General features: G+C 46.9%; 2 protein-coding genes and 2 long non-coding RNA genes across 4 annotated transcripts; all 4 read left to right on the forward strand.

Moving 5' to 3' along the window:
- Positions 1–2,797: 2,797 nt before the first annotated feature.
- GPC3 (glypican 3) lies at positions 2,798–156,328 on the forward strand. Its single transcript, XM_074882898.1, has 8 exons — positions 2,798–3,066; positions 12,039–12,200; positions 72,832–73,526; positions 94,114–94,247; positions 97,076–97,201; positions 109,286–109,406; positions 127,889–128,042; positions 155,174–156,328. Exons 1-8 carry the CDS (start codon positions 2,901–2,903, stop codon positions 155,344–155,346), a joined length of 1,731 nt encoding a protein of 576 aa, XP_074738999.1. The 5' UTR covers positions 2,798–2,900; the 3' UTR covers positions 155,347–156,328.
- Positions 111,109–119,071, forward strand: LOC141949383 (uncharacterized). Its single transcript, XR_012630746.1, has 3 exons — positions 111,109–111,213; positions 112,026–112,121; positions 118,970–119,071. It is a non-coding gene; the product is annotated as an uncharacterized LOC141949383 (long non-coding RNA).
- Positions 156,329–159,196: 2,868 nt separating the features above from the next.
- LOC141949498 (uncharacterized) lies at positions 159,197–161,460 on the forward strand. Its single transcript, XR_012630788.1, has 2 exons — positions 159,197–159,382; positions 161,173–161,460. It is a non-coding gene; the product is annotated as an uncharacterized LOC141949498 (long non-coding RNA).
- A 13,803-nt stretch (positions 161,461–175,263) lies between these two features.
- GPC4 (glypican 4) lies at positions 175,264–243,542 on the forward strand. Its single transcript, XM_074882667.1, has 9 exons — positions 175,264–175,621; positions 205,920–206,078; positions 220,317–220,708; positions 230,484–230,649; positions 236,381–236,511; positions 236,719–236,865; positions 237,260–237,396; positions 239,638–239,813; positions 240,759–243,542. The coding sequence occupies exons 1-9, from the start codon at positions 175,264–175,266 to the stop codon at positions 240,965–240,967; spliced, it is 1,875 nt and encodes a 624-aa protein (XP_074738768.1). The 3' UTR covers positions 240,968–243,542.
- Positions 243,543–245,879: the final 2,337 nt, after the last annotated feature.

Here is a 245,879-nt window from a genome sequence, read left to right on the forward strand (position 1 = left end):
CATGTAGGCTGCCAGGTATGTGCTGAAAACATGCAGATGTGTCAACAGATGCTGCAGGTTTTTTTCTTTTCTCCCTGCCCCACAGTGATTTCCTCCACTACAGGCATGGCTCAGCTGACCTTGTCCCCGTGGAGCTCATCCATCCCTTCAATAGTGGAAGAGTAAGGGAAATGTGTTGATAACCTGGTGAGTGTCTACTGGGGAGTATGAATCCCTCTCTTACATCTCTCCTTGGCGTTTTAATTGATTCAGGGTTTTCCCAGTGGAGAACTTCATAAGAGCATTTGATAAAATCAGCTACACATGATCCTGTCTCTCATTACTTACAGGCTTGAGGCAGGTAGATGATTAAGTGAAATTTTTACGGTGTGAGCAGTTGTAACAAGGGAAATTATCATCCTGGATGTGAGACAACGACTTGGCTCTTACTACATCTGCTGGCAGACAACTAACCCAGTGACTTTGCCTCTGATCTTGGAACAAGTCGTTTGCTTTCTCCTCCAGGACAAACCTGAGCTTGCTCCCCTCATACATTAAAAGGACAAGTCATGTGGATGTGCAGCGCTCAGGAAAACTGCTTCAGACTTTCTTTGGGCTGTTGCAGTTCTGATGGAGGTGAGAGCGTCTGCAGTTGTCACCCAGGGAATGCCTCTGCAGGCACGGGGTGGAGAGTGTCCTTGGGGCTCAGAGACTCGCTTCTGACATAACTCCTTGTTGATAAATAAACTTTTAATTTTGCAGGGAGTCATTGTCAAGATCATTGACAGATCCCACTGTGAAGCTAGATCCAGTAAAGACCAGTAACGCTGTTTCCTAATTTGGTTTGAAATCTTAAAGCACTCCCTCATCTTAGCAGAAATACCTAAATGCCACCAATTTGGTGCTGTATGTAATTCTTTGTTATAATGGCATACTTGACAGTATCTGTGTACTTACCTGGAACAGTAAAAGCCTCCTGTATTTAAATGAAATACACACAGCAGGTTTGAAGATGAACACAGGAGATGCTTGAATGCCTTTTAGACAACAGTAATTCAGACCATAAACATAATATAGATTGCAATAGTGTATATAAAGGAGTGCTTCAAATACCAACCTTTGTATTCTGCAATTGAGTACAATTGATTCCTAACCTAAAGCAATACTGTACCCAAAACCCAAACTGTTGCATAAACATAACAAATCCATCACTGAATCAATAAAGGCGATGCAGAAAAGATACATTAACTATCCAGCACGACACGGCTCATGTGAGCTGAACCACGTGTGATGGTATTTCATGCAAGGAACTGGGAGAAATGAAAACATGTAAAGGATGAATCCTCATCTGTGTCACTGAGTGCATGCCCGCTCTTCGCTCTGCTGAAATCAGGTGCAATTTGCACCGTGGAGCACCTGCTCCTCTGAGCAAAATGAAATTTCTGGATTCCTCCAAATTCCTGCAAAGCGGGACTTTTTGCTGCCCGGTTAATGGGAGTTTTGTCAGCTGTGCTTAGTAGACACGATAAATGGATAATAAATAGTGCAGTCTGTGGACAGCAAACGGCTCCGACAATCCATTAACCAACGAGACATATTGCACATTCCAGCTTATTAGTCTCATATCCATAATATATTTTAACAATCTCTCCCTGGCAGGCATTTTCTTAGAACAAACACACAGGTTGGACTTTAATTTTTCATCCCTCTTCAAAAATTCAGAGTGAAAAAGAGCTGGTAGTGAGCCATTAGTGGTAATTTGATCCTGTATTTGCTCTGGAAATTTTAGATTTTTTTTTTTTTTTTTCCTGTTCTTCTGCTTCTGCTTGCTCCCTCATTGTTTTTCTCCGCAGAAGCAGCATTGTGAAGGCTGGGGGCAAGCAGCGAGGAGACAGCCTGGGCAAACAGAGTTTTGGCAGTTTTTCATAGGTGGCCCTTGATTTTTTAAATAAAGCCTTTTCTGCTTTTAAATAAAGCCCACACAGGTGCTGGCTGAGCAATGAGCAGCACAGGCCCCTTCCAGCTGAGTGCTCATTGCTGGTATTTAGGGGTTTTTTGCTGTCAGGACAGCACTGCAGGGGGGGGGGGTCCCCAAGTCTCCGTGTCTGGGAGACGCAGAGTCCCACAAGTCTGGTGGGACCCTGTGGGGGCTTCAGCTCCGTGAGAGAGGGGTTCGCAGCAGGTCTGGCTGGAAGCTGGTGAGCAAGCAGCCTCTGCAGAGCCACTCAGCGCAGCTCCCCCCGCCCGGTGATCCGACTAGTGCTCCCTCCGCGGCCCCGGTCTCTGACGGGTTATCCAGGGGGTCAGCCCCGCGCTGCTCTCCCTGCAGACCCCCGAGGGGCGGGGAGGTGCCGCTCTGACCCTCAGCCCGAAGGGGAAGGGGCTGGCTGCGGGGTGCGTGGCCGCTCTCCCTTGCGGCAAAAGCCGGGGGGGTGCGGGGCGCGTGTTTGAGAGACTGTTTATTCCCGGTGCGATACAGAGAACTCGCGGTACGCGCCGTCGAGAGGCCGCGCACCCCTCACGTCCCCCGCTGGGACGGGTTACACGGGTGCCTCGCTGCACGGACAGCAAACGCGGGAGGGCCGGAGCAACGCCCGCCCTGGCGGAAACCCCCGCACGGAGCCCGCCCGCGCGGCAGGTGAGGGGACGGGGCGGGGCCGCGGGGCCAATGAGCGGCGGGGCGGCGCCGCGTGCGGGGCGAGTTTGCCGGTAGCGGGGCGGGCACCAATCAGCTTGCGGGGCCGGCCGGGCGCGGGCCAATGGGCGCGCGCAGGGGCGGGGCGGGGCGCGCGGAGCCGGTCCCGGCGCTCCGGGAGCGGGGCTGAGCTCCGCTCCGCTCCTCAGCAGCCCGGTCGCGGCTCCGGTCCCGGCGGGGATGTCAGCCGGTGGGGTGTAGAGGAGCGCTCCGGTGCCCCGAGAGGATGTCGGGGAGCAGCGGAGCGCTACTGCTGGCGCTGCTGGCGGCCGTGCTGCTCGGTGCCCCGGGGGTCGCGCAGCCAGTGGGGGAAGCCGCCTGCCGCCCGGTCCGCGCCGCCTTCCAAGCGCTGCAGCCCGGAGCTAAGTGGGTGCCCGAGAGCCCCGTGCCAGGTGAGACCGTCCGGCCTCGGGACTCGCGGGTGCTCTGGGGGCGGGGGTGCGCCGGCACCGGGGGCCGCTCAGGTGTGGGGCGAAGCGGCTTGCGGAGCCGGGTGCGGGCTGCCCGCCCTCCCGCCGCCTGCGGGCAGCGGCTCTTCCCCGGCAGCGCGGTGGCGGCGACCGCCGGGCTCCGCGCCTCGGGGGCGGCGGGTGCTCCCGGTTGCATCCTGCTGGGCTAAAACGGAGCTTGCGGTGACGTCTGTGGCGTGGAACTCCCCTGGGTGAGCGGGCCTTCCGCTGCTCTCGTTTGGTTTGGGGGGGTCTTTTACCTCGAGGTGACTCGTATGCGAACTTCTGCTGTCGGGCAGAGACGGGGTGCTGCCTGCAGAACCAGCCGCCCTCGCTTGCCGCTGTCGGGGGGTCCTGTCCGGTGCCAGGGGCCCGGGAGGGTGCGGGGTCCCTGCCAGCGACGGGCTCTGCTGGCCCTGGGTCTGCCCCGGCTGCTCTCCCAAACTGCGCCAGGCAGCGAGGGGGGAGGGAGGGAGGGAAATCCCGCTCTGCAAAGCCGCTCTGAGAGCACCCAGACCCTCCTCATCCCCCAGCTGGAGCTCCAGGGCTGCCCCAGAAAATGGGGCTGGAAGGAGGCGGCAGAAGCGTTCTCCGAGCTGTGTCTGTACCGGGCGGGAGGCTGGCAGGGATCTGGGCGAGGTGTTGCTCTGCTGTGCAATTAATTAACATTACAGGTGGCTGCCTGGGAGGTACCAAACCTCACCGCCTACATCCTACAAGGCTGCTTTCGGTGTGTATGCTTCGGTCCTATTTTAAGATGTAAGCGAAATAACCGAATTCCATGTCTTTTAAAGGTCTTTTTTCAGCTTTTTTGGTAACTAGGGAGTGTGAGCCCCTCGAGGTGGGTGGCTGTGCACTCCCGAGTGTGTGTACACAAACAGATAGGTTTTGATAGCTGCGTTGGAGCTGCCTGGAGAACTCGGGAGCTGTTGTGTTAGGTTAAATACGCAGCAGTGAACGCCTGCCCTGAAAAGCTTATGATCAAAGTATGAAAAGGAAGAGATAACAGGCAAACGTGACAGGCAGGGGAGGTGCAATGAGATCATCGCCAGCAGTAGCTGCTTTTAATAATGATGTGTTGAGTTACGTTTCTCGCGTGTCGCACGATCCAGAAATACAAGAGTTGCTTCAACAACAATCTGCTGCAGTGCAGGAAAGGAGGGGGACAAGTGGGGTGCCAAGGGCTGGGACTGCAAGGTGTTGTGTCTGCTGGTGCAAATCCCAAATCCTTTGGTCTGTAAGACTGTAGCAGTGCCTCAGCTTACCAACAGCTGTGAAATCTAGAGGGAGCATTTAGATGCAAGTCCTGGTGAGAGAGTACCTGCCCGATCCCTTCCTAATTTTACACCCCTTTCCCATATAATTTTTGACTCTTAATGCTTCCTTCAAACTAGCTGCAGGAGCAGCATCTCCTCTCTCTCCATGCTGCGAGGCCTTGGTCTCCTGGTCAGTATGGAGGTAGTGCTGGAAATACTTTGCGATGAAATGCTTGCATTGAGAGTTGCAGGGAGGGGAAAGAGCTGGTCTTCTCGCCACTAAAATGACAAATTCTATTGTTTGTTTGTAATCAAAGAAATGTCTTCCCTCATTTCTGTGAAAGTCGGTTAAATGTTTTGATCCCTAGGTAACTTTGTTGGAGCGTATTTTTACAGGGAGAGGTGACGGAGGGGCAGGCAGCTGGGGTGCTCCTGACAGCTCCCTGCAGGCTGTGCTGTGAGTGGTGAGGGGCTGCTGGGGCATCCATGCTGTGATGTGGTCAGTCCTTCCCCAGAAACTGGTGGCTGTTCTGGACTGGGCTGTGATTGCAGCAGGTGCCTTTGCCCAGGCATCTTCCTCTCCCAGTAGGGTTCAGGTTGCTGGAGTTGCTCAGCTGAGTTTTTGCTCCCCTGGGAGCCCCAGCTGCACCCCTGATATTCAGGAGGAGTAAGGAGCCCTTTGCCTCTCTGCAGAGCCTGTGGGTAGCTGGATCAATATCTTGTAACAGGACTGGTGTTTCAAGTGAATGCTTCCAGCTTGTTATGATGATAAAGTTCCCACATATCAAATCGAAAGTGGATTTTACATTTGCCTAAGTACATAAACTTGATCATAATTAAAGCAATGACTGCTTGCTTATACCTTGGATCTGGCCCATCTTGCATGACTCTGTGTAGTAATTACACTTCAGAGCACTCGCTTCTCCTAGTAGCAGCTGCATAAATCTCTGTAATAGAGGAACATCACTCAAGGACTATTTTCCAGGCTTCTGTTTATTGCTTTTCTTCCTTTCATACATCTGTCAATTAAAAAAAGTTTTGGATTTCCCAGCCGCAAATCACCATGGAATCGATTCTGAGAACCTTTGCCTATAGATCATATCACCCTGCAGAAACAGAGGGTTTAAACAGCTTATTTAAAACATGGGGGTTTTTTGACACAAACAGAAAATGAAGACTTCCAAAAGCCACAATTTGCATTATGAGCAGTTGTGGCTCAGGGTGTAAGTAGAGGAAATGCTGCTGAGTTGCAACAGATGCAGGAGAGATGTCCCATGGCTCTGTTTCGCTGGATCGGGGTGCATGGGCTGAGGGGACATCAGCACAGTGCTCCCCACACCAGGCTGATACTTCTAATTAAAAAAAAAAAAAGGCAATTCTGATAAATGTGAGGGAAGTGTCGTGCTGTTTCGTGAGCAGAATTAATGTTCTGGGAGTACTGCTAGCTGAAGGCGTGCATCAGGCAGCGAGCAGAAATTTGGTCTCCTCTTGTCCTGCAACCCAGGGACCAGGTTTTTGTAGCTCTGGAGCATGTTTTGGCACGCTTGGAGGTGGGGAGCAGCGTGACCTAACTACTGTCAGCTGCAGCTGACTGTTTGGAGTGGTGGGAGGACGTAGTTCACGGCAACAGCTTGACTCGAGCTAGATTAGAGGCCTTGTGCTGGAGAGGAGCGAAGGCAGGGTGATGGGAGAGTGCTTTTCGTAGGGTTTTCAGAAGTTGAGACTTATGCCAGCTCATGAGCCAGCCTGCCATTCTGTGCTGGGGTAACTTCCTCAGCCGTTCACATTCACTAATAACTATCTTTTTGTTACACTGCCTGTCTTGGTTTTCTTCTTCCTTTTGTCTTTTCCCTGCATAATTTCTCATGTATAAACAGTAACTTGAATTTCCATTTTTTTCCTGGTCTGTCTTTCTCTCCTCTTTGCCATTTGAATTTCTTTGTGTTCATGGTGAGGCTCTGGTTAATTGGGCTGATGAGTGTGGGTAGAGGGGAAGGGACGAGTTGTTGCGAGTTGCCAAGACAGGGAGAGGGGATGGCTGTGTCTGCCCTTGATCGTGTGGAAGCTGAGGAATACTTTTCTCTGTAGAAATACCTGCCAGCGGGTCTGTTTCCTCCTCCCACAGCAGAGTGCAGTTTCCAGCGTTTTGTTCATTCTCTTTGACAGAAGCAAATATGGATTCCCTCTAAGAAAATAGAGCATATTAACCTTTTGCTTTTGGAGTTGAGGTCTAAAGCTTTATAATTGGCTGGCAGACTGTGTCAAGCTTTCTTCTCTCTTCTTTTTGGCAACTGGTGTGTGCCAACGTACAATTTAGAAACTGAAAATCCCAACTCTTCCCACTGGACTCGATGTACCTTTGTTCATGAGCTGGTTCCCTTTGTACTCCTGCTCTTTTATTCTGTTTTTCCTGAGTGGGGCTAATGATACTTCTCCCTGTGCAGCCTTTCCGTTTAGCTTAGCATGGTGGTTTAAGATCTTAGTTTACTAGATAATTGAGTTTTCTGTTCTTAATTATTTCAGGCCTGCAAGTTGCTCTCTTGATACTTAAGAGAGCAGGAGCAGAACCCTAAAATTTAGTAACCTCCCCAGGCAGTGGTTTTATAGTGAGATCATTAATTTTATTTTTTTTTTCCCAGGGGTTAATTTTAACAACATCCTGAAGAGTGTTCTTCCCAGTCTTTCGAATGGCTGTAGGGTGTGTGAGACTGTAACAATCGTGTATGGTGAGTGGGTGCCCACAAATTAGCTCCATATTTTTGATGACAGTATTGTTGATACATTTGTACATTTGTTAGGAGGAAACTCTTACTCTGTAAAAACTCTCTATTCTCTCCATAACTACGTCTTTTAAAAGATGCGGTGTTATAGAGCGTTATATTTGTGTGGCAATCATCTGGCCAACATTGCAAGACCTGGGGAGGAATCCAGAGTCAGATGGCCTTGTGAAACACAAGATGGAATAGAAAATAAAGGATAAAGTAATAAATATCCCATGTAGTACCCATACTGTTCCAACTTTAATCACCCATTGAATGATGTTGGTTTATAATTTATATCTCTTTAATTAGGTTTTAAAAAGATCAGCACTTAACCTGGGTTCTGAACAGTTGCATTTCCTTTTCCCCCCCCAAATGCTGAGCATTAAAAGCCAGTGACAGATGCATGACTCCCAGTCACGTAATTTAAAAGAAGGTTTTTAATGAAAAAAAAGTATTGAAATAGCTGGGGGAAAATCCACTATATTTAAAGGTTGAATCACTGCTTTTATCTGTTTAAAGCATGATGCTGACTGCAAAACAATTAGAGAAGGAAAATTAACCCAAAGCAGCAGCTTTCTTATGGGTAATATTAACAAACTGGTGAGCTAAGAGAGTGGGGCGAAGCCGTCTGACATTTCCAGACAGCAGAAAGCAAAGGGTGCTGCTGTACGGGGTAGCAGAGCCCCCCTGTCGCATGGGCAGGAGGCTGCAGTAATGTAACATTAAGCAGGGACAGGTTCTTATTTTGGCAATGCCTGGAGTAAATTTTGAGGGAATGTTAATCTGATTTAAGGTGCTGCTGGATCTGGGTGGGCAGGCTTGTGTGCCCCAGTGGAAGGCACGGCTTGTCTGCCTGTATCTGATGACAGGGTTGGAGCTATCCTGGGATGCTTAAAATCAAAGTACAATCCTTCAGCCTCATGAAGGAGTTTGCAGCTGCCTGCAGATGTTCTCAAGGGGGCTTTTTTTGACATTTAATCCACTGAAATTATTTTCACTTCTGCTGTACTACCACCTATCTGTGGGAATAATTGTACATCAAAGTCAAATTTAGTGCTTTAAATTCACCGCTACCAGGTCTTCAGTAAAATTTCCCTGTGTCAGAAGAAGAAAGAAGAGGCAGGGTGCTGCTGAAATCACTGCAGCTGTAGAGATTAGTTCTGTCAGCTAGGAGCGTATGCAAAATTACTGGAGCATTTACACTGCTGTTCCCCAAGATGGCATAAATGGCACAGTGCTCTGACAGTGCCCGGCGTCCGCGTGCCTGTGGAAGGGGCCACATCCAGCTCCTCACCCATGGGAGTTGGGTGTCGGAGGGTCAGGCTCCTGTCCTTAGCATTGCATCAGTATCACTAGTCTTGCAAGGCTTGGTATGTGAGCATCCAAATGCAGTTTATTAAAACCGTTGGAGTAATTCGTGGGACACTTTCTTTCCAAAAATGAATTTGTAATGATTTATAGCAGAAGGAGGAGGTTGTTTGCAAGGGCCAAGGCTGGCATTACGAGGTGTAATGGCTTGAAACTTTAAGAAAAAGGGTGGTGGTGTAGGTTGGGAGATAAAAACAGTCTTAACAGTAAGGGCCGTTAGGCAGTGGAATGGGCTTTGCTATCTAGTCCGAGCTATCACTGGAGGTGTTTGTGTGAAATAAAATGCTTAGAGGGGGTGGATTGGGGGGCGGGGGGGTAGGATTTGATGACTCACAGGACCTTTTCCATTGCATTTTTGGAGCCAGAAATGTGTGGCAGTTTAATTCATGCTAGTGTCTGGTCTGTAGGCTCGTGGCGCGTTTCCAGGCATTTGTGTCTCAGCATCCACCGTGCTTCTGGAGAACGCGCGGTTTACACGGCTCCTAGCACTTGGGGTGCAGGATTTGGGTCTCTTGGGTGGTGGTGCAGCATGAGTGCAGAAGAGGGTCCTCCAAGCAACAGCATGAGTAAACCCCAGACATATTCTCAGGTCAAAAAGTGCCATCCCAGTTTCATTGGTGTCTGCTGGGGCTGGGGTCAGTGGGGTGGGTTAGTGGCTCCTGGGGGACTGGGGTCCTGGGCATCAAAACCTCTTTTCCTTACTGTGGGGACTTACAGATGGGACTGTTTGGGTCTGCTCACCATCTGAGAAAGCCATTTACAGAAAATAGCTGGCAGATGGGAGTCAGACCCCCATTCCCTGGCCCTCTGGAGCAACGCTCTGTGCCACGAAGGACCTTGTCCCTGGGAGCTGATAAGAGCCTGTCCTGCCTGTATTGACCTGTTGCGTTTACCGTGACATTTCTGGTCACCGGTGTTAGTTGGCTATCTCTGTAAAATGTTTTAAGCTGTCAGAGTTAATTCCCCGGCTTTTTCCTCCTCCTCCGTGATTGCTCTGCTACAGCATGTATCTTTTTACTTCACAAAAATAACAATCCATTTAAGGGGACAAATTGACTTAATTGCTAAAAAGAAGGATGGGATGTGAGTAGATGACCTTGCTGCTTCCTATCCCTGGCTTTAACTTGCACAGATCTCTTAATTGCCAACTCTCAGATTTTCTATATTGGTATTTCCATTAATCATGGAAGTTTTTTTTTAATAATTTGAAATGTGTCCTAATATAATAAATGTAGGAGGAAATAAGCTTTGTATTAACAAGAAATTTATGTCTGTATTATAGTGTTAAAGGGACCATGCTAAGCCTTTTTGTGGTGTAAATTGACTTGGATTTGACTTTAAAAAACCTCTTTAACTTGCTGTTATATAACCACTTCTCATTAATGCAGTGTCTTGCTGTTATGTGGTTTTATGGTCCCTGTTATTTTTTTGATGCATGAAATACCTGTCGCTGTGCTCCTCTGGAGTGGGTTAGTTCATGAACCATTGAGCCTCAATCTTTAGATGTCAGTGGTGCTGGCTCTTTGTTGGAGGGCTTGATGAAGGAATTAGTGTTGCACATTCTGCTTTGCAGAAGGGGAAACTGAGGCAGCAGATAGAGGTGGAGCTGGGATAGTGTTGTGGGTCCAGCCTTGGGCTGGGCCTCTTTCTCCCCCTTTGCCATGCGTTGTTTTGCAGTGACGGCAGAACTTGAAGTACTTAAACTCCTTTCTCCACGTGAAATGCACTTTGAAGTGTTTCATGGTGTTTTTCCCAGGCTGTGCCAGGGGAAGGGATGGGGCTGGAGGGAGGAGGGTTTCTGCTGTCGCTGCTCCCGAGCCCTGACAGGTGGTTTTCCCTCGGTGGTGTGCATGACTCTTCTTCAGGAGGTGCACGATTGAACTGACATTAATATTAATCCTGTTCTTCTAGAGTACACTTACAAGAGTGACTTTTGACACTTTCTAGTAATTAGTGAGAGAGTGGATGTGGTAAAAGACTCTTAAGGAGAGGAGAGGGGAACCTGGAAGGATGTGTAATCCTTCCAGAGCAAAGGTGACCAGACTTGCTTTTATTGAGGAAAAAAACCTCTACAGCAAACAGTAAGGCAGAGCGAGGGCTGAACGGTTTGTGGAGCCTTCACCCTGTCTGGGCTATCAGTCACTGGCTTGGGGACTGCTTCCTAATCCTGGCTCTGGGCAGTGCTGAGCCTAACAGGGAGGTGCTCCTGCTCTGGGCACAATGCAGTTTGGGTGGCAGACACTGAAATGGGAGGTTCTTGCTGCTGTCTGGCCCTGGATAGCTGTTTTTAATGGAGTTGCTGCTTACTGTTTGAGTTTCTAGCAGCATCATCTGATCAGATGTGTTTTGCATGATGAGGACTGTTTGCTTTGATATGAGCTTATTGTTCTGCTTGTGTTTGTGGGGCCACAGTTTGCTACTGGAAGTTGATCGAGAATGAGACTCTTTGTTGCTTCTACTTCCAGCTCTTCTGTTCGATCTTCTCCTGTTGTCTGAACCCAAAAGATGAATATTTTTTTTCTAGATTTTTATTTATCACTTTTAGCTAACAGCACTTCCTAAAGTTGTCTGCTACCTTCAGGAGTAAGAGCTTTGAGAATGCTTTGGGAATGAAAAAACTAAAAGTTTAGCATCGCTGACCTGTGCTTTGAGTTACAGCTTGATGCCAGAGCAAGTAATGTTCCTCTTGCCTTTGTCCCCTGTCTTTCATACCGTTCTGGTGAATGGGTGGAGGTGCTGCCCATGCAGTGGCACCTCTGCTGCTGAAAAGGCACTTGCCTTTGGCTGTGCTCAGTGCATGCCTCGGGACCCGTCCCTCTGTATCTCTTCACATGTGAAGGGATGGACCTTGGGCTTCGCCTGTTGCAATGGAGTAAGGATGGGATGGTGAAATTGGTGGGAGGACTCAGGAGATAGGTACAGTTAGAAGTCTGCACTAAAAAAAAAAATGTCATTGTTGTGCTCTCCTGTTACCATTATTTCTGTGGATGCAAAAAGATGGAGATCACAGGCAAATAACACAGCTGTTACTTGTTTTAAGCTAGTTTTAAGTCTTTATGCAAATTACAAGCATATCCTGCGTGCTGAGCTACGTGCATTACTCTGTTCATTGTAAATCCACAGCTTCAAATCCTGGCTCCTTTTTCCATCTCCCACTCCATCTCTTCTGGCTGCCTGCAGCTCGTCACCGACGTGCTGGTAGGCATGCAGGAGATAGCAGGGCAGTGCTCTGTATCGCTCTGCTCGGCACCAGCGCATCAGTGGATGGAGTGTGTGGGAGCTTAAGCAAGCAGCGTGCTGGCAGGCATACACAGCAAGCTCTCGGGGGCTATTGCTCAGCAATCCTGGCTCTGCCTTATCAGTCTTCTCCTTCGGCCAAGCTGCTTGCTCAGGACAAATTCCAGAAATGTCATCAATTTGCCCGAACAGTAATTGTGGCAATATCAGTGTATGGAGTTGGTTTCCTCTCCGCTTCCAGCAATTCCACCTCCTAATGCAAATTTTCTGCCCTTCTTGTGTCTCTCTCCAGGGTCGGATCTGCAAGTATGTATCCCGAAGGGCTCCACGTGCTGTTCGAGGAAGATGGAGGAGAAGTACCAGGCAACAGCTCGCCTGAACATGGAGCAGCTTCTGCAGTCAGCCAGCATGGAGCTGAAGTTCCTCGTCATCCAGAATGCTGCAGTCTTCCAAGGTGAGCGCTGGGGTGCTCTAGGCATGTGGCAGGAGGAGAAGGTGCTTCTGCTCCTCTTCCTCAGCACCTGGCAATCAAAAGTGCAGGTGGCTGGAAGCTTTCTGTTCACTCGTTTTCATAGGTTTGTATATATTATATATGCTTATTTATGATAAATAATACACCTGGTTTGGTATATGGCTGCTCTGCAGGGCTTGTCCTAAATATTCCTGTAGCTGAAACAGCAAGTGTGAATTTAAGGACTAAACCTCTTCAAGTGCAAATCTAAAACTAAATGAAAAACCCACTTCTCCAGGAATTAAAATATCTGTGCAAGTACCATCTTGTCTGATTCTGCCAGTCCTGAAAACCAGGCTGCAGTAATATGATCTGGTTGTCACCCCAGTGTAATGCTTGGTAAGCGTCTGACTAAAATGTGTATATTGATTATTGTTATCCACTGGAAAACAAGGCTGGTTATTCCATGTGAAGGTGGGTAGAGGCTGCCTTGTTCAAGAGTGCAGTTGCTGGTGCTTGTTGCTGTGGGGTATTTGAGTGCTTGGTAACCTGATGCCACGCTATATGGTGGCAGCCTCTCTTCGTTTTCTAAAGATAATGTGATGTATTGTCTTTTTAGCAAAACTGATCTTTGACAAATATTTTCTACTGTGGATACACACTAGTTTGTGTCACTTAAATATGTGATTATTTTTTTTAGGGCTTTTACACAAGCAGAACTTATTCCATCCATGGTTAATGTGTGGTGAAATGATTGCTTGTTTGAGTGCTCTCTTATCGAGGTTCCATCATTCTATATTAATGGCATTTTTGCCTATATTTAAAAAAGAAGGCATGAGCAGTCAAGCGTTTTTTCCTTCGTGCTGATATTTTTGCAGAATAATTGATTTATTTTTGTTCATGCCTCACTAACAGCAAGACCCAAAGCCTGCTGAAGCCTGTGGCAAAGCTCTGTTCTGGTCTACAACTGACTGATGAAGTCTAATGTATTGTTTTTCTCAGTGTAAGATCAAATAAATTGCTGAGGAGGCAACAGTGTATTTTTTTTCACAATACTACTTAATTCAGTGACCATTAAGCTCCAATTCAGCTAAACAGAATGGAGTAAAACTAAGAAGAGATTGGTTTCCTAGGCATTGGAAATGTGGACTAGCTTCAGAAATGGTGAATAACCTAACTGGAATACGAAGCGTCTGCCTCCTCCCCTATCATTTGACAAAAACAGCGCAACATTAGAGTTTTTATTGTGTGTGGGAACGATGCCCTGTGTTACTATAGGTTTTGCATAGCAGAGTTGGGTGCTCTAGCTGTGAATTTTCTCCTCTTCTGGAGAGAGTTGAATCACTTGCTCTGATTTTTGTCTTTCCTCTCTTTCTTAAAATTGTGATTTCCATCCTGGCCATGAGAGCCCTTTCCCCGTGCAGGGTTTTTGGAGCTGATACTACTCTGAAAAGCCTTGGTATGCAGAATTGCTGTTCTTGGTGGTGGGGAAGAAAAGCATTTAATTGAAGAATTCCTGACCACTTTTGCTTATAAAAAAGCTCATGACTAATTTTAAAGATCTTTTGCTCTCCCATTGTAGAAGAGGAATTTGTAGCTGGAACCACTGAGGAGCTCACTTTAATTACCTCGTATAAAGTGTTTTGAACTTAGAAGGGTAATTCATTAGTCTTTGAAAATCGTGTAGTTTTATTATCTTTACATTTAGTCTCAAAGTCTGTAGAAGAACACTTTTAATAGGTGGATCTTTTGATTGCTGCTTGTTTAAGAGTATTTTGATGGCTGCAGTGCCAGAGGCTGTTCCAGCTATAGAAATTGTGCTTGGACCCAACATACGACAGTCTGATTTCTTGCTTCTTGGCACTGCTCATGGTAGGGGACAGGCTTCTATCTCAAGACATCACTAAGGGAGCTGGTGCTGGGGGGTAGTGTCTTGAATCAAGCCCCACCAGTGTGCTGTTTGCTTCCTCCCACATTGCCAAGGTATGTGCTGCAACAGCTGTCTGCAGGTCAGAAAACTTGCTGCTGCCCTGGCACAGCTGGGGAGCGTAGGATGCCCGTCTCAGGGGTGTGCCTGGGACTGTGCAGGCTGCATTCAGCTATAGGGGTAATGCTGAAGCTGTCAGGGAAGAGCCACCCGTGACTGCTGTTGGAGCCCCTGGGTTCCCGAGCATCTCCTGCAGGTCCTGCTCCCACATGGTGTCTCCTACTCGAAGCTGGGGACAGATGCCCTGTGGCTTCAGTTGGGACTGCAGGAGTGGGCTAGCTCAGCAGTGCCAGCTCTCGCAGGCATGCTCTGGCAGGGGAGAAGGCTCTCCGTGTGTGTCTTGCGTTGTGTTGGACCCCATCCTGCACAGAGGATGGGTAATTGTACCGCTCTCTAGAGCGGGGTAATATGTTGGTATGGAAACATGTCCTAACCACTCATGTTAAAAACACAAACGTGAAATCCTTCAGAGTTAATTTCAATATCTTTAGCCTGGGATCTAAAGGGACTGCTAGTCTGACAAACAAAATCTCACCCAGATGTTATTATTTTGCACCAAATTTAATTTCTTCCTGCCGAAGCTGGAGTGGCGTCTCTGCTGATAAAGATCAAGGGAAATTGTCTGGCATTTACAGAAAATCTCATCCAGGCCTATCTGTTACAATGTTCACTTAGCAAAGTTTATTAGATTATTAGTTTTAGACCCTTGGGCTTTTTCTTTATTGCAGTTAAGAAGGAAAAATCCCAACCAAAAAAATCCTCTCTTCACTAAATTTAAATGGTACAATTAGCTCCTGGTCTTATCTTACAGGCATTTCTTTAAATTATGAAGATGATTTAAGTAGTGATTTAATTCTTTGGAAACTTGCTGCGTTTGACAATGTTAAAATGGATTGTAGCTGCCTTGACTGCAGTTAAATCTTACTCTAGGATTTTGAGGGCAGGTTTTTTCACTTTCACGCGGTGTATCTCTGCTGGTATCTGCCCGTGTGTGCACCTTCCGGCTCAGGTTCTCCGCTGACAGCAGCTCTGTTGTGTACCATGAAGCTAGGCTGAACCACATCACTTCAAAACTTGCTTATGTGTCTTTTTGACAAGTGGCATTTAGTGTTGCTCTGGGGTTCTCATCCAAACTAAATGGTGAGTTAGTGCGACTAACCTGCTGTGGCAAACGGCGAGAGCCCTGCCTACAGTTTGCTTTCTCTCCTCTCTTTCTCCTACCATAGATCTTGGCTTTTTTGTGGGGAGTTTCTGGCCCTGCCACTACCTAAGCTTTTTGTATTAAAAAAAATAAAAAAAACAAAACAAAAAAAACCAAAAAAGCCCTCAACAAATCCTACTGATTTCCTAAATATTAAATCTGAACCTGAATAGCTCAGTTTTGTGGAAGGTAAACTTGAACAGGAAAATACCATGGGGGGTTCTTGTTTTTTCCTCCTTCCCTCACTAAAGAGCTCTGTTCCCTGGGGTTGGGTTGTGTGCATGTTCATCAGTCTGATGCCTCCTGCTTCCTAGGTTTGGGAATTTGGTTTGATCACTTAATTTCTTGTCCTGCACATTGTCTGTGTTGCACTGTGGATAACAGAAAATTAAAGCTTTAGCAGCTGCTCAGATGCAGCTTTCATGGTATACTCCTCCTAGTTCTTTGTCCAAGGGAAAAGGTACTTTTTTTTAAAAAGTGGAAAGACTGCAACACAATTAAGCACAGAAGGACCCTCCAAGGGAAGAGGAACATCTGCACCCACTGCTTTGTGTAGGACTTGCTGGTAATCTTCCCCCTCCAGCAAATGTGAAGCACAGGAATAGGAGAGCTGACTACTTGGGGCTGCTTCTCCAGGAGTAATGCAGTGTGCTCCTAGAGAAAGTTGTTTTCATTATTCTAAGTGATTGCTCAAATAAGCTATCAGCTGGATCTCACGTTACCCTTCTCCAGCCTCTTCTGTGGACGCTAGTCAAATCCTGAAGCGGCCTCTTTGCATGGTGCAAGCGCCAGGCTGTCGGGGCATGTTGGTGGCTGCTCTGCGATCTCCTGGCAGTGATGGTGAGGTCGTTGGAGCCAGCCCGGTAGCAGTGGTGTAAATCCTGAGATGCACCATATGCCTATTTCTGACCCTGAATCTAGCCACCCTGCTGCTTGTGTGGGCGCAGGGCTTGCCCACATATTGGGGAGTTATTCCCAAATAACTCCTGTGGGGCTGCAGAGCTTCTGGGACTTTGGGAATGCAGCGGACAGTGGGAAGGCAGGAGTGCAATTACCTGAACTGGAAAATTGGCTGGGGTGCCGCAGTTGAATCCCCCTTTGTGAAAGCCAGTAGGCCTAAAGTAAGACCTCATCTGTTCCTTCTCAAAGGCAACGGCATTTCATCTTCTGCAAATGGCAGCAGGAAGACAAAAGGAGCTTTGCTGGGTACCTAAGGGGAGCTTGCAGGGGCTACAGAGATTTGAGGGGCTTTTGGGATGTGTGTTTCAGAGTAGTTTCTAGGAAGACAGTGATAAATCAATATGGTTAAACCTGCCTGTACGTGTATGGTATTCTCTTATTCACGGGAGAATCCTCTTTCCTCTCCCCTCTGGAGCGGAGCCCTCTGTGGTTCTGGCAGAGCAGGTGGCGTGGGGAGGATGTCTATTCATCTCCCCTTGTGTGCTGCGGTAGGATAAAGGCAGAGCTGTAACTCTTAGTCCTACCAGGCAGCTCTGAAGGCTGTAAATCCTCCATTAGGCATAAATGCAGCCACTTTGGTTATTTACACTATCCATTCATATCTGTCAGGAGTGAAGGCGGTTTTGACATTGCAAGCTTCTATCAGGTTATCTTTAATCAGTTTAGAGGCACCTAAGCCACAAATATATCAAATAGCCAATCCTAATGTTGGAGTCCTCTAAAGTATGACTGAATTATTTATTTTGTTATGATGAAAATGTCTGGGCTTTATTGGGTTTTCTTTGAAGAACTTGATTCTGCTTGAAGTCTGAAAGATAAAAGATCAGTGATTGTCTCTCCAAGTTTTTTATTCTGAATCCTTCAAGGCTTTTCATTTTTCACGAGCTGCTGTTACTACTTTAGAGTCAAGGTGAGGGAGTTGAGATTTCTTTTATTCTATTAAAGAGGTTTAAGTATATAAAAACTTACCTTTGTTAATTATGCCTTGCATGGGTAAATCCAAGATGCACGTGACATCCATTAAGTGAGAAGAGATAGGCTGTGTGGTGGGAGCTGTTGGACGTTAATCACCAAGATGGGTCCACTGATACCAGTGCTGCCCAGCAGAACTTGTGTCTTATCGTTTGGAATAGTTTAATGCTCCAGCATCTTTAAGCCAATTAAGTCTGACAACACAGGAGGATCTTTCAGGTGTTGGCATGGGAAGAGCCTTGGATGGGCTTTAGCACCATGCCGTTCTGCAGACCACTGTCACTGACAGTGTGGGGAGGGAGGGAGGCAGCGATACGGGGCAAGTGGAAGAAGTTTCTAGCTGGAAAAGTTAATAACTATTTCTGAATGTGTAAAGCAGTGGAGGTGAGAGGTGCTGAGAGTCGGGAGGTCTTGGAGTTGTACAAGCCCTGCGGAGGGGAGATGTGCCCTGGGGACCAGTGGGCCACAGTTGTGGTGTGTGCGTGGGTTCAGATATCGAACCAGAGTGCAGGTTTGGATCATTGGCCAGGATTGCACAGCTTTTCTATGCTGGAGAGAAGTGATTATGGTTACCTGAGTAAATGTAAAAAAAAAAAAAAAAAAATTCTTAGTAGTAGTCAAATGTGATGAGTGAGGTGGTCAGCTTAATAGCTGCAGATGTGTTGTAAAAAGTGCATGTGAAAATGTGAGCTCTTGCTTGTGGGCTTGTAAAATATTAAGCTGACATTTTAGAGTGGACACAAAGAATGAATTAACTTTTGAAAGAGAATATTAAAACTCTAATTAGACTTTACAAGTAAATAAGCACCACAAATAGTATCATTCCTGTTCCTAATGAGTCCTCTGTTAACTAAAGGCTTGCTGCATCCTTCTCCGATGCACCTATCTCCACAGCGGCAGTTCTTCTCTCTGAAAGCTGCTCGTTTTGTTGTTGTTGTTTTAATTTTTTACATTAACGTGTATTATTTAAAATAGGAATTGTCTCTCTGGGTCAGTTCAGGCCAGTATTCTGCCTTTGGCAGTGGTTCCTGCCAGATGCTTTGGATGCACAAAGTTTGTACTGGAAAACTATGGTGATACATTTCCCAGGTTGATAAAGATGTTCTAAACTGATGATTACAGGTAGGTGGAAAGAGCTGTCTGCATAATGAGAGATCTCCAGTTGTCAGAATTGGTCTAGGGAGGTAATGTTTCCTTTCAAATAACCAGAACTTATTGTTCATAAATCACAGTTAATCTGTTTATTACACTAGCATATGAAGCTGGAAGTCTGAAGTGTGCTATAATGCTTAGCTTTAGGAGCAGAGCTGTAATAGTAGCAGCAGTTTCAAATGATTTGAAATGGGGGATCAGCAAAATGCAGGAGTTTGTGGAGGCTCTGGGCATTAAAAATGACTGCTGAGGATTGATGAGTTTCTTTAACAAATTGTAAAATCCATCATGCAAGAGTTAGGGCATGAAACTGCCCTCCTGAGCCACATAAACCATGGGTTTGGAAGTGTTGCATGACAGTGCACACTACTGGGAAGGGAGATTTTGAAAGATGTTTGGTTTTGCTTTTGTTTCTTCCTTTTGCTGCCTGGAGTTTCCATGCCAGCACAGTGTTGGCATGCAGCTCGCTAGGCTCTGGGTGTGCTGGATGGGGCTGCTTCCCCGGAGGAGCCCCTCGGTTGCTCCTCGCGATGCTGAGCCTGAGATATGGGGCTTCCCTCTTGCATGAGCTCCCTCTCCCCTGCTTCAGTCACTACCATAGTGGTCACATTTCCCTTGATCTTCCAAACTCCCGGTGCATCTTGGACAGCTTTGCACAGCCCTTGCTCACAGCTGATGGAGAGCTGGACGTGCATCTCTGGGGCACTTCCTTACAGAAGGGAGCTTGTTGGCTCTTGCTGCTGTTTGCCTGCATCCCCGTTAGAGCTCTGCAATGCACACCCACACCGACAGCCTCTCGTGCTTCCATCTGCATTTCCATGCAGCGAGGGCCCCTGTGGGGTCCCCGTGTTGGGTATTATCCATAGGTTGGCTGCTGTAGGAAGAAGCTGAATTGTGCCTTTGTAGAGGGCAAGCAGCGACTCCCTGGCATGTCCATGGAAGAGTGAAGTGTGTGGTCGGAGGTAGCCCCAGCCCCTGCTTTTGGGATCTCTGTGGCTTGAGGGGTGCAGCCGTGGGGAATTGCATGTGTTTGAGATCCCTTCCCTGTGTCCTGCCTCTCTTTATTTTTCCCCTGCAATTAAATACTGCTGATGCTCTTCCCCTCACCAGTGAAATGAGGCTTGGAGGTTAATAGGGGTCTTTTTGCAACTGCCTACATGCTGCTTCAGCAGTTTTTAAACACTGTGCTTGGTGTCTGGGCTATAGGGGTCCCCAGTTCAAAGTGTGCAGAGGAATTCCTGGATAGTTGTGGACCTGCATTCTGTCCCGTGCCAGCTCTGTTGCTGGTCTTCTGCTGTGAAAGGGGATGGTCCTCCCCTGCTTACGAGGGACATAGGGAGGCATTGGCCATGGGCACCCTGGGGCTGCTCCCTAGGCAGGGCCATGGCTGATGCTGCACCCACATCCTCTTGTGTCCATGGTGCTCTGCCTCCATGGGAGATGTGGACCTCTTGGATGGGGAGGTGTCTGGGCTGGGTCTCTGCAGGAGCATCATGGCCTTGCCAAGAAGCCTGCAGTGTCTCCTGCAAGTCCTCCACATCCATGTCCCTGTACTGTGCAGTGTGGTGGTGCTGCCTCCGTCCCATCTGCTCTGAACCCGTGCTGGCAAAGCACGATCCTGCGTTCCCTGTCGGAGTGTGAATTGTGAGATAACCAGGGAGTGAGGGCTTCTGTGTTCCTTCGAGTCTTCCGCTTCTACAAGTGGGCTGTTTTCTGTAATTACCTTTTGAGCTGCAAGTTATCATCTTTTGATAGTTCAAGTACTAACATTCTTAAAATGCCTCCTAATGCTATAAAGCAGTCAAATGACATCTTTCTAGCTTGCAGTAGGATGATATAAATGTTGTGATACCCTTGAATGTGGTATTTATAGAACTGCTTGGTGTCGTTGAATTTTTTGTTTTATTTTTTCCTTTGTAATTCCAGTACAGAAATGGGCATGGTGGCATCTTCCATCTTTTGGCCTGAAAGACTGAATAGAGGTGTTCTCATTGTGCAAAGTGTTTAAAAAGCAAACAAGAGCTGGTTTGCATTTCCTCAAGAGGAAACAGGGGAAGAAGCCAGCACCCAGCAATAAAGGCAGACACTGTCTCTGTAAAGAAAACATTTGCTAGATTGTCATCTACTTTACTTTTAAAGCAGCAATAAGATATAGCGATAAAATGGCCAATGGCGCCTTTCATCTGAAGAAAATGAACTCTTGCTGAGCCAATTAAACTGTCAATACGCTAAGGTTTCACGTTCCCTTGAGCAGACTGGATCACCTCAGGTGTGTTACTCACTCTGACTTCACCACTGATGTGAAATCAATTTTAGCAATTTATAATCTTTCATTTTACTGTGAAAGTATATTAATCTGTGAAAAACACCACTCAAATACTGAGGACAGATGAGAGCTTTCTACGTGAGTGTGTATAGCTGGCAGTGCCTCTTGGATTGTCTGGTATGTAGAAGCCTGTGTAACTTTTGGACACACTAGAGGCATCTACAATCCAGTTCTCAAGCTTTGGGCCTTATCCTTAAAATATCCAGTTCTCAAATCATGGGAGTATTTTGGTCTAATTTTTCACTACTCAACTGCAGTAGTTTGAAATAAACTTTATTCCTTCAGTCCAGATGAGGCATGCCTTTCCACATTCTTTCTGATATCACGAGCAGCAGAGAAGCGAGCATGGCAGACTCATAGTATGCGCACTGCTTGTTGGAAAATAAAGCAGATGCGTCTAGCATGGATGGTGGAGAGATGCTGAGGGATGTGGGATCTTCCTTGTATTTTGTTTCTGTGGCAACAGTATCTAAATGGGTTTAGGTTTTCCTCCTTCTGCTGTGAAGAGGATGCAGGCTGGACTGTGTCCAGTTCAGACCGATGTGCCCAAGGGAGATGTTACCTGGAAAGCCCCTTTCACCCAGTTACACTGGGATTGCTGTACCTGGTGCTGTGTCTACTTGCAGCCCTCAGAGTGGAGGTGTCTGTACTGTGAGACACAGCACCATTGCTCTGGGGTGACCTCATTGCTTGCTGTGTTGGACATTGCTTCAAGGTGACCTCATTGCTTGCTGCGTGGACAGTGTTCCTCTGAAGTAGGCTTTGTTTTGGCATCATCTTGGGTTGTGTGGGTGTATGAGAAGCTTTGCTTTTGAAATTAAAGCTCTTGCACGTTGGCTGCAGAGAAATGTGATTGAAGTGCATCTCGGAGACAGATCCCATCAGGCGGTTGGAAAGAGCCCCAACTCTTATTAAGCTTTGGGAAGGGATGGCATTTGTCTCAATAGTGCCCAGTGATTTGTCTTGCTAGTGTCACTAGCAGTGCTCTCCCCAGCTGAAAACAGCAATGCAATAGTTACTGACTAGTTCTGTTGCTGCCTTTGGGCTTCTTTTTAAAGCCAATAAGAACATTAAACCCTTCTGCCTTTCTGATGGGCCGAACAGGTTTTTTTTCTCACAAAGGGAAAATATTTTTGATCTTAATTCTCATCCAAAAGGCTTAATGATGCTGCAGTTGATTTGCTGGTCCTATGCAACCTGAGTGCTGCTGCTGGTGGTGTGTGGGTGGAGGGCTGGAGTCAAAGTCAATTCCTGTTGGCCCATGATGACTTAAGGAGTTGGTTGCAGCATGCCTGAGAATGTTTTCAGCTCTGCTTTGTATTGTAGATTAGTTAAAAACTGCTACAAAATAGAAATTGGTGACCAGTGTGATGAAATGACTTATTTTTTCCACCCTTCCCTCTGCGGTAGTGCCTGGAAGTGACACTGGTGGGATGGTGATACCTTGGCATACTCGGATCTTATGCTAAAAAGACACAGGAAAATACTTCAGGATGTATTTATGCAATGAGCTACGTAACTTTTGATACTGGATTTAGCAGTGGTTAGATTGAAACTGTAGCTGCTGCAGTGTGCACAACGGCTGGCTTTCTTTTCATGGTTTTGATGTGATGCTGGATTGGGTCTGTTTGTCCCATGTGACACTGGTGGGTCAGAGTCGGACAATTGGGTTTGCATGTGGCATTTGGTGCTGCACCGGAGAAGAGTGAAAACTCTCATGGGTGAAGGAAAATGCACTTCAATGAAGTAATGCATCTAGGAATCAATGCATCTTCTATGGCAGATGAAATGCAGGAAGCACTGCGTATTTAATCAGATAATATTTAAAAATAATTTTAATTGAAAAAAAAATCATCTGAATGTGTGCTTGGGGGGAAAAAAAATCACATAACCCTGTTAGTTAGAAAGTGAAGATTAAAAACACCAACCCTCTGAGACAAGGCAAAACAAAGTGTAGATCAATTGTAAACAAATTCTATTGCTGATTAGCTCTTCCCAAATTTGTCATCTTCAAGTCAGAAAATCTATGATTGAGTGTCATAAAGAAGTAATTTTAAAAGCAGTAGAGAACAGTAAGGCTGCCTCTAGGATTACAGCTCACAGCTTTGGAATTCACTCTTTTTGAAGGAAATTGAGTAACAGATTGCAGTAATACAGCATATTTGTATTGGTCAAATTCCTATTGTGACAGCAGTGAAAAATGATGTTCCTTTTTTTAGGGAAAGGAAATTAAATAGGCCTAGTAATCCATGTAAGGAGATTGGCTTACACTAAAAGGGGAGGAAAGAATGTGAAGGCTAATCAGATCAATGCATTCGCTTGAATCTATCTCATTAAAAAAATAAAATCAAATTGCTACTGAATTTCCATGGAATTATATTGAGATGACACAGATGCTTTTACTGCCTTTTTAATTACAAAATTATTTCAATCTGCTTGAGTCTCCCATGTAAGTGGTCTATCAACTGTTCTTAAATATTGGCTCATAAATTCCAAATAGTTCCTCAAATGGAAGAAATAGTATTCCTGGTCCTTCAGCTGAGTATGCCAGCCCAGATCATGGCAGGATGAGACTTACCATTTGTATTGGCAAAATCTTCACTGGCTAATTTAGGTGCACAGCTTCCCTTTGGAAGAGGCTTTTAAGATTGTTATTTATGCTGTCATTTGTCAGGGGAGCACTCAGTCTCTGATGTCCGGCTGCACAGCTGTGATTGTCCTTCTTATGAAACCTTTGGGAATTATTGTGTACTTAGAGGTTTTTGAGATGGCCTGAGAGGGATTTTCACATGTGGTGTAATGCATTGTCCCCTTGGCTGGGTAGAAGTGGGGCTAGGATGCACAGCTGGTGAATGGTTCTGCAGCTAAGCCTCCTCTTGTGTAGAAAAGAGATTTAAAAAGTTAAATATAAAGTCTTGTCTAAAGAAAAAAATGACCAGCAGAATGCTGAATCTCTTGCGCAGCATTTCTTATGACTGAAATGTTTGCTGTAAGGAGGAGTTGGCTCCTGCTGTTAGTGCATCAGTAAGAAATATTGAAAACACGTACTATCTTTTTTTATGGCTGAGGGAATAGCAAGGGCCCAGCACTGAGTGGTGGTCCTCTGCTCAGCCTCTTGTGGAGGACAGGGTGATAAATGGTGGTTCTCCCTCTCTTTGCAGAAGAGCTGTATATGCTGGTTGGAGGAGGGTAGTGTTGGACTGTCAGGCTGCGTGTGGCGCAGTTCTGGTGAGCAGGGCGCTGCAGCCAGCTCTGCACAAGCACTGCTGTGGACACACGCGAGCAGTATGTGTGAGACTGACCTGTGGCTGTCCCAGGATTAGGCAGTGAGCTGGTTTTGGGTGAGATTAGGGGAAGGGATGGTTACTCTTGTCTGTGGTTCTGCAGGAGGATGACGTGGGTGCTTGGTGAGCTGTGTGCGGGGCTTTACCCTCTGTAGAAACCAGGGGGACAACAGGAGGAGGATGACTGGCCTCTGGACTGGTAGGGTGTTGCTGTGGGATGTGCTGGGGGCTGAACACTGGGAGGCTTTTCAGGTGTTTGGTGCATATATGAACCGCCCAGCACCACTCCTGGTTTGCTGTAGGTTCACACCTGCCCAGCTGTGCTGGGTTCCTTTGGCAGCTCCCTGCTGAGGGTGGGCCCTAAGATGGGGCTGAGATGCATCCATCGTCTGTTGGCTGGCACGGAGGGGAAAGCATGTGTTGCAGTGACCAGGAGGGCACATGCTTACTGCAAGTCGTGTGATGCAGCGTTGTAATAAATGAAGAAAGTGCCTGCATTGAAATGGGTAGTCTTGAAAAGGGGAGAAATGTCTGCTTTGAAGAGCACTTGCGCTGATGTAGCCTTCGTTGTCCTTGAGAATGTGCTTTGTGATTTCTGAAGAATAAAGGTATGTTTCCATACAGAGTAGCTCTTCTCATCTGTGTTTGCTGGGAGATGGCACTCGCGTGGTGGAATTTGCAGCAGCTTTAAAGCTGGAGGTGATAAGCTGCTTTTTCCCATCTCTTACTTTGTTCATAGGCTGTTTGTTTAGATAACGGCCTGGAAATGATATTAGTAACCCTGTACATCACATTTTGCCACCAGTGAAGAATAAGCAGTGCATTTGACATTTGGGGAAATGGTTCATTTTCTAAGGGATGTGGTTCAGAATCTACTTCTTGAACTAATGGACAGTATAATGCTATTTTTTGTACTAGGTTGCACAGATTTTTACCTTGAAGATGCTCTGTAAAGTGCACTGCATTGCTAGTATTAAATAAAAGCAAATGCTTCACATCAAATGAGAAGGCAGTCTTTGAACTGGTGAAAGGTTGAAAACCATTTATCTAGCTAGCTTGTGATGCTTCACTGTGACATAAGCATGAAAAATAATTAGGTTCACTGGTAAGTAAATATTTGATCCTGAAATGTATCTTGAAGATAGAGCTGGGAGAAAGTAACCTCCTCAGATGCACATTGATTCTTCTGGATTTGTCTCACACCAACAGCTAGCTCATAAAAATGCATTCAGAAAGCTATATCACAAGAACATTATTGAGGGTGAAATGTTTATGAAGGTTATGAACCAACCAGGCAGTCTCTGCAACCTCAGTTTGGTTTCTTGTGTCCTGTGCATTATAATATAGCCTTTAATTATAACATCATGTGTATTTTTCCACAAGCTTCTTCCCGTGCGGAAGGGCACTGAATGAATGTCCCTTAATAAGTCACTTTCTTTCTCCTTGTTGTTTGATGCCTGATTTTTAATACTTTCAAATGACACTTAAGGACAGAATTCTTCAAAACTTTCAATTGCGTGTGAATATTTTCATGCTGTTTCATGATGATCAGCGCTGAGTAGTGGCATGTTTCTTCCACAGACAGAAAGACTGAAATTCAGAAGGAGCCTAATTGCAGCGTAGCAATATATGTTCAAGATACAGGTTTTGGGTTTGGGTACAGCCTCTTTAGTTGACCCTGGCTTTGTACACTCCATACCTTTTGACTTCTGGAGCTGGCAAGCCAAGTTGCTGGAGGAGCAGTGTTCACCTTCCAAGTCCTTCAACTTTGCCTTTAAGTTAATAAAAAAGAGCAATAATTCACCAAAACCTGGTCTCTCTTTTAAAGAAGGTGGTTTCAAGGTTGACAACAAAAAAAAATTTCAACTCTTACTCTCTCCCCCTCCCCTCAAAGCATGAGTGAGTGGGATCTGGGTATGTTCTTGCAGATACAGCAAAAAACCCTCAACTGCACCCCCAAACTGTGACAAAAAAGTTCATGTTTACACAGACTTTCACAAAATCCTGTCAAAAGTTGAGGTCTGTTTGAAAGCCTGGGAAATTCTTTGGCTAATTAAAGAAAAGGTCAGCAGGATTTTTACTGTAGGCAAAAAAAAAAGATAAATCTTTCTCCTCTGCCTTGTTCTCAGAAGCAGTCAAACCATTTTGGCTGAAATCAAAATTTGCCTGAGGCAGAAAAAAGGCATGCAAAGTTGCAGTCCAGATGGTTAGAGCTTGGCAAAATTATAGGTAAATAGGAATAGGGTCTAAAGATCAGAAGCATTAGACAACCGTAATATGCAGGGCTACCAGCTCTGCCTATAATCAGTTATAATATTTAATCCCAATGTCTGTTGCAGAAAGCTACTCTGCTGTTCTGAAGTGTGATCATTGATTCAGAGACTTGGAAGGGATTCAAAAGCTGTTGTTAAAGTGAGTTTGCTTGCAGTATGTGAGAGAGCTTTTGATCCTCTGTATATGTTAAGAATGTGTCACCTCCTAACAGCTAAATCTGTGTAATACCTGCTGTGGTCATGCAAACCTTCTCAGGTGTCCATGTTGCTGTTTTACTCTTCCTGTAATCAGTGTGAGTAATAAATGAACATAACAAACTTTGTTAATAAATAAATCTCTCACAAGTTTCAATTTATTACTGATTTGCTGATGTGTTCATAATAAAAAATTTTTGTTCTGACCCTGTAAAGGGATATGCTTTTTTATTTGTGTTTGCGATGCTGCAGGAGTCAGTGTGAGCAAATTGAAGTGTGTGGATATTCTTACATGGAAAGCATTTCAATATGATTTATTTTAATCTCTTTGGAGACTAATCTAGCAAGAGAACTTAGTTTATGGGCTGAGAAATGATCACCTGTACAAGAACTTGACTCTAAACGCTATGAATATGCCAGAAAATGTTCAGAGTTCTTTAATGTGCTCAGAGGAGAAATGGAACAAGAGAAGAAAAAAAGATGCAGTTTCATCTGTAGCAAGAGTTGAGCCTGTTTTAGGTGGCAGGAGCTGCATAGAAGATGCTGCAGTAGCCCAAGTCGAGCCTGATGTCACCCTTTTGTGGACGAAGTGCTGTTTAATTCTGTGAGTAACACTGATCATGGTTCATGGGGCGATAAAAAGTGGAAAGGCCACCATCAGGCTGGAGCAAAGCTTCATTTTTAAACTGTATCAAAAACATGCTTTTGCGTTACTTTGGGTTGGAGCTAATCTGCCCTGGTAATACCAGGTTTTGGTACTAAAAGCAGCTGTTAGCTACACAAAATGATGAAGTCAGGTGGTGACCTGAGCCCTTAGATCTTTAGGGCTGTAAAACTCTTGTGGAAGGGGGACTGGTGTCTTCCAATGCTGATGTCCTATGTGTCCGAGCTCTTCTGCCAAGGCTCTCCTGGGGAAGCAGCAATATATCTCCTCTTGTGTTTTTCTAGAGGTCTGAAAGTGCACATAACTCACTGTGATATATTTGAAGGCTCCAGGAGGAGTGTTTTTGTAAGTATTGAAGCTAAGGTCGCAGTAAAACAGCAGCAGCTAAGCTCAAGGGTGAAAGAGGACAGAAAACAGGACCCCTGCGTGTTATTTCTGAAGATGACGTCCTGCCCTGTCTTGGGTGGTGCACTGAAGGGAGGCTTCAGGGGTCCCTCTGAGAGACAAACAGAGTCAACGTAGCACTTTTCTTTCATCCTCTTTATAGAAAATTATCATTTTGGGTTGCTACTTATGCATGCAGAGATGTTGGAGAAGGAATTTAAGGCTGATTGGAGATTGAGAATCAAGTCTTGCCTCCCTGCTCTCCTCCAGGCTTTGTATGCCCCCTCTCCAGATGAACATCCAGCTTTTCAGCCCACTCCCAAGGCAGAGGCACTTGGTTCCATGCTCTCTATATTTTAAATTTGTTTGCTTTCTAACCTGCCAGTGGCTAATACTTTGTTTAGCTCCCTGGCCCCCCTCCCCTCCTCGGCTGTGGTTGCTGGCTCCTCTGCTCCCCGTAGAGTGGCCTGTCTCCTTCTCCCAGAGTGAGATGGCTGAGGAGGTCATGCACTATTAATGGGAAAGCAGATCTCTGATTTTTGTTTCTGCTTATGGACTCTGACATTTCTGATGTTTTCTGAAGTGTAAAATGTTTCAGAGAAAACAACAACTTGGCTTTTACTGAAAAATTAATTATGTTGGCACTTTCCCCTTTGTGGTGGGATTTTGTCAGAGGACAAAGCCACTAATGTTAGGGGGAAAGGGTGAGATGGTGAAAGGAGAGCAGTAATGTTAAAGAGAGAAAACCTGCATTAGGGTAAAAAGATCTCATTAAGTGTTTACATCGTTTCCTGATCATCAACTCTTAAGAAGGCATTACCTTCTGTGCACTTACTGTATAGAGCTAATGTATACATCCAAGTTTATCTGCTTCATAAATTAGTCTTTCCTCTAATTACAGTTAAGGGGCTATGACTTTCTCTGCTCTTCAGTGGTGTTCTCTGTTCCTCCACTCCTCTCAATGCAGAGATACACCTTGTACAGCAAAGCACGTACTGCTCCTTGCGTGCTGCTCTGGGGAGCTTGTGGAGGTACAGGTGGGGAAAAACAGTCAGTATGCGCTTCTGAAGAGTTAGAGATCTAGGAAAAAGTACAAGGGGAGGCAAAATACCAAAAGGCTGTCCTGTTGATCCTTTCTGACCTTTTCAATGTTGGTTTTCTTCTTGTCCTTTGAAAGGAAGGAATCATCAGGGAACCTCAGTTTAGGAATAAAAAAATGATGATGTGGGTCCTTGCTGAAATCTAGGATTAAGGGCAACTTGTCCACCTGAATGAGTGACATAGCATTGACTTATAAATACACAACTAGTTCTTTGTACCTAGCCCCTGTAAGGGACAGTGGTGCTGCTGCGTCTGATCTTGCTTCTCTCTGGGGTTTGCAATCCAAGTGTAAAACAGGTGACAACAGTTGAGTAGAGACAAAAAGGGAAAAGAAACAGATGTAATGATGAGCATGTGAAGAGCTGTGGTCTCAGCAAAAAAAGGTGGGAAGGAATAACCTGAAGGCATAGAAATAAGTAGCTTTGCCCATGTTTATGGTAGCCCTTCAGGTGTAGTGAAACATGGGAGAAAATTAAGTAGTCAGCCAGTATATTCAAATTTCTGTTTTATTTCTTCAAATGGTCTTCAAGAAGAAATGGAGTTAGAATATGGGCTGATAATATGAACGGAAAAAAGGAATAGTTATTGTACTCAGTTTGCTTGGCCATTAGTATTCTATTAATTTTTCCCCAGCTTCTAATGATATGAAGAACACTGGATACACTTAAGAGGATGCATGTCATTAAAATGATATCTGACAACAGTTCCTTCACTGCTTATGATGCTTTTGATTGTTAATATAGATAAGATGTAAATGATCAGAATATAAAAACTCCCTTTTGTCTTTCTAATGTTTTCAGCTGCCTATTAAACAAATTATATGGGAAAGCAAGTAGTCTGTTACTTAGTACAGTGGTGTCACCCAGATACTTTGAAATGCTTAATGACATAAAATGAAGTGTCCTTTGTTTATTTTCCTACTAGTAATGACATTTTTAGGCTAAGTCATAGTTGCTCCTTCAAAATGCAGTTGCCTTGTCCTTACTACATAATTATATTTTTTTTATTACTGTCTTGCGGAGAATTATGTCAGGTTTTAAATACATTTTTAAACCCCTGTAGCATAGGGGCAGCTGTCCTATTGGGCTGTATTCTCCTTTACTGTAATGCAACGTGGCATAGAAATGTCCATCTCATTTATTTTGTGTTGTGTGGTGTTCTATAGTCTAAAAGTATGCAGAGGATGCCATGCAGGAATGGTTTCCTGCCCAGGACCTTACAGCACATGCATTTGTCCAGTCTCTGTTGCCTGGCTTTAAGAGGTGCAGGGGAATAGTTGGGGACTGCATCTGTTTTCAGCCATCTGACTTTATTTTTTTCAGTGCTTGCTGCTGCATGGGGTCAGTCTGTAGGTTTTGCTTTCTCTGCCTCCTGTAATATTATCACGGTCTCTCTCAACTTGCTTAGGGGAGGAGATGACAGCTGTTCATTGACTATAGTAATGGGGACTGTAATAGTTGCTGGCCACCACCATGCATATTAATAGCACATATAGGTGCAGCTGAACACTTTTAGCAGCTTTGCTGATGACAATGGTTCTGCTGAAAGGTCCTCTGCATGAAGGAGGTTTGGACTAGCTTGACTGAGATGTCGTTAGTCACTACAGCTGCAAAAAATGGAAGTGTATGTTTATTTGTGCACCACTGGTCTTGCTCCTAACTGGGTTGCTTTTGTAGGCAGCTTGCATCCTGTTACAGGGAACGTGCTTTGTTCCTGCTTGAGTGTTTTCATAGCAAAAGGTCTGTTCCTTCAGCCACAGAGCTGAAGTGTTTGCTTCAGCTGAAGCGTCTGGCAGATGCAGGTGTACAGTGCTGTCACGTCACTGGTTTTGTAGGATGTGCCTTGACTTCTCCAGCTAAGGATGTGGTCCACAGCCTTTATGCAGCACACAGCTGGTGCCTCGCACAGCCCTGCGAGCAGTGAGGATACACGTTCTGGCTTCTGACCTCTCTTAGAGGTGCCGCCTGCTCTGCCCTTTGGCAGTGGGCTGGAAGTGTCTTTCTGCAGTGGCACTGGCTGCTCTTCTGCCAGCTGTGTTGTACTTCTGCACAACTTCAGTCATGAGGCATCTTGTACCAACCTGTCCTCCTTCATGCTATTTAAAAAATTTCACAAACTCGAATACATTATTATTGTTGCAGAGGCCTGCTAATTATTTAAAACCAAAGGTTAATGAACAATTATGATAAGGGTTGCATAATATGATTGCAATAGCTAAATAATTAAAATCTAAAAAGCTGTTTAGCGCGTCTGTGATGTGGTGCCTGGGGAGCAGGCAAGAGTCTTGTTTTAATCACTTAGTAGCAATTTTAACAAGCGAGGTGGTGTAGCAGATTGAGGGTTGTTAGGGAGTGCAGTGTCGATGGAGAATTCAATCGGATTAAGGGACCAGCTCAGTAGACAGGAGCTGGTTAGCACTAGCTGGGGGCTGGAAACCCAGGGAGGTCAGTGCACCTGGGCTGCCCAGTGTTGCTTGTACGTGGGGCTGCAAAACTGGCTGTGTGTAATGGAGAGGGGCTGGCCCAAGATGTGAAAATCATGGATTTTTCTAGCTACCTTGTGCAGCCCAGTAATAGAGAGCATCCAGCTGCATGAGGGGCTGGCTTAAGTCTCATGAAAGAGGGTTTTGCTTGAGAGCACCACATGGCCAACTGCATTTTTGGGGAGAGAAGAACAAGCAGCAGAGGTGTAGGGCTGAGCAGGGGGTTTGCCAAAAACTTCTGCCTGGCAGCAGTTGAGAAAGAAAGCATAAAATGCTGCAGCAGAGTCTGGGGTCTCCAAAATGGGCTGCTGGGGAGCCTCAGCACTGGGTGAGAGCAGCTGTGGGGCTGGTGCTTGGTCAGGGACAAGGACAGGGTTGGTGTGATGTGTCCCCTTGGGCCAGCTGGAGGGGAAGACCCCGTGCAGGTACCACCAGTGGATGTGGTAGGGGAATGAGCTGTAGCTGTAACTGGGAGCTGTTTGTTTTCCAGAGCATGTGGCAGACCTCGGTCATCCATCTGCTGCTGCTGGTGTTTCACCACATCAGGACATTCTCCGTGTTATTTGTGGCTGCCCTGGGACACCACCCAGACTTGCACCGAGATGGTTGTGTTGCAGGCTCTGGGGACAAATGCTGAATAGCATGGTACAGTGAATAGTAGGGAGGCAGATTTGCGGTTTCCTTGTACAGAAAAGTGCCAGATTCTTCAAACTTGAAAATGCTGACTTGAAAGGCAATTCCCTGTCTCTCACAAGGCTAGATTTGCCCTTCTTGATGCAGTATTTTTGCATGCAGTTCCCAGAAGCATGGATGTTTTCTTTAAGGAAAGAGAAATACCATCTGCTGTTGGGCAGATATAATTGGTAGCTGTAAGGTCAGATGCTGATGTTTTCTTTTGCTTTCATTTTGGTTTCTTCTTTCAGGAAAACTGCAGAGATGTCCTTGGGTGCACAGGACAGCTTTTTTGGTATTCTCTTTCCATTTTTGTAAGGTTTACATCCAAATGGAGTGACGCATTTGCCATCCACCCTCCACAGGCATGAACATTTCACATTTTCAAGCCAGAGTCTTCCTTTGAGAGCTGCGACTGTGTGCTGGCCTAGATAAACATTAACTGCAAGGATTATCTTTCCTTTGACGTTTAGGGTACATGGAGCCTGTGGGATCCTGCTTTGTGTTGACACAAGTAAGTGCACAGTTACAGATGCTTAGAGGAAGGGCTGGTTGTCAGCTATAGGGACATGCTGGTCGCTGCTTTGCAGTGGTGGAAGCTTTGGGGTGGTCTTTGGCTACTTGCTTAGCAGCTCCCAGCTCTTGGGTGCTCATCTGAAAGCTAAACAGGCATCTTTCCTTGACAGGTCAGTGATGAACACGCGCTTCTGATTGCCATGTTGAAAAAAGCAATTTTGCGTAGTATTCTGCACTGTAAGTCTTTTTTTTTGTATACTTCTTTGCTTTCCTGTAAAATGAGGTAAGCAATTGTTCTGTATTGACAGCTGGCTTGTAAATCAGCTACTCACTTGCCAGACAAGGAGAATGTGGAAATGCCTTATAAGCACTTTCATGTTTTGTGATCATTTTAATTCCAGAATATTTAGAACCTCTTTGCATTGGTGCAAAGTAAAATAAAACATGATTTCTGACAGGTGCCAAGACAGGTGCAGGAGGAATCACTTCTCTGAGGGTCTGAGAAAGGGATTTGTAGAGAAACTGCTGCAGCCCCCTGGGAAGGGGGAGCACTGGCTTTTGGCTGTTAATTTTATTCTTTAAGGTCAGATTATGTTGATCTAAATTGTGCAACTAATTCCATCAACAAGCAAGATTATTTACGTAGCAGATGGAATTTAATTTGGGTGCTGCTTCTCCTGCATCTCTCCCTGGTTTTGTATTTAGGTTGCACCTGAAAAAATAAACTGATGTCCATGTTAGGAGTGAGTTTATTATGCTTACCTTGGTGGAGAGGTGTTGAGCTGGGTATTTCCCTTATGGCAACTTACTTTTTATTGGTGTTTTTATGGCCCTTGCTGTAGTTGCCATTCATCTTATTTGACTTCAGAGCTGGTCCTCCAGTTGCTGTTTCTTTGCTTGCAGTGAGAGGAGGCAGCTTCTTTTCCACATGTAGAATTACTTTCTTTGTCTCCCTCCCCCGCTTACCAGAGTTCTACCCAGAGTTGATTTTGATGCTTTTATAAATATTTTCAGTGTATGACACAGCAACAGTATCACTGTGTAGAGAATCCAGGAAAAAATCAATTTGAGAGCTGGTCAGAAAAAAATCCTGTTAGCTAAAAACATCTGTTTCAGCAAAAACCCAAATGTCACAGTCTCCATTTTTCATAAACCCAAGCTGTTGTCTTCCAACTAACTTGACTCGAGGAGGTCTGCAGAGCTGCCCTTGCCTGGGTACCTGATTCATGAACAGAGCTGGGGTTTTTCACAGGTCATCTGACGGAGGGTTTCCATGGGAAGGGCTGAGCTTTGTACACACTTCTCACTTTCCCTTCTTCATGCTTTATTGCATGATACCCTCTGGAAGCAGGTGTGAATGACGGGATACCTCTGCAGTTCGAGGGCTGCACAGAAATGTCATCCCTCTGACTGATGTTTCCTTTGAGAGCCAAAGCAGGTGCCAGGACATTGGTGTGAGTTTTAAGGCAAGCACGTGGCTTTGTACAAGAACAGCAGCGTGCTGGAGGTCTGCACGTGGCCGAAATCTGGCTGTCAAGGAGGGGACCTGAGAGGCACAGCACAGGACTGTAGTTGGTGGGGGGGTGCTGCAGCAGGGGGCCTGCTGGCTCTCACAGGGGTTAGCAAAACTGCTGCTTCCCTGGTGAGAGAAAACTGATAGGTTCACTCTAAAGTCTTAAGCAGAATGAGCAATTGTGTTTTGAGATTATTTTTTTTTCCTCCCCTCTGTGAATATCTCCATCCAGAGCTCCGCACTGATCCTGAAAGGGAGTCACTTTTCCCTTCTCTTTTACGTTGCTCTGAAATTCAGACTTAGTGTGGCTTGCACCCTTGCACTATTGTTCTACCCGTGCACAGCACAGGCATCCCTCTCTACTGCAACTAGTGTCTGTCTGTCTGTTCCTGACAAGACTGTGTCCCTTCTACAACTCTGTGAAGTATTAAGTGAAGAATCCTCTAAGTTTTAAAGTTTGTCAAAAACTCTGCTGTGGTAGGACTAGTGTGTGACCAGTTCTTCCATAGTCCTCAGATAAGCTTTCATTAGGAGATGGAGATAACCAGTGTGCTGACAGGATCTGATCTTTCAGAAAAGTAATGATTACTGTGCAGTAGACTTTTTTCCATCAATAGAAATCTCCTGAATCTTTAGAACAGTTTGTTTTCTTGGTGCCTGCTCTCCTCTTCCGTCTCCTTCCCCCACATAGGAGAAGCTAAAAAAAAAAAATCCACGCACAAAATTTTGAAGTAGTTCAGACTGGTTTCTTGGATCAAAGCATGGCCATCCCTTTGGGTCTGCATTTCAAGACGGCCAAAGGAAAACGTCACCCTTGGTTCAGAGACATGTGGCAGGAGAACTGGCTCCAGGGAATCGGTTCCCCCATGACAGACTTGTCACCTCCCCAAGATTGCATTGCCTGAGCCCTGTGGGATTGGAGAATCGCTGCTCTGTTCCTCCACGGGGGATGACATTTTCTTGCCTGTTTGGATTTCCAGGTAGATAAGATGTTAAATGGAACTAAACCAGCATTCTGCTCCTGAGAGCAGCACTGAGATTTTTATCTCGCTTGAGACTGTTGTCTCTGGTATTGTCTTTCTGCTGGAGCCCTATTAAGTGTTTAATAGGTGCACTGGCTTCTGAGATTACAAGCACTTTGCCGGAAACCCCATTTTGTATACTGATATCCCCTGAGGGAAAGCAATGCTCAAGTGTTAAGAGACTGGATTCTGTTTCACCCACCTCGTATTATTATTACAAATCATATTATCTTAATGAAACAGGGATCCATGTATTAGAGAATCTGTTGTGTTGGCAAAAATTAAAGATGCATAGGAATTGTGATCATGTTACAATAATTGCCTCAGTGGTAACATTAATGCTTTTTCACTTCAGTTGCTCCTTGTTGATTGAACAACCCTTTTCTGTAGGCTATAAATCTCGATGGCTCTACTAATAAAGAACTAAATAGTCTAATAAAGTTTCCAAACGTAGCATTCCTTCACGGTTTTAGGAGACGGCAATCTTTCGTCCAATCCCCAGTCCAATCTAGGAAGTGTGGCTGTATTGTAGCTATACAGTGACTTACAGCAGTGTCTTTGTTACTTAACTACTGCTATGGGAGACAGGTTCAGAATTTTAAAAATGGTGTAGTTCAGTTCTCAGTAATAGAGAACTTTTAGTCATTTACAGTGGGAGATCAAGAACCCCAGTGAAATGTATGTGGCAATGGTGCCCTTTTTGCCATGCCTCCAGTGCAAATAAAGAGATGCAATATATACAGGGCAGGTGTTTGAAACCTGCATTTTACATTATGACTGAAGTACTGTTTTGTGTCCCCACCAGATCAGGGTTCATTGCTGTTTGCACGGATGATGCTACAGGCAGAGTTGCCTGGTTTGGACTCTGGAAAACCAGCCAGTGTGGGTTTGGGGCAGGAGAGCTCTGGTCAAGCAGAGAACAGCTTTTCTCAGTCCTGTGCCTTTCTTTAAGGTACAGAAAATAAAAGCTATCTCCTGAGCAGGCATGCCATCTGCCTGAGCACTTGTTGGACAGGCTGTAGAGATGGTTTTCTCCTAGAAATGTTGGTTACTCAAATTGGTGAGAAGAAATATTTAAAAAGTTCTTTGCTTCTTAGCTGCAGTTAAAGATCTTATGAACGGTTTCTCTTGCAGCTATATCCAAAGTAAAGCCCTGAAGTGATAGGTGCTGCTTTTTAGCTGTCTCTTGAAGGGATCAAAAAGTGTTTGGTCATTTGGAATTGCTGGGTTTGTCAGATTGCTAAAGGACAGCTTCTTGGGGAACTGGAGAAATAAGACACTCACACACATAGCTGCTAGTACCATTTATTTTCAAATCCAATTGACATCATAGCCTAGCAGCACTAAATGTAGCAATATCTGTGTTGGTTTTTTTTTTAGGTGGTGGTGTTTAAGTCTTGAGCTTAAATGTTTACCAATCCAGCCACTTACTAGAAATGCAACAGGAGTTCAATCTTTCAGGAAATCAGCAGCAACTTGCCGTGCTGCTGTTAGAGCTTGGCATTTGTATGGTGACGGGCACGCTGATCCTGCAGCACGAGCTTTTGCAGATTCAGCAAGACATTTCTGGTGATGAAGTCACTTTGCTGTCTGTGAGTTTAGACTACCATAAATTATTGTTGCTGAATTGAGAATGCAGTGACCCTAAAGCACAAGCTTCTCATAGAAAACACCCTGATCTCTTAGCCTGACAAAAAATGTAGGCAGTTGCTGTCTCTTCTGAAGCTTCATTCCACAGCTTTTCTTGCACATCCACTGGTCCCTGGGTTGGGGGCTGCAGTCTGCACAAATCCCCTCCTACCGGAGTTGGTGCTACACCTTCTGCAGAGCAGAAATCCTGGATGGGTATGCAAAAACCTGTCTTATGCAGAGACTTTGGTAAACTGAATTATTTTCATGTTTCTTCATGTGAAATAGTCAGTCAGGAGCCTGGTAGGAGGACGATTTTGGGACCTGCTGAAAGATGGGCTAAAAGTGGCTGATGCAGAAGAACACTGTGATAATCATAATATCTGATGACATGATATGCTTTCCTTATGGCAAACAATACTGCAGCTACTTACTGCTGCTCCCTTCTCTGTGGAGATGGGCCCCAGCTGCGCTTTCTTGAACTCTGGTTAATCTGTGAGGTTCCCAGCTCCTTAATGGACTGTGAAGCCCAGCTCTTCAAATTCTTCAAAAGTCTGGGTATGACCTTTTGTGGCTTTTTCTTTGTGCTTCTGGGATGTAGCAGCTTTCCATGCTGTGGCAGACTAGAGGAGAGCCGATGTTTTTCCAGGAAGCTTATCTGCAGGTTTGGAGGCTGCAGAACATAGGCAGTGGTGAGATTCACAACTGGACCGACATCTTTGGTGGGCTTAGTGGGATTTTACACGCTCTGAAACATGTTTGTATTGCAAAGACAAAACTCTGGCAATGGGCTTAACCCCCCAAGCACTGAGAAGCAGGAGATGGACCTACTGCTATAAAAGCCTCCCTTTGGAGTGTTTTCTTTGCAACCTAGTAACTATTCTGGCAATAGATGATAAACTAAGGGGGCTTAACTTTTATGAGATAATGTTAAGCTTCCACAACTGGGCATTGTGTTGTGAGCAGCTAAGCACAGTGAGCTGTCGTGCCTGCATAATAAGGTTTTCGCTCTGACAAGTTTTACTGTTAACTTCAGTGCAGGCTGGCAGGAGCAGAGAGGTCCGGGGGATGCAGGGCTTGATGAAATCTGTCCTAAGGGGTGCGAGGAGGCTGGCTGCAAGTGGCAAAGTCCTGCAGCGGACTCATAAAATGAGCATTCTGTGTCTGATGCCTTTATTTTTTTTCATAGCTAAGTAAGCTTATGCTGTAGTATCCTTGAAGGTATCTATATGCCTTTATGTGCTTACAGGTGAAGAGTGCATATATATGTTAGAGACATCAAATGCATCCCCTCGCACTCCTCCTCCCCAGACTGCCTGCAGAGAGTAAGTTAAAGCTTTGCAGGTGTACCCAACATTTTCACTCCATATCAGCAATACCCCCCTGAGCTCTGGAAGCTGAAAACCAGTACCTGGATAAAATTTAATGGAGAGACTGGGAAGAAGTTTGACTGGTCTAGCAAGGGCTGTTTACAAAGTGTTGTGACCAACTCTGTCATTCTGAGCAATGCAAAACTGAGCCAGCTTTGTTAGCTAAAATGCTTTAGGTGGCTTTAATGTTTTCACTGCTTAAAAGAGGCAGAGGATATGTGTTTTGATGTGTTAGTTTGGGGGTGGGGGAGGAGAGGTGGTAGTGGTTGATAAAGTGCATAGGGAAATAAATTTCTTGTATGTACATGAAAATCCTTATTTTGTCTGCATTCCACTTACAGCTTAGATTTCCTGTCAATTTATATGCTTTCTGATAAATGCCTTCTTTTGGTGTAAAACAACCTGAATATTTAAAACATGGCATTTTGATTAGCTAAACTATAGATTTGCTTTGACGTGTCATTTCTTTTTGTTCTAAAATGCCCTGACAATTCATATCTGTGGCAGCCAAACAAGCAAATTTATGTATGAAGCTATTGTTCATTCCAAAACTGTCACTGCTAAATGAGGCAGAGTTTAAGCATTTGATTCCCCCCCCCCCTTTGCATGATGGGAGGTCCATTTCTCAATAATGAAAACAGTTTTCTTGCAAAATTCAATTAAATGAAATATCAAACATAAATCAGAACTGAGCTCTCATTGAGTTCCCATATGTGCCTATTGCTCCAGTGATAACACTGGAAAAAGCATTCATTCTTCAAACTGTTCTTTTTGTCTCAATATCTTTTTTTCTGGAAGAAAAAAACTCCACATAAAACAACAGTGAAAAACAGTTAGAGAAGTTTAGTGGTCTGCAGAGCCGGTTGTGATGCTATGTTTCCCTGGCTAACAGATGCAGTGTAGTAGGATGGAGGGATCTGGAGGGGCTTTCTGATCCCCTTCCTACCTGACAGCAAGTTTAAATTTGCCTCTGTTGTTTCTGCTGGGCACTTGTCCACTTTGGCTCTCAAACTTGGAGGTGTGGCAGTCTCTCCGAGAGCACAATGGCGCTCCTATAAGCAGGAAAGATTTTTTGGAAAACGCTGTTTTCCTATCCTCAGGGCTGACTTGGACCACAGTTGTTCTCCATATGCTGGAGACTCTCATTACAATGTCACGTTCATACCTTTCTAGAATCTCTAAAACTGCACATTTTTTTTTGGACATAATTTCAAGGAAGTGTTAATGCCTTTGAGAGACTGATGCACTTGGCTGAAATGGGAAAATGTTGGGGCTGTAAAGCCCTGCCTCAGGTCCTGATTTCTGAAAAATCTTTGCTGCCAGAACCAATGTTTTTTTTAAAAAGCCATTAATTTTTAAGTTTAAAAAGCTGCTGGTGAAGCTCTTAGTGTGAAAATACTTTTCTCCTGTGTTAGAATAAGATAATATAAATGTCTAACAAGGAGAGGTAGATTAAAATAATCCAGATATATCTTGGAAAATCTATTTCAATTATGTTCTGTGTGCTTTTAGTGGAGACTATAAATTCTAAAGAATTAAGAGAGCCATAAAGATAAGTGTTATAGGAGAGTACGTCTCACATTTCACCTTCAGAAATTAAAAGATTTGCTGTGAAATCAGATGTTATAAGGGTCACTGCATTGCTTGTGGTCATTAATAGCAGGAGGTGACTGTTGAAAGAACTAAGGGAAACCACTTCCCATAACATGGAAATTAAATGTGCAATTTACTGAAAATTCCCTTCCTGTGAAACGGCTTGCTAATGCCAGACCGTGTGCTAAAGGGAACTTTGCTTTATATTTCAAATTTGCATAGGGGCAGGCCATCTAAACTTGTATCTGCCTTCCATGAAATATTGATTACATTAGCATAACATGAGGTCATTTTTTTTGTTTGTCCAGTGTAGCTGGGCAGTAAGGAAGACAAATGAGTTGTAACTAAGATGTTAATGTTTGTAAGTGAGAGTACATGGTAGCTCAGATAGCAGGTACCACTTTACCATACCGTGTACTTGTGCGTTTGTGTATCTCCAGGGGTGTATGTCTCTGGTAAATGCTAGTCTGCTGCTGTTTAGATAAAATTTTTATGACAAGTAACAATTACTTTAGACAACTGCTGGCATTGCACTCAAAACCACCCCCAGACTTTCGTGTAACATTTTCCACCAGAAAGACAGTAAAACCAATGAGGCAGAGCATGCCTGGCCTCCTCCTTGTGGCCATGGGGGGGGATTGTTGCAATGTAATAAATTGCATAATATTTCTAAATGTGAGAGTTAACACTGTAGCTGACTTTGGGCTTTTGGATGCTCCCTTTGGTGTTCATCCTGCTTGCTAATGGGTTTCTCTGGGTGTCCAGTCTGTGAAACACAGCTGTGGGTGCTCCTATACTGTTGGTTTGATACTTTTTTTTAACTCCTCCCTGTATTGCTTTTGCATAAGGCTGGTGGTACCCCAATTCACACCCCGTATCTTCATTTGTTCCCAGTCCCTGGACTGATGTGGATCAGAGTTCCTGGAGGCAGGGAGCAGCAGGGGCACTTGGTCTGGGGTCTGTGCAAGCCAGCCTGCACCATTTAGCATAAGGATCAGGACTGGTTCAGATCACCCAACAGTGTGGATGAGCCATTTGTGTTTGGAGAAGCTATATAGAATTTAACACCAAAACAATTTGTTTCTTTTTTTTCCTGTCCTATGAGGAAAAAAGAATCCTGGAAAGCAACCTTCAGTGTATAAAGACACTGCAAACATTGCGTTGTCATGGCTCAAATGACAGCTTTCTAATAACAGGCTTTTATTTCTAAGACCCCAAGGTGTCGGCTGTATTGAGGTGGATTTTTACATCTTGACATTTCTGCCTTATTTTGCAAGAGGAGCGCTATCCAGGAACACAGCCAAGGTGCTCCAGTGACTTCCTTGCACTGAATGATGTGGTCCCGGGAGGCTGCCTGGCAACAGTTGGGCTGATAGATGAGTGTCTTAGTCCCGGGAGTCACATGCTACCGCAGACCGGTCAGCAAATACAACTGTTAAGCATTGTGCTAGCACGTTCCAGGAGGTGGAAGTGCGCATGCTCCAGTGTACTTCTTGCTGTGCTTTGCCAGGGAGGGGAGGAAGGAAGAGATGCAGCAGGAATCAACTTTTTCACGTAAACTGTCTTTTGCATCACGTGTCTTGTGTTAATTTAAATACCAGAATTATTTCCTGTAGGTCTCTACTCGTGGATGACTCGCTCACAGGCTGGCCTGTGAATAGATACTGAACTTTTTTTTTGGCTGGTGGGGTAGTCTGGTCTCAGAAGTGATACTTTGGAGTTGTTAGTGTCTGGACTCCTCATCCCTTACATCATGAGACCCATCATGTAGCTTTTGGTTCAAGGACTGAGGCTTGAAGTGTTAATTTCTCTTTTCTGCCCCCCTGCTGCCCCCCCAATGGCTATTAAAAACAAAGTTGCTAGAGGTGAGTTGTTTAGAGACAGAAAAAGTATGTTTGCTGATCAGGGGCAGAGGCATCTGTTTAACCTTGTTTAAAACTGCATCTTGATGGAAATGTGTACAAAGGATGGGGTGGACACTATCAGCAGACTTTAGACCAGCTTTGCTTCAGCCAAATTAGAGTCTAGTATGAACCCTACAGTTTGTTTCCTAAACCAGCCTCTATTCTTGTAGCTTTCTTCTGGATTTCTTGTAGTTCTCTTGCATCTTCCTTAACATCTGCACAACAGAGTGGACTCGGTATTCAGTTAATATTTTGCCCTTTGATGATGCAAAGCAGAACAGTTTTCTCCTGTCTTATATGGCACTTGGCATCACCACTTGTGCCTGCATGTTCTTGACCCATGAGCAGCCTCGGGTGCTTCTTCTGCTGTGCTCCTGCCCATCCTGGTGTTTGCTGGACCATGTGGCGCCTGCTGTCCTGGTGGAAGACATACCCGGGCTCTTGGCTGAGCTAATTGAATCATCCCTCCAATTTGTCAAGATGATCTTGAATTCTAGTCTTGTCTTCCAGAAATTTGAGAGGTTTTTTAACCTTCCCCCTCCCCAGCAAGGCAGTATTCTGACCTAGGAGAATTCCCTCTTCCAGCAGAGAAGGGAATGTTAAGTAGAACTGCCCCAGGACAGCCTGGGGTGCTGGGCTGCACCCCAGCTCCTCGGTGCGGGTGGTGGAGTGATGCCTGCTGTAAGTAGCAGTGTCTTAAAACCACCCTCTCTGGGAGTTTTGGCGTCTGCTATTCATTAAGCAGTAAGACCAGGGAGAAGATGATTTGCAGAAATCAGCTAATCCTGTTTTATGCCAAGGCTGCTTTCTTTCCTTCTTTAAATGCTGTTAACCAAGGATGGCAGTTTTATTGTAATGGCCTGCAGGTTTTGTGCTTCCTTGGACCCAGCCCTGTTTTCCTGCTGGGACTCTGGGATGCTGTGTGCACTGTGCTGCCTGTGAGCTGCATGCCCTTTGCCAGCAGCATCCCCAGCATTGCTCGCACCCTGCTTTGGGGTCCCTTCCCATGGGAACGTGTGAACCTTGCTACCTTTTCTTGAGGCTTCCTGTGTCCCTCAATTCATGTGGAAATAGTGGTCAGTCTGCAGAAATGTCCCTGGGTTTGTTCTGTCTAGAGCTGTGGGCTTTCATCTATGGACCCTTCACTGGGTCTTGGGTCTGCTTCTGAAGGAGCTGTGACACGAAGACCACCTGATTGTCATTTGGCATAAATTTGCTATCCAGGCACCTGTGTGTGTCATCTTTTGGGGATTTTTAAAGTGCAGAAAACTGAACAATGTGAGAAAACAGTGGGATGCTGAGAAGAGTCGTGCCTGGTGCTGTGCTTGGTCTTGAGAGTGGCTGTGCCTCGGCAGACCCCTCTGCCATATTGTGCATACAAATAAAAACTGTGATTCAAACTGGGCTTTGATTCAGTGGTGGGAGAGACTGTAAAATATTCATAGGATGAATATACAATGTGAAATGTGGGAGACAGTGCAAGAAAGTCAGTGTGCTGAATTGCTGGAGGAGTATGGACTTACAGTCCTCTGATCCTCACTGGGCATTAAACAGAGGCATAAGAGGAAAAAAGAATCTGCCCCTTAGAAGCCTCCTGTCTGGTATGACCTCCCCAGTCTGTTCATTGAATAATCTAAGCTGAAAAGGATGTCTGGAGCTCATCTGGTCCAGCTGCCTTCTCGGGGCAGGGGTTGCAGCTTCCAAGTTACCTGTGCTGCTCAGTGTACTGCCCCAGCACACCTCTGTAAACCCTGGGTCTGGCTTCTCTAGTTTTACTGAGTTCTTCTGTGTGCCTCCTGCATTCCTCTCCCTCTCCCCTATCATGGTCTCTCTCTTTACTGTTGTTGCTGTTTTTCTGCCTTGGTGTGTTGCTGTCTTCTCCCTAAATTCTGATCCATGCACAGAGTTGCAGGGTTTATATGAAGAGGTGTTTTGCTGTTGATTTAACTGGTGCTGTTCATGTGCATGAATTTTTCTATTCAAGTTACTGAATTACCTTGGGTCAGTAAGTTTACAGGGGGCACTAGTTAAACCAATAGAACCAGCTTGAAATGATTACCAGATGCTATGTGCAAAATACATGAGTTAACAAAAATGATTTAGGGCATATAGGGCTCACGGGGTATAGTAATGTCCAACTGCACATAACTGTGAAATACTAAGCTTCATGCTGACATCATTAAATGTGATGAATCTCTGCCTCTGACACCATCCTCCAGTGAGCAATGCCTTGAACATGCTTGACTCTAATGCAAAAGTCTTTGATATTTAGGGTGACGTATGAACATTTCAAATGTTGTCTGCTTTGTGGAGTGCATTTCCTACCTTGAGACTGCCCAGAGTTTCCTCAAATGCAGCCTCCAGGTGCTTGTTCTCACTATTGGGATGTTTGTGTTTTCAATTTCTCATTCTTCATTAATGATGTACACAAGTGCCAGTGGAGCCTTCCTCTTGTGTGTGTTATTTCTTGCAGTCATTGACACAGAGGCAGGTGTGATAAAGATTCATCAAAGTCGTCATTACTCTACACTTACCTGCACTGAATTGTCTAGTTTGTCTGTAAACCTCTTTTTGATCTAAGCCTGTTTCTGGCTACGTGACTCATTATTTACTTTCCTGTAGCACTCCCTTCTGAAGAGCACACTTCTCTTCTGTTTAATTCATGATCAAAATATATTAGTGTTCATATTTGTCTCACTTCTTAGCACAGTATGCATAACAGTAACTTAAAAACCATGCGACTTCCCAGTGCTGCTACTTGTCTTGATCTCAGACTCAAATGCCTCTCAGCTCATTTCTGCTTGCAGCCCCGGGTTGGTTGTTGTGGAATGACTATGGGTCTGTCTTGGCTTTTCACTGGAGAGGGTTTGATTGCAGCCAGGAGAGAAACCTGGATTTGTGGTTGCCTCCTGGCACAGCACAGAATCCATGCAATGAATTTTACTTCATGTGTAGTTGTGTCTTGCTGGGGAAAATTGACAAAGCAGCCAAAAGCAACGTGATTTGTCTCATTTGGTTGTATTGTGAGGAATATGTTAGAAATAGGTATGTATCTTGTGGGGGAAAGAAGTGATAGGGTGCAAGTAAAGCATGTCCAATCCATCTCCTTGTTCAGGCAGATGTCCCGTGTCTGTCCTTGGGTGAGACCCTGAGTGGCCCATAGGAAGGGCCAGCAAGCTGGCAGCAGCCCTGTGCACGATCCTAGAGCATCGTGCCCAAGCAGCTCTCCCACTAGCCTCCAGTGGGCTTGAGGAGGTGACTCCCAAAATGTCTGCCCATAAAGATCACTTAAATATAATTATGTGAAACAATTGCTTGGTGCTGGATGGAGGGAGTGGTGGCCACCCAAAGGCGTGGCTCCGAGCTCCCAAAAATCTGTTGTGCTTGCTGTTGTTCAGTGCGTCTCCTCGCCCTGCTATTGTGGCTGCAATCAGCACTTCAGGGTTTCCGTGTATTTTTGTACGGAGGAAGGAGACAGCCGCAGAGAATTGCAGGGAGTCACAAGAAGATAACGTTGATTTTCATCGCGTAGAGACCTGGGCGCTATGTTTTCAGTGGCAATTTGGCACACCAGTGAGTTGGCTACACAAGATTGTGAGTTTTCATTATAATTTTCTGCAGTGAAAATAAAGGCTTTTAAGGGAGGTAGATGAGTGTATGAGAGAAATTCTACTAGTGATGTAACACCTCTTTTTGGTGGTCTGAGGCTTTGGTTGCTGGTGTTCCCATCCCCTTCTCTTTTATCCTGGTTTGCAGGTAGGTGGAGGTGTGGTTGTTCTTTACCCATTTTGAAGGATTAAAAAAATTTTATGTTCCCTAACTACTGTAGGCTGCAAATAAACATGGCAACTAGTTGGGTGCTGTTGAATCCTGTGATAATTACAGAGTATTAAATTAAATGACATTGAGATAAAATCCCTTGTGAATGCACAACGGCTGTGAAGGTCAGTGTTTAGCAAAGCTTGGCGTTCCCATGGCTTAAAATGCAGATTGCATACCAAGTCCCAACCGGCCTCCTAACAGCGCTGAAGCTTTTTCCAGCGTGCAGTGGCACAGAAGTTTGAGCATTCCTCCTGAAATTAGTGAACTGTTCATGAAGTCAGGTTCTGTTGCAAACTTAGCTGTTAAAAAGATCATTTAATTCCATTTGAACACTTGAGAGCTTATTGGTTAACAGCAGTGGTAGTTTTCTTACAGCACTTGGCATGCTGTTAAAAGAAAGTCCTTGCTCCCAGTTTTATACAATTAATGAAGGAAGAGGGTGGGTTTTTTCCAAACAAAAGCTTAGCCTGGGTAACTGCAAGGGAGAGTCTTGAAAACCCAACCCAGTCTTGCCTTAGTCTAAGATGTCAGGAGGCAAATAAAATGAGTCTACCTTGTTTTTATTAAATAGTCTTGATTTTTAGCCTAATGACTCTTTTTTTTTTTTTTTTTTTTACTGCTTTGCATGGGCATGCCATGAGCACAGGCTTCAGTGATCATAAACCCTCCGCTGCAGAACAATATGCCTGTTTGTCCCAAACCCAGCTCTCTTCTGAGCTGCTTTTCCCCCCTCTCCATTTGCATTGATCTTGTTACTGCTAAGCGAGGTTTCGACCTGCCTTGCTTATACCTTTGCTGCCATGGGGAGCATCCGCTGTGCGTGCTGCCAGCGAGGGGACTCGGGGCACGCTGGTGGGGGGCTCTGCTCTGAGGAGGATCCCAGGGTCTCCCCTGCCTCTCCATCACAGCTTGCTGAGCCCATTGCCAAATTCCCTTGTGTGTGGGATGTGATGGCACCTGGAGAATGGAGGGATGGCCAGATGTGTACCACCATGTGCCCCTTCAAGTGCTCTCATCATCTTCTAGGAGCATCGCACCCCCTCCCACCCCCTGGCTCCAGCCTCCCTGTGCTGGGAGCTCTGGCTCAGCGCTTGGCCCTCGGAGCTGGCAGTGGCAGCGAGGCACATGCTTTATAACTTGGTTTATCCAGACTGAAGGGGATTATGCTGCTTTCGCTGTCACTTTGACAGATGCTTGCACTTCACATGCTGAAGGGACTCGCCATGATTACATTTTAACTGAGGTATCACATAAAAAGAATTAAAACAATAAGAAAATCCCAACAACACAGCCTGCCAGGGACCATGGGGCTTGTGGAGGTGGGGGAAGAAATCGGCAGTCCTAGGCAGCATTTTCTCTTCGGATAACCATTACTAATTTTAACAGGGACTGCAGGCACTAGCTTTGCTGTTTCTGCTAGCAAAGTCATGCTTCCTGAGAAGGCGGCTTAATTACAGCAGTTTTGCTCAAGTCTGTTTGAAATTTTTTTGTCTAGCGGGTATGAAATGGAATTGGATCTCTCTGGAGCATTGAGATTGGTCAGGGTAGAAAGAGTAAGAGGGGAAAGTTACTTTAAAGTGGAATAGTTCTTGGGAAACTTACATCAATCTTTGCCTGGGTTTATACCCAAAATACCACTTACACTGGCTTTCATGTGTCTGGTGTAGAGAGAGCAGAATATAGGCTGTAATTTGGACTGCAGCTATTCACAGAACGAGGCAGCTGTTGCACACTGGACTGTTAGCCAGATGTCAGTTAAATCAGAGAGCATCCTCTTCTTCCTCCCCTTATTTTTTAGATCACAGAATTGTCTGTATTGGGCTTGCTTAAATAATAACTATTGAGAAGAGAGAACCTGCCCCACTAATCATGAGCTTAAACCAGAATATTTGTCTAAATGTTGTTGCTTATTCTTTGTTTCACTGCTTCTGTCCTGTGCCCTGTGCTGCTTGGTGGTTATGGGGCTGTGCTGGTCCAAAATCACAGCTCCCCTTTTAAAAAAGCTTAATTTCAGTAATAAGAGGAAGATAGCTTTTAAAACCACAGCACGTGTTGTCTGTCTTGGAATTGTTAGTAAAAATTGATGCAAGAGACCAAAATTAGAGAGGGGAAACGATAAAATATCTTTTTTTTTTACTCCTTTTCAGAGTGAAATTAAAATATTCAGATGGCTGGCTGTGCTGGAATGCCCCATATGTGGCATCGTGTGTGTGCAATTACACATTTCATCTTGATAAGTTCGACGCATTTATGTAGCCGGCTGTTTGTCAGTCATCATCTTCAGCCCCCCTCCAAAGCACCGGGGTTGTTCATCCTTAATAACATTTTAGATCCACTTTCTTCTCGGATGAATGACAGATATTAGCATATTCCTCTGGAGGGTGGCTTTGGGTGTTTGTACACGGTGAAGAGCAGTTGATGGGGTATCGGCAAGCACAGCTAGTCTGTTCGTCATTAAGCTCAGTAAGAAAAAATGTGTCTGAATCTGATAATGGAGAACACAGAGGCAACACTGGCAGCCAAACTTCTGCTTTAGCCCTAAATCCTTTGTTTCCTAATAGGAAAACAAATCCGAAGTGTGGAAATACCTTGGGGAGGATCCATCAGTGGGAACTTGCAGGTACTGATGTAACTCGGTACATGAGGTTTATTGGACTGAATGAGCTATACTCCTGTTTTGTGCATTTTTAAGTGATGAAAACATATGTTTTCCTTCTGAATAACTCTTCCCTGTGGATGTCTGGGACAGCTATTCTGTCTTGCATTGCTCACCTGTCCAGTATCAGAGGTGGATCCTGGGGGTCTGTTGGAAGAAGTCTTATACAGGAAAAGGTGGATTTTGGGGCTGGATTACAGTTCCTGTTGCTTCTAATGTGGCAGATTCGGGTGACTAACCATCCAGCAAACCCATCTGTTTGGGATTTAGAGGAAATACAGGAAAAGCAGGAAAATGCCTGCTCTGTCAGTAATAGAGCATTAGAGCACACAGTGGGAACAGTTCTAGTCCATCAGCTGCAAAAATGGTCTCCATAAGTAAATACTGCTTTTCTGCACGCAGTATCTGTTTCGCTCTTCATGCATGTGCCTGAATTAAGAATTATGCTATTAAGCAAACTGTGAGCAGAGTGGTGTGTGCAGGCAGGAGTAAAGGATGGTTATGCCTTACTCTGCAAAGAATGCAAAGGGAGGCAAGTCGCCTCTCCCCAGGTGCAGCCAGGTAGACTCAGCAGAGTGTGTGCTCGTTGCTCTGCTAGGCTTTTTGGGTTCAGTTGACAGTTGGGAATACAAGCCAGGAATTAATAACCCCTGTATAAAAGTTCCTGGAACACTTCGTGGTCAAAGCGGAGGAAACAGTTATCAGTTGCGATTACTGGTCAGTTACCAGCGCTGTAAGTAGCACAGTGCAGCAGCATGGATGAAGGTGGATGTGGGATTATGTCTTTTCCTTGAAGAGGCAGAGGATGAGCAAGAAGCACAGAGTTCCTGCTGCTGGTCTTTCCCCTTTCTCTCCTCTGCCCTGTACCCAGCCATATGCATTGCTCTCTTCCTCTCCTTTGGTCCTCCCCTCTTTGTTGAAGGCATCTTGGCCCACCTTGGTTGCTCTTGTCCCTGGTCCTTTGCTAACCTGAAGGTGTCCCAGGGCTGGGGGCAGAGTGTGGGTACTGCAGGGGGACAGATCTACTCCAGAGCACACATCTTTTCATGACCTCTGGGCATGAAGAACTACAGGAGCCTTAATTCAGGACTGTTAATTCAGTTTGTTCAGTATCTCCTTGGGTGTCTTCCAAGCAGTAGAGTTCAGAAATTGTTTTTAAAAAAAATAATAAAATTGCCCCAGTGAGAACAATAACTGGCTAACAATGGCTGGCTTGCTGCTCTTACTGCACTCTGCTCAGCCCCTTGTGTGCTCTTGAGCAGCCTGGGGGCTGCTCTGGTGGTGTGCCCTGTTTCTGTTGTCCTCCTCCCAGCTGCAGGATGGAGGGCTTCGGGGATAGCCCCTGCCCCTTGAGCTGGGATGGCTGCCACATCCCTATGGCAGTTCTGTGCTGCATAGGGAGGTATTACCTTATCTGCTTGGAGGTCCCTTTTGCAGCCAGAAGGGTATTAAAGACCTCTTTGTATGATGCTGCTGGGGCTGCCATTTGATCCATGAGCTCTTTGTGGAGAGATGAGGAAGAGATTCCTGCTGAGGCAAGTTTCCAGCATTTCCCTTAGCAGCTTATTAACCCTGGGTTTTCTTCAGTGTGTAGGTGATAAAATAACCCTAGCATCCCTCCTGCAAGACTGCAAACTTTTATTTTTAAATGCAATAGATCTGCAGTTGCCATTGCAGTGTTCATTTCACCATCCTGTTCAGAAAGTCCTGACAATGATGCCGTTGAAGCAAACTGGGTGAATGATGCCTCAGACCTGTGGCAACACAGGAGCCAGACTTTTCTTCCTCCTTTTTTTGCCAGAGCATAAAAGACATGCTGCCTTTTTATTCCCCATGGCAGAGTCTCCTGTGTTGCTTCTGAATTGAGCCCTGGGGAGAAGTGCAGAAACAGCAAGGGACAGGGAAGGGCTTAAAGGTGGGGTGGTCTTGGGCATGGGTCAAGTGGACATTTCCCCTACCAGTGAGGGAGAGGAAGGGTGTGGAGGGGAGAAAGATGCAACTGGGAAGCCTCAAGCAGATCTTCCTGTGTGAGGCAGGAGGGATGATTTCTGCCCTTTCCTGCGCTGAAGTTGGCAGCTGCAGATGCCCTGCGATCGATGTGGTGGCTCCCTGGGTTAGGAATTGGGCTTTGAGTTTAACGGGCTGATGTCCCTCTGGAGAAGAGATCAAGGATATATCTGAGACCTGGCTTTGCCCCAGGCGACTGTCCCGACTTGCACTTTGTGGTGGTGTTTTGCAACCTTTCACACTAGGGGATTTTTATTATTATCAGGCAGCCAGGATTCTTGCAAAATGCTATTAGTTGTTTTAATGCTGTTTTATTAGTTAATAAATCGGTTTAGCTGTAATTTTTATCTGTAATACTTTGGCATGGGGATGCCTGGGGAGGAAAAGGAAGAATCCAGAAATCACGTGAAAGCTTTTAATAAACCATCAGCCCTTCCTGCAGTGCAGCCCTGTGGGAATTAACTGCTCTGTACAGCAGTGCGTGCTCCCTCAGCCTTTCGGGGGTGGCATTGCTTTGCCCTCAGTTCCAGAAGCTGGACAAATCCTTTAAAAATAATGGGCTCTAGCATGTCACTAAACCCTTGTATGCCCCTGGGCTGGGGTAAGCTCCTTCCTTGTCCAGGCAGATGGTGGCTGGAGCTCCTGAGCATGCTGGGCTGAGATGCCTCGTGTCGCTGTGGTGCACGCTGGTGCGCGCGTGCTTAGTTCCTGTGCCTCTCGGCAGAGCTTTAACAACCAGCTGCAGCAAGTTTGCAAGCAGGGGAGCCTAAGCCAGCATGCTCTGCATGCAGGGTGCACCCCAAAACCTGAGAAAGAGCTGTCTTCCCCAGCACACGCTTTGCACCGCGCCGTTTGATGAATGGGGAGTTGGCACGGCTGCGGCACTTGCCGTATATCTCTGCTGCGTTCACGGGATACGTTTTGCCATTTTCCAGGGAAAGCTTTTATTCGAGGCTGACTTTTTTTTTTTCTGAAGGGGGAGAAATTAATTACCACCCTTGTTTCCGTTGCTGCCCTGCAGATCAGAAATAACCAGGAACTTCTAAATGTTCAAATGGCTTTCAAAAACAATATTTCTAAATGTCAAGTTAATGTGCTCTGGGAACAATGCGATTCAAGGACCTGGTATGAACATCAAATTGCATCTGCTGCCACAAGGCCTTGTGGGATTCTCTGAGGCAAACACAGTGGGGAGACTTAGAGTTTATTTCAATTTTTTTCAATCTTTCTTCTAAAAGCAAAGTTTTATTTTTCTCATGCTTGTCCTCGACACAAATGCAGACCAAACCTGTCTGAGATGGCAGATTAAAAATAAAACCCTCATGAATGAGAAATGTAGCTTGCATTTTTTATGATGGAGGAAAAAGTAAACCTGTTTTAAAATGTGCATATTTTTAAAATAGTAAATGACGAAGTAGGTGGGATGTAGGTATCAATAAATATTTATTCCAAAGAAGTAATCGCTCAACAGAATTGGAAATTGTCTCATCCTTTTAGGCAATTAAAAATAGGTGTTTGTTTTTCAGAGTGGAAGTAACATTTTCCAGTTGCTTTTGGAACGTGGCCACTGTCAAATGAAAAGTTTCGCTGCTGCATGGTATTTTTTTCAGAGTAATTGCACTAAAAGGACACGCTGATTTATAGGATGGATTGTAATGATCTTGAAATGAAGGGGAGGAAAAAACCCCTCACATTAGCCCAAATGCTATGTATGTTATAGTGAAATTGTTCTCTGAAAAAGAAGTTGGAAATGGGGTCTCTAATCTCTAGGTGGGCTGATGGTGAGCACCAAGGCTGGGTCACAGCTGCCCAAGGTAGAGAATTCAGGAACTTGGCTGATCCCTGTGTTTCTGGGCTGTCAGTGCACTGAGTGGTCCCCCATCCCTCTCTGGGGATCCTGTCCAAGTCCCCCAGATGCCCCAGGGCTGGTCACCTCAGGGCTCCGTGGCCAGAAGTTGGTCCTGTCTTCCTGCAGTGGTCAGCGCTGTGTGCAAGCTCACAGTGCCCAAAAGACTGCACCAGTTAGAGAGGGGCAGTTAATTTTATGTGAAAAATCAGCAGGAGTCATTTGATTTCCTTCCCACTTACCTCTTTAAAAATGTGTCTTCTTGTTAACTGTGTGCATGTGCACACACCTTGGTTAAATGGTGCTTTTACAGCAGCTGCTCTAAATGCATTTTAAAGAGATCAGGAATGCATACACATCAAGGTCATATAAATTAATAATTATCTAAGTGCTTTTGCCCTTCTCCGCCTCCAGAAAAGAAGTGAGGAGGGAGAAAACTTTAAACTGTGTTTTTTTTGTTTTTAATCTCCCAAACTAGATTTCAGGGATGATCTCAGGCACTGTCGTTTCAACTTCATCCTTGGGCCAATTTGTACTTTGTCACCCGTTTCACTGTCACGTTGCCTGTACTTGAGCTAGCGCGTGAATTTTCATTTCCAGATGTGTTTGGGTTTGTAATTCATACGGTGCAGACAGATTAATCATGACCCATGCAGAACTTGTAATTATCAAAACTTGGAGTACAGAAGAGGTATAAATCATGACAGCCCTGGTTTCCAGCTGCCAATTAAGAACAGGAATTTAAGCTGCCTAAGCGTGGAGGGTTTAGGCTGGGAAGTTTCTGTTCCTGTGTCTCACAGAAGAGTTAATGAAGAAAGGGCTTGCTCATAACTTCTCGTTAAGCAATGACTGGATTTATGAAACGTTGGCACTACTGGAGTAATTAGGAGTTTTCTATTATTGATGGGTTGGACCTTCAAAGAAAGAGGCAGTATCTCAAAGAGCCCAAATCCTGAAGCCCATCCCGGCGCTTCATGCAGTGGCTGGGAGCATGCCTGAGCCGCATGGTGCCCGTCCAGGCACCGCAGTGTGCTGGGAAGAGGAGCACGTCATCGGATGGGCTTCTCTTGCTGCCAGGCTAAACACAGGGTCCCGTAGGTGACGTGGGGTCAGGCTGGTTGGCGCAGAGTGGGGAGCAGGATCTAACCAAGTGCATACCTGTGCTCCCTCCTCCTGGGTCACCTCTGATGATGATGCCTGGGGGTAGGTCTGTTGTTTGCGGAGGGGTGAGGAGGTGGCACCACACACCGTCATCTCTGCCCCCCGGGCCATCGGAGAAGAAACATTAAACCTGAAGAGAAGAGCTAGGAGAAGTACTAAAATGCTATTTGCTGCTTTTTTTGCCCCATCCTTTTATTTGCATCAGTGATGTTTTGGTGGTACCCAGCACACCAGGGACCCTGTGCCAGCACTGGGCACCGCTGAAGCTGTGGCCACGGAGAAAATATCAGTAACCACGACTGTTGCTGACTTTGTTAGTGCGAAACCAGAGTCCCTCACCTCGTAGCAGTGGAGTTGGTCTTGCATGCTCTCTGGGGAGCCTCAGCTTGCAGGCATCAAGAGCTGGCAAGGCAGCATGGTGGTGGACGGAGCTGGGCAGCCCTGGGTTCTCCATCATGATTCCCAGGGACGGTGGGGATGTTAGGCAACCTTGTAAGCCTGTTGTAATTTTAAAGCGTTTTGATAATGTTCCCCTCAGCTTTAATGTTACATATCCCTGCGTATGTACCTCAGTAATTGAAAGGGATATCGGACAAATTTGATCTGTCTGGCTTTGACTTATGCTGTCCTTATCTTGGCCTTCGTGTCATTAAGAAAAAAATTGGTATTGATCTGAGACTATGCCACTACATTGTGCTGCAATTTTTCTTCCTTGCTAGTAGAATATAAATCGATAAAAGGCAGCTGCTTGCGACGCGGGCCAGATACGGTGCTGTCATTTATATATTGTAAATCCAATGATAGCTGATCAAATCAGTGCGTCTACTGTTCCAAACCTGACATGATTGAATTGTCAATAAAAAAGATTTTACAGTAAGGAAAGGACTGCTGGCAGTGTAAATGCCTGGAAGCCTCACTAAGTTTGATACAAAATAAAGCAATAAGCTAGGCTGTTATTATGTAATTCCAACAACCAAAATATTTGGATAGTTGTGTTCTCACATGGAACTGTATGGGGGGAAACCTTTCATTGAAACTTGTTTGAAAAAATAATTATTCTGAGACTAAGGAATATGGATGGCTTCTGAAATGAAGATAGCTTATATATTGGTAAGAACTAATAGAAATAGTGTAGGACTTGTCTGAACTAAAGATGTGCAGTTTCATGTGTTAGGAGGAAGGTTATTAGTGTTTCTGTTTTCTCGGAAACAAATGGTGCAGGAAGGAGTGTGATTGATAGGTTGCTAAGAAGAGGCTGGCTCTGCTCTTGTGTAGAGTCTCTATGAACATGAAACCAAAATATGGTGCACGTTTTTTCCTGGACTGCAAAGAAGGCTGTTTTATGACAAACCTGTTTGTGAGCCTTTTCTTGGAAATTAGGCTGGGAGGTGCTGCAGCTGGCACAAGGTGGTGCCGAGCTGTGTAAGTGCTGGTGGAGTTTGCTGCCATAACTTCCCAGAGTTGAATCACTTTCTATTACCCAAAGACCTCACTGGACCATGTCTCTGCCCGGCTGGAGGAGAAGTGCCAGCAGGCAGAGAGGCTGGTGTGTCATCTGCTGCCCTGCATCCCCTGGCAAAGCATGCTGAAGCGGAGCTGGAGGGCAAGAGGACTCTGGCAAGCATGTGGAAATACACAGTGAAAGCCAGAAAAAATGTACCTTGCCAAGCTCCAGAAAGACCCTGCACATTCAGAGCATATGAAACTCTTGGACTCAGCCTGATGTAGCGTTTTGTTATGATGCATTTGGTGAAACGTAGTGAGGTCAGGTGAGGCTTTGAGATGATCCTACAAGGTCTTGACTGGATCCTGAATGTATCTGTATGATGGTCACCTATGGGAATGGGTCTGCATCCAGCAATGTACTATTTTAAATTTGTTTATTCTCTTTGAATACATTTTCTAAAACTAAATTACCAGTAATAGGAGAATGTAGTGAGTTTTCTTTCCCATACAGATGAGCTTAGACCAAATGCTTCATGGTGCCAAAGGTTTCCTATGTTAACAATGGAGACACTACTCCTTAGCTGTTCCAGAGAGATGCTGCTGGTGGTGGTGGTACGTGCGTGGGAAACATGGTCTCTCTGCAGCTTTCACAAGGGATGCATTGGGTGGGCAGGGGCGTCAGGGGAGAGAGGGTGGGTGCCGGCTAGCCAGAGAGCGAGGGCAGCTCTGCATCCTGTGGAGCTCCTTAGAGACTTTCCCCAGATTCGGCTGAAGGAAACCGCAACCTCTGTCCTGCATTTCTGCTCCTCTTTTTCCCTGCTCAGTTGTTACTCTTGGACCTTGCTGATAGCTGGTAGCTTTTTAAGGGTGCGCTAACTCAATCACTTGTGATTGACCATGCTCTTAATCTCTTTATTGTGTTGCACCAATTTAGCTAAATCCTAAATCCATTAGGTGCTCTCAGATTGCTTTACAAGTGTCCAGAGGAGGTGTTAGCAATAAATCCAGCCTAATTCTCTCTGCAGACAGGGTTTTAAAATTTCAGGCCTGGGCTGGAAGAAGAGTGGAGTGTTGCAGGAGTGGGTTGAGAAGCAGTTTAGCATATGCTTGTTTGCTTTTTTCCTACCGTCTAGTTGCTGTTACTGTTTAGTCCACTTTCTCCATGGAGAGAAAACCTTTGAGAGCAGATGCATGTGCTAAGAAACCAACTGTGGGGACTCCCAGCACCCTTTCACGAAAAAACGTTGAGGAATGGAAGTGATGCTCTGTTTGTTTACATGGTTTAAAAAAAGCACCAGAAATTAAATAAACTTGTAAATACTTTCAGTCTTTGCCATCCACCCTCTTTTATCCAGCATAAGCACAAAGAAAAGCCTCAGATTAAGTTCTTTGGTGAAACAAGTCTTTCCCTGGCTGGTGGTGGCAATCAGAGGTGTCTGGCAGAGGACGGTGCTGTAGGAGCCACCACGGCAGGGCTTGTTCCACCGGGCTGTGAGGGGGACACCGGTGCCGGTGGGGATGTGCTCCCCATCCAGGCTGAGACTGCTTTGTGGGTGGCTTGGGGTGGCTGCTGTAGATCACCTCCACATGCAGCTGGGGCATTGTGTGGCTGATCATTTAAGCCAAACCCTTTTTGCTTTGTGTTGGCATTGAAGGAGGAGTGGGTGCAGTCAAATCCAAGCCTAAGTACCTTTAGAAATTACAGCCTTCTATGGTGAATGTCACTGACCCCTCTCTTCATGAGATCAATTATTTTGATTTTTGATATATGAAAGTTAATTGCGATGATATATATTCCGTGTGAGGCCTTGGTGCACTCTGCTTACGGCTGCAGCTACGCCTCCCTGCTCAGGGTGTTTGCACAGGAATGACAAAGTAGCGTAACAGCTTGGTGGTGTTGGAATAACTGCACGCACACATGAGGGATTTTCAGCTTTAACTTCAGATTTGACAGCAGAAAATGTGAAGTAGCAGAGCTCAGAGAGGAGCCCTTAATGTTTCCTGTAATTCCTTTTTTTTTCCCCCTCTTTTTTTTTTCTGCTGTGTGCAGGCTAGTGTACTGGCATTGCTAAATGCAAACCTGCCACTTGCTAACTCTCCTTTTTTCCCTGACTGGTTTGCATCACTTCCATGCTGCTTAGGCCAGCAGAAACACTTTGTTTAGGACAGGAATTGTAGGTAATAATTCATTCAGGAGCAAAGGAAATTAGCTTTTTCTCCTTAATTTTCCTTTCCTAGCTCTGGAGGCAAACACTGAAATTTAGCTGTTTTGGGGAATGCCATCCACATCCCAGATTCGGGGAGGGTGGGCAGCTCCAGCCCTCATGGGGGGTGTCGGGGCTGCGCCCTCCTGTCTCCGGTGCTGCTCAGCCTGCGGGGAAAACGCTTCTGAATTTCCAGTGCTGCATCTGGGAGGAATCATTTGTGGTTTGGGGCAGTTTGACATCACATCTTGTGCTTACACGCTGCTTGTTAGATCCAGGGGATAAATTGCATGTCAGCTTGGGTAATGGGGAAGAGTAAGACCCCCACGTTTTAAAACGTTTTGTTAATTTGTAAAGGTAAAGGCTGGGACTTCCCCTTATCAGGGTACAATTACCCTGATATTCTGGAAAAAAAAAGAAAAAAAAATGCTGAGGTTTTTGTGGCACTTCTCCATATCTTAAGCTAGTAAGTCTTTGGGAGACTTTGGTAAATTTTTGTTTTAGTGGGAAGGTAAAGATTAGGATGAAACATGAGTGTCTTCATAGGAAAGATGAATTTGCAAAATGTTTTGCTGTCTCATTTGAGTGGAAGCGTGTGGTTTTCAGTTCCCATAACCTTGGAGAGCATTATGAAATCATGATTAAAGCCCTAAGAACAATGTGATCGGCATTAAAATTGGTAAGTGTTTGAAAAATGATACATTGTGAGGTTTTCTTTAATTTGCTTTTCTTGTCTTCCAGCACTACAGGTCACATTTTCAAGCTTTTTCCCACAGCAGCGAGGGCTGGTTTGTTTTGGTTTCTAACTGTAAACTGAGGTCTTTATGTAATCTGCTCTGTCCAAAGCTGGGGCTTCGGGAAAACAACAGATTGTGCAAGACGTGAGAGCAATTCCAGTGGTTGGGAATACTCTAATTTGAATCCTGACTGTATTTATGTACCTGAGATGACATGGTATAAAAACATTCACTGTGCAAAGAGCAAGCTTTCTCATTAAAGAGCTGTTTAATAGGTATCTCTAGTTGAGCTTTCGGGGGAGAAAAATAGTCTATCTGCTGTATATACAAATTGGGCAGTCATTTAGACAGTACTTGACGAAATCAGAACACAGCAGTTGCTCTGGGCAGTGGAGTTGTAGATGACACTTCTTGCTTTCTGTATTGTTACCCATTTGTTTTCAGTTGCAGTCTATTTACCTGGATGGTTAATTCATTCATGTGCAATTAAAAAAAACTAATGCAGACTTCATGGAGACGGCACATAAAACACAGAGGCTTAGTAGGGTATTAGAGATTCATCTGGGTGCCTGAAATACAGAGGATCTTTGATTTGGCTTGTGTCTAAGTGGTCTTTGTTTAACTGATAGCTGCTAACTTTGTTTAACCGATAACACATGTTGTGCTGTTACTGGTCTTGACCTTTTTCCAGTTAAACTGGCTTAAAATGAAAGTGTTTATGGGGAGATTCTGCAGCCCTGGCGTCCATGGGCCCTTTGTCTGGGCTAAGGGGAGGTTTGCTGTCTGGGGGGAGCCAGCAGAGCGCTGCATGTTTGCAAATTTTAATGGCTCTTGCTCCAGACGGCTTTTAACATACTCCCTGCACAGCCACCCTGGGCAGGAAGTGCTTTTTCCATCGCCAGTTTTGGTTTTGTCATTGTGGTTTTATTGCACTTTAGATTTCTTGGGCATATAAAATGCCATCAAATTGGTAACAGAAAGAGGAGGGAGGTTTGCAGCGCAACCTCGGGCTTAGCAATAGCAGAGCAGGCTGCTGCGTGCAAGGGAAAAATGAAAGGAGTGCTTTGTGCTCGACTTTGTATGCTTTAGAGAAAGGCTGGGTCCGTGTCTGTGTGGAGCCGCTTTGAGCTGCTGCTTGTGGAAGTCAGGAGGAGCTTTTCCAGAGTTTGTCACAGTGAATGGACTGCATCTGAGGAGAAGTGTCAGCAACAGAGCGCGTCTGTCCCGTCTGCTCATTGGCATCATTTTCACTCTGCCTTCGACTCAACCTCCGTAAGCCTGCTGCAACTGCCATGCTGAACAGCCCCTCTCTGTGCTGGTGATGCTGTTGGGTTTGCTCACTTGCTTTCCCTGTGTGCCCTGAAGATTAAGAGAGTCCAGTGAAGTGTTTTTTAATGGAACAGCACATGGGGAGGGTGGCCACGGGGCTTCAATGTGGCTGTGGTTGAGTGTATTTTCCAGGAAGGCTCTTGTGGGTGCAGGGATGTCATAGAGCATCTTTGCTCTTCTGCTGGCCCCAGCTCTTCCCGGGCCTACAAAGGTGTCTCTGTTAGCCCATGGACAGAGCATGCGGGTTTCACTAGAGAGGGCTCAGGGCATCTGTAGATGAAGGGGCACAGACTGCCCATCAGCTGGAGCAAAACTGCCCTGGTGCTTTGCCCTTTATGTCCTGGCTCAGCGGGAGGCTGTTCTGGGACACCTTCGGGAAGGCACCTTCCAAGGTCCTTGGGTCTTGTATGAAAAGCTGAAAACTTTAAGAAGAGTGAGGATGTGTAGAAGAATGCTATTTACCTCAAACAGGAAAATGTACTTTGGTATAAAAATGGGATACTGCCTGCAAAGAGGATGCTTGCCCCTCTGCATTCATGTTGAGAGCCAAATTTTTTCCTAGTGCCAGTCACAGGCATACAAGTGTCCCCTTCTCTCTTTCCAAGGCTCTTCTCCATGCCACGGTGCTGCATGCTGCTCAGCTATAACTCGGGTGAGAGAGGTCTGAACCCAGATCTGAGCCTTCTACTACCATGTAGGTCAGATCAAAATAGTGAAGTTGTGTGGGCTTCCAGAGACACAGTGGGGATGTGGGTATAACTCTGGGCTGCCAGCATTTAATTTCTTTCCTTTTTCTTTCCATCTCTTTCATGTTGCTTGTGTGGGAGGCTGTGCAGTGGCTGAGCTGTGGTGGATGCTGACAGTCCGTGAGCTCTCCTTTGCCGATGCCTTCAGAGGACAAACAGCAAATGATCAATTCAGATAGCAGAAAACGGGCTGGCTCTTCTTTCCATCTCTAGAGGCTGTAAAAGCTCCCATTACTCTGTTATCAAGAAGGATCCATCTCTGACGTGCCTGAGCCAGTCAGTGAAGTGCAGACCTCACAGGAAATGAATTTTTGATTCTTGACAAGAAGTCAACAAAGAATAGCTTTTCAAGGGAAAATATTCTTTCTGGCAGGAACATTGGTGGGCTTGTGGTAGGGAAGGTGGTTGTCTTTGGACCAGAAATCTCTGTATTTGAACCTGAACTCTTTCCCCCCTGATTTTTCTTCATGGATATAAAAAAATCAGGTGTTGATTCCCAAAGCAACCAAGTAATTGTACATACATTCTTGTAACCTCTCAAATATGTCAGTGCTTCCACTGCACGAGGAGACTGTGGAAGGGAGGAGAAGCAATGTGAAGGTTTAGAAAAAGGCGATGCCTTTTTTTATTCGGCAGAGTATCTCTGTAGAGGGAAGCATGCAAGCACTTACTGAAGACTCAGTAACACATTAAATACCTGGATTGGGGCCTTTTTAGACAGGCCATCGTGCAGTACGTCTTTGGAATGACCCTCATGGGCTATGCCCTCCTTGTCCGGCAATAAACTAATTCTCAGGACTAATGGTAAAATTCTGCAAGGCATGAATTCCCAACTTAAATAGATTTACAGTAAGTTAATAGATTTTCAAGCATATCTCTTGCAACCTATTTGTGGTAGCATCATTTTAACATGCACAGTAATTGAAAAAATTGTCAGGTGATGGGATTTATAATCCTCTCTGACCTGTGTTTTTTCATGCCTAGGAAAGGCTCCATAATAAACATAATGTTTGCAGTTAGGAAGTACCTTGTGTGGAAGTATTCAGGCAGGAGGTGTCTTTGGGTGGTAACTTTTCTTTGGAAAAAAGGATTCTGGAATTACGAGAAGCTAATACTTAGCAAATGCCACCAAGAAGGTCACATACTTACGTGCTGAGAGTTGCAAAATAGATGAGTCAGAACATTGTAATGATGAAGACGAATCTTCATCTTCGTGAGATAATATATTCTTTGTTGGTTTCCACATGCAGCCTTTGAAATACATGGTCTTTATTTTGAGAGGATCATACTGAAAGTATCCTTTGGAGAAAGTGTTTATTTTTTTCCAAGCATATTTGTCCTTGCTCTTTTTGTTATCATTATTTATAAATCAAAAGTTGTATTGATCTGGAGATTATGCGTTAAACCATGTCTGAGCAGTGGTTGCTCTATTACTGAGAAAAGCAGCTGCCATAAAACTTTTGGTAAATTTATCGATCGATACTCTCAGTGTTTCTCTTTAGAAAAAGAACAAGCTGAATTTTAATTTACTGGGAATGTGGCTGAACACATGGCCCCCCTGTTCAGCAAGGGATTTAAGCCTGCAAGGAACTTTCGAGAGATGAATAGTGCCATTACTTTGCAGAGGATTATTCATGTTCTTGAAGGAAAGCCTGTCTGGAGCGGGCAGTAGAGCCTTGAATCGATTTCTGGCAGCAGTGGTTGTGAGCCTTGCTCTTGAAAGCCAAATGATCATCTTGTGTTCCTGTTACAACAGCTGCCTTGCTCTTACTGGGAGGGGGGGGTGGGGGGTGGAGTAAGGAGACAATAAAATATCGTTCTTTTAAAATGAGTGTTAATCAAAACGGGGCTTTGAGCCAGGGCAAGCAGGATGCAGGAACCACGTGGGATGCTGGGTATGGCCCAGCCACGGGCTCAACTGGTGCCACCAAGATGTGATGTCTCTCCTTCAGCTTCTTCCCCAGACAAGGACCTGACCATGCATGAACTTAAACTAAACCAACCAACCAACCAAAGAAAACCCACAAAACCCCCCAACAACCAAACAAAAACCCCAACCAACCAAAACTCCCCACCAAACAAAAAAAAAAAACCCAACAAAGCCCCCAAAAGGCCAAACAAATAACACTCCCCCAAACAAATGAAGAAAACCCACAAAAAAACCCAACCAAAAAACCTCACCAAACCACCCTCCCCCACAAACAAACTACCAACCAACCCCAATACCCCAAACCCCTCAGCAAAACAGTGGTTTTGGCAGCTCTGCTCAAGATACCACAGAGAAAGGAAGGAAGGAAAGAAGTGAGTCCAGTTTTGGGGAAGCACTGAGTCTGGAAACTGGGACCATGGGTAGGTCCTTTTTTTTTTTTTTTTTACAGGTGGAGACGGTGCCTGGTGTTTGTGTGTCTGGGATGTTGTGAGCCCTGTTGTAGTGGTGCTGGTGTGATGTCCTATGTGTCCCTGTTGTGTCTTGGACAGGATGGGGATTTGGGTACCCTGCTGTGTTCAGTAAGATGCTGCTAAAATATTCTGCGTGCGCTCAGCGAGTTGGATGCTGCCAGGGAGCACCGGAGGGGCTGGTTGCACTGTGCTACTGAGATGGTCTCATTTCCATGTTGGAAACCCCTGTCCGTCTCTGAGGTATCTTGAGACAATCAGCTTAAAAATCACTAAATTGCTTTTGAGAGCCTGGGCCCTGTTCTATGTCTTGGAAACAGCTGCTCCTTAGGGGAAGAGTGTCACACTGATGTTGGTTGCTGTATGTTACTGAGCAAATGCCTTTCCCAAGTTCTGCCAGCAAAGGTAGGCTGCTGAAATCAGAAATAAAGGGGCTGGAGTGACTTAAAAATGGTCAACCAGGTGCCCTTAAATAAGTGCATGTCCTTCGTGTTACTATAGGGATCAAGAACTGATCTTTTGCCATTTGCTTTTCATCAGACAGTTGAGATAACTTTAAAGAGAATTTGGCCAGGGGAGATTATAAAGGAAGGAATTTGCTGCTTAAATAAATAGTCTGCTCTCCATTGTTGGAGACTTAACAGGCTGATAAAAGCCCGCTGGAATGAAAGGGAGCCTGGAAAACCTGTCTCAGATCTGCCTTGCTCTAAAGTTACTGAGACCAATGCACTTCGAAAGACTATTTTTAGAATTTTTGAATACAAACTCAACTTGACCTAGTGGCTTGCTGTATCTTCATTTGTTCTGATGAATAAAGGAATTGCTAGGCATATGCTTTTTTCAGAAATTGCTTATAACTTTTAGTTTCAAATAAATGGAGGAACTACACAAATGTGTGTCCTGGTCTTTAGAAATGCTTGGCTTGTAAATTTGGGGGGGAGTGTATGGAATCACTTGCCCTCTGCTTGAAATGTGGCTCATCATTCATCTTGAGACATGCAGCTTTTTCAATATCTTTATAACCCCATTGAGAGGATGTTGGAGCCTCCAATCAGTAAAATGTGACTGGGGGGGTGACCAAGTGCTGGTTTCCTTGTGTCTCCTCTCTTTTTTGGAAATGCACTTTGTGTTTAAAAATAAAAACAAAACAACCCCAGATGTGGCTTTGCAGTGGTAAAATGTCTGAGTCTGTAATGTCTCTGCCCAGGGCAGAGGTGCCCCTTTCCTGGAGTTCTTGAAGCTATTCCTGCTGCGCTGGGCTGTGCTCCCTGGCTGAGCAGCTGGCTCAGAATCAGTTGTAGATGGAGACAGTCATCTCTGCAGAAAATTGGGGAGAGGTAAGAGGCACTAGAAGCAAAGAGTGTAAATATTTGGGATGAAAAAAATGGTGAAGGTGAAAGTTCCCCAGTGATGTGACATTAGTTCTGGGCATGTTATTGATATAATTATAACATAACAAAAGCCTGGTGGTGCTGTTTTCAGTGATTTATTTTCTGTTCTGTGGGATTGGTTTAATTAACTTTTTCCCTTTAGAGGGAAAGAGGAAAATATGAAATATTTACAGTGTACGTATTTCTGCGTGTGGCTGAAAGCAAACTCCTCGCTGGCTGACTCTGAGCTCTGCCAGCTCAGCACTCCCTGCTGCCTTCCCACGAGGCTGGGTTTGGTGAGACCGCTCTGACCCCAGTGGTCTCTGCCCTGTGGAGCAGCAGTTTGTTTCCTGCTCTCTCTATTGCGAACTTCCAGCCATCTCAGAGAGCTCTGCACGAGGATAAAACCACCATTTCCTTTGCAGTAAATCACTTCTACAGGAGCAGCGTTCACCCCACACAAAGGGTGGGTGCAGAATCTGATGCTCTTCAAGCCAAACGCTTCCCTCTGTCCTCGGTCACTCCTGCATCTGGGCTCTGCCATGCCTCTTCCCAGTGGTCCTGCTGCACGATGCATCCCTAAACTGGTGCCTGGTGATGGAGAGGAGCCTGGACTCAAACTCCAACCCTTATGTGGGTTTCAGCACCGGGATGGGGCCATGGGGTGCATGGGAGAAGGTTTATCTTTCTTTGGTCTGACAGGTTACCAGCACAACAGCTACTTTTTTGCTGCAGAAGCCACTTGCATTATCTCTGTTTCTGCTCTTCCTACTTGTGCTCCCAGAACTTGGTTTGAGCCTGCTTCTCCAGGCCTTTATTCCTCCCATTCCCCTTGGTTTTGATAAAGAATCATGTTCATCCACCACTCGTGCCAGCCCTGACTGTTTGCATTTTTAACTTTGTCTTTATTAAATTTTCAGGAATCTCTTAAGTATTCACACATCTGTCATGGCACAAAGCAGAATATTTCTTGGTGCTCGGGAAAACAAATTATACTATAGATGTGCAACCCATATTGAATAAAAAACACCACAGCCACGTGTTCAGGCATGAAGCCCCAGAAAAGATTTTACTGCAGAGTCATTCCTGAGAGGTGTTTGTGAATTTTTTTTTTTTTTTTTTTAAATTTCACTTAACAGTTTAGTTTCCTGCATTGAAGTGGGTACTCCCGAGGGTCTCCAGGGATCTCTCAAGGCATTCTGGTGCTCCTTGAAAGAAAAGCTGCTTTCCTGTGGTCTTCTCCAGCATCCCTAACCATGGCTTTTGCTGTTGTGAGATACGGATGCCTGCATGGGGTATGGAGCACTGCACTTCCAGGCGGGGGCTGGTTGGAAGTGGGGAGCTGCAGGCACCAGCATTTCTTGTCTCCTTGCTTCTGGAGTTGCAGCAGCCTGCATAGGTGGGCTCTGCTATCTGCATTAACAAAGTTTTTGTGCGCAGGATATAAATAATAAATGGATGAACCACAGTGTGACTAATTGCCTAACAGTCGGACTGTTACCTAGAATATAATAGGAGCGTGTTTTCAGGGCGTTTTGAGTGGGTCTAATGAGATGCTAGCATACAGTATTTTTATTGGAAACTTCAGGGAGTGCATTTTAAAATGCCAGGGTGCTAAATAAGCTGAACAATTAAAAATAAATGGCTCTGGAGCTTGGCATTTTGATAGGCACAGGTAATTAGGAGAAGATGCTTTTCTGACAAGAGCCATAATGATTTGGCTTTGGCTGATGAGCAGCACTGGCTTTGGAAACTTTTAACTTGGCTCCAGCAGGAGCAAGGGTGGTGGGCACGGAGCTTAAAGGAGCCCCCTCTCATTTAAAGATTGGACTCAGACCTTTCCTCTCTTGGTCTGGTGGTGGTGGAGCAAAGGTAGAGAGTACAAACCTTGATGGCTTAAAATTTAGAAGACAGAATAACTGAATTGTTACAATTTTTATTACTAATGCTTTGAAGCTAATCTCATAATCTTGGGGAGTTTGAGGCCATAATTTTTATGGTGACAATATTGTAAAAGTAATCCAAAAGGCTGTGTCATAGTTGAAAAAGCATTTCCTAAGCTCTAAACCCAAATGTGTTCAGAGAAACAAACCCTGTAAGAGCAGCAGTGGCACCATCTGATGGGTTTTGTAATGCCACAGACAAAAGTAATTATGCTGCTTAGAAGAGCTTTTGTCTCCAGATAATGTTGTTAAAAACTTGCAGTGTAGTGTAAATCATAACGGAACAAATCTGGAGTCTGCTCTTATTGCTGCTAGGGGAAAATCTCTTGGATTTTGTTTCCTTTCTGCTCAATATATTGCAAACCTCTTCCAAGTTTGTAAATAAATATTACCTGCTGTTTGAAAAATGACTTGTGGTTCATCTCACCAGTAGTGCCTGTGGCAGCCAGGCCGTTATTGCAAACAGTTGTTTCTCTCTTGGTGAGCTCTTTTGTGTGTCTTTCAGGAATACAGGCTGTTGCAACGAGTCTGAAGTTGTCTGATTCATTGCAGATATTAAAGAAGTATTTCCTTCTTCAGAGCTCACTCACATGTGGATGCCTATGGCTTCTTTTGCTGCTTCCTAGCAGTACTGCAGCAGTTACCGTGTCAGAAGATACTGTGGTGAGCTTACAAAAACCAAAACTTTTAGCATTTCCTTGATGAATATTTGAATTCCTATATGTGAACATTGGTGGGTTTTTGAGGGGCTGAGATTTTTTGGGTTTTAGGTGTATGGGACTTTTAAAGGTTTGGAAACCTGAAGGGGATGTGTTGGAACCAGATTAATTGATGAATTTTCCACCACCATGCCTGGAGACCCATGCTTTTGCCTCAGGATGGAAACAATTGCTGTGAGGGACTCCAGTGCTGGGTTCTCTCCTGATGTGATTTGTGTCCTGAGGAGTGAAGAGGGAGGGATTTGCATCAATAGATCATTTCACAGGCAGTAAATGAGGTTTTACCATCGGCAGGGAAGTGCCAGAGAGCAGGAAGAGCTGGGGCAGCTCAGCAGCTGAAATCTGGGCAGGCCAGGGGCTCTCTGGCTCCTGTGGTTATTGATGCGCCTTGCACAGAGTTTGGTGCCAGGTCCTGTGAGTAGGGATGGTATGGGGAGCAAACACAGGGGTCTGGTGAGCAAACCCAAAGAGCCATCAGAGCCTGAAAGAGGGACTTCAGCAAATCCACAGAGCTTCAGGAACTGGTTCGCTTGCTGCCCTGGAGCACTTGCATCCATAGATGAGATTTATCAGAGGAGAAGGGGCACGTTCACACTTAAAAGGCATTTAAGGTGCATTTTGGTATATAGAGCTGGTGAGATTTGAAAATGGTCCCACGTGCAGGACTGGGAAGTGCTCCATGCAACACTGCAGCCTGCAGCCCAGAGCGCTTCCAAGCATCAGCATCCCAGGAAAGGTGCAGTGAACCACAAAATGCATCATCACCTGCAGAGAGAGAAATTCAGCTGGATGCCAGTGATCCATATTGATCTCAAGGGAGGTTTGTGCTGCACGGAAATCAGTTTCTTGTTTGTTTTACAGTTTGGGGTAGTTTGTGAGGATTCTCCACTCTGCCACAAAGTCCTGAAGCCTTTATGGGGAGGTAGCAACGTGATGGTGACACAGCGACCTTGTCTAGGATTACTTGCCTGGCTGTCTCCCAAAAAATAAAACTGAGCCTTGTCTTCGCTAGCTCTTGGTAGTGGAATAACAAACCATGTTGTAGTTCCTCCACATCTTTATGTGCCCAAGATAAGGCTTTTAATGTGGGTAGATGATTGCCCAGCTTTTCAGAAGGTGCAAATGGGAGGTGGGAACTCAGCTCCTGATGGGCAGTGGGAGCCGCTGTGGCAGGAGCTTCCCTGCTCAGTGTGTGCTTTACGGTTGTATGGTTTGTGTGCCCAGATGTCAAGAAACAGTAAAATCAAGGTTGTAGGTGCAGTTTTAACCCCTTGGTGTTCACGGGTCACACAATCCTACACCTCCACCTCACTTTGCTCCCTTACAAGGTGCACCATGGAAGATGGGCTGCTGATGCAGCAAGTTTGGCTGTGTAGCTCCCTCGTCTTTGGTGTGCCTTTGCCAAAGAGGACTTGGTTGGTGTGCTGTGTGATGCACGGAGAAGGGCAGCTGTCCATGTGGGAAGCTTGTGTCCGCAGCAAAACAAGAGCCGGCACAGTAGTGGAGGGGCAAGCACCACCCATGGCATGTCGTGGTGGATCCTGCTTTCCCCTCTGCCCTGCTGCGTGCCAGCTCGCACCTTCTTCCCGTGGCTGTGGTGGTGTGGGGAGGTGGCTGCCGTGGTGCTGTTTTTTGGTGAACTGGCATGGCGGGGCAGAGGGAGGACAGACCTCGCTGTTACTGGCAGCAGCACCTTTCCAAACCCCTTCCGTAGCTTGAGTTGAGCTCAGACTTGGGGGGGCTGGGTGCTGTCTCTGTAGCTGCCCTGGCTGTGCAGTTGCTGTCAGATTTTGGCTCTTGCCTCTCCGGGGGGATGCCGTGCAGGAATGGCTCACTGGGGTCACTCGCACCAACTCCTTGTGGTTCAGGCGACTGCATCACATAATCTCTTAAATAAACCCATCAAGTCCCAGACTCGATTGGAGCCTCCTGCAGCCCGGGGGAGCCAGCAGGTTAATCCGGAGCTCCTCCGGCCCCGACATCGGCCCCTTTGAAGTAGCCGCAGCTCAGGAGCGAATGCGCCTTCTCAGGAAAGCTGGCATTTTTACTAAGCAGCAGACTCTTATTATCTGAACTGAGAACACAGCGATTTCCTCCTTCTGCCACTAATCCCCACTCAGGGCACTGTTACGCTCTTTTACAATTTATTTTCTTTTCTCTAATTGCCAGTTTGCAGTGGCTGTGCTGCTCTCCCTGGGCTGTGTTCTGGGGAGCTTTTGCACTTTGAAAGCAGCTTAGTCCTTCCCTCCTGGCTGCTGGAACTGGCCAGCAATTCCTCTCCAGGTGCTTCAGCGAGAGTCCTGCTGGAAAAATAAGTAATAGCCCATGCTTTTCAACTGATGCCTGATAACTGTGGTCTAGAGTAGAGGTTCAGCTGTTTCATGCATCCCTTGGGACCCCTGATAAACTGCCGCTGACAGAGGTAGTCAAGAGATGTACAGTACCAGTGCACCAGGTACGATGCTTTGCTGGTGATGGTGCTCTGGCTCTCATCCTGCATATGGTCCCTTTGTTTCACCTGGGCACAGTATAGTTCTTCCCATCCATCCTGGGGTACAGCACCATGGTGCTGTGGGGTGTTAAATTGCTCCCAGGTTTTGTCACTGTTCTGACTGAAATGACTTTGGAGTACAATTTGTGCATGTGTTCAGCCCCTCCAGGTACCTGTGGATGAAATGTGCTTAAGAGCTACCCAGGCAGGACTGACTTTTTGGTGTGGTGGCCCTCAGCAGCTCAGGCTGTCATCTCCCTGAGTCAGACTCATGGATCAGGGCTCTTTAAATTTTAGTGCATGCCAAAGTGGCATTTTTTTCTTTTTTTTTTTTCTTCCCCTACTAATTACATAAAATATTTTAAAAGCAAGTAATAACCACGTGGCATGGTCCAGTTCTGCTGACCCTGCATAGCTACAGCTATGGGGATTGTAAAATGTGAACTCTGCTGTGTGGTACCTTTGCCTATTGGAAGTTGGGTGCAAGTCTGATGCTATGATTTATCAGTGCTGTTAAGGTATTTATCTGCAAATCGTCTGGGCCTGCAAACTGACCGCCTTAAATTGTGGCGTTTGAAAATATCCTTGAAATAATAAAATAGAAGAAAGAAAAGATTCAGTTGTCCTTCAGCAATAGGAGTTTCAATAATGTCATGTTATGAGCAGGGCAGATTTTACCAACAGCAAATCCAGGCTGTGGGGTTTTATGGGGGATCAGAAGCTTGTGTCGCTTCTGTAATGCGGTGTCCCCTCTGTTTCCCTGAGAAGCTCACTTGTTGGGAGCACAGGGGACTGACCCACAAAATTTCCTCCTCTTTGAAGTGCTAAGAGTCTGGCTGTGGGTCACTTCTGCTGCTGGCAGCTGGGGCTTTAATATTCTTGCAGCCAGCCCTTTGCGAGGAATATTTCAGAATAAGCAACTGCTATGGGAGTTGGGTGTGAGAGATTTTGGATGTGTAAGACTCTTTTTTTACAAAGTTTTATTATTTCTTGCATCTATTAATAGGGCAGCAGGAGGCTCCATATGCTTTTATAGTCCCTGTTGCGCTCTCTAATGGATATATGCAAAAGCTCCAAGGCGCATAAAATAGACACTCTTAGCCAGTTATTATGATAAAAATTATGTGCATGTCATGACCTTTAAAGCAGTGGGACTGTGTGTGCATGCTCTTCTGATACGCCACTGTTCTCGGTTCCTTTCTGAAGCATTTCTCGCCATAGGAGGTTTGCATAGGAGCTTGGAATATTTTTCTAATCAGCGGAGAGTCCCTTGGCTCTGATAACTTGCAAAGCACAGAGGAGCGTGAAGAGGGAAGAGGGATGACTTTTTCTAAGGGAACTAACAGAGAAGAGGTTAAAGGCGAATGGTGAGGCACAGCATGAAAATCCTGGCACCGTCTGCACTGCTGTCAAAAAAACACTGGTCCAAAAAGTTCTTTGTGCTCTTTGAAGCAAAAGCTATTCTGGTGCTCTTGAGGATAAAGAAGGAAAAAAAGTTTCATAATCCATGTGCCCTATTTAAAGAGACTTTTTTTGTTTTAAAACTTTTAATAACAGTGCAACCAGAATTTGCTCTGCTTGCATAGCCTGCATGTTTACCCTGCTCTGTCAGACATGCTGTTTGCCTGGAGAGCTTTGGAATACTCTGTATGGGTGTGAGAAGCGAGATGCCTGCTATTGTGGCGAGGGAGGCATGAAGAAAGGGGCTCTGCATCCTTGCATTGCTGCGTCCCTCAGTCTGTGGTGTTAGGAAGGATTGCTGTCATCTGGGAACACACATGGTTGCTCTGGGCTTTCTGGGGCAGTCCTGGTGAGGGTGTTGGGAGCTGTGGGCAAAATCATAGAATTATATGGTGGAAGGGACCTTAAAGATCACCTAGTTCCAACCCCCCTGCCATGGGCAGGGACACCTTCCACTAGCCCAGGTTGCCCAAAGCCCCGTCCAACCTGGCCTTGAACACTGCCAGGGAGGGGGCAGCCACAGCTTCTCTGGGCAACCTGTGCCAGTGCCTCACCACCCTCACAGGGAAGAATTTCCTCCTTACATATAATCTAAATCTACCCTCTTTCAGTTTAAAACCATTACCCTTCATCCTATCCCTATGTTCCCTGATAAAGAGTCCCTCCCCAGCTTTCCTGTAGACTCCGTTGAAGTACTGAAGGTCTTCCTGGAGCCTTCTCTTCTCCAGGCTGAACAACCCCAACTCTCTCAGCCTGTCCTCATACGGGAGGTGCTCCAGCCCCCCAGTCATCTTCATGGCCCCTTCTGGACCCACTCGAGCAGGTCCATGTCCTTATGTTGGGGGCCCCAGAGCTGGACCCAGCACTGCAGGGGGGTCTCACAAAAGCAGAGTAGAGGGGGAGAATCCCCTCCCTTGACCTGCTGGCCACACTGCTCTTGATGCAGCCCAGGATCCGGTTGGCTTTCTGGTCTGCGAGTGCACATTGCTGGCTCATAGTCAGTTTTCCATCCACTAATACCCCCAAGTCCTGCTCTGAGGGCTGCTCTCAGTCCACTCATCACCCAGCCTGTATTTGTGCTTGGGATTGCCCCAACCCATGTGCAGGACCTTGCACTTGGCTTTGTTGAACTTCATGAGGTTTTCAGGGGCCCACCTCTCCAGCCTGTCCAGGTCCCTCTGGATGGCACATCCCTTCCCTCCAGCGTGTCAACCACACACACAGCTTGGTTCTGTTGGCAAACTTGCTGAGGGTGCACTCGATCCCACTGTCCGTGTCGCTGATGAAGATGTTAAACAGTGCCGGTCCCAACACCGACCACTGAGGAACAGCACTCGTCACTGCTCTCCACTTGGACATCGAGCCATGACTGCAGCTCTTTGAGTGCCATCCAGCCAATTCCTTATCCACTGAGTGGTCCATCTATCAAATCTGTGTCTCTCCAATTTAGAGACAAGGGTATCATGCGGGACAGTGTCAGATGCTTTGCACGAGTGCTTCAGTGGCATGCTTGGGAAATGTGCAAGCACCAGATGGGATGGAGACACTGTTTGCAAAGGTATTTTGGTAATTTCTGCTTCGATCACTGCTTACACCATAGCTTTCTGCGTGCTGGTATGTGGGACAGCAAACGGCATTGGGTCCCTGTCCTGCCAGGCATGCCTGCGTAGGGTGTAGCTGGGAAGAAAGAGTTGGAAGTCCTGGAGATGTGATGGTCTCAGAAGCTCTTGAGTAACATGAGAGGTTATGCAGGGCGAGCAGCAAGGCCTGACATTGCTTGTGATAGCGTTGATATTGAACCCCCGTGGAGATGTGTCAGGCCATGCTCAGCTGCATCCCAGCCTTGACAAATGGGAAAAATAACACTTATGGCTTTAAAAATTAAACGCTCCCTTTAATTATTGAACATGAATAATTTTCATGCAAATTGAGCCTGGATGTGTGTTTCCAGAGTGACACAGTTGAGAGCGGTTACACCGCAGGATGTCAGTGACCTGTGAACTGAGAGGCTGTTCATTATTTTTAGCATTTTATCGATAGTACCCTGGAGGGTGGGACACAGGCTGGTAGAGAGAGTTGGCTGAAGAAGAAGACTTTAGTTTGCCCTGGTGGCCTCCCCTTCTAATGCTTTAGCTTGCAAACTGGGGTGTGTGTAACTATGTTGTCTTTACACACCTGAGTATGGATATTTTGGAAGCTTCCTGGTGAGGGAGGGCTGTAGTTAAGGGGATAACCGTGCAGTGACTGTGCTGCTGGAGGCTCTCCTGCTTGCTGCGTGGAGGAGGTGTGGGCAGAAAGTCCTCAAAGCTTTGAAAGTGAAGAGGGGAAAATGCACCCTGTTTTTTCCTAGCAAATTGATGGTCTCCGTGTAAAACTTGAGCTTCATGGGACAGTTTGTCACAACTCGATGTGTGTGAGTGGTCCTGGCTGGGCACCCACAGATGGACACTGCGTTGGCAGCTCTCAGCATCGCTTTGGACCACGGAGCAGCTCATGTCCAGCACAGATGAAACGTTGGATCTGCAGCAGAATTGAACCTGATGCATTCAGTAAAGCTACAGCACTTCAGGGGCTTTTCAAAGGGCTTTGAGGACACTTAGTGCAGGGCGGGTGCTGGGGGTCAAGTCCGAATATCCTCTGTGATTAAGCTCCTATAAATATTTTCCTTTTCATAATGGAATGTCAGCATTTACTGTTTCCTGATTTTAAACACTGTACAGTTTGTCAAACATTTATCTCTGTCTTAATTTAAGTCTCGAGATAGAATTTCTGTTAATTTCAAATCAATATGAGAGGGGGAGAGAAAGAAATTGCAGTCTAGCCCTTTTCTTGAATCAATATTTTCTTTAAAAGCTGAGATGTTAACTAGATCATAGTTTTTTGCCATTTTGAAATGTAGCTTATGTTTAAAGAATATATGCATTTCCCCTGAAAATTGCTGATGCTGGTAAGTTTTGCAGCAGGCACAGCTGCCAGCAGGCATTTGACCCAAAGTGGGCAGGATGGGACCAGCCTTTGCAGCAGTAATGCGGAATAACGTTAGCCTCCCCATTTCTGAGCTCATGTCTCTTAATAACTTTTTTTGGTTCTGTTTTGCAGAAGCCTTTGAAATTGTAGTACGGCATGCAAGAAACTTCACCAACAGCATGTTTAGGACCCACTACCAGAGCATGGGGCCCAGAGCTCTTAAGTTTGTTGGAGAACTTTTTACTGATGTCTCGCTGTACATACTGGGCTCTGACATCAGTGTTAATGACATGATAAATGAATTTTTTGACAGTTTATTCCCTTTGGTTTACTCACACTTGATTAATCCCGGCTTCCCTGATCCCTCTGTGGAAATGACTGAATGCCTGCGGGCAGCCAGGAGAGACCTCAAAGTCTTTGGTAACTACCCGAAGATGATGATGACGCAGGTGTCCAAGTCGCTGCAGGCCACGCGAGTCTTTCTGCAGGCGCTCAACCTGGGGATCGAGGTGATAAACACTACTGACCACTTAAAATTCAGCAAGGACTGTGGACGAGCGCTGCTAAAGATGTGGTACTGCTCGCACTGTCAGGGGCTCCTCCTGGCCAAGCCCTGTGCTGGCTACTGCGGCGTGGTGATGCAAGGATGCTTGGCAGGCGTCGTAGAGATTGATAGCCACTGGCGAGAGTACCTCGGGTCTCTGGAGGGGCTGACCAAAGGCATGCACGGCATCTATGACATGGAGCATGTCCTCCTGAACCTCTTCTCCTTGGTGCGGGATGCGATCGTCTATGTGCAGAAGAACGAAGGAAAGCTCTCGACAACCGTGAGTAGTTTTCTGTGGTTCCCCGAGCTGTCTGCCACGGCAGGGCTCAGTTGTGTTCCACGAGCTCTACATGTTGAAACCAACCTACCCCTTTTCTCCAGCCAACAAACGCCAAATGCTCCAATTACTAGCTTCTCTCTCTTTTCCCCCACCCTGCCAATTCTCTGACTTTTTTAAAAAACTTGGTAGCATTTGAAACTGTTGTTTGTGGGGCCTGGACTTCAGTTAAGGCCTTTGCCTTTTTTTAGGTTGGTCAGAGCAGAAGGGTTTGGAGTCATCCTGGCATCAGACTCGTAGCTGAGGTGTGAGATTGGCAACTGTGATGTCCCAGCATCTTCAGTACTCTGTGGGTGCTGTACTTGCCTTGGGTAGCTCTGAAAGGCTGGTCCTGCTCTCCAGGTGTCTCCTGCCTCCTTAACATCACTAAAATGCACCTCCAAATAGATGTCAAGCAGAGGCACGTACTGTGCCATCCCCTGCTTCCTGATTTACTAAAGGAGATCTCGTTTTCCCTCTTGGTAACTCATTCCAGTTCTGGGCTGCATTTAATCCCAGGGATGAGGTTATTTCTTATTTATTAGGAGTGACCTGACTCTTTAAAAACATGTTGTGTGAATTTCTGAGCCTCCTGAGAAACTGAGGCTTTCTTGTTCAGAAAGTCCTGCTGCTCTATTTGAACGCCAAGGACAAATGGACTGTGGTAATATGATGCTTGTTTCGCAGAGGAGATTTTCCTTGAGATGCAACTGAGCTGCTCTGTGCAGGTAGGGCACAGTTGAGGATGGGGGCAAAGGTGCAGGAATGTTGTTATAGTTTGCTTAAAGCAAATGATGATTAAAATCTGTCACCGTTTCCCTGTTAGCTGCTTGTTCTTGTCATTCCTGACTCCTGTTTACAAAAGAACTGTGTTTATGTAGGTCACTGTAGTACTTGCACTGTAAGTAACTCTTATCTTTTTTGGGGACCATGGAAATGTATTGGCTTATGTATGGATTTTGAGCTATGTGGCATTCAGCCAGCAGCACTCTTCTGTGCTGTTTTACGTACCATCTTTGCTCAGTGATTGCTCGAGACATGCCACTGCACATATGCAGGCTGTGAAATAACATGGTGGCACTTGGGAGTTTCACACCCCCTGAGTAGTTTGGTATACATGGTGCAAACTCTCTTTGTTGCTTAAAAGGGATTTAGAGACCAAATCTCCAGTAAGTTGGATTACTCCTGTGTTGTGGTGACCAGGAGGAGGCTGTGGCTGAGGGCTGGGTCTTGGTGTTGGTCACCTGGGCAGATGGATGCAGGCAGGACTTGTAGGCACTGGAGCACGTTAGGCTCCAGAATATGGTGCAGGACACTGGCTTTCAACCTGCATGCCTTAACCCCTTTCTGCAGAAACCCCCTGTTTTAAAGCAGCCTGCCAAGTGTTTCTTGTGTCCCAAGGACCGCAGGGAGGTTCCAGCTGATGGTGTTCAGGGGAAACAGCTCTGCTGGGCTCAACTTCTGCTGCCATGGAGCCAGGGCAGGTGGTTCTCCCTTTGGTCAGAACCTGTCAACCCTCTCTGGAACAGCAAAGGAGCAGAGATTTAACTGTAGGTTTAGCTTGAAGTCAGTTGGGATGGAGAATTCGTGTTACAGGTGATAATGATGTATACAAGAGAGAAAACCCAGCTCAACTCTAAGCCCAAGGCAGTAAGACACAAAACTTACTTCTACATGTAGTGTGAGCATATTTGATCTCGAAAGATCAGTCAACATTTTCAGCTGTGAGCAAAGGCATCCAAGATGTTTTGCATCAGCAAACCTGCCATGCTTGTGGGTGCTAAGGCAGTACGGAAACATTGCCCTTACAGGCTGTATGCCAGGTTTTACAAGCACACACAACATGTGCATTGCTGTACGATCCTGAAAGGATAAGTGTTTGTCCTCCCATATCCTTCTTTTATTGGCACAACAATAAAAATGCACTTTTTCTTGAAGATGTCCATGTATACAGTGAAGGAACATGACTGTCAGTTATATTATCAAGTACTGAGACCTTGATCTGTCTACAGAGAATGTGTTTGTGGGAGGACGAGTAGATGGAGTGCCACTGAAGTCAACATGAGCCATAATCTGCCCATCCTCTGCCAAACCAGAACATAAATTGACTTCCTTTAAAATAAAAAAATCACTGAGCATTGCAAAAACATTCAGTGCTTTCATACTTGGTAGAGCTGTTTGAATTCATTAGTGCCGTATATAGTTAGGTACTTATTTAAACATAACTCCTCTTGATTATTTAATACTTGAGTGATTCTTTTATTTGCTCGAGAGACATTTTTGAGTTACAGGAGTGCAGAGAAAAAAATCCAAGCCAAGCAAGCCAATTGTCTGGCAACTGCCACTAAAAGAGAATAGCCACTGGGTTTTTAAAGTTTATTTTTAAAACACCAATGTTGCTCAGCTAAGGCTCTTATGTCAAACCTGAGCCCAGAGCAACTTTTTTTACGAATGAAGGTATGAGCTGTTCAGTAGAGGAATAAGACAGTAATGGAAGTGCTGACAGTCTTAACTACAGCATTGCAGATGGCCTGACTCTGATAGCTGGTCTGCATCTGGGGTCTGGGGTAAATAGCTCTGCCTGTAAATGATAGAATGTGATTTTTTTCTTTTAGCTGTGTTGGAATGAAAACTTATCAGCACATATTGAGTTTCAAAGAATACCCAGAAGTAAACAGTTGTATTTACTGTTATCCTGTAAATATGATTGGTTTTAGACATGACTGTCGTATCAAAGTATAAAATGCTGTGGGAGTTGTCTTTGAAAATGTGGGGCCTTTGCTGCTGTGCTGGCTTCTCATATTTACCTCTTTTATTACTGACTTTGGCCACCACCACTTCTGTAGACAAAGTTCAATTCACCTGTATGTTATTAAGGATAATGACAGGTTATTTAATTGTCATTAAAATCCCCTGGAATTATGGAAAACTTATCTTCCATGCCTGTAGTAATTACAACCTGAATAACAACACTACTGCCCTTGCCTGTCCTTTGGGCAGCTTTGGTTTTTCATGGCATTGGTGGCATTCCTGTGGCAGTGGTTCTTCCCCCTGGTATTGCAGGCCCTCAGGTGCGTTACCTGACTGACCATCCTTCCTCCATGCTCTTGCTCCTCTGTCCCCCTTGCCACCCACCCCTAGGCTGGGTGCAGGCATTTGCATGGGGATCTGGACCCCTTTTGTAGCTTGTCACAGACCTGGCTGCAAAGGGCACATGAATTTGAGCTGCAGAGGTGCTGCAGACCCAGGTAGGTTTCTGAGGAGCTCTGCAGTCCCCAAGATGAGGAGTTGTGCTGGTGTTAATCTGCTTTTGGAAACTCTGTGCCTCCAGGCATGCATTTAAATGTAAGCCAACGATAAGCTGGTGTTGTTCCTGATACGTAAACAGCAATGCAGAAGAGTAAATTCAGTAATATGGCAGTAGACAGTTCCCATCCCAAGCCTTGCTTTAATAGCTAATTTGTCAGTGATGGTGTGTGTTAGAGCTTTATTATTTCTAAAATTTGTCTGTTTAAAAACTTCAACCCTAAAATATGCTATTAAAATACTTTATCAAGCAGGCTGAGTCTCAGGGCAGATTGAGGGGAAAAAAAATCTTGCTAGGGCTATATCTATATTAATTTTCCGATCTGCTACTTTTTCCCTGGTTGAAAATGTGCCTAGTACATCCACTTCTTGTAGATATTTTAATCATGAATGTGTAGGAAAGAGTGATTTTAGTCAGTCTGTTCGTGCTTTCTACCAGAAAGACAATCAAAGAGATGCAGTACAAATAAACTTCATAAAATATTCAACCCCAGCAGCTCTTGAAGTTAATGCTTTCTCTGCTGTTGGAAGCACAAGAGAGACAATAGGTCTGGGTGCCTTACATAGCTAATAGTTGATCTCCTCTGGGGTTCCCTACCTTAAGCCAGCACTGTAAATTTATTTTGAAATTTTTCAGAGTTGAGGTGTAAAGGCTGTTGATTTGACACAGGTATTAATTTATCTACATAAGTATTTTTTTCTTAATGCTTTTTCCCCCCCTGTAACTCGTCAGGGTTTTGAACCCATCCCAACAGAGTGGGAGACAACAGGCAGCTCACAGCATAGTGAGACACGAACCAAAAAAGGTGGGTGGCTTGGGGTGAGGCTGTAGCCATGTATTGCTTGTGAGGAGGAGGATGCACTACAGGTGTGAGTTGTCAGAGAGAGGAATGTGGATTTTGGTTGTGTTGGCTGCTTTGTCCTGCACGCCTAGCAGGGCATGTGTCCCCCCCCCTTTGGATGCGGGTGGCAGGACTTCTCCTGCCCTTTAGCTGTTGTGTGGTCTCTCTCCGTCTGGACATGGAGCTGCAGCTGCTGATCCCCGCCTCGCACAGCGGACTCTCTGCTTGGCAGGACCCGTATGTTTTAGCGTAATTAGGGTTGGGCACAGAAGATACTGTGGAGCTGATGTGTCTGTAACATGGTTGAGTCTGGGAATGGGAGCAGGTTGCAAAGGAATACAAGATGAGTCTTACAAGTCTCACAGAAAAAGTACATTATTAAAACCACCAGCAACCCACCACCAAAAAAAACATATCAGGAAACTTCAGTTAGTCCAGGCTTGTCAGGCAGGTGTGCCCCAGCCTGGGCATCTGCATCTCTAGGGAGAAATGCAAAGACATGGGCTGATAGAGCTGCCCAGCCCCCCCGGCTCCCCTTGCAGTTGGTAAAAGTGCACAGCTCTATCTGTAGAGCATTGCCTAGAATGGAGGGAGCTGAGAACATTTTTATTCACTCAGAACTGATGGCTGAGTTTCTAGACAGTCCTGTTAAATTGCAAAATGAAGGTAGCCAGACCTTTGTTCAACTGCTTGCCCCCATCTGTGTGGAGGAGAGGAGCAGGTTAGAGGAAGGGTACCAGTGCCCTATGGGAACAGGTTGCAGTTTCAACGTGCTTGTATGGTGAGCAGATCCCTCCTCTTTTACTTCCCTGCAGACACCTTTAAAAAACTATACAGGTCTGGGTTAACTAGGTCATGTAGCCATGCAGCAGAGCTGCTGAGGAGGCAAAGCCACAGTGCAGGCTGGGTTTGGTTTTATCCTGAAGCCAGAGCACTCAGCCCAGCCAGCACGGGCAGAGTGCCGGGTGTGAGCCCAGCTCTGGCGCTGGCCATCGGAAGCTGCTGGGGGAGCCCCACAGAGGAACAGTCAGGCAAACTGGACCCTCGTTTGCCCTTGATTTTTTTGGGGAATCCTGGTAGGGTGACCATGAGCATGCTGAAAAGGTAACCTGCTACTTTGGTTGTAGCACCACAGAGAGAAGCATTGCTCTGTTGCAAATTGGTCTAGAAATTTGCAGTACCAGCAGATGCACAGGGATGAAAATCAAGAATATGTAAGTAAATGGACTTTTGGCACCCAGGGATGAAAATATCACCTGTCCCATACACAGTGATTCAGTGCAGTTTTCCCTGGATGCTGCCCGGGAGCTGCTTTTGGAGCTGGTTCACCTGGCAACTTGCTGGAAGCTGCTTTGCTTGGTGGGTTGCAGCAGCAGGGAGCTCTGGTGAATTTTCCTATCTGCTAATGGATTTCTTTCTGTGCTAGAGCTGGCAAGAGACTTGTGAGGAAAGCTTTGAAATTGCAGTGCTGTTCGAGAAGTCATTCCTTTTGAGACGCCGAGATCGGTTTCTTTGTACTTTTAATGCGGGTTGCTTTCTGTTGGCATCGCTCATGGGATGGTCGCCTGGATGTATGGCCTCTGTCTTTTCAGTTTCTTTATCGCCAAAGTTTAATCCTCAGGCTGTTCTTTAATGCTTGCTGGTAGCTAGCTCCTTTTTTCACTTAAAGCTGGAAATATGAGTGAGGTTTTGGTTTTCAGTAAGCTCAGACCCACTCCTAGCTATCCCAAGGTGTGTTTACTGTGTACTTTTGTTAACCATTCTGTGATAGGTGGTGTAATGTGCCTGATAAGGTGTGTTAAAGCAAGCATCTGTTCATGCTGCAGGATGAAAATAAACCTGATCACCAAGGACAGTATCAACAACATTCCTATACCTGTGGAAATATCTTGGGAGTATTACGATTATTGGTCTGAAGAGGTTTCAGATATTAAAGATTTTCCGATAGTTTGGGAAGCATATTGCAGGGCGCTGAACTGTAAGGCGTTGATTTTGATCTAGAAATCCCCATGTTGTTGGTGGCTTGGCTGGTGCTGAAAGAATAAGGGCAAAAATTATTCATGTCTGCAGTTTTGCAACACAGTATCAACAATTTTGATCCAGTGACTTTGGCACACTGCTGCTGGTCTTAAATCTTTGGTTTAATGTTCAAATACACAGTAGCAAATTAAAGGTCTGTATCTCATTTTTGGAAGGGACTTTGGCATGGATGATCTTGACCATCGGTTGCTCTCTAAGGGAGTGAGGCTCAGAGGGTTATTCTCAGCCTAGTGAAAGTTTTACCTCTTGTCTGGTGTGGGGAGGGAGGCCATGGGTGTTCCAGTTAATTCACTGCTAAGAAGAGCTTTGCCTCTAGAGGACATGGGTAGTAAGTTTTCATGGTCTTTGGTCAACCTTGCCCTTTTTCTGTTGGAGTCCAGCCTGGGTGAAGTGGCATGCTGGCCTCCCCTCCTGCTTGCCCTGATGACATGGTAAGACTTTGGGTCAATTTGTCACCAAGTTGGGTCCAGATGAAGCAGGGTGAGCACGCAGGGCTGCGCATAGCTGCTAGGTGGAAGCAGGGGATGTGACCAGTGATGCTCAAACCTGCCAACGCAAAGCCACAGGAGATGGCATTGAATATCAGCACAGGTTTAATATAAAATGGCATTTGATTTTGCTTCTATTTGTAAACTTTTATATTGTCCTCTCCTTTTTTGCTCTCCCTCTGTCCTTTTAACTGGACGTGTTTTAGCCTCTGGCATGTTGTGACATTTCAATCGAATTTGCAATGATGCTTTTTTTTTTTTTTAATTAAAAGTAGAAGGTAGCTGCTAACAGTGCCCCCTCCTCCCTGCACGCACACATGGCAGCACGGGGAGCATCCTTTGACAGTGTGTTTGATGCCCAACCCAACTTTGCATTGAGGCTCACACGAATCTTTTCATTGACTTCAGTCAGAGGCAGATCACTCAGCTGGTGGCAAGTTCAACCCCACTACTCTGTGGCTTAAAAAGAGCTTTTTAAGACTGCTGCATTTTGTGGGCGGGAATATCATAGGGCGCCTGCTGAGCCTGGCTTGATCTCACTTCAAATCATGTGTTGGCTACAGCATGAGTGAGATACATGCAGGTTGCACGTGGCAGGACGTCTTGCATCTTTTCCGAGCTGAAGTCAGAACAAGCCTAAAGATCTTGTGCAGATTAATTACTGGTTTTGTGTACCTGTTTGCAAGTACCGTGACTTGGCCTGTTCCTTGTTTTAGTGGAGGAGTTGATTTCTTGTTGTGCAACTGGCTCCCGAGCATTTAAAAAGATACTTGGTTTTGAGATGCCCTGACATTAGTACAAAGAGCTAGCAGAAGTAATGGTGCAGGATATGATCTTAACAGTTGGAAATGAGGATACAGAGCTCTGCAATATTGTGCAGTTTTCTTCACTACACAGAGCATCTTCTTTTTTTTTTTTTTTCCTCATCTCTCTTCTTTTCCCTGGCTCCCATCACAGCTGTATTTGGCAGCTGGACATGGGATGCTTTGGGATGTGGGAAAGGAGAGAGCTGGTGTCATCCAAAGCAGACTGCTTATTGCAGGGGGGAATGTATGGGGTGTCTGTTCCTTGGGCACCGGGCTTTAGGCTTTGAAATTTCAAACTGTAATAAAATGTAATGGTCAAGGACATAAAGTGAGGTCTTGAAGTAGATTGGATTTAAGTGGAAAAAACCTGAGCTTCAGGCTGAACCAAAGATCACAGCATCGGAAAGTTCCCTCTGAGTGTCTTGAGGCTTCTACCACTTCAGAGGCGGTGTGAGGGGTGCTGGCTGGGGAGGAACTGCCCCTCTGAGAGGGGAGGGCTGGGGCACAGCCCATTCATTGCAGGTATATCTGCAGCTGAGCTTTACAGCTGAACCTCCTTCAGAGTTAAACCAGCCATGCTCAGGGTCCTTGCTGAGATCCAGATTTAATTTATCCAAAGGATGCAACAAGCTGGGGCAGGGCAGAAATGGGAGGCTTTTAGGTCTGGGCTGACCTGCCTGACTTCCCAGGAGCCCACGGAGAAGTTATATCCATGGCATGAACTGCTTTTCTGCATATTTAGCTCGGTCCAGACTGTCCCTCCAGACAAGTCGTTGCCCTCTGTGCTTACTGGGGAATCAGGGAGCTGCCTGTGGGATTCTCTCTCAAAACTGGCTGCACATCTTTGTTTTATCAGAGAGATAAAACCCCAAGTATCAGCCCTGTGGACATGGCTCCCTCACTTGCTGTCCAGATTGCTGCAGCCTTCTGCAACCTCTATTAACATAGATGCCTTATTAGTAAAATGTATTCTGGCCCATTTCCTTTCCTGAAGATTTTCATCCTTGCTAAGACCCGCAGCTTTGCAATGCCAGACTCGTGCTCACCAATATCCATCTCTTTATGCTTTTTACGCTAAACCCTCTTTTGGCCTCATTATCCGTGAATGCAGTTTCCACTCAGACCTCCATCTGGGGTCATTCGCCGGGCATCCTTCATCTTAACTGTGCTGAGTTTACTTCCAGTGACAGTAACCCCCATGAGTGTTGCTGCCTTAAAACTAGAACTAACTCTCCCATTAGCAATGCTGATGAATGAGCCAAGAACAAACCAGAAACTTAAAAGTGACCCTCTGCAAAGCAGAAATAGCGCCCAGAGCTGCCCAGGCAGAGCAGCGGCATTTTGTTTCGCGCTGGAGAGGATGAGGGGCTGTGTTGCAATGAGTGTTTTGCTTCATTTTAAATTCTCTGCTTGTATGTGGTGCTGTGAATTATATCATTTTTACATCTTATTGTAAAGTGGCTTTGAGGTACCAGGCATGAAAGACACAATCTACAAATACATTTAGCTGAAAAAAAAACTACAACAAACAATCGAGGCAAATTTTTCAGCTGTCTGCAGCAGCAGTGCACCCCTCATTGCTGGCAGAGCTCTCAAGCAGTCCTCTTGGCCTCTTTGGGTTACTGCAAATGAACTGGTGGCCTTTTCCATTCCTACCTGTGGAGTTCCCCCACTAATAAACCCCTGAGGGAATGGAGCCTGCTCTTGGAGGGTGAAGTTTGCTGCTAACCGCATTATTCTTCCAAAGACTCATTTGAGTGAGAGCAGGCTGGCTGCAGAAAGCTGTGCCGATAGCCTACAGCTACTTTGGCAGAGTTATTTCTGTTTAAAAAGGAAAAAAAAAAGGGGGGGGGGGGGGGGGGGAAGGCAAAAGGCAAGCCAGCAGTTGGGGAATTTAACAGTTCTTTATACAGGTGTATCTTTCTAACCTAATGAATTTTCACACCTAATTCTCTTCTATGCTATCAGTGGTGGTAGAGATGATGCTCTTAGCCACTGACCTGGAGAGGGTGAGTGAGTCTGGTGGTTAGTGAGGATAATTTGGGGGTGACTGATGTGCTCTGAGTTATGTCGTTCTAAAGCTTATTATCTCTTGGACTTCACGTATTGATCTGTATCACTGTACAAATAAACTTCATGCTGCTGCTCTCCAGAGCACCAGAGAGCAGATATTTCCGTAGGTACCTGAAGTGCCTGTGCTGGTATTTAAGTCATCCATCCTCTGTCTCCTCCCCGAGGGACAGCCCACGGTACAGGGAGTGGAGTGCGCTCGAGGACAGTGGGAACCATGCGAGGTGATGCTGGGACCGCTCTGACCAGCAAAATGGCACCAGTAGCTCAGAGCAGGTGGGCACAAAAGGGTTTGCCAGGCAGATGCTGAAAAACATCCAGGTCATCTCATTGCTTCATGCAATTCCCATCGGTCTTTAAGAGCAATAGCATTTTCTACCTGAAGATTTTGGTGCAAGATTTTTATCTTTTCAGTGAGTTGTGGAAATACCCACCTTACAACTTGCAAGGTGAGTGGAAAGTAAAGAAGATGCACAAAAATGCATTAAAAGTATTTAGCCTTTTTTTCCAATCTAATGCTTCCCCCCCCCATTTTGGAATCGTTGCATATCAATTTATTGAAATCTGCTTCTTGTAATCAAATTCTAGTCCTCAGTTTGATGACGTTAGTACAGGTGTTGTGATAAAGTTGAATTAATTTCATTTCTGTCTGCAAACAGCCTATTGTTGAATGAATCACTCTAATATATTAATCAGACACATAATGTGGCATTGTAACAGGGTTAAAAGTGCACACCGATTTCCATTATAAAGATATTCTCAATCAAGCAGAAGCTAATCTAACGCTGTAAGTCATTCTGTAATTCAATTGTACTAACCGCAGAACATGTAAAAACAAGATGTGTTACAACAAAGTCTCAAAAAAGCCCTGCAGATATTTATATCTTTATAGAAAAGAATGATTTACATTTTCAATAAGCCTGATTTGTTTTTGGGAAAAAGGTAATTCTTTTATCATGAAAAAAATCTAATGGGAGTCTTTTTACCTTGTCTGCTATGTTTTGTGTAAATTATCTTGGTGCTGACCTTTAATTGGATTAGTCTAGGACTGACTGTCAGGGAGAAAAACTTACTATGGAACTGGTAGCTTCAAAACTAATAATAATCAACAGATGAAGGGAAAAAAAAACAATGAAAAAAGAACACAGCATTTTCCCAAGCCCTTTGTTGGCCTTGATGGATTAATTTTACCAGCAGCTAATCTCTACTGTGCGGAGATATTTTTACCACTTTCTGTTAATAACAATTAATTGCGCTTCTATTTTAGACTTTGATTGGGGAGGTCCATGGCATTGCCATGGGGAGAGCCTCATGCACCCTTCGCCAGAGGCTGGGTAATGTACTGTGGGGTTTCTCTGGGCTTAACTGGAAAACAAATGGTTCTAATTACTCTGCTGAAGATTTTCAGCGTCTTAAAAACTCTTGGAGTGATTTGGTGAGCTTTGGTGCCCCCATCCTTGTTGTTTCATAGAATCATAGAATTATAGAATCATTCAGGTTGGAAAAGACCCTTTGGATCATCGAGTCCAACCATCAGCCCTACTCTACAAAGTTCTCCCCTACACCATATCCCCCAGCATCTCATCCAAACGACCCTTCAGCAGAAACTGGACTTTAGAAAGAGAAAGGTGGATGGAGGGAACAGAAGGTGGCTCCCTGGGGAGTTATTCCTATGGGGAGCTTAAAATAAGTAGGGTTATGGCCCTTTGTAAGAGACAGGTGAGCACAGAGGAATGATGGGTACCAGACCCTTTGGTGTTGGAAGGGTTTTCTGTTCAGCACAGGGAGGGAGGAAGGCATTTTATAGCAAAAAATGCTATTAATGGCATAAAAACCTTTGGGATGGTTTCAGCACAAGCATTTATTAAAGTATAAATCTGAAAAGCTGCGTATACCTGTGAGTGCAGTCTGCGCAGGTTGCAGAACAGGTATTGCTTTTTGCCTGCTTGTTTTGGTATCACAGTTAAAGCAGAGTTAGTGGTAAGTCTTGTGTGCTCTATTTTATATAAATATTACACTTGCTATTGAATTGCTGATAGAGAGAGAACTAATTAAGGAGATGGGATATCATCAGTAAATTTTTCTTCCCTGAGATTTTATGAGCAGTAATTTGAGAAGAGCCATATTAAAGTCATTGAGGAACAAGTTAATGCTGTGTTTCTAAGAATATTGCCCTTCTACTCAAAGATTATATTCAAGAATAAACAGTGTACAGTAGCTAATTGCTAGCTGACACATTATAATGGCTTTATACTTCCAAAATTGAATTGGTCTGGTTTAAAAAAAAAAAAATAATGCAGTAACTTTTTAATTATTTAACAATGTATTTCTCAAAGAATAATTGAATCTCTGCTCATGGCTATGGGGGGGGAAGTTGGACCTGTAGGTATTGACCACATTTGCAACCCAGCTGACGCGGCTGCTGTTAAATAACCTATTATAGGCTCTGTCTCCGGCTTGCTGGCTTATGTTCCAGACTGATGGCAGGTATCTGTTTTTCCTCTCTAAATTAAGCTGCTAGGAATTTATTTCTCTCAAATTGTTCCTTTCTGTAGTGCCCTAGGCGCAAACATGATGCGATATTAAAACTCACAGAAATCTGCGAAGGAAACCAATTAACCTGGGGAAGGAAAATAACAAGCGCAAGGCACTTGCCTGGAGCTGCGGTATTGCCCGGCCTTGCCCCGCACTCTTTCGCATCGCCCCAGCCTTGGTGGTGGGGGCATCTCTGTGGGCAGCGGGGCTGCCCTGGGCTCCGCTTCCCCGGCTGCTGGTGAGACGGGGCAGTCCCAGCCTTCTCACCACCGACTCCTCCAAGAGAGCCGGAGCTTGCAGCCTGCACTGAACTTGGTGCTCTCAAAGGGGTTATTGTTCACTTATTGGCACTCTGCAACAGGTAGAGTGCAGACGGTAATTTTTTTTTTTTAAAGTTCTTTGTAGAAACTGGTAGCCCCCACAGCCCATTCCTTGCTTTGCTTCTCAGTCTGTTGGGATGGAGTAGATTTGATTGCCTGCAACAGGAGGGTCTTCTAGGGGTCTGCAGTAGCAATTGTGCAAGTATTATAGTATGCACAAAGCACAGTTGTGTAATTGCAATGTTTTTAGCATCTTTAGCAGAAGTGGGCTTCGCTACCTTGAGTCCAAATTTTCTGGCAAGTTAGATGATTTGGTGCTAATGTTGAAATCAGTTGGTTGAGTTTGGAGCATCTTCAGCCTCCTCAGGGAATCAGAGTCCCGCAGGCAGAGCGGCAGCCTGGGATCAGGAGCAGCTGTGCCCCCAGCCTCTGCCATGCCCCCACATTAGCCACACAGCCCACCGGGCGCTCGGGGCTTCATCAGGAGTTGGGCTCCAGGTGCTGTCACATTTTGCTCCTGAACCTGGCTTTGGTCAGTCTAGCAAGTTCCTACTGTTCTCTGGATTTTGCCCCCACATCTTCCCTTTTGCTGTGTTGTCACCTTTCAGGCAAGGCTGACTTCTCTTTCCAAGAATAAAGCCTTAGTTTGGTTGTCTAAGAAACATCGTATTGCGCAGATCTAACTTAAAACCATAATGGGTGCATTAGTATGCTATGGGGCCCTGTTCCAGGAAGTGTCTGCGCTTGGGAAAACTGCATAAGTGTGTTGAAAATTAAGCAAATACTTTTTTCTTGACTCGCCCAGTTGGTTGGCTGGGTTGGGTGAAGCCCTAGCTGGGGCACCTGGTTTGCTACTGAGGTCAGTCTGACCATCAGAACTGAAATACCAAATTTTGTGTTAAACATGGAATTAACAAAACACTGGAGGGAAACACTGACTTGAAAAGTTGTGCTTTAATTATATGTCATGGATTATAAAGGCAGAAGGAACAACTGTGATCATTTAGTCCAACTTCCTCTCTACCTATAAATAACAATAAACAGCCTTTTGCTTAAACACAAAGCAGCTTTCTTCGGTGGATTAAACGCTGCATGCTGGGGACGCCAGAAAGAAGAAACATCTTGTTTGCATTATTTTATGTAGGTTTGAAAGGGCTTGACTCCAGCTGAGGTCACGGTTCTTTTGAGGGAAGGGACATCCTGTGCTGGGAGAGGCTGGGTCAGCACAGGGGTCGGGATGTGGCGGGACACAGTGTGGAGGTGCCTTGGATGCTGCGGCACATATGCAGGTCACCGGGCATCAGGTCCTCCCGGGGGAAGGGTGACATGTCCAAACGGGAGCAGTGATGGAAATTCAGCAGTGGTCTCTGTCTGATTTAAGCTATTTGAACCCTAATGCAGCAGGGAGAAGTGCAGCTGGGGATCATCCAGCTTCAGCAATTAGCACCAAGGGTTGAAACACTTGAAAAGGTCCCTTGCGTTCCGCACTGCTCTTCTGAGCTGCTGCACCCACACCCTTATGCAGACTCTGGGGTAGAGTGACCGTGTAACCATGTGCTGCATCAGACCTGCCAGCTTTTGTGTCACCCCTGTCACATCAATACACGTGGCTGTGTGGGGAACATCCTGCTCCTTGCCCTGAGGAACCAGCACCAGTTAGCTCTTGGGTCACACCGGGGCATGGCGAACGCCTTGGACAGCAGCTGGCGTCTTCGGGGGTGGCTGTGCCATTGGCTCTTCTTCCATCGAGTCTTGAACCCTCTCTTGTTTTTCTCTTGGTCAGTGGTCAAAGCTGTCTTTGCAGACCAGAAATGAAGCCAGGGAGGGGGCACCCATAGGTCCTCCCTGGGCCCTGTGTTCCTGCTGTAACGCTGAGCCTCTGCAAAGTGTCTTGTGATGCTCTATGCGAAGGATGGGATATAAAAATGAAGTTGTATTTCCCTCTAAAAATACCTCCTTAATGCCTCCGTGGTCTGCAGGAGTTTGAAGACCTGGTCTTCAAACAAGTGGTGATGGCCTGCAGTGTGACCTGGTCTGGTAGCTGCAGGGGTCCCTGTGCATTTGTAGCGTGTGTTTGCAGCATGTGTTGGGTGTCACTGCGGGTGCTGATGTGACAGGCACTCTGTTATTTTAAACATTAGTGTTTGTGTGCATTTTACACATTATAGTGTTGCATTATTTAAAGGTAATGCATTATTAAATGCTCTTCTCCTCAGCATGGAGAGTAGGTCACTTCCTGTGATTCCTGCTGCTCTGCACGAGTGAGTTAGGATGTTTTCTCTTACATAATCCTTGCAAGGTGATATCTGAATAATGGAAATCATAATACTATAGAGCTGATTAATTACGTTTAGTACTCCATTAATGAGGAATTTTAGTCAAATGTGTGTAGAAGACATCTGTGTTATCATATTCAGTTTGTTCCTTCTGCTCGAGTGCCTGGAACCAGAGAACAATCATTTAGTTAATAATAATGTGCTTCCTAAAATAAAGGCTTGTAAATTCATTTTTATGCCCATAATCATATTTTCCGCTGTGAGAAGAGTGAGGGAGCGGGGAATTGTCTCTTTCCCATCTTCCTGACAAAATGTATATAATGATTACAAGCATATAATAAGAGTGTTTGTCCTAGCTAAATGTTTCTTCACTTCTGTTAATCAGCATTCGTTTGAGAGTGTGGCGTGCAGTTTGTGGAAGGCGATGCAATCACTGGGGTAGTGTGGCAGATTTAAATCAGTAATAAAAGCCCTGGGGAAATTAACAAGACAAAACATTAACCACAGACTAAACATTAACATATATTAGCATTTTTATTACACCTGTAGAAATGGTAAATGTGCTTGGTTACTACTATTAAAAAGTTTATGTTCTATCCCACATCATCGCAATGTATATTTTTGGTTTAAGCCCTTTAGAATTTAATTAAGCGGATTTCTATAGCAGCGCTTGAGTAATAGACTTCAGGTTCACTTTTATGGTGACTTTGAAGATAAACAGGGCACAAATGTGTTCTTTATAATGCTAATAATACGCATGATGTGTAGCAGAGTAGGTTGTTAAAAAGAACTGGGGAAGAAGCACCAATGCAGGCAGCTGCATTACTGAGACTTTCAGCCTTACTGGTCAAACTGGGTTCCGTTGCTGGATGATGCTCAGGGTTTAATGGGCACCAGTTGGTTCCTCCGAAGGCAGCATGTTTTCTTGAGGTCTGTGGTTGTCTCTTCTGTGCATGCTGTAGCAAATTACTCTTTCAGAGGCTGTGTTCGAATCAATTACAATAGTTAATCGCTTTTCAGTTTAATGCGCAGCTTCTCTCAAAGGAAACTTGGGAATAGGTATGAAATGACATACATGAACTCCAGAGAGCAGAGAAGATTGCGGGAGGAAATCTTCAAAAATGAGGCCATCCCCTTGAGGGAGAAAAAATACTGTGTCTTCCTGGAGAATGAATCTATAAGCAGAAGAGTTCACAGAGAAGACAAATGGAAACTCCATGTAAAGTTTAAGCAAAGGTCAAATATAGCAAGCTCTCTTTTAGAGCAGAGTGGAGCTCATGGGCTGAATAAGAAGCGACAGCAGCAGGTATTCAACAGTGTCTAATGCACTCTCTTCTCTTCCAAGGGGAAGTTGATTAGCTTTTTTTTAAATCTTCTAGAAAATTACCCTTAAAACGCTCTTAAAAGTGATGCTCAGATTGGTGCTGAGGATCACACGTGTGCTGCTTTCCAATCTTTCCCCCCCTGGATTTGCTTGATGATGTGCCAGGCGAGAGGTTTTTACCCCACGCAGCCGCCCTGCCTTGTGCCTGGGCTGCGGAGCGGGTTTGATCTGTGTCCCTGGCGCTGCGAGCGATGCCATCCTGCCGTAACTGGGCTGGGGGTGCCTGTGGGGGCCTTGCCCTCCCCTCCATCAGCTGTACGCAGGCTGTGATGCTTTGCATAGAACCTGGTACTGTGGTCGTTATTCTTTTTTTTTTTTTTTTTTTTTTGACATAATTTAACCCTAGCCCAGTGCCCCAGTTTCCTTTGGCTTGTGGGCACCCACGTGGACCAGTGTTGTGCTTTACACTCTTGCGGTGCACCCGGCTGGAAGCAGCCGTGGTGGTGGATCTGGTCCGTGGCTGCTCACGGTGCATCGTTTCCATGCAGCTGCAAGCAGGTTCCCTGCAGTCCTCTGTCACCTCTTACCTTAAATTAATGGGGAAGCATTAAATTGGGCTGATAGTGCTACTCCATTAGCTTTGTCCCTGTGCTCCGCTCAAATCAATGTTCCCTCTAAAGCAGAGCCGTTACACGGCGTGCAGCTCCCGGGGCCGTCGGGAGCCAGCTGTGTTCCCATCCAGCACGGGGACCCTGGGCAGCCGGGGGGCCCCGGGGAGCCGCAAGGTCCCCGAGGAGCTCTGCCCGACCGGCGGGCACGGTCCCTCCCTGTGACTGGAATCAAGGAATGGAGTGGTGGGTAGTGGTTGGCAGGAGGCAAAAGTGTTCCCCTTGTGGCCTGGGTCACACTCGCATGGAGGAGGCTAATGAAGTCAGGTAATTAGTGAGTCTGTTAATGAGCTGGGGCAGGGAAATTTTGCTTTGGCTGTTATAGTATCAGTGGCTTGGGGGCTTATAAAAGTTGAGGGCTTTGGGAGGGGTTTGCTTGCCTTGTGTCCCCTCACGGCAGTTTTTCAGTGGACTGGCAGGTTCTCTTAAAAACAAATGAAAACCCTAACTTCTGTTGCCTAAAAACCATACTGCCATTTGATTTACTCATTTTTTTGTGGCCTGATGTTTCAAACTTCAGCCTGTTCTCTGGGACTGTGTGTGACATGAAATAAGAGACTGCACGGCTCTTGCACTGAATATATTTTAGATAAGGATTCATGTGTATTTACGATCCCACTGATAGTGTGCGGAGCCTGAGGAGAAGAGCTGGTGGTTCCATTCTGTCAGTTTGCTTTGAATTTCACATTTATATTTGTGTGGTGGGAGGCAACCACATATTACCACTGTTGCTCGATTACTAGTTTAGCACATGCAATTAGATATGCCTCCTTCCTTTTGCTCTCACTCTTGCAGCATACCAGCTTGCCAGGGATCAGGCTGTCCTTGCTCTGCTGCTCCTGACAAAGCAAGTGATGCCTGGAGAGCTGAAGCATCACGCTTTTTTTCTCTTCCAGGTCTGAGGCTTGTGTTGTCCGTTCTCTGACTGCCCTACAGTGGCATTTTTCTGGACTTTTAAAAATTTGGATCTCTCTTTAAAAAAGCAGTGATTAGGAAGAGACTGGGAAACTGGGTTCATGTGTTTGTCCTGAGTTTGCAGGGCACTCAAAATGGGGGAAAGATTGAAACAGGATTTCTGAGCTGTTGTCCCAGGACTGCTTGTGGCCCAGCAGACTTAAGCAGATGGTTTGTGAAATCCTTCCCTCCCCCCAAAAGCACACACGATGCCACCCCTGCAAATGAGCAGGCAATCTGTTACTTCTACATTCTCTCACTTTATTTAAAGTTCAAATCTCAGCCGGGTTTTTGTTTGACTAAAATGTGACAATTATTTCACTGTGGCTTTGGAGGATGGGCTGCAGAGGTGTTTTTTTTTTTTTTTCTGAAAAGTTTAATCAGTACTTGAATAAATAAACAAGTAAAAACTTGGATGGAGACTTTCCACCTTCTATCCGTGAAGATTTATTCTACTGCCCCATGTCAGCGCTAACACAATCCTGTTTGTGGTTTCCTCCCTCACAGGAGCCCGTGGTACCCAGATGCCATGCAGGGCTGTGAGGATGCGGCTGAGCCGCAGCTCCCGTGCAGGAGTTGTGAGGGGCTGCGACCTGGCCGCTTTGCTGTTTGAGCACGCTCTCGGGTGGTGCCATTGTTCGTGCTGTCGCGCTGTCCCTCCCCTCCCATTCAGCACGTCTCAGCATCCTTGGGAAAAAAGCCTTGATCCAGGACTTGCTCTTCTCTGGGGGTTCAATAGGCTTCGCCAGCTGAAAGGCGGGATTTGGAAAAGGAAGGGGGGGGCTTTTCACAGAGCTGGGGAGAATCAAAGGGAGTCATCACAAACGACAGCTTAAAATACCCGACCTTTTCCCACTTCTCTCCTCTGCTTTACATGGCTGTGCAGAGCTTGGGTGCAGCGATGCTGCGTTTGTGGTGTTGCTTGTTCTGTGCCCGCTGTCCCGTAGCTTTTGCATCCCTTGTGTTTCCCTGAGGTAGTTTCGTGGCAGATCTCATCTCTGACCTCTCCGCGGGCTTGGAGGGCACCTTTGTGGGGGGAGGTGTGCAGATCCCCACGCTTCCTCGCGCTCTCCTGCTCATCTGTCCGTTGCAGGGATGGTGGCACCAGCCAGCACAGAGAGAGCACGGGCTGTGCAGCCCCATTCTGCAGTGGTGGGGTCTCATATGCCCTTATCCAGGTCTCCTCCTGCTGCCCCGTGATTTCCTCCTAGTCCTGGCAACTTGCATCAGGGGACTACCTGTAAGTCTTGCGGGAGAGGGATGAGTGTTAAAGGAAAACCCAAAAGGCAAAGATGACAGCCCAAAATGTGGTGTTCGTTTTTCTTACTTCCTTCCTCCCTCTGTTTTTTAAGCCTGCCACGTGATTTAAGGAGGGCAGTAGGGCTGGTACATTCTTCTGCAAGACTTGGGTTTGGCAAGGCAGAGAGGAAACACAGCTAAGAAAGGGCAGTGGAATAAAAAACAGGTAAGATGCTGCAGAAACTGCTCCCCCAGCAGCTGCAGGAGGAGCTGCTTCAGCAGAGGGAGCCGCAGGTGCGGGAGGGACTGGTGGCAGCATCTCTTCCCACCGCGCTGTGAACCAGAAATGACAGTGCCTGGCTCCTGGGAGATTTCTCTTTTACTCTTCGTTGTATGGCAGCCTGAGCAAACAATCTGTGCTGTTCTTGATAATGAAAGAGGTGACAATAGTAATTTATTTGCCCACCCAAATGCAGGATGTAATAGAACAGGATTAATCTCTTCTCTTTACACATCAGACGCTTGTAGCTTTGGGCAGTGGGTGTGCTTTTAGCCTCTGGAGTGTGGCTAACTAGGAGTTTAGCTGGCTGCGTTGGTTTGGTGTGGTATGAAGATAAATGAGGTGCTGCAAGGAACAGGCATTTTATGGGTATGTGGTTGGTCCCAAGCCTGGATGCAGGCGGTGAGATGAGGCTCAAGGAAAGAGGGGTTGGTGTCAGCTGCGGTGCCTTCATGGCCCTGGCGATCAGCTGAGCTCCCTTCACAACCCAGCATGGATGAGTCCTGCAGAATAGCACAGGGTGGTTCAAAAGGCAAGTTTCCCAGTGGCAGTGGTGCCTCGGGGGGACAGTTATCCCTCAGTGGTCTCTCAGAGAAGGAAATGGCTGCAAATCCATCCGCAGCAGGGACTGCAGCGGCAGCCACGGCACTGCTGGCTGAGTCTTGGGACAGTGGCCGCGCGGGAGAGCTTTAATGAGGCGTTTTGGATTTCTTCCCTTGCTGCTGCAGCCGGTTACCGAATCATCTGTATGCTAATGAACTAATTTGTGTCATTAACAGAGCCCTTGTTAATCAAGACCTCCCATGGTACAACTGAGCTGTAGCCACAGTGCTTGCTGTATTTTAGGCCCTGATTTTTTTAATTAGTAACAATGTGTATGATGCTCATCCCTGGGCACCTGCAGCGCAGTCTGTGCAGATGCTGAGATGCCTTGAGATGCAGAACCGGGGTCTTAGGATTTACCTTCAGAGGGGAGGTGTTTCCTAAAAGTCCATCTAGAGAGGTGGAGTGTGGTGTCTTGAGATGCTGTGGCTTTCAACAAGGAAGGAGCAGGGAACATCTCGAACCCCCTCCTGCCAGCATGAGTTGAACCTGGCACAGGGAGACTTGCCAGTCACACCTGCAGCTTGAGGGTTTTGATAGCCACAGGTGCACTTTGATGCCCAAAAATCTTGCCTGAAGTTTCCTGCCTTCCCTCCCACAGGGTGGGTATTCATACAAGAGTGAGGTTGCATCCTTAGGGCAGCAGCTTGCTTTCAGGTGCTTGCATGAGCTATGGGAGAGATTGGGATGATGTGATGACAAACCAGCTCATGTGCAGGTACCAGTGTGCATCTTAGCTATTTTCCTGCAGTGTTTCTGGTCCCAACACTTCCTCATGCTGCTGTGTTTGTGTTTTCCAGATCAGCCGGTTATGTGGCCACACTCAGCAGAGGCAGTATCGATCAGCTAATTACCCTGAAGACCTTTTTGTTGACAAGAAAGTTCTGAAGATGACTCACATTGATCAAGAAGAAACTCTGTCGAGCAGGAGGAGGTGAGAATGCTGGGGCTGAGCACGGTGCCCATGACAGGGGCTGCAGGAGCGGTTGCTGTACAGGGTGGCCCCATGGAAGCAAGTGGAAGAGCTCCGTATTTCCCTTACCCATAAACCTGCAGCTGGTTTTGACTCTGAGCATCAGAGCTGCTCCATGGCTGGCTCTGAAATGCAGCAAGGTGTCTACATGTGGTTTTTTTAACCTGTAAAACTGCCTCCTGCTTTTCATCTTTGTCTTGCTTTTTTGCAATCACCAGGCACCGAGGTTCATATACTGAACATCTTGTCTGGAAATACTCACAGGTGTAGTTATAGGTGGAAATGGTCATTCTAGCCTGAAACGTTGCATGTAGCACCATGTGTGTAGGTAAGGGGGACTCATTTCCCTTTTTTTTGTGCAGTTTTTTACGGTAGTTCAGGAATGTTAACAGCCTTTTACTGAATATTTTCAAAGCGAAGCAGGTGCCTCCGCTGCTGGCAGTGCACCCTGTGCTTCCTTCCCTCTGCAAATAGAAGCTGTAATTCAGTGGGCTCATGCTGATGTGTCATGGAGAAGCATCTCCCCTCTGGAGCTGAAAGCACGCCCAGAGATATGTGGTGCCTTTACTGCTGTCTTGAATACAAGAAAAATCCCTGTGGAAAACAGGCGAACTTGGCAGTTTTTGGATCTGGGGGTAGATGAAGTTGGATGGATTTTGCTTTAAAGAGTAACAGGGCCACATTCTTGATACAGTTCCTATGAGATATAGCACCAGGGCTTGCATTCCTCCCTTGTCTCAACATGTCGGAGGGTTACAGCCCAGGCTCTGCCAGAGATGTCCTTTGAGGGCTGTGAATTATGTGAGCTCATACCTGAAGATACAGAGGACTTTCTCCCTTCCCTTCCCCTCCCTGCCCGGCAGGGAGCTCTGCTCCCCAGGAAAGTTTTCTTCCATGCGTTCTCCTCAGCGCTGCCGGGGTCTGCAGGACAGGGAGCAAGGCAGTGCCTAGGATGTAAGGAGCTGCGTGTGATGGGCAATGTAAGGCTTGTCCTGCTCAGGGCTTGGTGTAACTGGAGACCCAGATCTTGCCTTATTTTGACTTTCAAAATGATGTTGGTTGGACCTCCTGCCCCACCGTAAGCCCGGTGCAGGAGATGGCTGTAGGAGCTGGTTCGTGCAGGAGGTGAACATCTGAAGCACCCCTCCAATTTGTGCGAGGGGGTTGTGGGCTGAACTCCCACCCTTTGGAGGGGCTTTGACTCGTCAGGCAAACCCTCGTGAACTGGCATGGACAGTGATGGACTGGTTGGTGCTTGCGATACCCTGGCAGGCTACATTTTGGTGACCCGAGGGAGGACTTTGGTGGCCCTCTGCCTCCATCCTCTGCCTCCATCGGCTGCCAGCTCTGCCTGCATGGGCTGTGTGGGTCCGATTAGGGCAGAAACGGGCTCCTCTTTAGCACAAGGGCAGAGCAGAGCAGCGCAGGCTGCCTTCGCTGACGCTGGGGTGGCTTCTCCTTGTTTCGCCTGCCCCCAGCTGGCAGTTGGGGGCTTAGTCTGGAGAGGGAACCCTGCGAAATCCCCAAGCAAAGAGGGATGGAGGGAGCTGGCCACCCCCTCTGCGCCCCAGCCTGCTGAAGCTTGTTCTGACAGCCTGGCACTGTTGGGCAGCTCCCCACAGCTGGCAGGACATGGGGGTCACACCGCTGTGGGCACCAAGGGGATGCCCCCAGGAGTGCTCACAGCTCGAGGTGCTGATCCCTTGTCATCCCTCCCAGGGAGGGAAGAGGCCAAGAAATAACCCCTTGCCAAAGGCGAAAATGTGCTGAACCCAAGCCAGGAGACTGTGAGGCCAAGTCTTACTTCCTCCAGTCCCTGCTATTCATATTATCATACATTTTGTGCCATTTACCTAATTAAATCTGCCAGTGCTTCCTGGTGATGTGGCTGAGTGCCCCTGAGGGGACAGACCTGGGCTGGGGGAATGGGCACATCCTGCTCCCACATCCTCTGTCCCCTTTCTGATGGCTCTCAGAGTCCCCGGGGTCAGCCTGTGTCCTGGCACTTCTGGGCCACTGCTGAAAGCTGGGGACAAAGGTCATTGGTGCTGTGAAGGGAGGGTGCAGGGTGGAGGTGCAGCCTGATCTGCATCCCCTCTGTCTGCTCCTGCGGCTCCTCCTGCCTTCCTGGGGCAGACTCATTTTGCTGAGTGTAACTTGCCCCTTCAAATGCAGACTGTGACCCCATGGCCAGCCCAGCATATGCCTTTTTGACAGTGCAACATGAAACCCAGCATTATCCATCCATACGGGTCTGTACTGAGAGTGTCTGCTCTGGTCTGCCACCAGAAATGCCACCTGCCCTCGCAGGGATTTTGGGTGGCCGATGTCAGACAGACAGTGACAAGGCTGTCCTTTCCTGAAGGGCCTCCATTGCCTTCTGCAAAGCAGAGGGGACTGCTGACAGCCTGAGCACTTGCTGCTCAGATGTACCCCGTATATCAAGGCCTGAGCCAGCAGTACCTTTCCTTAGGGGCTGTGAGAGTGCAGAGAGTGTGTCTGGCTTTGGTGTGCTGCATGGTTGGGCTCAGGTTCTGCTGCCCCAGCATCCCTCCTGTTACAGACGGTTTTGCCCTAAGAAACACAGATTCAGCCCTTGACTGAATAACATCAGGGGATGGTGCAAAATGCTACTTGAGGTCAGAAATAAGACTGATGCTTCATGGTTTGTTTGCACCCAGCTGCTTTCTTGTTGTGTTTGTGTCACTACTTTCACTGGTTAAAATGCACCAAACTCATCTTCTTTTCCTCTTTTAACTGAGCACCATTTTCCCCCCCCTTTCTTCCAGGGAACTCATTACGAAGCTGAAGTCCCACAGCAGTTTTTACAGCAGCTTGCCAGAGTACATCTGCAACCACAGCTCTGCTGTTCAGAATGACACTCTTTGCTGGAATGGACAAGAAGTCGTGGAGAGGTGAATAACATCTCCCTTTCCCTCCTCCTCGCCAGCACCGCTTATCTTTTTTTAACTAGATGCAGGAGTGGTCTGTGACCAGGACACTGCTCATTCCCTTAAGAAACCTTTTGCAGAGCCGGTGTCAGCTCAGATGAATGTACAAAGTCTGCACAGAGAGGAGAAGTGGTTGTGTGCTGCCCTCCACTGAGTTTTCTGCACTCTGCTTTGAAAAGCCTGCAACCATGACTGGTTTTGGCCAGGGTGGGTTGGTCGTGGCGAGCCAGAGAGAGGAGAGCAGCAGCAGCTCAGCGCAGCCATGTCCGTGGGAGGGTGCACCACGGTGCCAGGGTAGCTCCTCCGGAGTAGCAATGGGGGCATTGCCACCATGCACTGCCTTGGGGTGGGGATGTCTCCAACCTGGCTCCATGCAGTGGTAGCAGGAGAGCATGGCTGGTGTCCCCTGCCCCATCCGGGGAGTGACAAGGAAGAGCACCTTGTTAGGTTTCTCCTTAGCCATGGCTCAGTGCTGGAGGAGGTCAGGACCGCTGAGCTCTGGTGGTGCCGCTGCTGCCATCTGACCGTCCTCCCACAGCCAGGCCCTGCGTGTCCTCTCTGGATGGAGTCATTCACACCAGGGTCCAGCTCGTGCCCCACTGTCCGGTTCTGAGGATGTCCTGGTGGTAATTGTGAGGTTAATGAGGACAGGCAAATAGAGGATTCATAGCATAAAGGTGAAGGAATTGTTAATAGCAATGGAGATTTTTCTTGTAAAAGATACCCTTCAGGAATGTTAAAAAATGTGGAAATAGAATTTGGAAATGTTTTTTATAATTATACATAAATCTCCTCTAATCACCCTACTTTGCAAAGCATCCTTTGCTATTAAGTAGTTTGCATAAGGGAAGAAATAGAAATAAAATCAGGAAGTGGTGAAATGTTGAGATATTAATTATGACTTCTTGATCAGTAACCTCAGGTGGTAATTAGCCTGTACTTGCAATACTGACCTGAAACACTGAAGGGACCAAAATAGCATCAAACTATATTTTGAAAAAAACTGCTCAAGCATCTAATATCACACACTTAATAAAATGTACTTATTTTGCCTAAGGAAAAATGTGTCCTTTACTTATTTCTGGAAAATCTTGAGTTTCCATGTCTAAATGAGAAGTTCAATTGGAAAAAAAAAAAGACTATTTCAGTATTGTCTCACTGATTGTTAATTAAAACTCCTTAAACAGTGCTATAAACACTGCAGCTTTGCAGGGGAGGACCTAGGTGACACTATGGCTGGGAGAAGTGGCAGCGATGGGAAGGTGCCAAGTCCAGATCCTTCTGCAAATGTAAGAGTTATTTGCAGATCCAACATGACTTTAGATGATAGCCTTCCTCAGCTTTCTGCTGAGAATACCAGTGGACTGCCATAGGCAGAGATGTCACCCTGGGTCCTTCCTGCAATGCTGTGGTGTTGGTGGCACAGTTTGGCAGGTCACATAGGTGCCACAGCTTGCAGAGGGGGCAAGGCAGGGAGAGGATAAAGTGTGTGTGCATGAAGGGGACACCAAGATTTCAGCCCCTGGCTGCCTGGCTGTTAAATTGAGTATTAAATCCTCTCTGTTCTTGAAGAGAGCGTGCCTTTCCACTCCTCTCCTCCTTGCTCCCTCTGATCTATTGCACAGATGTCACCACCTCTGCCAGCTCCTATGAAATATTAGTAACAGCTCCCTTGCAGGCAGATATTGGAGTGTTTTGCTGAGAGCAGAGAGGGGTGCTGACTTAAATCCCCCATCCCCTTGCAGGGACATCAGTGGTGTCCAGGAGGGGGAAACTTGCTGGCTGGGTAAAGAAAGCAGTGTGGGTGATGGCTCACACGGAGGAGATTTGAACGCTCCCATGAAGGCAGAGAGTTCAGGAGGGAGAGCAAATGGATGCACAAAATGGAAATACCTGTTGCCCCTTAAATGCATCGACTGCTTTCCCACCTTGTATTTTTAGCATCTGCAGCCGTAATGCTTCCCAGGGTGACCATAGTCTGAGAAAGTATCTCATACCTGGTGGTGTTTCTGCCGATGAAACTACAGGGGGTACTCAGCTAAATAAAGCTGAACTAAGATAATGGTCTGGGGTGCTCCTCTCCCAGGACCCATTTGCAGAATGTTTCAAATAGAAGCAAACATGTAGTTAAAATGGTCTCTAAAGCCAATTGCATTGCTTCACGTGGAGCCAAAACTGACTGCTTCACGTGCTTGGACTTCCCAGCATGGCATCTCTTTCAGAGAGTCTGGGAGGATTTCTGAAAATCAGGAGCGTTTAAGGTAATGGTGCTTGAGTACCCCAAACCGGCAGTTTCTTTATTTCAGTGTTTTCCCCAAGAGGGAGCCAAGCAGCTGTTCACAGTGTAGGAGCTCTTTCACAAGCTGCTCTGAGAATGTGCATTATGTACTGGAGTGTTTCCGGCATGGCTACAGCAATTCTTGGTCATCAAGCCCCATCTTGCCACTTTTTGCAAGAAACTTGATGTTTTTTGGATATCTGATGTTCATTTCAGGATGCTGACCTGGTAGTTGTCTCACATGTCTAATGGCTCCCAGAAAGAAGGGTCTGATTTTCTAGGTTTTGTGCATGTAAAATATACTTTCTACCTTAATGTTTTCCTCTTGCTTTGTTAGATATTGGCTTTTTCAAATCAGAGCTTCCTGACTGAAAGTTCAGCAGGCTGGATGGGAGGAGACGCTCATGCCTTGCACTTAACCTGCTGTGTGTGGTTGCTGTAGCTGTATATGTTTCACCTCAGGATGGGATTGAGTTGCCTGAGCATGGGCACCACATGCGACCTGAGACCCCTTCACGTTTCTGGGACATCCACAGGGAAGACCTGTGTCCCTGTGGAGTGGCAACTGGGGCTCAAGGGAGACATCTTGATGTTCCTATAGCAATATGAAGTGCCCATGCTAAAGACAGATTAGAAAGCACCTGCCAAAGCTGCTGAAAGCTTTGCAGCATCAGGTGAAGACCAGGGGAGAGCAGTGGTTGGGTGGATGCTGTGTTTCCACGTGTTTCCATGTCTGATGGATAAAACTGCTCGGGCATTGCTGTATCAGTGAGCTCAGTGTGAGCATCCATATGGGCATGTCTGGCTTTGGTGGTGTTCCTGTAGGGTTTGTGGCTGTTTACCTCTCACATCTTTAACGCAGTATCTGAGTGCTAATTAAGTTAGAGAAGGGCCCTACTTGTTCATCCGTTTCCTGACCTCTCTGTCACGACAAAATTTGCTCGTTATTCTAAGTCCTTTTCCTATAACATGTTAAATCAAGCCTGGAATAGCAACTTCACAGCTCCTTGCCAATGCACTCAAGTACTAGATAATACCGACAATGTGTATCCTGCTATTTCACACAAACAGTCCCTTCTGCGTCCTACGCTGCTCCTCTTGTGGTTTTTCTGAGTCAGTATTTACTCTGTCCTGTTTATCCCAGTGCTTTGTTATCAGCGGAGAGTGAGCGTGTCCCTCCTCCATGCAGACTGGATGTGCTCAGTGCCTTTCCACTGGGTCTTCATTTCCCAGTTTGAGCCTTGAACCATCCTCTGTTTCCTCCTTACTCTTAACTCCCTATGCCCTGATTAAATGTGGCGTGTTTGTCTGGGACTCCAGTGCAACTCAGCTGGCTGGAGTACCTTATTGGGCTTTTCTCCTGACACAATGAACTGTTTCAGTGCAGTCCTCTGCAGGCTCTACTTTGCGTGTCATGGTGGTTGAGGTCTGACTCTACTTGAGCTATGTTCTTGTTTCGTCCCTGGCTCTGAGATTTCCTGCCAATGGAGCAGGGTTATGCATGTAGCGGGTGCACTCCTTGCCTAGTGCAGCCCCTTGCAAGCCCCTGAAATTAAGAGCTCTGTGAGGACCTGTTTGAGGGCTTTTTACACCTTGGCTTGTGGTGAGGATGACATGCAATGTGCTCTGCTGATGGGTCAGCATCACTTATCCTGCTTTGTGTATTCTAGCATTTTTAATACGATTCATCCTTTGTTTTCTTTTCCTGAGTCTATATGGTCCTTTGTCCATCTCATTTGCTTCTCCAGGTTGGACCATCTAATGACAAGAATTCATCCTCCTTCCTGAGGCTTGATCTGTGGGTTAATACTTTGATCGCCGTCCCTTAGGTGGGTTTAGGACATGGTGCCTTGAAATAATGGCTTGCAAACAGTGGCAACCATACAAGGAAGGTTGGTTTTTCTGTTCACTCAGAGCAGTGCCTGTGTCTCTTCCTGTGCTCTTACTGTGTGCTTGAAGAACATAAGCCAAAGTGGGAAGAAAAAATAAAAGGCAACACATTACTGCTTTTCACACTTTTCAAAGTGTGCAAAAACATACTGTGCTTTTATGGGATGCCACAGAGGTTCACAGGAAAAGCCACATGTGGCACACTCCACCACTTGCAAAGAGCTTATTGAGGGGTCATGGTGCTTGGGTGTTTGTGGTAGCTGGGGACTGGACCTGCTGGATCTCCCTCTGTGTCTGCATCTCTGTGCACCTCTTTGCAGCTTTCCTGTGCTCAATTAATTGACAGGCGTTTCCCTGAGATAGCAGAGGGCTGGACATGTAGACAGGGTGACTGTGCAACAGCTTAAACCTGCCTAAGCAAGGGTTGCTCTTCCTTGCCTCTGTCTTCATGCCCCATCTTTGTGCCTGCCCTCACGCTGGTGGTGGTGGGTGGTGAGATGTTGTCCAGCCTCTTTATCTCCATCCAATGTAGAGAAAAACCAGAGGGTGATTCTTATCACTGAAGTCCTGACTGAGTAATTAGCTCATTTAAAGACTTCATCTTAATTCAAGTGGGTGTTGAGATATTGAACTCATGTCAGTTTCTATGGGAGTTAGGCGTCTGAACCTCAAAGGTGATTTGAGCCTTATATATAGTATCAGGGTTTTGCAGCATTTAATACTAAAAGCCTCTTAAAATCTAGATTCTCAGAGTTTAATAATCTGCTTACAAGAGTATATTCCTTTCAAGCTGTTCTGAGTAGAATGACAGCAGCATTTGCCCACCATAAAACTTGTAAGCATGTTAAGTATTACTGTTAGATACTGCTATTTCCAAATTTCTTGAGACAAACGTGTACATTAATCTAAATCACCCGCATAACTCTTGTTCTCTTTATACCAATTCCAAATTAATATATTTTTAGCACCTTGCCAGATTCTCTTCTTCAAGCTAGAAGTCTCAAATTTCCCTGCTGTTGCCAGTGTAGTGTGGTTTGTTTTAATCATACAAATCATAAACAATGAAAGTACAATTGGAAGCAAGAGAGAAAAATGAGATTCTGTAATTGGAACAAAGAAAATTCCATGCCAGCAATAACCCTTTAGTTCATGAAGGGTTTGGTTATTTCTGGCAGTGCTGTGAAATACCTGATACAATGGAGTCCCGAAGAGGGAGGCTGTATAACTTTTCAAGCACATAAAACACAGCTTTGTAGCAAATGTAAGCTATAATGAAAGGATAGTAGGCAAATTTGGTGGGTTATTGAGTGGCCATAATTGTTTCCAGAGTATTTCAGAAGTGAAGATCATGAATCTTCCTCTATTAAACCTGCTGCTTGGTCTCAGGTTTAGCCAATTTTTCCACAATCTACTTGTCTTGAAATTTACTCAACTGCAGTAAGAATGGAGGGAGACCTCAGGCTGTCTTTTTATGTGAGAAACTCCCATTGTTTTGCTATATTACAGTTTTTGCTGTTCCTTCTTAAAGTCTCATCTCCCAGAACCAGGCGATTACCTGAGACTTCACATTTATAACCAAACTAACACCTGCAGCATGCTTACCGGCCGTAGCGCATTGCACAGGGTGGTTGGGAAGAGATGACACTTCCCTTTGGCAGGGAACTGATACAGCAGGATCTCAGAGGGCTCTCATGGTAGTGAGACCAGGCTGCAAGGTGTCGGCATTTGGAAATCCAGCAGAAAATGGCTCCTTTTTATTTAGGTGAGAACGCTCCCCACTGAGAGTGTTGGATCCTCCTGGTTGCTTTTGAAGAAGCTTGCTTAGAGCTGCTGGTGGTGTAAATTGACTGCGGCACTGTGAGCTCTGCAGCGACTGCAAGCAAGTAATGAGTGCACGTTGCAAGCCAGGAAGGCACCTGAGAGCCATACATTCCACCTCTCCCCTGCCACTTGCACCCCCATATAACAGATGCCTGCATATGGTCAAGGGATGGTGTGACCCTGCACCCTGTGTGCAAGAGGACACCTGGGGTGGACCTGCACTTGTCTGGACTGCAACCCACACCCAGCTTGTGGCTGGGCTGGGGTAACTGGTATAATTGACCAGGTATGTCTGGACCTCTTTCTTTACAGAGGAAACTATCAGGGAAAGAAGTTATCACCTCTTCTTGGAGGCTTATTACGCCCTGTCTGCAGGGCCAGATGAGTGGGCTGGAAGCAGCTCTTCCAGCCTTTTGGCTGCTGCTGCTGATGTGACACTAAGGTTGTCCCACTAAACCAAAGGTAACAAGGGCCAGAGAGACTAAAATGTTGGCATCACCACTGTCCCCACCTTTACTGACCCACGAAAACCAGTTGGAGATAACATTTGGGTGCCTGCCAGGAGTGTGGGGGAGAAATGTTTCTTTCCTATCTCTCCTTTTTTGTATCTTCTTGCTTCCTATGTGGTGAGGACTTGGTGTCACCAGCCCGCATGGCCTGTAGTGAGTCATGTCTTGAAATGCAGAGCAGCTTTGGGGGATTGTGGGTGCTGGAAATCCTGCTCTCTTAAGCTTGGTTATTGTCTTGTGCGATAAAACCTTCTCTTTTGTATTGTAGTCCTGTCTTCTAGCAGTCTGTGTTGTCTTTGTCCCCCAAATGCTCCCTCAAACAAGTATGATTCAGTGAACAGAGATAGTAGAGAGCCTGCAAGGGGTACCGCGCTGTTTAAATTGTGGAGGTGCATTTGAATAAATACTTTTCAACTGAAAGGCAGGGATAAATTAATTGTTATTTGAACTACAAACTTACTTTCCTTTTTCTAAAAAGCGTAATTCTTTATATCTGACTTGCAGGATTACTTTCTCTAAATCACCTGTCAGGCATTGCAGTAACTCATCTCTCAGCCAGCATGGCCAAGTAGGATGAACACACATTTTACATTCATTGCCATATATTTAAATTGCATTTGTCATCTTGTCTTCCTTGCTCTGAAATGAAAGCCTGGAAAGAGCTGTATTTGAACTGGAATGACCAAACATTCACAGGAGACATTTTTGGATGATGGGGAGGAAAGGAGGGGAAAACCCCTTAATCTGACTGCATGCTCTGGCATTTATGGATGAGAAGGAGCAGGAAGGGTCTGTAGTTGTGCTATCCCCACAGAAGACCTCAGATCATTAGTGTTTTCATCAGGTGGTTGTCTTTAAAGTTGTTTTTAGCAAGGGCTGCTTATCAGCACATTTTACAATGTGACATTTGTCTTTGGAAAATACCATGTGCCCAGCAAGAGCCCATACCCAGGGAGCCCAGGCAAGGAGATGCTGCTGACTGACGTTGAGACACGTCAAAGAGGAAAGTATTTTGGGCTTTGCTTATGAAGTGGAAGCCAGGCCATGCTCATGTTGCAACACTGATACCCTTCAGCACAGGGACCCCCTGGGACTATGGGGTGGGCTTGAACCGCTGTACATATTTGCTGTTCGATGCCGCTATCACCATGGCAGAGGTATGTGATGGGTTTCATGGAGTGGCACAAGTGTCCTGCAGAAGGGACAGTTTTATTGGCAGCAGTTGAAAGCAGCTTGAGATGGCTCTGAGATTCTTTCTTTTCTGCATTGTGGCTGGAGAACATGGGAGGAAGGTGACTTTGCTTTGCAATGGGACCTGGCAGCCCACCAGCCCTGCGGCAGCTCAGTAGGATGCGGGGGAGCCTGAATGGGGACCATCCTGGGAGCCCCCTCTCCTCCAGATCCGTGGGGGCTGCAAAGGCATCTCTGTGCCATATTTAAGGCCTGGCTGCTTGGCCTAGGCTACGGGGAGGGGTGCCAGCTGCCTTTTCCAGCTTTTCTGGCATTTCAGGAATGCCCATCCCTCACTGAAGCTACATTTCAAAGTCTTTAACCCTTCGGTTGGCTGCATCCCACATGCCTGAATACATGCCACCCAGTCCTGGTGCTCAGGCAGAGAGGGGCACAGCCGAGGAGGGGGCTGGTGTCCCCTTTATACCTGAGCGCACCAAGAGGTCTTGGCTTAGCAGGCAGAGGCAGTGTGTCCTGAAGCACCCAAGCCAGGCAGGAGCATGTCTCTGGCTGTTCGGATGTAGCGTGTCCCTCTGCATCTGCTTCTTTGCAGTTCATGCTCAGATGTGCAGCTTGCAGTGCCCACTACCTTGCTGCTTCAGATGACTTGTGTGATGATGCAAATGATTCATTTTGGGCCTAATACGTACCCTTGTACCTGGCCAGGTGGGAAGCACCAGGCAATGGCACTCTGCTTCTCCAGCATCACTGTTTTAGGGAGACATCCCTCTGCAAACGCTTTCAGGTTTACTTCTTTCTCTGGTAGACTTGTCCCCCTGAGGAGGGTGATCTGAGGTCCTCACCACCCCGGTGGAGCCTTCTGGAGAACAATTTCAGTCTTCAGTCACGTAATTATGGTGTGTTACTGCCGTAGTACTGTGTTCTTCCCTCCTGTACGATATTGCGTAGGCTACAGAAATCCTCTCTGGCAGTCGTATGGATTTCAGAAGGGGTTTCGCCCACTCAAACCCAGGCTATTGAGCTTCTTTGTATAAAACTGTTTAGGAAGGAGTCTCTATTAATTTAGGTATGCACCAAATGGGCTTGGTTCTGCTCTTGCTAAAACCTGTGGGAGATTTATCCTGCTAGCTAAACCTCTTAAATCACAGGAGAATTTTTGGCAATGTACTTTAAAGTTCCATCAGTGCTTTAAATTAAATTTATGGTCACACCAAAAATGGTCGTTTCTTTGGCATCTAAAAAGTTATGTGTCTCAGGGATGTTTACGTTCAGTCGCCAGATGTGTTTGTCAGGTTGGCACGGTGGCATTAAGTGACTGTGTGACAAATAAGCAGCGGGTTTAATGGTTAGCTGCTCCCAATGCCTTATTCCCCTGCAAAAAGTTAAGCCCAAGTATTTGCAGAGCCGGGCAGGTCTGTGCTTGCGACAGCAGCATCTTCCCACGAGATGGTGCTCGGAGCATGCAGTCCCGCCGGCCCTCTGTGCCAGGAAACCAGACCTTCTCCTGGCCATGGGCTGCTGCAGGCTGGGATCCAGCCTGGCACTCTCTGACCCCACTTCTCACTTAGCTTTCAGCCTACGACAAGCCTCTTAATACATGTGGAGTGCCTTTCTGAACTGGGAGCTGTTGTGTCTTAGGGATAGCTCTGAGGATAACGCAGCTATTAAAATAATTTTTTTTTAAAAGTGTGTGTTTTGCAAAATGTTGGGTCCTAATGGGAGGCCCCAGAGTAGGGAAAGGTGTCTGGGTGGAGAACAGCTGGAGTTGGTACGGTGCACCTGACTGTTCAGTTTGAGGAGGAGAAGGCTGAGGGGAGACCTCATCACTCTCTACAACTACCTGAAAGGACATTGTAGAGAGGTTGGTGCTGGTCACTTCTCACAGGTGATTAGTGACAGAACAAGAGGGAATGGCTTTAAACTGCAACAGGGGAGGTTTAGACTGGACATTAGGAAAAAAATTTTCACAGAAGGAGTGGTCAGACAGTGGAATAGGCTGCCCAGGGAGGTGGTGGAGTCACCATCCCTGGATGTGTTTAAGGGTCGTTTAGATGAGATGTTGGGGGATAGTGTGTAGGGGAGAACTTTGTAGAGTAGGGCTGATGGTTGGACTCGATGATCCCATGGGTCTTTTCCAACCTGAATGATTCTGCGATTCTGTGAAGCACTGCATGGGGGGTTGACTGTGCAGGCAGCTATCCCAGTGTTGAGGAGCTGGTGGGGCTTGGGAGACCCAAGTTGATGTCTCTGCTTTGCAGCGATGCTTCTCCTGTACCTGGAAAAGCTGTTTGTAGCTGGAAACAGGAATATACACGGGCGCGTGCTTCTCTGTTAGAGGCACAAACACCTCCTTTCTCCCATCCTTCATCAGTCATCCCTTTCAGTGAAGCGTCTTGTGGGGTTGTCAGCCCTCAGCTGAGATGTGTATGGGAGTGCTGGGGCCTGGGTGGGTGTGCAGAGCCCTCCTGTACCTGTCACTCCTGCTCTGAAAAAGCCTTGGAGTTGAAATCAGCCTCAGTCCTGTATTTTAAATGATGTGAATATTTCAGGTCAGGGGCAGATTCCTGGAGCACCAGTGTAAATCTAGGGTTGCCTTTGCATCCCCACATGTCTGAGTCAGTCTCATTCCTAATTTAGAGTTTTAAGTGGGGCTAACCCACTATGTATCCCCAAAACCCTCAGTGTGCCCCAACAGCTGTTGTGGTTGAATGTCCCCATGCCTCTTGCTTTCTCCCCCAGCAAAGCATCCTCCCTGAGCTGGCCCCACCATCCCTCCTGTCTCCCTCTCCTCCTTTAAATCCCTGCTGAAGTCTCACTTCCTCCCCAAAGCCTCTGTGAAATGGGCTGACTGTCATCGCCCAAGCTTGCTCGGCAGCGTGGGGATGAAGGATTAGTGGGCAGGGGAGTGGGGAGCTGGCAGACAGGGAAGCAGTCACTGGAGCTGGTGCTGGGAGTTGGGTACGGACGTGATGTGTAGGAGATGAATCGCAGAAAGGAATATTCATCGTGTTTACCCACGGCACCGGAAAAATAGACGTACAGGAAGGCAGACAGATCCTTGGCGTTATCTCGGTGATCTCTCTTTCATAGGCAGTGCCGGGGTTTGGCAGCGTGTGCTCGGGCTGTCAGCTCTTGGAGACGAGGACTTGTTTTGTGCTTGTAGAGAACCGCAGCCCATCATTGGGGCTGCGATGAATACCAACAACCCACAGCTCGAGAAGGCACCAGTGTGCTCTGTGCCACTGCTGTGGCTGCCAGCAGTCAGTGGTGGCAGCTGCTTGCTCTGGTCTTGAAGCCGAGTTTGAGGTTGGTGTGGACGAGCTTGTCTCATGTCCTGAGCATCGTGAGATCAGGTACTGAGTGTCGAAATGCATGCTCCAAAGGCAAGCATGCAGTGACCCCTCTGTCACTCTTCTCATCACTTTTACCACTCTGATAAACTTCACCATTCCATAAATTTTGCAGCAGTGAATTTATTTCTTTCCTAATTGCCGATTCGGAAGCTGAGCACAGGCTTGGCCACCCTCCTCTGCAGAGCTGCCCTGGCAGCTCAGGGAGGGTCCCTGTGGAGAGCTGCATCTGGAGATGTCTCCGCAAGCTCTTAATCTGCTTTACGGGTGCTTTGCTGGCTTGCACGGTACCCATGTAAATTGAGATATAGAGTGGTGCAGAGCCCAGCACCGCACCAAAGTCAAGGTATGTTCTGTCTAAGCAGTTACTTTGATCCCCAAGGCTGGATCTCATCAAAGACTGAAATCAGGATTGTTTGACAACACCTATTTTCCATTAGCAATGTTGACAGCATTAATTATATTCTGATGCTTTAATTCTTTATTATTGAAATCACACATCAGTGATAGTCATTATTTTGCAAGGGGGTTGATGTTATGCTAATCAGCTTGCAGTTAACTGGGTCATCCCACTCATTTTTTTTGGCTGTGGGCACAACACTACTGCTCTTGTACTGGAGTCTCTGTGGTCTGCCAAGATTTATTTTAAACAAACATGAGCAAGCCAGAATTTCTGAGCCAGCTTTTTTAGGACTCTTGGGTGCAAGTTATGTGAAAATATTTATCCCTCTTGTATACTGTTTAATGTCTTCCTTGGTTACTAATGGACTGGAAAGGACTTCATTGTCCTCAAGTGATACAAGTACATAATCTTGCTGCTTCGCAAAGGCAGAGCAGAAATGTTTATGAGAATCTTCTGCCTTTCTTTGTCATTATTAACTGTCTTGTGCTCTCTGTTTTGGAAGGGACTGGTGCTTATCTTGGGATTACTTTTGTTTGTACTGAACTTTAAAGTACTCCTCTATATTAGCCCATCACATCGTGGTCTCCTCTGTTCTCACTCCCACAGGTACAGTCCCCAAATCACAAGGAATGGAGCAAAAGCTCAGCCTGGCAACCATGAGGTGAAGATGAAAGGTCCCGAGCCAGTGATCAGCCAGATTATTGACAAGCTGAAACACATCAACCAGGTTTGTTGCAGGCGTGCCAACAGGGATGGCTCCAGAGTGGGCGGTTTCCAAATCAGTTTGGCCTCCCCCACACTTTCATTGGGCTCAGCCAAACAACCCGGGGCAACTCCATCTTCGGCAGCTGTGTGTGGAGCCAGTGCCACCTCGGCCCTGCATGGTACCAGGCTCGCAGGGCATGTGTGGCAGGTCCTGATTCATGCATGCTGGCATGGTGCTCCGTGGGTGCTGTGGGAGCTGCAGGGCACAGTTATTGCAGCCCTCCAGGGCTCAGCCTGTGCATCCCTGCAGCACGCTTCTGCTGTTCCCTGCGCAGTGGAGGACCAGGAAAGATGGAGCTGCTCTGGTGTCCCCAAGCATGAGATGCCAGCAGGGGTTTATGTGGCACCTGTCCAATGTCCCCTCTGCTCGGAGGAGTCCCCTTTGGCATTGTTCGTGGCTGGCAGGGAGGGTCACCTGTTTCTTTGCTGTATCTCCCTGGATCCATTCCCAGTCACTACTGGGGCAAGTTACTATTGAATGGGGAAATGGCAGAGCTGGGTAAGACCCTTTCCGCTGGGGAGAGAGCTTCCTTCCCACGGTCTCAGACCTGGTATCCTTGCTGGGACAAGCAGTATCTTGTCTTTACCCATCATACCAGGCCAGCTTAGGTCTGTGAACAATCCCCACTGCTGCCAAGGGATTAGGTGGCACCTCTGCGGCGCGTTCAGCTTGCGATTGTTAACCTCCCAGAGCTCTTCTGCAGCATTGCCTTGGGCCAGCCAGGCTGGGGTCTGGCTCAGGACTCTGCTCTCCTCTCTGTGTCATTGAGTAACTCATAGAGGGGAAGTTTTTCAGTAGGCTGATACCTTGGACCTCTCTACTTTCCAGGGGCACAGCACTGGGACCTCGCAGGGCAAATATTCGGGCGATAATGCTGTTTGTTAATACAGCTGAGCTGCCCAGTCTCTCCCGAGAGCACTCTTATGGTTGGGGACCTTGTTCAGGGTCGCTCCAGCACGAGGCTTTGGGCAGCGACGGGTTCCCAGGGTTAAGCCCAGCTTTGCTTCCAGGCCGGGTGGGCCACGAGGGCTGCTCTGTCTGGAGTTGCTGGCTTAGCGACTTTTCTGCTAACCTCTGCTTTCCTGCTCCCGTGGCTGCCAGGGACTGTTTTCATAGCAGTTCCCAGATTAACCCCTGCACCCCCCGATGCAGGCACACCTCGTTAAGTGCTGTCTGGGATCGGGATGCAGCAAGGGATTTGGGGTCCCCGGTAGCACCCTGCCATGTGGGAGCCGACGTGGGCAGCAGCAGCGCAGCCCACTCTGTCTTCCCATGTGCCTCCCCGTGCCGAGCTGTGCCATCTGCCAGCAGCCCATAATTATTAAAAGGGGGTGTGTGTGTGTGTGTGAAAAAAATAGTATAGTCAGCTCCCTGTTAAATGGGGTAGAGGGCAGGCTTCAACCTGCAGGTGATAATGATATTTTGCCGTTCACAGTGAGAAAGTCGCACCAAACAAAACATGGTTATTAGTGTACTTGAAACTGCTGACATAAAGTGGTTGTGAAATGCTGGCTGCCAGATTGGGTCAAGTTAGGTCTTTGCTGAGCAGTTCAGGCTGCTGAGGAGTGGAGATCTGTGGAATGAGAGACCCTGGATAAACATTGCTGGGCTGTACTCAGCTGTTTGCAGCAGCAGAGTGTCTTTGTCAGCTGCTGCTTGGAGAAAAATAGTGGTAAGGGGGTGAATATGGTCAGCTCAGTCATGATGTCTTACAGTGCTTCCCCTCCTTGGCTTGCAGTATTGGACTGGAACGTGTTATGGGGAGCAGGTGAGTTGTTTTGGTTTAAAAGGCATAAACATAAGAGTCTGAAAAATATTGAACCCTCTTGTAAAATTGTGTTTGAGAAAGAGGGAATTGAGAATAGAATCAGGGCAAAATGGGAAGTGATTTGTGAAAATTAGTTATAAACCTAGCTATTCCTGTGGAGGGTCTGTAGTCTATGGTAAGTGGCTTATCTACTGGGAAAGTAACTGCGGAGGTTGCTTAAATTTGGGATTTGGGGTGTCAGAGCTCACCATCACACATATTTTTTTGGCCTACTGAAGTTTTGCGTTCTCCTTCACATCTGGAATGCATCTTGAACACTGAAGAGTAGGAAATGTGGAAGGAGCAGCAGCTCTGGATGAATTACAGTTGTGTTTTTCAGGTGTTGGCTTCAGATCTGGGAAGCAGTGGGGACTCCCAGGCTGGGGAGGAGTGAAAATCTCCTTATCTGCCAAGCTCAGGCCAACAGTGGCTTTTAAGGGTTTTCAAACATCCAGCATCTCTTAGAGAAAAGAACATCTTTTCGAGTGTTTGTATTGCTCAGAGCTGTAAACTGGATTTCCCATGTGACTACCAGTAAATTGTGACTCTAGTACCTTATGATGACTTCCAGTGCGTTGTGTTAGAGATGCAGCTGGGACTCTGCGGATGTGGGTAGACTCAAGAACCATGCTAGTTGGTGCATTTTTTTTTAGAGTTCCACAGCTTTTGCTTTTACTTGTAGATTTTTGCTAATGTCTGTAATTTGCCAATGACTTGGCTTCGATGTATTCCATGCTGCTCACACTGCTGAAAAATGTGTGTTCTTTTAACAGAATGCCACGTTTTCAAGCTTGCTTGAGTTTGGCGAATGTGTTGTGTGCAGAAATCATGCTCACTCATTAGTTCATGTCTTCTCAAACTGAGTCTGGGTAAGTGCGCACATATGTATGAGAAATTCTCTTCAAACTTCTGCAGTTTGAAATGAGAAAGGTGTTTGTGCGTTGAAACAAAATCCACGGGGACTGAAAGGAGTACAGAAAACCTAACCAGAGGGAAGGGGAAGTAAAAGTTTGCCAGATTGTATTACTTTGGTTCAAGCACCTTTTATCAAGCTAAAATAAATAAATGAAGCGTGGCCACCTGAGTAGCATGCTGTCTCAAGTCAGTGCTTTCTGGATGAGTCCCCCTTGGTGGTGTCTACTCATTACATCAAGACTCCAGACCATTTTTGTTTCACCCAAATCTGTGATTGTGGGTGGTGCTATTTTTCGTGCGTTGGTGGGCAAGATGGTTTATTATTGCCATATTGGAAGTAAGGATTTTTTTTTTCCTCAGTTCTGTTAGATGTCTACCAAGTTTTGATTTGAGTTATTTTTGCTGTGTGCCCAGAGGCATGAACCAGCCCATCCATAAATATGAGCATTGTTATCTCAGCTGGGAGGCCAAGGGTCACCTTCAGGAAAATGAGTTGGAATTGGTTCCTAACTTTTATTTCCCAGAGTGGATGGGGTCTGTTTCTAGCTAGAAGGGTTTTCACTCATCCCACACATGAAACTATATTGAAACTGAAAGGTTATTCAGTGTCAGCACAAGGTCTTGCTCAGTTTTTTGTGACTTGGTAGCATCCCTAGGCAAAAAGCAGTGTGCAAGGTGAGCTATTTCCTCTGGTCACTCAGTTTTCCTCCTGCCACAGGGATGTTTGGATGGCTGCCAGATAGGGACAAGCTTCAAGTTTTAACAGATATGCATGGAGGTGGGAGCCACGGTGTCCCATGTCCTGGGTGCTTTGCCACGTTGATGACCTCCTATCGATCCTTCTCTTCCAAGAAAGGGTCTGGAGAGCAGACCTGAGTGATGCTGGTGTTGAGGATGCATCAGGGGTGGAGACTGTGGGTACCACATCAGCTGATGTGACACTCTTGGTCCTCCCTCCTGTCCTGAGCTGACTTGTGTGCTCTCTGCAGTGCTTACGGGGCTCTGACACCATTGCAGTGGATGCTTTACCCCATCCATCCTGCAGTTACCTGTTTAAGCTTGTGCCCAGTTCTGATCCCTTTTTATGCTTAGATAAATCCTGCTGTTTATCACAGGATGATCTCTATGAGGAAGAGTGCAATTTTGAAAGAAAAGGGGGGGAAAACCCAACCAAAAATGAATAGTAAAATCCATAAAAGGAAACTTAACTGGGGGAGATGTGTCTTTACAAGATTGAAGGGCCTGGAAACATATTGTACATTTCCAGACACTCCAGTTAAGGGCTCATTTAGAATATTTCAGATACACTGGAGTTTGACAGTTCTTTGGTTTCCACATCAAACAATCTGTAATTTATTGCCCCATATAGGGACTGTGTTTTTATCATATTGCGTATTCTCGAGCCAGAAATCTAACTACCATATAAGCTCTTGAAAAAGTAAAACCTTTGGGGATCGGAATCCAGGCAATATGCTTTCACAGACCCTGAGAAACTCGCTTTGATTTATTTCCTTGGAAATAAGGGGAACACACAATTTCTTGGAGTATTACAGCTGTTCCCCCAAGCAGGAACTCGCCGCCTTTCTTCACATGCTCAGTGTAAAGACCTGGGTCCTGCAGCGAGCCCTGTCTGAAAGAGCCTCGCGTTGCTCTTCGTGGGGTTTACAGGAGGATGAGAACAAAATTTAGAAGTTTTACGAGGCAGTAAAACATGGAGCTCTAGCTGAAAGGAGAAAAAAAAAAAAAGAGACCCAGAGGTGTGAATGACCGAAGACAAAATAGACTTGAAGTTTGCAAAAAAGTATGCCCCAGTGTCTAAATAGTCGTCTTTGAAGCTGGTTTGATCAACCAATATGTCCTGTATTTGTTTGTAGGTTTAATGGGCTGTTTCCCTGCGGCCTGGCTGCTGGGAGAGGGCATGGTGGAGGTCACCCAGAAGTTAATTTGGAAAGAGGCCAAAAGGCCACAACTTGATTGAATCAAATGTAAACAAAATAGGCCTGGGAACAGCATGATGCCCATGTGCCCAAGACTCTCTCAACCCCTTTGCTCAAAATATGGAGTATGGCAGAGCATTGGGGACTGGCGAAGGGGCTGTAACCCCACTGTGGGGGGACGATGCTTGGGGTGGCAAAGAGTGAGATCCAGACCCTGCTCAGGGCACACAGGGAACCTGTGAACGGGCTGCCTGAACAGTGTGGTGAGTGCTCCCCAGGCACGGGGCAGCTCGGGGCAGCTGCGGGTGCTTCTGGGGCAGACATGGGGTCCTGGGGAGACGCCTTGCTGGACCTGTCCCGGGCAGGTCAAAGCAGGGAAAACTATTAAGTTTATTATGGGAGACCCTGGGGAGATGGAGATTTTTCAGGAATATATTTCCCCTTCAGGAAAAATTTGTGACTTTGACGGATTTGGTGGAATCGCATCTCTCTGTGGCCTGCTAGGCTTTGTGAGGGTTATTATTCCCACTGTATTTTAATTCCCTGGCCAGATGAAACAGCACAATAATTACAAAAATGCGAAAACTGCCAGATTGTTAAATAATGTGATGCACAACACCATTTGAAAATTCAATATTTAAATTGCATCAAAACAAGTCACTTTTGGCTAATTTTCCACTTTTAAATTTAATAAATTAACACTGCAATGTCTGAAGTCCTGTATATGTGTAATATAATTTAGCAAGTCCTCAAAAGAAGTGTTAATAAACACAATAATTACTTGGACACGCCTTTTGTTCAACATTATTAAACAGTTTGTAACAATTAAAATATTAAAACCACATGTTGTTGAAAGCAACCAGACATTGGAATTATTTCTTACTCAGGCTATTAAATAAAATGACAGCAGATTTTTATTTTAATGATAAATGCATTTTGGAATGGATCAGCTAATTCTTCTTTTACTGCACAAAATAATCTGTAGCTCCACCAAGTCTAGGCCTGGTATTTAAAGACTAACTCCATCCTCCTTTTGAGCTGTGTCTTGGCTCTCGTTAACACGTCCAGTAAATGCTCTCCGACTCCATATGCAAGTGGCAATTACAGGATTTTGCCAGGCCAGTAAATCGGGGGAAGTGTGACCCTCTGTAACGAGAACATAATTAAATTTGAACATATCTGACTGTCGGGTTGCTTTTTAAACCCTAACCCCTCCTTCCCATCTCAGTAAGAGCCGGTGTTTGCCCACGCCAGCTATCGCCTGTCAGGGCACTATCTGAAAATGTTCCAACTTTATCAGGTTTGTTGTGGGAACACTGTACCCGCAGGTCACCCGAAATAGGTTTTCTTTAACAGCTCGAGATTAATTGGACCCGGTGTGTTTGCATGTGTATTTTTAAACAAAGGCGTGTAATCTGGGCTGTGTTTGCTGAAGTTTCTCGCCTGTTTTTCCTATGGTCTTGCACAAGACAGGAGCGTAAGGGGTGTGCTGTGTTAAACCCCACACTTTTAATGCTTGAGCAGTTACCTTTGCTGTGGAATGCGAGGTATTTCCCATTTTCAGTAAGGAAAGAGCAGTAAATAGGCACATTTCTGGTACTGCTCAGTGTTGTGTTGAGGGCCTGAGCATCTCCTGTGTGCTGCGTAAACCTGGCTAACCCTGTCTGTTACTGACTGGTTGTTTTTATTGAAGGTATTGCCAACACACCCATCAATATCGAAGAAGTACTCATATTGGGCAGTTTTTGGAGAAAAATTCATTGTAGGATTTTTCTTGGAGCACTCAAATCCTTTGATCTATGGCCATGTGTCCCTTTTTTTTGGTAAATAATGAGACTGCAGAACTGTCATTTTCTGCGACAAGATTCACTGTTTCCTTGTTCTTCCCACTTTGATTTGTCCTGCCCCCAGCAATGAATTTCAGGAACGCACGGGAGAGGACTGGGAAAGGGGTTTTTCTGTGCGAAGCCATGTATCTCCTTTATTGACATGAAAAAGGAATGCCTCACCTGTGCTTCCTTTTTGCTAATCCCACTTGCCTTTCCAGGGGTTGCTTTATTCATCCGTGGTGTTTCACCACTTATCTAGTATTGGAATAGATGTTTAGCTCAGTGGAGACTATAGGAGCAGCAAAGCTTTCCCAGGTGGTGAATCTGTCTCCTTGCTTTTCTCAGCAAGACCAGGAAGCTGCTGGGGCTGAGCTTGGTTGGGGCAGTTTTGGCTGGTTTCCACACCAGTTTATTGTCTGGTGTTCATAACCTTTGGGTAACATAAATAGCATTTTATCACCCTCCTTCCCTGAAATTTCCTGGTTGCTGCAGTCTTATGCATGAGAAGGGATTCAACTTTGCCCCTGTGGCTTCAGCTCCGGAGGGGAGGCAGGTGCCTCAGGTGTGTCCTGCAGGGACCAGCCTCCAAACAATGCTGTGGAAATCAGCTGGGAAAAAAAATATACATTTAAAGGGGATTCATTTGCTTTTGTGTCCAAAACATGCAGCTGATGCACAGCGGTGCTTTAAAACAAACACCAGATATCCTGTACCAGTGCTGGAGTTTATCCTGTTGTGGAGGAAACAAACCTGGAGGAATCCTTGTGCAGCAAAACACGGTTTAAGTGGAGCCGTTGATACCAAATTAACAATTAATTACAGTTATTCTGGGCCTCGTTAATTGGATCAAATGTCACCTTATGCTGTGACTCAGGCTGGTATTTTAATCAGTAGATGTCCGAGGTAGGTGTCCTCCTCCATGGTCCCAGTAACAAAGCCCACGGCTCTCTGGTGTCAGTGGGATGATTGGTAGGTTTCTCATTTATGTGTTTTAATCCAACATTTGATTTAACGTCAAGGTTTTTAAAGTGTGGTCTAGGCTGAGAGGGGACTGGGATTCTGGGAGCTACTCTTCATTGTCCAGAGCAGGCCTGGAAGGTAACCTATGGTCGTCTTGGCCGCAGAACAAATCTGATTGCTTTTGTTCCTGAGAAGAAGCCTTTTTAACAGTAACGTTACTTTTGATTCCAGTTTGACATTATGTAACCCCTTAGCGATGATGTTCTCAGGGGAAGGGAGGAAAAAGCCACGCTGCCAGAGCCGTGGTGGGCAGGCAGGGCCAGCTCCGGCGGGAGGTTCGCTCTGCGTCCCCCGGCAGTGCCTCGCGAGCGCCAGGCCCAGCCATGGCGTAGGGTGCAGGCGGCGTTGCTGGGAGCTCTCCATATGCCGGGAAGGTCGGAGCTGAGGATTTCCCTGGTGCAATTCTGCCACTTCACCAAACCACTCTGTCTGCAATGGGACTAGGGCACACTTAGGGGTTTGTTTTTTTTTTTCCCAGAGGCGTTAATGTGTATCTGGTCTGCAACACCAGCCGGGGATGGGTAGCAGAGGAGTCCTTCCAGATCCTGCCTGCTCAGCCTGCTGCAGGTTTGTGTGTATCCTGTATTGAAAGCCCTGAAAGCACTCACTGCTCTGGTATCGCTTTGATGGAGAGGGCAGTGTAAGGTGCCTTACTACTGTGTGCAGAAAGACGTTAGCCTGCTGACGCAGTTCATCTTCTGATTTCAACAACTTCATTCTTGCAACAAATGTCACCAGAGCTTTCTAGGTCTGAAGGAGAAGAGGCATTGGACCTACACCCCACCCAGCAGTCCTGCTCTGGGAAAGGGTGGTCATTTCTTTAAAGCACTGGCTTGGTTTGGTAAGAAGCTGAGGCTGCTCCTGGGACCTCTCTTGATGCTCTATCCCACCTCCGTGGAGGCAGCGGCCGGCACAGACTGCTGCAGATTTCATCCAAGCTGTGCTGCTGTCAGAAAGTGCAAGAGGTTTTGTACGTTTTGGGTAATGAATAATTTGTAATCTCACTCCTTTTGTTATACCTGCTGACAAAGCAGATGTCTGTAATTAGGCAGGTCTCTGTGCTGGCAAACCCAGTCCCCAGTCAGCGAGACTGCTTTGACCTGTCTGCGTTGGGGCAGGTGTAAATAACCCTCATGGCTCAGGAGGACTCTCAGTTAATGCTGTTGCTCGTTAAACTTCTTAGCTTGGTTTTGACACGTAGCTGACTGCAAAGGTTGGGTTGTGTTTTAGTGCTCTTGCTGTTGGAGCATGTGCTGCGCGAGATGGCCCTTGCAGCACATAAAACTCTGAGACCAAACAGGGAAGTTTAGGTTACAGCAGTATTTATTGCCTATGGCCTCCCTTAGCTGTATTGTGAGGGAATGATATTTAAAAGAAGCAAATGTGCTTGGCTGGCCTTTCTGCGGATACATGTAAGAAGATGCTGTCTTGGGTGAAACGGTCAGCAGGGGAGGTTGGAGGCAGCTGGCAGAGGATGGGTGTTCAAGCTATCAAGAAATACTGTGATGGGCAGGAAGTTACTTTCTATTTTTGGCAGGACCCCTCGAATGCCTCCTGCCTGTGAGTGAGGAGGGAGTTTACTGACCTTTTTGTGCAGCACATAAGCCTCTAAATGCTGAGGGTGATACTCAATGTAGGTGCATTTCAGGGCTTCCTCTGTGAGTGTTGGGTCTCACGGGGGAGGGTATAAAGTCACCAGCTTTGAAGCTAATTTAGATGCTGAGTTGCTTCAGCTGCTCAATTGGTGGCTGTGCATCTGTGTGGGAGAAGCACCCCAGGCAGGGCTCCTCCTGCCTCTTGCCTGCAGCTCTGGAGGCCTGAGCCTTGCAGGGTCTGTTTCTGTTGGATACATTCAGTATTAGTGATGAGTTGCACTCCAGTGTATCAGCAGTGCCCATGCTGAAGCCTGGACGTTCCTTTATCCTGCTTTTAGACCCATCCTAGGACACAGGTGCCAATATTGACACTGAAAAAGCTATGTCCCTGAAGTTAAATTTTCTCCTGTTTGGATTTTAGCAAGCAGCAGCCACGCTCTGAATGCAGAGGAGAACTGTGACCTTGCCCAGGAGCCAGCCCAGCCATCAGCTGTTAATTAGGGACCTTGGAGGCTGTAGAGACCCTGTTCCTGGGATTACTTCTGGCCTGGTTTGTCTCAGTTGAATGCCTGTTTACTGTGAAGTGCATAAATACTTGTGGCAGCAGGGCCTGGGGCTCCCCATTCCAGCTGGGTGCCTTCTGTGGCAGCAGCAGCCTGGTCCTGCCTGTGGACCCCCTGCTCTACTCTCCACGCAGGATGATGTGGTGACTGTTGTGTGGCAGAGGTGGCCATGGGACACTGGAGGCCGCTGACCCCCCCAGCTCCCAAGGAGCATGTCCATGGCTCAGCTAGGCACAACCTGCCCCAGTGTGGTGGCCAGCAGGTCCTCAGGGAGGGCAAACTGACTGTGTGCTCCTCCCTAGCTATCAGGTTTGGGGGGTGTTTGCCATGGTGTCCTCCAGAGACTTAAGTCTCTGCTGAAATCAATGGCTTGGTAATTAGCCTTGCACTGGGGTTGTCTTGTCTGATAGGAGGTAACTGGCTTATGAGACAGTTGTTCAGTCTCCTGTGACAGTTCTGTGGAGCTGAGGACATTCAGCAGAACTGCTTGCAGTTGCTTTTTGGGCTTCCAGTGCCTTGGGGTGAAATGAATGCAAAAGTAAAGCTAGAAGGAGCAGCCCTTCCAGGGCAAGGTGCGTTCAGGGTGACAGGGGCTGGTGTTCTGGCAGAAACCTCTGTACAAGACAACATTGCGCACAAAAATACATGATTTGAGAAGTTCCTCTCAACTGGGAGCTTTTAGGGGAAAAGGGAAACGGCTGGGACAGAGATTTGCTTCTCATTTGTGTGGCAGAAGGAGAAGAGGGGGAAAAAAATCCTTCTGGCACAGCTCTCAGCTTGCTGTTTCCTACCTGGTGCCAAGGACGAGATGTTTGTCTCGCAGGCAGCCCCAGCAGACGTCGCTGACAGCCGGAGAGTGGCCACGTGTGCTGGAGCCTGAGCCAAGAGGAAATATCCCAGCCGCTCCGACGTGGGCTGGGCGGCAAGGAGGCTGCAGGGACCCGCTCGCTGCTGCATGCCCTGCCTTGGGCACGCCGGTCCCCCTCTACACAAATGTGGGGCTTTTTTAGTAGATGGCTCAAGGTGGTATGATACCTACGTGTCCTCCTACATGCTCTTGCATCTAGGGCACCTGCCTTCCAGGCCATCCCTGCTCAGGTGCCTGAAGGATGTGATGACGATGAGGTGGTTGATTGCTTCACCTCTACCCATGTTGTCTTCTTGTTCCTTGTGCTCCTACTTTGCTTGTTGTCTCATGTTTCATCTTCTGGTGACGTGCACTTTGGGCCCTCCTGAGTGGTGTTTGGATGGCAGAGTGGGGTTCTGCTCCAACATAACTAAACAAAATATGGAAAATATGGATAATAGCAGTGATGGGTCCTGGCCCATGTAGGTTCCCACACCTCTCCTTCACTCAGTTTCCAACTCCCCCCAAGGGGTGACTGCTTGACAGGTGCAGAAATTGGTCCATGTTCTCCTGTCTAGTGACGCAGAGCGAGTGGAAAGGAGAGGGGAAGGCAGCTGGGGCTGCTGGTAGGAGACTGAGAAACTTTGTGGGGAGAAGGAGCAGGGAGACAATGCCAGTGAAGAAATGGTGTGGGAAAGGGTTGAGGCAGACACCCTTGCAGGTACCAAGGAAGGGAGCATCTTTGCAATGCCTTTCCACCCTCGACAGACATGAGTGGTTGTGTGCCTGGTGAGGACAGGTCTCTTGGTGACTTTCTTTCCTTGTTTAATTCTTCCAGGCAGTCTGAAAGCCCAAGTGGTCTTGAAATATCAGGTCTTTCCCTGATGCAGGTTTAAAAGTGCACCCACGATATTAGTGTGGCATTCTGGTCCCCTTTATCAGTGTACAGGTTTCCTGGGTTGTGCACCAGACATCATCAGGAGATGCTCTGGCATGAATAGCACCAGATCTGAAGCGGTTATGGGCCTTGTGGCAGAGACTGGAACTGAGGAAACAGTGCAGGTCAGTCCAGGCAAAGCAAAGCAGAGCTGGAAGGGCAGTGTTTGCAGTAAATAGCTACATCTCTACATCACTTCTAGAGAAGTGGTAGATCATAGGTCTGATCCTGGCAGGAAAATGTCCAGGCAGATTCCAGCAAGGTGCTGAAGGCATCATCTACTACCTGGTTTAGCTGCTTGTTCAATGATTGGTTTAGTGATTGGGGTTTTGGAGTTTGAGGGCTGTCTGTATTTGATGGAGGTGGATGGCATTGTGTGGGAAGGGATGCTGAAGGACCGGTGATAGTTTAGTCTCAGAAATGCAAAGGAGAAGGAGCTGTAGCAGCTCACAAAGGGAAGAGCACCGTTACTCCATCATCAACATTGATGCGGGGCTCAGGGGACGAGCCAGAAGCAGACAGGGACTGCCCAGGTCCCCAGCAGGCTGGGTGGACCCTGCAGCCCTGCTCGTCACCCACACTGTCCTATTCCTTCCTACTGCTGCACAAAAACAAGCCATAAATAGCTGCAGGGTGGAAGGGGAAGGAACTGGATATAAGGTGAATGAGCTGATCGTAAAGCCTGAGTAATCTCTTTTTCGCATGTGGCCTGTGATGAATGAGCATTTGTTCGGGTCGGGGGAAGTGACACCTCCCCTGCCTTGGGGAGAGCAGGCAGGAGCCCGTCCCTCTGCCTGCTGTGCTGCTAGCGAGGGTTTAACCTCGGCGTTTGCAGGAGCATCCTGTCCTGGGCATCAGCCTGCTGTCACCAAACCAGAGCAATTCATAACGGCTTGGCAGCCCCTGTCCAGTGTGGACTCATTTTAATTACTGCCAGCACTTAGGGGTCTTTATCTGTCTTTCTTTACCCGTAGGGATGTTGTCAGTTTTGATAGCTAATCTGGAATTAAGCTGATGATCCATAAAGTAGGGCCACCCTTTGGCCAATAATTCCCTGCTGTCACCAGCTTCTTTGTGCTATCAATAGAGTGACCAGGAAAACTGATTTACTGGCAGCTGAGAGCATCTCCTCTGGAGCCCGTGAAGGCAGTAAATGGGGTCCTGCTGTGCAGGTAGACCCTGGGTGATGCACGGTAGGGATTTTTCCTGTTCCAAGAGATGGTATTTTGAGTGCTAGAAGTAAAGACTAAAACATTTTTATAGCTGAAGAGCCACAATATAAACTCAGAGCTGCGGCTCACCCCTTTTGGCACCTGTTGCCACAGGCTGGTGTGAAGCCCCAAGAGCAGTGCATGGGGAGGGCGTCCCAGGGCTGTCCCTTGCCCACCCTGCCCAGAGCAGGCAGGAGGTGCTGCCTGGGGCTTGGTCTGCTGAGTACAGCTTCAGCAGTACAAAACCTGCGACGTTTTGAAGTAGGCAGCACAGGGAAGTGCAGGATTTGCTTTTAGAGCAGCTGATAAAACAGCTGACATGCCCAACTTGTTGTTTTTCCAAGCACTGAAAATGACTTTTCCAGCTCCAAAGCCTGCTTCCACTTTATTAACATTTGATTAGTGATCACTCCTTGTTGTGCTGAGCTTGAAATAGGAGTACAATTAGGAACAGGTTTCTTCTCTGCCACGTCTGTGCTGCCAAGGTGCATCCAACTGGAAGGGCCATAAGGAAACCACTATTTGGGTGTCCTGCCAAAAGGGGCTCTTCTGTCCATGGGGTAATGTTGTGGTCAGAAGGGCAGCGATGCCTGCCTGTGTGCATAGGCACATGTGTTCGCTCTTGGAAGACAAAACTACAGAACCTGGTATTTACAGATATCTTAAAGGTTTTAAGTATCCTTATTTTTAAATGGCGTTTGGTGCTCGGTTCCAGGGAACATTGAGTTTTTCTGTAATATGTGTTGCATTTTATTGACGCCGGAGAGGGGGAAAGCTCTCTAGAGCTTGGAGAGAAGCAAGTGAAAATGATGCTGTTGATCTTGCATTGAGTTTCTGCTAGTGCACACTCCTGTGCCACCAAGGCCCCTGTCCACAGAAAAGATAAACTGAATGGAGCTGGGAAATAGAGAAGTAGAGTGGAGGGCACCAGCGAATCTCATGATGAGGGTTGTTTAAATAATAAAGAAAGTATTTGCTAATAAAAGATAATTTTTTCCATGCTATTTCCAGGGCTAATAAGCAGAGGAAGTGGAGAGAATCGATTCTCCTGTTGCATACTTGTGTATGATCAGGCCACAAAATTCAAAACACATGAGTTTTCAAAAAGTCCAACAACTTCAGCCTTTTAAAATGGGTTCCTTTCCCTGATTCTTGCTTGTGATCAGATAATGACCTTCGTAAGCAAAACAACCCCAGCTGTATTTCATAATGGGAATATACTTCTGTACATTGTAATGAGCTGTTAACAGGGAACAGTATCGTGTGAAAATCTGCACGTTTCCCATGATGCTGCCCTGACTTAAAAGCCACCCATAAATTATTCAGTATCGCAGATTTTAAGGTCAGAATTGGCCATAAGATCTAGTTTTTCTCTCCCAAAACCAATGTTTTCAGCAGGCTTGAATTTAAAATGGAATAACCTGACCTGTTGGGAATCTCGGGAATTATGTGGGAAGTACAGCGGCATCTGTGTTGGGTACTTGAAAGTGCACAGCCGGAGCGGGCGGCTTGCGCAGCGCAAGGGGAAAAAACACCTTTGCTCCTCCAAAACTCTTTCTTACCGAGGCTCCTGAAGAAAGGCATCCCAGGTTTTGTGGGCATTCATGAGTTGGTGGGTTTGGTTGAGTTTTGAGAGGTTTCTAGCAGAGCCAGGGGCTGGTTTTTGCTGCTGGGTTGAGTTCCCAGGGTTCCCTTCATGGGCACACGGCTGGGGATCCAGAGGAGTTCTGCACTAAGACACTTTTTCTGGTGGATGTGAATACTTGATTATTAAGCGTATGTTACAATTCTGAATATTATTTTAGCTGCAAGTTCAGTCTCCATCCTCTCCAGCTTTTTAGGTTTGATCGTATTCCAGAGGCTTACTAAAAACATGCAAAGAATTTCAGCAAAACTCTATGGAACACTTTTATTAAATTCTTTCAGTCATGCAAGCTAAATTAAATGACAGCTCTGTCCGCCAAAAGATTACAAATATTAATCAGACTTCTCCCGTAAACTCATGAAGGAATTAAATGTTTTTGTAAAAGTCTTCTATTCCCCTTAATAATCTGTTCAGCTGTTCTCTTCACTTTACGTATTTTTTGAAGTATGTTGAAAGGGATGATTTCTGCCCTGAAAAAGCACAGTGCTTGTAGCTCACTGCTGATATTTTATCTGAATTTGTGGGCAGAATTTTCGGTATTGCTCAAATTGATATTTGCAATACCACGGGCATAGTTTCCAAAAGGAGAAAACGGCTATTAAACTGCAGTCCAAGAAACACAATGCTGATTTCTTTTCAGAGAAGGGAGATTAATGATAAAAAGTATGTTGCAGCTCTCACTGTTTATGTTAAAATTGGAAAAACAAGACCAGGTGGCTCAGTGGGCTGGTGGGATGGTGAGCTCTGAGTAAAGTGGTTGTAAAGAATGAGGAGTTATAAAGATTTCAACATACAGTGGCCCGTCCAAATCCAGCTGAGTCATTACCCCATGTTGCTGCATCTGTTTTTGTCTGGTCACTGTACAGTTATGAATAATTGTGTAAATCACGCTGGGATGCCCTGGGGAGCTTTCCTTGCAGAAAGGCTTGGCGCACTGTTCCCATCTGCCTTATTTTTTAAGCTGTAGGGAGACCACAGGACAAGCCAAGCAACAAAGATGTATATGGAGACCAGCCGGGCTGCCCGGCATCCCTCGTGCTGATGCCCCGGCAGCCGATGCGGCAGCGGAGGTACAGCGACACTGCCCCTGCCCTTCCCATCCCGAGGGTCGTGGTTTAAAAGGGATGAGAGTGGAAATAAAGCTGATGCACCTCTGAGCTGATGGAGCTTGTAGTCAGAGGCAAAGGCTGTGGCCCACATGTTTCCTGCCATGGTGGTCTTTTCCAACCTAAACGATTCTGTGATTCTCTGGTGGTTGTGCAGATGGGAGGTGAATGCCCTGCAGACACCTCAGAGATGCGTGCGTGCGCACAGACTCCCACAATTAGTGTTCTAGTTTACATCGGGTACATTATAGTGTATTTTTGCCATTATGGTTTAGCAAAGAAGAGTAGATATGACTGTAAACTCTTACAGCTGGATGAATTGTGATTAAGTTAAAGCCATCTCACCGTTACATACTACTTTAGCAATCGCCCGACTATGTATTTTTCTGCCTCTTACCATAGGTTTTAAACCACAGGACATGAATAAACTGTAATGTTAGGGTACAGTCAGCTCCACTTGCTATTTAAGGATGGGGAATCTATGTTCAGTCCACCAAATATAATTCCATAAAGTGTGCAGACCGTGGGGGAGGTTGTGTAATGGTTGATGAGTGGGACTGTGGCTGCTGCTCCAGCCAAAGCCAAGGCGTCCGACAGCGCTCCTGGGTCTGGATGCACCAACGAAGCCGGGTGGGATTTCCACCCCACGCCAGGTCTCCTGCTAATGGTTCCAGTAGGTTTTGTGTCATGGGCTTCATATCTCCCAGAGCCAGCTGTAAAATTTGACTCGTTGAACCTCCCTGTGGTTCTCAGCAGCTGGGGAGCACGTGGCCAAGGATGGAGCTTTTGTCCTGGAAAAGGAAGGAGCAGTGTGGCGCAGGGATGTCACGTTCACTCAAACCAAAGTCGGTGCCTGCACGGTGTTTCTCAGAAAGTTCCTGTTTTATTGTGGCTACAAAGGCAGAGAAATTAAGCTGCTAATTTATGGCCTGCCAAGAAAAAAGTAGTAATACAAGAAATGCTCAGTAATTTTAATGTTTGAAAACACACAATTGAAAAATCCTGATTTTCCCCTGCCTCCCCACTGAGCTTATTAAATCTGAAAATAACCCAAAGCTTAATTCTCTCCACCAGAAAGTTCCTGTGCTGTTTTGGGTGAGTAATGAAAGTTGTGCCGCTGAGCTGTGCGGTGGGGTCCCGGCTGGCTTGCTCCATGCTGTGGATGCAGAGAAGTGAGCATCCTGCTGCTGAGGGGTCACAGTCCCCTTCCACCACGATGGGCTCGTTTTTTTAGCAATGGTGCACTGGGGCAGTGGGTTCGAACTGGTGCGTGTTGTAACTAGCTGTTTTGCGTGGGAGTCCCTCCTTCCACCTCGAGCTGATACACTCTGCGCTGAGGACTGCTGGTAGCTGTGGGCTTCATTTTGGAGGAGAGAAAACAAGTGAGGGTGTAAAGGCTTGAGCAGTTGGTGTGTTCAGTTCCTGTGCAAGGTCTTCCCCATGCTACACCCAGCGCTGCATTTCCCTTGTTGGTTGGTTGGGGTTTTTTTTGTGGTTACATCATATTCTGGGAAAGGCCTGTAAATGTCTAAATAAAATAAAATACCTGAAAAGAGAACTTAAAACAGTCAGAGTGAAAGCCTCTTGAAGGCCATGGGATCACATCCCCTGAGTTTTGGGAACATGAGCTGCGTTTTGCCTCCTACCGTGGATGCAGGACCCAGTACGGCTGTCACGCCAGGCAGACTTTTGCATGTGCCAGGGAGAGGTTTGCTGCGTTGTTTGATGCAGTCGGGGAACCCAAAGGGGTCTCACATTGAGCCATTTGTTTTTCATTACATTATGCTCCTCTAATATAAACACTAAGGTATGTGGACATTGCCGTGGACAGAGCAAGCCATATGCCAAAAGTGTTCCTCCAAGGCTGTATAAACTTCAGCAGCTAAATATTTCAGAAACTGTTTTCTAAGGCTAGCTTAATAATTTAAAAATATAACCTAGATTCCAGATATTAAAAAATGCCTTGAAAGGCACGCATATTGCTGCAATAGATGGAACTAACTAAACCCCTGAAGTATGCGGAAAGCTTCCATTTTGCAATATCTTCTTTGTTACTTATCCTTTTTTTTTTTTTTTTTTTTTTTTGGTGCTGAGATTAAATTCAAGAAGGCTTTTAACAGCAGAGTGGTAGTGATAGAAATTTTCAGCATATATTAACCGGCTGACTCATACTTTTTCAAAGTGGATCTGGGTTTATGATGAAATAGCTGGCTGCTTTCAGCAACAGCAAAATTGGAAAAGTCAGCAGGAAGAGGAAGCCGATAGCTTAAAACATGTCTAATCCCTCTGTGTGCTGTGAAGGGGCAGTGTGGGGAGCTCCCACCCGTGTTTGGAAAGCAGTCCTGACCCCATGCTCAGTGAGGTATTCGAGTCACCCTCTGAGATGTGCAACCTGTCACTGTTAGTTAGGACTTGGCTTTAAAACATCCTTTAAAAGATCATTTTGTTGTGTTGCTTGTCTATCCCACAAACTTCCACTAGCATCCTATGCAATTCAAGAGTAAGGGATGAGATTTTTAGGTTATTTTTGTGGGGCACCATACATACCCGAGAGATCTGCCTTTTCCTTTCACGTGTTTACTCCTCAGATGGGAGATAGTCCCTGAAAGCAGTGAGAATCCCTGAACAGAGTTTCCTCTTGCTGCTGTTTTTTGCCCAATCTGGCCTTACTCTGGACACCTGTTTTGTTGCTGTCTCCTGAGCTTTGGTGGCACTGGGTCTCGGAGGGCTGCTAGACGTGTTCCAGCTCATGCGATGTTCTCGGGGGAGAGGCTGAAGGGCAGTTACTCAGTGTGGTTTTTCCTCCTCCTTTTGTTTCTTCCATTGAGGTTTTGTGTGCAGCTTTGTCCACCAATGAAACTGAGCTCATCAGTGCTTTGGCGTGAGGAGCACAGTGGGGTCCTGTGCCACTAACCTGGCTCTGCCAAGCCCTGTTCACCTCTTTCACCTAATCCCCCTGCGAGCATGAGATGAAGAGGGAGGGAGGGTGGAGGGAAGCTGTTGAATGACTGTGGCACCTCGTGTCTTTCAGCTGCTCAAAGGGATGGCTTTGGCCCACCGAAGAGCTCCAGGCAAAACCTCAGAGGAGGAGGAGGAGAGCGGAGACTGCGATGATGAAGATGACTGTGGTGGAGGCTCTGGGGATAGAGAGCTGCGAGTGAGGAACCAGCTCCGGTTCTTAGCAGGTGATGGGGATGGTGGTCCCACAGTAGCTGATGCTCTGTGGATTGTAGGTCATGTTGATGGTGCAGGGAGCTGCTCTCTGGGGTCTGCTCAGGTCCACTTGCTGCAGGCACCACCGATGCTCTCCACAGGCACAGCCCAGTGGCTGTTGATGTCCAGCACCATGCCGGCTGGCCTCGGTGCTGGCTGAGGCAGCAGCTGGAGAAGAAGTGCTGCTGCTTTTCCACATCGGTTTTGCAGGGCTGTGTTGAGGGCAACCCATGGGAGAGGGTTCAAGACAGGTTGCAAACCTGCTGTAGGTCCCAGAGTCACCCTCTTCTCTTCTTCCCACTTCTGCCCCTACTCGTGAGCTTAGAGATGAGCTTTTTGGGGGCCATCAGAAAGTCAGTAAGAATTGTTTGACTGCAGCAGATGATGGTTATTTCTGATCTAGGCTTTGGAAACATGTGGTATTTTTTACAAATAAGTCAGGCTCATTTTGTAGAGGTGATTTAGGTACTCAGGAGCCTAAAATGGCTTTGTTTGCCAGTACAAGTCATGTCTTTTGTTGCTTTGAAAATGACCATGAGGCACTCCTAGTGCTTCGAGGCTACATTATTAATAAGGTAGTCCCTGGTTACCCATCAGGAGGAGAAAGCGAAGGATCGGTTTTGACTTGGGCAGTCACACGTGCTGTTGGCGTGTGCCTTCTCCTCGACCCACTACCCACTGCTGTCCTACTTGTGGCTCTGTGGAGCTCAGCAGCATCATCTGTTTCACTCCTGTGAACAAGGCCAGGCTGTTAGAGGCTTTGTCCGCTGTGGATGAGCGGTATCTGCTGGACATGGGTCTGCAGGCTGGAGGCTTGGCCCAGTTAATGCTGGATCCAGTGCTATGTGGTGCTCTTCGAGAGACCAGACAACTGAACCTGGATAAAATCAGCTTTACAGCTTTGAAGTTTAAGAGGCAAATTTGGGCTCTTAAACGAAGCACAGATGTTTATAAATTCCCTTCTATTGGTCTGGGATAATTAAAATATCCTTAATGAAGTGAGAGCTGAAATATTAAATGCCAGTTTCATCTCAAAGATTATTGACACATTATGTAAAATATATAAAATACATATATTCAAATATCAGGTAAGGGAAAGAAAAGACTTTTTAAGTCCTCCAATCCAAGTCTGAAAGACAAATACAGAATTCGGAGAAGGATAAAATGTACTTTATTTCATCCAAAATCTAAATATCAAAGTGTACGTTAAAGAAATACAGGTGATCCACATCATCCTGAGTCAAGAGCAGAGATAACGTGTTTCATTTTCCGTGATCTTTGTGTCACACCTTTATGCTATTTTTAATGTGTTTCTAATTTCCTCTTGTAGCCTTCCCCATAATATTGTCAGTGATCTCTGAAGTTGGGTGTATAATCCTTTCAGCCTTTTTCTGTCTCTCTAGGCTAGTTTAATCACTCTATTGATCTCCCCAACAACCTGCCTGTCTAGCAATTTAGATCTCTCTTGTCACTGTGGTACATGAACGTGTAGTAGGAAAAGAGGACTTGTCCTCCCTCTGCTACTCTGCTGGAGGGTGTTTGCTGCTGCCTTTGGTACAGGATGGGTAAATATTAACTTTAAAGCAGCAGTGGCTTTGGGGCAGCGTGTTCCTGGCAGGTTAAGTCTTTCAGGTTGCTGAGAGTGAAGTCTCTCCAACACACCTTTTAGGCGCTGACTGGCCTTGGAGGACATGAGCTGTGCCATCAGGGTGGCCAGGGAGACTTTCTGGTGCTTCCTCGCTTGCCCATGCTGTAATGCTCTTTCTTTTGTGTTTTGCTTCAGAGCAGGAAGGCGAAGCTGATCTAAGTGACAGAATCCTATTTGGTTGGTATTGGATATAAACTGTGACTCTGTGCAAGTTTTGTGTTGGAAAGAAGCCCAGGAAAAGTTGCTGATGGTGTGGAAATACTCACTTTCAACATTTTTGAGAATGATATTTCTTTTTACTTTGAAAGGGTATTTTTCAATTATTTTTTTCCCATCATATCGTATCACATGTACATAGCACAAAATAAAAGGGACCAGAAACCATTCCACATTCCTCCCCTCCTTTCCACAAATTCTAAATTTTAGGTTAGTATGCTGATTTGAAATGATGCCAGGCTTTGAAATCTGGAAATGGTTTACAAAATGAACTTTTACATTTAGTGTGGCTTTATCTTTCTTCTTCCCAAGGTGGTTACCCCATAATAGAGGCAGAAAGGACTGGGAGTGGCTGGGGTCGAGTTACTGACTCCCTGGTTTTACCCTGTGCTGGATGCTCTGCAGTGTTAAGGCAGGAACATGCTTGGATGGCTGGGGGGGGCAGGGTCTGCATTGTAGCACAGTGGTCAAACCCCAAAACCACCTCCAAGCATGTTTGAGTGCCTCTTCTGACCCTCGGAGGTTTGCAGTCGGGGAATGCAGTTTGGGTGCTTTGTTTTCCTTTTCTTAGAGTCTTTGTTCAGCTTAGGAGGAAATTTCCTTGGTTCTGTGATGGCAGCAGAGATCTCCTTTACAAAGGGTTTCCCAAGCCTTGCAGGTGGACTTGACGATGCCTTGGGGAGGAGGACAGGTGGGTGCCTCAGGCTGGCACTGAGTTTGGCCATCAGCTGAGTGAAAATGTTGGCAGTTTGTCACCTCTGTGGTCTTTGCATCTCTTGGATGCAGTGGGAGTTTCTCCTGCTCCCCAGTGTGGGTGCTGCTGGTCCTGCCAGCTAACTGCAAACAGCTGCTCGGTACTGGCCTCACCAAGATGTCCCCTCAGAAGGTCTTGAAAATGTGGAGATGAAAAAAAGAAAAAAAAAAAAAGTCAGTCTCAAATACAGACTAGTTTTGATTTATCGCCTGTTGTATAAAATGTAACCTTTGTTTCCTATTTATAATGAGCCTGTAATAACTGGACAGTCAACTTAAACTTTAATGATTTAAACATACTTGTAAACTGTCAAGTCAAAAGTTTGTGAGTGACTATAAACATATGTTGGTGAGCCCTATATGCTAATAAATTCATTATTATGTTGCCCCAGTGGGAAACACGGAGATGGCAGGCTTTTTTTTATGATAGGTCTTTTATTGTTTGTCACATCTGCAACACATTAAGGATTTTGAAGGCAGATAATGTTTACAATAAGGGGGAGGACTGAAAACCTCCCAGCTTAGAGAAGAGTGCATCCTGTTTGTCAATGGAGTAACTGTGGAGCCAGCACCCTGGCCATGCAGCTCTAAAAATAGAGCTGTGTACATACACACACATATTTATGCCACACCAGTGGCAAATCATGCCTGCAAATAAATTATAGTATTTTCCCCCAAATTATGAGTCAGTGCAAATGTCTTCCAGGCTATACAACGCAAACATGTGCTTGCACCCCACTGGGATTGGTCATCCTACATCGGGCACCCAAAGCAAACAGAGCCCCAGGGTGGCTGGCGCTTCGCTGCCGCTCCAGCCAGCCACCCACTAATTAGCTCACCTCCGGCATTCTCGCTCGAGATGCCACTTATAACTGACGAGCTCATTGCCAGGAAGCCTGAAAATAAAACATGGGTGCTGGAGAGACTCCTGCGCTGGGCAGGCAGCTTTAGCAGGCACCAGGGAAGAGGGGGTGCAGGCTTCTTGGGGGGGTTTGCAAAGGTGGTATAGTCCAGCTCACCTGTGTGGGGATGCTGTGCCTCTGGGCATCTCACAAACTTTGCCAGGAGGAAAAAATCCCTTTTAGTGGCTGGAGCATCACCCGAGGAATGTTCTGAGGGATCCAGTAATCGGGGCGGGGGGGTTGTGGGAGGACGAGGGGAAGATTTACCCTTCCAAAATATCTGTGTTAGGCAGTAACAAAAGTTGTCTTGGGAACAGATGGATTTGGCAGAATTAAGTAGAAATAGTTTGTCCTGGGAAGGGAAGTTGGCCTCATCCCATGAGATATGTAAGGATAGATGTGTGCAATAAAGATATATAAAGACGGCTCTGCAAGTTTGTGTAAAACAGCTCCCCTGCCTGGTTGTTCCTGCTGCATAACCTGCAGTCAGTTTTACCTTTCTGCTCTCCCTTGGTTATCTTGAAGGGGGAATTTGTACCTCGAGCCCCTGGGAAGCTCCACGTTTTCCCGCACCCTGCCCCTTTGCTGCCCCAGCTGCCGCCGCGTGCTGCCAGACCAGCCAGGTGGGCTGGATGTCTGCGCGGGTTTCCAGCAATCCACTCCGTACCCAGGCGTTGGATGAAAGTCAAGATCAGCACAGTCTGTCCCTTGATTAACCCAGATCTGTAACTCTTTAATAGCTTCTGGCTTGCTTTGCCACTGATTTATCCTCTTAGCAGGGTTTTTTTGAGTGCTCTCATCAAATTGCAGGCTTGAACATGGCCTCTGGGCTGCCTGAGAGTGGTCTCTTCCCAGGTGGAAAAGCCGTTTGCTGGTAACCTCTTTATACATGTTACAAAGGTGTTGTTGCTTCCAAACGGGAATATCGGCACGTTGTGGAGCGGGTGATGTCTCTGGCAGCCACCTTCCTAGAGAGAAGGGGCTGCTGTGTTCGTGTGACCGGGCCCTGCGTGGGCACAGAGCGGGACCCGCATGTTTCATGCCTTGCACCATGTTTTTGGAAGCTGCTCTGAACCCCTGTGAGTTGCAACTTTCATCCTATTCTGCTTTTAAACATATCCAAATGTTTTTGGAGGTCTCAGTGCTGAGATGTCATTCCTACGGCTCAGCCTCTGGTGACCTTCCTCTTGTCACCCCATTTCCTCCCAGGTTTATTTCTGGAGGTGCTGTCAATCTGAGCTCCTTCTACCCCCCCGCAGTGGCAGGGAACAGGAGATGCTGCTGCCACGATGACATTTGAATTGCTTTTTCATGGGGTGCAAAGGCTGCTCATTCTGGGGAGCAAAACCAGTGGGTTCCTCTGCTGAGGCGGTGGCTGTGTGTGGCAGCGTGGGAGGCCAGGCAGGGTCGCTTTGGGTGCAGCCCTCCTGGTTTCTGCAGCCCATTCCTGCGGGAAAGTTTCTTTAGAAGTATTTGTGCTGGTAAAAGGGATGCTCCCAACCTGGAAGGAGTGATCAGAGTCTGCCTGGGCTCACTCTGCATGTGCTGGGAGACAGACCAACAGCAGTTAAAATATTTACAAGATCATGTCTTCCCATCCTTTATCATGGTGGTTGCTTCTCTGCAAATGCCTTCAGGGCGCCCGTATCTGAGCAGCTACTATCTCCTGATACTGCTCTGCTCCATTTAGTGCTGGGTCTTGGGATGTTTATCTGTCTGCTGAGGAAGATGTTTTCAAATACCTGATTGATTTTTAAAATACTCCTTCCACAGGTGGAAAATGTCCCCATCTGTGTGGATTTTGCTGACAGCGCGGGGCCATGTGGCTGTTGTGCCTTCCTGCTGTACAGCCTGCAGGCTTGGATTGTCCTACTGAAAAATATCATGCGTACAATATCGATATTTATTGTATGTGGCTCTGCTCAGTCTTCCAACAGAGGTGTCCTGTCCTTGGCTTACACGGCAGGGTGAGCTGTGTAGGTTTGACGCAGCATCCTTCCACTGGTTTTTCATATTCTGCTAAAAGCTTTAGGACTTTTTACTAAATTTTTGTAGCAGCAACTTTTTTTTAACTTTTTTTCCAAAGAGGGTGCTGTTGAATGCTTGACTGAAGCAAGGATAGCAGAAATGTACTGTTGTACAAGACATTCATCCTGTCCCAGAGTGAAAAAATGACAAGGCCAAACGTCAGCTAGATTATCCTGATGAAAGAGCTGGAATTATACCAACTAAAACAGTGCAATAGCTTGATTATTGCTTTTATATTTCAAGTGTTTGTGTTTGTTGAAATTTCTCCTTTTAATGAAGATTTGGTTGAAAGTCAAGAATTCTTTGTCACTGTCCAAATACAATCTAGAAGATGGAGAGGGAGTCACATGTAGCAGTTGGCTGAAGCTCTAATTGAGTGGCAAGTTCATTAATTCACTTTTGACGTCAGCAAAAATTATTTTTTTAATTGACAGACTGGGAAAATTATTGGTGGCTTTCAGAGATGGGCTTGTTTATAGCATCCTTCAGCTGGCTGTTTGTGCTGCTGTGACTCACATTGTACATGATGTATACATTTTGGAGGGTTCTTGAAACTTTTGTGCTGTGAGTTCCTCCAAAGAAACAGTAAGTCCACAACTGAAGAACCAGAAATTTACCTAGCAGAATCAGTTTGCACTTTGAGAAAAGCTACATATATGCGAAAAACATCTAGTAAATCCACTGGACATATTAATCCCATGCTCCTATTTTTCTGGTTTCAATTTTTTTTTCAATTTTTAAAGTTTTTAAAAACTTTTTCAGTGTTGTGCTTACCAGTTGCAGATCCAAGTCCATCTGAGAAATTTGTATCTGGTGTTTTTAGGAGCTGACTGCCACTGCCTTGGTCCATTCCGATTCCAAAGCAAAGAATGATGTACCGTTTTTTTAAAGCAGGATCAGTGGAGGGCATGTAAATCGCTGATATTCTCATACCCATAAATCACATGCATGACATTCCCAATGTGAGCAGATGTTGGCCTAAATCCTTCTTTTGGAAGCCCAGATCAGCACAGTTGAGTCTGGTTCTTGGGCTCAGTATAAGGTGACTGGGTGAGGTTGAAGGGTAGGAGGCACACTGAAGGTCAGATGAGATGATGCGCTCTTACATGTACAAATGCACAAAAGTCTTTGAAAAATCTGATTGCTTATGAGTCCAGATGTTTATAATGCCAGTCTGCTGGCAAAAGGTTTACCCTCTGGTTGGGTCGCGGGTTTGAATAACAGTTTGTATTATGGCAGAGCGTCTAAGGAGATACTTTTCAACAGGGTAATTTGGGAGCTAATGTATCTTTAAATTTTTACCAAGTGCAGCATTTTACATGACTGAACACATCAAAACAATTTCAAGTATGCAAAAATATGCCCAGTTGCAATAGTGATAGTCATATTTATCTTTAAAGGATGATGAATCTGTTTTTCTGTGGCTGAGAACACATGAATTCTTCTGAAGGTGGGAAACACAATTCCTGACTCGGATACAAACTTGCTTTTCTTTTTGTGCCGTTTTTCGTTGTGGAGAGACAAAATAGTTCAACTGGATTTCTTTTTAAGGGACGACAATAAAGAACTATTTCAGACAGAAGCAGACCAGGTGCTACTTGCTCATGGACCGACAAGATAACCTTACGCTGATAGTCAGGGCATCGTATCTGTGCAGTTTGTCGTACAAAGAGAGGTTTGTCTGCGAGCCTGATAACAATATAACGTGTTGATTGACTTTTCACGTAGGGGAGGGTGCCCCTTTCATGAGTGGCTTGGCTTTTACTAATGCCTTACTTCAGGTAAGCTGATAAGAGCGATTATGGGGATGTAATAAATGAAGCTGTAGGGCGCAGCCCTGCTCGGTGTTGCAGGAGAGGGCTCCGGCCCTGGAGCGTGTTCCAGCCATGCTGGCCAGTACGTGTGCCCAGCACTTGTGTCGGTGTGCCAGCACTCAGCTGTAAAACATCATGGGGATGTCCTGTGGGCACGGGACTGGGCCATCCCTCTTCTGCCTTATGGCTGCTGTGCCTCCTGGTCTCAGAAAATGGGGGATGTACCCTGTGTGAGGAAGAGATGCCTTCTCTCCTGGCAGCATTTCCACTCCTTTGCGGTCCAGGACAGGCTGGTCTAGCTGAGATCCCTTCCTTGTGGACGGCTGACTTGGTGTACCTCACTGCGTTGTCTTTAGCCCTGGTGCAGAGCAAAGACAGGTGGGTGCTGAGTGCCCATATTAGCTCATGGTTGTTGGTATCACGATGCAGTTTGTCATATCTGTTTATACTTCAGGTGTCTTGACCACCTGGGCACCACTGAAGGGTAGCAGACATGGGACAGCCCTATAGCTGAGCTACTGCTTGGTGGTACTACTCAGAAACTACAGCCACCAACTGAACACAAGGCTGGGATCAGCAAGACTGAGATCCTTTGGCTCACATTGCTGTGGTGCTGGGGATTTGGCTATGGGCGACGGCAAGGATTGAACAGGAGGAACGTCACACAGAGGGGACACCCAAAGGTCACAGGCAAAGACACAAGAAGACAAATTCACACAACTAAGGTCCATCAAGGACTATTAAACACAGCTTGGCTTGGGATGAGCTTGACATGTGTCTGCCCAGAAAGTGTCTTGGGGAAATATAACTATGTGAATAACTGGAGACACAATTACCATTGGGCCAGGTGGCCCTGTCTCATGGAAAGTGTCTAGGAGGGGGTCCTGGGCTCTCAGCTGTGGCTGCTGCATTGCTGTCCATCATCTTGCCCTGAGGGAGATGTCCAAGAGAACAGATGATGTTTCAGGTGGACCATGGAAGCCACTGCTTACTGAAAAACTTTTGGGTACAACTTTCAGATCACTCTGGAGCTCTAAAGGGAAGAAGATGGGAAATGCTGAAATTCTCCAGACTGCCTTAAAAATCCTGACCTCTCAGTTCCCCTCTTCAAATTTGAACAAATGTGTTTGTTTTTATATAGGATATTGTGGCAATGACCTAGCAGTGCGAGTTGCAGCATCACATTATGGCAGCAACTGAAGGCTCTGGGGAGCTGGTGTTTACTTAGATGTGGTTGAGTGAGAGCCTACACAGCAGCGATCTCCGTACCCGGGATCCAACAGGTTCCTACTTGCTGCAGATGGGAGCATCGCATTCTTGAAAATTAGTTTTTACATCTTTCCATAAATACAAGTGTATGTATCTATGAACTAATCAAGACTGATTAAATGAAGCTGTGAGTTAAACATCTGGAGGGTGTCTGGATCTTCCCAGACAGTGATGCTCCCTGGAAAGGCATGGAGTGTAGCATTACCTGAGATGAAGCTCTCAAAATGAAATCAGTGGAGAGACCATGCTGGACTTGTGCACAGGCCTGATACTGGAGCCTGGTGCTGGTGGTTGATAGTCTCCGGCAGAAGGAAACACAGATCTGCTGTTGTGGTTTAACCCCAGCCTGCAACTAAGCACCGCACAGCCGCTTGCTCACTCTTCCACGCAGCCCCAGTGGGATGGGGAGGAGATTAGAAAACAGATAAAACTTGTGGGTTAAGATAAGAACAGTTTAATAGTTGAAATAAAATTAAAATATAATAGTGATAATAATAATAATTGTAATGATGGGGAAGATAACAAAAAGAGAGTGAAATAAAACTCAAGACAGGCAAGTGATGCACAATGCGGTTGCTCACCATCCACTGACCAATGCCCAGCCCGTCCCTGAGCAGCGATCCTCCCCTCCTGGCCAACTCCCCTCCAGTTTACATACTGGGCATGATGTCACATGGTATGGAATATTCCTTTGGCCAGTTTGTGTTGGCTGTCCTGGCTGTGTACCCTCCCAACTTCTTGTGTGCCTCCAGCCTTCTTGCTGGCAGGGCTGTATGAGAAGCTGAAAAATCCTTGACTTAGTATAAACACTATTTAGCAACAACTAAAAACATCTGTGTGTTATCAACGTTATTCTCATGCTAAATCCAAAACACAACACTATACCAGCTACTAGGAAGAAAATTAACTCTCTCCCAACCAAAACCAGGACACCTGCCCAGAAAGCAGCCTGTCTTTTTAGTCCTTGCCAAAAAGATATCAGAAAGAGGGAGAAGGATGCTCCTTCAGAGAAATCTCTCAGGACTTGGTGTTTTTAATTCACGTTTCTTTTTCTCTTCTCCCCAACCCTTGCTTTGCAAGTGGAAATAGCGTGCAGTTGAGTCTGGCTTGCAAATCACTCATCAGTTGGTGTATTACCAGGACACCATTGGTTACTGAGTCAACACTGCTCTGTGCGCTCCAGAAACAGGGGATTCGTCATCCGTCAGGCAGAAGCTCTCTTCGGCTGTTGTGCATTAGCCCTGACCTGTGCGTGCACATCTGCTGGGTCTGAACCAGGTGTGTCTGTCCGAGCGCTGGCTCCCCCAGTCCCCAGGGGACCTCCAGCAGATCCCCAACCCCTCGTGCGGCCGGGATGGATGAGCTGTGAACTGGAGGAGGGATGTCCTCCTTCCTGGCACGGCGGCTGCCGGCGGGCTGTGCTCTGCCTTCGCCATCCATTCCCAGCCCAGGGGCTTTCGCGGCTCTAAGGAGAGCCCAGAGAGCTTTCTTCTGTGTCAGCAAATTTCCGGTAGACGAGTGCTTCTGAAGTTTGCTGGCCTTGCCAGCTTTTCTGGGTCTGTGGTGCATCTCACTAGGGGCAAAAGCAGCTTGACCCTAAAATTTAACCTCCCCCTGTGTCGCTTTTAGGGCGGGTTGGAAACTTTCTGATGGGAAGACTTTGTGTTGGAAGATGCCTCTGTGCTGGAACTGGGATGCAATGAAGCATGCTGGGGTTTTGGATGGGATTTTTTTGTTTTGCAAATAAATTGAAACATTTCTTTGCTCCTGAAGCAGGGAAGCGCACCAACAGCCTGCTTGCCCATACTGCAAGGTAATGCTGTCAGCTTTCACTCCAGAGCAGCTTCTTGTCTAAAAGTCTGTTTGAGATTATGTTTTTAATTATGCCACAGAAAAAAATGAAATCCAAATGAATTGATTGGACTTTGTTGGAGTGGTATGTCAACTTGCCCCTTTTTTTTTTTTTTTAAACAACAGAAAATTTGAGCGTTTTGCCTTTGTTCTACTTTGGAGCAGAGCATGTTCCCCCTTTTTTGTAGGAATGGAAATCTGGCATTTTGACTAGCTTCTGTTGTTTCAGAAAATGTCTTCAATGGTATTTGGGGCTCTCGACAACATCTTGCTATCTGTTCTTGCTTTTCATTCGCTCTTTGCTTCGTGCAGGATCTGGGGTGATGCTCTGTCCTTCCCTCCCGCGGGAGGTTGGTTCTGTGCCCAGTGTGGATCTTAAATGCAAACCCAGCAGGGCCTTTCCTTTCCCACACCTTCCTTCCCCGAGGGCCATTTCAGTGTACCCCATCTCCGAGCAGCCGGGAGCCGGTGCCCGAAGCGCTGCCTTGGGCCTGACTCTTTGCTGGATGCTGAAGGACCCTGTGCACTGCTGTGGGCCTGGGATGCTGTTGTGCCTTTGGCTGGCTGCTCCCTTGGTGGTTATATGCTGTGACGTTGGGGACGTGTGTAATGTGGTGGCAGGTACTGCTGGCTGCTGTGGGACCTCTCTGGCTGCATCAGGCTTGGCAGCTGGACAGACTGCCAGGGCACCTGGCACCGTCTCAGTCCAACACAGGAGTCCCAGCAGGATTTCTAAAATGTAAATTACAACTGCAATGTGATACATGTCCTTTTTCTTTTTTTTTTTTTCTTTCCCCCCCTCCTTCCTGTTTTAATTCAGTATCTTGAGTCTCTGTAAATTTGTTGGACTCAAAGCTATTTTGGAGTTGCTTGTGTCCCATGGTTACTGGAGACGCTTCCTGCATAGGGAGGCAGACATCTGCTGCAGCCTGTTTTCGGACTTTTTTTGTCTTAGGCAGACTGCAGTTGGCAGGTGGGAGCCGTGGTAATTATCAGAGTCTGAGTAATATCCTCTGCCTCCCTGATAACTCTCTGCCGGCTGCTCTGCAGCTTTGGTACGTTTGCTCATCCTCTTCTGGTTCTGTGTAGATCATTCCAGTAAAAAGTAAATAAAAAAAAGTTGTGTGCTCCCCAAAGTCATCACAGAACACAGCCTGCAATATCTCTTCCTCTTCTCTTGTCCACATAAATCATCCACTAAGGCAACCAGAAAGAATGTAAAAGAATGCATTTATACCCAAAATGCTGTCCTCTCTCTCCTTCCCTCTAAGGGCAACCTTCCCCACTTGTGCTCCAGTGTCTGTTGTCAGGGGCCATCTGATGCGCTGTCGCCTTCCATTTCCCTTCCTGGCACTTGTAGCTTTATTTCTGCCATTGTAAAGACTAAAAGAGGGTCAAAGTCCAGAGGAGGCCACGAAGATGATCAGGGGGCTGGAGCACCTCCTGTATGAGGACAGGCTGAGAGAGTTGGGGGTGTTCAGCCTGGAGAAGAGAAGGCTCCGGGGAGAGCTTATAGTGGCCTTCCAGTACTTAAAGGGGGCTACAGGAAAGCTGGGGAGGGACTCTTTATCAAGGAGTGTAGTGATAGGACAAGGGATAATGGTTTTAAACTGGAAGAGGGTAGATTTAGATTAGACGTAAGGAAGAAGTTCTTCCCTGTGAGGGTGGTGAGACACTGGCACAGGTTGCCCAGAGAAGCTGTGGCTGCCCCCTCCCTGGCAGTGTTCAAGGCCAGGTTGGACGGGGCTTTGAGCAACCTGGTCTAGTGGAAGGTGTCCCTGCCCATGGCAGGGGGGTTGGAACTAGATGGTCTTTAAGGTCCCTTCTGACCCAAACTATTTTATGATTCTACAAGGTCTGCCCAGCACCATGCAGCCAGCATGCAGCTGCACACAGCCACCTCCCTACAGCTGCTGCATGGTCTGTCCATGGGTGGTTTTGCCAATGGACCAATTTTTCCAAGTGTGGGGCCAGTGGCAGATAGCAGGTCTGGGGCAGCTGCTGTGACTGGGTGCAGGGAGTGAAGGCTTTGCAGGCACCACATTTCCCTCCTGGGTTCTGGTGGGATGTCCTGCCCAGCTGTGGGCTTTGGTGGCAGTCAGAAAGCATTGCCCTGGTGGGGTGGGGTGCATGTGTCCATGACAATTTTGGTCTTGCAGCTCTTATGGCAATGGAGGTCCTGAATCTGCCCTCTCCAGGCACTTCCTTGCTGGTTTTGATTCCCCCCTCCCACCTCATGTTTGCTTTGCCCCAGAAGCATCAGGGGATGCTCTCCAGCCGCTATAGAAACCAAAGCTGAATGGTTTCTCCTGGGCCGCAGACCAGTGCCCCAGGTCTGTTGACCCTTGTATTTCAGCGAACGAATACCAGCTGGTCGGTCAGGTTTTGATCTTGGAGGTTCAGCTGATGGCCTTCCCTCTAGGTTGCTTCTCTAAATGTTCTTAATGGCAGCACTGAGCGGATGAAGGCAGCAGAGGTGGTACGGCACCGTGGTCAGAGGTAGGTCTGGTGCAGCCTTGGAGTTCCCAGCTATGAGTGTCCCCCATGCACAAATAATTTCACTGAACTCTGTCCTTGGGAACCTGTGAACTTGTTCTCCGGCTTAAGTATCTTTGCTGATACTTAAGTGTCTGCTAGGCTGGACACCTAATAATGCTATTAGCAGATGCTAAATGGGTCTTTCTTATTTAGTGGCCTTAATTTATTAAATCAGGCAGCAATACTCTTGGAAGAATAGTGCTGGAAAAGGGAGCAGAGCGAGCTGTAAGTTTCCAATTTCTGCTGGATCAGGCCCCTGGAGATCTGTGTGATTTGGTGCATTGGAGGCAGTGCTATTGCAGTGACTCATAAACAGATGTGCCCAATTTACATTGCAGTTTAATACCTTTGTTTAAAAAAAAATATTTTCAAGACAAATGTGTTAAAGCAGATGTTTCCAGTAAAACAAATACTTGTGTGATTTACAAACAACTTCCTACCGCTAGAACTCATTAGAAAATGTGGAAAAAAGAAAAATGGTTCTGTGTACCAACCAAAAGATAAAAACCCAAAATAAGGACATAGCAAGGAGGTATTTCTACATGTTGAATGAAAAGAACTGCTGTGCTTGGGTTGGAAAGCAAGAGGTTTGAGAGTGATTTTGGTTGCTAGTAGCAGTAAGACTAACCCTGACCAGTTGCATACATTAAGGAGCAGAAACCTGTCTGTAAAAATACTTAACCAGCTCCTGTTATGTAGGATACAGGGTAACCGGGACCACTGTGTGGGATTGCCTGGAGGTTCCTACATCACTTCCATCCCATTGAAACCTACACTGAGGGACTGGACGGCTGCAGGATTGCACTAATCCTAAAGCAAAGCAGAGGTGCAGTCTCTATAGCAAGCCCTGCTCCAAGGGGTCCCTCCCTGGGCATCTCTCCCTTTGCGTCCTGCAGCAGGATGGGATGCACAGGGCACTACTTTCTCTGCCTCTGCCTTGACCTGCAGCTCAGGTTTTCTTGGGGCCGTGGAAACCAGTGGTGTCTCTGCATTTCCTTGGGGGGCTGTGCAGGACTGTGCCTGTTCACCTGCTCCTCCCAGTTTTGGGGAGGCAAAGGCAGGCGTGTGCTGAGAAACTGTTGTGGTCTCTGGTCTCTTTGGCCCTGCTTTCCACCCAGCTCCATTGCGGGGCTGCCGTCACACAGTGCCTGCAAGCCCAGCGCTCATGTTACATACAATTTGACACCCCATGTGGTCTTAATGGGTTTCCCAGGCTGCAGCTGCAGCACAGCCACCACTTTTTGTTAGCTGCAGGGGCTGGCAATCCCCCCTTGCCTTCCAGCTCTCTGCTGCACAGGTATCATATATTTTTAATGCACTTGTCACCTATTTCATCCAGGCATTTGTTGGTAAAGAAACAGTGACAGTGGATGTTTGTGGGTCGGCAGCCTGCTCACCTAAATCCATCGTTGCTTGGCACCTGTGCCCTGAGCAAATGGCTCAAACAACTTCTGAGAGAACATGAAGTCATCCAGACAGATGGAAAGATGGGGAGGCACCCAGCAAGCCCAAACTGAGCAAAATGGGGGGATCAGGAGGCAGAGAGGGTTTTGCTGCTTTGCTAGAGCATCACAGGAGAGGCCTCTGGAGCAACCAAGGCTGTGCGAGTCCTGTGTGATGCATGTGGGTTTGACCCAGCGAAGGACACCGGCTCTGCAGATGCTGCAGCAAGGGCGGTTTCTGGAGCATCTCGAAGCACCCGTATGTGTTGAGGTGCCTTCCTGAGGCTCTGCTGGCAGAGCTGCTGGGGCTGCCTCTCACAGCTGGAGGACGGGCAGAAAAAGGCAGCCTGGTTGCCTTCTGCAGCCTGTCCCCCCTGGGGAGGGGTGACACAGCAGTCTGACAGCCAGAGGCACATGAGGAAACAACAAGGTTGATTTGAGGAGCTTCTGTTGCTTCTTGGCGCACAGATGCAGGATGACATCAGGGCTGTTAAATTCATCGTTAGGAAAAGTGACGTCTAATGTCAGAGACCTCTTGAGATGTCCTTAGAAGTGGGAGCTGAGTGGTTGCACTGGAAGATGGCTGTGGGACGGGACTGCTCCTTGCCCTCCCTGCTGCCTGGTGTGTCTGGTTTCCGTGCCTTGCCATAAAGAGTGTTTTCAGAGCAAAACCTCAAATGGCTACCTTCACAGAAGGACTTGCTAGGACATGTCTGGAGGAATTAAAAGCATCCCAGGAGGAGGAGGCCACCACTGCAGAGACTTGGGGCACTCAGAGGTGCCTTTCCCAGCTTACCCATCAGTGCTTGTGAAGCCTTGTTGCAGCCTTGGCTCAGTTTTAGCCATTAGCGAACAGAGGCTTATGCTTGGCTCTTGGGGACCATGAGGTTTCAGTGCTTAATTAACGTCTGCAAAGCAGAAGGTGTAATTAATGCCTGTGGTGTGCTTTGAGACCCCTGGGTGAAAGGCAGCGTGCAATCACTGTGCTTTGCCTTTCCAGAGCAAAACCACACGGTTGGGTCTGTGAAAATCATCACTGGCCAGTACCACGTGCTGTGCACAGTCATCCCGGGATGGCCACTTGTCCTATTGCAGTGTTTTGAGGTCTTTTGGTCTCTGCTGGTGCTGTCTTGGGGAGGGCCATGGGCAGATGTAGCCCAACACATCTTCTATCCCCTCCGTGCTACAGTGCTCCCCGACCAGTGCAAATTGCCCTGGGGACATGGAGCCGAGTGGAGAGAAAACCTCCCCTCACTCCTTAAGAAGGGAGCATCTCCATCTGCTTTCCTGGTGTTTCTAGGCAGGCTTTTGTAATTTGTTCCTGAAATACCTTTGTTTTTCTGCCATCTCTTCAAACAAAGAGGGAAAATCACCTCTAGTTGCTTAGTGCTGGTTTGAGATTAAACCATCCTGCAAAGACTAAGCAAACAGGGTTAAAAAAAATGGGTGTATTTTGGTAGCTTAAGGACATCCAGGCAGATTTCCCTCCTGATATCTATAAAGCTCTTTTCCTCACTGTCAGCATTGTTTTTGTAGGTGTTAAACATAAAGGAGAGGAGAACAGATTGCAGGTACGTTGAGTTCCATCACAATCAACTGTCATTATTTAAAGAAGATGCTTTTAACCAAGTCTTTAAAATTACTTCCTCATTTCTCAATTGTCAGGTGTAAAGTTGTACAGAATTGTTCCCTGTCACACGCCATCCTGACGCCGTCGCACCCGCTCACGCTCTGGGTGATCTGCAGACATTTTACACCACTTGCTACCGAGCATTAACAGAAATAAATTAACGCTTTAAAAGCGTAAATGTTGTATTTCATAGGAGTCAGGCAGGATATTTGGAAGGGAAAGAAATGTAAATAGAATGAAATTCTTAAGCAAGATTATTGATATGACAGGACTAAAGAGCTTGGGATTCTGTGAAAGTGCCTCTTTTCATCCCTCTAATAAGTCCATTACTTGCACTCGGGAATATTTTAAGGTCCTTTTCATGCTGAATCTGGAGTTGAGCATGCTTTGCATTTCAAGCTTTGTCTATGAATCAGTAGAAGCCAAAGTTATTTCTGCTTTAAAATAACAGGAGCAGGGAACAGCTAATCTCTTTTCATTCTGAGTCCTTACATTATTTTACTGGACAGAGTTTGTGTTGGCTACAAAACAGGGCATTCACAAAATCTATGAGAAGGAATTTAGTCTAAGAATGAAGCCTAGATTGCAGTATACATAAAGACTCCTTCTCCTAAGGCCATTAAGAAATTCCAAATCTGAGCTATTTTGAACAGTGACATTAAATTAGCCTTGCTAATTCCAGTAATTCAAGCCGATAGCTGAGTTTACAAATCTACTAGATGAGGCCTTCCCATAATTACAATCTCAATGTGCTTTTCAGCTAAGGTGAGTTGGCACAAAAAAAGATAAATAAATAAAAGGGGGGAAAATGCTCTTTCTGTTCTGGCCTTTGAGATGAATATCTCTAAAGAACAGTTAACTGGCTGTATTGCGCCAATAAGACGTCCCCTGTCCTGGACTGCTAAGTTCATTTTGCCACTAATGTGCAAGTGAAATGCAGAAAAGAGACTGGATTTTCCCTGCTTTGTTTTTTCTGTTGTCTCTTTTCAATGGAACATTGATGTTGCTGGTGCTTGTAGTTCAGTTTTTAGTTGTTTATTTACAGGTAGCAATTCCTACTGGGAAAAGAAAGAGTGACTGTGTTACCCTCTTCTGTGGGGGAAAAAAAACCTTAATCTTTGGTGGATAAATTCAGGTTAGAGCAGGTGGAGCAGTGCTACAAAGCAGCAACCCCCCCTTATTCCTCTGGAGAAGTTGATTTCCAGATCCAAACACAACTAGAGGTTCCCAGAGTGATGGAAAGGTTTTGAGGATATGTGTTCAAAGCCATAAGGCACAAAACTATGAAACAAATAAAAATTGAGTGCATTATTTAAAATGGTGTTAATTTTATTAGAACTGAGCTGAGCTAATATAAGGGCAAGTATAAGTATTCACATCAGCACTTAACTCGGGCTGCAATGTTCATAAAATGTCCTTTTGATCAAGCTGCAACTGTTTTGATCCTTATTCTATGAGCATCATTCAAAGTGACCTAACTGTAGCTCCAAACAGACATCTGCAGCTGCAGAAGTTCTTGAGCAATAACAGGTGAGGAACTTGAATGTGTGCTCTGCCGGGAATGCTAATATTGCAATCCTTTTTTTTTTTTTTTTTTTTTTTGTTCCAAATAAGAATGAAAGCACAAAAACTCTCGCAAAATAAAAATTCCCAACAGAAAACTGTCCTTCCACCATTGACTGTGGGTACTTGAGTCAAAATATTTTAAAAAATGCCAATTTTAATCTACCGGAATAATAATGGCATGGCTGTTAAATATTTCGGTGTCATTGGCACATGAGTGTTTGACCTTTCTCCCGTTGATAACGTTGTCACCATTGGCACAGCCGAGTGAAACATCTTGATTTTTAGAAGACAACCCTGATTTAAGAGGACGTTTTTCTGCTGGGCATCCGCAGGGTTGGGTGCAGCTCCTGCAGCTCACAAAACTGTGGCAGCACATTGCACAATCCCACAGAGCCTGTCTGGAAAAAGGGTGGACCAAAAAGCTTGCAGGAGGCTGGCAGGCAGCTCCTCCTCCCCCTGATGCAGGCACATTTCCTACCACTGATGCATGTTGCCTGTAGGCTCAGGTACATGGAGCAGATAATGCCCCAAAATAGTGCCTAGGGCAAAATCAGATGGAAACAGCTGTGATGTTTGCAGGGGCTGGAGGATCCACCTTTGGTCCTCGAGGTGGGGGTGATGGCCAAGGAGGAGCACGGTGGTGTGGGCATGAGCCTGTCTCTTTTCTGGGAGAGTGGGAGAGGAGGGAGGCTGAAATGCAATTCTTGATTTCCAGGAAACTCTTATCTCTAATCTTTGTAATCCGTTTTAGAGAGGATTTTCTATTTTTCAAGGGATTTACAAACTGGATTACGTAGCCTTTTTATTTTGATTTTCCACCGTGATTGTGACATTCCTGAGAGTGAGCTGTGAGTGCTACAGACAGGATGGAGGGGGAGGCATTCATGGACTTGGACCGCAGGGTCCTCTTGCATTGTCACCTCCTCATTTCACTGCTCGCTGCACTGATTGATGTGTCCCCAGAGCAATTTGGATGCTCCCACGTGAGCTGTGTGTCCCCGTCCTGGTACCCTCCCATGGTTGCACATACAAGCTGACTGGGGGAGGTGCCAAGCAGGAATCCCAGGGCTGATCCCTCCCTCCCTTGCTTCCTCCTCCTGGGGTAGGGACAGCCAAGGTGGTCTCCTTGAGCTCCACCATGGTCCCAGCCGTGACCACTGGTTTGACGAGGTCCCAACCACAGTTCCCCAAGCATGATAGGGAGCCCCTTGGCCCCCAGGAAAGGACAGGCATGATGAGATGGATCCAGCACAGCCCAAGCACTGCATCCACAGTGTCCTGGTGCTCAGCTTTCCCGTAGGACCTGCTACCACCATCCAGCTCTAGCTTTCACCACCATCATTCCACCGGTGCTTTGGGACCAGGCTTTGCTCTCTGTCCGGGAGGGAGGCAGGGAGCAGGAATCAGCCCTGGGTTTCTGTCAGATGTTACAGGCACCCAGTAAGCAGCTGGGTTTAATTTGGGTCTTTGTAGCAATGCAGAAGGCAGGCAAAGCCAGGTCCTCGTTTCAGACTAGAGCGGCTGTTCCCGGGGCTCCTTCAAGCACAGGGAACATGACCTGAATCTGTTAAAAAGTTCCAGCCTATGAACCCATCCCTTCTTTTTCTGTATAAAGTGGGAAAGTCAAGTATGGTGATGTTTCCCAGGGCCTCCTGCATTACCCCATTTTTATAGGCTGAAGTGACTTTAATGTTGTTTTAATGCAGGGCCGTGGTTCTGTTTATTTATTTGTTTTAGCAGCCTAATGCAATTTAAAAAGCCAGGCGGTACTGTTGTAGTCGCTCGGCTCCCTTCCCTTGGCAGCTCTCTCCCCTCAACCCATGCTCTGGGCAAATGTTCTCCTGGCATGGGCAGGGGGAGCTTGCTCTCCATCCTTGCTGCTGATCCCAGGCAATGTCAGAGCACAAAACCTCAGAGTGTCTCCAGGAGCGGAGGCAGGCTGAGCAGATGCCTGTGTACCACCATGCCTGAGCCTACCTGCTGGCTCTACCTGTGGGCTGAGCCGGTAGGTCCGTGCCCAATCCAAATTCTTGGGTTATGACCCGAAATATCACTCCAGATACTTTCCTTGGTGTCATGAGTTGTAGCCTGGTGGAGTCTCTGTCAGTTTGATCCCTGGGCTGGGAGTGCTGCTCAGGTGCTTTCTTTATGTGTGTGCTCAAGGAGCAAAGCGTAACAAGCGTAACAAGCATAAGGCAACGATGGATGTCCAGGGATTTTTGACTGAGCATAGACATTGCACAAAGTCCTGGTCCCTTCTGACTGAAGAGGCACATTCCTGGTTGCCTACTTGGAGCATGAATGCCATGAAACCCAGTCTCCGTGGCCTGGGCCCTGTTCAAATCTGGTTTCCACATGCAATGAGTCACAAAGGAAGATGTCAGATGTTCCTGGGTGCCATAACACCACCATGAGTTTTCTAATCAAGCATTGAGAAATATCCTTCTGCCTTGAGGGCTGCTTTTAGCAGCTGGCATCTGGAATACAGGGACCATTGCCGTTCCCCTTAGGACTGCATCTTGGAGGGTCTTGCTAGTACATGAATGTCACTGAATGTTCTGAGCTTGGAGAGTTGAAGGACAGCAGGTAGCAAGAAAGAGCTGCCTGTCCTGGTCATATCCAAGAGCTTTTGGGAGAGCAAAGATGAAGGAGAAAATTTTGGTTTGATGTGATGATGTTGGTTTTGGTCATTAGAGGAAATATGTAGCATTTAATTTTGCTCTGCTATCACTGGGAATGTTACCTCCCAAAATCAAGACTGTCCTGAGATGTCTCAGGTGACAGCAGAGTGATCAGAAGAGATCACTTTGTGGGTTTAGATCTTGAAGGTCTCCAGAGAGGGAGAGGGTGACTCCATGTCTGGTGGGCTGAGAGATGTGGGGTATCTGCAGAAACGTTGTTTGACCCAGTCCTGAATTGCTGTCTCATAAATCACTTCCACTCATGCTCTTCTATTTCCAGCTTTTCCTCTTTTTCTTTCTTGACTCCTGACTTTGTAGATGCTTTTGGCTGTCCATGTTTAGCTTTCTATTTTTCAATTCTTCTCTCCAAAGTTCCTTTAGGTAGCAGCTCTTTTTCTGAACAGTACAGCTGGATATCAGACTGGGGCATGCTGCTTCGTCATCAAACTACAAGGACTCCGGTGCTTCTAATTAATAATGCTAATGAGATTTGTTAATTTTTAATAGATTACATGAGCACATTTTGCTAAACACATTTTTGTGGCTCTGCTCTGCGAGTACAGTTCAGAAACTCTTTCACTTGCTGCCAAAGGGAAAATGATTAATGCAATTGCAGACGCCAGATTCTCTTCGGGGTAAATCTAGAGCACACCAAGGAGCAAAGAGGAATTTAATGAGTACGTTTTCAAAGTAAACATAGACCCAGGTCATAAATGATAGCCCTTCCTCGCCACCAGCCTCTGGCCAAGGTGGGCTGGAGGAACAGTCGCTTCGATTGGGGTCATGGTGCAGCCCCTCTGCCCGTACCATGTGATGTGTTGGGTTTTGGGGGTGTTTTGCCCCTTTGCCCCATTGAAAGCTTGAGGACATCTGTGGGTGAGACTTTTGTGGTAGTGCTGGAGGTTGGGGAGCCAGGGTGTGTGTACTGGCTGCCTCACAGAGCTTACGGCCACTTGCCTCGTGCACCCCTGGCATGGAAGCTGGAGTCTTCTCACATCTCTGTGCTGGGTGACTTGGTCCCCCCCTGGTTGCTGCCCTATAGATTGCTTCAATCCTGGGAGAACTTCCCCCGAATCGGTTCTGGTTTTGTGGTGGTGCCTGCGGTCTTCGGGTCACTCGTGAACACACATTGCAGGCTGCAGGTCATCAGTGGCATGCCAGCAACCAGAATGTGTCGAGGAGGCGAGCGGGGGAAAAGTCTTGGTTTGCAAATCAGCAGTCCCAAACCCGATTCCCTTGGGTTTCTGCCCAGGAAGTTGTTTTTACCGCTCACTGTTGAGCCACGCCAGGCTCCCTCAGCCACGTTGCCGACGGCAGCGGGATGGTGTTGAGCTGGATTTTTTCTTCTTTTTTTTCCAAATTGGTATTGCCAAGAGCCGCACCTCCTAAATTGCTGCGGAGGAGGTGGAAAAGCAGAGGCACAAGACCATGCACATGCTGTGCATCCATCTCGGTGATCTCGCAACTGTGCCAACACAAGCATGGCAGCCAGCCCCGGCTCAGCGCTTTAATTACACACCGGCACAGCCGCACCTACGGCTGGGCTGTTGCAGCTCGTTGTGCAAGAAGACAACTGGCAAACCTGTTGGTGCTCCAGGATTTTAGTGGTAATAAGCCAGAGGGCAAAACCTCCCTGTTGAGATGAAACCATGCTTGGCTAGGTGTTTGGAAGAGTTTAAAGTGTTTTGGAGAAGCAGAGGGTTGGGGATCCCAGCTGTATCCGCACAGCTGTGGCTGTGTGTGCTGTGTAACTCCATGGATAGGTTCAGGTATTGTCTTTGTGGAGGCAGAGGTGTGTTTATAGTGTGAGCTGTTTGCATGAGAAAGCCAGATAACTGGAGGCTGAGGTGAGCAGAGCTTTTGGTGTTGCAACAGGAAGAGTTTGGGATGAAATTGGACTGTTCTAGATTTCAGATGCAAACTGTGAGAATGAAGTGGTTGGTGCTGTAGAGTTGGAGAGAGTTGGGAGCCGGGGTCAGGCAATCTGGTCTGTGGAATCACAGGCTCTTATGCTTCGCCTTGTAATGAGTCAACAGCTTGGGCTTGACTCAAACATCTCTCCCTTTAAGAAATCCAGTCTTGCTTTGGAGGTAGCTAGAGTCTACTGTATCTATTGGCAACTTGTTCCCCACACGGAGGCTTGCTGCTTAAAAAAATTAAATAAAGCAATGCACCCTGGAGATTGTAATTCTTGTTGGCAATGATAGCATGTGCTTTCCTAGACCAGTCCTGAAGTAGATACAGAGGCAGATGTTCACAACTGACCACAACAACTGCAGGAGCTTGCCAAGCTGCCCTACTTGTCTCTGACATTTCTGCTCGATGTGTTTTGCGCTTATTGGAAACACATGGTCACGATCCATTCCCTAGTCCCTTCACACCACAGAGTTTCCATCATCTGCAAACAAGGGCCATCACCATGTCCCTGCAAGCGCTTTGGCCCACTCGGCAGCCTCGTTTGGTGAACACACTGCGTTAGGCATGATGGTTTTGCCTGGAGGAGGGATCCCCTTCACACCCGTTGCTGCTGCACAGGGCACCGTCAGAGCTATCAGGTGACACAGCGAAGCGGTTTTCATGCATGGCCATCCATTATGACTCTGTTACTATATTAGGCCCATTGCTGGAGCCATCTGCCAGGGCAGGCTTGGCAGGCGGGCAGCCCAGATGCCTGCCTGTGAGATGACATTCCCTGGCTCGGGCTCTGGGCAGCAGCCGAGCCAGCCCGCAGGAGTCGGGCACTGTCCTCTTGGAGGTCATTTGCCAGCGTGGCGTTTGCTAGCAGTTCTTTGCTTAAGACCATCTTGTCCTTTTAGGGGTGAAAAGGGGTGTTTCAGTAGACAGCAGTGGATTTGGCACAGGAATGCCTGCCGTAACGCTGCCTGCAAGCCAGTACTCATCCTCCCGGCTTCTTCTGCACCAGCTGCCGTGGGACTTATTATACCAACTCAAAACCAATCTCCTCCCGCTTCAGCCGTCTTTTGTAGCTGTCTCCAAAGCTAGTGTAGTTCAGCAAGAAGAGCTTTTTAATGATTCCTGCCCAATAAGGTTGTGCAGAGTCAGTACGCCTGATTCTAGTCCTAATCCATGGAAAAATGCCCCCGCTTTATTTTGTGGATGCGGAAAGTGCGTGTTGTAGAGCTGGCGGCAGGTTTTGTCATCCACGCTGCGAGACCATTGAAGCTTTTGCCGTCCTGGGAGCAAAGCACAGCAGCTTTGTGTTAGAGGGGCTTTTGTTACAAAAGATGCTTCCGGAGGGACTGGCTTGTGTTCGGCTGGAGACCTTTCACCAGCTGCGTAAGGACTCCGGGAAACGGCACGGCACGCTCGGCTTGCATGTGGGGAAAAAAAAAAAGCAGAGCTAATGATTGACTATTATTTTAAGGGGATTATCTAATCCCCAGCCCAAAGGACAAGAGGGGCCAAAATGAGTGAAGACTGAATACATAATTAGTGCAGATTGTTGGTAATACCCTCTGGATTCTGGCTGATTATAAACAGAAACAGATTTTTCTCGTTTCCTCCCCCCTCAGAAAAGCCTTTGCAGGCCAAAGGGCCACTTTGTAGGAGAAACTTGCAAGTTAAGTGGGTGATCAGAGCTGGGGCAGTGGAGACATTTAATGCAGAAGATGGCTGGGGAGCAGGGAGGCAGAAGAGCAGCTTCTCTCAGGTTATTTTGCAGTGTAAAGGCAGAGTTTCAAGTGGAAGTGACCGAAATGGCGTATGTGGGAGGTTAGTTTCTGTTACCCCACCAGCCATCCTGCAGTTCCATCCCTGTTTCCAGGGCTCCTTCTCTTCTGGGGACTGGGGGAACAGGAGGCACCAGGCTGCGGCGCTGACCTGGACTAACCGGGGTTCCTAACGAGGGCTGGAAACTGTAACGGAGCCCTCTCAAGAAGGAGCTGGTTAGAAACATTTGCTAATTTGGATTCCTAGATTTGAAATATGATTATTATATATCTTTGACATTGTTATTGCCTGGACCTGTTTATCAGCTGCCTCAGGTCTGTTAGAGGCTAATACTTTTTATTTTCCTTTCCTCTGATGTATCAAAGGTCATTAGAAGTTAAGCGAAAGGGATTTGCAAGAGTTATGGATCCATTATTAATGCAAAATAAAAGATGTATGGCTAAATCCGTCAAGCCTGAAAATACAATTGGGCACAAAGAAGCCCAGAGAAGGTAACAATGGAAGGAACAGCGAAAACAAACGGCACACCCAAGCACTAAATTTCTGAAGCAGTTAAACAAGGCCTAGGAAAATAGCTCTCAAATCTCTGATGACAAGAGGGTTTCTGTTCCCTTCTCTTTAATTTGGTCAGAGAAGATGAATGAGAGAATTGCCATTCCCATTTGGGTGAAATGCCATGATTTAAAGAACTACCCTTATCAAGTTCAGGTGAAATCCCAGAATTTGAAAATTTCCTGTGTAAAAAAATATGTTTGAAATGATCATTTTGGTACGCTTTGGCTGAATGTTTCCAACACAATACAGCTGCTGCACTGCAAACCGTGGAGGAACTCATGTCTCATAAATTACAACATCGCAGAATGAGACTTTAAATGGGAACGTCAAAACCCTTTGTGCTGTTAAGGACCTTGCTGAAATGTTCTTTTGTTTCAAATTTCTTTTCTAAACTGAAGGCAAGAGTAGTTACTCGGTTACTGTGGATTTTTTTTTGTTTTGCTGAGATGTCTAATAAGAAGATATTCTGCCCCAAAAGCTCTGCTGATTGGCTGCAGATCACTGGCCTGGAAACACTTGTGTGCCTGATGGTACTGTGACCCCGTGAGGTATCTTTTAGGTTTTAGGAGTCTTTGGAGTGTGTGGAAACACTTTCCAAAACACACCAGGGCAGGACGTCGTTGCTCTGATCGGGTGTTGCACCAGCTGAGGAGTCTTGTGTAAAACAACCAACTGCAAAATAATCTGCTGTGATTTTATTAACTCAAAATCCCTTCACTTACTCTGCAGAAATGAGCTTAGGAAAATAAGATGGTGCATCCAAGCTGCTCTCAAACTGCCCTGAAGCCGAAGCATCCCTTGTGCCAGAGGGACTTTTTTGTTCTGTGCTTGGAAAGTGGCACAGGATGGGCAGAGGTGGCCTCCCAGTGCATCCCTTTCAGGGTGGCACCTTTTCCTCCTCTGCCTGTGGGTGTGCAGCTCTGGAGGACAGCAGCATATCTGTAGTCTTAAGAAAAGCAGGAGAGTTGTGGAGAAAGAAGAATCACAGTAACTGTGGGAATCTCCTGGAGAAGACTGTTTACCAGGTGGCTTTTGCTTGCACCTGGCCCTTTGTGTGCGTGGATATCTGCTCCCTTTCAGCCATTTCTGACCCTCTTTGATGGCCTGGGCTGACTCACTTGTCATGCTAACATCTTTATGCTTTTGTTTTGCAGTGTTTGGATATTTTTGATAAAGAAATACTGCCTGTTTGCCTTGGCGGTGGTGCTTATTGGATCGATGTGGCATTTTTTAGCTAGAGTGTTTATTCAGCCTCTTGGATTCTTTCTCAGGGGTGGGGTGGGATGATCCAAACCCGTCGATATGCTGGTGATCCACGAGGGCTTGTGAAGAGCTTGAGCCAGGGTCTCTTCTGATGGAAACCACCAGCTTCCTCCACTTCCAAAGGCCAGGCTCTGGGGATGAGAGAACAGACTTAACTGATTCCCATCCAGGCGAGAATCCTGGACCCTAGAAGGAGACGGCAGCAGCATGGGAAGGGGAGCGAGGGACCCATTGCCTTGAGTCAAGCATGAGTGCACCCACTCGGTCTAGATTCTCAGCAGGTACAAATGCCCCGGGTGGACCTGGCTAATGGCATCTTAACACACCTTTTGCTTTTTGTTCTTGGCCCTGAGAATTGCTGGTTTCTTGCCTTTCCACACTGTCTGTTTGGACTTTTTTATTCCTCCCTGTCCTAGGGAAACAAGGACACCTGTGACTTATGGCTCAGCAGGTCCTTTGCAGCCAGTGATGGGTTGCCACGAGCTTTTCCCCTGTTAATATCATGCTCTTCTGTCAGGACTATCAAAACTCTTATACTGGACATTTTCTTGGGTTGGATCTCCATGTGCTTCATCTCAAAGTCCCTATGTTGCAACACCAGCATGCCTGGGGTGCATGATCCATTCACATTCCTCGCTCTCCAGCGCTTTGATGAAGTGGACAGGGCAGGGGATAGATGTGTTGTAAGTGCTGTAAGGAACATATTTTGCACGCACTTATGTAAGACTGCAGAAATGCAGAGCTTCTCAGGTCCTCCAACCAGGAGGTATTTGGTGAACAAGGCCTGGCTCTGGGTTCACGGGAACTATTTGTGCTTGCCTGGATTTCCTCACTCCTGCACGCATCCTTGTGGTGTCTGGGGAGCAGACACAATTTGCATTGCTAAACACCCGCTCTGAAGCTCAGTTGATTTTCTTTGGGAGTAGCTCTCCAGTGAGCCAGATACCCTTCTCTCTTTTGTTTTCTTACTGGGACACCTTCTAGTTATGATTTTTTGCTCTTCCCAAGCATAAGGTTTGGTGTAGGGCACTGGGAGGTACCCTGGGACCAGGGCTGGGTGCAGGACTGCCAAGATGTTTGCTAAGATCTTCTGACCCATCCACCCCTGCCATGATGCCTTTGCACTTGGACCCAGCTGTCCACAGCTGCCGGCACGGCCTGCCCCAGGGACCCCGGTGCTGGTGGGAGCTGGACATGCTGTGCGTTGGGATACCAGCATGCACTGCCCATTACTAACCATCTCTCTCCTGCTTTCAGAGCTGGCGTACGACCTGGATATGGATGACACCTCTGCAAACAAGCAGCTTCTGAACCAGCAAAGCAAAGACAGTGCCACAGTCCCCAGCAGCGACCCCAGGAGCGTGGCTCCCCGCCTTGGCCCTGCTGCTGCCGTTGCTGTGGTCCTGCTGCTGCTGGGCCATGGGCCGTGAGCAGTGCTGGTGGCATCACTTGGTGTCTCTCCATGCCTTTTTTTAATGAGGAAGACCTTCGGAACCTCTTCTGAAATATATGCACATTTCCAAACACAGGGCAAATGACTTGAGTCGGTTTTATAAAAGAATATGGTATCTTCACACACACAAAAACCCCCTAAAAAAGCGTTTGTTCATGGTAAACTAGTAAATACGTAACAGTGCTTTTTAAAGATAATCCTGTTTAATATAAGAAGGTTCATATTAAATTGTGTTCCTTGCAGTTTTTGAAGACTGAGGTCTCCCTTGCCGTTAAGTTGAAGACCGTATTTCATGTTGAGTTGTTCGAACGTGCATGGGGTACAGAACACCTACGGTTTATGAAATACTCTCAGCAAATATGAGATGCCTGATCCTAGTTGACTTAATACAGATTTTGTCTGTAGTTCAAGCAGTTTTTGTACTTACTCCAAATTCAATGCTCACCCCTAGGAATCTGGCCAGGCACATAACATGGAGGGTGTGTGGAGACAGGGGAGAGAGATGGTCAGACATACAACAGGAGGAAAGATGCTGCAGAAGAGGAGTTGTCGTGGAGATGTGCTCCCGTGGGCATGAAGCACACTTGCATCGTGGCAAGTTGCAGGTGATTTCGCCTTCCAGTCAGGTCATGCGAAGCCGTTCAGTGCAGGTTGGCTGGTCCCCACCAGCATCCCTGTGGCCCATGCAATGCCCTGGTTTTATTCTTCAGAGGCAAAGCACCTCCTTTCCCATGGGAAATCTGCAAACACAGCTCCAGCCAAAGGACAGACGGTATGGATGTACATGCCATGCTTTACAGGGAAGAATAATGAGCACCCAATGCATCGTGCTACGAGGAAGGAAAAGAAAAGGATTTGCAGGAGCCTGAGGCAGATGAGACTCTTACTCACGTGTTTCTTTGCATGTTACTTTACTTAAGCTATCTCTAAAATAAAGATTGGTTGCTCTATAAACAGTGCACTGGAAGTAAGCTCCCGTGTGTGCGAGGTGATGCTCTGCCTTGCTCCTGGAGTGGGTGGCCTGGAAAGGCCAACAATGCCCGGCTTGGGGGCACCATAGAAAGGCTTGGCTTAGTCTGATTAAACGGATGGGCTGGGGCCAGGGAGTGTTTGGTTTGGTTTGATTCCTGGCCAAAATGGTTACATATTTCTATTTAAGATGCTGCCTTTACTGGAGTGATTATATATGCATATCTTAAGCTGCAGTGTATGCATATACACATGCACACACACACTCACATGCACGTGCTTGCTTTAAATATTTGTGTGCTTCAGTCCTTTTTAAAAGTAACTATGTTTGGGAGAAAGTAGATAAATCTAAACCATGCAATCAGACTGTTTGGAGAGTGGAAACTTAGCCCAGTCTAAGTGGTGGGGCTGACCTTGATCTGAAGCATGGGGAGTGCCTGAAGTGCTTCAGGAGCCATGGCAGAGGGAGAGCTGGCTGCTCACCCCGCTCCTCTGCCTGGAGATGTTAACTCCCAATTCGCTGCTCCTGATGGAGAGAAGCAGATCTGGGCTAAGCCCTGGCGTGACCTGCTGGTTAACAGTCAGAGATCGTCTGGGTTTCAGACCCCTCGTGTCCCATCCACATCGGGGTGAGCGCTGGGGATGTTTGCGCAGTCCTGGTGCCATACAGGTATTCTTCTAAGTGCTGATTTTTCACGTCCATGCCAGTGAGACATGCATTTGTGTTTTACATGTTCACAAACCAAATTGCAATCCACTGTTTCTCAGGATTGCTGCTTGCTGGGGAGCCCTCGGGTTGAAGGGGTCTCGGGGCACAGTGGTGACGTGGGGGAGAGGCCTCAGCATTGCTGGCAGAGGCATTTCTTCATCCTCCTGCTGCTTCGCTCTCGCATTGGCCCAGCTCTCCCCATCATCCTTGCTCTCCGTGCTGCAGCTGGCTGTGCCCATGAGCCTCTGCTCCACCAAAGGGAATATTTTATTAGAGCCACTTGAATTCCCATTGCTTCTTCCCCTCTGATCGTTTCCTTTCATCCCCCTGGAGCGCCGGAGGTGGGAGCGGGCTTCTGGGTTTGTTTGGAGATGATGTGCTGCCTCTGCCTCGCCAGGTATTGCTGATACCAGTGTGGGGACATTCTTACCTCTAATACCGTGTCGGAGATAATCTGTGTGCTGCTCCTGCCTTAGGTAAGCAGCAGGACAGGATGATGGCACCGGCTCTTCGGCAGTGTGAGTCCCGTGTGCTTTCTTTCTCTCTCAGGGAGGTGGTGCGGGCTGTGCCTTGCTGTGTGTCTCACAAAGCCCGACGGGTTTTCCCACTCTGCATCACTGCAGCGCGATGCTTCTCAGCAGAAGACCCCTCTGTAGCATGCTGAGCCTGGCTTCCCATTGCACAGGCATGCAGTTTAGCAAAGCTATGCTTGTTGGAGACTTTGTTATGACAAGAGATCACAAAAAAAACAGCCTTTGAGCCTGCTACCTGCCAAGTTTATAAAATAACACATTATAACTTGGAAAAAAAGCTGTTGAATTTTCCCCTGCAGTGGGTTTGTGCGCATGTTTTAACAGGCGTTTTGCAAGGGATGCCCTGGCCACCAAGGTGGAATAAAGCTGGTGTTCAGTTTTGGGCAGTGTTTCATTCCCATGTCATGAGAAATAAGGAATAATTGATCCCTGTTTGTTTCTCCACACCACCTCTGCTTACCGTGACCTGTGTTGCTGTAGGATGGGATGTCTCCATCAGGAGATGGGCACTGTCACCTCCCCTGTGCACGTGAACCTGGAGCTTCACGCCATGTCCCAGGGCTTGCAAGTTTAACTGCTAATGCACAGTTGAGATTATTTCAATTTTTCTTTATTATTTTATATATTTATATTAGTATATCTATTAGTAATGAGTGTGTGTATCATATACACGATAATATATTTATATGAGTGGAGGAGGTGCGGAGCTTGAGTTGACGGTAGGTGCCGGGGCAGCGTCTCGGCTGCACTCACAGCACCATGATAACGTGGCGATGTGGCTCCAGTGCCGGTGGTGGCCTTATCCGGCCAGCCAGGCGTGTGGCCAGAGTCAATATCTGTCTGGTTTTCTGCCAATGAGAAAAGCAGCTCAACAGAGGGATTTAAGTCACGGAGGTGCTTCTGGGAAAGAAGAAGAAAATTGGAAAAAAAAATTTTTTGGATGATTTCTAGCCTTGCAGTGAAACCCAGAGCTGGTCCTGAGCTGTTGCTGACTCTGATCCCTGAGTCTCCATGCGCGGAGCCATGGGCTCGTCGGTGCAGCACGGCTGCCCTCCGCCTGCCAGCGCCGTGTCCCGACGGTGCCTCGTGGGCTCGGCGCCTTGTGCTGGCGCCGGCTAAAGGCCCAGCGACCTTGGGGAAGGTTTCCAGTCTCGGGTGGTTGAGCCCTTACCCCCTGCCAGTTAACCTTAATGCTTCCTGGCTGGTTTTGCAGCTCTCTTTAAACTCCGGTGTCAGCAGCGAGGTGGCCAGGAGCTCAGCACCACGCTGCACGCAAAGCCATTGCATCTGCAGGTGGGTTTGCAAGCAGCCTTGGAAAGGTGGCAAAGCCGTCACCTTTCCCTGTGTCTGAGGGTGGTGATGAGATGCAAACATGTGCTTAGCATGTGTAATGTATTTCTATACTAACCATGCATCAAATTATAATTTAAAACCAAAATATTTTTGTTGGATGGGAAGTCCCAGTTCATTAATCAATTGACTAATAGTTTAGTGCCGGAATGGTATAATCTAACGCACTTAACAGCTGCTAGAAACAGCTGGTGCTTACGGCTCGTGCTGTTTTGGGAAGTGAAATCTAGAGTGTCTCGGTTTTGCTTTTCAGGGTGTTTTTCAGAATTGCTCGTTCATCTCTATGAGGAAAGCCCTCAAGCACTCTGGAGTGGCGGCCCAGCAGGGGTGTGGGACTGGATTCACTGGGGCTTCCAACCGAAACAAAATCCCCCTTGCAAGGAGGAAGCAGAGAGCACCAGCCGTGGCTGCAAACATGGCAGATGGAGACGGGGCTGTTCCTGCGGGTTTGTGTAAGGAGGACATGCGTAATCCCATGCTGTCAGGTGTTTTGATTTGCTTTTGAGTGAAAACTGCTGCGTGCTGAGCTATGGGTGCGGCAGGGGAGATGCCACAACCGAGAGGGCAGTTCCTGGCTGCTCCCTGGCTTCGGAGGGTGCTCGGTTGGGGCACAGGCCAGGGTCCTAGCAAGGGGGCATGCTGGGGACTTCTGTGTCAGGAGGGGAGGTGGTGACAGCCTTGCACTGCCTCCTGCCTTGCTTTCTGGCAGCTGCTGGTCTTCGTAGCTCGGGGAGCAGGGGGATGAGCAGGCTGCTGGTGGGAACCAGACACGGGATGGTGCATAAATCTCTAAAGTAACATACAGGAAACCACACAAAGACCTCAAAATGCTCGAAACAGTCACGTGCGCTGCTGAGATGCCTCCTTCCATCCTTGGAGCATGTAGCTCGGTGGTGGGACTGGACGAGTCCTGCCCTGCAGGCTCTCTAGCTCACCTAAGTTAGCATCTCAGAAACATCATTTGATTCCTAAACATTTGAGTGCCTTGGTGGGATTTTCCCTGACCTTTCCAGCAGCACGGCAGCTTAATGATTGACAAGTGCTGCTAAAGCTTTACCAGATCATGCGCTACACGCCCCAGAAGCAGGTGTCTGTTCCCAGAAACCCAGGGATTTTTCAGTGTGAGCTCCACAGCTGGGGGTGACTCAGCTGGGCATCAGCAAAATCAGAAATCCTCCTTGTGTGTTATTTGTTGCTTTAGCAAGGAGCCAGGCATGGAGGTGTTGGGGGGATGAAGTCTGCAGCCAGAGGGGAATGAGGTGAAGCCATCATGCTGGGAGGATGCTCACTGGTCCTCAGCATGGGAATTTGAATTTTCTATTAGGGACACAGTGAAACTCTCCATGTAAAGACAAGGGGTGGGTTTTGTTCAGCTCCAGCATGCAGCTCGCTCATGGGAGCCATTGCTAAGAAGTAAAAGTGGGGGGGAAAAAAAGCAAACCCACAAACAACCCCCTAAATAAGCTTGTCAAAATGTTACTGAAGGACATTCCCTGGAGATGAGGTAACTAAAATTTTGATACAGGCAGATGAAGTGGCCCTGGCATGTTTATACAGTCAGTGAATTTACTGCCTTCAAAAAAAATCAACCAGAAAAGCAGTTGGTATTAATCAAATATAGTTTATTTTGTCAAACATTGTATCCTTTTGAAAATAAACATCTTGGTGTTGTTTTGCTGAGAGCGTGCTAGGATCTGAAGTACACATCCATGCCTCTCGGCTGCAAAGCGCCGTATCCCACAGCCCTTCCCGACGGCTAACACCATTCCCATGAAAGGCATCGCACCCGGCTCCCTGCAAGGCTCCCCGCAAAACACGTGCCAGCCCTGTGGCCCAAAAGGTTTGGCAAGGAAAAAAAAAATGCTTGGTGCTGTGGGGTTTTTCCTCCTGGGCGCCGTGGGGCGAGGTGGGAGCTAGCACTTCATGGGAACTGTGAGCACTTCATGGGAAAGGGCGGGCCCTGTTATGGACTCTTCAGGGTTATGTCAGATGTTCCTCAGTGGCCACAGGGACAGAGAAGACACCTCCCAAATGCTCCAGCACATTACCAGTGTTGAAAACCAGACTCTTCCATATCAGAAGTACAGATCTAGCCTCAACCTCCCAGTTTAGCGGCTGTCGCTTCCTTTGTAGGCGCCCAGCAGAGACCTCAACGACTCCTTGCAATGAATCAACACATTTCGGGATCTCTGTCAGCAGTTTTTGTTTGCTTTAGTTGTCCTCTTTGCTGTTATTATTTCAGTGCGTGAAGATGCTGCACATCCAGAAAGGAAATCACTGCTGGATCCGAGCAGCGCAACCACACTTTGCATCCAGCTCTTTGCAGGCAAATCACTGAAAAGAAGTTGAAAGCCCACCTGTAGCAGCCTGTATCCCTCCAGTGTCATATTATATTACTATCCACTATGTTAGCAAATAGGAAAATAAACACGGGCTGGATAGCAAAGCAAGAGGCTGTTTAATTACAGATGTTAAGAAGAATGACGTTTGTGTACATTCCACCCAGAACTGGATTAAAGCGATGACCTTTCCCGTGGTGTGAAATGGGTTTGTTGTGGAGCACAGGCATCTCGTGTCACTTCAACATCTGCCAGACATTTCGTTGCCCCTGTTGTTTATGGTTAACATTGGATGATGTCTCTTGAAGCTGAGTCTCAGCAGCTGACAGCATTTTCTGAGAACTTGTCATCTGGTCTCTATCATCTAGCAAAATTCCCGGTATTGGGTGTATTTGTTCCCATTTGAAGGAAAAACAATGTTTTCCGGAAAAAAAAAAGTAAAGGGAGGATGGTGGCATAAGTGACTCATAATACTGAGCTGAAACCTGCAGAAGGATCCAGGATTTGGCCCAGGGTGCCAGACCCATGGCATGAGTCACCACTATTGCCTGTCAATGTGTGCGTGATAAACGTCTCCCGAGCATGGTAGCTGTGGCAGTGCCACGGAGACATCAGGGCTGGCTTTGCTGTGCACAGCCTCCCCCAACCACCTCAGAGGAGAGGGATGCTATTTCCAGCCCACCAAGATGCAATGTTTCTTGCTTTCCTGCAATCCTTCTAGCAGGACCCTTGCTGCAAGTTGGTATTTACTGTGCCAAGCATGCAATCCGCCAGCTCTTCGCTGTTCTGCTCCTGGTGAGGATGATAAAGCAGGAGAGCAAGGGAAGAAAAGCTTTCACACCAGTATCACCAGCCTTGGTGGTGTGAGATCCCCAGCACAATACTTGCTCATCACCTTGCTGCACATCAGGCTGGGCACTGCAACCAGAGTGGCCCATGGAAGCCCTTGCCAGCGCTTCCAGCAGATGCTGGTAGCTCGGAGGGCCAGGCCAGGCAGCAAGGAGCAGGGAGATGCTATCTGGCCAAGGAGCGAAGGCGCTAATTGGCCTGGGTAATTGCAGAGAGGGTCAGACAGAGTCTGCGGGAGGACACTGATTTGGTAACAAATGACTAATGGCAGCAAGGGGGCTGCTCTGTGCCTGTGGCCAGGAGCTCTTTCCTGAATTGCTGCCTCTTATCAACTTACAGCAATAGAAGGATCATGGGGTGGTGCTGCCCTGTGCTCACGCCAGCCAGCGTTCCTTGTTTTGGGGAGCCAGCGACTGGGAGGCACAGGTGCATGGCTCTGAGCTTGATGCATCGAGGTGCTGAGGACTGGGGTATGCAGCAATCCCTGTCTCGGTTCCCCATGGCACTGGGCTGAGGGGCAACATCTGCTGAGTGAGCCCGGGGTGTCCTGGTCCCGGTCCCTGAGGTTATTGGTAGGGACATGATTTGACTCTGGTGTCACTTAGCAGAGCAGCAAGGTGTGGGGCAGGGTGCCGTGGCTGCCCTCTCACCCATGAAGGTGCTGGGAGCCTCGCAGCTGGGGGGGAGCCATGGGAGCTTTACAGAGGGTGTATGGGGGCTGTGTTGCAGGTATGCAAGCTGGAGCCTAGAAAAATAGAAATCTGTCCTAAACCTGGAAAAACAGAAACATTCCCTTTTCAGTCCCTCTTCTTGCTTATTTTCCTATCACAAAACACAGAGCCACGTGCCTTCTGGATACGTGACAAGTGCCTTTGGTTGTATCTCCATCGCAGCAGAGGGAGGATTTCGGTGCCATCCCAGAGGCTCTGCTGTCCTGCCTGCGGCTGCCGGCCAGCCTGCCTGCCTGCCCAGCTCCCTGGGGCTCAGGCTATAGGCGCTGCTCCAGCCCTCTGCAACGGAAACCCTCTCCCAGGAGGCTGGTTCACACTTTGCAGCTTGCAGTAAGAGCCACGCTGGAGCCTTTTTGGTGACCCTGTGGTTAGAGATGTGAGAAAAACCCTTGCAGGAGGTGGAGGGGTCAGTGTCTTCATCACGGTCCCGCTCTCCTGCCAGTGGCATCTTGCCTGGTTGGACAAGGCAGCTGGGCTGGCCCACACCATTGCAGGATGCACCTTCCCTTTGCCTCCAGGAGCTCAAGCCCAGCAGTTGCCTTTCGGTAGCTGGCAGCTCTGTAAATTGTCCCCAACCCACAGCTACTGCTGCTTTCTGGCCCAGGTGTAGTCGGCGTGGGAAGGTATGGAGGGGTCATTCACATGGGGAGGAACCACTGGCTCCCGCACAAGCTGGGGGTACTGGTGGGGGAGGACGGGACTGTCCTTGCCCTCTCACCACCTTGAGATGCTCCTGCAGAGAGCAAGGGAAACCAAGGCCTGGGGTAGGAAATGGTGACCCCCCTTTTTAAGCCGTGGCAGAGGTAACACCTAGTTGAAAGGCACGAGGCTCCAGCCTCTGCTCCAGCCCACGGTGGTGCTGCTGGGGGGCTGGACCTATCCAGGGGTCCATAATGAAAGGCTGCTTTGGGAAGGAAAATCTTCATCAACCTAGCAGGGATTGCCTTCAGACCCGTGGCGCTCAGGCAGAAAGACCGGATGGGGAAATGAGCCGAGCTGCGCGGGGTAGCTGCGTCCCACAGCTTGGAGACAAATGTTTAGCAGCCGTGTATCTGCTGGTGAAAGAATAAATAGAGACGTGGGTCTTGCACCTTTTAAACACTACATGTCTGCGGACTGTGAATGTGGGGATGGGATTTGCATGCTGCTTTATTTAGTATTATATAAGCTGTGCTGTGTTTACGGAAACCGCCCTGCAGACACCAAATGTGCGACCGCAAAAAAAAAAAAAAAAGTTTAAAAAAGTTTTTAAAAGAAGGAAAAAAAAAAAAGAAAAAAAAGAGAAGTGGAAGTGACCTCTCATTACCAGTGCCCTAGCTCCATCTCTGCAGTGATGCTTGAGGAGAAATTATTGCTGGACCTCCTGCTTCTCCTCATGCTGTTGCTGTGTCACAAGGCTGAAGGATTTCACCACTAATAATTTATGTCCTTCCCAGAGACAAATGGAGAAGCCCACTGAATTTGGGACTAACTTGTCCCCCTGTGGGGCCACAGCTCAGGGGGGTGCAGGTGACAGACACAGGGGAGATGGCAGTGGCTGCTGCAGATGGCATGAGCCAATGTCCCCAGTTCTGGGGGGAAGAGCAGGAGAGGTTTGTGGTGCTTCATCCCACAGTAGTCACAGTCAGCCAAAGTGTTAAACAAGAGTCAAGGGAGAAGCAGGAGTGCTCTGGGAGGTCTCAGCACAGCATGCAGGTAGGGTGTGAGCACTGAGGGAAGGAGGGGACCATGAACAGCTCTGTGTGTGGCTGTTGGATGGCATCAGTGTCACCTCCCTCCGCAGAGACCGCCACAAGAGTCACTCACTCCTGGGGAGAAAGAGAGCCCTTGTATGTGACGGCATGATAATAATAACCATAATAATAATAATAATAATAATAAACAACTGCTCTGTAGCTCATCTTGCACGCTCACTCAAACCTCTGTGTGGTTCCTCTGCTGCTCGCTTGAAACTTTTTTTTACAGCCTTTAAAGAATGATCATTTTAGGCAAGATATAGATAATTTAATTATTTTTAAGGAGACTGATCCCACTGCCTGATGAGCTGCCAGACCCCACCTCTGGCAACTGTCTGGCAGAAGCCCCAGGCCATTGTGACCTTGACCTGCTAATGCAATCTCTAAAGGAGTAACTCAAGGTCCTCATGTTCCTGTCTGTGGGATAAGTGGATTCCCCGACTGCTGTTGGGATGGCTTTTACCACTTCTTTTACACAGCCTCACATGGCATTTTGGTTAACACTCTGCTGTTTGCTCTTGATCTTATTCCTGACAGCGTGGGATGGGTGTGCGGATGGTTTGCAGGGCTGCCTGGAGCGCCTGGCCGGGACTCACTCCTGAGCCCCCCCTTGTTCCCATTATCCCTGTGAAACCCAAGGGAGAGCCAGCTGCGTATGCAGGGGCAGCCACAGCTCAGGCAATAAAATCGCTGCTACCTGGGGTGCAAAGAAAGGTCAGAGCGAGCCATTGCCAGCGTGTTTTTCGGAGGGTGCCTGGTGCACGCGGGAGAGCTGAGGGGGTGCTTCCTCGACGCATCAGTCTGGCCAAACCTGCTCTGCCCCTTTCAGGGGGGGTCTCTGCCACAAGTGCTGCTTGTCCCTGGGGAGTGTTTGGCCAAGGGATTTGTGCGGTTTGTGGTGCTTCATCCCACAGTAGTCACAGTTAGCCAAAGTGTTAAACAAAAATTAATTTGCTCGGTGTTCCTGAGTGTGACGAGCACTGAGGTGCTCACCTGGTGTGGCAGGTGCTAATGCTTCACCCCCCGGTCATTTTTCAGCACTTGCTTTCCCGTCAGCCTCCTCCTTTCCATGGTGCCCTGGGCAGGTATGCACCAACACTAATTTCCAGGCTAATTAAAACCTTCATTTTTATATTTTTTCCACTTGAATGTGCTCCTCTGAGCAAGGCCAGATGCTCTTGCTTTTGAAGCACGCTTCTGTTGGGGGTGAGAACATCCCCCAGCCCCAGTGTTGCTATCATGGAGTTGCTATCATGGGGAAACAGCTCATTGCACCAAACAATGGAGGGGTGCTGAGGCAGGAGGGGTAGCTGGTAAAGCAGCCCTGCTTCACCTCACCTTCGGTGAGCCCGTTTTGGGAGCAGGCTGCCTCCGCAGCCCATCCAGCTGCAGGCTGGGCACACTGTGGAGAGGAAGGCAAGCTTGCAGGGCTGGGGATGGAGAGGAAGGGACATGGTCTGAGGGAGAGGTGGGACACAGCAGGGCACAGCGGGGCAGGGGTGATGGTGGGGTTTGGGGCGTGTGACAGCTTGCCTCCAGTGTCCAAGCTGAGCCTCCTGTGTGCACAACCCATCTCTGGCAAGACACAGGCAGTAGCTGCACTGTGTCCCTGTGGCGGAGGAGCCCATCCTGAGCCGGGTCCTGCAGTCGAGATGTGGCTTAAGTGACTCGGGACCGTGTCTGTGTCTCTGGGACATGTGTGCTGGCTTACAGGCTCTGGAAAAAACCACCCACAGGAGCCGGTGTCATTGTAAATGTCATGGTATCGTCATCCCAGCAGTGTATGAGCTGGTGAATGAGGCTCCAAGGCAGCCAGGCCTGCCTTAGAAACCAAATTAAATTTAAAAGAATTTTTAAATTAAGAAATAATTAATTTTGAGTTCCATTCCTGCCATCTGGTTTTGCATGTTTTGGGTGTGAGTTTTCAGTTTTCCCACTGCAGCCGTGGGACTTGAAAAAAAAACCCTCTTTAAAGAGCTGAGACAACAATTTCAAGTGCTGGGCACTTAACATTAAGTATTGTGAAACCTAAATTGCAAGAGCTCAGCACCTCTGAGGTTACTTTCAGACCTGTGTCGCTGAAGAGGAGCGAGCACACAGCTACCTGATGCTTCGCTTTCTCAACCGAAACAAAGATGTTGTAAGTCAGAATGAAATTTTCCATGGGGAACTTTTGCTCCGTCATTAATACAAAAAAACTGCTGAATGGTTTTTTTCCCCTCGTACAAGAGCCTGTGGTGAGCATCTGTACCACGGGCTCCGTGGGGGCTGGTTGTTTTGGGGGGAGCAGGATGGTGTTGCAAGGAGGAGAGATGACGGTTTTGCACGCAGGCACTTTCAGAACAGAGACATGGGTGCAGCTCGGAGGTGAGATCCCTGGACCTGCCATTTTGGACCGAGGTGGAGCCAAGGGGGTGCAAATCATGGCTTTAACACCCACCAGGATGCCACATCCCCCAGCAAAGGGCTGTGCGGCTGCTGTTCTGCAGACTCATCACCCCCCAAATTTACTCCCCAGGGGAAGGGGATGTGGGGCAGTGCCCAGCCCTGCACTGGTCATCCTGGGGGGGTTCCCATCCTCTGCACTGGGGATGCTGAGCACTGCTCCCATGTGGACTCTGGAAAGAGGAGGTGAGAAAAGTCCTTTCCTCTCCTCCTTCCTTTTTTTTTTTTTTTTTTTTTTTTTTCCATTTCATGCCCTTTTTTCTCTTCTTTTATTTTTTTTTGCCTCATCCTGTCCTGGATGTGACTGGAGGCCGTTGGCTCTCCCAACCCACGGGCTGGACTTCCAGGGGATGGAAGCGTGCGGGGCAGCCGGCCTCGCCACGCAGCCCTGGGTGCCTCCGCGGCGGGGACAGCCGGGACAGCACATCAAAGGGGCAGTGGCTGCTCCCACCATCCCCATCTCGTGTGGGGCACGCTCCCGGCCCTGTGGCGCGGGACCACCCACGCCACCCCGCACATCAATCAGCCCCGGCTGAATCTCGCCACTGGCCACCTCCCCGACCCCGCTATCTCCCTCCTTTTCCCCTGGGATTCAAGTGCAAATGCCTCGGGGCCATGGGATGTGCAGCCCCTGGCACCGGCTGGCCTCAGCCCTCGATGTTTCCCCGGGCTGGTGTGGAATCTCCCTCCAGCTGCGAGACCGCTGGGTCCCAGCTGATTTACAGCAGGAAACATTGACCTGCAGGGTAACGAATGGCTGAATTTTTTTTTTTTCTTTTTTTTCCTTTTTTCCCTCCTGATCAGCCATTGCAATAAAATGACTTTCATTTTTTCCCCCCCCCTTTCTCCCCAATCTATGCCCAAACCGCAATATCGGTTAAAAATATCATCTGTGAAAAGAAAAGGCAAATAAATGAGCACATCAAAGCCAGCTGCCTGGGGCCGTTCTGTTGGGAGCAGAAATAGGGCTAGGCCCTGGGCCCATTATCTTGCTGATATCTAATGCCACCACTTCAGAGTGTGAGAATGGAGCCTTTTTTTTCCGCAGCCGAGCGTACCGGCCCCGCTGGTGTTTGGGAGCACAAAGGCCGCCATCCACCCCAGCTCTCGAGACAGACTGTTGACATGTTGCTCTCAGATTTCATTCCTGAAAATCTGGAACTTTATGCTGAACAAATAACATGATCTTTTTCCTTCATCTGGAAAGGATAAAAACAATTGCTGGCACTTGGAGCAGATCGCTCTTTCTTTTCCTCCCTCCCAGCTTTCCTCACAAGCCCCGACTCGCTACCCGCAAGTCACAACTCGCATATTTTCATGTGAAAACTTTAAACCACGGGGGGTGAGGGGCAAGAGCAGAGTGGAATGAAAAAAGAAGATTAAAAAAGAGGATTGCAAGCAGCACTGATATAACCATGAACGTCTGGCAGCCCGCGTGCCGCCCTGGTCCCGCAGCACATCCCTGCTGTGGGATGATGGGTGGTGCCCTGCTTTGCCCATTCAAGGGCTGGGACAGTGGGGAGGGTTGTATCCTACGGGACCCACATTTTGCCCTCTGATGGGTATCACACCTGGGATGGGGACACGAGCTGTGGCCATTTTGGTCCAAGGCAAAGTCTGGCAAGTCCTTCTCAAATAGCGGGACTTGAGTTGGTACTCGTCCCGTGCTCTGTTCTCCTGGGCTGCCCCTTTGTTGGTTTTGTTTTCATCATGGCACTGTTGGGGAGAGGAGCTGCATCAGCTGGCCCAGCCAACCCGGTGAGCCCGAGGGCAGGCAGTGTGTGCACTGCCAATACCTCCTGCCTGCAGCAGTGGTCATTTTAAGCAGGTTTTGTTTCCTTTCACCTGTGTAACATTTTCCACTCGGTGTTTACGAATTCTTTTGAAATAGCCTTTAAACAGAATGAAGAGAGTGCTTGGGGGTAAAAAAAAAAAAATCATTATTTTATCATTATTTATTTTTATTTATCATTATTTTATTGATACTGAAGCCCAGTACAGAATAGGACTGGGACAAGTCCTGCTCAGAACCGATGCTCCCCCTGCTCTCTTTTGACCCATTTTGCTTCCGGCAGCCCAGGTGATATTAAAGGGGTTAGTCACTTCTGCTCTCCTCTGCTAACGAAATCCTCAAAGGCGCTGATGCGCATCCCTGCTGTAACAGGGCAGATGTCTGCAAATGAAGCGCTTGCTGGACCGGTGCCCAGGTAGAAGCGCTTTGAGGGGAATGAAAGGCCCTAGATGAAGTGCTGGGTGCAGTAATTAGGATCTCTGGAGCTCCCCTTGGCAAGCTCACACTGATCTTTCCAAGTTCTAAGAAGCCAACTTTGATGTCTCTGCTGACCATCATGGTGCAGCTCCATCCCTGGACAACCACAGCTTGACGCGGAGCACAGAACCAGTGCTGCTGGTGGAAACCAGCCTCGTGCCCAGAGGGAGCAACTGCCATCAACGGTGATGCCTGGCTTCAGAGGGGACTGGGACACTCTTGCTGACAACTGCAGAGCAATGGACTCCCTCTTCCCCTGGCTCTGCTCCGTGGGTTTTTAGCTGGCATGAGGCAGTTAGGTAATACATAGGTATTACTCATTTTTAAGCAGTGCCAACTGGCTGAGTTATCTGCTACTCTGAACATGCCTCTTCCCCTCTCTCTCCTTTCCATGATAGGAGATTATTTCCTGCTGCTCCAGACAGCGCTTGGGGTTGTTTCCCTCTGCCCCAGGTCTGCAGGGACTGAGGCCACACAGCCGGCGGGGCCACTGACAGCATCCAGGGCCATCTCCAGCCATGCTGTGCTGGCCACATGGGCCAAGAGCTCTGAGCTCTGCCAAGAGCGGGGTATGTTTTCTCCATGTACAGGAGATAGGAGAAAGAAAAAAAAAACCCGGCTTGAATCATGGCCAGGGAGGCTTAGATTAGCCGTTAAGAAATGCTTTTGTGCAATAAGATCCCGAGTCGGTAGCTGGGACAGGCTGTGCAGTCTTGGTCAAGGAGGGATTTTGAGAACAGAGAGGGAGAGGACAGCTTGAGGTCAGACCTGCCAGGCCAGCAAAGGAGGTATCAGGTATCTGAGGCTTTTTCCAGTCCTAATCTCTGCAGCTCCGGGGTTTTGTGAACCCCACAGCTGGGTGATGTGTTTATCTGTGGACCAGGAGACTGCACATTTAACAACCCGAGTGGGCAGGCTGGAGCGTGTGTCCTGGCTGTGCCACTGCTCACAGACCTCGCTCTGACCCTGCCCCCAGCGCCCACCCTGTGCCAGTCTGGCACCGGCACCGAACCAACTCTTAGAAGGGGAAAAAAAGGAAAAAAAATAGCCCAGGTGGTGATGCCTGCCATAAATATAGGCCAGAGCACCCGGGGGAGGGCTAAGCAAGGGATTATCACTTGGAAGGGATGGAAATGTGAAAGTGACTCCTGGGCTTGTTTCCTCTGTCATCCCCAAATTATGCTTTCACCTTCCCTGCCCTCCAACTGCTGCTCCCCCTCCACCCACCCCACCCCACCCCACCCCACCCCATGCACTCCCCCTCCCCCCCCTTCATATCTATAGGAAGATTATATGAGTGTGGATGGAGAATTAAACATCATGGCTGTAATTCACACTGAGAAAGGCCTGGGTGAGGCAGACGCAGGGTCCCATCCTGCCACCCAACCTCCTCGGTGGCAGCGAGGCATGGGAAGGATGGAGACATGTCCCCGGGGATGCTGGGCTGTGGGAAGGGGTGCGGGTGAGTCAGTGTGGATCCAGGATGCCAGCCCCGGTGCCAGCACTGGTCCGGTGAGCCACGTGGTGGCCATCAGGGAGACACAGCCCGGGGACTCTCTTTGCATCCCTGCGATGGGGAAGCCAGGAGGAGGAAGCCGTGGCCAGCTCTGGAGCAATGGTGACTGACGTTCGCTTGCCGGGAATCTGTTGGGGAATATTTTTATCCGCTGGGTGTGAGTGTGCTACACGTCAGAGCCATCTGCCACACAGTCATTTTTGGGAGAGCTGGGAAGTGCAGGCATGAAAATCTGTGAAAGTGAGTGCATTCCTGTGCCCTTCAAAGCTGTGTGTCCCCAAGTCTCCTCCCTGTAGTGTCTGGGGACAGAGCTGGGACGACTTCTTGTCCTGCTGGGGGAGAGACAAGCTCTTGCATTCCCTAAAATGGAGATGGTCTTGAGCTCTGCACAGCAAGCCCCATGCACTGCAGGCTGGTTGGGACACGGGAAGCTGAGTGACACCCTTGCAGCAGCCTTGCTGCACACCCAGTCCGCGCCCTCCATCCTCTTAGCATCTTTCTGTCTTGTTTCAGTGTGCACAGCACCTTGCACCTGGCCGGCATCACCCTGCAGAAGGCAATGAGAAGCTAACCCACCCCTTACCCCAGAGCTGAGCCGTTGCTGCGGAAGGTTTCTGTTTGCTGGACGGGGTGAAGGAGCCTTAGGATAAAAATAAGCGATAAAAATAAATGGAGACATCAGCCCATGTCGAAACACTGGATCTGCTTGCCCTAAAATATCAGGCCGTTGACATTCGAAACCCAGATTCAAAGCGTCATTTTGCAACTAGCAGAATCCCCCCATCCTTGTGACAGATGCCCTGGATTAAACACTCTCCGAATTTGTGGTATCTGGGGTTTTATCAAAGGAGACTGTTTCCACTCGAGCCTCCCTCGTTCCAGCCCAACCACTCTGCCGCAGGAGAGTGAACGCGCCTGGTTCGGGTTTACAATGAGCCGTCTCCTGCTGATGAGCTGGAGCTGGGAAGACATGCCTGTCCAGTTCCCTTTCAACGCTTTCTAACCTCCTTGTGCCCAAGCTTTCCTGCCAGAGTGTAGGATTTAATCACCCTTAATGATAGCCAGCCCAAGGATTGCATTCAGCCAGGTTTTCCTAAAGGGCTACATCTGAAATCTTTATCCGAGTACAACCCCCCCATTAAATTCCCTGACAGACGACTGGAAACACCGCAGGGCTGTGGCAGACCTCTGGCTAGGACCAGAATTAAATCAAACCAAAAGCTTAAGCCCCCATTGGACCTCAGCAGGATTTTCGGATGCAATCGGCGCCGCTGTTGGGCTTGGGGTTCCTCTCTGCTGCCAAGATTTGTCAGTGCTAGTGGGCTGGCCTGCTCCCTCCAACCTGAAGTTAAAATCGATCCAGTGAGTCCCATGCAGGTGGGAATTACTTGTATTGATTTTTAGTGTAAGCCGGTACATCGCCAGTGTGGACTTGGCTGATACCAGTAAGATTTATACTGATTTAACTGCACTCTTATGAAGGGTTTGTGCCACTTCCTGTAGAGCAGATTGAGAGTGGTCTTAATTAAACTGACATAACTTTGTTGTGTGGATGACGGCTCGAGCAGGAGCAATGTGGTTGGAGGTCTGTGCTGGAAAGGAGAGGTGACACACCAGAGGAAGGTGAAGAGAAACTGCGGAGGAGCCGGGTCTCCTCTGGTTTCTCCTTCCCTACCCTTCCTTCTCTCCGAAAAGCTGGCAGGGCTGCAATTTTTCCACTGAATGAGATGACGGAAATTTGAAATGCCAAGTTGTGCAAGGCCCGTGGCATATGCTGGAAGAGGCTCCATGCAGACGCAATGCGGGTGATGTCACCTTGTCTCTGTCTCCTGCGCAGGGACCAGCGATGGCTGCGCCAGCGGCTCCACGCCACAGCCGGCTCTGCCCAGCCCAGGGGTGCCCTCAGGACATGTTGGGGGTCCCCCCAAATAACAGAGGAGACTCACAGCTGACTTTGTGAGTGGGCAGAGACAAAATGGCTCCGAAAGCCCTGCAAGCACCATGGGCTTGGCTCTCTGTCAGGTACCAGAGATGGGGACACGAGCCCCAGCATCCCATGCCACTGTGGCAGGCCTCGAGGTATCTTCTAGGGCTGGAAAAGAAACACTGAGTCTGGGGGCAGAAATACTAATGGGGATAGAGAAGAGTTTTGGCGGAGGTAGGAAGTCAGAAGTTTTCACCCTGAAAAAAAGGTCAACTAAATCGCAAGTTTTCCCCTCTGCTTTTCTCCGTCTTTTTCTCCTGGGAAAGGAAGAGAAATGGGGAAGGGGAATTGCTTGAGCGGTTTGGGGTGAGGGGGCTGGGGAGGTCCTGCCAGATGTGAGAGAATGCTGGAGAAGGTGAAAAACTCAGAGAAAAATTTCTTTTTTTGTGAGAGGCTAATTTTCCATTCCTTAAAAAAAAGAGTTTTTAATGAAAAATTTCAGGCAGTCCCATTGTTTTGCTGCAGCCTTTGATTTAACTACTTGATCAAGTATTTGACAAAACCCTCCGTGTTTTTCAGGAGGTTTCTTAAATCCTGCCGAGGTATGGGATTATGAGAAACAACAAATGGCAAGCTGTCTCTAACCCCACAGACTTTCTCACTCTCGTTTTCTCTCTCACTTTGGAATAAAAAATGCAGTGCTCCCTGCTGAGTTCTCTTTAAAATTCACATTGTCTCTTCAAATAAAGGCTGGGAGGGTGAGGTAGTGCTTTGAAAACCAGAACTCAGTCATACATTGCAGGGCCAGATCCTAGAGGATTATTCTCTCTCAGGACACTTTATAACTTCATGAGAACTTCTGGCCTGGCTTGTCTCACCAGCTCGGCATGAGTGGCCCTGGCGGATGGCAGGGTGACTGAGGTTCCTACTGCCTTTTCCATCAGGATGGCTGGATTAGTCTCTGGAGGCTTTTTAAACCATGATAAAGCAAACTCCAGCTTTGCCCCTGGGAATGGTGTGGCCCGATTCCCATGCAGGCAGGAGATGCTCCCTGCATCCCTGCCAGAGGGGAAGCCCTGCCGCAGCGGGAGCCTCTCCATCGCATTTGGCCCAGGCCAGGCTGTGGCAACAAGGCCTTCCCTTGCTTTAGGTGTAATTCCTCGACTGCAGCAGCCTGCGCTGCCCCAAGGCTGTGGTGAGCTGCCGGCATCGCCGCTGGAAAGCTCAGAGCTGAACGAGCATCTTGTTCCCACGAGAAGTGGCTGGCGGGGCAGCGTGGCCATGCTTCGCTGTCGGCACGCTCTCGCCGGGGAAATGAATAGAGGGTCTTTTCCTCCCGACCCGCCCGGCCTTTCGCTGACAAAAGCTTGAGAGCAAGGGGGTGAAGCTGGCAACTTCCTTTTGCTGTTGTCTCAGCCTGTCCTTCCCCAACGGGACAACAAGAGAAATGAGTATGATAAAGGAGCGTATTGAAATGTAAACCACTGCATATTTATTTTGTTTTAAATGATGCTATCACCAGGCCATTACACTGTCATGGGACAAATGACACTGTGGTGAGACACAGCACCGGGCGCACACGCTGCCTGCACAGGATCTGCACCCAGGGGACACGGACACCGAGACCTCACCGTGCCGGACGGGGAGCAAGGTGTCCTTAAAGCAGACCCTTTAAGTGACATTACAGCCCCGTGACATTATGACAGGGCCTGCCGTTCTGCAGTACTATTTCTGTGATTTTCAGTAAGCAGAAGCAAGCGGCAATTGTTGGGCTTAAATCCCTGGTTCAAGGGTTTAGTGGGGCTTGTTTACATCTGTGCATGGGTACGAATGAGGAAGAGTGGCCGGAGCATCTTGGTGTCTGTGTTCCTGAAGCCCCTGTCCTGCCAAACTCTTGGAAACGGAAGATTGGTGAGAAAAACAGTCGGTTTTGACGAGTCTTTCATGCACATCGTTCAAACCTGTCACAGCGATGTCAAAATTAATCAGTTTAGAGAACCTATTAAACCCGAAGCAGGGCTCAACCACCTACAGCTCCGCTTAAGGACGAGCAGCCAGCCCAGCCCTTTCCAACCCCTTCCAGGGAATTCCTCCTCCCCGAGCGGGGCACTTCGGCGCTGGGGATGGCTGGGAGCGTGGGTGCCAGGTGGGAACCCCCCACGGCCGGGGGGTGCTCAGCCCCGGCTGCTGGGAGCCGGGGAGCGCCGGGGCTGGCGGGGGGACCCGGCAGCGGGCAGAGCCGGGGCCGGCGGGCCGGGCTCCCCGCGGGGGGGGGGGGGGGGGCGGCGCGCAGCGGGGCCGCGCCCCGGGGATATGGGGGGCGGCCTGGGGATGGGGGGGGGGCGGCGAGGGCGGGCGGGCAGCCCCGGGCTCCGCTCCGCCTCGCTGGGCGGGCGGATCCCAGCTCCTGATTTTCGCGGGGGCTGCAGAGGCTTGTCCCGGCCCTGCGCGATCCTGCTTGGCTGCCGCCCTCCCCGCCTCCCTCCTCCTCCTCCTCCTCCTCCTCCTCCTCCTCCACCACCCCATGTGCTTCCTGCCGGGCCAAGTTTGCCGCCGAGCGCCGCCGCACGCCGGGCCAGCGGAGCGGAGCCGCGGCGGAGCGGAGCGGGGTGCACGGCCGCGGGCGCGGCGCGGCGGGGCAGGCTCGGCGGAGGGCCGGCTGCGGCCTCGGGGCGCTCTCGCCCGGCCCCGGCGGCCCCTGCCCGCCCGCACCATGCCGCGGCGCCGCGGCTGCCTGCCGCCCCTCCTCTGCACTTTGGCCGCCCTCAGCCTGCCGCTGCTGCTGGCCGCCGAGCCCCGCGCCAAAAGTTGCTCCGAAGTGCGGAGGCTCTACGCCGCCAAGGGCTTCAGCCAGAGCGAAGCGCCCAGCCACGAGATCAGCGGTGAGTCGCGATCGTCGCCGACGCCTTTGTGCGCGCTCGGACCCGCGGGGTGTGTGTGTGTGGGGAGCGCGCCCGGCTCCCCCCCGGCCCGGCTCCCCGCCGCGGCGCTGGGCGCTCGGCTCGGTTCCCCCTCCCCGCCCCGGAGCTCGGCGCTTATCCCGCCTCGGCGAGCCGGGACGCGCGGCAGGAGCCGGCGCGGCTCTCCGGAGCGCTGCCCCCGCGCCGTCCCCCGCCGCCTCCCCCGGTACCGCGGCGGCGGGCGGGACCGCGCCTGTTGCCGGCTCCGCGCCCGGCCGGCGGGGTGCGGGCTGCCTGCCCTTGGGCTGCCTTTCTCCCCGCCGGCGGGCGGCCCCGTCCCGCCCCAGGTGCCGCTCGCCCGGCGGCCTGCGGCTGGAGGGACGGAGAAATTTTTGTTGTTGTTCTTTCTCCTTTTTTTTTTTTTTTTCTTTCTTCACTCCACCTTCGTCCCGAGGTACTTGTGCATCCCGGGGACAGGAGTGCTCGCAGCCGGCAGCAGTAGGAAATGGTAGCTAATGTGCTCACACCCAAAACATTTTATTCTTTTTGTTTCATCCTTCATCTCCCTCCCAGGGCCGCTGCTTTTATTTCCCCTTCTGAATGACCTACTGGACCGCATTCTCCGCGGAACAAAGGAAGTGCCTTTTTAGCTGGAATCCTCGGAGACCACCAAGGACTCCAGCTCATGCACTGCAATTTCGCACTACTTTCAACAATAACAAAAATGCATGACTGAATGGCTCAAAAATGTGGAGTGTTAGAGGCATTCATTTCGGTCTAGGACACTGTCACAACACAGACAGACCCCAAGTAAATACCTTTAGACGGCTAAGATAGAAGCTGGGGGTAATCTTTACCATTGGTGTGCCCTCCAGATATGCATACATTATCCTTTTCACTGACAAAACTAAAATGATTTCAGTCGGTTGTGCTTTTATATTGTCAGACTAATGATATGCGTTTAGCCTACATCTGTTTGAATAAAATTGCAGGCCCGTTTACTTCTCCAAGAAATATTTTAATGAGAAACGTCTGACTGGTTGCAGTTAAAATACTCTTTCCCCTTCACCCTCCCTGCTTCGTAAAATGGTCTCTAATAAATAGGCTTGGATTTGATTTGAGTTAAGCCCTCATCGGTGTAGGATCAGGATGAGAGTGGGCTTCCTCGTACGTCCGGTACTGGGAAGGTTTGACCTAGTCCTTATTTTATATATTGTTGTTTAAGGTGACTTGGTGAGCTTTGGAGGATGTCAGGAGTAGATCATGCTGACAGGGCTTCCATTTGAGGCTCTAAAGCTGTTGTCAGTTTGACCCTGTGCTTTTGAAATAAGGGGTCAGAGAAATGTGATGAGCAAGGTGAGATTATTTGACAAAAGAAGGGCTTTCTGCAATGGCACGCTGAAAATAACGCCTGGGTTATATCACTGTTCCAGGGGTGCAGGGAAGCTGTGTCTGGCCTCTCCTGGAAAGCAACAGGTCTTACAAAGTTATGTTTTGAATGTCACGCTGCTCTGCAGGGTGTTTCGGAGAGGGTGGTGGAAGTCTTTCAAGGAGGTGTGCTGGTATGGCTTTAAAGTGCGGTGTACCTCAAGTGTGACTGCGCTTAAAATTAAACCTCGAGTGGGGTGCTACACCTGCTGCAGTTTCACACTCCCCCCCCCCGTGAATTCATGTGGTTTTGGCGTGTGTCGTGTTTGGAGGCTCCGGATCTCCCCTCTTGCCACTCAGCTCGTGTATGCAGACGGTAACCACTCGTCGCACTGCTGGTTTTAAACTTTTTAAGCATGTGGTGCTTCACCTGCCTTTGCGGGGCCAGCACTGGGAACCGGTGTGCTGTGAGCTGGGTGGGAAACGCTGCCCATGACAATGCTGGAGATTGGGGTCCGACACCGGGGCGAAAGGTCTGCGGTGCCTGTTGCATCTGGAAAAACGAGTCACTTGCCAAACCTCTGATTTCAGTTGGTGTTTCAGGTGATAGTGGTGTGTTTTCCTTCAGGTGGATAAGTGAGTTGGAAAGGCAGTTCCTGGCAGCCTGGCTAATCGGTGAGAATGAGATAAATGTGTGTGAGGGAAAGAGCTGTGTGTTTGGACGAGTCTCCCATTGGGGTAATGGTGGGAACTGGTGATTGCTGCTTCGGAGCACCTCTCTGCTCACTAAACTGTGGCAGAGAACAGGTTGGAGAGGATTCAACAGGCTCTGATGCTGATGGGATAATGTATGGAAACATGGTTGTTACTGGCATGAACTCAAGTCTGAAGTCCATCAAGTTATTTAGATTTTTGTACTGGTTTGGTGAATTGTGCTTTATTCTGCCATCTCTTACAGAATTGCTTTAGATCACAGTGCATGGACAGAAACATCCTAGCATCTTCTCAAAAAGGTGTCCTAAAAGCTGCAGCAAATTAGTTTCCATAAGTCTAGTGACTTCTTTCCTGTCAGGGATTACTGATCCTACAAAATGTTGGCCTTGAATTGTCAAAGTGAAGCAGCTGGGTGGTGTGGGCTGATGTGCCCCTGCGCTGGGCTGCATGACAGCAAGTGAAACTCTTCCTTGCCAGATGGGCATGGGAGTCATTCGGGGTTTAGCAGCATCTCACATGGATTTTTTTTTTTTTTTTGCTACATTTCAGTTCTGCAGCAGCAGTAGGTGTGTACGACTTTTTTTTTCTTTCAAGGAAGTGCCTATTCCAGCAATCTTTTTATCTGTATCATTGCTATTTCAGTCATGTTAAAAGGCTATTCCTTGTCCATAATTACCCAGGAGTTCAATTTAATATTTGTTTAGACTGTGTTTAGGACCTAATTAGAATATGCATAAATAGCAGGTTATATCTTGCTGAAGTACATAAGCATTTCTGAAAGAAGTACACAGCTGGTCAACTCATTGCTTGCTTGATAAGAGGTGTAAAATGTGCTATTTGTGGTGTGGAACATACAGAAATTGTTTCCTTTTATGTTAACTTGGTGTGATCTTTAGTGGCTTCTGCACCTATAGCCGTGTGATGTATGCTCATGGCAGTGGTGAGATGCAGTCTTGCTGCTGTTGCTGGAGAGATCAGTGCTTGTGTAGAGCTGATGTAGATGGTTGGTTTGTGAAACTTGACTTTTGATGATAACATATAGATAGTAAGTGGTGTGGGGAGAGCAGCAGCCTGTAACAGCTTTTAAGATGACTTTAAAAGTTTCCTGAGGAGAGAGCACATCTCAGGAGGGTCTTGGCCCTACAGCCTGTGGCTGCTCACTTTGTTCAAACGCTACCGGCGAAGTATTGCTCCTTATTGAACCCACGTGTCTCCAGGCTGCGGTGGTGATGGAGCAAAACTCCCCAGGAGTGACCATCTGCAGGGGCTGCTTACCCTGGTTGGTCTGGTGTGGCTGCAGAATGAAATGCAAAGCGAGCTGGTGTCGGTGGCATCCTGAGACCCACAGTAGGTGGCTGTGATTTAAAAACAAAAAAACCCAATGTTTCTTTCAAGAGGCTCCTTCTTGCCCTCAGGTGTTAAACGGATGGAAATTCCTTCCCTTTTCCTGCTAATTGGAAGAAATAGATGTTTCTTTTCCTGGATTGAAAAGGAAAAAAAAAAATCTTGCCTGTTGGTGGAAAGTGTTATCAGTTAACCTGCGAATTTCCTGCAGAAGTGTAATGCCTTCCCTTGCTGTCAGTGCTGTCCTGATTTCGTGGTGGTGTGGAGGCAGACTCGAGCAGAAGATGCCCTCCTGGGGAGCACAGAGCGAGCCTGGAGCCTGCCTCTGCAGGGAGCTGGGCACAAGCAGTACTCTGTGTTCAGTCGTAGTGAAGATGCTCGATGTAATCTTTGTCTCTATTTAAACCAAATTAATGGAATAGCTGCGTTTATTTGTTGGGAGTGATGGAGAACAGTTCTTCCGCTGTGACAGAGGAAATCACTTGGCCCTTGATTTTTAGACTCATGGTAACTCTGGCAGGGGTGGCCTCGTCCTGCTGCTCGATGGTTCCCGGCGTGTTTGTGGTTGTCAGCCGGGTGCTGATGCATCACCCAGGTGTGCCGCCTTGGTCGATCAGGAAGGCTGCTCTGTTGGCATTGCTGTTTTACGTATAAAGTTCAGCAGACGCTTTTCTAGTTTTTCACATGCTTCTCTTCCAACTGAGAAAGAGTTTCTGGATCTCGTCCAGGACTGTGTTACTTGTGCTGTCTGGCACCCCTGAGCCTGTTGCAGTTGGTTTGCGCAAGACAGCTCCTGGGCTCCTTGGGGTATCAGAAGGACCGGGTAATGCCTGGTCCTCCTCGCCATCCGTCTGAAGGTGTGGAGCTACCTGGCTGCTCGTGGTAGCTGTTGGCAGTGACTCTTGCCCGGTGAAGGCCATGGTCCTTGGCGAGCAGGGTGGCTTCTCCTGCCCAGCGTGCGTTAGTGGAGCAACTGCCTGACCACCCGTGGGTGAGGAAGTGACCGTCGGAGAACGTCCTCGCGGCAAACGCAAGTGCCTGGCATGGAAAAGTAAACGAGAGAATTGCTTGAAGTATTTTTAGCTGCTTCTAATGTCATTTAGCAACTGGAAACAGCGGGGGGGGGGGGGGGGGGGGGAGGGGAGCTGGCAGCGTGCAAGTGGCCCGCAGGCCACCGGCGAGCTCCCCGGCGTCCGGCGCTGGCGGCTGCGTGGCTCGGCCAGCGTTGGCAAGTGCCGGCGGCGGCCCCCGGCTGAGTCACGGCTCCGGCCGCCGCTCGCCTGGGACTCTACTTTCTGTCTGTAAATCTGCAGCGCGGGGTTTTGTTCAACTGCCGCAGCACGCCGTGTCCTAGCAGCCGGCAGCGTGAAGCATGTGGTTAGCAGCAACTGCTTGCAGTGGTCCGGGCTGAGTGGGAGTATCGTTTTCCTTGGCAGACACTTCATAGAAAGTTCTGTTTTTTCTGCCAGAATAAGCAGTCATTACATTCCATACAATTCATAGTCAAATTATTATCTATTGTTAAAATTGCCTTAATTATCAGATGTTTCCTTAGACATGTAGCTGTTTTTTAAGAGACTGAATAGATGTGTGTACATTGTGCAGGAGGCCTGAGCTGCAGTACTGTTTTGTAGTTTCAGGGAGATTTTCTGTGGCTTTCGTATGTCAACAGACTTTTTATTCTTGCTGAAACAGCAGCAGAGCAAGGCCGACACAGCAGCGAGGCGCTGAGTTTGCCTCGGGTCTCTGCCTCTCCCCTGCACTGCGATACTTGTCCTTGATACCTGCGGAGCCAAGGAAGTTCAGGCTGAAGCATCGCTGCTGCGTGCAAGCAGTAGCTGTGAGATGGCTCCAATGGGAGGAGATCCCAGACAAGCATCTTCTATCTTGGAGGTGCCAGTAGCATCTGCCCAGCAGGGCTGGGACCTCTGTCAGGAGGCTGGAAGGGTCTGGGGTTATTCGAGGTGGTGATGTCCGTGGTCTTCACCTGCTCTGTGGTATTGGCTGATGGCTTGTGCAGACCCCACTGTCCTGGTTACGTGCAGTGAGTTGCTAGACCTGGGAGCATCCCAGAGCCTGCATGGGTGGAGAAGGACTGCCAGTGCTTCTCGAGAGGTGTTGGACATGTTCTCACCTCCTGTCCCCTCCACCTGCAGCTGTTGCTCTGATAAATAGGAGGGTGCTCACCACGGGACTTCTGTGGATGTGCACGTGTGTCGAGTTGCATGGTCTCTATCCTTCACATCTCCTTCCTACTCTCCTCCCCAAACTGCAGGTTTGGGCAGCACTGGGATGCAGCATTAGGATTATACCATCTGCTGCAAAATCCTTCACCTCCTCCCAGAAGAGGAGCAACCCTCCAGGACCTGATTCCTTGCTTTTGTTCTACTTTTTTTTTTGTGTGCAAGGAAATTCTTGTTAGCCAAAGAGGTCAGGGTGTGCATCTCCTCCCCGGCTGCTGAGAGTGGGCTGCCAGCCCCGGTCTCCGGGGCAATAACCTCCTCGCATTCCTCGCATTCCTCCTGCTTTCCCTTTCTTTTGAGATTATGAAGATAACTTCCTTCTCCCATTGCTAAGCAATGTGAGGCCCTGGCAAAACCCGGCAAAAGTCTTAAATTTCCCCATAGCTTCCTAAAATTACCTGTGTGCTCCAGGATGCCCCATAGCAAACCCCTCTGGTGCCCTGGAAGGGGCAGTTTGTGCTGTTCACTGGGATTTGTGCATCTTGGGAAGAAAGCTACTGCTTGTATTATTTTTTTTAATTGCCAAGCGTTTTAATTAAAAGAGAAATACTTTGTTGTAGCCCATCTTATCTGCTTCCCGGTTTGTTAAAGACTTTCCTTAGTGTTTCATGAAACTATTTCACCTTCCTAGCAGAGATTTCGGGCTGTCTGTTTTTCTTTGCCTGTACAGCCCCACAGAGGCTGCAGCTGAAGTGACGTGTTTGTTCTGGGGGATTTTCTTCTTGTTTACATCTTTCTGGTCTGGGAAAAGCACTTGGGTAACAGCAGCATGTTGGGAAGAGGGGAGCCGGTGAGGAGGTGTCGGAGGTTTTACATGCACGGGGCTGGTGGCAGCCATGTGGGCTGTCAGCAGGCTTTGCCCCTGCGACGATGTGGCTATGAGGGTTTTCTTAGGACAGCGTTTTTTGTTTGCAAACAGCCATGGCCTGCGCAGATGTCTTACCTGCTGGTTTGTGCCTAGTGATCTGGCATGTTTCGTGTACCCGTGGGGCCTGGGAGAGGGGTGGGTGGGATGGGGAAGGGGGGCTGATCCCCAAGGGCAGCGGTGCATCACCTTGCTGGCAAAGTGCAGTGCTTGAAAGGATGAGATGGTGCTTAAAAAGTGTGTGTGTGGGTACCTACCGATGGGGTTGGCCTTCATTAAGGGCTGCCCAGTGTTGATTTTAATGTGAAATTAGGATTGTAGTGCCTCTTTCCCAATGTAAAACGTTGCCTGATTTCTCCCCCCCTCCACTGCCAAAAAAAAAGCATTCTTAGAAATAGTTGTCATCTTATTTTTGGTCATCTTTTAACAAAAAACCCAACATCTGTTAATTTACAGTCTTCCTACTCAAATTTTCTGTGATTTACATGTTCGGTGGCCAATGGGCTCGGACACATGTGAGTTCACTGTTTTGGTGTAGGAAAGGTACATGGTCAGTAGAGGGGAGTTGCCCTGAGTGAAGGATTTTGAAGGAGTATTTCTCTTAATGTTTCCAATTTAAAAGTTGAGAATTGTCTGGATTTTAAGCAAATTCAGATGGGAGCAAACAATGATGAAATGTTTAAAATATGTTTCAACATTTTTGTGGGAATAGGAACTGTTCTTACACAGGCAAAGCTGCAGCTTTCGGGAGGTGAAAATATGTGGCCCTTACACATTGTCAGCATTGTTGCTGCTTTTTTTTTTCCTCTTCTTTTTTAAAAATGCTCATAGGAAATTGGCTTTGGTAATTGAGCTTCTACAGAACCACAACATCCAATAGCTGTTCCTTTCCTGGGGTCACACTTAGGTTAGTTTAAGTAATGTGCAGTCAGTTTAACCTCTTGTGGTTTGTAGCGCTATTCTAGAAATTACTGGTGATTTGGGGTGTGTTAGTGTAACAACTTTGCAGGAAAACCCCAAATGTCAGAGTGTCTGGTTTTCAGAGAGCTCTGACCGCTTGCCCTGTGAAAACTGGGCACCTCGTGGTACGTCCCTTGAAGGGACGTGTGCGTATTGGAAAATGTAGTTAAAGCCTTTACAGCCCATTGACTTTCCTTTTGAAAGAAGCCGGAATAACCCTTGGTGAATTGTTTACCTGTGTTGACTTACAACATCCTCCTGCTTCGAAGCACTGTGCGGAGCCCATGCTGGATGCTCGGTGCTGGGTCGCATCGCCCCGCGTGGCTGGTACCCTGGCAGCGGCTCTGGGGGAGCAGCAGTGCTCCGGACCCCCAAATCCCCAGGGTTTAGTGGATTTGCTGGCAGTGGAGGGCCAGCTTTAAGAAATTACGAGCTGGGGCTTTAGCTTGGTAGCACTGACAGTTTGGTATAAAAAGCTCTGTGTTGCAGGCTGCGATGACAGGGGGTGATAAATCACTCTTGGCTGGTGCTACAGGTTCTAATAATGGTGTTTTAAAAAGATTACATGGGTTTTAATACAAACTTTTTGCTTCTTTGTACTCTCCTCTTTTTAAAGAGCGGAGCCTGTTTTGATTCAGCATTCTTGGAACATAAAGACAGAGCCAGGATTTTTGCTGGGCTGAAATGCATTTTTTGCTTCTCCTACAAACATGAGGATCTTGTTTGAGTGTCTTTATAGCCAACTGGCTGGCAGTGTCCTCTTTACAAGGGAGCTTTCTTGTTTGTTTGTTTTAAAGGTAACTTTGCTCCCTGGAAGGTTAAAGAGCAAGCAGCTTCGCGCAGGTCCAGTGGGTGCTACTAGAATGAAATTTGTGATATGGAGAGGTTTTGCATAATGGCAATAAGGGGGGAAAATAACCTGCACCCTCTCTGGCTTTCCTTGGCCCATTCCCATGGGAGGACAGGGCGTTTATGTGATCAAAGAAACCAGCACAGTTATAAGTCCGATGGAAAATAACTCTCTTGCCAGGTACACATGGGCACCTGAGAGGGCTTTAACTTTGCTCTGAGTAGTGGGGTGGATTTTTTTTGCCCACCTGCTAACCTTTGGGTTTCTAAAGCATGGTGGCTGGCAGTTTTGGGGAAGCACAGGGTGCCCAGTGGGATGAGGTGGCAGTGGTCCCCCTGCCAGGGCAGAGGCACTGGGAGCAGGCAGCTGGCAGAAACCAAGTGTGCAGATCAGAGATCAGAGCGGTGCCACTGGTTTGGTTGGGACTGGAGGAAAATAAACAGGCTTCCTCCTGAGTTTTGGCTCCGTTCAGAGACGGAGCTGAGGGTGCCATAGGACTGTATGCTTTTCTTCTCGGTGGGGGAAAAAATGGCTTTGATAGCGTCTGCTAATGATTCAACGCTGTTTACATAATAATTGTGGTTCGCTTTCATTAGCTCTCATAATGAGATTGCTTTCTTCTAGTGCAATTGCTTGCTGGTTCGGTTTTACAGGCTTCTGGCTCCCTGAGCATGGCAGCAGGCTCGCACCAGGGCGAGGAGGCGGTGCGAGGGCTTTAAGCCTGGCCTGGCCTCCCTTCCCTGGCTCCAGGCGCAGAAGAAAGCTCGCAACTTGCCATTGCATAGGAGAGAAGGTGACAGGGGCTTGTATCGCTGGAACAACTTCTGAAGGACCCAGGTGGTGGTTTGGAGCATCATAGCATCTTAGTGGAGTTGGGTTTAAATCCATTTTGGGTGATTTCTCTGTACAGTGCTCATCTTTGTACTAAAATCTCTTGGTTTTAGCTATTTGCAAGGAAGGAAATCCACTGACCTGCTTCCACCAGGAGGAAGAAGCCAGGTCCTTTTGCCTCCGAGGTTCGCTGTATCAGAACCATTAATCTGTGACAGTCAATGCGCATCATGGATATTGTTTGTGTATATGAAGCTACTGGATTAACTGCTTCAGCCTAACATTGGTCTAGTACTTTCTTGCTTCCCGTGTCTGAGTAATTGTGAACGGCGGCGTTGCTGTACGACAGGCTGCCAGCGCCTGCCTCCCGCAGCATCCTGCTGTCTGAGCAGTGGTGCCGAGAAACTGCCGGGTAGCGCCGCGGGATAACACCCACCACTGAGCTCTTATTAAATAAATAATGTCACTGGAAGGAGAATACAATAGCATGAGCGCTACCTTTTGAAAAGGTAAGGTTGGGTGTTGTTCTGATGATTTTTTTTTTTTTTTCCTTTTTAGCGTAATAGCGAGTGCGTTGTGGTTTCAGAGCAGCTCTGACGGCAGAGCCGAGTGGCGGTAGCAGGGCATGGCTGGCACAGCACCCTGCGGGCACAGTGCTGCTCCGGAGCAGGATGAGTCCCTGTGGGGCCGTGGGTGCTTGCCCAGTGGGTGCTGCTGGGAGGGTGATGGGCTGCATGTGTGGCTTTGCAGATGCTGTTTGCCTGTCTCAGGGGATGCACACCCTCTCCCCTTTGGCTGCAAATGACCATTTCTCTAGAAATATGCCCCAAATGATTTGGTGCAAGTGGTAGATTAAGGACTCGGCTGCTGGAGGGAGGGCCTGAGCAGCGGATGAGTTGTCTTGCTTCTCCTTTGTAAAACAGAACTCTTTTTTTTTAGGGGGGTTGGGGAAGGTGGCAGTGCTCTCAGCCATGTGGCCTTCGCTAATTAACGTGAGTTAATTGGGACTTGTTGGAGAGCCATGGCTTGGTGGGTAGAGGAGGCTCGAAGGGCCGGGGCTCAGGACTGTTTCTGCCCTGTTGAATCCAGCCCACCGAAGGGTTGCGGAGATCCCAGTGGCAGGCGCCTAGCTAACAAAAACTCCGCATAACTCGGCCCTCTGCTTTATTAAAGGCTTCTTTATACCACTTTTTGCCGTAACCCCTGCGAGAACAGCCAGCCTTTTCAGCAGCCTGAAACCTCCCTTACCGGGAAGGCTCCCGTGCGGGGAGCAGCCTGGCTGGCACGGTGCTGCTCCAAACCAGCCCCGAAGCTGCTCTGAAAACACAGTCTGCGAGTGGGCAAGGATGCCAGGCGAGCCTGGTGCTCCTGGCCAGCCTTTGCTGAAACCAGGGATGGCTCTGCTCGCCAGCTAGCTGGCTCAATAGGATACTGAAAAATAGTTGTGTCGAGTAGGGGTTAATTTCTAGGTATCAAAATATGCACAAAAGGTTAAACGAGACTTCCTCCATGTCAATGAATTACGGCTTTAAAATATTTGCATTCTTTCCTGAAAGATTTAGGAATAATTATATAGCACTCAGGGGCAAGGCATTGCCAGATAAACTTAACAACTCTATAATTTGTACTCGAGGCAGGGTTTCCTGTAAATGATAGCTTTGTTTAATTTTACAATACTGCTTCCAAATGTTTGCCGGGTACCAATTGCCAGCTAAACTGGACTTGTGAATCTGGAAGAGTATTTATTTGTTTGTTATTGCAGACAATAAAAGCTGCTGTATTAGGATAAAACTTGGCATCTCCTTTACAACTTCTAGGCATCCTTCCTCAGGCAGGTTTGGTGGGGTGGACAGCCGATGTAGGGTGCAAGCAGCTTTCCAACTTCTCCGTACAAAATCCCTGAGCTGCTCTAGGATCTCCCCCTGCTCTGCCTTTCTTTTTCTGGGGTTGAGAAAGGAATGCTGCAGTTGCAATGCACATAACTTTATTTCCATTACTCAAAGCCGGAGTCATGCATAGTTACAGCCAAAGACACTTCAGCAGCTCTGGGGATAACAAGATAGCTGACAGACTGGAATGCGGATTTATCAGGGGTAAAAACTGGCAAAATTCCTTATTTCTGATTCTTCTTTTTAAATAGGCCCTTCATGCTCCTGCCGCATGAGCCCACTGCAAGTTTTAACCCCTTGTGTTCTTCCCACTGGATCCAGGGATGTGTGCTGGGGCCGCCTGTGTGTCTTCTGGGATTAAATTGCTCGGTCCCACTTAGTCCCTAGGTGTTGTTTCTAAACTGTGAAGCTCTTCCAGAAATGTTTTCAATGGGTTTTTATTTTAAAGTGCAGGTCTTTGTACAAGATGTGTGTCTGAGTGACCACAGAATGTAAATTTTACTGTATGTTGCCTTTGGACTTGCAGTTTGGGAGACTACTGGCCAGTTAACATAGGAGGATTGTGCCATGAAATCCGCTTCCTTGGGACTTGATTCATTCTAATTTCTTTCAGAGCAAATCTCTTTATTGGCTTCAGTTACATTTTGATGTAGAGCTACTTTTCCTGTGCCTTTGTTAGGACCTGGAAGTATTTATATTGCTATGAGAAATAGGTCATCTTGGGCTCTATGGCTTTTCAGTAATATATGTATTTTAATATTCTGAGACAGTAAGCAATTTCTTTTTGAGGAAACAAGTTATGCCAGAAGAAGCACACTTGGAAGTTAAATAGATTAAGTGAAATCCCTCAATTACAGGAGCTGGGTTCAGAAGACAAGTCAATCTGTTTAGTAAGAGTTTCAAGTTAAATTTTAACCTTTTCCAAATCTTCTGCGAGCAGCTTGTGGTGCAGCAAGACCTGCCTGGTGCCAGGTCTGCGCAGGAGCCTGGGAAGAGGGTTCTGACGTGGCTGTCTGTGGGGTGGGTGGATTTGGAGCTGGTGGTTGTGCCTGTGGTTGTGCGTCTCAACCGGTGGAGAATGAAGAGAATTTCACTTTTTATTGGAAAAGGAAAGGATTGCTCAAGGATTGCAAAACACTTTGTTTTGGAAAAAATGTCATTGTTTGAAAATAGCATGAGAGCAGGAGTGGGGCTGTTGCTAAGCCTGAGGCAGTCTTGAAAATGTTCTTCTTACCTGGGGGCTCAGGTGAAGCTTTAAGGCTTCAGTATTAGCTTGGACTTTTGTCCCAGGGTGTCCAGACTGGAAGGCTACACTTCTCTCATCCCTGCCTCTGCCTTTGGTGATGAAGGATGGGAAACTTTGCTTTTTTTTTTTTTTTTAAAGAGGGAGTATGCCACTGACAGCAGCCCTCGTGTTGAAGCCTTGTCCCAGCCCTGCTAGCATCGTGCTGTTGCCTGCGGGTTGCTGAATGTCTCCCTGCTGTGGGGACTGTCCGTCTCTCCTCCTGGCTTTTTTTAGCCACAAACTTTTTATAGAGTGTTTTTGCTGATGGAGGGTGCTGGGACAGTACAGCAGCGGCTGGGGGGAGGGTGGGAGCCCCTCTCCCTGCTTGTGAAGGACTAACACAACTGGTAAATGCATCCCATCCTTCTAATCAACCACCCCTTCCCAGGGGCTTGCAGCATGCTGGGGGATGTTTACCTTCCTGCCAGTGCATTTCAGATGGTACCATCTGGGAGGTGGATGGCAAAGGTCCTGTTTGCACTTGCTCCTCCCCCCAGGTTGCTCAGGGTGGTGCTTAAAAAGACAAAATAAACCCCTTCGATGCCTGCCAGCAAAAGCCTCAATGCAATTGTCCTCTGGTATGATAAGGTGCTTTCAGGCAGGTGTGTTGTTTTTCTACCTCACAGAAGCTGCTTGCACGAGCTCAGCTGCTGTGCACGAGAGGGGATCAAAATTTGGGTCTACAGGTGGACAGTGTCTGTGATACCCAGGGCTGAGGTCTCCCAAACTTGGTTTTTCCAAAATACCTAAGATGTGGCTCTGTGTTGGCTAGAGGGGAGGAGACCTTCCTGGGTGGGTTACCTAGGGTCTGTTGCTGGCTACAGGGCAGATCCAAGCTTTGGGTCCCTTTCCAGGCTAGGGAAGGGTTCCTGCAAAAGCAGAGGCAGGGCCTGAGTGGCACCACTTGCCCGGGCAGCATGAGCCATCCAACGTGTGGGATGGGCAAAGCCACCTCCGATGAGGGAAAGGAGAGGTGCTGTGTTCCCGTGCAGAGCAACGCCGAGAAGGCATGTGTCCATGTGGTGAAACGTGTTTGGAAGGAGGGTAGGGAGACAAAGAAGATGGTTTCATGTTAAAAGGCTGTAGCGGCCTCCTGTGCCCTCCTGTGCGCTCTGTGGGCAGTTGTCCTCTGCAGCTGCGTCCTTCATCTGGGACGTTGCTGTCCCCCCTGGGAGGATTTTGCTCAAACTTGGCGGTGCAGAAGCTGGCTTGCAAATTGTTGAAAAGATATTGAGATTTATCTGTGCTAATGTGAGGAGGAGGAGTGCCCGTGTGAACCTGCCGGCAGATAAGGCTGGTGTTCACAGCTGCCCCAAGGAGAGCGGGGTAGATAGGGCGTCCTGGAGGGGGGGAGAAGAAGGAATTTTAAATCTTGTGATATCCTTATCTTAATCCTTTCTCCCCTCTCTTCCACCCCCCTCCTTGCCTCTTCCAGGGTAGGTTAAACTACTCAGCCTCGCCTTTTCCACAAATACTGGCAGGCTGCTAGTTCCAGATCCAGGGAATACATTGGGAGTCTGTTCCAGCAGCGGGATGGGTTTTCGGACGTAGGTCGCATTATGCTGGCTGAGCACAGTGCGCTGCTTGTGTGAGCTGGGTGGCTTCTGCAACAGATGCCCAGGCTGTTAAGAAAGTAACGCCTGGTGGGAGTAGCAGGCAGGGGCTTAAAAGCACATTTTTCAGGTAAAAATCTTATTTACAAACTCAGCTGTGGCCTTAGCTCTGAGGTGGTTTGTCTAAGGGGAGATAAAGTGGAGACATGGGAGATGTAGGGGATGGTTCAGAATGTCGCTGATGCTAGGGGGGCTGCGATCCTGTCCCAATGCTGCTGCTCCCAATAAATCCCCCCGTGTGACGACGGTGGCATCTCCCAGCGGACATCCTGCCTGCAGTGCCCAGGGTGAGGCAGAGCTGGGGTTAGTGCCTCGGGCCTGGAAAGGGTCTGCTCCCCTTTTTTTCAGCAGGGGCTAAACCCAGGGCTGTGCTGCTTGCTGGAGGGAGGATATCCATCAGCAGTTTCTGTCATCCCCTCCCTGGCTCTTAGCTGTGCACAGTGGCCCAATTTCAGGGATGTTTGAAAGGTCTTGGGAAAGTTGCACCTTGGGTTTTTTGGCACTGGACTTCCCCTGTCTCCTGTTGTGCTGCTTATTTGCCTTTCTCCATGCAATTGCTTCAGGCTCAGCCATGTGCGTTTTTGGAGGTTTGTCTTATTTACATGAATGGTTCTCAAAGTTCAGCTGAAAAGCAGCTTTTCTTCCTGGGAACAGCCAGGAACCACTAGCGTGTGATCTTTGTGTATAAAGTTGCCTCTCTCTGCTTATAAACAGTGGCCCTAGGATGGATGTGTGGTGGACCTGTTTAGATTTAAATCTGACCCACCTCCTTGTTTTTGGTGCTGGCATCCCCTTTGAGCAACGTGTTCCTTCCTGCCTTTTGCAGAAACACATGGTGTGAGTTTTTTAACCTTTAAAATTGGAAAGTTGTGTCAAATTGTGGTGTCCTGCTGCTGACAGCAGCGTATGATTTATTTTTTTTTTAAATTATTCCCCTCCCCCCCCAATATCATATACAAAGATTACTCATTAATTTTCCATGCAGCCTTTCATCTGATGGCCTGGCAAGCCAGGACCTGATAGCCACAGAGAGCCTATCGTGTGTCCTGATAGCCCCTGATAGCTCTGGCTGTGGGAGGGGGTGAGCTCAGAAGCACACGTGTGTGCCTTGGTGCTCCAGCTGCAGTGGAAGAGTTGCTGTGAGATCATGCTCTGCTGGCCATCCCTCCCAGAGCCCTTCATCTGGGCTTGTTACCCCTACCCTGCATTGCATCAGATTGATGCGAGCTAATTATTTCTGAAACCCCTTTAATTGGTGCCTCTTTCTGGTCCAGCTGAAATTGGGCAATTGTTTCTACAGTCATGAGCAGAGGGAAGACATGGGGCAGAGCAGCATCACCCATGGCCTTCCTTCCCAGGAGGGTGGGCTGGAGGGAGGGCTTGGCAGCATCGCTGGGGTCGCCGATGAAGCAAGGAAAACCTTTGCGTGCTTTTGTGGACAGGGCTGAAAAATGCAGCGTGCGTCAAACTTGCTGCTTTACTGGATGTTTGTAGTGTGCAGCTGTCTAGTGAGATGTACTGTGAGTTCCTGCAGATAAAGTTGAGTTGTGGCTGTGATGCTCTGGAGGAGCATCTCTGGGTTGATGGCAGTGGTTCTTCCAGGCTCCTATTCTGGAAAGCTGCCCTGCTACAGGAGGTTCCTGGCTCAAAACTGGAACAGACTGTAGGTCTGGCTTGCTGTGGAAAGGGCTTTGCCTGTGTCCAGACTGAGAAGGTCATCCTGCGCTGAGCTAAACTGGGGGGACAGCCAGTGAGCTGCAAGCGTTGGACCAGTATGTGTGCTCTGCCTTCCCTCTGGTGCCAAAACGGTCTCCGTGTTGCTATGAAAATGTCTTGTGGAAAACTTTCCACTTATAACTGAAGTCTCATTTATGTCTGCCCAGAACCTGCTCTTGGACTGAATTTTATTTTCTAAGCAAATGAGACGTTTTGATCGGGGGGGGGGGGGGGGGGGGCACAAAAATAACTGCTCCACCAACTTGCAGCCCACCCGCGCTTGGGGAGCTGGTTTGTTCAGCAGGAGCGGTGTAGGGCTGAGCAAGGCAGTGGATAGCGTAGCTCTCAAACTATCTTAGTTTGTGAGCCCTCTAAAAATTAATTTTCAGGGGGGCCATAGCCCCCTATATTGCAAGCCTCAGACTACTGCCTGTGTGTGCCTCCACAGACCCCTCCAGTCGCCTCCAGACCACAGACCACAAACTGAATATGAAATGCTTAATAAGAGCCAAACTGTCTTGAAAAAATGTGTGGATGCAAAATGCATTTGAAAATCTGGCCTTTTGTATATCTTTTTCTGGAGTCTCTTAACCTGCTCTAAATTCTTAAGTTATCTGCACTGTCACTTTGCTTGGCAAGCTTTGTAGATAGGGGAAGGGCTTATTAATGTGGGTTTTTACATAGATAAATGTGGTTGTGAAGTACTATTGACACATGGAAATATTGGTGGATGCTTAGAGAAGAATCGGCTGCTTTGTGATAGCTCTGTGCCAGTTTCTTAGTTTGAATATCTTTACAAACCCCAGTTATAACAAGGCGTGTTGTGTGGAAAAAAAAAAAAGGCATATTTCTGTGGCTTAAAAAGAAGAAAAATCAAACCCAAAACCACACACACCCCTCCTTAGTAAGAGTTTTGCACACACTGGAAACAAAGGCATCAGCATTTGCTTGTCAGAGCTAATGAAGTTTGCTTGGATCTTAATTTTTCTGCTTGATTTCACAAAGTAATTGAAACTTCCTTTTTGCTGCAAGCTCTTTTATTTTCTTTTTTCTCTTTCTTCCTTTTTCTTTAAATATTCTTAAAAGAACATCTTTTGGTCAGTGAATTGATGGAATTTTACTCGGAAGGCAGGCGTGGTTCGAGCGCACTGAGCGACTGGTCAGTCAAAGCTTATAGGACAAATTACTTGTGTCTGCAAGTCATTCCTCCAAGTTGAAAACCACCTAGACCAAATAAACCTTGAACTAGAGGTTTTATAGGAGCTTTTGAGCATGTAAGTGAAGCTTTTGTAATCGCAGTGATCTGATAAAACCTTAAAAACCAGGGTTCCCATAAAGAAAATAGTAGTTCCACTTGAGGTGATAAAACCCACATCTGGTAAGCTTTGCTTGCTACCTCCTGATGACCTGTGAAACAGCAAATAGTCCCCGCTCCAGAGGACAGGATGCCGTACCCTTGCCGTGGGGGGCACACAGCAAAAAAAGTTCATTTGAGAGCAAAACCAGTGGCTTTTGAAGAAGGAGCATCCTCCAGCTCACATTTGCAATTGCACGACTATAGTGTCTTGGTGCCTGCCTCCCGGCCGGCACAGCACAGGGAGTTTTAGAGGTTAGGATAAGGAGGGGCCCGGGTAATTGAAAGCAAACAAACAGCGAAGACAAAAAAAGAAACATAAAACAGCAAACCCAAAGCCACAAATAGAAAACAGACTTTCCAGATTGATTAGTTCAAATTTGTTTATTTGAAGTCTCAAAAGTTCGCATTGTTGCTCTTTCGGGGTGTCTCTCAAATTTGGCAATATGCTAACCATGTGTTTTCAGATCAGCTTTTCACAAGAAAGACCCTGGTTTTTGGTGTGTTGGCGTTACCTTAAACTTTAAATTAAAAGGAGGGTGGCAGGCTCCAAAGACTAATTTGTAGTCTTCTCATGCAGGTGTTGCTCTTGAGAGAATTATGCTCTGTAAAACTTTTGTTTCATGGAGGATTTTCCTTGGGTGTGTTAAAGAGTACCGAGCATTAAGACATGTTACCAATCACTGTTTTTCCATATCCCTGCTGGAAACAGGTTTAGGAATACCGATGCACTTACTGGCTTTTGGGAAGTGCTTTATCAGTGGAGACGTGATAAAGTCTCATTTTACTTTTGGTTTTCAGGGTGTTTTGGACAGGAAGGTGCTTCCTACCTTCAATAACAGATCAATAGTGCAGCTGTAATAGATTTTTTTTTCTTTTTACAGATTAGGCTTAAACACCCCCAAGCCCCCAGACAGAGGAATTATGGCTCCAGCTTATTAACTGTTGGCCATTAATGAGTCAGGTCTAAATGCCTTGATTGTTGCTGAGATTTCTAAGCTGAATCCTTTGCATAATATTAGTAGGACAAGAATGCCTCCCAAGGACAAGCAGTAACTTCCCAGTGCTTTCTCTGTGCCTCTCCAGGAAGGAGTAAGTACATTTTGGGTTGCGCTGATACCATCTTGTGCCTTGGCGCTATCAAAGCGGGTGGAAGCTCCCTGCCGCTCCAGCAGCCCGGCTCTGATGTTCTCTCACATCCAGGCGCGTTGTTTATATTTAACCAAGGCTTGGATAAACTTCCAAAATAAATGAATGTAGTAGTCCAACTCAGTCTGCTTTGGCGGGGGTTTTCTGGAGTGACTCAAGCGTTATAAATATGAAAGTAGCTAGACTTCAAACACTGCTTTTTGGACTAAGTTTTCATAGTTGTCTCTTAAAGCAGCAAAGGGGAACATTTCCTTGAAGAAAATATTTTTTTTTTTCTATTTAATCCCCCTCCCCCTTTCTCTTTTCATCTTCACCCTTCCTTCACGTCTGCCTTCCTGATTAAGAACTAATCAGTGAAGATAGATTAGTCCAGGAGCATTGCAGCCCTTGGGACCAGTGCAGCTCTGGCGGGTCAGGAGCCAGGAGGCACCGTGGGGTCACCGTCACCGCTGCGAAGGCAGGCTGAGCCGCGCTCGAGTGCACGGAGGAATGCGGTAACAGGATTTAAAGGAAACGTACAGAACTAACGAGGATTAAGGCTAATTGTCCTATGAGGGGCGGCAGGATGTGGCCATGTGGGGAGTGACCCTGTTGTGCAAGGGGAGAGTCTGGTAGTTAGGGTGTGTTCGTGGAGGACTTGGGTAGGTTTTGGTTAGTTTAGTTGCTGTATGGAGAAATGGAAAAGAGTGAACTGGGGGGGGGGGGGGGGGGAAGTTGACTTCTTCCTTAAAGACTTCAAGGCTGTTGGAGCAAATATTTCTGCAGTTGGTGGGAAACATCCTACAAATGAATGATTCTTGCCATGCCTGGGCTCTGTTTTTGCTGGCGTTGCACAACTGTTGCTTTGTGCAGGGAGCTGACGTCCCCCAACTGCTGAACGCTCATCCTGGGGCTGAGCTAAGCCTGATAGGAGGCCTCTTACTGAAGGACTTTGCGTACCAGTGAGTTTGTTTTGAGAAACAGTGTGATGTTGTTGGAGTTGTTTTGGGGACCTTGCCTCCCCTCATAGGTCAGGCTGGTTACTCAGGTCTTGCAGAAAGGCCACGGGTATCCCTCAGCTTGAATAAAGGGGGATTTGGGGAGCAAAGGCCTCTCAGTGTTGGTCCTCAGCGACCCAAAGTGGCATGAAATGCTGGCTGGAGCCAACCATCTACCACGTGGGACCTGGGGGAGCTGGGCGGCCAGACCAAAAGAGTTAATCACATTGTATTGCTGTGCTCTGGGGAAGATTGGTCCCTGCCTGGAAGAAAGCAAAGTTTACCTGTGGCCTGGCCAGAGGATGAAGGGATGATGCCCTTTGGTGCTGCCAGTACCATCAGGACCGTCTGGGCTGGCAGCACACTGTCAGGGCAGGTGGGGCACGGGCATGGCTCTGGACAGTGAGGTTGTACTGCTGGGTGAGAACTGATCTCTTCCAAACCGGGCCTGAAAAGAACATTACACCCAGTTGCTTTCATCTAAATGCTGGTGTCAGACGCTTACCAGCCTGGCAAACCCCTCCTCACTCGCCTTGGTGGCGAGGGAGGGGAATTGATGGTGACTGTGGGCTCTGCTGGGCTGGTTCATGGGGCAGCACTTGCCGGTGGCTCTCCACAGGTGTGGATGGGCAACCTGCCTGAGTGAACTTGTTCTTCCTTGGCCTTTGGGGTTTTAGCCATTCCTGATAGAAGCAGTCCAAAGCTCACTGCTTTCTGCCTCATGAAGTGCCTTTGGGGACAATGGGGATGTGCAGAGGCAGCCAATTTCCTGGCATGAGCTGACTGTTAGATTACAGCTGGACTTTGCTACACCTGAACCCTTAAAGCTTTTAATCTTTTTGTTTGTACTTTCAATTACCAGAAGTCATGACTCCTGTCCCCAAAAAACCCCAAGCAAACAATGCTCTTGCAAATTGAGAAAATTGAGTGTTTCTTTCTCCTTGGTGCAGACCTTTGGCTCACTTTTGCTCCCCCGCCCGAGTGGGATTCCTGGGGATTTGGTGGTACTGGGTGCTGTGGTGTGGGTGGCCAGTGGTGCATAGGGCAGCAGGAGGAAGGAGAGACAAGGAGTTGGTGCTCTGGTCTAAAGTCTGGGATGCCTTTGCAGGGTGGGAAGTAAGCCCTACCATTGGCAGCTGTGTGGAGCAAGGGACTTGTGTGGATTTTGCTGTCAAAGCAATGGAAGCAAAAGTAGACCTCCTGTCCATGACACCTAGGACTTCTGGGTGGCCCTGGCTGGTCCTGGCTCTCTGCTGAGCCCCTGCATGCCGCTTGTTGTCCTCACTGCCTGAAACCACCCAAGGCAGGGCGAAGGAGTGTGTCCTTATGGGTGAAAAACATCATCCTGCTACTTCCCAGATGTTTGCATATTTATTTGTACACAGCCCTGTAGTACAGTAGTTTGCAGCTTGCTGTTGTGAGGGGTTTTTTTGTTTGGTGTCTTTTTTCCCTTCCCCTTCCCTTCTGTGTAAAGTTAGTCTCAGAATTGCACCAGCTTTCCTAGTGCCTATTTTGGATCCCGCAACAGAGAATTAATCTCTCTGGAAGTTAATTAACATCTCTTTTGCGTTCCAATTTATAGATTAGATTATTGTTAGTATAAAGTCCGGGATATTTTTTTTAAGTTGAAAACAGGAAATTGTGGCTGAATTTCACAAGCTTTGTTTCTTATTTAAGGAATTAAAAACATCTTTAGGTTTTGGGGCTTTTTAAAATTTTTTGCTTGGGTCACAGCTGCCACTTTACATGCCCTTAGTACTTTTATTCCTGTTGGTGCACTTCTAACACGTGGAAATGGTAGCTCCACTTTGTGCAATGGTGTATGCTTGTTTTTGCTTTTGCAAGCAGGAAAACTTATTTTTTATCAAGCCCCTGCGTAGCTGGCGACATTGGAAGGGTGGGATGTTCAGAGGGGCTGACTGTACGGCCACAGCACCAGCACCTTGGGACAGTGGTCCTTGCCTTGAAATGTGCCGGTGTCACCATTTGGCATTGCTGCGGCTTTCCGTGGTTGTGCAGCTCTCAACTGGGGAGATCGTTTTCATCAGACAGAGTGCCTCCACAAAACCACAAACACCTTCTTCTGAGGTTTTTTTGGTCATTTGTTTGTTGGGGGTTTTTCTCCCAAAAAGGCACGATCCTCAGATTCACTAGGGTTGTATGACCTCAAAATGTTGCTGAAGCTTTCGAGAGTCATCTGGGACTTGCCAGCAGATGACCAGTTTGCTGGCACAAACAGGTGAGCCTGGGTGCATCTCACAAGAAACTACTGTGCAGCTCTGAAGCATGTTTTTGTGCATTGATGCTGGAAACGGCTATGTTTGAAAAGGGAGGGAAAAAAGAAAATTACTGGAAAAGTGGGTTCCAGCAGCTTACTCCTGTTTCTCCTGCCTGTCCATGTGTGGTGCTTTCCTGCACCGGTGAGCATCCTGGGAGATGCCAGATGGAGGGTCTGGGGAGTGCAGAGGAAGAGGGGCTGAAAGTGGAGGGAGAAAATGTTGTTAAGAAAGAAAAAATATTCCAGTTGGAATGACAGTGTTTGTGGTGGAATCCGTTTTGGTTAAAAGCTGCTTTTTTGGCAAATAGCCCAAAGCTTTATGGAAAAAAACCCAAACGGGCAGTTTTTTTGGCTTTGTTTTGGCTTCTTAATGGGGAATTTGAGGAAAAAATGAAAAGGCTCACACAGAAAGTAACTGTCTCCCAGCCAGATCACTTCTATTTACTGTTCCTTGTGCCTGAGGCTTCAGTAATTCTGTGTATTTGCTGTTCCCAATGGATTCTCTTCCCCCCACTCCTCCCTTAATTCCATGAAATTATACTTGGTGGGGGGTTTCTTGGGTTACCCCTGTAAAATCTGCTGGATTTTTTTCTGGATGATTTCTGATAACTGGCTGCATGCAGGGTTGTTTGTTCTTTTTGTCATGACTTTTATTTTTACCTTTACGTATACCCCGAATTACTGACTGCAAGTGTTGGGCTTTCTAGGTGTTCTTTGGTGGCTGATGGAGGGGCACTACATGTCTCAGCTGTCCCGGGGGTGGGTCTCTTGTACGCCTTGTGTATCCGTCCTCCTCACTAGAGAAGTGGAAAAAAACTAAGATAATTTTCAGCATAACTTGTCTGTTGTGTAACACCTCTCACTTAGGGCACGTAGGCAGAGACACGTTATGAAAACTATTTCATGCCTGAAGAATTCAGTGATAATAAAGAGAATTTGCATTTCCTAAGTTCTCACTCAGCAATGTCAAGTAGAGCTTTTTTTTTGGTTTGTTTTTTAATTAAGAAACAACTCTTGGTTTTCATTGAAGCTTTCTGGCTTAGCTAGAGCCAGGGAGAATCCTCCAGTTAACCAGAGCTATTTGACTCCACAGGTTTGCTTAAATAAGTTTAATTATGTAGTATTCTTTTTTCTTTCCATGCCTTATTTGTATATTCAGGTCTTTGTGTGGTTTCTCTCTCTTTTGATGTTTGCAGAAATGCATTATCTTTATCTGTCTGGTTTGTGTTTGGTGTGCCACTAATTGACTCAATATCCTGTTTGTTGGAATGAAAGCGCACTCTATCATGGCATATTTTTCCAGGGTGTAAAACCTCACAGTATTCAGGCCACCCTGTTGGGAAGGAAATTGTTGGTTGTGCTGTGGAAATGAAGCAATGATGGTATTTTTCCTCAGGTGAGCAGGGTTTTAACTTTAAATGAACTCTTAAAACCCTGCTGAAGGTGAAGTCCTGCATCCTCTGTGCTTGGACATCACCTGCAAAGGGTGCAGTCGTGGGCTCAGATGTGCTGTAGAGAGTTTCTGGGTTTGGTCCATCGGGACCTCCATCTGAACCTTTCTACGGGAGAGCTGGGCAGGAGAAGACCTCAGCTGACCAGTGACGCTTCTCCAGGGTGCCTTGTAGAGCAGAGGCAGGTCTTTGTCTCTTGTTTGGAGCTGAAGAGCTGCATTAGGAGCGTGGAAGGGGCTCTCCTGGTCTGCCCCAGCCCTGGAGGGATGTCCTAGAATTGCTCTGGTCAGCCTCAATGGGCAGCATTTGCCCAGACTTGGTCCTTCAGGGACCTGGCTCTGTCATCAGCTTGAAGACGAGCTTTGCAGTAGTAATTTGGACTTGGACGGGTGGAAGGCAAGAGCCCTCTTTGTGTCCTAAGTTGCTCTTTCCAGTAGAAAATTAAGGTTCCTAATGTGCGTTTGGCTTAATGTACACACATGGATATAAATCTCTCTTGTTCTCTTCAGTCCCTGACCCTCTTGGCAGTAAATTTGGGAAACCAAAGCTGTCAACAAAGCAAAATGGAAAAATAGAAGCCAGACAGACCTCAGTTGTGTACGATATTTTAAGTAACTGTAGGTACGCGCTATGGAAATAATTAGGATTATTTGTTGTGTTGAAGGGAGGTATGTCACTGAGGTATTGTGTGCACTGGCGTTCCCTGCGCCTGCAAGATGGATTAGCAGCTGAGTTAACAGATGCAGTAAAGCTCGACTGAAAATAGTTCACTGTTGTTAAGCGTAGGTGAAAGGCCTTTGGTTTGGGTATCAAAGAGTGTATTTTGACTGCTTGACAAATTTGGGGGGGAAAAAAAATCATTTCAATATTATAAACTTTCTCTGCGAGTCTGGGGAATTTTTCTGTGCCATTAGAGTAATCAGCGAAAAACTGAAACACACATTGATTAATAACCTAAGTGGAAGCGCAGGGGAAACAAGTGGCTTTAACATTAATAAGGCAAATAAACCATTTATATAAAACGGTTGCTAATTGAGTGGGATGTTAAATATGCGGCAGGCTGGCACACGCTCCCAAACTGCGGTACTTCCATAACCTTACCAGTCAGCTTTGGGAGCCGACTGCACATGTGGATGTCCTCTGGCTTAAAAAATCCTGGGTGGTTGGGAAAAAGGGGTGCAGGTGGGGATGAGCATCCATGGTGGTTGAATCTGGGACAAGGACTTCTGTGGCTGTGGAAGGGCTGGAGCCCCTGTGCCTGACTGGAGGGTGATGCTGGCTGCTGACCCCCACGGCAAGGACTTGGGTTTGGGTACGTGGGGTGTGCGCTCTCTTTGGGTGCTTTCTGGGTTTGAGATCCCAATGGGAATTGCAAATATTTTGAGGAGGGAAGAAAGGAAAGCTGGCTCTGGTTACGTGATGGTGGCCTGTAGGATGGGAAATTGAAAATGGGGTATGTTATTTTGTGTTTGGTGATAGACGCTGGGAGGGTGCTGCACAAAGCACTTCTCCTGGAAGCGTACAGCTGAAATAGTGGTTTGGACTGGAAATAGCACCATGTGCTGGGGAGCATCGAGGGAGGTATAGCTCTGAGTGTCCCAACCCCGTTTGACCTGCTCCAACCGGAGGGTACTAGCAGTGCTGCATTGTTTGCAGGATGTGAGTTTAGAAACTTCTAACTCTGCCCTTTGTGGATGCATCACCTCCGTTAGCAGGACCTCAGTACTGTTTTACATCTCTTCCTTCCTGGCACGCGACCGTCTCCACAGGAGTATTCTCCCCAGTAAAATAAACACAAGTCCCCCAGCAGCACGGCTTTAAAGCAGGCAGAGAAGACTGACTACCTGGTGAAAAAGGAGTACTCCGATAAGAGCTGTCAACTAAAAAATTCAAGTTTGCTGCTTATGCCAGGCAAAAAGCTCTCCTTCAAGCAGCAGGCATGTGTGACAGCTGGGGAGGAGGCAATAGAGTTGCTTTTGGGTGTGTGTTGTGCCTCAGAGGGGGATTTTTTTCCCTTGCTTTGGTGTTTGCAGCTTAGTGTCATTTCACCTGGAAATATTTATATGCTGAGACACTATCTGCGTTTCTGTAGTGCTCTTCAGTAATGGATATCTAAAAGCAGCGTAAGCAGCCATTAGGGTGACCCAGCCATGCCTTGGGGGACAGGGACTGCTGTGGGATGTGTGATTGTGCTGATAGCCCCTAGGGATTACGGCAGCAACATCATAGATGGGCAAGAGCTCGTGGTCCATTCCCAGCGGTGCTGAGCATCCCTGGCTCATTTTGTAGCCAAGAAAACTGGGCATTTTTTGGTATTTTGGGTACAATTAAAGGTGATCAGATTGAGTGGATGGTTCGGTAGCTGTGTCTGTCTCAATGACTCCACTGGAGTCAATCACAAGCTTGCGCTTTTCTTTCTTCTTGTCCCTTGTTAAAGTGGGGCCGGAGCAGCGGAGCTGTGCTCAGGGGTGATGCTAGTGTTTCTTGTCATCTTTGTTGGGGCTTTTGAAAAGCCTTGGTAGCATGTCAATTATATATGATGGGTGGAAGCCTAATATTCTGTGATAATTAGAAGGGAAGTCTAGTGTGAAATCGGATTAGAGCTCAGCATTACAGTCCAGGATTCCTTTGGTAGTTGGTTCAGAGGAAGTCATAAAACTCTTTTAAAGATGACACAAGCCGAGCTAGAGGGAAGAGGCAGAGCACAAGGCTGAAATGGTGGCCCCGCTCACTGCTCCCCCAGTAGTGTTTGCCTCACACTCCTCCACTAGCCCAGCTTACCCCAGCCCGTTTTGTCCCATGGAAGCAAAGTCCAACAGTAATGTTTCAGACCATAAACTGCTTTTAGCTTGTTTACTGAGCTCCAATGAAGGGCTAGACTGTGTACGGGAGTGTTTTAAAGAAATAACTCCCCTGCCTCCCAGCAAACCACTCCTGAAAGTTTATCTAGTTCTAAGGCTGGGTATATTTTAGGTATGAACTTGATCAAGGCGAGGAGAAACAGTCTGGGAAAGCATGTTAGACATCCAGAAACAACATTTTGAAAAGGTCTTGAAAAATTGTTTGGTGAAGGGAACTAGTTTTCAAGATCACAGAACCCCTGAGTTTGTGCTGCACATCTACTCATTCGATGAAAACTTGTTTTCTGACACATTGCAAAATAGTTACTTGATTTGGAAGAAACTCTGTGTGCCTGAAGTCTGCTAAATGTGGTGTTTCTGTAATGGCTTAAATCATAAGCTTGCAAGATTACCTTTCTGAGCACATTTCCTTGGATGTACAGATGGTAACATCGTGTACCATTGCATTTCTATCTTTAAACCACCACCTCCGTTCCCCAGAGGTGTGCTGCTAACTAGCCAAGGAGCAAGCTTCTTCTGTAATTTTGGTCCCTCGTTTCCCTCTCTGTATGCATATGTAATATAAAATAGAGAAAAAGTCTTGCTGCAACAGGCCAGGAGAAAGATCTGCAAATCCATGACAAGCTGCAGCGATGGTACACATATGTGGTAGATATTTGGAGTCGTTCTCTGCTACTTAAGCTCTTTTTGCCATGCAGCCCCCGACGTGATGATTGCACACCCTGCCAAACAATTCAATAAAAAGCCTAACTTGAAAGGAAGCTGTGGCAGAGTTATATTTTTGCTGTGCTCACATGGTGATAAATTACAAAAGCTGCCGAGTCTTTAACACTCATCAGTAGATGAAGAGTTGCCATGTATGGGCATTGTTTGATGAGTTTTAACTTGGGAAATAATTATTGCCGAATGTGTCCTTGACAGTGAGCGCACACAATGAGTGTTCTTTACATAATATACATAAACATTAGATCTCTGTTTAAGTGGGCCTAAATACTGATATTTTTCACTCCTTCTCCTTAAAGGAGTTCACTGCCAGTTGGAAGGACAAAGAGCGTTGTCTTTGGTCTTGGCTCTAGGTTGGTGTTTCTGTGTGCACAACTGGTCCATGCTCATGTGGACCACTGGCAGCGGCTGATTTCCAGACTTCATTGTTATCATTCCACTGCATGCCCTGGATTTAGCACTGTTGGGTTCTGAAGCTGTTGTCTGATGATGCCATGCTTTGGGGTCTGTCATGGAGGCGCAGGCAGTTTCTGACTGCAGCCGCTGACCGAAGGGGCATGTGATGGATCCATCACCCAAGCAGGCGATGGCACACAGGGGTGTTGCGTTGCTCTCCCTGCAGACTTGGGATGCTGAACAGATAGCTCTGCTAGCTGTTTTAAAACCAAGGCTAAATATGAGATTTCTCGCAAACTGTGTCAGTGCCTGTTGCTTTGTTCAGCAAGGACATATTCTCAGGGATGCAGAGGTGCTAGGGACAACCCTCATGGGAAAACTGTGGCCCCCAGTGTCTTCCAGTGACTTTCCATTGGTATTTCCCACTGTGACATAAGCAATCTGCAAGAAGAGCAGCCCCCAGCCCTAAACTTTATGTCTTTTAACACTGGGTAACACAGTGCATCCTCCTACAATTAGCACTGAGTAGCCGGAGCTGCGCAGCTCCAGACAGAGCTAATTCTTGATCACAAGCCAAGACCACATAGTGCTGACATGACTGAGAAATATCTTCCATAATTAGATTGCTTGGTCATTCATTTTTTAATGTCTGAGTCGCATTTTAGAGCATAATTTCTTAATGATCAACCAAATGGGTTCTGTGCAAGCTTGATTTACTATCAGTAGTGTTATCCTTGCTTGGCTTTGCACGTATGTCCCAGGGAGGCACTGTGCAAATCTGGGATTTGGAGGGGGGGGGGGGTGTCAAAGAAAAATTATTTTGCTTTGTAACTGTTAGTTGTATCTGTGCAATACACTGGGCTTTTATTTATTATAAATAAATTGGAGTAGTTGTTAAAATAACTGTTTCAGGGATCCCAGGGCATCTGTGGACAACTTCAGAAGTGTCTGCAAAGTGTAACTATGAAAAGAAATCCCACTATCAGTAGGTTTAAATCTGCCAAGCAGGGGAGAGGCCCTCCAACACAAAAGACTGGGCAGTATGTAAATTGTAACCACCAAAGGTGGGCATGCATCATGGAAATGGTACTGAAATCATGAAGTGTATTTCAGATAAAATATTTCGAACATACCTTCCCCCCACCCCCAAAGAAATTTAGGAAAAAAACCCCTAAACTGTTACAAGAGCTTTGAAATAAAATTATTTTGACACCTTGAAACTAGCTGTCACTCTAGCTGTAATTATCGCTTCCCTGCTATTTATGTTTCCTGTTGTGTCAAAGAGCCTTAGTCCTGTGTTGGAACTGGAGCAAAGAGATTCAAAGTGAAATAAAGCGGTGGAGCTTGGGCACTTTCTTTTTTTAATGCTTCCTAGTAAGGCAGGCTCGTAGAGGAATGCCTGGGCACGCTCCAGGATGGATTTGGTGGGCAGGAACCAAAAACCCTGGGTGCACCTCTTCTTCTTTTTCCGATGACTTATCAAGCTATATGCAGCTGCATCCCTTGGTGCTGCACCCCTTAATGCCATGTATTTGCTGCTGGAGGTGCTTCTCTGAGACAGAAACAACTAGAGTCGCTGAAAGGAAAATATATCTGTAGGGAGAGATAGCAAGATTTTTCTGTGTTTTCTGAAGGTTGTGCCTAAGCAATGCTGCTTCCCGTAACAGACTTTGAGCTTTCCATAATTCAAGAGCAGCAGACGGTCTTGTGCAATAAATTAGTTGTGACAGAATTATCTGTTGGTCAAGGTCTCTCAGTAATGCCAGGGAAAACAAACAAACCCTGTAGTGCAAAAGGAAAATAGATTTAGGAGGAGAGGTTCTTAGGAATTATATATATATATAGCTAGATATAAAAATATTTATATCTTATTTTAAAATGGTCCTGAAGTGTCTGAAAGGAGAGATACTAACATTTCTGGGCTAGAAAGTCATGCAAAGGTTCAATAGTTGGGCAAATGATGTTGTTATGAGAACTTGCACAAGGCAGGCAGAGGAGCAATCCTCGTGTTAGCCATGGGCAGGCTTTGTTTTGCACCATGCTTTTGTTTCTCTGAACCCACTTGTGATGTTCTAGGAGGTGGGATGGCTCTTCAGTACGTGCATGGTTCACAGCCTGTTGTGTGAAGAGGTTATTTTCTGTGCAGGGGGCTGACAAGCCCTTTGCAGCTCTGGCAGTGAGTCTCTGAGTCTTGGTGGTGGTTGGAGGTTGTTGGTGGCTTCCAGGGTGAGAGCAGGTAGGGAGGAGCCTTCACTTCTCCATCTGCTTCCTCGGGATGAAGGATAAAGTTTGGCAGCGGGGTGTGAAATGGGAGAGAAGGCAGCAGCTTACATGTAGGCTGTGTCTTTTAAAATACCATCTGACTTGGAAGGATGAGTTTCTCAAACTAACTGCTTGTTTTGATCATATCTTCAGTGTTGACAAAGATTTGCACAGTTTGCCCAAGTTTGAACCACTTTAGCATAAGCCCACCTGCCTGTGATGGTGCTGCGTTGTGGGACCTGTCAGAGAAGCTGGAGCTGAGGATTGTTAGGCGAAGAGTTTATCTTGGCCCACAGAACTTGACAGCAGCATTTTATTGGCAGTGCTGGAAGAGGACAGCTTCATCCCACACTGCAGCAAGACGCTCTAAAAGCAATTTATATGGGGCCAGATCCTATGCCCAGATTGTCTTGTGAAATTTTGAAATGGAACTATGGTAGATACTGAAACACTTTACAATTCCTCTGACTAAGCCAGTTTGAGCCAGATTACTCTTAGGAGAGAATTATCTTTCAGGGTGAAGAAAGAAAAATGTGTTTGAATTCTCCAAAAACAAATACCCAATTTTGCCCAGGATGATGACAGAAAACTGTAAAATTAGGAGCTGGGAAATAAAAAGCTTTTTCATGAGCTGTTGCATAAAACAATATATTTTAATATCAGTGTTAACTGTGCTTCTGAGAGAGATTACTACTTCTGTGGTAATTGGAGGTAGGGAGGTGAAGAAAAAACTATTTATCTCTACAAAAAGGACCATTGCCATTGATATTGTGTTGTGTATTAACTGAATGAATTGCAAGTAATTAAAATACTCAGCAAAAACTTCATGGCAGATACCATAGTATATACAGGTCAATTTGCTGGGTCTGTGCAAGATGAGTATCTGTTTATTCCATTTATTAACTGAATAAATAAGAGGACACTTTTTAATGTTCTTGCAGAAAGACAAGGTGAGGTATTTACATGTATTGCTGTAAAGTTCCTCTACAGAATCAGGTGTTGATATGCCTGGTCCAGCGCTCGCAGAGAGGGGGATCTCCTTGAGAGTAGATGGTGCTGCAGGTCCTTGCACCCCCTGCCTCGCAAGCCAACCTCTTTGCCCTTGCACAGAGAATTCTTTTAACTCAGGATATTTTCTCTCTGCTTTTCAGGTGACCACTTGAAAGTCTGCTCACAAGGCTACACATGCTGCTCTCAAGAAATGGAGGAGAAGTACAGTCAGCAGAGTAAACACGACTTCAGAAATGCCGTCGTAGAGCTTAGCAATCACCTACAGACCATGTTTAGTTCCCGATACAAGAAGTTTGATGGTAAGTGCAGAGACCTTGAACTTGCTCTCCTTGGGATAAAATGTAAAAAACCCCCATCCTGTTGTTCTCTGTGCAGTTGTTCTGCTCTGCCTCTCCCTTTGCTGGGGAAGTTCATGACTCATGGCTCGGAGGGCAGAGCATGCCATGTTTTGCAATCCCCTGAGAGAGAAATATTTGCTGGTTATGGTTGCTTGCTTCCCAAAGAGAGAGATCTTTCTGATTAATCTTTTGAAAAACCATTTTGCCTTTAACGTAAGATTGCAGTTAGTTTTGTTGGTACATCCCCGCAGCACGTGTAATTGTAACGTGCACGTCTTGCAACTGATCCACAAAGATGCTGATCTTCCCAGTGTGTTGTGAACCAACAGGAATTGTACCATCTCACTTAGCCTTTGGGCTAAGAAGAGCAACCCGTAAATACAGAGCTGGTTTTATGCAGAGGCCGAGGGTTCAAGTGTGATGCAGGGTCAGAAGCAAAATGAACAAAGTCTCGGCTGATTTCCCATCACTCAAGTGACGCTAACTGCTGACTGATAAGCAAATGACTGGTCTTGGCACTGCCCTCCGATCCGCAGTGGTGTCCCGTCAGACTGGGTCTCCATAAGGCACGCCTGGCTCATGGGAGCTGCAGGAGGAAACTCCCTCCGGAGGTAGCTGGCACACATCCTTCCAGTGTTGCCCACCTTGCAGCTGGGCACCTTTTTTTCAAGAACACCTCTTGCAGACAGCCAAAGTTAATGCCTAGGCATTGGGCGCAGCACCCATCTGAGATCTGAGTACCATCTCTTGGTTTTGTTGCTGAACTCTTGGTTGTGGCAGTTCCTGCGGGGCTCTGCAGGTGCCTCTGTGCTCCTGGTCACTGCGGCCCCTGTGCTTTGGGATCCCTGGGAGGGAGGAGCAGAGCATCAGGCTCCTGCATGGGTTGTCCTTGTTGACTGGGGGAGTGAGATGACACCCAGTTGAGCATGAAAATGTCTGCAGTGTCAGATGGACTGCATTGCTGAGACTGTGTACGAGCAGAACAACAATCATCACTGTCTGGTAGTAGAGGGCAATTCCACCGCACAGTTCCCCAGACCATTTTCTCCCTTGTTCAATCATTGGTTCAACATCGATTTTCTACTAATACCACAAAGTCTGTGCCTTGAACCTCCCAGGGACCTCCTCTACACTACTGCAGCAGGTAGCAGCCCCTTTCTTTCAAAAGGGATTGGCACTTGAGTGAGTGAAAAAGTCCCTGGGTATGAAATTGCAGTGAGTCAAAGTAGAATTACGCAATCATCTTGATAGCATCTAAATCTGCTAGCTAAATATTTCCCTCTTAACCTCTGTTGTCTCTACCTGCTGGTACACCAAACGGGTGATAGAGAGGGAACCAAAGTGTCTAGACTTGCAAGCTTATTAAATGCAGAACAAGACACTTAATGAAATCCAGCCCATAGATAAGCCCTTTCAAAGAGACCAGAGGAACAGCATCTGCTTCACCTTAAATGAACGACGAGGCTTTCTGAGATGCTGCATTGAAAACAAAGAGCAGGCATGGTTCACTGTATTAGCATCCCTGACGCGGTGCAGACGTCTTTCTAGGTGTGTCTGCCTGTTTGTAGGGTGAGAGATGGCTGCAGGGCTTCATGACAGTGGGGGGGATATTAAACTAAGCTGAGCTGGATACCTGTCAAAGCACAAGGCTTCAAAATGGGTGAGCTTTGATAGGGAGCTCTGTATAAGCAGTTTTGTTTGTGCTGCATGGTTCTTCCATCAGCCCTTCACAGCATGCACTGTGCTGCTCTCACCCTGATCTTAGCCCTGGGACTCCTTCACAGGCAAATCTGGAAGGGGATGGTGTGATCCTGTTCCTGGAAGCTGGATTTACTGTGCCCAGCCCGTTCCTGAGGGGTGTTTCTCTGCCCTGTACGAAACTACAAAGGAGAATTAGCAACCTCCTCAGCTTGTACCAAAACCTAATGGCCCCATCTTTGAGCGTTTGCTAATACCAGATCTAAATCTTCATTTGCTGCAGCCAAAACTGATCTAGGGATTTTTTTTAATCTTACCTGGGGTGGAAGCAGGGATTAATTTACTACTGTCCTCCATCATTTACCTCTTGGAAGACTTTTAATCATGACTGCCTCTCTCCCTCCAGCCCAGTCACTGGAGCCTGAAGATGCTTCTTCTTCAGCAGCACTCTTGTTGGTGGCTGGGACAGGTTGAGGAGTTCCCCTCTGAGGTCATTAGACTCTTCTGTAAGAATTTTGGAGTACCATACCCTAGACTGCTGTGGTGGTTTTGTTTGTTTAAGAGCTTGTTGAGTGATCGGCTGCGTATGGTGTGGCATTTCCTTCCTTTGGTCCTGGTGTTTGGTCATCGGATCAACTGTGGTCAGTTCTGCCTTGCACATTTGAGTCCTCCTTGTCCAGTGTAATTCTTCCCACACTTTTTGAGGTAATGTGCCCAAACTATGGGAAGGAGAGACAATAAAGACCTATATATTTGTCCTGACCTCTAGGGATGAGACTGGAAGAACATGTGGTCCCTTCCAGAGCTCTTCTTTTGCATGGGCCCATGCTCTGATTTTAGTGTTTGCAACTCTTTAGGACTGCCTCATTACTAGTAGCTGAATACATTCAAGTGAAAATAAAGCTGACACAAAAGAGCTGTGCACCTTCCTCTGTTAATCAAGAAATCCTCAGTGCTACAGCTGTGTAGAGGGACTGAGCAGGCAAGATGAGTTATTGCAGAGACTGAATTCACTTCACTTAGCTGGTCTTCTGGCAAATGGGACAAATGCTCCTCTTGCAGGGTGACACATCCCCGTGCTATGAAATACCACTCCAGGATGCAGCTCAAGCAGCAAAGTATGTCCTCCAGCTCTCTGGAAATCTTTGTTGCAGGTTCTCTGGCTGCTAATCTCAGCCTTGACATTCAGGTCCAAGAGAAGAGGCAAACCCGAGCTGCCTCCGTTATGTGCGTGACCTTTGCAGCAGTTGCCACTGCAAAAGGACAGTCAAAGTGGCGGCACGTCCTTTGGATGGAGGCTGTGATGCCCTGTGGCTTTTGGAGTGTTTGCATCAGCTGTTGCCGGAGCGCCGTGTGCCGTTGGAACTGTTGCCAGAATTGCTCTGATCTGACACAAAAGCTGTACGGAAATGGATTATCTCCTCTTAATCGGGAGCATGGAACAAGCTGCTGATTATCCGTCCCCAAAGGGCTGACCAGAAGTCATTTCGGCTCTTAATGCGTAATGTGACAGCGTCAGATCCTCCTGTGCGTGTTCCGTTTGCAGGCGCTGGGAGAAGACTGGAGCTTTGGAGTCGCATATCTTATATATCCTGTCTAAATGTTTGCTTACAGTACAGCTATGTATGCTCCTGGGGGTCCCTCCTTTTGTAATTTAAACCACTAGCCTGATCCCAGTGTAGCAGTAAGGTATATATTTTCAGCAGTAAGAGAAATACTTTTTTGATAAAATAAAAAAATACTTTGGGAGTTGTCAGATTCCCCATTGCTAGATATTTTTAGAGGTAAAGATTTGCTGTTGTTTCCAGCATACATGATCTCAGATACGTTTATGGGCTTCATTGAGAAATTAGTGGGTGAGATTCTCCAGCCATGTAAGCATTGCCCTCCGTGACAAGGACAGCCATGGGAAAGCCACAAAGCTGTGCAACTGTGGTGACTTCTTATGCCACAGAAGCAGCTATAGCAGTCAAGGCTTTAAACACCCCCACCTCCCCCCCACCTTTTTATTTTTTTTGTTAAATCTCCTTTGCCTTCTCATCTTCAACAGTTAGTGCCCTCCCCTTCCCTCTCCCAGGGATTAATAACATTAATAGGATTAATGGTGACATTAAGACTGCATAAATGCTCGGTCCCATTTATTAAACTCGAACTTTCACCTCTTTTGCCCTTTCAGGCTGAAGTTTTCCACGCCAGGGTCTGTGCTAGCCAAGCAGTCCTTCAGGGAAATTGCTCAGCTGTTTTGAGGAATTGGAGCAGGGACAGGACATAGCCCATAACTCTTCAGTGTTTCCGCTGTTCTGTTGCTTCCTAGATAAGATATTCTTAGTTTTTTCTTATTAAAGACACCTTCTGAATCTCTTGGAAGGCATAACTGTTGTGCCAGGCCTTTTCTGGGGGGAGAAATGATTTTTTTGTAGGTTGATTGCAGAGTGATTGCGGGGGGCAGAGCCCCAAGCCCCTGTGAGCAGAGGGGCTGCTGAGCCTCTGCCCTGTGGGGCTGAGTCCAGCAAACAGCTGCTTGTTCTCCTGCCCCTGCATTTCACAAGTGCTTTTGCTGTTGCACTTAAACCAAGTCTTGTCCCTTTCTTCTGTGTGTTCTGGATTTAGGGAAGGCAAGCAAGCTTCTGCAATCCTTGTTTTACAGGAATGGTATGTACAGGAGACAAATGTGAGATGGTCTGTCCCCAGGCTGGGCTGGCAGTAGGTTTGGTGTTCCCAGTGCCTAAGTGACAGAAGGATTTGTACAAAACGGTATAGCCTGAGCCAGCATCTGGGAAGCTATTAAATGCCGAGAGTCCTGTTTCTGATCCGCCCTGACTTTTCCATTATCATTTAAGATAAAACAAATACAGAAGTGTAAAATGAAACCCCTTTGGGACATTGAGAGGAAAGAAACCAAATCCAGGCAGCAGGAGCCAACTAGGGGTCCCAGAGACTGTGGTGCACCCACTGCTCTGCTTCACAGGGACTGGGTGGAGAGCATGGAGAGGAACCCCTGCTTATGGGCTCCATGTTTATGTTGGTCAGAGTAGCCACAGGTATAAAGCACAATCGTGCCATGCATCTTTGAAGCATCCCAGGGTGCCCTTGATCCTCTAGTGCGAGCCCTGTGTTACTCCTGGGTGCGTGAATTACTTCTAATAACTGGCTTATGACTGAGTCTGAGTGGCTAGTTGCGGGGGGTGGAGTGTTGGCCAAATACCTTCCAAACTCTGCTGAAACTGGGGAAAAGCCCCTGGAATCTCATTTCTGAATTTTTGTTGTTCAGATAACTGTTGGCTTCCAGCCACCATCTCCAGGTAGAAGTTAGAGGGAGGTGTGCCGAAACAGTGGAATGCATGGCTGGGAATGAGGCAGAAGGAACAAGGGAAAGCTTTTGGTGGTCTCTTCTCTGCTCCTCCAGTGTGGAGGCAAAAGGTGAAAGATGAGCCCTGCAGGTGCCAGCCTACTGCTCCTATAGTTAGAATTTGGCAGACCATCGGGGCGCTCTGCCTTACCGAAATAACTGCCCTTTGGGGACCTTCATCTCACATTAACTCTTTTGGAGTAACTTAATTGAAACTGACTGCAAGAGTAGAGACCTGGGACCTCATCCTGCTCATGTGCCAGGGCCTGCCCGTGTCCATGGCACCCAGGACTGTGGGGTTAGTCCTGGCTGCTGGTGCATTTATCTCTGCAGGAGGCAGCTCCAGGTATTGTGGCACAGCAGCAGCGCTGGGAGTAGAGACCTGGTGGACCTTTGATGCTTGCTGTGCCACAGCTGCATGTGTTTGTGCTTGTGAATAAATCTATGTGGTGGAGAGCTCTACCATTACAACCCATCCTCTGGTGAGTGCTCTGACTGGATCATTAACATAAAGGTAATAGAGTGGTTTTGTCTATCTGCTGCCACTCGCATCTAGATGAAGGCACAGCCTCATTCTTCCTTCTCCAGAAAGGGATGGTGCCAAACCTCATACCAATGAGGACAGAAAATGGTAGGAAGATCCCTTAAATTTTGCAGAAGCAGTTGCTGAGAGACAGTCCTTCAGACTTTGTTTTGGACCTGTGGTTACCCAGGGTAGGGTTGGAGTGATTTAGGAGAAGGAGGGAGCAACACCAACACAATTCCTTTAGAAAGTCCCACTTGTGGGCTTTTGTTTGTGTTTTCCCACTCGCTGCTACAACAGTAATGAAACAAATTGTCTGCTGTCTGTACCTTGGAAGTTTATTCTTTGTCTTCATGTAACTGGCTCCTCTCCATCTGGAGATTTTTAAGGCGGTACATAAACAGCTGTGCTTTTTAGTCTTGTCCGTTGAGAAGGGTGAATCTTGGCTGACAGTTGCAGGGACCAGACCTCTGTTTTGGGAGGCTCAGAAAGATTCTGAGGTCAAGTTATCTCAGAAGGAGGAGATCTCAAAGCCTGGGAGGCTCCTGCCCTGCAGTTTGAGGGGGGAACTACCAGAAAAAAAAAACCAACCCAAACCAAAACCCCAAAAACAAAACAAAAAAACCCCCACCAAGCAAAATGTGCAAAACAACTTTGTGTATGGGCTTGGAGGGATCAAACAGTCTTCTGCCATCTCAGGTCCAAGCAGTTCTGCTGTTAAGATCACAGGTAAATTGCTCTTACCCTTTTAGTTTTTTCCCAAAAGCAAAGACGTGGGCAACAGGCTTTATACTTGGCTACAGGAAACGTGCCTGGTGCTCTCTGGTTACTAATTGATGTCAACCAGTCAATGAGCTATTGTTTGTCTGTTTAAAATTAACTCTCTCTTCCTCTTCCCTGCACAAAGGAGCCACCTAGCCTATCCGCAGGCTCAGATTGCTTGCATAGTACTAGGAGCTGCTCCCCTGGATGCCCGTTGAGTTGGTGGTGTTTTGGGGTCTTGTGGTGGGCTTGGGGCTGTGATACTCTGCTGGCACAGAGCTGGAGCTATTTCGTTAGTGTTAAATGTACTGTAATGTCTTAGTGACCAGCCGTTTGCGTGCTGGATGAACAAATAAGAGAGGTGGCCCTATCTGGAAGAGCTCTCCATGCAAATAGAACAAGATAAGGGGAACTGAGGTAACGGGAGCAAGAAAGCCATCCCCACCATTCAGCCACACGGGCCCTCTTCAGTCCCTTCAACAGCAGTAGGAAGGGAGGCTGAGAAGAATATGTATGTGTGAATACCTTACTGAGTGTCCCAGAAAGCTCCTCTGAGTTGGGGGTATGCGGGAGGCAACCTGAAGGAGCTCACTTTCAGATTTTGCAGGTGATGTTTGCTGGTTTGGGTGGGAAGTTGGTGTCTTGGTACTGAATGGACGTGGGTCAGCAGGCTAAAGCAGCTGAGAAATAATAGATGTGTTTGAAAGGTCAGTTGAAATTGAGGAATGGGTGCAGTGAAAATTAGACATAGTGGGGGAGTGGAGGGAAGAGCAAGCAAATGGAGGGAGAAGGAGAAGCCGCAAGAGAGGTGTGTTGGGGAAGATGGCTGTTGAGTCATGGTCATGAGAAGGAGGAGGATGGAGGAGCTGGGAATGAAGGACCTGCTGCTCGGGGAGGAGGCAGCATGGGAGCAGCAAGAGAAACCCTCTATAGCTGACCCAGAGTGGGATGCGTGAGCAGTGATGGTCCCTGGAAACAGACGAGGAGGCTGTGAAGTCTGGGCTCATCCTGCTGTGTGGGATGCAGCCGAGTGGGATGGACCAAGAGGGGAACAAGAGCATTTCTGCTGTCACCGCTTTACTAATTTGTGGGACAACTGCTACGTGCAGCAGGATGCGATGTGCTGCTATTTGCTTCTTGAATCACAGACAGCAATCTCTGTGCTGCTTTTTTCCTCCTCCTTTGTTGCTTCTTGTTCTTTTAACAAGCTTGGTCTCAGTGTGATGGTGGTGGTCTCGTGTGGTGTGTTATCTTCTGTGCCCTGCTCTTCTGGGCTTCTGCCAGCCCCAGGGTGTAGATGAAGATTATGCTCTTGAGCCCTCCAGAAACAAAAACTTCTAGTAATCCTGTTTTTTGGTGTTGTGTTGTTTTTTTTTTTTCCTATGAAGCTGCAGCCCAATTGTTGTTATTGTCTTGAAACCTTTCATCAATCAAGCAAAGTTTGGGGAGATGTTGTCCCTTTCAGCCTTCCAAGGTTCACATGTCAGGGCTGTTGCTGTGTCACTGGCATGATTTAAGCCTGTACTTCTTCAAACTCCGTGGAAGAGTTCTTCCCATGTCAGTAAGTGCTAACACATGTTTGAAAACAGGACAGAGAAACAGCTTGTGGATTTGCCCTGCCCTTCCTGAGTTCATATTCAATAAATGTGTTAACACTCTGTATTCATCGGTTTCTCAACACTTCTGGAAAAAGGTTGTTAAGCTATGGTTTGTTTTTCCCTGGTGGAAATTACAAATGCAGTATATGCAATAAAGGAAGTGAAGGCATATTAAAAGTAATGAGGCACATTTAGAAAAAAAATATCTCTTTTTCCTTTGGAGTAGGTGGCATGGCTACGGATGGCTTCACCTTTGAGGTGAAAAGAGCTGTGAAACATTTGTCTCTTTTCCTCCAAATTCCTTTTATCTGTCTGGATTGAATTTTTCTTTGGATGGTAGGAGCAGCTGCAGGGTGGAGTTTGCATCCACAGATGCACCTCTGTGAAGGCGCTGGGACGGTGCCGGTGCTGGCCCCTCCACGGCGCAGCCTTTGGGGCCGCAGCTCGGGCAAGAGTGTTCGTCTGGGAATCCATCTTGCTGTTGTGGACATTTTATGAGTAAACCATTTTATGAGAAGATATAATTAATGTCTTTGTGGCAGTGTTCTCCTGTACACACTAGAAAGCATAATTGTCTATACAGACAAGAAAATTAAAGGTTTCGGTAAGACAGATGGTCCTTAATTAATCATAATCTGGACAACATATTAAGAGTATACCTGAAAAGCTGGGTAGCAAATTATCTGAAACTAATTAATTGTGCCCATAAAAATTCAGCATGTTCCCTCTGCGTGCTTGAGCCTAGTTTTATTTGGTTTTTAAGGTGTGTTGAGTAATTGCATGTCTACCTGCTATCTGTTTGCATAGTTAATTTGGAAACCTCAAACAGAATAAGGCCAGTTGAAAACACAGCTCTAATCTAAGCAAACGTCTTGCATGGGAAATGTAGCATGTCCGGCAGCTTTTGGGAGCAGAAAGGTGCGTGGTAGCCCTGGTCTCCTTTTGGAAGGACACCAGCACACCTGAACATGGCCAACAGACGGGCATCTGTAGAGAGCATGTTGGCTCAACGGCTTTGCTGAGCTCTGGGACAAGACTCTGCCTTTTTTGCACTCTAGTTAAGGTTTCCTCTGCTCTATAATATGTGGGGTTTTTTGGTGCTGAGCCCTGAATCGCTTATGGTTTGACTCTTTGCAGTTGCTGGAAAAGGAGCAAGTGGAGTGTCATTTGTGAAATTATTCTCTGAAATAAATGTGCTCAGGAAAGTCAAGGCAAAACTTTCCACTCTTACGGTGGTCAGCTGTTGGTTCAGCCCCGAGGGCTCCCTTCCTGGGACATGGCTGGAGGGGCAGAGGACACCAGTGCTTCGCTCCTGCAGAGGGGCAGCCGGTGCCAGTGGTGGCAGTTCTGCTGCTTCTTCCTTTGTCTCCAGCGTTCATAGGGAAATGCCAAACCTGCCTGTGGGTGAAGGGGAACATGCCCCTTTGATGTGTTCATCTAATTTCCAGGCGATGCCTTTGATTTAGGTAGGAGTGTGTCCTACAGCAGTAGGCTTTCCTCATCAAAAGCCCTTTTGTATGAAAATCCCACTCTTAAGATATCTGACAATGTTAGCATGATGAATAGGAAAATGTTGCATCCCTTCTTACTTTAAAAAATTATATTTTCAGATGAGACCTATGAATCCAAGATGAAAAAAAATGTTGGGTACAAAAATCCAGGGAAGTGGATGTGTTGTCTGGAGGTGGGATTTGCCCTGTGTGTGCCTCGCAGTGGGTGGAGTGATTGTGTTTCTTCAAGTAGCTCATGTATCCATAATGTGGAAGAAAGATTGTTCGGAATTATTCTGGCAGTGGAAACTGATGTCATGTGGAAGCACCTTGGGGAGGTGCAGTGCTCTCCTCTGCTGGGTTACTGGCAGGGCTGGTCTGCCCTCAAGCTGCAAACAGGTAATACATCTTATTACCTGCAAAAAAGGAAATTGCCAAGTAACTGTGGTTGTTTCCCACTGTGCTCTTTTATGGAAGGGTTTGTTCAAAAGCAGATTTTTTTTTTTTTTTTCCCTGGACTCTTATTGAAGAGATACCAGATATGTCATATCCAGTCTTTCTTGCAGTATCATGACATCTCTAGGCTTTTCTCGAGTGTTGGGCATTGAAATTCTACCCTGAAATTCAAATATGTTGAAAGAATAAACAGAGCCCAGAGCTGTAGATTGCCTGACTGCAGATTACTGCCTTTTCTATCTCTAAAAGTTAATTGCATTGGAAATGTCATCTTCTTTTGAGCATCAAAGTCTGTAGCGTCCACGGGATTTATTTTGCAATACAGACAAACTTTAAACTTTCTTCTTGGCATTAGGAAGGATTTTGTGCCTCTGGTCCCACTGGGCAGCTCAGCTGTGCTCTGTGAACAGCAACGCTGGTACCCTCACCCCCACATTTGTCCTCCTGAGCATCACCCCAAGCAACATGATGACTTTGCATCAGCAGGGCTTCGCTGAGATGGGTTGAGCAGTAAAATGTGGACTTGCTCCTGTATCAGGTTGGACCAGAGCTGGCTGAGCCATGTTAGCCCAACACCTTGTCTGTGGTTTGTCCTCTCTGTGTAACCCGGACATCTCTTCACGCTCTGCTCTTAGCTAGGAGAACCAGGGAGACCTTCAAGCCCCATACTGCTCCCCTGGGACAGTTTGTGAAGTCCTTCCTGGCTGTGTGTGTGCCTATGCCTGTTTGTCGACAGAGGGGCCAGCCCTTGTTCTGGGAGTTTAAACAAGATAACTGGAGGGAAAAAAGAGCCTGCCATCCCTCCAGATAGCAGTGTCTCAGAGAGCACCGGCAAAGTATGATTTGTCGTCTGTGAAAAGTGTTTGCATTTGACAGCTTTTCACAGGAAGCTTGTCAGAGTGATAATTTAATGAGTACAGATTGCTTGCAACACAGCTGTAAAACGTGCTTTTACAGTGCTGTAAAATAAGCAACCGAGGCCTTTGTGTGTTTGCTTTGTTTGAGAACAAGTCAACTTCTAATACAAATGAAAGGTGGTCATTTATTTTACCCAGCAAACAGTCAAGACGTAAGAGAGGGACCTGCCATTTTTCTTCTTGTGGTGGCAAGGTTAATGCTGGGTTACGTTGGTGTTTGCTAATCAGCTTGTTTCTGTGAAGGGGAGAATTAATATCTAATTAGATGTAGGGAGTTACTAGTCAGATTAGCGTTTAAGTCAAAAAAAGGGCTTTTAGGCTTTCTTCTCTTCGTTGCAGATGTCTGTGCCCGTGGTTTGCACAGAGGACATCTCAATATTCCTTCCTGTGGCCTAGCTGATTTCTTGGTGGGGAGACAGAATCTGAAGATGCAGACTTATAGTATGCCAACAGCTAGAGTTCTGTATGTGTGTATATATATATACACATATATAAAATTTAGTCCTTGCTGCTGACCAGGTTAAGTGTGCTGTGCATTGCATGGAGGAGGATGTTGCAGTGCATGTCCCGCTGCTGCGTCCATCCCTGCTTGCTGGCATGGGGTGGCATCCCTGCTGCTGTGCTCGGCATCCCTCGTCCCCACCTTCCCACCCTTGTCCCCGCTCCAGGAGCCTCGAGGTGCCAGCGGGACCACCCATGGGCCGAGCCCCTGGCGCCGGTCACCAGGACATCCCATCCAGCGCGGTTTGGTGATGCAGGTGCGTGCTGCTGGGGAAGCTTAGCTGGGTGGGAGGGTGGGTGCCGACTCTGCTGTGGACATGCAGCCTCCTCTGTCCTCTTCCCCTTCTTATTTGGAAAGTGGCACTTGAGAACGGGTGTTTTCTGCCTATGGAAATGCTGACTGGTGCTCAAGCCAGAGACAACAGCTTATTGTGCGTCTGTGGTGCCTCCTTCAGCAGTGTTTTGTTGGGGTTTTAGAAGTGGCTGGTTTTGGTGGAAAGTTTTCATTTCCTTTATTTACCTTTATTTTGGGCAAGGAAAGCTTCTGGCTGGAAAACTGCAGGTGCACAGGTATTTGCTGCTAATTAGATTGCCTTTTTTTTTTTTCCAGGATAATTAATGAACATACCTGGTTCTAGCCCACATGAAAAATTGCTAAGAGATTAAGTGCTTTAAAACCTGGATACAATTTATTCAACTTCCACTTTGGAGTGCAACCAGTGAAATGAGTTTGGGCAGGAGAATAAATTGGTTATGGTAATATGGATGTATTACTTGAGATAACTTTCCTGGCTTAAAACATTGCTTTGGGGTCCTTTAGACTGATGGTTGGGACTGTGTAAGAGATTTCCCATCGATATAATTTCAAAATCTTATTCTTTTTGAAGAGTTTGCTGATGCATCTGCCAGCTCTTGTGCCTGGCACAAAAGCATTTAAATAAACAACTTATTTAGTGGTACTAAAAGGTCTGAGCAAAGGAAGGAAGTGAGCCTTCAAAATGATTAAGTGAATTAGAAATTAATATACACCAAGCTAATCTCTATAGTATAAACTCAACAGAAAAAAATCTTCCTGGAGAGGAAATGCCAGTCATGGGAACGAAAGTGGAGGTTCCTGCTGATATTGGACAGAGGACGTGTTGGGTGTTTGAAATCAATCTCTTCTTCCCTGGATCATTTCTCTTGTGCTCCTAAGAGGCTGCATTATATACAGCCATGTCAGGCACTGAGCCCCATGACTTTGTTCGTCAGGAACTCGAAGAATGTTTCAGTTTTTCCAGAAAATGTTTTCTGTATTAGGCTTTGTTTGTACTGGAGCACTTTGAAGACGAAAATCTGAACTTCAGCATACTTTTAATACATTTTAACAAGGTTTAAATTCACACTGGGCCAAAATATTTCCCCCCCTTCCTTCTAACAACTTCTGGCTCTAAACATTACTCCTTTGAGGATTAAAAAAAACCAGAGGCATGTTTTATTAAAAAATATTTATTGAATATGAGTCACAGAAAAGCAGAGGTCAGAATCCTCAATTGCTGGTGGCATGCATAAAATAATACGCTTCCTCGCCTGTGCTGTGCGTGGCTGTGGAGAGGCTGCGCCCGCTCCCCGGGGTGCTGGTGTCCTCCGCAGGGTTGGAGCAAATGGGCAGCAGCCCGGCATGAGCACCACCGGCACGTGGTGGTTTGTCCCGGTGGCACTTACCCTTGCTCTCTTTAGCTCCTTCCTAAGGCCACGTAGCGTGGAGTTTTGTTCCAAAATGGCCCAAATACATTTGGCTTAATGGACCCCTCCCCTATTTTTTATTTTATTTTAACTTGTCTACACCAAATCTCCAAGGCAGAGGCTTTGTGGTAGGGTAGTCTTTGCTTAGACCCATGTCCCAAGGCTTTGGTGGCACTGTCTTGGTGGGGGATATTCTTTAAACTGACCTGGCAGATGCATCCAACATGCCAGACATCATCAGGTCAGCTTCTTGTCAGCTTCGGAGATGTATGTGGTGATGGCACTTTGGCAGTGGCTGTTCTCCAGCACTGGGCTGTCTGGTGCTCTCAGAGGGTGAACCGAAGTGGGGATTTACTTCTAAAAAGTGATGAAACCCAAGGGTCCTCCCCTCCGTCCTTTGTCATCTGAAAAATTTCTTGTCATTCTTGTGCCATGTGATTAGCCCTTGAATTTTGAGAAATTCTGGTTTAATTGTGGTTTGATTTTTTTTTAATTTATTTATTTATAATTTTTTCTTTGATACTGCCACAAATGTCTGAAGCCAATCAGGAGCAATTAAGTAGAGACAGGCCCTGTCCTGAGAGCTGACAAAGTTGCAAGATGGGAGAAAGAGCCCCCAGGTGGATTTTTGGGTTTACTTTTAAAATATATTAAAATTTGTGTTTTTTGAGGCTAGTTTAGTTTATGATCATTTCAGAGAATGAATTGACAAGAACTGAAAAGAAAGACCCATTTGTGCAAAACATCTGTTTAACAAAAAACCCACATGTTTTTCTTTTTACTTTCTGATAGTCTTGTGCTTTGAAAGGACTTAAGATGGTTGAGTGGTAACATAAGAAACTAGTGCTTTTGTTGGTTTGGGTTTTTTTAATTCTTTTTTTCTTTTCCATTTTGCTGACGTCTGTCATGGTATTCAGATTTGCATCAGAAGAGATTTCACCCATGCAAGTCTTCTGATCTGGAGAGAGGTTGGGAAGATTGGTTTATGAAGAGTAATGAAAAATTTTGAGATATAGAAATTGTTTGAAAATTTTTAGGGAGTCCTTTAACCTTCCATTTCATTTGGGTGATGGTCTCATTGTGCTGAATTTTCCAGTTAAGCAATGACAGTGGTTGTAGAAGTGTGCGAACACACAACCCAGTGCCCATGTTTACCATATCTTATCTTCCTCTTTTCTAGAGTTCTTCAAAGAACTTCTTGAAAACGCTGAGAAGTCACTGAATGACATGTTTGTGCGGACGTATGGCCGTTTGTATATGCAGAACTCAGAGCTGTTCAAGGACCTCTTTGTGGAGCTGAAGCGGTACTACGTGGGTGGTAACGTCAACCTGGAGGAGATGCTCAACGAGTTCTGGGCACGCTTGCTGGAGCGCATGTTCCGGCTGGTTAACCCCCAGTACCACTTCACAGACGAGTACCTTGAGTGCGTCAGCAAGTACACCGAGCAGCTGAAGCCCTTCGGGGATGTGCCGCGGAAGCTCAAGCTACAGGTGACGCGAGCATTCGTGGCCGCCCGCACCTTTGCGCAGGGCCTCGCTGTTGCAAGGGACGTCGTGAGCAAAGTGTCCGCGGTGAGTTCCGTCTCATGATTATTCCCGTGTCCCATGGACCTGTGATGGGTAGCATCTTTCCCTGTTGTCCTGACTAGGTACCTAAAGGTGTTGGTGGTAGTTGAGCGCAGGTGGGACCAAACTTCATCTATGTAGGTTGTGTTGTTGTGTGGTAGAGTCATGTTCTGGAGACACCACCATCCAGTGCTGCAGCCCAGCAGCAGGGATGTTCCCCAGGTTGATGCTGTCTTCCTGTCAGGAAGAAAAACGAGCAGGAAATTAAATACCTTCTGCATTGGAAATAACCATGTTTGCTTGTGTAATGACCTATCTTCTTCGAATTACAGTGAGTCATGGATGCTATAGGCATCTATTATGGAGCAGATGATGATTTGCTCCTTGCTTCTAGGCACAGGGAGAGGCTGTTAGCGTGAGCAAACAGTACTTTTATGATAACAGTAAGCCAGAGCCGTATGCGCGGGGCAGGAGCCAGTTGTACTTAGTGCCACACATGCAGCATGAGTTAGACCTTAGACTTGTATGGTAAAGTCACTTTTTTGGAGGATCAAACAGATGTGATGTGTTGGTCACTTAAATGTTTAACTCTCTCTTCTTATAAACCACTTCAGAGTGGTTTAACTGGGGTGACTTTTCTTTTGACGTGAGATTTGTCTTTAATTTTAGCCTGAGTTGTATAGGGAACAGGTGTAGTTAATAATCCCCTTAAAGTGATTGTGTAAGATAACAAATATTAGCGATTTCCTTTTAACAAACTCAGCTCATTTCCTGTGGGCTATAGAAGATTTAGTATAATCATTTAATCGGACAGAGAGAGGTTTACTTCCTCTCTACCTGGTTACGGACTAATAAAATACCAGGCTGAAAGGGCAGGCAGTAGTTTGAATCACCCGAAGTGCTAGGAAAGGAGGGGAGGAAAAAAAAAAAAAAAAAAAGAGAGGTAGTAAACCAGAAAAGAATAGCTGTTCAGGTACTCTTAGAAGCAGAATGCAATTCTGAAGGCAGCACAAGCAGCATTGTTAAGTGAGATAATAATTCAAATTGCTTTGATTTACAGGGATAATATTAAAATACTGTCTCTCTGGAAAGAAAAAAAAATATCTGCTTCTGTGTTAATTTTTCTTTAAGAGAAATGAGAAAAAGAGCCTGCAGTAAGCCTGCATGTGTGCAATAGGGCAGAGAATATTAGCAAGGAAAGAGTTGCCATACTAATATATCCAGGCTCCAGGACCAAGTTGTAAGTTAGCAGTGGCAGGTTTAAGGTCCTTGGACACCTTGAATCCCCATTTAATAGTTATGACTCTTGTGTGAGGTGTGTCTGCATGCTGCTCATTGAGGTTGAGGGTGGGTGCTCCATGGGTGATATGTGGGGTCCCTCTTACAAGACCACAAATCCTCCATCCTCAGGGATGCCATGGGAAGGAGGTGGGTGCTGGATGAGATCAAGCATTGTTTCTCCGTGCCAGGTCGCTGGCCAAGCCTGCCGACCTCTTGGTTGGGGTTTCAAATTTGGTGGCTCTTGTTTCCAGCTGTGGGGCAGATACCATGGTCAGGGAATGGGTTTTTCACTGCTGGAGAGTGCAGATGAAGTACTCGGGTGGGAGGTCTGTCCGCTAAGCCCCAGTACGATTTTCAGGAATGTGCAATCACTTGATAGGCAGTAAACGTGCATGGATGAGAGATCATGTTTATGCTCCATCTGCTCAGAATTCATCAAAACGTCTCCAGCCTTGACACGGGACCATGAGGGCTATGGTCCCCGCATCTGTTATGAATCAGAGTCATGAACCCGAGGTGGCGTTGTGATTCCTCTTTCCCTTTTGAAGATCCTAGAGTGTAGAGTTGCCTTCAACTCTAGAATTAATTGCTCGAGTGTGGAAGGTTACCCAGAGACCCACTCAGCTGCAAAAATAGCTCATGTGCTGTGGACGATCACAGTTACTGCACCTTCCGCTTTGGTTTTGCAAATTGCACTGGAAATCCTGCAACAGATTGACTTTTCAAAGTGGTAGCAAAAGTCCCTGCTGCTGAATACCTAAGCTTTAGCTACATCAGTTGGAAGGCATAGTAATCTTTTCTGTAGTGTTTTAATCTCATTCAGTGGAAATCTAACATCACATTTCTAGAAGACACAATGGGAAATTCTATACGCAAGTTTAAAAGCTGATGTTTTTATGCCTGCTGCTCTGTGGTTGTGTTTTGGGGCTTCCCACATTACATATAGATTAGCCCAGCTTTGCTGAGCTCTATATAATGACTCTATTGACTTTTCTTCCTTACTATTTTTACTCAGGACTTGTAGTGGGATGACTGCTTATACCAGGGATTAACTTGAGGGATAAATCTTCTATTCTTCTTTATGAAAAAATGTCCAAAGTAATGCAACTTAGGTTTACTTTTAATGCGTTTTGTAACAAGCAAGTTAAAAATCTTTAATTGAAAATCCTCAGGAGGAGAAATACAAACTACTGCAAGATCCAGCTGCTTTTTACTTTCCCAGGGTGCTATCAGGAGAGCAAAGAGCACTTTACAGTAGAATGGCCTTGATGGCTTTTTAATGATCCTATATATTTTTACATCTTCACTAGGGAGATCCATTTAGAAAGGTATTGTTCTTGCATGAGTTTGGGAGTAAAGGGGGAAAAAAAGAGAGAATATTGAAAAGCTGCAAGTATGCTTGATTTCAGAGCCAGAATGCTAGAAAATTAATTCAGCCTTGGATGGATCAGAAGCTGTGTGCTGCTGCCCAAACACACAATGGAGAGAAAGCTGTATGGTTTTGAGAGAAAGCACAGACTTTTTTCAAACTGTGTCTAAAAACCACAGTTTTGATGCCCAAGTCTTCACCCCTCAAATTCCCTCCTTTGGACCCAAAAAGTACAAAATTCTCAAGATCCATCCTGAACAGCAGATCCAAGAAGAAAACCCAGAATACCGTTTCTGCCTGCTAGAGATGTGTCCTGCATCTGAGGTGGGCTGTCAGGGGCTGGGGGCCTCCAGCACTTCCCCTCTGTCATCTGCTGACGCCTGGTGCTTTCTCTCTGACCTTCCTGCCCCCGCCTTCGGGAGACGGAAATCTGCCCATCCCCTAATCACTTGCTGCTTAGCCCTGGACAAGCATTAAAATCAGCCAGGTTAAATTGCTGCCAGCAGTGACATTTCCTGCTCCAGCCAGGGGTGGAAAAAGGGAGCAAATACAAGCCAGAGCCCAGGGTGACTGAAAAAGGATGAGAACCTGCAACTGGGCAGTTCTCAAGCTGCAGAGATGTTCCCTTAATTAGTTTACATGCAATTAAACCTGCAGCCATTTGAGGGTCATGACACCTTTGAGGGCAAAACGCTCAGGGGCTTGTTGAGTGCACGGTCAGAGACCAGTATAGGATGGAGGTCCCCGTTGTGGGGGAAGAAAAAGGTGAAGTCAAGGACTGAGCCTCCTGACAGCATTTTGTAGGGTTGGGAGGAGCCTGCTTGACCCAAGGGCTGGGAGGGGAGGTCTGGCTGGAGGTCAGCAGTGGAGGGGCATGAAGGACAAAGCGTATAATCACATGACACCAAATCCCTGCGTTTCCATCACCGTCTCTCCACAGATATGTGCCCCTTGTAATTACCATTTGAGGATCTAAAACTTTAGTCAGAGAGTAGAGGTCCAATCTTCCTTCGTGCAGTCTTTGCTCTTGGTTTGACTTAAGGGGAATGTGACCTTAATGCTTCTTCAGGAAGGAGTTCATGTTCCTGTATCTAAGGAAGCTGGGCAGCCTTCAGGCAAGAGCAAATCCGCCCAGGGAAGTGACAGAAATGAAATGTGTTGCTTACATATATTGAGAGGAGACGGGGGCCAGATGCTGCTGCTTCATGGGCAACTGAGGACCAGCCAGAAGAACCAAGGAGCCCTTTTAGTGTTGCAGAGGGACCTCTCAAGAAGCAGTGCTGTCCAGGCAGCAAGTTGCAAGCCATGGGGCCAGATCTAGGGGTTGCCATGCACAAGGACACTGCCTTCCACATGCCAAGGGCAAACATCAATGCAGAAAACAATACCAAGCACTTCTCCACATCAAAGATGACCCTGAGAAGACCTGCCAAGAATGTGGCTGCATCTGCCTCAGCTTCTGCCATTTGAGGGTCTGTGCTAGGCATAGCCTTCAAAGCATGCTCAAGCAGCAATCATCGCGGATTTAATGTGCTGAGAGCATGCATGGATGCAGCTGTGGGTTTGGAGCTGATGGCATCATCCAGGAGTGTTTCAGTCCCGTGGGGTTTTTTCCTTTTTCTTTCTTTGCCTCCCCCTATGCCGTGGTTCTGCTGGTAGTTTTGAAAACAATGTGAGGGATAACTTAAGGAAGTTTTTGGGTGTAGCTGCCAAGGTAAATGTTCTTGCTGTTCTGCTCATTATAGCAAACAGAACACTCCTAATTATCTGCTATGTCTCTGGGTCGGGGAGAGGCAGGTGCTTTGGAAAACAAGCTTTGTTTGAAATGCGCATTGGTCCTGAGGACACCAAGAGCAGGAGATGCTGACCCTGGTGTCACTTGGTAAGCGCTCGGTGGAAGAGGTGTCCACTTGGCACCCTGAGGTCCCCTCTGCCCCGTGTGTTCTGGGGGTGCCAGCAGGGAAGATAAGCACATGGTGCTCCCCTTTTAACACATTAATGTTAAGACTGAGCAGGTTGAGTGACTGAGGGTGTGATTCTCAGGAGCTCTGCTGTTCTTCTCAGGCAGTGTCACATCTAGGGGGCTGGGAAAGCAAGCTCCAAGTAGGGAATTGAGCGTAAATGTACTCTTGAACTTTTCCTCACACAAGATAAAGCTGCAGCAGACACTGCCATGGGTAGTGAATACTGACGAGGCATGGAGCCGTGCGTTTCCCAAGTATTGCTCCTAAATGTGCTCCCTTGTGCAAGACCTCGGAGGCCCAAATCTGTGGTTGAACCGGATGCTTTCTAAATTACTCATGTGCTAGCACCAGGCCAGCAAAATTGGTTAAATGCGTAATTAATTCCAAAACACTTTCATTGGAATTTTTGGGGTGGAGAAGCAAACCAAGAGCTGCCCGTGTGATCTTCTGCTTCACAGTGAGCGGAACGTCTGGACCGGCATGTGCCAAGATGATGCTCTTGCACAACACTGAGGGAAGGAAAAAATGATGCAAGTAAGGTTGTGTTGGACCCAAAAATCAATGACTCTTCACTTATCTAAACTGGCTGCTCACCTGGAGCATCCCACAGTCCTTCAGTCAGCTTTGGAGTTAGTTTTTGAAGTCATGAAACCATCTTTCTGTGTCACTAAGTTACTCCTTCAGCCTTCCTTATCCAGTATTGCCCTAATTCAGGTTTTTTTTAAAAGAAGATAGAGTATAAATCAAAAGTAACTTCACTACATTTATTTTCAAATCGTTCGATTTTTATGTTTTCTGGTGGCTGTGCTGCTGGCATGGCAACACTGTTGTTGTGCAAGCTTGGAAAATAAAGCCTGAGTTATCAGTGTTATTATAAATAGCTATTAAAGCTGACAGGATTTTAAATGTTGTTATTAACATTCTTAATGTTAACTTGAGGGTAGAGTGAGCGAATAAAATGTGGCTCTGGCTGTCTGGCAGCTGGTGAGAGCTCCCTGCAGGACCCATCCATGGTTGGAGCTCTGTCATCCTTCCTCAGCTATTCCTTGCCTCAGGAAGGAGGGGAAAAAGAAACCAGTTGCTTCTCTGAACTTTATCTGCTTGCATGGATTGGTTTATCTTGAGTTTTGGTGGCTTTGTGGTAGGCTGTTAACAAGGCATTTTGCTTGATAGGTGTGTACTTCTTGAAGTTTCTACCAAATGTGTGTATCCAGATGCAGCTGCCAATGAGTCGAGAAAGGCTAAGGACGTAAGGCAAACCATTTCTTATGTGACTCTGAAATGGGATGGGTGTGACAAGGTACCAACAAAAACTAGATTTTATTATACCAAGAGCATGTAATTTTTACAAGAACGTGATTGTACCTTCACCAGTCAATGTAAGTTGGGGGTGTATCTCAACAAATATTATACGAAACACTTGAGTTAAGCCCAGAATTGTTTGCTTTTCACTTAGTTTTTGTGGATTGTGTGTAAATCTGTATTTTTAAGGAGCAAGTTTGATACGAATGTGAAGATTGGTGCCAAAACACATCTGTTAGCAGCTTTTAATCTTCACGTTTGACAAAGCATATAGATATGGACAAATTGTAATTTACATGATGAAACCGCAGGGTGATGGATTGCTGCAGTGGCGTGGAACGCCATGGAAAGGAAATAAATTTCACAAGATAAAAGAGAGGGGTTGGAGTGCATTTACTTCTATTAGAAGCTTTTACAGGGTATGTGCACTACAGCGTACTACTACCTGGGCTCAAATCTACCAGAGTAAATCCTCTTCAGCAAATAAAGCTTTCTTTGGGACTCTGCTTTATTAGAGAGGAGATTATTTGGTTTTGAGGGTCATTCTAGAGTAGAGCTTGAATGAACTTGAGTTGCTTTCCAAGATAAACACAACCCCAGAACAACGCATATCTGGGTTTACTGTTACATACAATGGTGTTTTAAGAGCTTGCACCTGGCGTGGCAGAGCGAACATTAAAAGCTTGTGAAGAATTGCCAGTACAACATATGGCACATCCCACTGACAGATCCAGAGTTGGTCTGGACCGGGTACGGGCCCCTTGCCAGGGTTAAGGTTCTCGTTGCAGCGATATGCAGCAGTTAAGTATTTATCACTGTTGTAAGGAGGTGTAATTGCTCATAATGTTCCCCAAAACTCTCTCTTAGAGGTCATCTCTGCTTGTGCCTTCCTGATGCTTTCTGACACCATAAAATGCCAGATCTGGAGTGATTAATTTCCCCTTTGTCTTCCTCTTCACCTGCAACTGTACTGCAAACTTAAGAATGTCCCTGTGGGTTATGTCCATCACTAGTTAGGACTCGGTTCGGCAGTCACTGCAGGCTTGGGTTTGTCTTTTCATCACCCCCTCTGCCATCACCCTCTGCTCAGCTCTGTGTACGGCTTAGAGCCACAAATCTTTGTGGGAAAGGAAGCAAAACCCCGTTTGCTTTTAAAATCATCCTGGGTCTTGGTTCAAATGACCTAATCCGAGTGACCATCCCATGTTGTCCGCTGTGGAACGTGGGAAAGCGGCTTCAGTTTCCCCTGCATCTGCTGGAATTCATAAAGATCAAGCCCTATGAAATATCAAAGCAGGGGGATGCTGCAGGATTGCAGCCACTCGGCGCTCGTGAGGCAAGCCAGGAACCTAAGATGGGAAGGTGCCTCCTGGGTCACTGCTGTGCGGGTGATTTTTTGCAACATGTTGCCATGCAATCCCTTTCGTAAAGCTGCGGCTTTCCGTGATAGGATTGGGGAAGTCTCCTACTTCTTGTCCTACTTCAAATGCCTCTAGCACCTGGCTGGTGCTGTCAACATTTTCCTAATTTTCTTCCCAAGGGGGATGCAGAGCACTTCTTTGAGGGTCAGCAGTGCTAGGATGGCCGACATTTGCTGATAAGCCTCAGGACTAGGCGTGGAGGTCTTGACACCTACCACCAAGTGACATAGGAAGGGATTTGTATCAGAGAAACAACTAAACCACTAAACTGGGGCATCTTTCAGAGCTCTGTCTCTGGGTGCGAGATGTTATTTCGTTCCCTCTTCCCCTGCCCCGCAACTTTTTTGTTATGAAAGGACCGCACCATCTGGATGGCAGATGATACCTTTACATTTGTCTGTTTTCAGTTTTCCGACTATAAATCATCTGATTTAGCTGGTTTCTGTTGCTTGAGCTCTTCCCAGTGTTTGAACTAGCTCTGCTTTAAAGCCACGCTGTCCCAATAGGGAGCTTTCTGCTGGGGCTCCTGCTCCCGCTGCGCCTTCCAAATATATATAAATATATATATATGTATATATTCTCTGAAGCGTCTGAATCTGATTTCCCCTGCTACCGCAAACAGCTTTTTACATTGAGCCTCCTTTTGCTCAGCCAAACAGGCTCTTTGCGGACAAAAGAGGGGTAAAGATGACAAAAGAGGGGTAAAGTGATGTCTGAATTAACATTGCTGTCCAGCCAAAATCCAGCACTGGGCTCCATCAACTGCAGAAAATCGTCCTGCTGTCTTTCTAACCAGTTTCCTTGCCTACTGAAGAGAAGCCTTGGTCTTTCTGGAGTTGTCAGAAACACAATGGATTTTTATCTGTCACCTCTTTTTATAAGAAAAGAGGGTTTAAAAATCTGCTGCTGCTACTAGCAAAGCCAGTCTGATTATGTAGTGGGGCTTTTTGTTTTCTGGTTTGTTTTTATTAAAATCTGTTGCCTTCTAGTTTCATCTGCTGCCAACTAGTTTTTTGTACCAGAAGATCATGTTCAGTTTCTCCATAGTCCACGTGCTGAGATGGGCTTTGCAACAGTAAGGTCCTTGACATACGTGTGGTCTTCCTCACATACATTCATCTCCATTCAGTCCTGTCATCTTCTCTGCCATGAAGTCTGTTTCCAGATCTCCAGCAGATGAGATGTGGAGGCCATCCATATCTCCAGACATTTGCATTGAATGACTTCTCTCTCCCTTGGGGCTGTGTGTGTGTCTCCTCCTCCAGCACAGTCCTGGATCATAAGCTATTTAGAGCACTCTTCATAAACACCTCACAAGAAGTCTGAAGCACATTACTTAAAACACCAGAGACTGCTTCTATTTTGTCAGTGTATCTCTGATTGCATCTTAATTTTCCATTTTCATGTGTGGCTAATTAACACTTAAACTTGCTCTTGAGGGAGCTTGTCTGTTCAGTGCTTTAGATGGACCCACCACGTGGTCAGCACTAGTACATGGTGCTGGAGCTAATGCTCCTTAGACCGGCTCGGTGGAAATGGTTTCAATGAATGTTTTGAAGCTGAGCCAGAGAGTGAATCAAACATGAATGACCATGAGTCACTTTGCAAAATAGCTCTGTTGAGGGCTCAGGGAGTGATGTGCCTGCTGCGGATAGCTCCTCTTGCATGCCCAGTGGTTGCACATTGGCTTTGAGGGTCCTCCCGGTTTGTCCTCAGCTGTGAGGCTGTAGCTGCCGCCTCCTTTGGGTGTGGGGAACGGCGTTATTTAGCATGATGAGTGCTGAGTATAAATGAACCCAGCTATCTGTCATGTAAATGCTGTGTTGCTGGAGTTGAATGTAAGATAAAGGAGCCGGTCTCTCTGCCGGAGAGTCCTGCTGGGCAATTGTCCGGGAAGAGCCAAGCCGCAGCGCTGCGGAGGAGGAGGGCACGCTCCTGGTGGGTTGGGTGTGGGGATAGCGGCAGGCATCCCATCTCGGCTGCTTTTTCCCAAGAAATCTGAGCATCATTGTCTTCAGCATGTGTTTGCAGCGGGGCTTGGATAGTGTAGCCTTCCATTATGCCTTTTGGCTTGGTTGCTTTTTACCGCCTTCCCTGATCTTGAACTGCGTGTCCCCTTGGGGTGCCTGTCCTTGCAGCCCAGGGAGGGGTCCCATAATACCCAAGATGTACTGCACTGCAGATAACGTTTTGCAGAGGTGGGGACAGTCTGTGCCCCCCGGAGAGGCAGGTATACCCAAGGAGGTGAGCCACACCCCTTTGTCTGCTCCCCAGATCCCTGGACCGTGTAAGTGGGGAGCTCTGACCGGACAGCAGAGGCTGACCCCGTTGCATATCCTCTGCACAGCTTTGTTCCCACCCACCCTGTGGTAAATGTGTAGGGTTTTTTGCTTTAGGGACTGAGGGATAATTTTCTTCTCTTTTGCCCTTTCTCTCTTTTAAAGGTGAACCCCACACCACAGGGTACACGAGCGCTGCTGAAAATGATGTACTGCCCGTACTGCCGAGGTCTGGTATCAGTGAAGCCCTGTTACAACTACTGCTTTAACGTCATGAGAGGCTGCTTGGCCAACCAAGGGGACTTGGATGCCGAGTGGAATATCTTTATGGGTAAGGCAATATGGGTTAAAACTGCATGTGAGTATATACTGGTACTGTCTCCCTTACCTGAACAGCTTTTGTGAGTGTCTGTGCTGAGCTATAGCAGGTTTTTTAGGTGTCTGTGATGGGTATCTCTTCTTTCCCCACATCTGTATACAGCACACCTTTTGCCATTCATGTTTATTTCTAAATAAATGAGACTTTTGTAGTGTCAGTGACCTTTGCAGCAAGCTTTAGGAGAATGGAGCTGCCTTTGCTCGTAGGCTCAGAGTGTTTCTTCTTGCTGGATCAAGCATGTGTGCAAGGTGTTTTTTCCATACTACTCCTTATACATCGTTGTCACCATACAGCTGTCCTTCCCAAAGCCAGTTTTCTTCTCAGCAGCCTGGGAGTCTCCCTGCCAGCTGTGGTGAGCTTTGGGAAAAGCTGTAGGCCTGTATTTTACATTAAAAAATTGAATGGGACATGTGTCTGAATCTGTTTTTAAACAGTTCATTTGGCTCTTGGCCACCATCCTTTTGAAATGTCAATAGGCCTTACGTGACACTGTACGAGTGCTTTTGCCATCCTTTTCCTCCAGTTTGTTATTTCTCTTCAGTGCTTATAAGAGGTATTATTTGATACATGAAACTTAGACTGAAATGTTAAATTCTACCTTGGGTCAAGGCTCAGCAGAATTGGCAATGCATCACGTTTTGGGGGCACAGGCAATAGATAACGTTAAATGTTTTCATTTGTGCTCGTTTTCCAGGAGGCTTGATTTATCTGTGAACAAGCATCCTTTGGGAGCAGTCGCTTCACTCCAGTTAATGTGTGATGAAGTGCACATGTAAAGTATCTGTGGCTACTGACAAGGCTGCAGTACTCTTCCCATCCCACTGGTGGAATAAAAGACTGTTAGAAAGAAAAGATTTCCCTTTCATTAAGCTATGAGATAAAAAAGGAAAAATTGCTGATAATTGGCATTTCAGGCTAGATTTACATCTTAGAACTTGTTTTCCTGTGTTTTGTGCACTGACTTTTCACTTCACTGCCCATGCCAACTGGATGTGTGCAGGGTATTATTTTCAGGAGGCATTTTTTTTGCCTGTGTATTCCATATAGGGAGCTAAATGTGACACTAAATTGGGTTTCCAAGTCATTCTCTGGGAGGCTGACACCCCCCTTCTCATTCCTCCCAGCCGTCTTTCTCATGAGAATATTAAGTATTTCAGCTACAATTGTTGCTGAAATAGCTCAAAGCCAGGAGACTTGCAAACATCTAGTCCAAGTAGAAAAGAGGAATCCCATGAAAGGGAAGGGCATAATGCCAGAAAACAGACAAAAGCACAAGCAGCTAATTGCTGTAGGTGGTATGCAGCTAAAAACGAACCTCAGGGGGGAAGCCAGCAAGCCTTGTCACACGAGACTGATCAGGGACTGCATACAATAATTACGATTATTAAACAAGACAAAATAAATAAATGCAATTCTAGGTTGGAAGTAAAGCTTTCTTCTTGCAGTGCTTCCTCCCCGAGGGGCTTCTTGCCTGCTCATTACTTAAGTATGGTATTAAGCTTCGTTACATTTATTGGCAGTATTTGCTTGATTCTTGCACTCTGATTGTTGCAGTGGAGTATGGATACTGAAAACTTAAGCTGGGCTTTCTTTAATAACTGAACCGGTTTAATAACTGAACAGGTGCTGGTTATGATCCAGATTTTGGTTTCTATCTCAATTTGCCACTTGAGTCAAATTAAATGAAATAGATGTGGTGTCTGGGGCCAGGCATGTGTCACAAATATCCCCTGTCTGTGCGTTGAAAGGTTTAAACAAATAAATAAAAAACAACCACCACCACCCCGCAACAACAACAAAACCCAACTGCATGGGTTTGATGCTATTTTGCACTGCAGGTTTAAGTGCTAAGTTATTACAATGATTTATTATGTGTCAAAAACAGATTTTGAACTTAGTGTAATTTAAAGATAGTTAAATGGGAGAACTTGCAACAAATGCTGCAAGTATATACGAATTTGGGTGCATGTGTGTATAAAATATGCATACGCATGTTTTGGTGGGTCTATATGTAAGTCACTTTTCCAAACTGGGCTGTAAAGTTTGTAGGTCTTTTGAGACAAGAAGATTTTATACTTCCTTACTTCTGCAAAGTACCATTTGAAGTTGCAGCATATGAAATAATAACCAAATTGTTCTCTTTTCTTCCATTTAACTATCTTTAAATTATTTTGCCCTCTATTCCTGACACAATTGTACACCAATTAGCCAGGGGTATACTTTGTTTCAAACAAGCTATTGGGAGGGTTGGAGCTTTTCCTGAATGAACAGTGTTAATCTCCAGTTCCTTTTCATTTTTTTTGAATTTTTTTTTTTTTCCACAAAGGTTTACTCTGCTCAAAGATGTTGAATTCAGACTCCATATACATATCTGGAGTACTACTTTGTGTGCAAAGAAATTTTTTCCCCTTTAAAAAAAAAAAAAGATTGTTGTTAATGAATGGTCAAGGTCTTCCCCCTCCTTCCCTCCCCTTTTAAATCAGATCTTGGGGTTAAGACTGAAAACTGCCTTTTGTTCTTCAAGTCAGACAGTGAGGCTGAAGATGTGGGTTTCTGATTATTGGTGGTACAATGCGAAAGAATTGCTTTCCTTCATGAGAGTGAGGTGCTTTGTCGCCAAGGATTGTCTCAATGCCAGTAGCAAGGACAAATGTATGCAGGAGGAAAAGGGTCTTTAAGGGATGGCGCTATATGGTGTGGGTTGGGTTTTTTTTCCCCCCCTCCCAAATCCACTTCTATCTCCCCATCACAGGGAGGAGAGACAGTCTTTGTCATGCTGTGTGTTTGTATTAAATGGCCAGGGTACATTTTTCACTCTGCCAGACTTATTTTTGTGAAGTAGATCTGAGCCACCTTACTGTGGCTTATAAATATCAATTATTTCACACCAGAGCTGGGGCAAGATAATTGATGTTTATAATCAACTCCTCTCTCCCAATAATGGAAAATCTTTCTGGGAGATGAGTTGCACCGAAGCTTCGTTTCTGATGTTAGTGTGGTGTGCCTCCCCTCTTGAGGTGCAGTGGTGCTAAAATGAACCCCCACCAACATTATTAATGTCAAACGTGGCTGCCAGAGGGAATCGCTGCTCACCACGACTGCTGGTGGGGACACCGGCTAGCTCCTGTGGGAGGTAAAAGTTTGCAGGATGCTCCCAAAATCAAAACTGGATGAGGTAGAGCCCCCCCCTTCTTTTTAATGAAAGTTTATTTCATTTAGCGCTCCTTGCCAGTATCAATCCCACCTCCTGAAGAGCTCCAGTTGAATATATTCTCCAAGGGCAATTATTACTTTCCTTATCTTTTCTCGCCAGCTTTGGCAGCTCTGCTGGAGGCCGAATGCATTTTCTCTATCGGCAGTCAAAGCAGAGGCTGCATTCCTGGGCTGTGATACATGTAACGCCATGGCACCCCTGCTAACAAAGGACCCAATTCGCTCTACATTCCCATGGTCTTGTGGATGGCCTGCCCGGCTCAAAGTTTACAAAGACGCCAAACAGCCAGAAGAATTGGGGTTTATGTTTCCTTTCAGTCTTTCACAAACACTTTATTGATCTGCAGCCTTTCCTGGCCACTCGGAGAATTAAGTAGTTACAAAATGGATTGATTTTTCTTTCTTTTTTTTTTTTTTAAAAAAAACTATGCATTTTGTGTGTTTTATTATCTGTCCATAATATTTTTATTTGAAATGAGTGGCTTCCTGCAAACTGCACCGGTATGTTCTTTATGCGCGTGAAAAACCCCAAAAGCTTTGACAATGATGAACACATTTAAGTTGTGCTCCACTTGTTTACAAAAGTCTCCATTTGGTAGCACATCAAAAGCATTTTTCTCCCCTCCGGCACAATGGTATATTCATGCTAGCAGTCATTACTCAGAGATTTGAAGCATCACTTTATTGGAGCCCACCACAATACAGTCTAAGACTCTTTGTTTCATTTGTTATTACCTTCTTTTTTTTTCTTTTTTTTCTTAAAAAAAATGCATTTAGTTCAGACCTGTTTGTAGTCCCTGACGGCTAAATTCCAGCCATGCCCTGCAACAGCTCCGTCATTGATGCTGGTAGTGTGTGCCTGCGGGGCAAGGGGCTTTCCTGGGGGCTCCTGCTCCTCCCAGGGTTCACTCCTGAAACACCGGCACCTTGGTGGAGCTGTGTGAGTCCCAGCTGACATGGTTTTTAGGATGGGTTGATCGACTGATAGACCTTTAACTAACACCCAGCAAATCTTTAGAATGCTGAGTTGTCTTTAAAAAGTGGTTTTACAGGCTAGGAAGGCATCTGCTGTTCATGTGGGGGTTTTGGATATTTTTTTTTTCCTTCTTATTGTTGTTATTATTTTAAATGCACAAGTAGCTTAATTGTATATTTATCATCAGTTTGTGTAGTGTAGTTTAACGTGATTTGGGCACTAGGGCAGAGCTATGACTAAGTTTTTCAGTATGTGGAATATCTTTGTAGGGCTTTAACAGGTAGCCGGAGCCCACAGAAGTTTTCTGCTTGTTGAAAGTACCTGCTGCGCTTAGGAGGAGGGTGAATGTCATGAAAAACACTTTTCAAGAGAAGTTAATAGACTGACTGTGAAACGCCCGTTTCTCCTTAATGTAAGGGAACAGGCGTATCCTTGGGAGCGGGGAGGAGCTCCCCAGGAGAGGATTTCCTCGGGGCCAGAGGGGCAGTTGTGCCCTGGCCTCCCACATCATGCAGGCTAGGAAAAATTGAAGAATTAAATGCAACTGGAAAATGATGAGTTTGTGGCAGAGCATCATGAAGTGATGCAAGAGAGGAGACCAGCAAATGGGGTGCTTTGGGATCAAGGGACCACAGTGAAAACTAATGTTAAATAAAGGTTGTGATGGGTGAGAAGAGACGAGTGCTTAGCACCAGGCATGTACCTGGAGGCACCTTCTAGGGGAGAGCCAGAGAGAGGGCTTAAATGCAATGCAGGGTGAAAGCCTTAGTGCCAATAATGATTTCCCAGAGGAAGTAGAGGATGTTCAGTAGCGCTGCTGTGTTTAATGATGTATGTGATGAGGACGTGCATGTCAGCATGGGAGAAGTGACCTGGTGTTGTCTGAGGGACTTTTCCATCTCCCCTTGCCTAGAGAAGTGCCAAATATATCATTAGCGCACAGCATTTACCCTGGTCTCATGCAGTCTCCCTTGTGCAGATTGTCCATGTAATGGCAGAAGGTGCAATCCCTTGGCTTCCCCAAGCCTGTAGCTTTCCCTAAGAGAGAGATGGTAGCGATGATGGTCTTGGGCCCTTTTGCATTGGTGTCTTGCATTCAGGACCAGCATGAGGAAGCCGGTGGCTTTGAAAGCAGTCTTGAAAAACAAATGACACAAGGCAACCTTTAATAAATGAGCATGGAGAGGAGGGTGTTAGTAATGCTTGTTCTAATGGGAGGAGCTGATTACAGGCTGCCTGTTGGCAGGCTGCGATGGTTCTCCCTCGTTTAATGTGGCTTTTGATGTATATGAGCCCGCGGCTTGGTGCTGGCAGCCTCTAAGTGCCTGGTGAAGTTGTAGACTCTGGGAACGGAGCAAAATGTTTCCTGGAGATGTGTGCTGGTCTGAAGTGATGTTGCAGTGGCTAATGTCTGCGTGCTCAATCTGTTGTCCTTGTTATCTGTTATTCTTGAAACTCCTCCACTGAAAGCCTTCATTTCTCTCTGTGTGTTAGATTCGATGCTGCTGGTAGCAGAGAGGCTGGAGGGCCCCTTCAACATTGAGTCAGTTATGGATCCCATTGATGTGAAAATTTCAGATGCGATCATGAACATGCAGGAGAACAGCATGCAAGTGTCTCAAAAGGTAGATGGGTCAAGAAGACACTTGGGCTTTATTTATCTAATGTGTTTTATTTCTCTATTCTTGTCAATATATTTTTTTTTTTTAAAACACCCTTTCAAGTATGTATAAAACCAGTGTATTATTTTGGGCAGGGGCTGGGTTGGAGCCTAGAGAAGGGAGGCTCTTGTGACCTCCCATTTCATAAAACCCTTTCCTTCTCTTGCATAGGTTTTCCAGGGATGTGGCCAGCCAAAAACACTTGCGCAGGGCCGGACCGCTCGCTCCGTCTCCGAAAGCGGTTTCAGCGCTCGTTTCAGACCCTACAACCCAGAGGAGCGGCCAACTACAGCTGCCGGCACGAGCTTGGACCGACTGGTGAGGGCCTGGTCCTGCCGGTGCCACTCAGGCGCTTAGCACCCATGTATTGCAGTGTATAATTTTCCATTTGTAATTTATAGGGTTTCTTAATATTCCTTGGCTGTGTTGTACTCTCTGAGGGGTGTAATCTGCCCATGGCTCTAGACATGAATTACCTCAACGCTTCTATGTCAGAAAAGTGCCTGTTTTAAAGGCTTGGCTTATGAGTAATATGTGTTTGAGGAACAGTGTTTAATTTTGTATTAAAAAAGTAAATCAACCATCAAAATACACAGCCTGAAGATCTGGCCTATACACGTCTGTTGTGATAAAAAATACCTTTCCAGCTTCACTTTTAATGAGCATTTGGTATTCTGGATTGTGTCCTGTGTTTCTTTTTTTCTTTTAATAGGTTACTGATGTGAAAGAGAAGCTGAAGCAAGCCAAAAAATTTTGGTCATCTCTCCCTGGCAACATTTGCAATGATGAAAAGATGTCTGTAGGCACTGTCAATGAGAATGAGTGCTGGAACGGGAGCGCCAAGAGCAGGTTTGGCAACGCAGCTGCCCCTGGTTAACTCTCTCCCTCTCGCCCCAGCCTTTCCTGGTGTACCGGCCCCTCTCCCCGAGCCCTCTTCTCCTACAGGAGTGACCCCAGCTCCCTGAGACAGGCTGCTGCCATTACCTGCTGCCATTACCCCCCTTTTTTTTTTTTTTTTTTGGTAGATGGGACAGCTTGAATGCAAGGCTAAAGGGTTGTCCAAGCTCTACGTGGTGGTTTTAAAGGAGGGAACGGAGTCTGGATACCCAGATAACAGCATCTCTCCCTGGGCTTAAACATCTTACTGGTTGCTCATGGGTTTGGGGAGGTGATTTGTACAAAATCCTGTATAATGGGCACAGAGTGGAGATGCTCATGTTGTGTGACAGCGCTGTTGCCCCAGTGCCCCCAGTTGGTGTTTCTACCAGGAGCTATTGCTGGGTTCCTTGTTGAGCAAGGGCAGGGGAGATGGAGGCTGGTGAAAGGTCCTCTTCTCCACTGATGAGGCCAGTGGCACGAGGGGGCCAGTGGTTTTCATGCATGCTTTTTATGGAAAAATAGTTATAAAACTTTTTTCTTTTATTTTTTTCTTGTAAGGAGGAAATTACCAACACATGAATAAGCCAAAGGTTTTCTGTCATATGGTTTATGTAACTGTTTAACTTTTATTTTGGAAATAGAAGTTTCTTTTTTCTGTTTGCTTACTGAGGAAATAAGCAAAATCCAAGATGTTCCATTAAAAAAAAAAAAAAAAAAAAAAGTTGTCCAGGGTTTTCCAGCAGTTTTTCTAAGTAATAGCAGTTTTTTTCCCTTGATATTTTTGGGACACAGGACTGAGCCATACCACATCAATTTTGCACTGTTTAGTGTGTGCTGAAACTCTGCCTCACTTGGCCAGGGTGATGGTTTGGGTCTCTGCAACAAGAAATGGCTCTGACCTCCTGAGGTTTTGTTCATCAGCAGCTTGTAGAGGGCTTTTGACAGCAGATTTCTCCAGTGTGTGTGAGGGCCAACACCAGGAAGGAGGGGAGATGGAGACTTGGCAGCACTGGGCGGGGAGAGAAGAGAGGAGGCTGGACATCCTATGCGGGTTGTGCAAGATATTTTTCCTTTGCTGTTACTATTTTCTCTGTGGCTCCAATAAGCTAAAAGTTCAGAATTCTTCCACACTTTGGTCTCTCTCTGACTTCTTTGAAACATATAATATTGATCACAAATAATAACAAACCCAACAACAATAATAATACTAAACCCTCCCATACACAGGACAGGGTTTGAGCATGCCCTTCAGATGGATGCTTATATCTCACTGCCTGGTCTCCAGGATCAGTAGATTGTGCTAAAGGCTTTTCTCTCTCTTGTGGTACTGAAGTTGGCATCATAACTAAGAAAAATAATGTTTTCTGCTGTTAAACAGTGATTTTTCTTGCAAGTCAGGTAATTGGAGGAGAGAAAAAGTGTCGTATTCTTGCTCTATAAGATGATACTTCAAATACCTGTTTCAGGGATGTATTCTGTTGGGTTTTGTTGCTCAGTTTCTCTTTTAAACCAAGAGGCCATCCATGTGTTCAGACCTGAGCATGCACACCTACTGAGGCTGAGCAGGTCGGCTCTTCTCAGCTTCAATGCGTGGGGTTACGTTACCTCATCTTCAGCATCACTGATATTTCCCCTGCTGGGGTTATTAGGGAAATTGTGTCTCATGTCTGCGTGGTGAGAAGTACACATTTAATACCCCAGCTTAATGGTTAAGGCGCATTATGCAAAGCCAGAATGACACTCTTGCCTCCAACAGTTACTGTAGGTTTCTCTGGGATAACTATGGCCCCAAAGGTTGTTTTTCCAAAAGTGTCATACAAGTGGGCATCGGGGCATCTCAACAGCTTGTTTTGCTCTGTGGCCTGCAGAGAGATGATTTATGCTGTTGTAAGCCATTATTATTATAAACCCCAGATCTTCCTTCTCTTTTCAAGTTGGGGAGAAAACTGTCTTTCCCCTGCCTTTGTGGCACAGAGTATATGAAAACAGTGTTTAATTCCACATGCTGCCCAGGTGGCAGGGAGGGGAGATGGGGTAAGAAGCTGGAGAAGGGCTCTGTGAGGGTTAGCATGTGGGAAGATCACGTTGGGCTCAGAATATCACCCAAGCTAGAAAAGGGAGTGGCGTCGCTGAGTTCCCACACTCTTGCCCTTGGGTGTGGGACCCCACTGAGCTGCATCTCCGATACCATCAGGAACGGTTTCTTTTCAGGTATGACTTTGCGGTGACTGGAAACGGCTTAGCAAATCAAGTGAATAACCCAGAGGTAGAAGTCGATATTACCAAGCCAGACATGGTGATTCGCCGGCAAATCATGGCTCTGCGGGTGATGACCAACAAGCTGAAGAATGCATACAGTGGGAATGATGTCGACTTCATTGATATAAGTATGTTTGCTGTTGTTTGCCTTTTGCTCTTTCTTTTTCCCTGTTTAATTGGATTTCGTGCTAACATGGGGTAGCTGGTTAAGCTTCAGCTGTAGGTAATCGTGTTAGTACAGTGTGAGGGAACTGGCATCTCTGACAGGCTGTGAGAGAAGGGTTGTTCCCATAGAATTGTGATACAGTTTGGGTTGGAAGGGATCTTTTAAAGGCGTTCTAGTCCAACCCCTCTGCAAATAGCAGGGACACCTTCAACTAGATCAGGTTACTCAGAGCCTCATCCAACCTGGCCTTGAATGTTTCCAGGGGTGGGGCATCTACCACCTCTCTGAGCAACCTGTGCCAATGTTTCAGCACCCTCATCATAAAAAAAAAGTCTTCTTTATATCTAGTCTGAATCTACCCTTTTTTAGTTTAAAACCATTGCCCCTTGTCCTGTTGCTACAAGCCCTACTAAAAAGTCTGTCCCCATCTTTCTTATAAGCCCCTTTAAATATTGAAAGGCCTATAAGGTCTCCACAGAGCTTTCTCTTCTCCAGGCTGAACAACCCCAACTCTCTCAGCCTGTCCTCAGAGGAGGGGTGTTCCATCCCTCTGATAATCTTCGTGGCCTGCTCTGGCCCTGCTCCAGCAGGTCCATGTCCTTACACGGGGGCCCCAGAGCTGGACACAGCACTGGAGGGGGGGGTCTCACCAGAGCAGAGTGGAGGGGGAGAATCCCCTCCCTTGACCTGCTGGCCACACTGCTCTTGATGCAGCCCAGGATGCGGTTGGCTTTCTGGGCTGCGAGCGCACATTGCTGGCTCATAGTCAGTTTTCCATCCACCAGCATGGCTGGGTGTGATGAACAGCACCCAGAAGTTGCATTAACCAGAGGACCCACGCTTGCATTCCGCCCCCGCTGCCTTTTGCAAGGCAGAGGAGGACAGCACGCGTGTTTGTCTCCCGCAGGTGAGGAGAGCAGCGGGGAGGAGAGCGGCAGCGGCTGCAAGCTCCAGCAGTGCTCCCCGGAGTTCGAGTTCAATGCCACCGAAGTCGCTGGGAATTCCAACAAGAGCGATAAGAACATGAACACTTCTGCCGCTACCAGGAGCGGTTTATCACAAGCAGCCTTGCTCCTTAGCATTTTGTTCTTGGCCATGCAAAGACAATGGAGATAATTGTGCAGCGTAGGGGGGGAAAAAAAAAAAAAAGACTTTTATTATCAAAGTTAGAAAGCACCTGCTTTCACTTTTATACCATCTAGGGACTTTGCTTTTTAAGTTAATGGACAACAGTGTACAGTTTTTACTATGTTGCCACTGGTTTTAAGATACTGATTTATTTTTTTTTCCCTTGCTATTCTGGGAATAACAGGAATGGGGACTACCAGTCTGTCCCGTTCACCAAGAATCCATGTTAGAGGTGGATAACAAAAATGTATATACAAGCCTGTAGTTAGCTCTGCATTTGTGTCTTTATCACTTTTCTTTTTTTTCTTTTTTTTTCTTTTACCATATTTCTTACGAAAACAAAAAAAACCCAGGGTCTTCTCTTGGCCTGTAACGAGTATGTGTTTCTGAAATGAGAAATATCTGTACAGAAGCAGGTTTTATTTATCATGTTATCTTATGGGGAAAAAAATAATTGCCCAACAAGCAGAAAATACGTTTCATGTAGTTAACTTCCCATTTATCCACATTATGTTAGTTGCCTTATCTGGAAAGAAGTGGAAGTAATTTGTCTTTATTATGCAGTAAAACAGAAGGTGGAGGCAGAGCTGGTCAGTGTGCCAAATGCCCCGTTTGCATAGGGCGTTAATGCCAGGAGCAGGTTGTACTTTCTTTACAGGAGGTTTGGTTAAATTGGAAGAGACTACAGAGAATTCCAGTTCTGCAGATGCCAAGAAGAGTTGTCATTTGTTCCCCAGGATCCTTGCAATTAGCTGTAACTCCTGTAGGCCAGTTCCCGACGTGCATCCCCTGTGGGAGTAAGGCATTAAACTTGTTCGGTTGGAAGCAACGTGTCGTCTTGCAGATCCAAATGCCAACATGTGTCTTGTCTGCAAATTTGTTAGATGAATGCGGGATTAATTTTTAAATTTTTTGTTTTTAAGGAATACTTTGTGGGTGGGGAGGCGGGGGGATGTTGGGTTTATTTTTGCAAGAGTTTTGTTTCCTCTCCGATGGGTGGCAAAAGGGAAGAAGCAGGCGGGCAGCACCCCACGGCACCATTGCAGGCAGATTGGAGTAGGAGTGGGCAGGAGCTCCCGGACTGAAGATGCCTCCTTTTCGGTGTATTTGGTCTCCAGGGAACTGATGCTGAGTGACTGTAGCTTTTTGGCACTACCCGAGACACCCTCCTCCTTTCTCTACCTGTGCTTTTGCAGTTGGAACAGTGTTGTGGTGAACAGCAACCTATTAATAAAAGAAATGTATATTTTTAAGAAAAGAGATTAAATAATTTTTAAAATAGTTTAGGGAAAACAAAGTCTTTGGAAAGACTCAAAATTATTCTGCACATCTCCTTCTGCTTTAGGTAGCAGGGATCCGGTCAGGAGAGCAATCCAGAGAGAGAGGGCTTGCTCTATTCCACCCTTGTGTTGTGAGGATAATTTTCTATTTTTATATTGAAGCATTAATTACTTGTTAGCTCAGGGTCAGCATTATATTCAACTTTATTTTCACACCAAATTTCTGCAAAGCTATAAAGACAGAGTATTCTTGGCTGGTATAAACAATCCTGGAGGCTTAATTTTACTAGAAGTAGCCAGTTATTTATTAAAACATGATGTTAGTAGAGTTACGGATATTCTGGCTAGATTATTTTTCTTTAGAAAATAAATCATGGAACCATAAAATTGAAAAAGTTATAAATTTATGTGTGGGAAAAAATGGATTGTAAATAGCTAAGTTGCCTTGCGAGGAATTGGAAAATGTGCTGATACTTAGAAACTACCTCAGTTCTGAGGAATTTCCTTTCTAGCTTTGAGTGCTATTACATTTACTTGGTAGAAGTGAATCTGGTCTCCAATATGTAGCTGAAAGAGTTATCCCTATAGACCTTGTTAGATTGTTTTTAATTTAGAGGGTTGAACTACATCCAGCTGTTTTCTTTCAGCTAAGTTCCCTAACAAAGAGAATTTCTGAATTAAATATTGCTGATGGTTTCCATGACTTTTCCTGATTTGTTTGGTTTCATGGCATTTTCTGATGGCCCTTTAATTATTTAAATGGTTCTAGCCATTTGAATTTTAATCCTGAAATAAACAAACCTTAGATGCACTACCATTGTAAATATATCACAGTAAGGTCTGACTGGATAACCCTTCTGGCTTATACCCAGCTGGCAGGCCGGCAAAGTTAAATGAAGAAAAAAAAAAAATTAAACTTCTTCAGAGCTCAGAGAATGGTGGAACAAAAGCCCTTGTGTTCAGAGGGGCTGACTTCTCCAACATCTCCCTTCTTGGCGTAAGTGTTCATATGTAAGAAAGTTGCTTGTAAATTCTCCTGCTTTTGAGCATTTCTGCTCAGAAAAAAATGTTTCTGAATTTATATTTATCGTTTTACAACTAATTCCTTACTAATTGTTATTCCTTAGTTTGGTACAAGTCACCAATGCAAAGACCTGCTGTGAGTTTTAAGTCTGTCCAGTTGACTTTGTTAATAGCCCAATGATCCTCCACTATATAAAGTACAGATTTGTCACCTGGGGCTACAGGAAACAAGAGTAAACATCAATGTAGGATGATCAAAAGTTGTGTTCCTGCTTTTATTTTGTGTTTGTGTGTGAAATTGGCTCTTTGACATGAGATTGTAAACTAAACCATACGAGTAGGGATGAGGCATGCTGCTGACTGAGGAAGGCATGTGCTGCCTTCCTTCAAGTAATTTTTTTTTTCATATAACCATTGCCATTATGAGCATGATTTAAAGAAAAATTCCCATACATAGAATTAATAATTAAAATTAATGGAATTGGTAACGAGCTTCAAATGAAAAATGAACCAGAAAGGTGGTGTTCTTGGCAGCGTGTGAGGCGCTGTCTCCCGAAGAGCTGGAACAAAAAAAAAAATACAGCCCTTGAAAGGACCTGCTTTAACAGCTCTGTGCCTCTCCTGAAACACGTACAGCTCTGTGCTGCGACAGCCTCACAGGCAACATGCGTGTACAGGCAGCTCTGGGTTCCTCCAGCGGACCAGCTTCCATATTTACGCTTCTGGTAGCAATGAAGGGGGAAAAGAGAGCACAGAATGGGACTCTGGTAATCAGTCTTTCTCGTTTTGTGCTGTGATGGGTGGTGTGGCCCTAAGTCAGGACAAATGACCAGAGAAGCAAGAGGCAGTCCTCCCGCACCCCCAGGGCAGGGTCCTGCTCCTGCCCCCCAGCTGAGCCAGCCTGGCTTTTGTCCTCATGGGCAAGTTGGTGTATTAATTCTGGAAGGTGCAACCTCTCAGTGCTCCGGTCATCTTAGACCTGATCGTGCTCAAGTTTGTCACCATCCTCTAATTGCTTTAGCTGGATGTAAGACTTGCTGGACTAGGCAAGACCTCTGGTGTGGTCCTGGCTCCTTTCTCATCACAGCATCTGGTATCAGACACTTCAGAGCAAGGCACATAAAAATCCCTTCTGTCTGTTTGGATGCTTTTAATTATCATGTGTCCCACAGTAACTGCTGGCTCTGTTTGTCACCCTCTTTCCTCCTACCTTTGTGAATGTGGCAGTGTTCCCCCATGGTGACAATGGCAACCAGATCAGTGACAGCTGGTGCTGGGCACTGCTGCCCTGTTCATGCCCTTCGCTCGCCAGCACAGAACCGTGGCATTTCTTTCTGTCTCTGGGGAGGCCCATGCCACTGGCACGTCTCCACAGCCATGAGCAGCAGTCACCGAGGTCCTGCCAGCGCAGGCAGTCCTGGAGCATCTTGCGGACCCCAAGGACCAAGGATTGTGTGTGTGTGTCGAAACTGGTGGGCATGGCTGCTGCAGAAGACCCCAAACTGGATAAATCCATCTCCCACTGTTGGAAGAAATTAACTTGCACTTTTTTTTGATGCTGATGGCTTTATTTTTCTATGTAAGCCACACTGAGTATCTAGGATAACTGCAGAGTGTTGCTGCCTCAGGTCTCTGCCTGATGTGATGGCCAGTGGCCACCTGCCTGCAGTAGTCCATGAGTCAGTACTGTGATAGCTGCAGGGCTGGTGGGAGGGTGGCCTGTCCTTTGCTGCTTCTCTTCCTGGGGATGTCATCAAGGGCTAGAAGTAATTTAAAAATAAAGAAATGCATAGAAGGGGTGAAAATTGATGCAGGAATACTGCAATCCCCCTCCTGGCCGGTGGGATCTGTGTTGACTTGAGCTGCTAGAGGGTGGACTTGGAGTCGGGAGCCACCCCGGGAGGGCAAGCAGCTGCTGGGTCAGCACTGTCCCTCCTCCCTGTGTCCCCTGGGCTGGGGGGTTGCAGTCCCCATCCCAGACGATTATGTAGTGCTGGGCTTCATGGCATCTTCTTTCAACTGGCTGTGATGGTTTAAGGTAGCTGCAAGACACATGTTGGTTAGAGATTGTGCAGTACTGGTGTTCTTAGGACCACCTGAACATGAACCAACCCCAGTAATGGTTTTTATTTCTTGATGCTGCTGTTTCAAGCGTCATGTTTTGTGGGTTTGGTTTGCTTTTTTGTTGTCTTTTTGTTGTTTTTTAATCCGCTGCTGTGGTTTGAGCGCTTGTAACAGTGTAAATTGCCTGGGAAGACGCAGCTCTTTATGGGCTTGCTGTAATTCTGGGTCAAGTGTGCTTAAATTGCTGTAATTTGTATCTAATGGATTACATGGATTGAGAGCCCTTTTATAACTACTGGAGCAAGGAGGGGCTGCCCACCCCGGGAGGAGGGGCAGGCATCCTCAGCATGGCCTGTCCCTTTGTCCCTCTCCTCTGGAAGGGAGGACCATCTTTTTCAGTGGTCCCTTGGACTTGGCAGCCTGGCGAGAGCTGGGGACCATGCCAGGCGCAGAGGGGGCAGGCAGCCGTGGGGAAGAGGCTTTTGCTAAACGTGGCAGGTTTTGGATGATGCTGATGGCACGTCCTAATGTTG

Source organism: Strix uralensis, chromosome 13 (genome assembly GCF_047716275.1).
Source record: "Strix uralensis isolate ZFMK-TIS-50842 chromosome 13, bStrUra1, whole genome shotgun sequence".
In the NCBI taxonomy this organism is placed as follows: Eukaryota; Metazoa; Chordata; class Aves; order Strigiformes; family Strigidae; genus Strix; species Strix uralensis.

Bases quoted from the DNA above. Each gene is read 5' to 3' on its own strand.
- GPC3 (XM_074882898.1), top strand. From the start codon at position 2,901: ATGTCGGGGAGCAGCGGAGCGCTACTGCTGGCGCTGCTGGCGGCCGTG. The intron at 73,527-94,113 runs GTGAGTAGTTTT...TGTGTTTTCCAG, and splicing joins AAGGAAAGCTCTCGACAACC to ATCAGCCGGTTATGTGGCCA. The intron at 128,043-155,173 runs GTGATGGGGATG...TCCTGCTTTCAG, and splicing joins CCAGCTCCGGTTCTTAGCAG to AGCTGGCGTACGACCTGGAT.
- GPC4 (XM_074882667.1), top strand. From the start codon at position 175,264: ATGTGCTTCCTGCCGGGCCAAGTTTGCCGCCGAGCGCCGCCGCACGCC. The intron at 236,512-236,718 runs GTAGATGGGTCA...TCTCTTGCATAG, and splicing joins GCATGCAAGTGTCTCAAAAG to GTTTTCCAGGGATGTGGCCA. The intron at 239,814-240,758 runs GTATGTTTGCTG...TGTCTCCCGCAG, and splicing joins TGTCGACTTCATTGATATAA to GTGAGGAGAGCAGCGGGGAG.